Raw genomic sequence first — 251,651 nt, forward strand, 5'->3', positions numbered from 1 at the left:
CACGGTGGCTCACACCTGTAATCCCAGCACTTTAGAAGGCCAAGGCAGGTGGATCACCTGAGCTCAGGAGTTCAAGACCAGCCTGGCCAACACGGTGAAACTCCGTCTCTACTAAAAATACAAAAATTAGCTAGGCATGGTGGCGGGTGCCTGTAATCCCAGCTACTTGGGAGGCTGAGGCAGGAGAATCGCTTGAACCTGGGAGGGTGAGGTTGCAGTGAGCCAAGACCGTGCCATTGCACTCCAGCCTGGGCAACAAGTGCAAAACTCCATCTCAAAAAAAAAAAAAATCGGATTGAGTTTTTGCTATTGAGTTTGAATTCCTTATACAGTCTGGATATTAACCCCTTGTCAGATGTAGAATTTGCAAATATTTTCTCTCATTATGTAGGTTATATCTTCACTCTGTGGACTGTTTCCTTTGGTGGACAGCTTTTTAGTTTGATGTAATCCTACTTGTCTATTTTTGCTTTTGAGTTCATATGAAAAAAAAAAAAAAAAAAACCTTGCCCAGCCCAATGTCATAAAGCATTTCCCTTTTCTTCTAGCTGTTTCAGTTTCAGATCCTACATTTAAGCCTTTAATCCACTGGGTTAGTTTTTGTATATGGTGAGAGAGAGGGGTCTGGTTTTATTCTTCTGCATATAGATATGCAGTTTTCCCAGCAACATTTATTGAAGAGACTGTCCTTTCCCTAATGTGTGTTATTGGCGCTTTTGTTGAAAATCTGTTGGCTATAGATGCGTGGATTTATTTCTGGGCTCACTATTCTGTTTCATTGATCGATGCATCCCAGCAACTCGGGAGGCTGAAATATGAGAGTTTCTTCAGCCTGGGAGGCAGAGGTTACAGTGAGCTGAGATCGCGCCAATGCACTCCAGCGTGGGAGACAGAGTAAAACTGTCTCAAAAAAAAAAAAGCACCGATTCCATCTGGTTGTTTTCAAAAGGAAAAATTAATTGTATTTCTCTGAAAATGAAAATGACTGTTTTGGGAAACTCTAAGTTTACCATCCCTGGAGACTTTAAAGCAAAGGCTGGACCAGTATGTGTCTAGGAGGCTACACAGGAAATTCCTGCACACAAGAGAAGGTTAGAGGGTATGACATCTAAGGTCTTTTCTAAACTTCAGTGATGAAGATCCTGTGACTCTGCATTTCTATAAATCCTATCATTGGGCCAGGCACAGTGGCTCATGCCTGTAATCCCAGCACTTTGGGAGTCCAAGGCAGACAAATCACCCGAGGTCAGGAGTTTGAGACCAGCCAGGCCAACGTGGTAAAACTCCATCTCTACTAAAAATACAAAAATTAGCCGGGGGTGGTGGCACGCACCTGTAATCCCAGTTACTTGGGAGGGTGAGGCAGGAAAATCACTTGTACTCAGGAGGCGGAGGTTGCGGTGAGCCGAGATCGTGCCACCGCACTCCAGCCTGGGTGACAGAGTGAGACTCCATCTCAAAAAAATAAATAAATAAATCCTATTATTGTACTGCTTCTGCACCAGATCCCATTCCCTCCTGCCTACTCAAGTATATTGCTTCAGTTATTTTCTCTCTCCTGCATTATCAGTTTTTACTTCTCTCTTGGATTTTTCCTTATCAGCATTCAAATATGCTGTTATTTCTCCCATCTTGAAAATACTGTTAATCTTACTTCCCCCTCCAAATACCACCCCCTTTCTCTTCTTCCCTTTCATAGCAAAACTCCAAAAAAAAGTACCTATATTCACTACCTCCAATTCCTCTTCTTTCATTGTCTCTTGAACTCAGTCCTGCTAGCCTTTCGCTTATGCCACTCCATTCAAACACCTTGTAAAAGTTACCAATGACCTCCCCATTGCTAAATGCAGTGGTCATTTCCAAGTCCTCATCTTGTCTGTGGCATTTGGCAGATGATCATTTCCTCCTCCTTTAAACACAGGCTGGTCATTTGTCTATTTGCTCTCAGACTCATTCCCCGCTTCTCAAACTCCTGACCTCAAGTGATCCACCTGCCTCAGCCTCCCGAAGTTGCTGGGATTACAGGCGTGAGCCACCGTGCCTGGCCCCATTCCACTCTTCCCCTGCTCTGCTATGTGCAGCAGACAACATTTCCCAGGCTCCTTTCCCTCCTGACTTCCTGAGAGGTTTGGCCTGTGAATGGGAATCTTTGGCAGAAGACTGGAAAGCAAGAGAAGGGAAGAAGCCAGGGTATTTCCTCCCTTTCTCTCTGTTTTGAGCGTCATCTCCAGCATAGACTGTTATCTCTTCTGTGGCTCCCACTAGATAGTCACTCCCTCCATGGACCAAGCTCCTGCTGGGCTGGTGTTCCTGCTTCTGCTGGGTGGTCCTTGATCCCGGACTTGGGTAATACCACCTTCTGCTTTTGTCCCTCCAGCCCTAGAGGTGAAGTAGCTTCCTGCTGTTGCTAAATCTCTGGATCAATTCATCATCCCTTCCTGGGATTCTAAGGTCTTCTATCCCCTGAGTACCAGTTCCTCATGTTAAATTCTGTTTACAACTCTGAATACGTTTTGTTTTCTTTTTTTCTTTTTTAAAACGGTTGTTCGCTCTTGTTGCCCAGGCTGAAGTGCAATGGTGTGATCTTGGCTCACCACAACCTCCGCCTCTCGGGTTCAAGCAATTCTCCTGCCTCATCCTCCCGAGTAGCTGGGATCACAAGCATGCACCACCACGCCCGGCTAATTTTGTATTTTCAGTAGAGACGGGGTTTCTCCACGTTGGTCAGGCTGGTCTCGAACTCCCGACCTCAGGTGATCCACCTGCCTCAGCCTCCCAAAGTTGTTTTCTGTTTTCTTAACTGGACCTCGAGTCATGTAAAACACTTGCTTCTCTTCACTCTCAGTTTTACTCTGTCTTCATCCAGCCTTAGTAGCCATTCCTTTGCAGTCTTTTTTGCTGATTTCTCCTCCTCTCTTGACCATTAAATGATGCCCCAGGACTCAATCCTTGGACTTATTCCCTTTGCTATCTGTATTTAGATCTTTGGCAATTTCATCCTGTCTCATGGCTTTAAGTAACATCTATATACTGACAACTCCCAAATTTATATTTCTAGCTAGACCTTCCCAGTTGAGCTGACTACATATCCAACTGCCTACCTGACAACTCCACTTAGTCAACAGACATTTCAAACATAACATGTTCAAAATGGTGCTTGGCTTTCCCTTGAAAGCTGTTCTTCCCCATCTCAGTAAATGACACTTCAATTTGCCCAGTTATTCTAGCCACAATTGAGGAGTTATCCTTGATTCCCCTCTTCCCCTCACTTCTCACACCAAATCTATCACCCAGTCCTCATAGGAAAACCTCCAAAACACATCTCAAATCCATTCACTTTCTCCAATTCTTCTTTTACTACCCTGGTCCAACCATTCTCACCTCTCACCTGGACTACCGCCATGGTCTCCTAATTGGTCTCTCTGCTTCCATTCTGCCTCCCAAAAAGCCACTCTCCATGCAGCAGCTAGAATGGCTTTTTTTTTTTTTTTTTTTTTGAGACAGAGCCTTGCTCTGTTGCCCAGGCTGGAGTGCAGTGGCACAATGTCGGCTCACTGCAGCCTCTGTCTCCCGGGTTCAAGCGATTCTCACGCCTCAGCTCCAGAGTAGGTGGGACTACATATAGGTGTGTGCCACCACACCCGGCTAATTTTTTTATTTTTAGTACAGGTGGGGTTTCACCATGTTGCCCAGGCTGGTCTTGAACTCCTGACCTCAAGTGATCTGCCTGCCTCAACCTCCCAAAGTGCTGGGATTATAAGCGTGAGCCACCGCACCCAGCCTCGAATGACTTTAAAACATAAATTGGCTGGGCACGGTGGCATATGTCTGTAATCCAGCACTTTGAGAGGCCAAGGCAGGAGGATCACTTGAGCCCAGGAGTTCAAGACCAGCCAGGGCAACCTAGTGAGAAAAAAAGGACAGGACAGGACAGGACAGGACAGGACAGGACATGACAGGAAAAAGGGAAGGACAGGAAAAAGAAAAAGGAAAGGAAAGGAGGAATTTCTTTCTACAAAAAATAGAAAAAATTAGCCAGGCGTGGAAGCACGTGCCTGTAGTCCCAGCTACTACTTGGGAGGCTGACGTAGGAGGATTGCTTGAGCCCAGGAAGTTGGGGCTACAGTGAGCTATGATGGTGCCACTGCACTCCAGCCTGGGCAACAGAGACCCTATCTCAAAAAAAAGAAAAAAAAAACCTATAAATCATATCATGTTACTCCTCTGCTTAAAAGCCTTCAATCAATAACTTCTCACTGTATTTTTAAGAACCAAAATCCTTATTCAGGCCTGCAAGGCCCTACATGGCCTGGTTTCTGCTCACTCCTCTGACCTCGCCTCCTTCCACTTGCTTGCTTTCTCTTACTCACTACAACCTAGTCACACTGGCCTTATTTCTGTTCCTCCAACATGTAAACTTATTCCCTTTGTAGGGCCTTTGTCCTTTCTAATGCCATCATCACCTGGAACGCTTTCCCCTGATCCTTATATGGCTGGCTCATTCAGATCCTTCAGGTCTTATGTGGCTCAGTGTCCCCTCCTCAGAGCCCATCCTTGATTACTCATCACTCGCTATCATATCACACTATTTTCGTAGATAATTTTCTTGTTCACTTGTTCATCTGTCACCCCTGCCCTCAGAATGTGAGCTGCTTTGTTCTCTACTATGCCCCCAGCTCCTAGTGCAATATCTGGCATATAATAGATACTCAATGTATACTAGTTGAATGACTAAAAGTAGATTAGCCTTAAGTAGGAAGAGGGGGATCTCTTCCTCTGAGATTTGAAAGAGAAAAAGATGGAGGCAGACACAACTAAGTGTGCCCTTAAGTTGCTGGTGCTTTGGAGATCCCTCTCTGGTCATCTACCAAGAGAGAGAGCTTGCAGGGAGAGGCTTGAAGAAAGCAGCTGTAAACTGTTCCTTAGGGAAACAGGAGAGTTGCTGACCCAAAACATACATTAGGATTGACTAGCTGTGGTAAGAACCCATCTGACACTGGAACCATAAATTCACAGTGCCAAATATCCACTCATTGACAAGACATGAACACTCAACTATTTGGGTAAGACATCAGACAAAACATATTGTAGGACTGATTCTAAATTGAGAGTTTGTAGGACAGATGTTATAGTTTTAAAAGAAGGTAAGATCTACAATAGCACCGGAAAAATGAAGTACTTAGGTATAAATTTAAACAAAATATCTGCAGGACCTATACACGAAAAAAATAACAAAACACTGATGAAAGAAATCAAAGATCTAAACAAATGGAAAGTGGAAAGATACACTTTGCTCATGGGTTGGAAGATGTAATATTATTAAGATGTCAATTCTCCCCAACGTGATTTTTCGATTTTACACAATCCCAATCAAAATCCCAGAAAGAATACTGGAGATACCAACAAGCCAATTCTAAAATGTATACTGGAGGCCGGGAGCAGTGGCTCACACCTGTAATCCCAGCACTTTGGGAGGCTGAGGTGGGTGGATCACTTGAGGTCAATTCGAGACCAGCCTGGCCAATATGGTGAAACTCCGTCTCTACTAAAAATACAAAAATTAGCCAGGCGTGGTAGCATACACCTGTAGTCCCAGCTACTCAGGAGGCTGAGGCAGGAGAATCTCTTGAACCTGGCAGGTGGAGGTTGCAGTGAGCCGAGATTATGCCACTGCACTCCAGCCTGGACGACAGAGCGAGACTCTGTCTCAAAAAAAAAAAAAAAAATTAACAACCACACAAAAAAATCAAATAATCTAATTTTAAAATGATCAAAAGAACTTGAATAGACATTTCTCTAAAGATGATATACAAATGGCCAACAAGCATATGAAAAAATGCTCAACAGCACTAATCATTAGAGAAATGAAAAAAAAAAAAAGAACCTACAATGAGATATCACCTCACATCCATTAGGATGATTACTATTAAAAAAATAAAAATAAAAAAATAACAAGTGTTGGTGAGGATGTGGAGAAATTAGAGCCTTGGTGTATTGTTGATAACATTGTAAAATGTGGCCGGGCGCAGTGACTCACGCCTGTAATCCCAGCATTCTGGGAGGCTGAGGTGGGCAGATCACTTGAGGTCAGGAGTTTCAGACCAGCCTGGCCAACATGGTGAAACTCCATCTCTACTAAAAATACAAAAATGAGCTGGGCATGGTGGCACACACCTGTAATCCCAGCTACTTGGGAGGCTGAGGTGAGAGAATCACTTGAGCCCAGGAGGCAGAGGTTGCAGTGAGCTGAGATCGCACCACTGCACTCCAGCTTGGGTGACAGAGTGAGACTCTGTCTCAAAAACAAACAAAAAAAGATTGTAAAATGGTACAAGTGCTGTGGAAAACAGTATGTATGGAGGTGCCTCAAAAAATTAAAAATAGAACTACCAGCAATTTCACTTTTGGGTATATATCAGAATTGAAAGCAGGGTCTCAGAGATATTTGCACACTCATGTTCATTGTGCTACTATTCCACAATAGCAAGGGGTGGAAGCAACCCAAATGTCCATTGACGGATGAATGGATAAACAAAATGTGGTATAGACATACAAGGGAACATTACTCAGCCTTAGAAAGGAAGGTGTTCTTCCTTTCTAATGATTCAACATTGAGGACATTATGCTAAGTGAAATAAGCCAGTCACAAAAAGTTAAATGTTGTATCATTCCACTTACATGAGATATCTAAAGTAGTCAAATTCATAAAAACACAAAGTAGAATGGTGTTACCAGGGGTTGTGGGGAGAGAGAAAGGGGGAGTTGTTACTTAATAGGTATAGAGTTTCAGATTTACAACATGAAAAAGTTCTGGAAATCTGTATCACAACAATTCAAATATACTTAACACTACTGAACTACACAATTAAAAATGGTTAAGATGGGCCAGGCACGGTGGCTCACGCCTGTAATCCCAGCACTTTGGGAAGCCAAGGCAGGCAGATCACAAGGTCAGGAGTTTGAGACCAGCCTGGCCAACATGGAGAAACCTCATCTCTACTAAAAATACAAAAACTAGCCGGGCATAGTGGCAGGCGCCTGTAATCCCAGCTACTTGGGAAGCTGAGGCAGGAGAATCGCTTGAACCTGGGAGGCAGAGGTTGCAGTGAGCCGAGATTGCGCCATTGCACTCCGGCCTGGGCTATGACAGCAAAACTCCGTCTCAAAAAAAAAAAAAAAAAGAAAAAGAAAAAAAAGAAAGGTTAAGATGGTAAACTTTATGTGTTTTTTACCACAGTTTAAAAAAAAAAAAAAAGGAAAACAGTATGTTCCACACCATCTGCCATTAGGGAAATGCAAATTAAAATTACAAGATACCATGAAGAAACTGTTGCAAATTAGAGACCAAGGAGACATGGGCAGAGTGACATGGAACCTAAAATGGCTCAGGCAACCTAGTTTTTTAAAAATCTTTTCAATTTATCTTAAAAAATAAAGTGACATTTCCAAATGTCACTAATTAATAGAGAACATTTTGCAACATTTTAATGTTTTGTCATACTTGATAATTTGCAAAAACAAAAACAAAAATATGATAAGACTCTCCAAAATGTCAACATGGCTCTTCATACCAACAGCAAAACGCTGTATTTCCTGTTAAAATACAAGTTAATAAAGAAAATAGAGAAACTAAATACTAACATATCATGTTATTTTAATAACTATTTAAATATGAGGTGTGGTGGCTCACACCTGTAATCCCAGCACTTTGGGAGGCTGAGGCAGGTGGATCACAAGGTCAGGAGATGGAGACCATCCTGGCTAACACAGTGAAACCCCGTCTCTACTAAAAAAAAAAATACAAAAATTAGCCGGGCATGGTGGCAGGTGCCTGCAGTCCCAGCTACTCGGGAGGCTGAGGCAGGAGAATGGCGTAAACCCGGGAGGCGGAGCTTGCAGTGAGCCGAGATCGTGCCACTGCACTCCAGTCTGGGCGACAGAGCGAGACTCCATCTCTAAAAAAAAAAAAAAAAAAAAGAGTAAAACATAATGAAAAGCATATGCTTGCTTGGTGCTAATGACGTTTTACAGTCTTATAGATGAAGCAACATGTGTAATTTCAACCAGATGTTGAAATGGTTTAGGATTAGTATCTAAAGACAAGTATTTCAGAAAATATGTAGAAAGGTAACCATACACTTGCTACAGGGGGTCCTCTATGCAACTGTCTTGACTTTGCACTTTATTTTTCAAAATGAAATTATAATCTGTTCTGAATAACATATATGTTTTAAGTTCATAGAGGGAGTTCAGCATAGTTAAGAGCTCAGGTTTTAGAGTCAGATTTTTGGCTTTATTGCTTACTGGGCTATAGGATCTTGAGAAACTTAAAACTCTCTGAGCCTCGGAGTACTCATTTCTAAAACAAGGATGGTAACAGTTAATCCTGTCCCGTAGGATGTCGTGTTGTTTAGATTAAGATAATACCTGTAAAGTGCTTTCCATGGCATCCAACACATAGTAAGTGCTCAATAAAAGGTAGCTAGTATTATTGTTGCTATTCTTACTACTATTTTTTCATTATTACTGTTAATAAAATAATCACCCTTCAAATCTAAAAACAAAATAAAATAGGTTTAGAGGAAGTGAGCACATGAGAGTAGCAAGGATAGGTTGTGGTCAGAGAGCAGAGTACTGGATTTCAGAGGTGGAGTGGATGACATCCAGGCTGTGGTATGGGAGTTTGTGGCTAAAGTGCAGGAAAGGTAAAGGTCACTGTCTGGAGTTGAGGTTAAGGAACTGTAAGGTTATGGTTTCTCATCCACATGACGGTTAATTATCTCTCAGAATGAGGACGGGAAACAAGGTAGAGAGGAAGAATTGGTTGCGAAGACTTCACTGGATACAGGAAAATAACTGGGAAGAAGGTAACACAGCCCCATCCTGGGCCTTCCTGGGACCCCCACCCCTCTTTTTCCCAGTTCTTGCTAGCTCACATCTAACCTACTTTGCCTTGCAAATAAGGAGATCAGAAAAAAAGCAAAACAAACAAACAAACCAAACAAAAACAAAAACATACAAACAAAAAAAAACCTGCCCTACTATCCTACTATCATCTCCCGGTAGCACCTCACGAACCTGCCTTGGGCACCTACTAAGTGCAACTTTTTGTAGATAATACAAGAAGGTTAACACAACTCCTGTCCCAACACCTTTTAATACAGTTGAATGGATAAAAACATGGATACAAACACATGGATATAGGTATCATTGAAGCAGTGTGACATAAAATAACATCTATATATACAACACTCCTCTGCAAATAACAAATGTAAAGTAAAAGATACCCAACAAATCATTTTGTTTATCTTGCTATCATTTCTTAATCTATAACGTCTCCCTCCCATGTATCCATGCAAGGAAGCAGTATCAGCTGCCCGACTAGAGGGTAGCTCCCTCCCTTGGGTTACTTTTTTTTTTTTTTTTTTTTGTAGAGACAGAGTCTCACTCTGTCGCCCAGGCTGGAGTGCTGGAGTACAGTGGTGCAATCTCAGCTCACTGCAACCTCCACCTCCCGAGTTCAAGCAATTCTCCTGCCTCTGCCTCCCAAGTAGCCGTGACTACAGGGGTATGCCGCCACACCTGGCTAATTTCTTTTGTATTTTAGTAGAGACAGGGTTTCACCATGTTGCCCAGGCTGGTCTCAAACTCCTGAGCTCAGGCAATCTGCCCGCCTCTGCCTCCCAAACTGCTAGGATTACAGGCGTGAGCCACCGTACCCGGCCACCCTTGGGTTACTTGAGACCCTACTTTCATTTGGATCTGAGCTGTCCTACCCACTCACTGCAATCTGGCTTTTCCTTCTTTGAGTATAAAGTCGATACGGGATGGCTCGCCTACAGCTTCAGTGTTTGAAGTAAAGAAAGCTTTATGCAGATTCTGGCTTTTAATGGGTCTCCTCTGACAGTAGAAAGATTCAAACCACAGCCAATTCCAAGAACCCTTCTAAGAACAGAGACAGAGTCACTTCAAAGGATCTGACTTGCTATACCTAAATATAATTCATGGTGCTTTTCCTATGACACACCATAATATTTTGTCCAAAAATCTTGCAACATGTTATTAACTTTGAAGAAAGAATAAAAGCAGCCACTTTAGAGACTGGAGACACTCAAGCACTCATCTATTCATAAAGTTTCTACACAGCTGAAGAAGTTTGCATCAAGTGGACAAAAAATAGTACAGAAAACCTAAATACAGAAAAATTCAGAAAACTCCATCTCCTAGAAAGCAGGGCAAGGCTGGGCACGGTGGCTCACTCCTGTAATCCCAGCACTTTGGGAGGCCTAGGTGGGTGGATCATTTGAGGTCAGGAGTTGGAGACCAGCCTGGCCAACATGGTGGAACCCGTCTCTACTAAAAATACAAAAATTAGCCAGGCGTGGTGGCACATGCCTGTAATCCCAGCTACTCAGGAGGCTGAGGCAGGAGAACTGCTTGAACCCGGGAGGCGGAGGTTGCAGTGAGCCGAGATCGCACCACTGCACTCCATCCTGGGCGAAAGAGCAAGACTTTATCTCAAAAAAAAAAAAAAAAAAAAGAAAGCAAGTTAAATGGACTCAGTTAAAGACCTCACTGAATGTAGGAGAATCAATGGGAAACAACGTAAAGCCTTCTGCTAGGGCATAAATAGGAATCCGTCTATGTAATCAAGAAATTACTTTGCCTCCTGATCTAAATGCTTGCCTCTAGTCTAGGGCTTAGAAAAAGGCCTGGTTATTTGAACTGGTTGTCAATCAAGGTCCCCTTCATTTTCGCTTTCTTGGCTTCCAATTCAGCCTAGAAAGAAAAAAAAAGCATATGTCTTGATACATGACATGAAATTATTTTCCTTCCTTATTCTAACCAACCCAAACACTCTCCCTTAATGTTCATTTAGTGTACAAACTAGAATCATGGTTCCCAAATCATTATATACCTCTAACATCTACTTTCCAACCTTTCTGATGTTATAGCACATACACAAAAAATGCTATTTGTAGGCAAAATGGGCAAAAAGACAAGGCTGTGGCCACAGGAAATCAGCGCAGGGATTCCAGCAGCCCCAGCGCCCCCCACAGGCTGAGGGAACCAATACTGTGGCATACCAGTATGCTATTCTTGGCAGAACAGGAAGAACATCATTCTACAACAGTGCTACTTAAAGTTATATGGTCTATGAACTATTTGTTATTGGTCCACACAAAATATGTACAAAAATGGATAGTAAGCATTTAGAAGCTTTTATAGCAATTTGACACAATAGTAATTTTTAAAATCTGATAAAAATTGAGACAATTCATTTTTATTGTATTTTATAAATTACAAATCTGTTCATGGAAATTTGAAAAAAGGAAAGCACTGGTCTTTCTGCCTTTGAAAGGTTGAGAAGCACTGTTCTAAACGACTATGGCAAGGTAAAGCAGCTCCCAGGACCCACCACTTCTGTCACCAAAAACTCACTACAGACACAAAGAGACTGGTATACCTTTGGATGAGACACCAACATAGTGATATCTGATTTTGATGAAATATTTTAAGTAATTGTCAAAAAAAAATACATAGGCACCATCATACACAGATCCATATGCTCTAAGATGAGCCCATGAATAGTGCAGAAAACCACCAGTGCTTTAAGAAGCAATGACCAGCCCCAATCCTGGTACTACCAAGGTAGCCCTATCATGTGCCATTACATCCTGGGACAACGTCCAGAAACCCTGACCTTTAACTCCTGATCTTGGACCACAAGAAGCAGATTAAAATATCATCCTGGCCTGGCGTGGTGGCTCACGCCTGAAATCCCAGTACTTTGGGAGCCCGAGGCGGGCAGATCACCTGAGGTCAGGAGTTCGAGACCAGCCTGGCCAACATGGTGAAACCCCATCTCTACTAAAAATACAAAAATTAGCCAGGTGTGGTGGCACGTGCCTGTAGTCCCAGCTACTCAGGAGGCTGAGGCAGGAGAATCCCTTGAACCCGGGAGGCGGAGGTTGCAGTGAGCTGAGACCACGCCACGGCACTCCAGCCTGGGCGACAAAGTGAGATTCCAGCTCCAAAATAAATAAATAAATAAAATAAAAATAAAATACAGAAAATAAAATATCATCCTAGTTAGGGCTATAACAAGTATCATCATTTAAGGCCTAGATCCTGGGGTCACTACTACAGAGTAGGGTATACTGACAGTCACAGACCAGGGTTATAAAACTGGCAGCCAACTACTCTAAAACCTCCCAACAGATTTCCTAAAAGATTTCCCTGCCTGCTGAAAGGTCTTTCAGACCAAGACATCCAAATGATAGGGCCCCAGCACCTTGCTACCCCTTGCTACTCACCAGCTCTTGCAGTCGCCTCTTGCTCATGCCTTTGCGCTCCAGCTGTTTTTCAATCACTTTGGCATTCTGTGCATATGAGTCAGCAACTTCCCTCTGAAGGAAAAAAGGAGCATCCTTAAACCGGAAGTCTCACCAAGGAATAACAACAAAGACGTTAAGTCATAATGTATACTACTCAAATCATGAAATCATGACTAAAATGGCAGGACTCTGTTCCTTTTCCATTCTCCATCTTTTCAGTAATCCAGGAGCACTTAGGGTATTTTGTTTGATTGCTTGTTTGTTTGTTTGTTTTGAGACAGAGACTGACTCTGTTGCCCAGGCTGGAGTGCAGTAGCACAATCTTGGCTCACTGCAACCTCCACCTCCCGGGTTCAAGTGATTCTTCAGTAGCATTTACGTTTTAACCAAAACATATGTAAAACAGCAGATGACATCTTGCCATCAATATCGTTATACTGAAGAACCATAAAGGTAATTGCTACTACTACTGAGGACAGACTCACAAACCACGAGTTGGGCTGGAAGGAAACTGAAATCTTTCAGTCCAGTAGTTTCTCAAATTAAGAGGGATGAGCACTTTGCCCTCTAAGGCATCTCTAAAAATAGCATGGAGGAAAAAATCACTGATCTCATTCAACATCCAACTCCTTCGTTTTCATTTTACAGATGTCCCTGAGATTCAAGGAAACAGGAACTGGCTCACTGTCAGAGTTTCTTTTCTTTTCTTTTTTTTTTTTTTTTTTTTTTTTTTTTTTGAGACAGAGACCCGCTCTGTCCCCAGGCTGGAGTGCACTGGCGCAATCTCGGTTCACTGAAGCCTCCACCTCCCGGGTTCAAGCGATTCTCATGCCTCAGCCTCCCGAGTAGCTGGGATTACAGGCGCGCACCAACACGCCCGGCTAATTTTTTGTATTTTTAGTAGAAACGGGGTTTCACCATGTTGGCCAGGCTGGTCTTGATCTCCTGACCTTATGATCCGCCCGTCTCGGTCTCCCAAACTGCTGGGATTACAGGCGTGAGCCACCACACCCAGCCCATAGTTTCTTATCAGCAGAGCAGGGTCTAAAAGTGAAGTCTCTAATATTTCCACTACTCCAAGGCTCCCGCTCTAGAGTCCCCTTTCCTCGTACCCTTCTCCCCAAATTCCAGTTTCCTTAAGACCAGAGACACTTACAGCCTCAATCTCCTCTTCCTCTTCATCAATGGTAGACACGGTGACAGAACTGAACTTGCCCATGTCTTTGGTCCGTTTGGTCATCATCACCTGGAGTGGCAGGCAAGAAGAAGTCAGTCCGGTTCACCAAAACAGGATCCATGAGCCGTGAGTGTGTGCGCACACGCCTGTGTGAGGGGCTGTGGGTATTGGGGGAAACACTACCTCTTTGGGACAGGATGACCTATTTAAAAGTGCCAATGTTTTTATTTACATATTTTTCTAACATTTGCCATCAAAGGCTCTTATTTTTTTTTAATTTACTTTATTTTTTTGAAATAGCATCTCACTCTGCTGCCCAGGCTGGAATACAGTGGCACAATCATAGCTCACTGCAACCTCAAACTCCTGGGCTCAAGTGATCTTCCTGCCTCAACCTCCCACGTAGCTAGGATTACAGGCATATGCCCCCACGCCTGGCTAATTTTACATTTTTGTAGAGACTGGGTCTCGCAAAAAAAAAAAAAAAAAAAAAAAAAAAAGAAGGACAGAAGGTATAAAAAAGCATCCTTAACGCTTAATGTCTCAGGCTTGTATCCAACTCCTGGCCTCAGGCAATCCTCCTGCCTTGGCCTCCCAAAGTGCTAGGATTACAGGCGAGAGACACTATGCATGGTCCATCATGGGTTCTTAAAATTTATTTTTAATTACTTTTTTTTTTTTGAGATGGAGTCTCACTATTGTTGCCCAGCCTGAAGTGCAATGGTGCAATCTTGGCTCCGTAACCTCTGCCTCCTGGGTTCAAGCGATTCTCCTGCCTCAGCCTCCTGAGTAGCTGGGATTACAGGCATGCACCACCATGCCCAGCTAATTTTGTATTTTTAGTAGAGACGGGGTTTCTCCATGTTTGTCGGGCCGGTCTCGAACTCCTGACCTCAGGTGATCCGCCCACCTCGGCCTCCCAAAGTGCTGGGATTACAGGAGTGAGCCACTGCACCCGGCCAATTAATTTTTTTTAAGAGACAGGGTCTTACTGTCACCCAGGCTGGAGTGCAGTGGCACAATCATAGCTGACTGTAACCTCAAACTCCTGGGCTAAAGTGATCCTCCCGCCTCAGTCTCCTGAATAGCTAGAACTATAGGTGAATACCATCACACCCAGCCAATTTACTTTTTTTTGTAGAGATAGGGTCTCGCCGTGCTGCCCAGGCTGGTCTCAAACTCCTGGCCTCAAGTGATCCTCCCACTTCTGCCTCCCAAAGTGCTGGGATTACAGGCATGAGCCACCATGCCCAGCTTGGAATATATTTTTTAATTAGCCTAATTCATTGTTTTTAATTGTTCAAAAAAAAATTTGTAAAATAACACATGATATCTCTCCATAAAAAGAAGAAAATTTGAAGGAAATTAATGTGAGTAAAAACCATACAATTTCTAACCTTAGTCATGAGGCAACTGTAGGAAAGAGAGAACACATAACAGGTGTTACAATTACATAGCATCTGTTTATACACAAAAATGGCACCCGATTAATAAAGAATGCATCCATACACATGCTTGAGGGGATGAATACCCCATTTTCCATGATGTGATTACACATTGCATACCTGTATCAAAATATCTCATGTACCCCATAAATATGTGCATCTATATACCCCCCAAATCGTTTTTAACTTTTAAAAAATAAAAATAAAGTATAAGAATATATCCATAAAGAAAAAAGAAATAAAATAAGAAAAAGACAAAAAAAGAAAAAGAAATAAAAAGAATACATCCATAAAGAGCAGTTTCTCATCACTATAATCTTATTTCAAAACATGAGCTAAATCTAGAGCTATATTAAGCAGTCTCTCCTTCAATGGTAATTACCTTCTTAGGAGGCTCTTGTTTCTGAGTATATATGTTCGTTTTCCCAAAGCCCTGGCCAAACTTGACTACTGCTCCATCCACAATGAAGGTAACAGGAGCATTCTTTGGCTGGGATTGGTAGAAGAGCGGCAGTCCACACCTGCAATGACACAGTGAATTTCTGCGAGGTCTCATAATCCAAATTCCCAAAACAGCAATTTGCAAAGTGTGCTTAGACTCTGGGAATATTTCTGTTTGTGGCATAAACTAATGACTGGCTCTTCTCAGTGTCTCCCAAAACTACCTCTACCTGATAAGAATCACTTAGGCCGGGCGTGGTGGCTCACGCCTGTAATCTCAGCACTTTGGGAGGCCGAGGCAGGTGGATCACCTGAGATCAGGAGTTCAAGACCAGCCTGGCCAACATGGCAAAACCCCATCTCTACTCAAAATACAAAAATTAGCCAGGCATGGTGGCAGGTGCCTGTAATCCCAGCTACTCGGGAGGTTGACACAGGAGAACTGCTTGAACCCGGGAGGTGGAGGTTGCAGTGAGTGGAGATCATGCCACTGCACTCCAGCCTGGGCAACAAGAGCAAGACTCTGTCTCAAAAAAAAAAATTCATTTTTCTGGCCAGCTGGTCAAAGATACAACTTTGACTAGCCTCTTTGGGGAACATATTGGTATTTGTGCATAGTTGAAGTCTGAAGGCAGTTGATAAGGATAAAGACATAATGGGGGTCGGACGAGGTGGCTCAGGCCTGTAATCCCAGCAGTTTTGGAGGCTGAGGTGGGCGGATGAACTCAGGTCAGGAGTTCGAGACCAGCCTGACCAACATGTTGAAACCCTGTCTCTACTAAAATACAAAAATTAGCCAGGCATGGTGGCATGTGCCTGTAATCCCAGCTACTAGAGAGGCTGAGGCAGGAGAATCGCTTAAACCCAGGAGGCAGAGGTTAAGGTGACCTGAGATTGCACCACTGCACTCCAGCCTGGGCGACAGAGCAAGACTCTGTCTCAAAAAAAAAAAAAAAGACATAATGGAGAGTTGTATCCAAATAATTATTTTCCTAACACATTATGCCTCTACTTGCCTATGCTTGGAGAAACCCACATTGTTAATACTTACTTTGCACATTTCTTCCTGTACTGTCGTTCAATGCCTTCAGGTCTGCACAGAAAATGGAAGTTAAAAAGATATGAACAAATCTCATTATGTATCAACCTTACTATCCCATTTCTTCAAACGCTAAGAGGCCCTTTCAAAAGTTTTCATTTGGGGGCCGGGCACGGTGGCTCACGCCTGTAATCCCAGCACTCTGGGAGGCTGAGGCGGGCGGATCACCTGAGGTCAGGAGTTCGAGACCAGCCTCAACATGGGGAAACCCCGTCTCTACTAAAAATACAAAATTAGCCGGGCGCAGTGGTGCATGCCTATAATCTCAGCTACTCGGGAGGCTGAGGCAGGAGAATTGCTTGAACCTGGGAGGCGGAGGTTGCGGTGAGCCGAGAGCGAGCCATTGCACTCCAGCCTGGGCAACAAGAGTGAAACTCCGTCTCAAAAAAAAAAAAAAAAAAAAGTTTTCATTTCATAGGTCAACTCATTGGTTCAACATTCCTCCCTTCCTGCAACAAACATTTATGGAGCCCCTGATACAGGTCAGGTATCTCCCTGACAAAGGAAGAGGAAGAGGAGGAGCAGTGTAGTCATAATCATAGGTAGCAATAGTAGTTGTAGTAATAACAACAACAATAATAGCGGCAACCACTTATAAACCCTTTACTATGTGCCAAGAGCTATTCTAAAGTATACATGTATTAACTCGGCTGGGCACGGTGGCTCACGCCTGCAATCCTAGCACTTTGGGAGGCCCAGGTGGGTGGATCATTTGAGGTAAGGAGTTCGAGACTATCCTGGCCAACATGGGGAAACTCCGTCTCTACTAAAAATATAAAAATTAGCTGGGCGTGGTGGCGGATGCCTGTAATCCCAGCTACTCAGGAGGCTGAGGCAGGAGAATCACCTGAACCTGGAAGGCAGAGGCTGCAGTGAGCCGAGTTCACGCCACTGCACTCCAGCCTGGGTGACGGAACGAGACTCCATCTCAAAAAAAAAAAAAAAAAGTATACATGTATTAACTCATTTAATCCTTACAACAACTCTGTGAGGTATGTCATATTATTATTCCCACTTTATGAATGAAGAACCTAGGCCCACAGAGTATTACATGGCTTGCCCAAAGTCGTGGAGCTAGGAAGCAGAGGTTGAATTTAAGCCCAGGCAGTCAAGCTCAAGAGCCCACACAATACCACCTTAGACACCAAGTCATATACACAAGGACTCAATTCCACCCACACGGCTGTTTAACAGAAACCTGGGACTCATCCTTGATTCTTCTCTTCCCCTCATCTCCCACACTTACTTCATCAGCAAATTCTATGGATTTTTATCTCCAAGAAAAGACCTTGAATCTGTCTGCTTGTCTCCACGTTCCTGCCACTATCTTAGCCTACACCACCATTATCAACTCCCTGGACGACTGTAACAAACGGTCCTGACTGGTCTCTTCACTTCCCCTCCCCTTGTTTCAACTTTGTAATAGGCAATATATGCATATGGTATACATAAGAGTATAAAACAAAAAATATCTTCCCTACTCATCCTCCACCCACCCAGTTCCCTTCCCCAGAGGCAAATACTGTTTCTGGTTTCTTCTGTTCATCCTAGAGATAGCTGATGCATATATAAGCAAAGAACTCTGACTGGTACATAAAGAAAATATTTTTTTCCTTTTTTAGACAAATGTACGCTGTTCTCTACTTTTGTTCACTTAAAAATATAACTTGGTTAAATATATATATATATTCCATATCAATAGATAAAGAGTTACTTCATTCTTTACAAGGACCGCATTGTATTCCTTTGTATAGATAAACCAAAATGTCTTTTACGTGTTGGACAAATTCCTAGAAGTGTGTACATTTTAAATTCTGGTAGATGCTGCCAAATTTCTCTCTATAGAAGTTGAACCAATTTAGACTCACACTACCAATATACTGAGAGTTCCTGTTTCCCTACAGTCTCACCAACACTGGATGCCGTTAAATTGCATCACTGCCATTCTCACATGTGAAAAATGGAATCTTTTAATTTGAATTTCTTTTTTTAGGAGTAAAGTTACACATCTTTTCATATATTTAATAGTCATTTGCATTTTCTTTGTTTTGAACTGTTAGTTCATGTCCTTTGTTTATTCAGTTACCTTTTAATTTTATATTAAGGAAACTTGCAATAATTAAGGGGCCTTGTTTATTCTCTAGTTTGTCATTTGTCTTTGACTTTTTCCACCATGTGGAAATTTTAGGTTTTTCTGTGGTCAAACCAATCTTCTTTTCTCACATAATAATTCATACAATTCAATAGCAAATAAATAAATAACCTGATTTTTTAAATGGGCAATGGACCTGAACAGACATTTCTCCAAGACATACAAATGGCCAACAGGTATATGAAAAGACTAATCATCAGGGAAATGCAAATCAATACCATAATGAGGGCCGGACGTGGTAGCTCATACCTGTAATGCCAGCACTTTGGGAGGCCGAGGCGGGCAGATTACTTGAGGCCAGCAGTTCAAGACCAGCCTGGCCAACATGGTAAAACCCCATCTCTACTAAAAATACAAAAATTAGCTGGGTGTTGTGACACATGCCTGTAATCCCAGCTACTTGGGAGGCTGACACAGGAGAATCGCTTGAACCTGGGAGGCAGAGGTTGCAGTGAGCCAAGATTGCGTCACTGCACTCCAGCCTGGACAACAGAGCAAGACCCTGTCTCAAACAAACAAACAAACAAACAAAAAAACCATAATGAGATATCCTCTCATTCCAGTTAGAATGGCTGTTATCAAAAAGACAAGGCTAGGTGCAGTGGCTCACGCCTGTAATCCCAGCACTGTGGGAGGCCGAGGCAGGCGGATCACGAAGGTCAGGAGATCGAGACCATCCTGGCCAACATGGTGAAACCCCATCTCTACTAAGATACAAAAAATTAGCCAGGCATGGTGGCATGCGCCTGTAGTCCCAGCTACTAGGGAGGATGAGGCAGGGGAATCACTTGAACCCGGGAGGTAGAGGTTGCAGTGAACCGAGATTGCACCACTGCACTCCAGCCTGGTGACAGAGTAAGACTCTGTCTCAAAAAAAAAAAAAAAAAAAAAAAAGACAAAAATTAAATGTTAGGGAGGATGTGGAGAAAAGGGAACCCTTATATACTGCTAGTGAAAATGTAAATTAGTACAGCCATTATGGAACACAGTATGGGAGATTCCTCAGAAAATTATAGAACTACCCTATGATCCAGCAATCCCACTTCTTGGTATATATCCAAAGGAAATGAGTTCAGTATCTCAAAGAGATATGTGCACTCTCATGCTCATTGCAGCATTATTCACAACAGCCAAGATATGGAAGCAACCTAAATGTCTATCAATGGCTAAATGGATAAAGAAAAGGTGGCACGCACGCACACATGCACACACAACAGAACATTATTCAGCCTTATGAAAAGAAGGAAATCCTGCCATTTGTGATAATATGGATGGACTTGGAGGACATTATGCTAAATGAAATAAGCCAAACACAGAAAGACAAATACTACATGATCTCACTTGTTTGTGGAATCCAAAATAGTCAAACTCATAGAAGCAGAGAGTAGAATGGTGATTGCCAGGGGCTGAAGGTGGAGGAAATGGGAGGTTGTTGTCCAATGGATATAAAGTTTCTGTTGCGCAAGATGAGTAAGTTTTGGAGATCTAATGTACAGCATCATAACTATAGTTAACAATACTGTATTGTACATTCTAAATTTGTTAAGTATCCTCACTACCTACACACACAAAGAAAATGGTAACTGTGAGGTGATAGATACATTAATGAGCTTAATTGTGGTGATCATTTCACAGTGTATATGTATATCAAAATATCAAGCTGTATCCCTTAAACATATACAATTTTTGTCAATTATACCTCAATAAAGCTAAAAAAATTAACACATCATATTGATAGAAGGAAAGAGAAAAACATAATCATTTCAATAGACACATAGAAAAAGCACTTGACAAAAGTCAAAACCCCTTCAATATACTAAGAATAGAAGGGAACTTCCTCTACCTAATAAAGGGCATCTCTGAAAAACCCCCATCTGTTTACCCACGTCTTAGTGCATTTTCTGTTACTGTAACATAATACCACAGACTGGATAATTTATAAATAAAAGAGATTGATTTCTCACAGTTCTGAAAGCTGGGAAGCATAAGAGCATGGCTCCGGCATTGGGCAAGGGCCTTCGTGCTGCATCATAACACGGCAGAAGGGCAAGTAAGTATGAGAAAGCTCGATTTTAAAACAAAGCCGCTCCTGCAATAACAGACCTACTCACATGACAGCAACGTTAATCCATGCATAAGAGCAGAGCCTCATTAATCCATTCATAGGGCAGACAGATTGTTTCCAACACATGAACTTTTGGGGAACACATTCAAATCATAGCACCACATAAACTAACATCATACTTAATAGTGAAAGACTGAAAGCTTTCCCCCTAAAATCAGGAACAAGATAAAGATGCCACTCTCACTACTTCTATTCAACACCTAGAATAAATTTAACAAAAGAAGTGCAAGAAATGTCCACTGAAAACTAAAAAGTATTACCAAAAGAAATTAAAGAAGACCTAAATAAATGTAAACACATTTTGATGTTCATGGATTGGAAGACTTAATATTGTTAAGGTGGCAATATTCCTCGAATGAATTTCCAGATTCAACACAATCCCTTTCAAAATCCCAGCTGGCTTTTTCACAGAAATTTAAGCTGATCCTAAAATTAATATGCAATTGGAAGAAATCCAGTAGAGCCAAAGCAATCTTGAAAAAACAAGAACAAAGTTGGAGAACTCACACTTCCCAATTTCAAAATTGACTAAAAAGCTATAGTAATAAAGACAGGGTGATACTGGTATAAGGACAGACATACAGGTCAATGGAATAGAACTGAGAGTCTAAAATAAACCCATACATATATGGTTAACTGATTTTCAACAAGGGTGCCAAGACCATTAAGGGGGAAAAACTCAGTCTTTTTAACAAAAGGTCCTGGGAAAACTAGATAGCCACATGCAAAAGGATGAATTTAGCCCCCTACCTCATGCTATATACAAAAATTAACTCAAAATGAATGAAAGACCTAAATGTAAGAAGTAAAATTATAAAACTCTTGGAAGAAAACATAGCTGCAAATCTTCATATGCTTGGATTAGGCAAACATTTCTTCTTTTATTTTTGAAACAGATTCGGGCTGTGTCACCCAGTCTGGAGTACAGTGGCACGATCTTGGCTGGCTCACTACAAACTCCACCTACCAGGTTCAAGCGATTCTCTCCTACCTCAGCCCCGAGCAGCTGAGACTACAGGTGTGCACCACCACATATGGTTAATTTTTGTGTTTTTAGTAGACATGGGGTTTCGCCATGTTGGCCAGGCTAGTTTCAAACTCCTGGCCTCAAATGATTCACCCACCTCGGCCTCCCAAAGTGCTAGGATTACAAGCATGAGCCACCACGCCTGGCCATTTCTTAGATATGATGCCTAAAGCACAAGCAATGGAAGAAAAAAATCAGATATATGGGATGATAAAAATTTAAAACTTGTGTGCTTCAAAGAATATCATCAAAAAAGTGAGAAAACAATTCACAGGATGAAAGAAAATATTTGCAAATCATATATATGATAAGGGACTAGTATGCATAACATAGAATTCTTACAACTCAACAACAGAAAGACAAATACACCAATTTAAAAATGGGGGCCAGGTGCGGCGGCTCACACCTGTAATCCCAGCACTCTGGGAGGCCAAGGCAGGTGGATCACCTGAGGTCAGGAGCTCAAGACCAGCCTGACCAACATGGTGAAACCCCATCTCTACTAAATACAAAAAATTAGCCGGGCATGGTGGTACGTGCCTGTAATCCCAGCTACTTGGGAGGCTGAGGCAGGAGAATCGCTTGAACCCTGGAGGTGGAGATTGTAGTGAACCGAGATTGCAACACTGCATTCCAGCCTGGGCAACAAGAGCAAAACTCTGTCTCAAAAAAAAAAAAAAAAGAATTTCTACTTCCTCTGTTTCCCCTGTCCTTCCTAAGGTTCCCCTCCAACTTAACTGGCCAGGGCAGAGATGAGGGAGGAACGAGGAAGCGGGCAGGCAGGCAGTACAACTGAGGCAGATGGTTTATTGGTGAATGCCAGCTGTTTGGGAAAAACTCTGTCAACCTGGGTTTTTCCTCTGATCTCACACCACAACAACAACCTTCAACACAGAAGAAGACTTCTGTGGCCAAATGTGTGTGGGTTTTTCCCCACACTCCAATAAATGGATGCCAGCTAGGTGTCCTCCAATTCAGTTCTGACACTGTCTACTCGGACACAGCGTCAGATACCACAGGTTGACGGCTTGGTCCCCAAGACCGGCCACTAACCAGATACCAGTCGCAAGTCCAGGCTTCCAAAACTTTTTTTTTTTTTTTTTTTAAGACTGAGTCTCACTCTGTGACCCAGATTGGAGTGCAGTGGCACATCTTGGCTCATTGCAACCTCCGCCTCCCAGGTTCAAGCGATTCTCCTGCCTCAGCCTCCTGAGGACTACAGGTGCGCACCACCACGCCCAGCTAATTTTTTGTATTTTTAGTAAAGATGGGGTTTCACTGTGTTGGTCAGGATGGTCTCAATCTCCAGACCTCATGATCCACCTGCCTCAGGCTCCCAAAGTGCTGGGATTATAGGCATAAGCCACCGCACCTGGCTGCCCGGCTAATTTTTGCAACTTTTTTGTAGAGACAGGGTTTCGCCATGTTGGTCAGGCTGGTCTGGAACCCCTAACCTCAAGTGATCTGCCCGCTTCGGCCTCCCAAAGTGCTAGGATTACAGGCATGAGCCGCCATGCCTAGTCAGGCCTCCAGAACTTCTGACCAACCAGCTTCAAGTTGGGGTTCCCACGACCCCCTCTTTGGGTTCGATTACTTTGCTAGTGCAGCTCACAGAACTCAGGGAAATAGTTAATGTTTACCAGTTAACTACAGAGGATATCACAAAGGATACAGAGAAGAGATGCACAGGGTGAGCTAAGGGGCAAGGGGCGTGGAGCTTCCATGCCCTCCCTGGACACGCCACCCTTCAGGAACCTCCACATATTCAGCCATCCAGAAGCCTCCCAAACCCTGTCCTCCTGGGTTGTTATGGAAGCTTTGTTACAGAGGCATGATTGACAACCATGTAGAAATGTGATTGGACAAAAAGCACATTATCTAAATCCAGCAAGGCCTGTCTGTTCAGACTTTTCTTGGCCTCTGTGCAGCATTCCTTTCTCTAGGGCAGAGGTGTCCAATCTTTTGCACAATCTTGCAAACATACTAAAACCACTGAATCATACACTTTAAAATGGTGACTTTTATGGTATGTAGACTATAACTCAATTTAAAAGAAACTAAATCTCGGCTGGGTGTGGTGGCTCACACCTGTAATCCCAGCACTTTGGGAGGCTGAGGTGGGCAGATCACCTGAGGTCAGGAGTTCAAGACCAGCCTGGCCAACATGGTGAAACCCTGTCTCTACAAAAATTACCCAGGTATGATGGCGGGTGCCTGTAATCCCAGCTACTCAGGAGGCTGAGGTGGAAGAATTACTTGAACCTGGGAGGCGGAGGTTACAGTGAACGGAGATCGCGCCGTTGCACTCCAGCCTATGTAACAGAGTGAGACTGTCTCAAAAAAAAAAAAAAAGTGGAAAACAGAAACGAAATCTCTGAGGGTAAAGCTGAGGCATTCGCATTAAAACAAACAAACAAACAAAAAACTCCTCCAGATGATTCTGGCACACAGCAAAGGTTGAGAATCACTTTGCTAAGGTGTACATGAAAAGCAGAATTTATAAGGCACACATTATATGCACCTTTAGCTATACTGGATGTTGCCAAAGTACTTTCCAAAGTCATTATAACTATTTGTGGTCTTTCTGGTACTGTAGGAGACTTCCAGTTGCTCTTTGACAACACATGGGTATTATTTTCCCAATTGAAGGATAAGGAAATTGGGGGCCTAAAAGATTACTTGCCCAAAGTCACAAAGTGGTACTGCTTGGGATATAACTATACAGACTGTGCTGACCATCATCTTTAATGTTCTGCCTCTCCATTTACAAGTATTACTTATGTCAAAGGTGCTCCAATTCATTGACATCACTGGACCAGGGCACTAATAATATTTTTGGTTCTATATACCCTCTCTGGTCCCACTGGGACTAAATTCAACCCCATACTGAAGGGAGAGATTCACCATACAGAGAATGAACTTCCCCTAGAATCCTGAAGTCGGCCAATCCCGTAAGTTCAAGCTTTCAAAACACATAGAAATATCAAATAAATGGGGCCGCATATTTCTCAATGAGTTAATCTTCAAGTACCAATGACAAACTGGATTTTGTCAAGTTTATAAAAATGTATCTATTTCTAACTATGTGCCAAGAAGCAGGCAAGATGTCTGTCCTAAGGGTTTCAGAAAAATAAGGCAGGGTTCCTGCTCTCAAAAAGTTCATCTTATTGAAATAGTGAGACTTTAATGTAAATGAGGTAAGAATTTCAAGTGGTATGACTTAAAGAAGTGATTAATATGAGCTAGATGTTTGGGATAATTGACCTTGATTTTCTTTCCTATCCTGAATCTCAAGGAATATATGAGATAGGGAAGACTCTGTGACCAAAAACAAAACAAAACATTCTCGGCCGGGCACGGTGGCTCACGCCTGTAATCCCAGCACTTTGGGAGGCCAAGGCGGGTGGATCATTTGAGGTCAGGAGTTCGAGACCAGCCTGGCCAACACAGTGAAACCCCGTCTCTACTAAAAATACAAAAATTAGCCAGGCATGGTGGTGCATGCCTGTAATCCCAGCTACTCGGGAAGCTGAGGCAGGAGAATCACTTGAACCCAGGAGGTGGAGGTTGCAGTGAGCCAAGATTGCGCCACTGCACTCCAGCCTGGGCAACAGAGTGAGACTTCATCTCAAGAAAAAAAATTCTCCATTCTGGCTGTGGTAGCTAGCCTCTAAGGTGGCCCCCAATGATCCTTGTCCCTGGTACTAACACCCTTGTATAGTCACCTCCCACAATGAATAGCGCTGACTTGTGACACCAAAAGGACATCACAGAAACAACTGTGTGTGCCTTCTGAGTCATAGCCATAAAACACATTGCGGCTTTTGCCTTGCTCTCCTGAATTACTTACATTATGGGAAGCCAGCTGCCATGTCATGAGGATACTCAAGCAGCCTTATGGAAAGATCCCTGTGTTGAGAAACTGAGGCTTCTTGCCAACAGTTAGCACTCAACTGCCTACCATATGAGACACCTTGGAAGATGACTCTCCAGCCCTAATCAAGATTTCAGGCCAGGCACGGTGGCTCACACCTGTAATCCCAGCATTTTGGGAGGACAAGGCAGGGGGATTGCTTGAGCCTAGGAGTTCAAGAACAGCCTGGGCAACATAGGAAGACCCTGTCTTTACAAAAAAAAATTAAAAATTAGCCAGGCATGGTGGCACATGCCTATGGTCCCAGCTACTCAGGAGGCTGAGGTGGGAGGATCACTTGAGCCCAGGAGATCGAGACTGCAGTGAGCTGTGATTGTGCCACTGCACTCTAGCCTGCGTGACAGAGTGAGACCCTGCCTCAAAAAAAAAAAAAGACTTCAGATGACTGTTTACATAGTCATCTTCTTAATCGCAGCTTCATGAGAGACCAGAATCACCTAGCTAAGCTTGCTCTTGAATTCCTGACCCACAGAAAATACATAAAATGATAAATGTTTGTTCTTTAAAAAAAAAAAAATCAAGAGAGTACCAGAAGATGAAGATGGACAGATCATAGAGCGCATTCAGGCTTATATTTTTATCCAGCCAACTAGGAGTGTTTTCCTTGTACTCCACAATGATCCCTAAATGAAATCAGATGGGGAGGAAGGAGGAGTCCTTAATGGATTGGGCTAGACTCCTCCCCACTCAGAGCAGCTTTCTGCTTATCAGTCTTATTTATACTTCTGGGTAAGAATTTAATTAAAGAAAGGATTTTTCATCTAAAAATGTTTCAAAGGCATTGCTATAAGTGATGAAGGGTCACTAACAGATTTGAAGCAGGTGACTGACATAATGTGTATTTCAGATAATTCAAGCAGTAGAGGATAGACTGGAGGAGAGCAAAACTAGAGACCAAAAGACCAGGTAAGAGGCCACTTCAGTAGTCTAAGTAAGTGATTTTGGGTACTGAAATAACGGCAGTGCAGCAGGGCTGAACAGGAGGCAGCAGCCACAAAAGAGATTAGAAGGCAGAATCGACAGTACATGGTGAGTGACTAGATGTATGCAGGGGATGATGGTGGGATGGTGGGGACAGATGAGACAAAGAGAGACTGACTCCTAGATTTCTGGCTGGGGCCACTGCATGAATCCTGGTGTCATCATAAGAAGAAGGAAAAGAAGGACTAGCATTTGGCTAATAGTAATAGAGACCTGACTGCAATGGCTTCAACAAAAGAGCTTGTTCTCTCATGTAACATCAGGAGGAAGGCAGTTCTGAGCACTGGTTGAGACCCAAGGATAGCAGGGCAAAGGCTCTGCAATTCTTGTGGCCTCTCCTTCCCAGTTCCAGGCTGGCTGCTAGTGTTCCAATTATCATGTCCATTTCCCAAGAAGCAGGATGGAATAAGGATAAAGGGTAAAAAAGGCTTGAAGTCACCCATCAGCTGACATCTACTTCCATCTCTTTTGCTTGGCCAAAGCTAAGTCATATTCAGAATCTTAGTTGTTGGGGGGAAGGGGACTGGAATATGCACCCTAACTTTACAGACACTCGTGTATAGGAGGGTGTAGCAGAAGAGTGTCAGAGTACGCCTGTAATCCCAGCACTTTGGGAGGCCGAAGTGGGCGGATCACGAGGTCAGGAGATCGAGACCGTCCCGGCTAACACAGTGAAACCCCGTCTCTACTAAAAACACAAAAAATTAGCCGGGCGTGGTTGCAGGCACCTGTAGTCCCAGCTACTCAGGAGGCTGAGGCAGGAGAATGGCCTGAACCCGGGAGGCGGAGCTTGCAGTGAGCTGAGATCACGCCACTGCACTCCAGCCTGGGTGACAGAGCGAGACTCCGTCTCAAAAAAAAAAAAAAAAAGAGTGTCAGAGTGGTGCTGAGCGAATCGATCTGTGGTACTGTCCACAGTAGAGAAATGATAAGTTTGGCCTTCATCATGTTGGATCTGAAAAGTAGGACATCAGGTGAAGAGGTAGAGTAGGCAACTGGCTATACAGTTCTGGGACACAGGAAGGCACAGTAGGCAGATTTAGATTTTATCATCAGCATAAAAGTGTAACTAATGCCATGTAAGGTGACAAGAATGCCCAAGGAAGGCATAAAGAGAGTGGGGACAAAAGCAAGGTCAGAACCGCATGGAATACCAATACTTGAGGGGCAGGCAGAAGAAAAAGAATCCAAAGGATTGAGAAGGCCAAAGAAGGAGAAGGAGGCTCACAAGAGCAGCTTCACGTGTTGAAACCCTGTCTCTACTAAAAATACAAAAATTAGCCAGGCATAGTGGTGCACAACCGTAATCCCAGCTACATGGGAGGCTGAGGCAGGAGGATCACTTGAACCCAGGAGGCAGAGGTTGCAGTGAGCTGAGATCGCATCACTGCACTCCAGCTTGGGTGACAGAGCGAGACTCTATCTCAAAAAAAAAAAAAAAAAAGAAAAGAAAGAAAGAAAACATGTAGCTAGATGTCAGCCTATAGTTTTTTTCTGGTTCAACACTAAAGTTTCATAAGGGCAGGATTCTTTGCTGTTTACTGGTTGTACTGGGTTAGATAGTGACCCTTAAAAATTCACATTCTGGCCGGGCACAGTGGCTCATGCCTGTGATCCCAGCACTTTGGGAGGCCGAGGTGGGAGGATCACTTGAGTCCAAGAGTTTGAGACCAGCCTGGCCAACATGGTGAAACCCCATCTCTACTAAAAACACAAAAACTAGCCAGGCATGGTAGCACACACCATCTCAAAAAAAAAAAAAAAAAGAAAAAAGAAAAAAGAAAAAAAAATCCACATCCATCCAGGAACCTCAGAATGTGACCTTATTTGGAAATAGTGATGTTGCAGACATAATTAGTTAAGTTAAAATGATGTCATACTGGAGGAGGATGGGCCCTTAATCCAATATGATTGGTGCCCTTATAAGAAAAGAACAGGCAAAGGGAGAATGCCATGTGATGATACAAGCACTGACTGGAGTGATGCATTTACAATACAAGCCAAGGAATGCCAAGGATTGCTGGTAAACGCCAAAAACCAGGAATGAGGCAAGGAAGGATTCTCCCCTACAATCTTGAGAGAGAGCATGGACTTACCAATACCTTGATTTCAGACTTCTAGCCTCCACAACTATTAAACAACTTCTCTTGTTTTAGGCCACCCAATTTGTAGTACTTTATTTTTTTTTTATTTTTTGAGACAGTGTCTCACTCTGTCGCCCAGGCTGGAGTACAGTGGCACAATCTCAGCTCACTGCAACCTCTGCCTCCCCATACAAGCAATTCTCCTATCCCAGCCTCCCGAGTAGCTGGGATTACAGGCACACGCGCCACCATGCCCAACTAATTTTTGTATTTTTAGTAGAGATGGGGTTTCACTACGTTGGCCAGCCTGGTCTCGAACTCCTGGTCTCAAGTGATCCACCCACCTCAGCCTCTCAAAGTGTTGGGATTACAGGCGTGAGCCACCACACCCAGGCTGTAGTACTTTACTATGGCAGCTCTAGAAAACTAATACACTGGCGGCCGGGCACGATGGCTCACGTCTGTAATCCCAGCACTTTGGGAGGCCAAGGCAGACAGACCACGAGGTCAGGAGATCGAGGCCATCCTGGCTAACACGGTGAAACCCCGTCTCTACTAAAAATACAAAAAAAAATTAGCCGGGCATGGTGGCAGGCGCCTGTAGTCCCAGCTACTCGGGAGGCTGAGGCAGGAGAACGGCGTGAACCTGGGAGGCAGAGCTTGCAGTGAGCCGAGATCGCGCCACTGTACTCCAGCCTGGGTGACAGAGCGAGACTCCGTCTCCAAAAAAAAGAAAACTAATACACTGGTATATATTCCAGACTTCTAGGATAGTACCTGGAACATAGTAGGAGCTCGGTAAATGAAATATTTGTTGCATGAATGGATGGATTTTTTAATTCCCTAGGATTGACCTTTCCATGACTTCTAGCACCTGCTGCTGACCGTCCCCTAGCCACACCCCCACACACTTCTTGATACTCTCTCCTATTTTCTGCATCACCAGGTTCTTCTGGTTCTGTTCCAATTCTTTTGTCTGCCTTTTAAATATTCAGTCCTATCTGCTTGCTCCACACTCTGTAATTTTATCCCTTCCCAGGTTTCAATTTCCCATATATACCAAACTCCCAAATCTAAAACAGAGCTAACCACATCACACCCCTGCTTAAAAAACAGAGATAGGCCGGGCGCAGTGGCTCACCCCTCTAATCCCAGCACTTTGGGAGGCAGAGGCAGGTGGATCGCCTGAGGCCAGAAGTTCGAGACCAGCCTGGCCAACATAGTGAAATCCCATCTCTACTAAAAATACAAAAAATTAGCCAGGCGTGGTGGCAGGTGCCTGAAATCCCAGCTACTCAGGACGCTGAGGCAGGAGAATCGCTTGAACCTGGGAGGCGGAGGTTGCAGTGAGCCAAGATCACACCATTGCACTCCAGCCTGGGCAACAAGAGCGAAACTCCGTCAAAAAAAAAAAAACGGAGATGGCTCTTCATTGCCTACAGATTAAGGCCAAACTTGTCCACTTCAGCACTTTACTCTGTCCTCACCCTAGTATGCATGATGCCGTTCCTGTAAAGTAACCTGTGCTCCAGTCACAAACGACAATTCAGGTTTCTAAAGCACACCATGTTTGATGCTTTTAATGCTTCCATATTCCTTCCACCTGGAATGCTCTTCATTCCCTTCATCTACTTGGTGAAATCCTAGTTCAGGCTAAACACAAATGCCATCATCTTTTGAAGCCTTTCCTGGCCACCATTCAGGACAAATGACCCACTCCCACCTGTTTTTCCTTTCGTTCAGAAGACCAGTATTTTTTCCTATCACAATAGGAGTCATTCCCTCAAAGTCATGAGCTCTTTAATGGTAAAAATCATACCTTATTCATCTTCACAGATCCAGTACCTAGCTCAGTGCCTGGCACACGGTATGCTCCACAAGATTACAGGTTGAATGAACTCATTCAAACCTGTAAATTGTAAACAAACTACGGCTATCAAATGGCAATGGAGGGGCCGGGCACAGTGGCTTATGCCTGTAATCCCAGCACTTTGGGAGGCCAAGGAGGGAGAATCACTTGAGGCCAGGAGTTCAAGACCAGCCTGGCCGACATGGTGAAACTGCGTCTCTACTAAAAATACAAAAATTAGCTGGGCGTGGTGGCGCACGCCTGTCATCCCAGCTACTGGGGAGGCTGAGGCAAGAGAGTTGCTTGAATCTGGGAGGTGGAGGTTGCGGTAAGCCGAGGTCACACCACTGCACTCCAGCCTGAGCAACAGAGTGAGTGAGACTCCATCTCAATTAAAAAAAAAAAGCAATGGAATCACATGTGAGCACCATTTCAACAAAGCACAATAAAGATATTACTACATTAACAGAAGTTAGAAAACCACCACAAATGTCAAAGTATTGGGACCAACTGACCTGTTCAACAATAGATGTGATATTTATATTATTCAGAAACAGACTCCAACACAATAGGGAAATCCTAAACAGGGAGCATCAACCTCTTACCTCCGCAGATACATAGTCTCCTCATCTTCTGTGTTACAAAACTTATGGGCATGTTTGGCAGCATCAATCACACGGGACCGGTCCCGGGGCCTCATGGGCAATTTCTCTAACTGGCAGTCTGAAGGAATGGAGAGATTTGGTCACTAGAGTCATGGCAAAATATAGCAAATGAGTCACTGCAAAATATCCTGAGAAGTTTTGAGTGGGATCCCTAGCACTAGAATTTTCTACTACAATTACTATGCTTATTGAAACCTATTATTGAATGTTCCAACTAAAAATGACTTGCTATCAGGAGACCTTGGTATTTGGACCCAGCTCTCTTACTACCCTGGTGATCTTTGGCAAATCACTTCCTCCTTTGGAGACTTTTGCCTCATTTGAAAGATGAGTTAGATGATATTATCTCAAAAGTCCTTCCCAATACTGCAATTCAGGTTTCTGTAAGTATTTCTGTGATCATAGTACACTTGGTTTGTGTTATAATGCATTAGAATCAGGAGACACAATCAAGCATACTGGAATGCCTACAAGGAAGCACTGGGAAAAGTGGGTATGTGCTAAGAAAAGGAGAGAGGCTGGGCGTGGTGGCATGCACCTATAGTCCCAGCTACTCAGAAGAATGAGGCAGGGCGATTGCTTGAGACCAGGAGTGCAATGCTGTAGTGTTCCATGATTGTGCCTGTGAATAGCCACTGTACTCCTGCCTGGGCAACACAGCAAGACCCTGTCTCTGTTTTACAAAAAAAAAAAAAAAAGAGGCCAGGCGAGGTGGCTCATGCCTGTAATCCCAGCACTTTGGGAGGTCAAGACGAGCAGATCACCTGAGGTCAGTAGTTCAAGACCAGCCTGGCCCAGCTACTTGGGAGGCTGAGGCGAGAGAATTGCTTGAACCCAGGAGGTGGAGGTTGCAGTGAGCCAATATTGTGCCACTGCACTTCAGCCTGGGCAACAGAGCGAGACTCCGTCAAAAAACAAAAAAAAAGGAAGAGAGAGGGTGATTATATAGTATGCAAATGATCCATCCTAGTTGGAGGAATTTTAATCTGAAAACAATGAAAACACAGTAAACAAATTAGGTACAGTTGTAAAGCAGATTGAAAATTGATATAATGGGCCAGGTGCGGTGGCTCACGCTTGTAATCCAGCACTTTGGGAGGCTGAGGTGGCAGGTGGATCACCTGAGGTCAGAAGTTCGAGACCAGCCTGGCCAACATATAGCGAAACCGTCTCTACTAAAACATACAAACATTAGCAGGGCGTGGTGGCACACACCTGTAGTCCCAGCTAGTTGGGAAGCTGAGGCAGGAGAATCGCTTGAACCCAGGAGGCAGAGGGTTGCAGTGAGCTGGGATCACACCACTGCACTCCTGCCTGAGCAACAGAGGAAAACTCCGTCTCTCAAAAGAAAAAAAAAAGAAAAAAAAAGAAAATTTATATAATGCAAATTAAGCACCTAAAGGATCACAGAGAAAGTCAAGTGGTCAGAGTAATTCAAGATGAATAGAGGAGGTGAAGAGAGGAGTTAGAGAACACTAGGCAGTTTACATGTCAGCTCATTTACTCTTCACAATGAATGGTTAAAGTAAAGATTTGTTGTTCCTATTTTAAAGATGAAGGAACTGAGGTTAAAAAGGGTAAGAGATATACCATGCATCTAATAAGAAGCAGAACAAGAATTCAGACCCAACTCTAAGTGATTCAAAAGCACATGCTGTTTCCACCACACCTCCTTACCAAGAATTAATTTCTTCGATAAATACGTGAGGGCCCTCTAGGTAGCAGGCACTGTTCTAACACTGTGCTAAAGATTCAGCAAACAACAAAGCAGATAAAGTCTCCGCCCTGGCCGGGCACGGTGGCTCACGCCTGTAATCCCAGCACTTTGGGAAGCCAAGACAGGTGGATCACCTGAGGTCAGGAGTTCGAGACCAGCCTGGCCAACATGGTGAAACCCCGTCTCTCCTAAAAATACAAAAATTAACCGGGTGCGGTTGCTCACGTCTGTAATCCCAGCACTTTGGGAGGCCGAGGCTGGCGGATCACCTGAGGTCGGGAGTTTGAGACCGGCCTGACCAACATGGAGAAACCCTGTCTCTACTAAAAAAATACAAAATTAGCTGAGCATGGTGGTGCATGCCTGTAATCCCAGCTACTCGGGAGGCTGAGGCAGGAGAATCGCTTGAACCCAGGAGACGGAGGGTGCAGTGAGCCGAGATGGTGCCACTGCACTCCAGCCTGGGCAACAAGAGCGAAACTCCGTCTCAAAAAAAAAAAAAAAAATTAGCCAGACATGGTGGCAGGTGCCTGTAATCCCAGCTACTCAAGAGAATCACTTGAACCTGGGAGGCAGAGGTTGCAGTGAGGTGAGATCGCACCATTGCACTCCAGCCTGGGCTACAAGAGCTAGACACTGTTTCAAAAAAAAAAAAAAAAAGTTCCGGCCCTGATGAAGCTTACATTCTAGTGGAAGAGGCAACATATTTTAAAATAATTATAATATGATTTTGGGTAATGATAAGTGCTAAATATTAAGCAGGGTAAGAGGACAAAGTGACAGGGATGCTGTTTTAGATAAGGTAATCAGGGAAGGGTTCTCTAAGGAAATTACATTTTAGCAGAGACCTGAATGAAGTAAGGGAGGGATTGAGGGAAAAGTTTTTGGGGCAGAAGAAATACCAATTAAAAAGGCACTGGGGGGCAGGAACACTTTTGACATGATGGAGAAAAAGCAAAAAGGCCACTGTGGCTGAAGTGCGATGAGCAAGAGGAAGACTGTTAGGGAATGAAGCCTGAGAGGTAGCCACAGGCCTGATCAAGGGTCTTGGTATGGATGGACTTTGGTTTTATTCTCAGTGTTATATGAAACCATTGGTTTTGAACAGGACTCTGGCTACTATGTGGAAAAGAGTGGAAGCAACGAGAGCAAGAGACTATTGTGCCAATCCAGGTGAAAGATGGTAGTAGCTTGGACTACAGTGTTAGAAGTGGAGGTGGTAGGCCGGCCGTGGTGGCTCATGCCTGTAATCCCAGCACTTTGGGAGGCCTAGGTGGGTGGATCACTTGAGGTCAGGAGTTCAAGACCAGTCTGGCCAACATGGTGAAACCCCATCTCTACTAAAAATACAAAATTAGCCGGGCGTGGTGGCACATGCCTGTAATCCCAGCTACTAGGGAGGTTGAGGCAGGAGAATCGCTTGAACCTGGGAGGTGGAAGTTGCAGTGAGCCGAGATCGCACCACTGCACTCCAGCCTGGGCAAGAAGAGCGAAACTCCATCTCAAAAAAAAAAAGAAAAAAAAAAAAACTAGCCGGGCCTGGTGGCGCACACTACTTGGGAGGCTGAGGCAGGAGAATCGCTTGAACCTGGGAGGCGGAAGTTGCAGTGAGCTGAGACCGCGCCACAGCACTCCAGCCTGGGTGACAGAGTGAGACTCCCTCTGTCTCAAAAAGAAAAAGGAATGGAGGTGGTAAGAAGCAGTCAGATCCTGCATACATTTTCACGAAAGCACCTGCAGGATTTCCTGATGGACTGGACAGATGTAAGGTACGTGACAGACAGAAGTCAAGACTGATTCCAGGTTTTGGTCTGAGATACTGGATGAATAGTTGTACTACTGACTGCAATAGGGATGACTATAAGAGGAGCAATTGGAGAGGGGGTGTAGAGGGTCATGAACTCAATTTTCAGCACGATATATTTGAGAGGCCCATTAGACATTCAAGTGGAGATGTTGAATAGGCAATTGGAGTCTCAGGAGAGGTGCAGGTTAAAGATGAACATCTGGGAGTTACCAGCATGTCAGTTGTATTTAAAGCTTGGGAATGAATGAGATCACCTAGGGGGTGGGTACAGAGTGAGAACAGGTGAGAGTACTGAGCTATAGGGCCTTGGAATGCCTAAAAGTCTGAGAGAGAAAAGGGAGCCAGACAAGGGGAAAAATCTAAGGCTGGGCGCGGTGGCTCACGCCTGTAATCCCAGCACCTTGGGAGGCCGAGGCGGGTGGATCACGAGGTCAGGAGTTCGAGACCAGCCTGGCCAACGTAGTGAAACCCCCGTCTCTACTAAAAACACAAAAATTAGCCGGGCATGGTGGCGGGCGCCTGTAATCCCAGCTACTCGGGAGGCTGAGGCAGGAGAATCACTTGAATCCGGGAGGCAGAGCTTGCAGTGAGCCGAGATTGCACCACTGCACTCCAGCCTGGGCAGCAGAGTGAGACTCCATCTGAAAAAAAAGGGGGGGGGGAAATACGAGGTAGGAGGAAAATCAAGTGAGTATGGAGTCTTGGAAGCAAATAAAAAACATGTTGCAAAAGGAATGAAATGATTACCTCTGTCAAATGCCACTGACAGAATTAAAATGAACATTGATAACTGACCACTAGAACTGTTAACATGGAGCCAAATACGGTTAAGATGATGAGGTGGGAAGGAAAGCCTACCTGAAGTGAGGTCAGGAGAGAATTAGAAGTCAGGATGCAGAGACAGCCAATATAGGCAACTCTTTTGAGAAGCTTTGCTATAAAAGAAGCAACGAAATGGGGTTATAGCTGGAGGGGAATACAGGATCGAGGGAGGGTTTTATTTTCGTTTGCTGTGAGGTAAGAGCAACTGCAGCATCTTGGTATCCAGCAGAAAAGTTATAAAGCTTCTAGAGGCAGTAGTTTTTGAAGACAGTGGATTAAGAGGGAAATACAATATGTTTGTGTTTCTATTTTTGTTCTCCTGAAGGAGTTTAGTTTTGAGGAAGGTCTGGATACAGAGTCACAAGGCTAAACAAAAAGCAGGAAAAAAAAAAATGCCCTGGAGTGGGGCGGGGATGCGTAGGGAGGATTTAGTCGGAGAGAGAAAACCCACCAATCTTCGTTGAGAAGTGGCTCCCAGATCACAGCCAGAGGAAATTCGCCTTCAAGAACCCGAAGTCTGGCTCCTTGCAGACGCCCCCGCAGTTCCCGGCTACTCACCCAGCACTAGGACCATCTGGCCGCACAAACAGTAGTAAACATGGAGGGGCTTCTCGCCGTCGTCATATTCCTCCCGGTCCCGAGTGTCAGAGCAGACTACTGACCGAGACACTACTTTCGGCATGATTCCCAAGAGCAATCTGAAAACTCTACGCCAAGAAGAGGGTCGCCCCGAAATGACGTCACGAGTGCGCCTTGCACCTTTTCCTTGTGGCTACGCTGGTCACGTGTTAGCAGAAGTCTTATAAACTTCCGGGCTGTCCTATCAGGCTAAGATATACGGGGGTGCGCCTGGAGCCTCCCAGAACCTACTTTGTCTTGGCCAAGTTAGCTGGGACTCCTGTGATCTGGGAGTCACTTCTCAATGAAGATTGGTGGGCTTTCTCACAACACCCTTAATATTATATAAATTCTTTACATTTCTATAACGCATGCATTTATATGTATATATACACATATGTATATATAAGACCAGCTAAATAAAGGACTATGCATTATATAGTTTATATTATATATATATATATATATATATGATACTGATTTGGGTGTGTTTCTAAATATGATTGTGATTTTAATGACTATTCCAGATGAGTACATAATTTTTTAGGTATCTTATTTTTTAGTTGATATAATTCACGTAACATAAAATTCACCCTTTTAAAATGTGTAATTGGGTGTTTTTTAGTGTATTCACAAAGTTGTGTAACCATCACCACTAATTCCAGAACATTTCCATCATCTCAAAAAGAAATCTTATACCCATTAGTAGTCACCACGACCCGCACATCCCCCACCTTCCCAGCCCACGGCAACCACTAATCTACTTTTTATCTCTATGGATTTGCCTATTCTGGACATTTCATATAAATGGAATCCTACAATATGTGGCCATTTGTCTGGCTTCTTTCATTTACCATAATGTTTTCAAGGTTCATCCATGTTACAGTACTTCTTTCCTTTTTATGGTTGAATAATATTTCATCATATGGATATATCACATTTTGTTCATTCATCAATTGGCAGACAACGGGGATGTTTTCACTTTTTGGTTATTATATAGATAATGCTGCTATGAACATTCATGTACAAGAATACTTCCACCGCAAATTTGTGTGGGAATATAAATCTGGATTTTTAACTTTTGACAGCACGAGAAGTGATTAAAGCACCTTGACACTGTTTGTGATTCAAACAATGTGGGATGTCATTGAATGACTTTACTGCAGTACAGGTTTCAGGTATAAACACTGTTTTGCCTTGTAATTTTAGGTTAAATTCATTAAGGAACATTACTAAGTCTATGGCAAAAGCCATTTTTTAAAACTATTCATGTTCAATAATAGTGGTCAAGGGTGGGGTTCTTCTCATTTAGAAAATTTTCTAAAATTTTGAATTCAAATTCAAATTCAAATTTTCTAAAATCTTGAACTCCTGACCTCGTGATCCACCCACCTTGGTCTCCCAAAGTGCTGGGATTACAGGTGTGAGCCACCGCGCCCAGCTGAACTTCACTGTTGACACTACTGTCAAGAATAACACAAGACAGATTCAAGTTTGTTTGTTTGTTTGTTGCAAAGTACCTGCTGTTTAATAATACAATTAATAACTACAGGATTTTAAACAACTTACATTTTGACAAGTATTGTACATTTGTCTAAACCTTTTCTGCTCCATACATATTTGTAATACATCTTAGCAAATTATGCTTTAGACTGAATTGAATTAGTGTTTTCCTGACTTCTTTGAAATACTCTCATCTGCAGTTGTTCCACACAAGACCATACACCCAGGCCAATTTTTTTTTTTTTTTTTTTTTTTGAGACAGAGTCTGGCTCTGTCACCCAGGCTGGCTGGAGTGCAGTGGCACAATCTTGGCTCACTGCAACCTCCACCGCCCAGGTTCAATCAACTCTCCTGCCTCAGCCTCCTGAGTAACTGGGATTACAGGCACATGCCACCATGCCTGGCTAATTTTTTTTTTTTTTTTTTTTTTTGTATTTTTAGTAGAGGCAGGGTTTCACCATGTTGGTCAGGCTGATCTCAAACTCCTCACCTCAAGTGATCTGCCCACATCGGCCTCCCAAAGTGCTGAGATTACAGGCGTGAGCCACCACGCCCGGTCCAATTCTTCAGTCACTTTAAAGTCAACATTGACTCCTTGAGTAAAAAACAACAACTGAGTAATATTGGTAAACATTCATCAGGAGCCAAGGAAAACCACTTGAAATCATTTGCTTTGTTTTTGTTTTTGTTTTTGAGACAGGGTCTTGCTCTGTCACCCAGGCTGGAGTGCAGTGGCATGATCACAGCTCACTGCAGCCTCAAACTCCTGGGCTCAAGTGATCCTCCCACCTTAGCCTCCCTAGTAGCTGGGACCACACATGCACACCACCACATCGGCTATTTTTTTTTTAATTTTTTTGTAGAGACAAGGTCTTGCTGTGTTGCCCAGGGTAGTCTTGAACTGTTGGGCTCAAGCAATCCTTCTGCTGCAGGCTTTCAAAGTGCTGAGATTACAGGTGTGAGCCACCGTGCCTTGCCCTTTTTTGTTTGTTTGTTTTTGTTTTGATGTTGATTTCAATGTCCTCAACTCTTAGAGCCACTGTTCTTGCTGAAAGGTGAATAGTCTTCACAAGTTTTATTTTTCTTGAGCCTATTTCTTTGACTTCTGCAGCCAAACACAATTTAGCTCAGTATCAGTAAATGACTTTCCTTGGTTGGCTAACAAAGGAGCCACTCAGAAACTTACTTTGACTATAGGCTTATTTTTATTTTTTCCTTTTTGGGGGGGGCGGGGGATGGAGTCTCGCTCTCTCGCCCAGGCTGGAGGGCGGTGGCGTGATCTCGGCTCACTGCAACCTCCACCTCCCAGGTTCAAGCAATTCTCCTGCCTCAGCCCCCTGAGTAGCTGGGATTACAGGCATGCGCCACCACACTCAGCTACTTTTTGTATTTTTGGTAGAGATGGGGTTTTCTTTTTTTTTTTTTCTTTTTTTTTTTTTTTGAGACGGAGTCTCGCTCTGTCGCCCAGGCTGGAGTGCAGTGGTGCGATCTCGGCTCACTGCAAGCTCCGCCTCCCGGGTTCGCGCCATTCTCCTGCCTCAGCCTCCCGAGTAGCTGGGACTACAGGCGCCCGCCACCACGCCCGGCAAATTTTTTGTATTTTTAGTAGAGATGAAGTTTCACTGTGTTAGACAGGATGGTCTCGATCTCCTGACCTCGTGATCCGCCCACCTCGGCCTCCCAAAGTGCTGGGATTACAGGCGTGATCCCCCACGCCCGGCCGAGATGGGGTTTTCCCATGTTGGCCAAGCTGGCCTGGAACTCCTGACCTCATGATTCACACACCTCAGCCTCCCAAAGTGCTGGGATTACAGGCATGAGCCAATGCGCCTGGCCTATTTTTTAGTTTTATTATGAATTTTGCCATAATAAGATATTCTACTTAAAATTTTAAATTTTACTAGCCATTGCTCTCCTCTGAGTTGGGAATATTGTGATGAATGCTTAGTCTGGTAACATTGATGTACATTATAATATTATTAAATCTTTTGACTTTTTTCAACCGTTTAAGAATATAGAAAGCCATTCTTAGTTTGTAGGCCATAGACAAATAATGGCAGGTTAGATTTGGCTGCAGTTTGCTGAGCCCTGGTCTGATGGATGTGGCTGGTTTGATTGAATTCCCATGTACAACATGGTAGACATGTGTATTAGTTTCATATTACTGCTGTAACAAGTTACCACAAACTTGGTGGCTTAAGACAACACAAATGTATTATCTTAGAGTTTTGGACATCAGAAGTCCAAAACCAATATCAGTGGTCTAAAGTCAAGGTGTCAGCAGGTCTGATTGCTTCTGGGGGCTTCAGGCTTCCATCTTTTGCCTCTTCCAACTCCTACTGCAGACATACTTTGGCTCCTTCCCTGGTGGCCACATCACTCCAATCTCTGCTTCAGTCATCACATGGCCTCCTCTTTGACTCCTACTTCATCCCTCGTATAAGGACTGGTTTGATTGCCTCAGGCCCACCCCTTTAATCCAGGATAATATCCCCATGTCAAGATTCTTAATTTAATCACATCTGCAAAGTCCCTTTTGCCATGTAAGGTAACATATTCACCAGTTACAGAGATAAGGAAATGGAGATCTGGCTGGGGGGGCGGAGGGGGCAGGGTTGTGCATTATTCAGCATACCACACCATGCCTTTGTTTTCTTTGATTCAGTAATTTAGCAGGTAGTGAAATCCTTTTTTTTTTTTGAGACGGAGTCTGGCTCTGTCACCCAGGCTGGAGTGTAGTGGCGTGATCTCGGCTCACTGCAGCCTCTGCCTCCCAGGTTCCAGCGATTCTCCTGCCTCAGCCTTCCAGGTAGCTGGGATTACAGGCACGCACCACCACGCTTAGCTAATTTTTTTGTATTTTTAGTAGAGACGGGGTTTCGCCATGCTGGCCAGGCTGGTCTCAAACTCCTGACTTCGGGTGATCCACCCGCCTCGGCCTCCCAAAGTGCTCGGATTACAGGCGTGAGCCACTGTGCCTGGCCTGAAATCCCATTTTCAAGGCCTTAATTTCCCCATTTCCCTCAGCTTTGATATTCCCCTCCCTCCATCCCAACCTCTTTGTCTCTCTCTCTTCCCCCCACCACTTATGTCCTAGAGGCTGAAGATGAACAACATACTACAAGTTGTCAAGAGCAAGAGCACACACTTTGCTAACTGTTACTTCCTAAAAGTAATTCTCTTGAAATATTTTCTGAGATTATTTGAGTCAAGAAAGACCTTTCGATTTTATTTTCTGTTGGTGCTTTGTTGCTGTTTGTACTAAATTTTATCAACAGAGGTGAAAACCGTAGGAAAGTAAAAGTCCTTTGCCTTCACTGGATAACAGAAATACAAACTTACAGCCTGATAAGGCAAGAAATGATCTTTAATTTCGTCTCTTCTCCTAACCCAAAATACTTCAGGAAAATAAAAATCTATTTTTCATGTTGAAATCTTCATGAATGAAATTTCACAATTTTTTTGGTTTTTTTGAGACAAGTCTTGCATTTTTGCCCAGACTGATCTCAAACTCCTCACTTCAAGCGATCCTCCCACCTCCACCTCCCAAAATGCTGGGATTACAGGCATGAGCCACTGTGCCCAGCCCACTTTTCTTTAAATTGAGGAGACTTATCCTTTCTGGACCCCTGCTCTTGGGTAGGGGTGGTGCTTGGCTGTGAAGAGGGTATTTCTTCAAGATGTCAAGGTGAAAAAAGGGTAGAAAGAATGCTTGGCCAAACTGTGCTAAAGTTAGTATGTTCTAGCCTGATAATCATCATGCTGGAAAACAATCTTCTGTATTGCTGCTTGCTATGACAACCCTGCTTCTGCTGAGGAATGTGGGGGCACGGTGTTCCTGCAATGCAGTTTCATTCCTTAGTCAGAGAATGCTACTCCCATGCAGGTGCCAGGGGGCTTCCAACCATTTGGGTCATGCTCCTGAGTTTTTTTGTTTGTTTGTTTGTGTTTTGTTTTCTGAGACGGAGTTTCGCTCTTGTTGCCCAGGCTGGAGTGCAATGGTGCGATCTCAGCTCCCTGTAACCTCCGCCTCCCGGGTTCAAGCAATTCTCCTGCTTCAGCCTCTGGAATAGCTGGGATTATAGGCATGCACCACCATGCCCGGTTAATTTTGTATTTTTAGTAGAGACGGGGTTTCTCCATGTTGGTCAGGCTGGTCTCAAACTCCTGACCTCAGGTGATCCACTTGGCCTCCCCAAGTGCTGGGATTGCAGGCTTGAGCCACTGAGCCCAGCCCTTAGTTTTCTTGAAAGGAAGAAAGTCCAAGAAAGGAAGAGAAAGGGGGTTTCAAAAAACAGACAAGCTCACAACAAACTTACATACATCTATATCCTTCAATAAATTTCAGACATGTATATCCAGTAGCAGGAGCTTCTCAGTCCCTTTCATACTTTTTAGTACGGTACATGCCGCTTCTTAATAGGGTATTTTCTTTTTCTTTCTCTTTTTTTTTTGTCTGGTCGTGTCGCCCAGGCTGGAGTGTAGTGGCATGACCTCCGCTCACTGCAACCTCCGCCTCCTGGGTTCCAGCGATTCTTCTGTCTCAGCCTCCCGAGTAGCTCGAACTACAGGTCCTCACCACCACGCCCAGCTAATTTTTTTGTATTTTTAGTAGAGATGGGGTTACCTCATGTTGGCCAGGTTAGTCTTGAACTCCTGACCTCAGGTGATCTACCTGCCTCGGCCTCCCAAGTGCTGGGATTATAGGCGTGAGCCACCATGCCTGGCCTCAAAAGGATATTTTCTTTTTTTTCTTTTTTTTCTTTTTTTTTTTTGAGATGGAGTCTTGCTCTGTCGCCCAGGCTGGAGTGCAGTGGCGCGATCTCTGCTCACTGCAAGCTCCACCTCCCGGGCTCACGCCATTCTCCTGCCTCAGCCTCCAGAGTAGCTGGGACTACAGGCGCCCACCACCACGCCCGGAGAATTTTTTGTATTTTTAGTGGAGACGGGGTTTCACCATGTTAGCCAGGATGGTCTTGATCTCCTGACCTCGTGATCCACCTGCCTTGGCCTCCCAAAGTGCTGGGATTACAGGTGTGAGACACCGCGCCCGGCCAGGATATTTTCAATACATCTCTCTCATGCTCAAACACCTATAAAAGCTGCCTAAATTCCCCATTCTCGCATTTGAGGGCATTTAATCAACTTCTGTCACCCTCACTTTTCCTAGCTGAGGTCTCATCATTCCCCAGCCAAGAACCTGTCCATTAGCCAAGCTCATCTGCCCACGGGTTTAGCTCCATGCCCTTGTCTGTGCCATTGCCCCCATATAAACTGCTTAAGTTCTTCTCTCTCAAGCTCCGCTTTCATCTCTGTTGAAACAAAATTGAAATACACCCATTTCAGGAAGCTTGTCCTGATCCCACCAGAATGACGATTCCTCTGCTGTGCAATCTCTCAGCATCTGTGGTTTCACACACTTCTACAAGTTGAGGATCTCAAATCTGAAAATCTAAAATCCGAAATGCTCCAAAACCTGAAACTTTTATAATGCAAATAATTCCAAAATCTGAAAAAAAAAAAAAAAAAAAAAGGAAATCTGAAACCGTTCTGGTTCTGCTGTTGCTGTCGTAGGCAGACTTCTAAGATGCTACCCTCCCCTGAGATTCTTGGTCCTTGGTATATACACACACTTTCTCCCAGTTATTAAATGAAATACTAATCTAGGTTCTGCAGTGAAAAAATTTAGCAGACATAATAAAGGTCCCAACTTAGATGTTTTTAACATAGGGAAATTATCCATGGGGTGGGCCTGACATAATCTGATAAGCCTTTAAAGTAGACTGTGCTCTTCCTGAAAACAAGATTCAAAGAGTGAGAGGGATGTGGTGGGAGAGAAATTCTCTGTTGATGACTTTGAAGATGGAGTAGGCCACTTGGCAAGGAATGCAGGCGGCCTCTAGGAGCTGAGAGTAGTTCCCAGGTGGCAGCTAGTAAGGAAATAGGGACCAAAGTCCTACAACTGCAATGAACTGGGCTTGGCCAACAACTTGTAATTTGTTAAGCAGTGATGAAAACGAATATACTTGCTTTTGTAGATCTTGCTTTTGTTGATTTCATATGTGTGTATGTGTGTGTTAGTAGACTGCAAGTTCTTAGATGAGAGGAAAAAAAGTTTTTTTTTTTTAATTTTTGTACCCCCTTCCTACTACAGCCATAATGTGATGCTATTAGGGAGACTTGCCTTAACTGATATGTTGGAGTTAATGGGAGATAGAAATCCTTGACCATGAAAGTACCTGTTGTTAAGCAGCAGCTAGAATCACTACCATTGTCAAGTGCCTCCTGCTTCTCATGTTAGAAACAAATTCCTGCACATCTGATATCTTCTGGACATCTTCACGGGGATGTCTCACCAGTCCCATGAACTCAGTAAGTCCCACCCAAAATTTCCTTTTCCAAACTTGTCCCTCTCTCTCTATTCTGTAATTCTGTTAATGGCACCTTCAAAACCCCAGTTATCTCGGGGCTTAGAGTTTCAGCCACTGTTGACTCCTTCCTCTCTCTTGCCCCATATTCAGCCTGTTGCCAAGTCCTCCCCATTCATTCATATCCTCGCCTTTATTGTCACTGCCTGCTTCAGTATCTCGCACCTAGATACTGCAAGAGTCTCCTGCCTGCTCTCTTGAGACCAATCTCTGATAAGGACAGCTCTAATGATGTCACTTCCCTGCTCAATGGACTTCCAAGGAATCCATTAGCTTGGCATTCAAAACTCTTGATGACTTAACCCAAATCTACCTTTCTCCTATTTTCAATAATTTTTAAATGTGTATTATGCCTATCTTCTAAGTTATTTTGGGTTGACCTTTAAAAATTATCCTTTAAAACTGTTATTGCTTTTGCAGGTCCACGGACTGTGACTCTTCCTGCAACCTGCAGCTTTTCCACGTTCCTTTTACTTCAGACCCACTGTCCTTGCAACTCCCTGCAGTCGGATAGTCTCATATCTTGGACTCTTCTGAACATAAATAGCCGCTTGGCTTGTTGAACTACCAAGGGGAAATGTGGTTCCAGAGCCAAATTGTGAGTGCCCAAAACAAAACAGAACAAAACAAAACCCTACTCCGCCTGCCTTAAGCTCCCATTCCCTCCCACAGGACATACAACACTATTTCATTCTGCCCTGGGGTGATCATTGGCCTAAACGTTGAGCGCCCAATCCTGCATTCAATCCCACAGCCCCGCCCCGCCCCCCCGTCATAGTCAAGGCCGATTTATTCTTTTGATTTTCCGTGATTTTAACCAATCACTCCTCTCCCCACCCCTCCGACCCCAGTCTCCGGTGTCCGAAGGGGTTGTGCACCCTAGAGTTGCCGCTTTTTGAGAACCGGTTTTACCTCCGCCCACTCCTTCGTCCTCTAGTTTGGGACTTCCAAACTTCTCCCCTCTCCTCCCCGGGCATAGTGCGCGCTTTCATGAATGATCTGGTCACAAAACAAACAAAAACGAATAGAAAAAGAAAAAAAGAGAAAAAGAAAAAAAGCCGAAAACTTCCCAGGGTTTGCCTTAGAATTAGCAGGTGGGGATGGACCCCGTTCCACCACGAGCTCCTCCAGCGCCCGGGGCTCCGGCGTACCCTACGCCTCTGCGCTCGCGGCCCCGCCCCGGGCCTCCCGTGGGGCTTTAATGACATAAGCAACTTTCCTCGCGCACCCCCCGCCCCGTCTTGGTACGGCCTGTCCGGCGCTCGACGTTCCACCCCCCTCTCTCTGCTCTCAGGTTGGTTCAGCCCCCGTCTACACTGGGGTGGTGCTTAGCCGGCGCCAGACCGACCCTCGACTTCGGAGAGGCAGCGCGGTTCCTCTGGGTGCTTCCGCCTCCCCTTCTCCTGCTTCTCCAGCCTCTTCGGCCTCCTCGCCCGCCGCGGGAACCCGAGACCCCAGTGTATGCCCCACCCCTGACCCCGCTCGCGACATGTCCACCCCGGCTCGGCGGCGCCTCATGCGGGACTTCAAGAGGTAAACCGAGGGGACGGCCGAGGCCGGGGGTTGCGAGCTGGGGCACAGGGCGGGTCCCGAGGCGCGCCGGGCGGGGAGGGCTGGGGAGCGGCCGGGAGCGGGCGCCAGTGCCGGCCTAGGGGGACCCCTGTCTGTCTTCCCGAAGGTTGCAGGAGGATCCTCCAGCCGGAGTCAGCGGGGCTCCGTCCGAGAACAACATAATGGTGTGGAACGCGGTCATTTTCGGGTGAGTCTGCGTTCGTGGCGGTGGCGAGAAAACTGGGGACGCGAGCAGCTTCGGTCTGCGCTCCGGGGCGGGCCCCCCGCGGAGGCCGAGCGGGTAGGGGAAAATGTTTGGGTCTGGCTGGGCCTAGGCGCCTCCCCGGAGCCTGTGCCTCGATTAGCTCAGTTCCCGCTGCCAGGGGGAACCGCTTGGGGTTCTAGGGGGGCGGGGCGGGGAGTGGTGGCGGTTAGGCGCGGCGGCTTGCCCTGTGTCTCTGAGCCCGGGACATCCATTTGTAGTGGCTTCCGACCCCGGTAGCGGTGCTGGAGATGGCAGAGCTCGGGATAGCCATCTCAGATGAAGCAGGGAGAAGGGGGCCCCTTAAGTGGGAACTGACCATTTTTCTCTGTGTTGCAGGCCTGAAGGGACCCCGTTTGAGGATGGTAAGAGAGAGTTTCTTTACCCACTTTTCAGGAGCCTGGTCATCTGGGGAAAGGGTTCCCAGTCATCCTGGAAGTGTCTCCTGCTTAGGAACCTGCCTCTGCCTAGCCTCTGTCTGCTAAAGGCTTGAGTGGAATGCAGTGTGTGGCTGGTGGTTCTGGATATTGTATGCTTGACTAGAACTGCACCTTTCTTCTTGCTTTCTTAAAAAAAAAATCTGTGTAAGGCAGTCACTTTTTAAAAGGAGCAATCATAGCACTGGTATTAAGGATTTTTGAGGCTTGGGCTGTAATTCTGCTAAATTCAGCCCTCCATCACTGAATTAGTATAAACCCAACCAGTTGCTGATAGGCAGCAGAGACCCCAGAGACCATCTGGTTCAGAATTCTACCCCAAGGGCAGGAGTTGTGTTCAGCAGGTGCTTGGTAGATGTGTGTTGGATGTTGAGTGGATGCGAGAATCCCTTGCGTACAACTGTCTGGTTTCTACAATCTGACATTGAATGCCTGTCAGCCTCACTGCTCTAAGATGGTCTTAAATGCCTCATTTGAGTACAGTATTCTTTCTTATTTTTAAGTGAATTTGCAGTGTGTGCTTTCATCAAGACGTTATGATGAGTAATTTCAAAGCAGCTTCACAATTGAAGTTAGCCTTAATGTACCCTTTTGATCAGTGTCCTGCCTACCTGAAAGTACTACATGTACCAGTAGGTACATAATTTTTAATTGATTTAGGTTTAACTTTTAAAAACACGTGTAAATTGCTTTTTAAAAACTTTCTGATTTTAGATAATTATAGATTCATATGCAGTTGCAAGAAATAATAGAGACACCCTTTATACCCTTAACCCAGTCCTCTACCCAAACCCTCCCATTTGGTAACATCTTGAATGACTAGACCCTATCACAACCGGAAAAATGACACTGATAGTTCTACACTCAGTTGTGTGTGTGTGTGGTTGTTTTTTGAAAGTTTAATACATTTAAAGGATGATTAAAGTATTTGAACTCATGAAATTCTTTAATATTTGAGGTTTTAAAAAAAAGGAAAAGGATCTTTCTGTTATTTTTTTCCTCAATGATTTCCTTCGGTCACATAGCATTTATACACACACACACACACACACACACTTCAGTTTGAAGGTGGGAACAAAAACATTTCTGCAAACTACTTAATACATACTTATGTTGCTGAGCCGGATTGCTTTTTGATGCTACCAGTCCACAAAATGTTGTGAGGTAAGTCAATTTCAACTAAGTCTGTAATTCATCTCAAGTACTTAGATTTCCCCAGGAAACTGTGGACAGTCACCTGAATATTTTTAGCTTCCTCTTTACCTTTACCCCCTGGGTAAATATCATTACTCTTCAGGGCTGCAAAGAAAAGAAATGACAGCAGGAAACAGTGATTGTAAGGGCATACTACTTTGGCGCAGTTAATCATTTGAACTGATTTGTAGCAAAAAACTATAGCTAGACTTAATTTTCTTCTACCAGATTGGCACTAGTTTTTTTGTTTGTTTGTTTTTTGTTTTTGTTTTTTTGAGACGGAGTTGCGCCCTGTCACCCAGGCTGGAGTGCGATGGTGTGATCTCGGCTCACTGCAACCTCCGCCTCCCAGGTTCAAGCGATTCTCCTGCCTCAGCCTCCTGAGTAGCTGGGATTACAGGTGTGCGACACCGCGCCCGGCTAATTTTTTGTATCTTTAGTAGAGACGGGGTTTCACCATGTTGGCCAGGCTGGTCTCAAACTCCTGACCTTGGGATCCACCCGCCTTGGCCTCCCAAAGTGCTGGGACTACAGGCTTGAGCCACCGCACCCGGCGAGCACTAGTTCTTTATACCTGAGCTTTAAATGTACAGATTAACTGTGTTTGCTTTAGCTCTAGTAGGCCTTGTTTTCATTGGCTTCTTTTTTCCTCGTTTTACTCTGTTTTATGCTGGGCACAGCTTTATTAATAGTACATCACTTTGCTGGGGATTGGCTACCTAAATATTTCAAGGGTGCTTCTCTTAAGTGGTATGAATTGAAAAGGTACTTACAGAGTCCATTATCTACCAGGACTGTCACCTTTGACATTACTGGTTCTATTTTTGATGATGTGTATCTCCATCCTAGCATTACTGAAAGGAATTACTCAGGCTGATTTGTTCTGTTGAACAGTCTGCTACCGATGGATGCTTCCTCAGGTGTCTGGAACACTGTGGCCTGTGGTTCCCCCACAAAAAAAATTTTAGCTTTTTTTTTTTTTTTTTTTTTTGAGATGGAGTTTTGCTCTTGTCACCCAGGCTGGAGTGCAGTGGCACGAGCTCAGCTCACTGCAGCCTCTGCCTCCCAGGTTCAAGCAATTCTTCTGCCTCAGCCTCCCAAGTAGCTGGGATTGCAGGCACCTACCACCATGCCCAGCTAATTTTTGTATTTTTTAGTAAAGAGGGGGTTTCACTATGTTGGGCAGGCTGGTCTCGAACTCCTGACCTGAGGTGATCCGCCCACCTCGGCCTCCCAAAGTGCTATGATTACAGGCATGAGCAGCCGTGCCCAGCCTTAACCATTTTTTGAATACCCTTTATTTATAGTTGGGGAATTTACAGTTAGAGAAAAGACTGATTAGGGATAAGTGGCATAGTTGATTTTGCTGTTTCCAATGTATTATGTTATTAATTAAGAACCCCAAAACTACTTTTGCTTCTTTGTTGTAAACCGTTCGTTATGGAAGTTTCTGGAACAACCAGGTCCTAGTTAGAGTGATGAAATCTTAAGACAAGCAACACTTAAGGGTATTTTGGTTTAACTTCACACACTCGAAGTAAGAGGAATATATTCTCAAGAGCTTACACTACCAAAACATTGGGGAGAAATGCTTCCTCATCAGAATATCTTGGTATACATGCTAAATACAAAGGTTATGGAATATAATCTTCATCACATAATCTAAAAATTGTTAATAGACATGGTAAGGTACTGGTATTTGCTTTTCATAATAGATGTGTTCTTTAGAATTGGGGTATAAATCGTTTTTATTTTTTTTTAATTTTTGGAAATGTTTCTGAGTCATAAAATCTTTTTCAAAATGAATCTCTAAAGTCCACTAAGAGTGTTTTAAATATAAATAAATCCTATGATGAAGAGTTTTGGATATTACTTGAAAAATCGATTTTCAGTCATCAAAAATAATTTTGAAGTTATATGTATTTTGCTTTCTTCTCAGGGGTCACAAACTGGTGGCCAAATGGCAGAAAACACCTGCAGGTGTGTTTTCTTTGGCCAACACAGTATTTTCCAAAACTTGACTTTGTGAGTGTCTTTAGGCAGAACATATACCCCCTCTAGTTCAACCATATCACTCCTTATTGCCATACACCAGTCACTTAACACGTTTATGTAATTTTGGTGGTCTCCCTGTATAGATGGATTAATTGATACTTTCCTTACGATGTCTTAGCCTCCTCGGGAAGATGAACAAAATTAGTATACATTATGTACAACAATGGTGAGGCTTAAATTTTCAGTTATTTTAAAGCCTAGCCTTCTAAATATTCAGAGGGTAAGCTGTAGTCTCAAGACTGCATAATACTAATTCTGGGATTTTAAATTCCCTTAACATTTGTTTTAGAGCTTAGAAATTACATTGAAGGTTATACTAAACAGGTTCTGATTAGTGTGACTAAAAGTGTGAAGTTTTTACCCTCTTTTTAATGTGTACCTTGAATAAGATTTGGGTTGTCTTAATTTATATTCAAGTAGACATAAATAGGTTGCTTCACTTCTCAAGATATTAAGTGAACTGTTTTAAAAGACTTGCGATTAACTTCTTTGGTAGCTAGGTAATCACTTAGTTGAACTTCTGGGCAAGTGTATGCAGAAAGCTCAAGTCAAGGAACTTGTGAGCCACCAATATAGGTACTCAACTTGCTTTGAACTGTGAGTGTTTGATGTAGACCTAAAAGTACTGTTTAATATCTGAATGCCTTAATTGTATATTTCTTACTGATAGTTCTGATTTTTGGGTTTTGCCTCCTTCAGCTGAGTCTAGAGATGTGAAACTTTAGAATTATTATAGCAAAAATAGTTGCTCATGGTTTTGGAGCACTTAACTTTGTGGAACTATGCATATTCCTCTCATTTAAACCTCACAACAATGCTATATGGTGGGTACTATGATTAATCTCATTTTACAAATGAGGAACTTAAGGTTTAGTCAAGGAGAACACCTTCCCCAAAGTCTCACAGCTAGTAAGTACCAAAGCAAGGACTTGGGCCCAGACCTGTCTGACTGCAGAGCTCATGCTCTTAGCAGTGTGTTTTACTGTTTTTGCTTATGGCTTCCCTATGTCTTGCTTTACTACCTTTAGATACCATATTTAGTGATGGTTTTGAAGTAGCTGGGATCTCCATGTGCTATTACATCTGCCCAGTTTTAGAGCAGTGTCTCTTACCCATAATTTAGTCAGATTGCAACATTGATCCAAATGTGTTTACACTTGAGATCATAATACATAAGGAAACTCAAAGTTTTGAACTCTAACACATTCCCACTTTTTCTTGCATATTATAGTGTCAATAAATACTGAAAAGGAAGAACTGTGCTTTCTTCCTCAGAAAGAGGAAGATTTATGACCAGGTGGTGATAAAGGTGAAGTATGTTCTGATGGACATACTTCCATACTTCTAATGGGCATATGTTTGTCCATTCCATAAGATTTTACTTTCTTAGTTATAATACATAGTATCTTCAGGTCTGGCTTTGAAAAGAAAATAGGGAGTAACAATAATTTGAGGAATATAATGTCTCTGTATGTTGCATTTTATATTATTTTGAAGCTTTGAGACACTTGTTCATAGTAAGGGCAGCTTTGTTAGCAAATTGTTTCCAATGAGCTTGCTAAAAACAAACTTTTTGATACTGTTTTGTCACAGATCTAGTCCTAGAATGATTATAGTCTTCTCTCTTTCTTAAGCAGTGATAAACCTTTTAATGAGAACAAAAAGGAAATAAATTGCTAACTCTGAAGGAACCAGTAAGAAATACACTGAAGTATGGTCTGTTGTTTTAGAATAATTTGTTAAATGGACCAGAGTAATATAGTGGAACATGCATCACCTTATACCATATAGTAACTGATTCTTCTAAGTTTACTTGAACAGATTTCAGTCAGGAAAAAACATTGCTCAATTGTGTTCTTCAATTTATTCAACAAACAATTGAAAATAATATTTTAAAGGACATAATCTCTTCATATCACATCTTAACAATTCTTGAATGAGATCCAGTTTGTCCATGCCTTGTAAGTAAGTTTATAACCTACTATGCTTTAGGGCCTCCTGCTACCTTAGGTTGACATATATTTAAGAAAAATAATTTCATTTCAATAGTAGCATAAACATTAGAAAAATAAATTTGCTGGAAACATGAATGCAATCTAAACCAAATGTGATTTTAAAATTATTTCTGCCATTAATTCCCTCCATATGTGTGAATAATTGAGTTGATTTTATAGTGAAGTACCTTATGAGCCATACTTAAGGGTTTCTGAGAGGGACTATGAAGTTTTTCCTGGCTTAAATTCAATTAAGTTTTCATTATAGGGTCACTATGACATGAAAAGGAACCAGTATGAACACTTTTATACTTATTCCCTTCTATTTTAAAAATAACTTGATTATGGATTTGTATTCTGGCATTGGTTTTTGAACCATTGTGCTTTCATTCTTTCTAGTCTGTCTAAAAATCACTGGAGCGTTTAAGATGGCAGCTGACTAACATAGGCCTTTGAGGTCTTTTGGTCTTCTAAAGGAAGAAGGCCAAATTTTGGGCCCAGTTTCTTAAGGATGTTTTCAAAATGTACAGTGGCTAAAATCTTGTAAGCAGTAATTTTGTGTTTATGATGGCTGTCTCCAAGTTTGGGGGAAAATAATGGCAAAACAAAAAATCACATTTGAGTAGTTCTTAGAGCAATTCCTAGAGATGTATTTCTTACCTGGCCTTTCCTCTCTACCCTGTATCTTTGCATTATTTAATACTTGGAAAAACCCACATAGCATTAAAAACAAAGTACTACTGAACAAAGTGATAAATACATTTTCTTAAATCTTTCTTTTCTAACCACAGGAACATTTAAACTTACAATAGAATTCACTGAAGAATATCCAAATAAACCACCTACAGTTAGATTTGTCTCTAAGATGTTCCATCCAAATGGCAAGTATCACTTTTAGTACAGTGTTTTAAACTACTATAGTGTTTATTATGGAGTATTCCACATTTCCTGTGTATTTTGTGGTGCCTGAGTATTTGTTTAGGCAGCTTGCTGCTTCTTGAAAGCTGAACTTGTTCTTGGTTGTCTGTGGCTGTCTTGTCCTAGAACTGAAGCAGTGGAGGTATTTTCCCTTTGCTTGGAGTCTGGGAGCCTCCTGATTTTGATGACCTTTGTCATTTACTTATTAAACAAAATGAAGGATGCTCTTGAGGTTTCCTTTTAATGCTAGGCCAGATTGGGATAGTCTTGTGTTGTAATTATTTTCACTAGCGTTTAGAAAAGTAGTTTTCATTGGACGCATATCAGAATTACTGTGGAACATTTTAAAAACACAGATGCCTTCGCCCCACTCCAAACCTAATGAATAGGATTCTGTTGTTGAAGGCCAGGCATACGGTATTGTCAGAAAAGCACCACAGGTGATTCTAACTTAACCACTTTGCACTTTTTAAAATAGTAGTAAGCCTAGAACAGCTTGCCTTTTATTTAGGTTAATGAAGTATTTTTCAGGGTATCAGATATGTTTATCTTTATGCCAAAATGAAATCTTGTGAACTCTGAGTGATCTTTTGTTATTTCAGATAGGGGATACAGCCTACAAATTTGGTGGAATGAATTTCCCACATGTCTGTGGATAGCTAGGGACCCTGTTCAAAAATGTTTCTGATTTCCTGGATAATAGGGCAGCCTTTTCCAAAGGATGAACACTAAATATCTTCCAGTTTTATACTGATCACATCTGACATTCTCTGATCATCCTGATTATTTCACTAGTGGTGGTTATGACTTATCTTTTTAGGCAGTTAACTGGGAAGCAACATAGGAATCTTTAAACTTCAAAAGCAAAGTATTCTTGACTATTTTTGTTTTGTCTATAATGTTAAAACCTTAGTGGTCTTGTTACGTTTAATGTACCTACTTCTTTGTTCTTAGTCTATGCAGATGGTAGTATATGTCTGGACATACTTCAGAACCGTTGGAGTCCAACCTATGATGTGTCTTCCATTCTAACATCCATACAGGTGAATTTTTCCTTAATGTGACGAACTATAACTTTTAATATGTTTATATTAGCAATTGAATTGTTTTTGAAAGTCATAATGTAATAGATCTTTTTATTTTTGGTCAAAGCTTGTTTGTTTTATAGATGAAAAGTAGACCATTAAGACCCAAGTCAGCTGGGTACAGTCGCTCACACCTGTAACCTCAGCACTTTGGCAGGCCAAGGTGGGAGGATTGCTTGAGTTCAGGAGTTTGAGACCAGCCTGGGCAACATAGTGAGACTCTTCTCCCTTAAAAAAAAAAAAAGCCGCATATATTTTCCTAGCTACTAGCAGATTCACATAACTCTGGGTTTGTATGCTAAAGACAAGAAATGTAGCTGTACTTAGGACAATTCAATTGAGTGTCACTACCTTATAAAATAGTTGTTTTGCATTAAGGAACTGACATTTTAAAAATTGTCTCTTTAGTCTCTGTTGGATGAACCCAATCCCAATAGTCCAGCAAACAGCCAGGCTGCTCAGCTGTACCAGGAGAACAAACGGGAATATGAAAAGCGTGTTTCTGCAATAGTAGAACAAAGCTGGCGTGATTGTTGACCCCGGGTACAGTTTAAAGAAGCTGGCCATAAGAAAAATATATATTGATGTGTTTGTCACCTCCCTACTCCTGTCATTACATTTACTTTATTAAAAGCAAAATAACTGTTGTGCTGTTTCCATCTTCCTTGCCAAGTTTTCCTACCCCTTCTACCCTCTCCTTAAACATCAGAAAACACCCTCTATGAAATCAAATGTACTGTACCTGGGTTACTTGCAAAAATTACTAATGCTTCAGTTTTTCTGTTGTATTTCATTTCCAGTTTTCAGGCAGTTATTTTTATTATTGTACTTTAAGCTTTTAAGATGAATTGTTATACAAGAGGTGCTTATGCTTAGCTTGATGACCAGGATGTTATTTTTAACAAAATGATTGCTGAAGTGTTTCATCCTGGCTGGTCCTTCACTTGTGTTGGATTTAGAAGTGAATGTGTTTGGAATATGGCCTACAGAGAATAGAAACAAATCCATGTAAACAATTTTGAAGGAGGCATGGGAGCTAAAAATCCTGTGATACTAAGATCTCAGTCATATGAATTACAACGTAGTATTTACTGGCAAGAAGGAGAAAGTTGAAGGACTCAGCTAAAGGAGTACAGCAATTGTAGTAACTGACACATCCTCTCTTTGCAAGCTGCTGACTGGGCACACTCATGCCAAGTTTCAGAATTATTGGTCTTCTGGGTTTTTGCTTTTTAAAAGAGGTGTGGGAGCAGAGGAATGGAAACAATCGTGAGTTTTTGAGCTAGGGAAAGTTGGAGCTCCTTTAATCTTTTTAAAGGATCAGTGCTGCCCTAAGTGAATAAACTCAATTGTCCATCTTTATTTTAGAGTTTTAATGAATTCAAGGAAGGGAGCATAGCATATCTGTGGCAAACTATTTTCCACTCAAATCCTGAGTTATTGCTGCATGCTTTAATTTCTTCCCTTTCAGCATCTGAGAACCTTAAAGCCAATGTCTGCGATCTTTTTTTGGATATTTATACTTTTAGATATATAGTACCTTTAAGTAGCAGTATGGGACAAGGCTTGTAAATGTTTTGTCTAATGTTCTATTGTCACCTTTTATGCATTTATCACTTCCAAATCTAACTTTGCACAAGTAACCCATGTAAAAAAAAATGTACATTTTTCAAAAGTTGTAAATAAAAATAACCTTAAAATTTCATAGTCAAGGTATCTTTTTTTTTTTTTTTTTAGCTCAGTATAAACTTTTTGTATTGGTTTCTTATTGGGATCTCATATGTACTCATTTCCCCCCTCAAACATTAAGGTAAAAGCAAAAATACTCATTCTGGGAGGGGAAAAGACAAGACAGATACTTCTGGAGAGAACTTTTTTTTTCTTTCCAGTCATAAGTGGTAATGCTTTTTAAATATATTAACAGAATATGTTGCCGGGCACAGTGGTTCACGCCTGTAATCCCAGCACTTTGGGAGGCCAGGGCGGGCAGATCACGAGGTCAGAAGATCAACCATCCTGGCTAACACAGTGAAACCCTGTCTCTGCTAAAAATACAAAAAGAAATTAGCCAGGCGTGGTGGCATGCCCCTGTAGTCCCAGCTGCTTGGGAGGCTGAGGTAGGAGAATCGCTTGAACCAAGGAGGCGGAGGTTGCAGTGAGCCAAGATCGCGCTACTGCACTCCAGCCTGGTGACAGAGTGAGACTTCTTCCTCTCAAAAAAAAAAAAAAAATTTAACAGAATGTAAAATTATTAAATAAAGTTACCTCAGTATACATTATAATCAATCAAGGGAATGAGGTTATGGGGGGCGTGCGGGGGGCAGGGATAAACCAACCTAGGTATTTATCAGCACCCTCAGAGACCAAGATCTAACTTGTTGATCCTGACATACCACCTCTTTAAAAGCCCTAGCTCAAAAACAAACAGTACCAAACTTTTTTTTTTTTTTTTTTTTTTTTTTTGAGACGGAGTCTAGCTCTGTCGCCCAGACTGGAGTGCAGTGGTGCAATTTTGGCTCACTGCCACCTCTGCCTCCTGGGTTCAAACGATTCTCCTGCCTCAGCCTCCTGGGTAGCTGGGATTACAGGCGCTCGCCACCATGCCCAGCTAATTTTTGTATTTTTAGTAGAGATGGGGTTTCACTGTGTTGGCTAGGCTGGTCTTAAACTCCTCCTGACCTCATGATCCACCTGCCTCGGCCTCCCAAAGTGCTGGGATTACAAGCCTGAGCCACCGTGCCCGGCCTAGATGGTATTTTAAATCCTATGCAAAGTTTGGGAGTACAGATATCCTCAATCACTTTGATTAAACAAAACTACTTTCTTCTGAGGAGCAACCCATCTCATTTGAAAGAGGCAAGGACAATGACTTTGTAAAAACTACCACCTCTTGGTACTTGTTTGGTTGGGTGGATGGGGCTAAATGAAGTTAAGTCCTTATGACACATGTATCTCACTCATCTTTTAAGACATGGTACTTGAAGCCTCAGTATGGAGTACAATCTGTACTAATTACCACATTACTTGGATTGTTTCACCTAGGAGCAATGTCCTTCAATTTGCTTAATAGTTTCCCTCAAGTCCATTTCTGCTTCAAAGTAGAACCACATTAAATTTTTCTATTTGGTGGATTAGTTTTACATTAACTTTTTCATCCTGCTATGTGGCTGAGTGCTTTAAATTGACACTGTTAATCATACCTGAAACAATGTAAGGCGAGACTCAGAATGGTCAGGTTTAATAACTTTTTTCTTCTGTACACCTGAGAAACACTATACCCAATCTCTTTCACAGGATAATCCATTTAAAACCTTACAACAGAGCCAACAAGCTGACCTCCCAAAACAACATATGCATGGTCAAAGGCACCACAAACCATTCATTTGAACATTTCATGCTAATTGCCTCTTTCTCCCTTTAAAATTTTTAACACCACAGGCTACATGTATTGATAACAAAGTTAATGAAAACAAATTTGCAATGTCCCTTTTTCAAATGGCAGTCAGGTTTGAACTTTTCAATTCTGCACGTGCTGATGTGGGGAAGGAGGTATGATGAAGAACCAAAGCTGCAATTAGAATCCTTTATTTAGGACCCATCTCCAGCTTCAGGGGTTACTCATAGCAAAGAGAATGCATTGTATACTACTAAAAAAGAATCCCAACAAAGTGCATGATATTGCCATTCATTTTGCAATCAAAGGGGAGGAAAAAAATCCAAAAAGTAGATCTGTGATACTAAAAGCTAGATATAAAATGGAAAGAACAGTTAGTTCCTCAGTATAAAAAACACTTAATCCAAATAAAATTTGAAATTGCTCATGTACCTGTACAGATTGTATAGGAAGGTTACTGGGTTAAGAATGACTACATTTCAAAGAAAGGGAAAATACAGTAACCAACTGAAAGGGGACAAAATGGAACAAAATGGAACAACAGCAAGCTTGTCAGCAGCTCATTCATGCCAACGCCATTCTCAACATTATTTTATCCTCAAGCAAGTTAAGTGATTTTGCTCTAATTCTGTATCAATATCACAGATCCTAAGAAGTTAGGCAATCTGGCCCCTCAAATCCAGTAACCAAATTTGTATCTACTTGGTGCAATTATTTGGGAGCCTTCCTAACTGTAACTACCTTAATATTCTGTTCTGTTGGACTCACCTAGACAAACCAGATTATATTTAACAATCCCCTACCTTTCCCTGCCTCAAAATCATTTGGGGGAAGAAAGAAATGTAAAGAGAGTAATCAGTGAAGTTTTCATATCCCTTAATCCCAAAGCCACTCTTACTCAGAGAATTGAAAACAGGTTTTTTTCTAACTCACAAATTCAACCATAGCTTCTGAAGGTTGGCATGAACCTTGTAAATTAAAAACAAAACAAAATTGTAGCCCGGGTGTAGTGGCTCATGCCTGTAATCCCAGCACTTTGGGAGGCTGAGAAGGGTGGACTGCGTAACTCCAGGAGCTTGAGACCAGAATCCCATCTCTACTAAAAATACAAAAAATTAGCCAGGCCAGGCGGTGCGCACCTGAAGTCCCAGCTACTCGGAAGGTGGAGGTTGCAGTGAGCCAAGACTGCGCCACTGCACTCCAGACTGGGTAACCGGAGTGGGACCCTGTCTCAAAAAACAAATTGTAATCCTACAAAATCTATAAACATTTTGCTTAGTTTTTTTTGCCAATGTTAATATGAAGTGGCAAAATAAAATGTACACCTCATTTCTCTTCCTACCGACATTAAGAAAGGCTATGCACTGTAGGAAGACGGTTAATGGAAAACAATTATCACACTGTTTAGTTACCGTAGATGAGTACCAGTTACAGAAATCCAGGTGTAAAGGCTAATCCCTTTATATTTTTTAAGCATTAATTTAACTACAGTGGGCAGCTGCTTAATGTAAAATATAAAAAACAGGGCCAGGCACGGTGGCTCAAGCCTGTAATCCCAGCACTTTGGGAGGCCAAGGTAGGGAGATCACCTGAGGTCAGAACTTCAAGACCAGCCTGGCCAACATGGTGAAATCCCGTCTCTACTAAAATACAAAAATCAGCCGGGCGTGGTGGCGGGTGCCTGTAATCCCAGCTACTTGGGAGGATGACACAGGAGAATCGTTTGAACCCAGGAGGTGAAGGTTGCAGTGAGTCGAGACTGCACCATTGCACTCCAGCCTGGGCAAGAAGAGCGAAACTGCATCTCAAAAACAAACAAACAAAAAACGGGAAAGGAAATTACGATTTCTTGTTGGCCAATTACATGTCAAGCACGGTGCTAAATGTTGTCAAGCACTGTAAACCACCTAATTGTCCTGAACATCATTTCATTAGAGGTGTCTAGTGAGCAATGGTAAATTCACCTGTGCTGTTATGAGGTTATACTTGATTTATCTGAGATACAAAAATAAAATCACATAAAAGGGGGCAGCCAAAGATTTGGTTGAAGCCAGCATGTTGGTCCATAGGAAAAAAGTGATAGTTGACTGATTCCTATCTGTTAAATCCGGACATTCATCCACATGTGCTCTGGGTGCTGAACTATTCTGTGCAAACACCACTTCCCTTCTCCAAAGACCCAGTGTTGCTACAAGGCTGCTGCCCGGAAATGAGCACGCCACCATTCTGATCAACTTTGGCTCCTTTTTATTCAGGAAGCATACACTAATTCTTTTTATACATTTTTTTTTTTTACATTCCAGAAATAAGCGAAAATAGCAGTTTTAAATATGTTACAAAGTTGGCTTTTCAGGCTTAATAAGCTTTTTGAGAGAGGGACCAGCCAACTGACCTTTTCATCAAAGCACCAATGTATCTTCAGTCTTTTACCAAGCTCTACCACAGCTGTGGTTGCCTTGGATGTGCTGCACATCCAAACCGTGTGAAAGCTATAATGGAGAGTTGCTGTGAGTCTCTCTGCAAGGCACCAAGAACAAACAGTTCAAGCTTCCTTTCTTCAGATTGAACCAAAGTTTTTGAAACTTTCAACTGCTCTCTCAAGTAGTGCTCTCTCAGCGTGAAGACTAGAATTTGTTAAAACCCATATATCACAAGATACAGTAAATCACTTCCAATAGTCTGGAAATCACATGGTAGAAGTTATAAATAAATGAACACTAAAATTACTTTAAGAAAGTTTTACATCATTTAGTTGGTAAGGACATTTACGTGTACAGCACAATTTATTGTCAAACATTCTATAACTGGCTTCACACAAAGATGAAAATAGATTAATACAAAATGATCTGACATTTTCAGTAAATCTGGAATTAAGACTGGATTTTTATTGTAGTCAATATCAACTTTACATATTGTTGCAGATTGCTGTGCTATGCCCTTTAAAATGATAATTTCTCAGGGTAAAATTCCATTTGGATATGTGTTCTTGCTTGTCAAACTACTAAAATCTGAGGGACACAGCAATATCAAAGACACAAACAGTAACTGCACAATATCATCTGCTGGATTAAGCTAATACAAGTGGACAGAATTCTTTAGGTTCCAATATCTAATAAACCACTATGTGAAATGAACAAGGTGAGACATCTTATGAATATACTCTGCAACCGGAACATGTAGCATTTCTTTAATTCAAAAATCTGCCTCATTAGGCATTTACAAAATAAATTAGTAAGATCTCAATTTGCTTGAGGCATAACAAGCTCGTAATGGCCCACTTGGCCTTCCTGTTTGAGCTGATCTAGTAGGTCTTCCTTCCGTCTTTTTCTACCTACCACTAGGTACCTATCATGGCCCACCCCATGAGACTTACTCTTAAGACCATACTTCTGGGCAATCTGATGTATTTGCTTCCGTTCATCATTAGTCAGCTCTCTAGAGAAAGTCAAATCTGTGTGGCTCTCGGAGCGGGCGTAGTTTCTGATGATCTGTTCAATATCTCTCTTGGCAATTTTATTCACCCTCTCTACATCCAGACCAAGCCCTTCCCGCTTATGCTGCTCTTTCACTGAGATAGGCTCCCGTATGCCCTCACCAGATTTACCTAAACCACCACCAGTCCAACCCATCTTTCTCAGCAGCTGATTTCCAATATTATCTTCTTTGATTTGCTGTTTGTAAGCCTCCTCTGCTGAGCGGCCCTGAATTTCATTTCTTGAAATCACATCTTCAACAGCTCCTTTCTTCAAGTTGTTAATGACAGTTGGCTGGGTCTTTTTGAGGGTTTTCACAGCTTCCCCAGCAGCTTCATATTTGACAGTTTTCTTCACCCCAACTGCTTCTGCAATTACTTCACTCTCTAGAATCACTTTGCATTTCCAGCGGAGGCCTGTCATCCTTTCATAGACATACTCAACTGTCATTCGGTTAAACTGAGCTGTGTCGTTCAGCGTGCACACGGGATTTGAAGAATTCTCATAAACTACAAGATCCTTTATATCTTTCTTCTTTCCAGATCCTCTGGGTGAAGAGCCTGTATGGCATTGTGAACTTTTGACAGATGGATAAGTGGGCTGTGTTTTTTGAAGAATTTTCAAAGCCTCGTCGGCAGCTGCATGTTTACTTGTTTTCTTGGTTCCATAACCTTCAGCTAAGCAGTGATCTTGTAAAAACACTCGACAACGCCATGTGCGATTTGGCATCATCTCATATTTGTATTCAATTGACATCTTGTTGAATGAGGCAGAATTGTTAAGGATACCAATTGCATCATTTGCATTTTCTGTAATGACAAAATTGGTCCAGTGTTTGGCAGAAGCATTAAAAATTGGCTGCCCGGAAGCATCTTTACCCAGCACCACCAGGTCTTCTGGTGGCTTCAGAGCTGGAGGAAATTCATAGGAGGACATGCCAATCTGACACACCACGAGGTCCTCTCCAAATGTATGCTTGAATTTCCGCCGGACAACTCTAACTTCAATACGTTTCTGCAAGAGTTTTACAGCTAGCTCTGTAGCTCGATCCCTGGACCCATTCTTGCTGCCAGCATAACCTGTAGTTAAGTAGATATTTTGGCATCTAACTTCACAAGCATAGCCATCAGTTAGAAGTTTTTTATTTTTGGGGATGTCGGCAGGAGGAATTTCCTTTAAAGGAGCATATATATACTCAGGATTTGTCTTACACGCCTGAATACAACGAGTTAACATATATGTATAATTAATTTTATCAGATCCAGAAGTCATTTCTGGATTAGAAAGGTTCTTCCAGATTGTCGCCGTTAATTTTTCAATAAAATACTGCTTCTCGGCTACCACAGACTCGGGAAATGTCTGTGATGGTGAAGGCTCAGGAGTTGACTGAGAGTTTGCCTGCTGTGATGTGGTGCTTGGGGCAGGGTTCCCACTGTCAAAATACATGTTGGCTGTTACAGGCTGGTCTTTTGTGAGAATGAATCCTGATGAATCACAATACTGAGAATTCCCATCTTGTATACTGAAAGAGTCTTGAGTATAATCTTGGTAGATGTCTCTTGGCATGCTGGCAAAATGTGTTTGTTCATTTACCTCTTTTGTTTGAGGGCCATAAGGATCTTCCTGTCTTTCATCTTTTGAACTACTAGCTACAAAATGTACAGGCTCAAAACGAGGTCTCGCATGGAATTTGGAACCGGCTTGCTTTTTAGGAGGATTTTGACCTATAGAATGAGTGAAATTTACAATTCATTAAAATGGGAATATTTCAAAAGAACCAAGCAGGAAAATAGTACCAACCATATTATTTGCAAGCTGCATTGTTGGTACGAGATACTTCCATCACAAAAACTTCACGCCATTTGGGTGAAGAGACTCAATTATCAATGTAAGATTCCAGCATAAGGAGGGATGCTCCCTGTCTTTCCACATGTAAGGGAAGACCCTTGATAGAAAATATACCATTAAGTCAAGTATACAGGTCACCACCACACATGACTGGTAGCTGCTTTTGCATCAAATGAGCTAAAGCACAGGTGAAGTATACTCTTCACTTGTGCTGGAAGGTGAAGTGGACTGGAAGATTGTTCCAGTACAATCTCATACCACCCATGCTGAAAAGCTCACTTAAGGATTGAAAATGGAACAGATGGCTCTAATGCAAGACAGATAATGAGCAGAGGCAGTTACAAAGCCTTTCTCTTTTGTATCAGAGGTGAGTGACTCTGTGATGGTGCTTTACATAGTTGTGACTAAAAATCAAAGAAAAAGAATTATCAAAAGATTCAGAAAGTTTTCAACTTCAAAACCTCAGCTCTGACCCATTCATCACAAAAGGGTGTTTGCTCTATTTTCTTTCTAGAACAAACAACAGCTGGAAACTAATGATTTATGTGAGATGCCAAATTTAAAGCTATGGAAGAACTCTGATGAAGCTATACTAGACACTAGAGCTTCCTCCCTGTAACACTGCTCAGTAGAAAGCTCGTCCATCCTGGACCCATCCAAGAGGATTTAGTGACTTAGATGCTCAAGTGATCACAGTATAAGATTTTATTTAGAGGGCGGTTCCATGACATAAATTTCAAGGACTGCATAATAACATGATTTCAATATTCTTAGTTTTCAATTCTATTTAGCATCCTCAAAAAATTGTATATAATTAAAAGCTAAAACTCTTTTACCCGTAAGAACTAATGTTACCAATGTTATTTGAAATCTTATACCACACTCATATCATTTTTTTAAAGCCATGTTGTTTCTTCAAATCCCACCTTTCAGAAACAAGTATACTCACCATCACATGTTGAGAGGTGGCGTTTTTGACCTTTGGAAGGTTTGGACAGCACCAGATCATATGAAGGCATCTCCCCAATATCAATACCTTCAGCCATTTGGAGAATTTTTTCCATCAAGCGTGGGCTGTACCTATTTAAGTTAATATAATCTACAGTTAAAACAGGTAAGGATGTCTTTTTTAAAAAGCTTCAAAATAAGCCAGTCTTATAATTGCTCCCACAAGACTTTATCAACAGGGTATCTTGGCTATAAAACCAAAGAATCGGCCCTAAAATATTTACCCATCAAATGAATAATTATGTTACTAATTAGGAAACAAGATTTTTCAGCATAAGACATACAAATATAAACTCAAAAAAATTTAGCAAAAACCTCATCTTTAATTTGAATTGAAAATATCAGTATAAATTCATGACTTGTTTTGATTGTGGTCTCTATCATTTCTCATGAAATGGAATCAGGGTCCTTAGAGAAATGGCTGATTCTAAGTCTGTGGCAGGAAATGTCTAAGGTGAGCCTGAGAAATCATCTAGCACCTAAAACCAAGGAAACTGTCAAAGATCAAAGGTGTTGTGTCAAATGGACTCAGAAGCCAATTTGAATAGACTCTTACTGGCAAAGTGAGCCAACTCAAATATCGATAAGAACAATGATGGCAATGGATTGAAATATATCAAATATGTTGAAAATTCATTAGTTCATAATGATACTTACAAACTATTATTGGTCACCTTTGGAGGATGGAAGGAACCATGTCATTATTCTGCAAACAGGTAAATATGAAAGGAAGAAAGCAAACATTTATCCTGTATTCTCCTGTATAAATTGTACTTAGAGCAACCAAAGAGATGATGAGGAAAATGTCTTTTAGAGAAGCATTCCAGCTAATAAATGAAGGAATGGACTACTACCATTTTGTAACCTATAATAAAAAATGATCATCAGGCGGGCATGGTGGCTCACACCTGTAATCTCAGCACTTTGGAAGGCCTAAGCGGGTGGATCACTTGAGGTCAGGAGTTCGAGAACAGCCTGGCCAACATGGTGAAACTCCATCTCTACTAAAAATACAAAAATTACCCGGGCATGGTGGTGGACACCTGTAATACCAGCTACTCAGGAGGCGGAGGCAGGAAAACTGCTTGAACCTGGGAGGCAGAGGCTGCAGCGAGCCGAGATCACGCCACTGCACTCCAGCCTGGGCGACAGAGCTAGACTCCATCTCAAAAAAAAAAAAAAAAGAAAAAAGAAAAGAAATTATCAATGGCTGCTAAACCTATTAGGTGAAAAGCTAATGGGGGAAGAACTCACAGTCAGACCCAAGCAAATATTCTCAACTGATTATTGACAAAGGTGCCAAGGCAATTCAATGGAGGAAGGATAGCCTTCTCAACAAATGGCGCCGGAACTAGTAGGCATCCATAGGCAAAAACAAAAACAAAAACAAAAAAAAAACAACTCTACACCTAAACTTCACACCTTATACAAAACTAACTCAAAATACATCATAAACCTAAATGTAAAATTATGAAACTTTTACTGAAAAAAAAAACACAGGAGAAAATCTGTGGGATCTAGGGTTAGGCAAACAGTTCTTAGGCTTGATACCAAGCATGATCCATAAAGAAACTGGTGATAAAATGGACGTCATTGAAATTAAAAAGTTTTGGCTGGGTGTGGTGGCTCACTCCTGTAATCCCAGCACTTTGGGAAGCCGAGGTGGGCGGATCACTTGAGGTCAGGAATTCAAGACCAGTCTGGCCAACATGGCAAACCCCCATCTCTACAAAAATAGAAAAAAAAAAATTGCTGGACATGGTGGTACACACCTGTAGTCCAAGCTACTTGTAAGACTGAGGCAGGAGAATCACTCAAACCCGGGAGGTGGAGGTTGCAGTGAGCCGAGATTGTGCCACTACACTCCAGTCTAGGTCTGGGTGACAGAGCGAGACTCCGTCTCAAAAAAAAAAAAAGAGTAAAAAGTTTTGCTCTTGAAAGACTGTGAAGAGGATGAAAGGTCAAGCTGCAGACTGGGAGAAAATATCTGTAAACCACACGCTTGACAGAAGACTAGTAGTACCTAAAACTCAATAGAAAAAAAAATCAAATTAAAAAATGAACAAAAGACATAAACGAAATACTTCACCAAAGAGGATAGACAGATTGCAAATAAGCACATGAAAAGATGTTCATCACTAGCCACCAGGGAAATGCAATTTAAAATCACAATGAGGTATCACTATACACTTATTAGAATGGCCAAAATAAGTGACAATGGCTGGGCACAGTAGCTCACGCCTGTAATCCCCGCACTTTGGGAGGCCGAGGGGGGTAGATCACGAGGTCAGGAGTTCGAGATCAGCCTGACCAACATGGTGAAACCCTGTCTCTACTAAAAATACAAAGATTAGCCTGGCATGGTGGCATGCGCCTGTAATCCCAGCTTCTCAGGAGGCTGAGGCAGGAGAATCGCTTGAACCTGGGAGGCAGAGGTTGCAGTGAGCCGAGATTGTGCCACTGCACTTCAGCCTGAGTGACAGAGCAAGACTCCATCTCAAAAAAAAAAAAAAAAAAAAAAAAAAAAAAGTGACAATACCAAATGCTGGCAAAAATGAGGAGAAACTGGATCACTCAGACATTGCTGCTGGGAATGTAAAATGATACAGTCACTCTGGAAAACAGTTTGGTAGTTTCTTATAAAACCAAACATCAGGCCGGGTGCGGTGGCTCACGCTTGTAATACCAGCACTTTGGGAGGCCAAGGTGGGCGGATCACCTGAGGTCGGGAGTTCGAGACCAGCCTGACCAACATGGAGAAACCTCGTCTCTACTAAAAAGACAAAATTAGCCGGGCGTGGTGGTGCATGCCTGTAATCCCAGCTACTCTGGAGGCTGAGGCAGGAGAATCGCTTGAACCCAGGAGGTGGACGTTGCAGTGAGCCAAGATCGCACGATTGCACTCCAGCCTGGGCAACAAGAATGAAACACTGCCTCCAAAAAAAAAAAAAAAAAATCAGTTACCACTTGATCCAGCGATTGCAATTATACTCTTGGACATTTATTCCAGAGAAATGAGAACTTATGTTCACACAAAAACCTGTACACGAATGTTCATAGCAGCTTTATTTGTAACAGCCCAAAACTACAATCAGCCCAGATGTCCTTCAACAGGTGAATAGTTAGATTCTGGTACACACACACTATGGAACACTACTTGGGACAAAAAGGAACTTTTTTTTTTTTTTTAAACAGTCTCACTCTGTCACCCATGCTGGAATGCAATGGCGCGATCTCGGCTCACCGCAACCTCCGCCTCCTGGATTCAAGTGATTCTCCTGCCTCAGTCTCCCAAGTAGCTGGGACTATAAGCATGCACCACCATGCGGGGCTAATTTTTGTATTTTTAGTAAGACAAGGTCATCATGTTGACCAGGCTGGTGTCAAATTCCTGACCTCTCCGCAGGCCTCAGCCTTCCAAAGTGCTGGGATTACAGGCATGAGCCACCGCACCCGGCCATCTCTTTGTATTATTTCTTACAGTTGCATGTCAATCTATAATTATCTCAAGAAAAATTTCAGTTTAAAAAGCTGATCGGGGACTTTATCATCTTAATATCACTAAAAGTGGGACAACCGAACATGTACCCCACGATGTGATACAATAGGATATCACGGCACTATCTAGAAAGCGTTATGGCTCTCCAGAGAATTGAACCTGAAACTAATCAAGTTCCTGACTCCCAGAAACATGTGAAACACCACAAGAATGGAACTATCCAACTCCAGAATGAGGGAACAGTATGTGACAGCCCAGTTTCCTCATCAAATAAATACTGTAGAATGAAAATAAAAGGAAGAGGGAGTGGTTATAGGTTAAAGGAGATGGATCAATCAAATACATTGTATAGACTTTGTATCATGAATGAATCAAACGAGCTGTAAAAAGACATTTGAGACAAATGAAGAAAACTGAACATGCAATAGGCATTGGGTGATTTTTAAGAAATCACTGTAAATTTTGTTGAATATGAATAATGGTATGGTGACTATTTTTAAAAATTCTTATCTGATACAGATGTGTACTGAAGAATGTACAGGTGAAATGATGTCAGGATTTTATAAAATATACTCCAGACTATTGCCCACAAAAACCTAGGGCAGAATAGATGAAGAAGGGTAGCATGGCAGACTGCTGATGATTGCTGAGTGATGGGTACATGGGATTCATTAAACTCTTTTCTACTTTTGTGTGCTTGAAATTTTAAGGCAAAGCTTTAAAATATACAATTTAAAAAATGGCTCCTGGCTGAGCACAGTGGTTCATGCCTGTAATCCCAGCACATTGAGAGGTGGAGGTGGGCAGATCACTTGAAGCCAGGAATTCAAGACCAGCCTGGGCAACATGGCGAAACACCATCATTACAAAAAATAAAAATAACAAACAAACAGAAAACGTAGCCAGGCATGGTGACCCATGCCTGTAGTCCCAGCTACTTGGGAGGCTGAGGTGGGAGGATCACTTGAGCTGGGAAGGTCAAGGCTGCAGTGAGCTGTGATCACACCACTGCACTCCAGCCTGGGTGACAGAGTGAGACCCTGTCTCTTTTTTTTTTTTTTTTTTTTTTTTGAGAGGGAGTCTTGCTCTGTCTCCCAGGCTGGAGTGCAGTGGCACAATATCAGCTCACTGCAACCTCCACCTCCCGGGTTCAAGCACTTCTCCTGCCTCAGCCTCCCAAGTAGCTGGGATTACAGGCATGCGCCACCACGCCTGGCTAATTTTTGTATTTTTTAGTAGAGACAGGGTTTTGCCATGTTGGCCAGGCTGACCTTGAACTCCTGACCTCAGGTAATCCACCTGCCTCAGCCTCCCAAAGTGCTAGGATTACAGGTGTGAGCAACTGCACCCGGCTGAGACGGTCTCTTAAAAAAAAAAAAAAAAAAGGCTCCTTATGAAGATTGGCTGCTTGATAGAATAACATTTTACTACAGAGAAACAGAAACAGGAGCTCAAGTGAAGTGTTGGTTATGACGGTTACCTGCTCTCCCTTCCTACCTTCAGAGCCTTCCCCAGCCTAGGACCAAAAAAGAGATTCCTGGTAGCATTTGGGAAGAAGTTCTGAAAATGAGTAACTATCATACCTTTACATGAATCAGTTCTGAACCAGAAGGAGGGTAACATTTTCCATTTTCAGTAGAACAGGTTGCACACCCATCACGTATCATTCCACGCAAAGCAGAAGTCAAGGCACGGTGGCCTCCCCGACAGACTGCTGGAAGCTAGCTCTGTTGTAACCTGTACTTCCCACTGACAACTGTTGCTGCTAAAGCTAGCACGAGTATTTAAATACCAAGAGTAATTTTATTTTCATTGACTCTTATCTGAACATCAGAAAGCACAGTCTAAAACACAATATGGCTGGGCGGGGTGGCTCACACCTGTAATCCCAACATTTTGGGAGGCTGAGGTGGGCAGATCACCTGAGGTCAGGAGTTCAAGACCAGCTTACCCAACATGGTAAAACCCCGTCTCTACTAAAAATACAAAAATTAGCTGGGTGTGGTAGCAGGCGCCTGTAATCCCAGCTACTCAGGAGGCTGAGGCAGGAGAATTGCTTGAACCCGGGAGGCGGAGGTTGCAGTGAGCTGAGATTGCACCACTGCACTCCAGCCTGGACGACAAGAGCGAGACTCTGTCTCAAAAATAATAATAAAATAAAATAAAATAAACACAATACATTCTACATATCACTTCCATTCAAATTTGGGAGTACATATTTCCAAAGTATGAGATAAAAACAAAAGCCGGGCGCGTGTGGCTCACGCCTGTAATCCCAACACTTTGGGAGGCCAAGGCAGGCAGATCACCTGAGGTCGGGAATTCGAGACCAGCCTGACCAACATAGAGAAACCTGTCTCTACTAAAAATACAAAAATTAGCCGGGTGTGATGGCGCATGCCTGTAATCCCAGCTACTTGGGAGGCTGAGACAGGAGAATCGCTTGAACCTGGGAGGCAGAGGTTTTAGTGAGCCGAGATCGCACCATTGCCTTCCAGCCTGGGCAACAAGAGTGAAACTCCATCTCAAAAAAAAAAAAAAAAAAAAAAAAAGTCTATGAAAATGAGATGAGTCTATAAATCTTAAACTACTAATCCCACGCCTGTTACCAAAAGTGGCCCTACAACCAGGCAACTTACCTTGAATTCCAGTCAATATTCTCCAGACCTTCAGTTAGAGCCCGATTCCAAGTACAGTATACAACTGCAAATGGCATATATGTCTTACGGTGTGATGCACTTAGGGCTCACTCATTCATGCTCACTTTTCTCAGGTTTCTTCCAGCATTAGTAATTATTCTACCTACTTACTATACCCTATTCATTACATCTGCCACAAAATTCAACTTCACCCATAGGCCATAAAAATAAGTCTTTACATAGGTTGCTGATACAGTTCTCTGTCCTTTGCTATGAAGTCATAATACTGAAGAAGCCCAGCCAGTATGAACAATAATGAAAAAGACCGTATAGTACCTAACAAACACTTCACTATTCAAAGAACAATGTAAATACGAATCTAGAGTGTTTAGTAAGACCACGAGGCTTCTACAATCCAGAGTAGCTTTCCAAAGATAAAGAAGTGGTGCCACATATTTAAAGTAAGCCAAGGCAGTAAAGCTTTTATTATTCACTTTCTCCAGAGTCTATTTTTTAATAGTGTGTTTTAAAGTAACACCTTTAACACCAGGCATTTTAGAAAATCCACCAAGAAAAGCACCTACATTCCCAACCACTGGCCGGGAGCAGTGGCTCACACCTGTAATCCTAACACTCTGGGAGACCAAGGCAAGAGGATCACTTAAGCCCAGGAATTCAAGATCAGCCTGGGCAACATGGCAAGACCCTGTCTCTACAAAGAAAAAAAAAAAAAAAAAGCTGGGCATGGTGGCATACACCTGTAATCCCAGCTACTCAAATCACTTGAGCCTAGGAAGTTGAGGCTACAGTGAGCTGTGATCACACCACTGCACTCCAGCCTGGGTGACAGAGGAACCTGTCTCAAAAATAGTTATAATAACCCCAACCACTGATAACTTCATCAACATGTTGGGTTTTAATTAATTTTTTTTTTTGAGACTGAGTCTCACTCTATTGCCCAGGCTGGAGTGCAATGGCATGATCTCGGCTCACTGCAGCCTCTGCCTCCTCAGTTCAAGTGATTCTCCTGTCTCAGCCTCCCAAGTAGCTGGGATTACAGGAGTGCACCATCATGTCCGGCTAATTTTTGTATTTTTAGTAGAGACAGGGTTTCACCATGTTGGCCATGTTGGTCTTGAACTCCTGACCTCGTGATCTGCCTGCCTCAGCCCCCCAAAGTGCTGGAATTACAGGCGTGAGCCACCGTGTCTGGCCATGTAGGGGTTTATTTTTTAATGCTTTTTCTGTGTTTTCCATAACTCCCCATCACTATCAAGTCATCTATGTTGATTTCAAATCTGGTGGGGTTTTTTGTTTTTAATTTACTGTATCATAAGCCTTTTCTCCACATCATTACCACATGAGTTTTAATGGCTATACAGTATTTATATTATTGAATAAAATGTAAGATATCATTAAGGCAAGTCTAATATAGTAATTTTTTAAGATGCACGCATACTATATTTTTAAGTCTGCTAAGTTACCCTTTAGATTATAAATGCTTAAAAAAGAAAACCAGGCCAGGCGTGGTGGCTCATGCCTGTAATCCCAGCAATTGGGAGGCCGAGGCAGGCGGATCACTTGAGGCTAGGAGTTCAAGACCAGCCTGGACAACATGGTGAAACCCTGTCTCTATTAAAAATACAAAAATTAGCCAGTCATGGTGGCATGCACCTGTAGACCCAGCTACTCGGGAGACTGAGGCAGGAGAATCGCTTGAACCCGGGAGGCAGAGGTTGCAGTGAGCGGAGATCACAGGCTGCACTCCAGCCTTGGCGACAGAGCAAGACTGTCTCAAAAGAGAAAGAAAAAAAAAGAACCCCAAAATTCTGAGGTCTTATGGTTCTCAAAAGTAGCTGATATTATACCAAGCTTTTGGAAACCAGGATGTGACTCAACTATCCCACCATATCTAGCACATAAAAAGATGATTTCTAATGAACAAAAACATCTGTCTTCATAAGTTTTACATCTCTGGACACAAGACAGGTGCATATATATGCATACTTATGAATAACGTAAACCACTATAACATACAATGGCAGCTGAAATTTAATAAATATTCAGTAATAGATGCTTACAAAACTTTTTTTTTTTTTGAGATGGACTCTCACTCTGGCACCCAAGCTGAAGCGCAATGACGCGATCTCGGCTCACCGCAACCCCTGCTTCCCAGGTTCAAGCAATTCTCCCGCCTCAGCCTCCCGAGTAGCTGGGACTACAAGCACCCATCACCACGCCTGAGTTTTACCACGTTGGCCAGGCTGGTCTCAAACTCCTGACCTCACGTGATCTGCCCGCCTCGGGCTCCCAAAGTGCTGGGATTACAGGCATGGGCCACCGGCCACGGCCGTTTTACAAAACTTTAAAAAAGTATATTAAACTGTTCTACTAAGTTCAAATAAAAAAGCTGAGATTTGAAAATTAAGCAAAGATTAAGGTTTCCAAGTGTAAAATTGTTTATTCAAAACTATTCATAAGGAAAACTAATTAAAAAAAAAAAAAACTTTTCATAAGACGGGCCGGAGCCTGGCAAAATGGCTGATGCCTGTAATCCCAGCACTTCGGGAGGCCCAGGTGGACGGCTCACCTGAGGTCAGGACCAGCATGGCCAACGTGGTGAAACCCCGTCTCTACTGAAAATACAAACAAAATTAGCTGGGCGTGGTGGTGCACGCCTGTAATCCCAGCTACTCGGAAGGTGGAGGCAGGAGAATCACTTGCACTCAGGAGGTGGAGGCTGCACTGAGCTGAGATCGCACCATTGCACTTCAGCCTGGGTGACAGAGCAAGGTTCTCTCAAAAAAAAAAAAAAGAAGAAGAAGAAGAAGAAGAAAAAGCTGGGAGCAGTGGCTCATGCCTGTAATCTCAGCACTTTGGGAGGCCGAGGCGGGCGGATCATCTGAGGTCAGGAGTTCGAGACCAGCCTGACCAACATGGAGAAACCCTGCCTCCACTAAAAATACAAAATTAGTCGGGCATGGTGGTTGCACACCTGTAATCCCAGCTACTAGGGAGGTTGAGGCAGGAGAATCGCTTGAACCCGGGAGGCGGAGGTTGCGGTGAGCCAAGATCGCGCCATTGCACTCCAGCCTGGGAAACAAGAGCGAAACATTGTCACACAAAAAAAAAAAAAGAAAAAAGAAAAAGAAAAAAGGACTCGGGCCAGGCGCGGTGGCTCACCCTTGTAATCCCAGCACTTTGGGAGGCCAAGGCGAGTGGATCACTTGAGCTCAGGAGTTCAAGATCAGCCTGAGCCACAGAGGGAAACCCCATCTCTATTAAAACAACAACAACAACAATTGATAAGACTCCTGATATAAGTTAATAACATACACCCAGATTATTGATAATCTTTCAAAAGCTCTCACACCCATTTCATTAGCTAGTGATTTATGCACTCTCCCTACTATGTGCACAGTTTTGCAACATGAGCCCAGCCAACATCTATCTACCTTCCAAACACCAGTCTTGTATCAACCAGGAAAAGACAAATAAGGGAGCAAAGCTGGTTTCATTTTAAGGTATATTTTATCTATTAATTAATGTCTCATCAAAGGTAAATAGTAGGCCAGAATTCTCCTTCTAATCTTATTGATCAACAATGACTGGAAAACTAAATGCCCCAGTTAATCAAACTGCTTTATTAAATATAAAGACACTATCTACAATTTTAAGTAAAAATCACACAGTTCTCTAGGCATTCATATGTACAATTATTTAAGTGCTGTAGATGTAGTTGGTCAGAAAACTGAACTAATTTTTCACTAGCCACAAGACATATCTCAGAAATTGCCTGCAGAAAAAAATTCTTGGTTAAGTTGTTTACTTGGACGAAACAGACAAATGAAAAAATGAAGTGAAACAATTTTAGCCATTTGAGCTTTCTGGTTGCCTGGACAATTAGGGAGAAAATGATTAAAAAACAGAATAGAAACATTTTTATTTTATCCTACAAAGCAGTGGTTCTGAGAGTGCTGATCTCTGGATCAGCAACATCAGCATCACCTGGGAACTTATCAAAAATACAAAATCTGAGGCCCCACCTCAGACCTACCGAGTCAGACACCCTGGGGCTGGGACCCAGCAATCTGTTTTAACAAGCCTAACAGGTGATTTTGACGTGTACTTAAGTTTGAACTCCCCAGTTACAGAGTCAAGAAGATATTCAAATTTGTTCTGTGGAAATTGCCACCATCACCAAAAGGAATGAAATAAGGTCTGTTTCCCTGCACATTTGAGTTCCTCCTGGCTTGGTCTTATGATGAAGGAATTTTCAAAGATTTCTTTGACCTAGAAGTTTATTTCAGCTCCAAGTAAAATGGAATACAAAACATTTTGCCAGAGGGAAAAAAGAGCAAGGAAATTCCTTTGTGCTATTCTTCACAGCCTGTTCCAAAAGTCAAGTGATAAACCTCGAGCAACAAATCAACAATTTAAGGCCAGGTGCAGTGACTCACTCCTGTAATCCTAGCACTTTGGGAAGCTGAGGCTGGCGGATCACTTGAGCCCCGGGGTACGAGACCAGCCTGGCCAAAATGGCGAAACCCCGTCTCTACCAAAAATACAAAAATGAGCCGGGTGTGGTGGTGCATGCCTGCAATCCCAGCTACTCGGGAGGCTGAGACATGAGAATTGCTTGAACCCAGGAGGTGGAGGTTGCAGTGAGCCAAAATCGTGCCACCGCACTCCTGCCTGGGTGACAGAGCAGACTCTGTCTCAAAAAAAAAAAAAAAAAAATTAACAATTTAAGTTTAGAAAGAGCTATTTCACCATGTATTCTACAATTCACTTGAGAGAAGAGTATTCTGCCACAGAAAACAAGAACTCTGCCAAAATCTACATTAACATCAACAAGTATTGGAACACAAGTTTTACCCACCTGAAGATGAGAGGTAACATAAAGCCCATCTAAAGACTGCACTTGGTCCCTAGCTTCCAAGAGTCTTCATTGGCCCTTCCCTTTCTTCTATATGGAAGCTATCAGATATAATGCAAACATTACTTTTCAGTTAAGCTATTTGATAATGTAATGGCAATTCTTGTATTAACTAAACTGACTTAGCTACAATGTAACATGGTGTACATACATAGTATGTACAATGTAGCATACATAGTATCCACAGATGCACCTGTGTGCACACACAACAGCCTGCAATTCTTGAGCCTTTAACACCAACTACCATTGGCCTACTTTGTGTTTTTAATGCCCTGGTTATGTACAAGGGTGTTGTTCTTGGAATTAAATCCTGAGATATAATGATGTGGCTTATGTTCAGTTACTTGCTTTCACTCATGATCCATCCTTCCCAAATATGGCAGCTGTGGCTCAGTGGAAAGAGCATCAGTCTGGGTATCAGAAGACCTAGGTCCTAGCCCCAGCTGTAAGACCTTGGAAACGTCACTTAACTTCTTGGCCTCCACTGATTTAGCAGTAAAAATGAGATGCCACCTAATCCCCAAAGTTGTTGTAGGAAATGAAATAATAAATATTTAAAATGTGTTGTACATCATAAAGCTGTATACATCCACTCACTCCACACACATTTATTGAGCAGCTATTATTTAGCAGGCAATCTTCTAGGCACTGAGGATAAAGGTGTAAACAAGAAAGCAAAATCCCTATCCTTAAGGGAGCTTCCATTCTAGTGGGAAGGTAAGATTTATTATTAACACAAAGGATAGTTATCCTCATTTAAGTTTTTGTTTTTATTTTAAGGATTCAGATTTCCGACAGCCTTCTGTGATATTATGGAGACTTACGATTATAGGATAAAGGTAACTTTTGAACTCAAGAACAACACTGTTAGGCAAAGGTCAAGTAGATTTATCTGACTTGTTCAATAACTAAGGCTTCTTCAGTTGTAACCAGTTCCTCCTAATCATTATCTCTGGAGGTAGAAATTATGCTAACCTTGAGAAGACAGAAAAGTAATGTCTGTGATGAGAGCAAAGTATATCACACTGAATGCCATGTTCAATAATTAAGGGCAGGAGGAGACAATCCTATTTTTCTGCATCTGTTACAGTCACTCCTGGAACTGAACTGGCCAAAATTGACATGATCATATTCCAGAATCTCTCACCCTTCCTGATTTAAAAAAAAACAAAAACAAAAACAAAAACAAAAAACTATGATTGCAGGAATGTCAAAAGAAGTCGTCTCCCAATCTATCAAAGAATGAATAGTCTAGTATAGGGCCGATTTAGGGGTTCTGAAGGACAGAGGTCCAAGTAGCCTCTTCAAAAAAAAAAAACAAACAAAACACGCTGCGTTGGAACCATACTGCAGTCTCCATTGAATGCAAAGAGCTTTCAAAGAGGCCTGTTCAAAACGTCACCAGGTTCTAGGAAAGGGGGGAAAAACAAACACACACACACCCCCACCCCCACCACAGACACACACACCTAAAACCTCACTCAGAGCCAAATGTTAATCCTTCTGATCCCATTTAGGGTAAAAAGAGGGCAATCCATTTTTACAGTAGATATATCCATTTCTTTGTTTGAGTCCAGACACATTATGCGCAAATCTACAAGCAAGGCTGACGCTGCTGCGGCTCAGAGAGCTGATACGTACCGCCTCCCCAGGAGAAGACAGTAAGACCCTGCTAGGGGGCTGCAAGTAGAGGGGGGTATTTAAGAGGAATGGAAAAAGAGAGTGGTCAGGAGGAGACTAGAACAGTGGGGTCCCCTCGCCCTTCCCCCACAACTCCAACTGTCGAATATATTCTCTGCGGATACTGCATCCTTGGAAGGCCCTACGCAGGTCCGAGATGCTGCTATTCATCATTCCCCACGTCCTCTAATACCGCCACCAACTACAATGACCACCTCTCAATAATCCTCTTCTAGGCGCTGCTTCATCTCCATCCCTGGTCCTGGAGAGGCCGCTTCCGCGATCTCTGCACCCTCCTAGCTGTTATGTCATGCCCAGCCACCACAGTCGGCCACCCCACCCCCAGGCCAATAGTGATCCCTCTAGTGCCCTCCAGCACCTCCAAATCTCCAGCCTCCAACCTATCCTCCGCATCCCGCCCCCGTCCCTATCCCAACCACCATCATCGATCCCTCCAGCGCCGTCCCTAACCCGATCCCCCATCACCGATCTCTCACCCCCGTCCCTAACCCGACACCCACACCTTCCTCACCTGCAGCCCAGGAAGACGTGGTTGGTCCAGGCGGCGGAGAGCGCGAGGAGCTGGTCGAGGGCAGCCCCGGGATAGCTGTGCAGGTGCCGACAGATGAAGCTGCGCCGCAGAGCCCACTGCCAGTCACTTTCGTGGCTATAGCGCCACTGCTCCAGCACTGGCTCGGGCGGGGGCGGCGGGAGGGGCGGCAGCGGCGGCGGCGGGAGGGGGGGCAGCGGCGGCGCGACAGGAAGTCGCCCCCCAACAGCAGACGTCCTCCAGCCATCTTCTCCGCCCCCAAGCAGGGACCCCAGGGACGAAGCCGACTACGGACCGCGAGCTAGGCAGCTAGCAAGCGGGCGGAAACGGGGGGCCGGTGGGAGGGGCCGGGTAAGGAGGGGCGCGCTGAGGGGAGAAGATCAACTCTCGGGGGGACTGGAGTGTGTGCGTGGGGGCCACCGTTAGGAGGAAAAGAGGAGCACGAGCTCGCGTCCCGACACTGGGATGCACGTCCCCTACACTCCTCTAACTCGTGGAGGAGCAGAAGGGCTTCCGCCGCACTCACGCGCGAGCCGGGGAGGCCGAGTCAGGCTCCGCACCTCCACGGATCCGCAGACCCACGCACTGCGCGGAGAGCGATAAAAGACCCCAGCACGCTCTGCTCCCCTCCTCTAGGTTCTAGCCTACCTACCCGCGTGCCGTCCGGGGTTGTGAGGCCAGTGCGCTTGCGCCGCGGCTGTTCCCTAACTTCCAAATCCCGTCGCAGAATCTCGCGCGACGTACTTTTTTCCCTCCAGTGACGACTACGGGCCTTTGACGCACTACGGTGACAAGCGGAGGGCGGGGACTCCAGAAAGGGAATTTAGGAAGGTTCTCTGAGGTTCGAGAATATGGTTAGAAGGTGCCCTCAGATGAATGTTGGTAGCCCACGGCTCGTCTGACGCTTTTCCCTGGATTTTTAAGCGGCGCGACAGTGAGACCATGTTCCTTGTAAGGGATTTAGGTCTGCACTGGACTTTACATTAAAACAAAACAAAACAGTCAGCTCCCCGAGGTGCCTTTTCTTCAGAGAGTAGCTTGAAATGCTCTGTGCATCGTGCATCATTAGCTTTGTGTAATAGCTTACTGCGGAAACGTAGTAAAAATGAAACACTTGCCAAGAAAATCATCCACAGCGCCGCTTCTCAAGTTAGCCAGTTTCAAGTCCATACTGTATCCCAATTACGAACACAGATACTGTTTACACAGTTCTGATCACGATTGCAAGTCTGTATTTCACGTATCAACTTAAGTGCAAAAGATTACAAGATACAAAAGGGGCCCACAGAAGAGGGTACTGCAAGGTAGAGCCGCTCAATCACTGTAGCCAAATGTATCACTCCACCCGGAGTCAGCTTCACTCAATAACTTCAGTCCCTATCTGCCAACCTGTGTCACGAAAGCAGTTAATCAATGAGTGTCTGTCGGCGGGAATTTACACAGCACCTACTGTGTGCTCAATACAGCAAGAGTACAAAAAAGAAGGAAAGAAAGTGGGTTTTCTCTGTTGTCCTGGAATTGACTACAATCTTGGTGGGGAGAAATAGCCCTGCATAAAACTAAATGTTCCACCAGGAGCCGGACCATTGGATGAGGTGGCTTTAACACACTACCATCTTTAACTCTTTAATGACGTATTTCTAATTATATGACACTTTATGTTAGGGGTGTATTAGACTGAGAGGAGCAGAAGATAACAGCACTTTACACACTTTCATAATTTATTTCCACGTCTGTCTTTCTCCGTGGTGGGCATTCATGTTTATTGGGGTAACAATCGAAATGTTTTTAAAAAGTTCACAAGGTGATACATGCTGTGAAGAAAATAAAACAGGCTGGGTGCGGTGGCTCACGCCTGTAATCCCAGCACTTTGGGAGGCCGAGGCAGGAGGATTACTTGAGGTCAGGAGTTCGAGACCAGCCTGGCCAACATGGTGAAACCCCTGTCTCCACTAAAAATACAAAAATTAGCCGGGCGTGGTGGCAGGCGCCTGTAATCCCAGCTACTCCGGAGGCTGAGGCAGGAGAATCGCTTGAACCCGGGAGGCAGAGGTTGCAGTGAGCCAATATCGCGCCACTACACTCCAGCCTGGGCAACAGAGTGAGACTCTGTTTCAAAAAAAAAAGAAAGAAAGAAAACAGAGCAGTGCAAAGGCAAATGACTGGGGGAACACTAGATGAGGAGTCAGGTGACCTAAATTCTCATCTCATCATTGCCAACAACTATCTCTACAGCCTTCGGCAAGACACTTCACCTCTGTGGCCTTATTTTTCTCACTCGTACAATCATTACTTGAATTTATTATCTCTAACCTTCCTTCGTAGTACTATATTCTTTGATTTGATGGTTTAGAGACTAACATTACCTCAATAAACATGAATGCCCACCATAGAGAAAGACAGACATGGAAATACAGAATTCTGAAACTGAAAAGTGCTGTTATCTTCTGCTCTTCTCAGTCCAATACACCCCTACGCATAAGGTGTCATATAGTTAGAAATATGTCATTAGAGAGTTAAAGAGGGCACTGAGTCAAAGCCACCTCATCCAGTGGTCCTACTGCTGGTGGCACATTTAGTTTTACATAGGGCTATTTCTCCCTACCCAGCTTGTAATCAATTTCAGGACAACAGAGAAAAACCACTTTCTTTCCTTTTTGTATTCTTGCTGTATTCCACTGGAATGTCAGTTACATGAAAGCATGGAACTCATCTGTTTTGGTCTTAGCACCTATACCTTGATCCTGCAGGCACTCCAGAGATATTTGTTGAATTAAATGCATAAATGAATGAAGCTCTTCCTTTTGTCTCAACCCAGTGAAAATCATTTCCTTGGAGCCTACATTTTAAGCTGATTTGTTATTTTATAATTAGATTAATTTCAGCCTGCTATTGTTTGAGTGTGTCCCCTTCAAAATTTAAGTGTTGAAACTTAATGGCTGATGTGATGGTATTAAAAGGTGGGACCTTTAAGAGGTCATTAAGCCATGAGAGCTCCTCCCTCAGGAATGGGATTAAGGACCTAATGAAAGAGGCTTTAATCGGTGTTTGGTCACTTGCCCTTTGCCTTCTGCCATGTGCGGATATAACACTCCTCTCCCCTTGTTGCTGGAGGATGCAGCAACAAGGCACCATCTTGGAAGCAGAGAGCAGAGAGCTGCCCCAACCAGACAACTGAACCTTCTGGTGCCTTAATCTTGGATTTCCCAGGCTCTGGAACTCTGAGAAATAAATATATATTCTTTATAAGTCTCAGGTCTCAGTATCTTGTTATAGCAGCATAAATGGACTAAGACATAGCCTAAGTTGCCAACTTTCACCAAAATCCGCATTGTAATAAATATACATCTTTCCTAGAAAACAATCTGTGAAAAGATAAACTACTTCCTCTCAGCCTGGATTAAAACTTTTCCGTTGTATAGAAACAAATAATTGTAATCTGACTTTTGAAATTGGATTACAAAATAAAAGGTGTTGGAACTGATGTAAGAGGCCATCTGCTCTGGAACAACCATAACAGGATTCCATTTGTAAATCCCACTAAGGAATAAGCAGTTTCATCCATAGAACACAAATTTCCAGGATTCTCCATGTCCTTCTCTCCCTGGTATCCTTCTGATTACAAAAAAATCCATCAGCCAATCTATTTTAGCCCATTCCTTTCTCACAGCCACAGAGGGTTTCTCAGTGAGCAGGAGTTAAAACCCCTGAGAAGAAATACATTAGTTGAAGAGAGGTGTAGGCATAGATAATAAAGGTTGCCATTACAATCCTAAACAATCCAGAAGGCTGGGCGCGGTGGCTCATGCCTGTAATCCCAGCACTTTGGGAGGCCGAGGCGGGCGGGTCACCTGAGGTCAGGAGTTTTAGACCAGCCTGGCCAACATGGTGAAACCCCATCTCTACTAAAAATACAAAAATCAGCCGTGCATGGTGGCATACGCCTGTAGTCTCAGCTACTCAGGAGGCTGAGGCAGGAGAATTGCTTGAACCTGGGAGGTGGAGGTTGCAGTGAGCTGAGATCACGCCACTGCACTCCAGCCTGGGCAACAGAGCAAGACTCCGTCTCAAAAAAGAAAAAAAAAACAAAAATAAAAACAATCCGGACACCACCTGTAATCATCCATCCTCCTCCTCTCTATTGCAGGGGTCTGTCACTGTCTTTTTTTTTTTTTTTTGAGACGGAGTCTCGCTCTAATCCACTGTTGCCCAGGCTGGAGTGCAGTGGCACGATCTCAGCTCACTGCAACCTCCGCCTCCCTGGTTCAACCAATTCTCTGCCTCAGCCTCCTAAGTAGCTGGGATTACAGGTGCCGGTCACCACGCCCTGCTAATTTTTGTATTTTTAGTAGAGACGGGGTTTCACCATCTTGGCCAGGTTGGTCTTGAACTCCTGACCTCGTGATCCACTCACCTCAGCCTCCCAAAGTACTGGGATTACAGGCGTGAACCACCGTGCCCGGCCGTGTCACTGTCTTAAGACACATAAACCCCCGTTTTGACTGCTTTGAGCTTCCTTTCCTGCTTTTGCCTATAGGGGGAGTCAGTACGTAATGAAAAGACAGAAACTTGGAACCTGTCTTTTAACTATCCCATAAACTATCCCAAAAATCAGATCACTAAAAGTTCTTGACCCGAAAATTCTGCACCACCATGTGCTCTTGAGGAATGTTTAGTAACGGATTGAAAGCATAACTAGGAGTTCTCACTGGCCAATTCTGAGTAATGTGAGCACCAATATTATTAAAGACAGTAATGAATTATAAACCACTGAAAACTTGGGAGCCATAAGTCCACAGTGATACCAAATAGATAAATAAATGAGAGAGAAGGGAGGGCCTTTGCAGGGAGGGGCTTTGCTTTCAGTCGAATACCATGTGCTGACTGGTAAATATGGAGGGAGTGCTGGAGTTGGAAAATCATCATTTTATATAGATCGGTCCAGGCAAACATTATCAACAGATGCTCAATCCAAGGAGAAATTTTTGATGAGTAAGATATTTCCAGGAACTTAACAGTTTCTCTCCACAGATTGTTTATTAGTAGCAATAAAAAAAAAACAGTAATTATATCCTGGAGAAATTGGGCAACACCTTGACCCAAAATGAGAACATCCTATTTTTAAAATAGGACTTCAAAAATATCAATGTCATGAAAGACAAAGAAGGGCTATTCCAAACGAAAGGAGAGTAAAAAGACAGGGCACAATGCATAAACGTAGACTAGATCCTGTACTGCGAGAAAAAAAATGCTATAAAGGATATTATTTGATAGATTAGTGTTAGAATGTGAAATTTACCCAAGTTGATAACTGTCTGCAGTTATGTAAGAAAATATTATCTGTATATATGGGGCACATACATATATATGGGGCACAAAAATGATAAAGCAATAGGGCAAAATGTTATCAACTGGTGAATTTGGGTCAAGAGTATGTGAGTATACGTTGTACTATTCTTTTTTTTTTTTTTTTTGAGACGGAGTTTCACTCTTGGTGTCCAGGCTAGAGTGCAATGGCGTGATCTCAGCTCACTGCAACCTCTGCCTCCTGGGTTCAAGCGATTCTTCTGCCTCAGCCTCCTGAGTAGCTGAGATTATAGGCATGTGCCTGGCTAATTTTGTATTTTCAGTAGAGACAGGGTTTCTCCATGTTGGTCAGGCTGATCTCGAACTCCTGACCTCAGGTGATCTGCCTGCCTCAGCCTCCCAAAGTGCTGGGATTACAGGCATGAGCCACCGCGCCCAGCCGCATTATACTATTCTTGTAACTTAATTTCAAAATGTAGTTTGAAAAGTGCAATAGTGGGCCAGGCGCAGTGGTTCACGCTTGTAATCCCAGCATTTTGAGAGGCCAAGGTGGGCAGATCACGAGGTCAAGAGACCAAGACCATCCTGGCCAACAAGGTGAAACCCGTCTCTACTAAAAATACAAAAATTAGCCGGGCGTGTTGGCGCTTGCCTGTAGTCCCGGCTACTTGGGAGGCTGAGACAGAAGAATCACTTGAACCTGAGAGGCGGAGGCTGCAGTGAGAGATCGTGCCACTGCACTCCATCCTGGGCGACACACCGTGACTCCATCTCAAAAAAAAAAAAAGTGCAATAGCTCCTGACATTGGTGAAGAATATAAATCTAGTGCAGTGGCACAATCTCTACTCACTTGCAGCCTCCGCCTCCCGGGTTCAAGCAATTCTCCTACCTCAGCCTCCCAAGTAGCCAGGACTACAGGCATATGCCACCACACCTGGCTGATTTTTTGTGTTTTTAGTAGAGACAGGTTTTCACCGTGTTGGCCAGGCTGGTCTTGAACTTGTGACCTCAAGTGATCCGCCCGCCTCAGCCTCCCAAAGTGCTGGGATTACAGGTGTGAGCCACCACGCCCAGCCTCTAGCTACCTCTTAATCACTTATCTTGAGGTTGCACTTTACTGGGACCTCTGGAGAGCTTATAAATGATGCCCCTACTCTTATGAAGCTTAACATCTCTTGAGGAGGGAAGTCCCCCAAATAAGAAGCAGAGAAGATTATATAAGTTCAAGTAGGGGCCGGACTCAGTGGCTCACACCTATAATCTCAGCACTTTGGGAGGCCGAGGTGGGCGGATCTCTTGAGCTCAGGAGTTGGAGACCAGCCTGGCAATATGGTGAAGTCTCGTCTCTACAAAAAAATACAAAATGTAGCTGAGTGTGGTGGTGCGTGCCTGTAGTCTCAGCTACTCGGGAGGCTGAGGTGGGAGGATCGCTTGAGCCCAGGAGGTAGCAGTTGCAGTGAGCCGTGATCATGCCACTGCATTCCAGCCTGGGCGATGGAGTCAGACAGTGTTAAAAAAAAAAAAAAGTTCAACTAGGGAGTTTGAAAATGGAGAAGAGATCAGGAATCAGGATAGGTGGATGAGATCAAGAAAGTCTTTAAAGTAGGACCTGAGCCTTGAAGGTAGGATTTAAATCAGTAGATGATATTTCAGACAGAGTCAACGAACAGTTTGTGTAACTCAGGGAGAGGTTTGTGCAGAGACAGAATAGACTGGACAGAGAACAAATATTGGGAAGTGTTGAAAAACGTGGTTGAGTAGATACAAGGGGCCAGTCTGCAAGTTCCCCAAGGGCAGCATCTAACTAGATCTCATGCAAAGGATTTAATTAAGCCCGGGAGCAGTGGCTCACCCCTGTAATCCCAGCACTTTGGGAGGCCGAGGCGGGAGGATCACTTGAGGTCAGGGGTTAGAGACTAGCCTGGCCAAGATGGCAAAATCCGTCTCTACTAATAATACAAAAATTAGCCAGGCGTGGTGGCGGGCCAGGGACTACAGGCCCACGACACCAGGCTAGTTTTGGTTACGTTTCTTAATGGCTGGGAAAAAATTGCTGGGCACAGTGGCTCACGACTGTAATCCCAGCACTTTGGGAGGCCAAGGTGGGTGGATCGCTCGAGCTCAAAAGTTCAAGACCAGCCTGGGCAACATGAGGAAACCTGTGTCTACAAAAGATACAAGAATTAGCGGGGCGTCGGGGCGCTCTCCTGTAGTCCCAGCTACTTGGGAGGCTGAGGCAAGAGAATTGCTTGGGCCCAGGAGCTCGAGGCTGCAGTGAGCTATGACTATGCCACTGCACTCCAGCCTGGACGAAGAGTGAGACCCTGTCTCAAAAAAAAAAAAAAAATCAAAAGAATAATTCAGGATATGTGAAATTCAAATCATATGTCCATAAGTGAAGTTTTATTGAGCACAGCCATGCTCAACCTCTTACATATTATCTACGGCTGCTTTTGTGCTGTAGTAACAGTTGAATAGTTGCAGAGATCACATGGCCTGCAAAGCCTAAAATATTTATCAGCTGGCGCTTTACAGAAAAAGTTTGCAGCTGGGTGCGGTGGCTCACGCCTATAATCCCAGCTCTTTGGGAGGCCGAAGTGGAAGGATCGCTTGAGCCCAGGAGTTTAAGACCACACTGAGCAACAGCCAGACCCCAGTCTCTACCCTCCTCCAAAAAAAATTAAAAACAATCTGGGCATGGTGGCACGAGCCTATAGTCCCAGATACTCAGGAGGCTGAGGTGGGAGGATCACCTGAGCCCAGGATTTTGAGGCTGCAGTGAGCTGTGATCGCACCACTGCACTCCAGCCTGAGCAACACAGTGAGATCCAGTCTCAAGAAAAAAAAAAAAAAGTTTGCTCACTCCTGACCTAAAGCAATGGTTGTCCACATGGGGCGATTGTGCACAGGGAACATTTTGGCAATGCCTGGAAACATTTCTGGTGGTCACAACTGTGGAGGGTAGGGAGGGCATCCTACTGATATCTAGTTAGTAGAGGCCAGGGATAGTGCTAAATATTCTTTAACGCACATGACAGCCCTCCAGATGTCTGGTCCCAAATGTCCATAGTACTGTGGTTGAGAAACTCTGGATTATAGGACTCTAAGGTGAGTACTTTCTTTTTTTTTCTTTCTGAGACAGAGTTTTGCTCTGTCGCCCAGGTTGGAGTGCAATGGCGCGATCTCGGCTCACCGCAAGCTCTGCCTTCCAGGTTCAAGCAATTCTCCTGCCTCAGCTTCCCCAGTAGCTGGGATTACAGGTACGTGCCACCATGCCTGGCTAATTTTTGTATTTTTAGTAGAGACGGGGTTCCACCATGTTGGCCAGGCTGGTCTTGAACTCCTGGCCTCAAGTGATCCATCCACCTCGGCCTTCCAAAGTGCTGGGATTACAGGCGTGAGCCATTGCACCTGGCCAGGTGAGTACTTTCTAGTACAGGGAAAACTCAGTCCTTAACAAGGGAGCCCACTGACTGAACGCCCAGGTCTTTAACTTTTAGCTCAGGTAGCCTTCACAATGACCATGGCAAGGCAATCACTGATGTCCTCCTTTTCTGGAGACGTTTTATTAAATTTTTATTTTACTTATTTATTTTTGAGATGGAGTCTCACTCTGTCGCCCAGGCTGGAGTGCGATGGCGCGATCTCGGCTCATGGCAACCTCCGCCTCCCAGGTTCAAGCGATTGTCCTGCCTCAGCCTCCCAAGTAGCTGAGATTACAAGCGCGTGCCACCACGCCCGGCTAATTTTGTATTTTTAGTGGAGACGGGGTTTCTCCATGTTGGTCAGGCTGGTCTCAAACTCCCGACCCCAGGTGATCTGCCCACCTTGCTTACAGCTCACAAGTCTGTAGGGCTCCAGGGCTTGTAATTTTCCATAACACCTCAGTGCCTGCCTCTGCTCGGTGACGTCACAAACGTCACAGACGTATTGTCTCACTCGGCTGTCTCCTAGTGTGTGAGCTGCGCAGAGCCAGGCCTATATACATGGATATTTTCTGAAGCCTCCAGGCCTCTGTAAGGAAAGGATGCATGCCCTGATGTCTGCACCCTGGCCCTTAGGAAAACAAAGTTGAAGAAAATTCGTTTTCCTAAGGGCCACCAGAGTTCTTTAAAGTGATGACTCTCTCTCTTGCCTACTTTAATGCTTAGGAGGATGGGAGGCTCCGCTCTCTAGTAGACCCAGGACACAAAATACTCCTTAGTATCTATAGAATGCTTTTTGAGTCATAAAGAATAGTCATATCCATGAATTTTGGGGGATGCTCACATCACAGGATTAAATGAGAGAAGACACGTGGCATAGAGTTCTTTTCCTGCCAGAATTAAAACTCACCTGAATCTTGTTCCGTAGGCTCTGGCGCTCCACATTCTCCATCTAATATACTAAATGATAATCAGCTCAACTTAGTTGAATCCATGCTAATAAAGAAAAAGTGGAGGACTTCCTGCCCACCTCCACCCCAGGTGTTGGGAATTTCAGGCCCAGCTGGAATAAAGTTGGAGGGGGCGGGCACGGGGGATGGCAACCCATCTAGGAAGATTTCATAGGCTGGTGGTGCCTCCCTGAGCCCTTCAAATCACCCACTCAGAAGGCAGCCACCCACTCCTCAGGCAAACCGTGGTGGGCCGCATCACCCAGTGACTTAAGATCAGATCACACAGCCATTTAGCATTTCTTTGAATTTTATTGAAAATTGACATGGACATTAGAAAGGTATCAGGCTAAACAGTGCTGGTTCTGGGATGTTTCTCCTGGAGAATGAAAGCCCCAGAGGGGCAATGACTGGTCACACCTTTGAGCAAAAAGAACAAAGGAGAAGAAAGGAAAAACACACACAGATTCTGGAAAACATGCAAAGAGGCTCTCTCAAGAGACACTGAACAGCAGAATGGTGGTGATGGTGGTAGGGGATATATGAGAATGAGCACACTCACATGGTATTTTGATGCAAGTTAAACCAATGAATTCAAGGCAGATTTACCAACATCAAAGCTCTCCCTCCAGATCCCAGGTTGAGCAGAAACCTCTCTCAAAACCCTAACTGGTCTCGGAAGGTGGAATGGAGTAATTTTGCCCTCACTAAGCTTAAACCCCCTCCCTTCTCTACCTAAGTGTTAGATAGTGGATACATTTTCCCCCTTTGCTGGAATCTATAGAAGGTCTGCGAATGCTGAAGAAGATACAAATGTCACTTGACTTTCTCTTGCATATTCAGAAATGTTTAACAGTGGCTGTAGACAGTCAACCCATCGAACCAGAGAAATGTTTAAAAGAAAAACATAAAACTCAAACAAAACCTTGTGAACAGAACAGTACTTTCATACCCACAGCTGAGGTGTCCTGCCCCAGTCACTTACACTTGGGTGAGTGGTCCTGTAGTTGTTTCTCTGAGGTTACATTTCGTCCATTTTCCAGCTCTGATGGTTCTTTTCCTGCCTTGTTAGTTAGGACAAGACACTTCCATTTAAAATACCATGTGAGTCAGGAAGAGAGCTTCTTGCCTGGACACAGGGACACATGAACACTTGTTGAGTGGTGTGGTGTATGTGTGTGTGCTTGCAGTTTGAGGGGAGAGGAAATTGGTTGATTTCTGATTTGAGACAATATGGAACCCTAACTCTTCTATAATGGCAGTCTTCTCCTTTAGACTTAGTGCAGCTGCTGAAGACAAGATTAAAAAAAGCTGGAAAGGAGAGAGAAAGAGAAAGAAAACATGAAATTAGCCAAAGAAAGAGGACATTCAAAGTAAGACAGGGGGAGGGGAATGGGCAATATTGAGGTAGCACAGATTGTAGTGTGAGAAGACAGGTTAGAAATGGGGGTCATTGCTGGGCCATCACCACGGGGAAATCTGCTGAGAAGGTTTTAAGAACACCACACACCAGTTTAAAGCTTCTTGTTTTAATTAAAAACAAGCACATATTAACAGCCACATGTGAATGCCAAATGATTAAAACAAAAAAACAAAAACAAGAGCCATCTACACTGCAGCTAGGGAAAGCAAACTTCTTGGCTTAAGAGAAGTGAGGGATGTGTGTACGTGTGTGTGTGTGTGTGTGTGTGTGTGTGTGTGTGTGTGTGTGTGTGTGTTTCAGAAAAGCCACTCCAGTCTGGGAAAATAAAAGCACAGACCATTTCTAATGACTGGTTTTGTTTCACCAGAAGTAAACAGAGTACTTAGGGTATTTTTTTTTTAAATAGTAACAGTTGTACTAATTTAAAAGCCTTTTCATTGAAGAAGGAAAAAATCTGTCTACAGTGAGAAAAGCTACCCAATGAAATACACATTTTAATAGGTTGATCAACTTTTTAATTTATGTTCACTCATGGGTTCGATTTTTGTTCACCAAACTTCCCTGATTATAAGGGTCACCTAGGGCACCTGTTACACACAGTCTCCTGGACCCCGTTCCAGCCTTGCAGCATCACTGGGTCATTGGGTTAAGGAGCTGGCCCGGCATGCCTTCGTTTTGCCAGCCCTCACCCAATCCATCTTCAGATGTTTTTCTGTGGAAAAAAACCTCGAGGGTCTTCTAATACTAACTAGTCAGTTACTCTGAACATCAAAAGACCTCGTATCCAGGAATGTAACGTATATAAACAGATTGAATCCCTTTGTGAAACTGATTGGGAGTCAGGAGGCATGAAAATTAGTCTGGCTTCTGCCTCGAAACAGAAGTGGGACCTCGGTCAAGTCCCTTCCCTTCTCTGGGCCTTCATTTCCCCTTACGGAGTAAGTAGGTTATATCGTCTTACTGACTAAAATGTCTCCCTTAATATAAAACTCCTCCTTAGTTTCTGAAGGTCTCTCCAAGGCTGTGTGGGTCTAATACTTTTGAATTATTCAGAGCTTCTCAAGCCTTAACTAGTTAATCTGTACACAAATGCAAATGAGGGCGCCTCCGGTTTGTAATGCAAATAATTACCGGGCGGCGGTGTGGGGAAGTGGTGGTTACCGGTTGGTTGTTTAAGCGTGAATTTCTGGGAAAGCAGCTCTGAAGCTGGACATAGAATCATCAAAGTTGCAAATATGAAGCCTTTCCCAAGGAGACCTGACAGGCCTAACTCAGCATCTCTCTGAGCTACTGGCTGAGTATCTGAGCAGATTTTTTTTTTTTTTTTTTTGGTCGTTGGTTTGTTTCTACCTCCAAGCATATGGTCTTCAAAAAAATACTCCACTGTAACTTGAATTTTCCCAAGAAACTGGCTTGTGCTTTGGCAGCATCACCTTCATACTTGCTCTGGTCACTCACCAATCAATAGAGCACCAAACCTACACAGCAAACCTATATTCTTGCTTTGTCAACAAGAAAAGTGCGTGCATATGTTTGCTTTTCATTTTTTTCTTTTTGCTTCCTATTATGATCTATAATTGAAGTGAGAAATCCCCTTCCCCTTCTCAATACTTCAAAAAGGCCTGGAAATTTGGCATAACCTTGTTTGACTGTGTGCTTTGAAAGTAAGTGATCAAAAAAAGAAACTCTAAAAAAAAAATAGAAGTAGGTGGTCATGGTCAGTGCCAGTGGGGCTGGGAGGCAGGAGCAAGTTGCGGAACTCAAAAAGAAGAAGTGAGCTTGAAGTACATGGCAGGATAGGGGTGGGGGGCCTCGCTGCCTGGCACCCCAAAGGAAAGCTGTCAGTTAAAATAGGAACCTCGGCTTAAAAGGCTAAATGGAGTCCAGTCCAGCTGTAGCGGGGAATACTATTCAGTACACAGCCATGGATTACTGCAAAGGAAGGGCAGAGAGACGGCATGTTAGCCACAGATCATTGCCAGGTCAACTCCATCTCTCACACTGTCACTGGCCAAACACCAAAGGCCACTGTGCCTCATAACCCTGACAAGGGAGGGCTCTCTACTTCACAGAGGTTCCCAAAGCCACTATCAGATGGGACCCATGATAAAAACTTAGGGCTGGAATATTTTTAAACTCTCAACTCCTTAAATTGGAAAGAAAGTTAAGGGCCTTTTCTTCTCTCCGGCCGAGTCTCATCTCTTCTTATTGGGGGATGCATGCAAAATGCATGTTAAAAATCATCATGACATTCACCAAATGAACTAGAAGACTCATCAGAGCAAACCCCCAAACACTTGATTCTTTTGACAGCTCAGTTTTCCAGCCTACAAAGTGGGATTTATTATTCCTGCTACTGGCCTCACCTTATTGGGACAGTATGGAGCCCTTCCGGAAATTACCCCCCGAGATGCTGAAATACCTCACAAGAAGAATTCGGTAAGGCTATCATTCAAGACTCTAGGCTGGTAATAATATTCAGGTTTATTCTCCCTTTTGCATCTGTGGGATACCCAGAGTTAGAGAGAGGGGAAACGTCTGCTATTTTCTTCAGCAGTTGTGTTTTATGGGAAGGGCTTGGTGTAAATAAATGCGTTGCCGATTTTGAGCACAGCTTGAGTGCAGTTACTTCGAGTGAATGAAAACTGGAAAGGGCTGGACTCAAAGGTTAGAAGGAAAAGGCGCCAAAGGCTGTCCTTTTGAAACCCTCTAAGAAATGGCTGTGGCTCCTGAGGATGAGGGTGGGGTGGACCAGGGAGGACTAGTGACTGGGATACAGGAGACCAAGGGGACAGCTGTGCTGATCGGTGGTTACCCAGCCATGGTGGTTGCAAATACCTCAGGGAAACTAACAGCAACCAGAACTGGAACAGGGGAGCTGGTGGGAAAGAGTAGCAGATGGGCCCCCTGACCATGTCACACCTCTGGCAAAGATGTGGGGGAAGACAGGGGGGATGGCTGGGGGTGCTGGGAGGGGGACTGGGATGCAGGATGCATCTGCGAGCCACATGACTGTTGGCTTCTTGACCAGCGGCCAGACATCACCCTCAGATTCTCAGGTTTCTATAAACCTTGGCAGGAAGAGAGGAGAGGGCGCGGGTTGGATTGTATGCCCCCCAGGCATGTTAAGGGGGAAATTAGAGAAAGGGAGGCCCAGCTCTGTTGCGCAGGAAAAGGGTGTCTACAGGAAGCCCAAACTGAAAATGAAAAGAGAAGCTGAGTTAATGAATGGATAGATTAATGTACCAAAAAAAAAAAAAAGTCAGAAGAAAATTAAGTAATGAGGACTAATGGCTAAATTAGAATATAGCTATGTTAGATGGTCTTAAGGTCTTATTGCATTGGCTCCGGGGAACATGCTTTCTCTCTCATACACTCCACACACACTCCCACATGATGGCAGCAGTGGCATTAGCCAGCAAAATAATGATCAACAACCACAAAAATACATTTTATCTTTCTTTCTTTTTTTTTTTTTTTTTGAGACAGAGTCTTGCTCTGTCACCCAGGCTGGAGTGCAGTGGTGCGATCTCGGCTCGCTGCAAGCTCTGCCTCCCGGGTTCACGCCATTCTCCTGCCTCAGCCTCCCCAGCAGCTGGGACTACAGGAGCCCGCCGCCACACCCGGCTAATTTTTTTGTATTTTTAGTAGAGACGGGGTTTCACCGTGTTAGCCAGGATGGTCTCGATCTCCTGACCTCATGATCTGCCCGCCTTGGCCTCCCAAAGTGCTGGGATTACAGGCGTGAGCCACTGCACCCGGCTCTTTTTTGTTGTTGTTGTTGAGATGGAGTTTTGGTCTTTTGCCCAGGCTGGAGTGCAGTGGCCGTGATCTTGGCTCACTGCAACCTCCATCTTCCAATTTCAAGCGATTCTCCTGCCTCAGCCTCCTGAGTATCTGGGATTACAGGCGCCTGCCACCACGCTCGGCTAATTTTTGTATTTTTAGTAGCGACGGGGGTTTCATCATGTTGGCCAGGCTGGTCTCGAACTCCTGACCTCAAGTGATCCACCCGCCTCAGCCTCCCAAAGTGCTGGGATTACTGGCGTGAGGCACTGAGCCCGGCCTATCTCTTCTTAATGACTAGGTCCTGACTAGTGTCCCCCACCACCCACCCCCAGCACCACCACCCACCCCCAGCACCACCACCCAATACCTTGTACAGGAATACCTTCCACAAATCTCTAAGTGGCCTCAGGCCACTGGATAGAGCCCCAGGCTCTAGCCACTGCATTTCCTGTCCCATTGGGAAAGTAGAGGAGGCTGAGGTTTCACCCCAGGAGATCCTTAGAGCTGTCCTAGTCAGCTAACTGGTACTCTGGGGCAAGACCTGTTTGCAGAGCATATGGGGATGATTGCAGAACTCTGTTCTAGGGTCCAGACCACAGTTACCTGAAAATGTGAACTATGGAAACCCATCATTGGTTTGTGCTTAAATAATACTTTGACCTCTCTTCCATGTAAATTTCATTCCTGTGACATAAATACAGCAAGTAGAACTGATCCCCATTTCATATGAGTAGACCAAGAAACACAGAGAAGTCAACAGACTTGCCTGTGGCTGCAAAGAGTCACAGCTGGGCCCAGAGCTGGTGTGTGTGTGTGTGTGTGTGTGTGTGTGTGTGTGTGTGTGTGTGTGTATTTTTATTTCTTTTGAGATGGAGTCTTGCTCTGTCACCCAGGCTGGAGTGCAATGGTGCGATCTTGGCTCACTGCAACCGCCGCCTCTGGGGTTCAAGCAATTCTCCTGCCTCAGCCTCCCAAGTAGCTGGGATTATAGGCACCCGCCACCATGCCCAGCTAATTTTTGTATTTTTAGTAGAGACAGGGTTTCACCATGTTGGCCAGGCTGGTATTGAACTCCTGACCTCGGGTGATCCTCCTGCCTCGGCCTTCCAAAGTGCTGGGATTACAGGCGTGAGCCATCATGCCCAGCCAACTCTCTTAAAAAAAAAAAAAAAAAATAGAGAGATAGGGTTTCACCATGCTGCCCAGGCTGGTCTCCAACTCCTGGGCTCAAGTGATCCTCCCACCTCAGCCTCCCAAAGTGCTAGGATTACATAAGTGAGCCACCTCGCCCAGCTTCCATTTACTCATCTTGCAAACTGGGGATTATTCCTTCTCTACCTCACAGACCTGTTGTAAGTATAAAATGAGATACTATACAAAAGACAAAAACAAAAACAAAACAACAACAACAAAAAAAAACACTTTGGAAAGTAATAAAAGCTATACAAATGCTCATATCTTATTTTTATTCTTTGTCTACTTCCTAGGGGAAGAGTAATCTAAAAAACACTGCAATGGCCTATGTTCTAGGTTTCATGGGAAGGCTGACGTATTTTGATGTGTGTATACTATCCATATACTGTGCACTCCTAAGGACCAATAATGATTGAGGTAGAGTATCTGCAACGATGTAGGGGGTCACAAAGGAATCGCTTTTACAAATGCAGAGAGCTATAAGTAGTGCCTCAAGCAATTTCAAAATGTGGAGGCACAGTAAGCCTCACTCTGCCTGCATTCTAGGTGGCCTTCGTGATCCACCCCTTGAATGAGGGCTTTGAGGAGGGGGCGGGTTGCCTTTGCTGCTTTCAGATCCTGGGGAGCCAAAGCCTCCCCTGACTCGTTGGTCTGAAATTGCTTTCGTGGTCTGCCAGGGAGAATCCTGCCAGGAAGAGCCAACCTACTTGGGGTTGGGGTTGGCTGTTCCAGCTGTTTACCAATTGCCTCTCACTTGTAAAGTGTAGCTTTAATTATAGTTTTGCCAGAATTCATTTTAGGAATGGCCACTAACAATGATTTACTTGGGGAAACCTGTAAGCAACTGTGTCAAGCCACGTGCAGTGAAACCTGAATTAACTGAAATCTCATTAACTAGAATACATATTTCCTGCTCACCTCATTAAAAATGGGAGAACAAAGAACATAACACATGAACTGAGTTCCTATTACATGTCAGACACTTCACTACGCACTGGAACTACATACAGTGCAAAGAATGGACAGGCATTCTAGGAACTGACTGTCTTCCTAAATGGAAATCTGCTGTTTAATTCCAGTCAACTAGCAGGGGCTCCAAGACTTGCTGTTAAGCCAGACAGTAAATCAAGTCACTGTTCTTTTAAGATTGTTTCCTTTGGCCCGGTTTCATGGGCCTTATGTTGCAGAAACCTCTATGGACTTCCTCTTCAGGATTTGCTTCCAAGCAGGATGTTTTGCCAGCTGCCCCGAGTCCCCAGTGCAATAGCTGCGGCAATCAGTTTGGTGACTAACAGCAGGCTCTCCATTTAAATCATAAACTACATGGGTGAGTGGGGAAAAGTCTTCTCTATATTTTATATTCCCTGATCCAAACAAACCAAATGTAAAAGGGCATTTATGAGACAACCGGGATGTTTCAAACACTGACTAGACATTTCATGTTAATGAATTATTGTTCATTTTGTAGGTGTGATAATGGTGGGGTTGTGGTTATGTTTTTTTAAAGAATCATTATCTCTTGGAAATATATACTAAAGTATTTACAGATAAAATGATATAGTTTTGCTTTATAATAATTCAGCAGGTCTGTAGTAATTGATGAAACAAGATTAGGCATATGTTTATGGTTGCCTGGGGGCTGAACTGTATTATCCTCTTATTTTGCTCATGTTTGAAAGTTTCCACGGTAAAGTTTAAAAAAAATAATAATAACCCTTCATCGGGCGCGGTGGCTCACGCCTGTAATCTCAGCACTTTGGGAGGCCAAGGTAGGCAGATCACCTGAGGTCAGGAGTTTGAGACCAGCCTGGGCCAACGTGGTGAAACCCGGTCTCTGCTAAAAATACAAAAATTAGCCAGGAATGGTGGCACATGCCTATAATCCCAGCTACTTGGGAGGCTGAGGCATGAGAATTGCTTGAACCCAGGAGGCGGAGGTTGCAGGGAGCTGAGGTTGTGCCACTGCACTCCAGCCTCGGTGACAGAGTGAGACTCCGTCTCAAAAAAAGAAACAAACAAACAAAAAAAACCCTAATTATGTTAAATTAAAAATGTTTGTATTTCCTTTCCATCCACTACCTGAGTCTAGTAGAGGAGATAGAAGGTCCTTAATCCCTGCTTTCAGTCTCCCTATAAACTATGTGAAACTTTATAAACTTCTATTAACACAACATCTAGCACTCAGGAATCCTTACCTGCTGATCTCCTTATAAGAGGTTTTCATGAAGCCAGTACTTGTAGGATTAAATGTAAGGAATTCTCTATAATTTCTAAGATCTCTTCATTTTCCTCCGCTTTTATTATGGGTTTTTTTTTTTTGTTTTTTTTTTTGTTTGTTTGTTTGTTTGTTTTTTTGAGACGGAGTTTCGCTCTTATTGCCCAGGCTGGAGTGCAAAGGTGCGATCTCGGCTCACTGCAACCTCCGCCTCCCAGGTTCAAGCAATTCTCCTGCCTCAGCCTCCCGAGTAGCTGGGATTACAGGCATGCACCACCACGCCCGGCTAATTTTGTATTTTTAGTAGAGACAGGATTTCTCCATGTTGGTCAGGCTGGTCTCGAACTCCCGACCTCAGGTGATCCGCCCGCCTCGGCCTCCCAAAGTGCTAAGATTACAGGCGTGAGCCACTGCTCTCAGCCTTATTATGGTTTTGAGGGGTACAGTCAAAGGAAATTTGAGGACTTGAACCCCTCAGATATGAAACTGCCACCAGCGGGAAACAGAGAAGTGAGTTTCCATTGACTCTGGACATTCTCAAACCTGATGCAGGGGGATGGGAGAGGGTTGATGCTGACTGTGACATTGCAGGACGGAGCTTGTGAAACCCAGTTTCTCTCATCACCACGGTTTCATTAATTTTGAAAATAATGGTTATAGCTCCTTTTGTTTTTGAGATGGAGTTTCGCTCTTGTTGCCCAGGCTAGAGTACAATGGTGCAATCTCGGCTCACTGCAACCTCCGCCTCCCAGGTTCAAGCGATTCTCCTGTGTCAGCCTCCAGAGTAGCTGGGATTACAGGCCTGTGCCACCATGTCCGGCTAATTTTTTGTATTTTTAGTAGAGATGGAGCTTCACCGTGTTAGCCAGGATGGTCTCAATCTTCTGACCTCAGGTGATCTGCCCTCCTCGGCCTACCAAAGTGCTGGGATTACAGGTCTGTGAGCCACTGCGTCCGGCCCGATTATGGCTCTTTAAGAAAAAAACTTCCCACACTGAAACCTCAAATACTGATCACAGGATCCACCTGTGTTACCCAGCTGTTCTAGCAGCAAAAGTCTGAAAACGACCCCTCACTTTAATCAGGCAGGCAGGCAGGCATTCCACATGTACACCTGAAACCACACCAGACTATTTCTGCATATTATAAGTCACGAGAGAAAACCAGCTAGACCAATGAAGCAGCTTCTTCTACGATTAGATGCTTGTGTTGGGGGTGCGGGATTGGGGGAGATATGTTCTAGAAGCCACTGCCAGTTCTATTTAGAGTTAATCAAGCTTACCAGGACCCTGGGTCTCATGCAGCATGCAGCAAACAGCAGAGTTAACTGTAAAACAGTAAGAGCTGATGAAGATGGAGTGAGCATGAGGGGAAATCAAATATTATGACTTGACACAAACAATGAAGGGTTAGAGGTCAAAGGTGATTAGGAGTAGCAGGAAGGGGAAGTGGGAAGGGTGGACTGGTAGGAACCCCTGAAACACTGATACTCTTTTTTTTTTTTTTTTGAGTCAGGGTCTCTCTCTGTTGCCCAGACTGGAGTGCAGTGGCGCAATCATGGCTCACTGCAGCCTCAACCTCCCGGGTTCAAGCAGTTCTCCCACCTCAGTCTCCTGAGTAGCTGGGATTATAGGCAAGTGCCACCAGGCCCAGCTAATGTTTATTTATTTATTTTTTTTGTAGAGACAAAGGTCTCACTATGTTGCCCAGGCTGATCTCAAACTCCTGGACTCAAGCAATCCTTCGCCTTGGCCTCCCAAAGTATTGGGATTACAAGCATGAGCCACCACGGCTGGCCAGTACTTTCTTAATCTCTTTAGGGGCAGCTAAAGGAAATTCTGAATATGTGACTCTTAGATCCAACCACCATCTCTCAAGAAGAAATACTACTACCACCATTTCTGCCCTCAAAACTCACTACCGTGACTATGGGAGGAGGGTAGCACAGGTCTAACGGTGGCTCTTCCAGAAGTTAACAAATTGCTCATGAAATTACATAAGAAGCCAAGATTCAGGGCCACTTCTGCATCTGGAAGTACAGAAGAAGACAGGTCATTCTGTTAGGCCCTTATTGCTAATATAAGGTGCCACATGCCAGCAGGGTTTTCACCCATTTCAGAATTGGAAAGGGGCACTGTCACCAACCCCAAATATTCCTGAAGAGTAGAGAGGGGTATCTCCCTGTTGGGGTCTCCTGCCTGGGGTGGGAGAAGTCAGTCAGTATGAGGCAACAAGGGGAAAGCTTGATGTAAGAAGAACTTTTACTGAACATCTGAATAGGGAATATTTATAGTTTCATTGTAGCCTGAACAAACCAATTCCTAACTCCCACAAGCAGGCTATGAAACTGCCCCAGGTACTGAGTTAACAAATACCACAGGACTATGAAGGCAGCAGGTTACAGCTGGATGACAAATTTAGATTTTTCTGATCTTAAAAATAGGAATTCATTCCTGCTGGTGCAACTAATACACCATGACAGATAAGTTAATACAGTACAGGGTGTGTCCAAAGAGACTTTTTTCTGGCTAGTTGAACTTTATCCATCAGGTAATACCAAAAAATTTCATTCATCAGTGAATTTGACATATAGTATTAAGATTCAGTAAGAAAAATTTCTGGACTAATTGGTGAAGATGTTCTTTTTTTTTTTTTAGACAAAGTCTCACTCTGTCACCCAGGCTGAAGTGCAGTGGCATGATCTTGGTTCTGCAACCTCCACCTCCCAGGCTCAAGTGATTCTCCTGCCTTAGCCTCCTGAGTAGCTGGGACTACAGGTGTGGGCCACCATGCCCAGCTAATTTTTGTATTTTTAGTAGAGACGGGGTTTCGCCATGTTGCCCAGGCTGGTCTCAAACTCCTGACCTCAGGTGATCTGCCTGCGTCAGTTTCCCAAAGTGCTGGGATTACAGGCGTGAGCCACCGTACCCGGCCAAGATGTTTAAATTACACATTTGCATAAAGAGTAATTGGATTGCAAAGCTGAATGCCTTCAAATATAACATATTTTACTGTTATGCAAAAGTTACCATGTTATTCCTAAGTGATAAGCCAGAGGAAAGGAAGGTGTTTCTTCCTTCTGGCAAAAATATCCCATAGTTAAGTCCAGGAACAAATGGCTGAAAACAGAAGGCAATGACCATGGACACCTTTTGGATCCTCAGTACCCTTCAGTAAAGACACAGCTAAACAGTCCACCTGGGAACTCCTCAAGCCACACTGCACAAACAACTGCAGGGCACAAGGGCACCACAGGAGTTTTTCTAGATCCCGTTGAAATATTTTTCTCCAGTTCTGGGATGAGGAATGGGTAACTTCAGCAAGCAGAGACTGGGGTTGGGTGAGGATTATTGACCCACATGGTATCCAGGAGCCACTGTTCTAATACCAGGGGAGATCAGAAGGTCTTACAGTCATTCCACAGATTGAGGATGGGGCACATGCAGCATACACTGGCATCTGAGGGCTCCCCCATAAGTTCTCAGCACCCCAGGCTAGGCAGAACTAAGCCAGCAGGGAGGGATCACAAAGGGGTGGGAAATCAGGGCTGAGCTGCAGCCTTCACTGGCAGCAGTTAAATTCTGTTGGCTGCAGAGAGTAATAACTGAGGCAGGGTGAGGGTGGGACTACGGCCATGGAGAGGTGAGCAACCTCAGATATAGGGCAAGGGTGGGGAGAGGGTGCACCGAGTTTCTGCTAAAGGCTCTCTCTTTCTTCCACTATCCTGTATCTGCACTTCTTTTTTTTTTTTTTTTTTTTTTTTTTGAGACAGAGTCTCAATCTGTCGCCCAGGCTGGAGTGCAATGGTGCTATCTTAGCTCACTGCAACCTCTGCCTCCTCAGTTCAGGCAATTCTCCTGCTCAGCCTCCCAAGTAGCTGGGATTACAGGCGCACGCCACCACGCCTGGCTAATTTTTTGTATTGTTAGTGGAGACAAGGTTTCATCATGTAGGCCAGGCTGGTCTCGAACTCCTGAACTCAAGTGATCCACCCGCCTTGGCCTCCCAAAGTGCTGGGATTACACCACGCCCGGCCCGTAGCTGCAGTTCTTTTTGTTCCTCTCTTTCTTTTCTATTTTTTTTTTTTTCAGATGGAGTCTCACTCCGTTGCCCAGGCTGGAGTGCAGTGGTGTGATCTCAGCTTACTGTAACCTACACCTCCCGGGTTCAAGTGATTCTCCTGCCTCAGCCTCCTGAGTAGTTGGGACTACAGGCAGCTAATTTCTGTATTTTTTTTTTTTTTTTAGATGGAGTCTCGCTCTGTCGCCCAAGCTGGAGGGCAGTGGTGCGATCTCAACTCACTGCAACCTCTGCCTCCTGGGTTCAAGCAATTCTCCTGCCTCAGCCTCCTGAGTAGCTGGGATTATAAGCGCGCGCCACCGCGCCTGGCTAATTTTTGTATTTTTAGTAGAGACAGGGTTTCACCATGTTGTTCAGGCTGGTCTTGAACTCTTTTTTTTTTTTTTTTTTTGAGACGGAGTCTCGCTCTGTCGCCCAGGCTGGAGTGCAGTGGCACGATCTCTGCTCACTGCAAGCTCCGCCTCCCAGGTTCACCCCATTCTCCTGCCTCAGCCTCCCGAGTAGCTGGGACTACAGGCACCCACCACCACACCCAGCTAATTTTTTTGTATTTTTAGTAGAGATGGGGTTTCACTGTGTTAACCAGGATGGTCTCGATCTCCTGACCTTGTGATCTGCCTGCCTCGGCCTCCCAAAGTGCTGGGATTACAGGTGTGAGCCACCGTGCCCAGCCTATTTTTTTTTTCTTTTTTTTTTAAGCAGAGACGGGGTTTCGCCATATAGGCCAGGCTGGTCTTGGACTCCTGACCTCAAGTGTTCCTCCTGCCTTGGCTTCCCAAAGTGCTGGGATTATAGGTGTGAGCCACCGTGCCCGGCCTTGTTCCTCTCTTATATTGCTGCACCTCTAATTTTTTTCTTCCCTTCTGCTCTCTCACTCTCCTTTGCTTTTCCTCTTTTCCCTTCCTTTCCTATGGACCTTGAGTTTGCAGGGCTTTCCTGAGCAAGCTGGACAGATGGGCTGGGCCTCTGGGACCACACCCCTCTGCTACTCTCAACTCCCCAAGCTCAGGGAATCCAAAGGTGCCACAGGGATGCTGGGACCAGTTATAGGTACCTCAACCAGTCTGACAGCCCACAGCTCACCTCTGGTCACCAGTCCTCAGCCCCTTCAGGTGCCACGTCCTGCCCTGGGAGGATGAGCAGGAGGAAAGAGAAGGCACCACCCCAGAGCAGCCTGCTACTTACTTTTTCTTCTCTTTGTCTCTCTTCAGAGTCTGTGAGCCTCCAGCCTGGGAGCCCTGGGACTGGAGCAGCTCAGCCGCCGTCTTTCTTTGCTTGAAAGCATTCACTTCATCATCCAGGGATTTCTTCTTATCCTCCAGTTTCTTCTTCTCGTCCTGGTGCAGTTTCTTCAGACGGTCAAACTTCTCGTGCAGCTGGCAGGGAAGCACAGGGAGATTGGAGAGAATCCCCTGTGAGCAGTCCCCAGCCTGGCCAAGCCCAGGTGGGTGGGGACCAGTAGGGCTGTGACCCTGCAGGACCCTGGAACCTCAGGGGGCATTTCTGTCAGGGATTGCTATGATGGCACCAAAGGCACCATGCTCTGGATCGTTCTCTCTTCCTGCCATTTTATCTCCAAGTCTCTGCTCCTGAATATGGTAAAGGAATACTGCATTGTGTTTAGTCAGACATTTTGTTAAAAAGAGTCCCCATAGTTACCACACATGGTCAATAATAACATCAATTATAATAATATAACATTTACTGAGTGCTGGCCGGGCTCAGGCCTGTAATCCTAGCACTCTGGGAGGCCAAGGTGGGCAGATTACTTGAGGTCAGGTGTTCGACACCAGCCTGGCCAACATGGTGAAACCCCGTCTCTACTAAAAATACAAAAATTAGCCAGGCATTGTGGCATGTGCCTGTAGTCCCAGCTACTCAGCAGGCTGAGGCAGAAGAATCACCTGAACCCAGGAGGCGGAGGTTGCAGTGAGCCAAGATTGTGCCACTGGACTCCAGCCTGGGCAACAGAGGAAGACTCCGTCTCAAAAAATAAAAAAAGAAATTACCGAGTAATTACAGGCTAAGCACTGACTTTTATAAGTCCTTTATGTATATTAATTTATTTAATTGTTACCACATTCCTATGAGGTAGGTTCCGTTATTATCTCCATTTTATGAGGAAACAGAAGGTCTGAGAAGTAAGGAATTTGACTATGGTCAACCCAGTATTTAGAACATTATATAATGGGACCTCTTATGTGTAAGGAACCCCTGTCTTTTCTTAACCCCTGCAATCAGGAAGGATCACCATGGATCTCAGAGAAAACTTCAGTATGGGAAAGCCAGTCAAGGAAATACTTGGCTTTGGACATGGAAGGAAATAAAAAGGACTTTATGACATGGAATGAGTACAGACACCTCAGCCTTAACTAAAGGGAGGCTTAATTAGTCCTGAATAGAACCAGAAACCCAAAGAAGAACAAGAAGAATATTCTGGGCCAGGCACAGTGGCTCACGCCTGTAATACCAGCACTTTGGGAGTGCTGTAATCCCAGTAGTCGGCTCAATCCCAGCACTTTGGGAGGCCAAGGTGGGTGGCATAAGGTCAGGAGTTCTAGACCAGCATGGCCAACATGGTGAAACCTCGTCTCTACTAAAAATACAAAAATGAGCTGGGCGTGGTGACGCTTGCCTATAATCCCAGCTACTTGGGAGGCTGAGACAGGAGAATCACTTGAACCCGGGAGGCGGAGCTTTCAGTGAGCCGAGATCGCACCACTGCACTCCAGCCTGGGCAAGAGTGAGACTCTGTCTCGGAAAAAAAAAAAAAGAATATTCTGGCATGCCATTGTGGTAAGTGGATCAGAGAACAAGAGGCACAGACAGTCACAAACTAGAATGCAATAAACTACCCTGAATAGTAAGAGCAGAGCAAGCCGAATTTCACTTTCTTTCATGGATTCAGGAGAGAGTTTAGGATTCTGTAGCACTTGCAGCATACGATGAAGAAGGTTAGTTCTCCGGGTCCTGGGGGTATTTGGCACTGTCACTTAGGTGGGTGAGTGACAGACTTGCTGTATAAACCAGATCTTTTCTTTTTTCTTTTCTTTTTTTTTTTTTTTTGAGACAGAGTCTCGCTCTGTCGCCCAAGCTGGAGTGCAGTGGCACAATCTCGGCTCACTGCAACCTCCGCCTCCCAGGTTCAAGTGATTCTCCTGCCTCGGCCTCCCAAGTAGCTGGGACTACAGGCACGTGCTACCACTCCTGGCTAATTTTTTGTATTTTTAGTAGAGACGGGGTTTCACTGAGTTAGCCAGGATGGTCTCGATCTCCTGACCTTGTCATCCGCCCACCTTGGCCTCCCAAAGTGTTGGGATTACAGGCATGAGCCACCACGCCTGGCCTAAAGCAGCTCTTACTAGTCACTAGGGCTGCCTATCAATTGCCTTAACCTGGTTTTTGTTTGTTGCACTTTTATTCATTTGTCTTTGAGATCCCCTCACTTCTCCTCCTAAAAGTGCTGGGTGACATTTTTGTTTTTTTTATTGAGACAGAGTCTCACTCTGTCACGCAGGCTGGAATGCAGTGGCCTCGATCTCTCGGCTGAAGCATTCCTCCTACCTCAGCCTCCTGGGTAGCTGGGACTACAGGCACGTGCAACCATGCCTGGCTAATTTTTTGTATTTGTAATTATTTTTTTTTTTTGAGATGGAGTCTCGCTCTGTTGCCCAGGCTGGAGTCCAGTGGGACAATCTCGGCTCACTGCAACCTCCGCCTCCTGGGTTCAAGCAATTCTTCTGCCTCAGTCTCCCAAGTAGCTGGGACTACAGGTGCGTACCACCACACCTGGCTAATTTTTGTATTTTTAGCAGAGACAGGGTTTCACCATATTAGCCAGGCTGGCCTCAAACTCCTGAACTCGTGATCCACCCACCTCGACCTCCCAAAGTGCTGGGATTACAGGTGTGAGCAACTGCGCCCAGCCAATTTTTTCTATTTTTAATAGAAACAGGGTCTCAGTATGTTGCCCAGGCTGGTCTTAAACTCCTGGGCTCAAGCAATCCCCTCGCTTTAAGCCTCCCAAAGTGCTGGGATTACAGACCTGAGCCAAGGCACCTGTCTGACATTTTTTTTTTTTGAGGCAGAGTCTCGCTCTGTCGCCCAGGCTGGAGTACAGTGGCGCGATCTCGGCTCACTGCAAGCTCCGCCTTCCGGGTTCACGCCATTCTCCTGCCTCAGCCTCCCGAGTAGCTGGGACTACAGGCGCCCGCCACCACGCCCGGCTAATTTTTTTGTATTTTTAGTAGAGACGGGGTTTCACCGTGTTAGGCAGGATGGTCTCGAACTCTTGACCTTGTGATCCGCCCGCCTTGGCCTCTCAAAGTGCTGGGATTACAGGCGTGAGCCACCGCGCCCAGCCAACAGACATTTTTTTTTTTTAAGTGAAACTGAAAAAAAAAATCAATACCCTTGTCATGGGCTTTGGTGAGAACCCTTGAGAGTGTGACAGGTTAAATGTGGAAGAGAATCGTGAAGTAATTAAGTGTTTCCTTTCTTTTTTTTTGTTTTTGAGATGGAGTCTTGCTCTGTCACCAAGGCTGGAGTGCAGTGGCATGATCTCAGCTCACTGTAACCTCCACTTCCCAGATTCAAGCGATTCTCCTGCCTCAGCCTCCCAAGTAGCTGGGACTATAGGCATGTGCCACCACACTCCACTAATTGTTGTATTTTTAGTAGAGACAGGGTTTCACCATGTTGGCCAGGCTGGTCTCGAACTCCTGACTTCAGGTGATCCAACTACCTCGGCCTCCCAAAGTGTTGGGATTACAGGCGTGAGCCACAGTGTCCGGCCCAATGTTTGGATTTCTGTTCCTGTGTTAGTTTGCTGAAGATAATGGCTCCCAGCTCCACTCATGTCCTTCTAAAGAACATCCTCTGATTCCTTTTTATGGCTGCATAGTATTCCATGGTGTATATGTACCACATTTTCTTTATCCAATCTATCATTGATGGGCATTTGAGTTGATTCTATGTCTTTCCTATTGTGAATAGTGTTGCAGTGAACATATGTGTGTGTGTATCTTTATAATAAAGTGATCTATAGGATTGCTGGGTCGAATGGCATTTCTGATTCTAGGTCTTTGAGGAATCACCACACTGTCTTCCACAGTGGTTGAAGTAATTTACATTCACACCAACAGTGTAAAAGCGTTCCTATTTTTCCACAGTCTCACCAGCAGCTGTTGTTTCTTGACATTTTAATAATCACCAGGCTCACATTTACCTCTTTCTCTGCCTCTTTGAGCTCCGCTTCTTTCTCTTTGACTCGCTGGACGAACATCTGTCTCATCTCCTCTTCTTTTTTCTGGAGTTCCCCTAGGAACTCGTTCCTTTTGGCCTCATATGTCTCCTGTAAACTGCGAACATGGTCAGGTTAATTCTTCTTCCTTTGGAATGATTCCTATTTGATAAAACTGGCCCCAAAGATCCTCACTGGGTTCCTCTGTCCTCCCTTCCCCAGTTGTGAGCCAGGTACAAAAATAGAACCACAAAGCTGTGGGCACCTGGCTTGGCCCATGACAGCATGCCCACAGGGATTCTGGAGGGGGATGGGGCAACCCTAGTGAACTGGAGAGACTTAGAATATCTGGTTCTATACTCTTGTTCTACGGATGAGAAAACTGAGGCCCAGAGAGGTGAGGTGTCTTACTCAAGGCCCCACGGCTAGTTAGAGGGAGAACTTTGACCAGAAGCTGAGTCTCCTGTCTCTTCATCTGGGTTTTCCCACTGCACAATGCTGCCAGGCCCTGGCTCTGAAACTGACCACATTAATGAACTATTTCAACAAATGCTTGAGGAGACTCCATATGTGCTAGACTCAGTACTAATTGACATGATGCTAGTCACTCAGCCTCTAGAGCCAACAGCCATCATACCTGCCATCAAGGAACTCATGGTCTAGTGGGAGATGCCCCTGGCCTAAGCTTATTTTTAAAGAAATAGGAGATAGGCTGGGTGCAGTGGCTCACGCCTGTAATTCCAGCACTCTGGGAGGCCAAGACGGGTGGATCACCTGAGGTCAGGAGTTCGAGACCAGCCTGGCCAACATGGTGAAACCCCATCTCTACTAAAAAATACAAAAAATTAGCCAGGCGTCGTAGTGGGCGCCAGTAATCCCAGCTACTCGGGAGGCTGAGGCAGGAGAATCACTTGAACCTGCTAGGCGAAGGTTGAAGTGAGCCGAGATTGCGCCACTGCACTCCAGCCTGTGTGACAGAGTGAGACTCCATCTCAAAAAAAAAAAAAAAAAAGCAATAGCCTGGTGAAGAAGAGGTGGAACTGTGATCCAAAGAGGGCAGCATGTAAGAAAGCAGGTGTGAAGAGAGAATGACATTCTTGGGGAGCCAGGTATGGTTCAACATGGCCAGAGAGCACCATGGCAGTGGTGGAGTAGAGGCAGACAAAGTTCCTGAGCCTGGAGGAAGAGAACAGGCTTTGAATGCCATATTTAAAAATTGGATATGTACACACTGCATGGTTTTAAAGCAGGAAGTAGTACTAGATCCAATTTGAAAATGAGAAGGACCATTCCGGCTGTGCTGTGGGAAGGATAGACTGTCCATCAATCCAAGTAAGAAGTGACAGGATCTTGGCCAGGTGTGGTGGCTCATGCCTGTAATCTCAGCACTTTGGGAGGCCAAGGTGGGTAGATCACTTGAGGTCAGGAGTTCAAGACCAGCCTGGCCAATATGGTGAAACCCCATCTCTAATAAAAATACAAAAATTAGCTGGGTGAGGTGGTGGGCGCCTGTAATCCCAGCTACTGGGGAGGCTGAGGCAGGAGAATCGCTTGAACCCGGGAAGCCAAGATTGCAGTGAGCCGAGATTGTGCCATTGTACTCCAGCCTGGGCGATAGAGCAAGACTCTGTCTCAAAAAAAAAAAAAAAAAAAGAAAGAAAAGAAAAGAAGAAGTGATAGGATCTTAATGTTAAGGGCTGGGAGGGAATGGAGGGAGCAGTAAGGGAAGCAGAACTCCCAGGACTTGGGAGGAGCCAAAGGTAATTCTGATTATCCTTGGGCAACCAGGTGGATGGTGGTATCATGAATGGCAACAGGGAATGTTGGAGACACATGCTTAAGAGGGCAGAAGATGAATTTGTACAGAGCTTGATTTTCGGGGAGGTCCTCTATGGGATGTCTGAGTGGACATCCAGGATGCAGTTGGATTAATGGGTTTAGACCTCAGAAGTAAGACTAGCTTGGGAACCATCTACTTCTAGGTGGTAATTAGGGCTGTGAGAGTAGAAAGAACCAGCTGCAAAGAGAACAGAAAGTGAAAGGAGCAGAGGCTCTAGGAAAGAATCCCGGGGGGTATATCAACATTTAAAGGAGTAAGGTGAAGAAAACGAGCCTGCAAAGGAGGCTGAGAAGAAATAGTAGGAGAGATAGGAATAGAATCAGCCAGGCCAGTGCTAGAAAAGCCAAAGGCAGAGAGCATTTCAAGGAGGCAGTGGGGAATGGCATAAAGTGCTGCGTTGATATCAAATAAGATGGAAACCAAAGGCCACATTGAACTTGGCCACAAGTCTGCGATTCCTGGCCTTGGAGAGAGGCATTTGAGTGGTTATGCTGGGGACAGAAGCCAGACTGCAGTGGATTGAGGAATGAATGAGAGATGGGGAAGAGGAACCAGTAAACATAGAACAACTCTTTCTCCTCATCCTGTCAAGGACTTCTTGACAGGACAGAGGCTGGTAAGAAAGAGCAGGGTTAAGGGAGAGTTTCTTCAGCACAAGAATGCTTACATGCAGCATGGGAAGGAGCTGGCAGAGAAGGAGTGAAGAAGGCGAAGACACAGGAAACAGAGGTATTCAGGATGGAGTGAAGGAGGAGGGAAGGAGACAAAATGACCAGGTGGAGGCACACCTACTCCTCTACAAATGCAGATGAAAGCTGCAGGTGGGGAAGACAGCCAGGGAGCTCCCACCAGAAAAAGACAAGCATGGCTTCCCCCAGCCCCACCTGTCAGTATATAGGGCATGAGCCTGTCCCTCCTGAAGCAAATATCCCCAAGGGACTGGTTAGGCTCTGACTCCAGGCCAGCTTTAGGCTGTGCACAGGTAGAGTAAGATCTCAGAGGCTCTTTGAAAGCCTTTTTAACTGGTAGACATCTCCCTCACTTGCTTATTAATGCCTGACCACCATAAAGGGCACCACGTGGTAATTTCAACTGTGGGGCTTATTTCACACATCACGCATATAGATCAGACACTTCTACTTGGCGCATTACTCCTCTCTGCATAATAACCTGCTTTCAAAAACATTCCCCTTCTCTAAAAGCATTCTGATTTAAGAAATATGGCAGTGATGATCAACATCCTGCGGTCAAAACAGAACTTGCACTTGAATGCAGACACTAAGGACAGCAATTGGAGAGCCTGCAGTTCATCGATGCATGGCAAGGGCATGCTACCTGGTCCTATCTGGGTTTGAGAATGGGGAAATGGGTAAAGAACAGACTAGAAACCTGTCTGAGCGCCAGGAGCCTGATGAAGAAAGAGGGGCAGAGGACAGTTACCAACTGCCACCTCGTGGAACAGGGCCCCAGCTTGGGGATTCCCCCCAGCGCAGCTGCTTGGAGCTGTCATGGATGCGTGCATGTGTGTGTGGTGATCAGCCTTGCTGGTCCTCTGGGCATCCTCCCTTCCCTTGCCCTTAAAAGCAAGGCGGCGGTACTTCCCAAGCCTGCTCCCCACAGCTCTCCTGGCAGGTGTGCAGAGGCAAAGGGTGAACAGGCAAGCAGAACTGGCAAGTGAGTCGCCCCTGCTCCTTGAGGTCTTAGCACCCGTGTCTCGCCTCCCCTGTGAATTCTCCAGGGGAAGGCTTCCACACCACCTGAGTGGGCTGAGCTGAGCTGGGCTGGGCTGGGCTGGGCTGGCAGGAGCGGTACCTGAAGGGTTTGCTGTCAGGGTCGGTGTCCTTGAAGCCCATCTCCTCCAGCTTACAGCGGCGATACAGCTCATAGTGCCGGGTGTGGGTCTGCTCCCGCAGATCCTCCATGTTGACCCGAATCAGCATCTCCCGCAGCTTCACAAAGTCGCAGTGGGCCTCGTTTTCAACTGCATAGCAGGATTTGGGGTATTGAAAGTATGTTGAAAGGAAGGCCAGCAGAAGCAGAAATGGATGAAACGAGAGGCAAAATGTCTAACAGTGACGTTGCCTTGCAATCTGTGTATTTAGATCCTGCAAATTTACCTCCTCTCTTTTCTACTGAAAATGTAAATGAAAGGTTACAAAAATGCCAGTAATGAAAAACTGTGATATCATAAAAATACTTATTAAGACAGTCAGTAGCACCACAATCTAAATTCAGCAGTCAGAACCCTCAAAAGAATGTTTGGTCTGCACCACTTGTAGGACAACAGCATATATGCATCTGTCCATCCATCCATCCATCCATCCACTCATCCATCCATCCATCTATCCATCCATCCATCCATCCATCCATCCATCCACTCATCCATCCATCCATCCATCCATCTATCCATCCATCCATCCACTCATCCATCCATCTATCTATCCATCCATCCATCCATCCATCCATCCATCCATCCATCCATCCAATCAATATTTGTGGAATCTCTGTTCCCAGTATTGTGTGAGGCACTGGGAATTCAGAAACGAAGTGATGGAATCTTGCTCTCAGGAGCTTATAGTTTAGAGGAAGAATAGATACAAATAGACAAATACAATTCAGTGCACAACTACAAAAATAGAGGGATAGCCAAGTTGCAATAAAGCTCAGAAGAGGGGAACCTAAGAACTCCTGGGAAAGTGAAGACTTCACCGAAGAGAAAATCTCTAAGATGACTCTGGAAGGAAGAATAGCAATTTATCAGCCAGAGAAGGGAATGGTGTTTGCAAAGTGTCAATGAGGCTAGGCAAGGTTATGTAGCTAGTAAGTTGCAGAATTAGGGTTCAAACCCAGGCAATGTAGGGGAGGTGACAAAGTCTCCAAAGAATAAGGGGAAAGAACTAGGATATTGATAGATGACAGTGACAAGGAGGGGTGTGGACCGCAGGCATGGCCCACCTGGATGGTAGAAGCTTCCAAGGAGGTGGTTTCTTTAGAAGGTAGATAATGGCCTGACAGTAGCAGTGGTGACTAGGAGCAAGGGGACCCCACTTTCTGGCCTGTGTGAACAAGTCCCCTCCTCAAAAGAGTGCAAGCAAAGGTCTGCAATTTGGGGCAGTGGTCAAGAATGACAGATGTGGACCAAGTCATAGCAAAATCGATTTCTGGCTGGACCAGGTCACGAGGAGCACTTTGTCAAGGTGGCTACAGGTATGGCTTCACTGTGTCGGATGGTGGTATTTGCCCTGAACAAGTAGGAAAAATGGTGTCTGAAGTGAACAGGCAATCACCCCAGATTCTGTCTTGCAGGGTCTGGAAGAGGGTAGTGAGGGCAGAGAAGGGTCTGGGATAAGTGGGTCAGCCATAGTTGAAGCAGACTACCTTGTGGTCATTAATCTTTCCAAAGCCCGAATCAGCTCACATAATCCCTCTGCTTAAGACCCACTGAATTAGGAATAAAGCCCCCTGCTGTCATAGAACACAGGCTAATATTAAAGATGACATCAGTAAGACAACTTCTCAGGACTATGCTATATGCCATCTCCTCCTCCATCTCTGGACAGTGATCTCTAATGGTGAGTCAGAAGGAGTGCCTCCGAGGGCCCTGCAGGCTGCCTGAGCAATATACAACTTCTTCCTCATTCAAGCGGAACAGTCAACTTAGACTTACAAGAAAAACTTTCAAAACCCCCTTTTCTGTTTAGGTTCAGAGTAGTCCACATCAGATGAAATAAGTCATTGGAACCATGTCTACTGGCTTCTCCTCGTCTCACTTCAGGTTCCTGTTTCTCAGACCACAAGTCCATTCCCAGGGTGGGACACTGTGGGTCCAGAAACCATTTGCAAACGTTCCTAGTGGAGCATCCCCAGCTCCGAACAGCAGAGAAGACCAGAACTTAGCACAGCTCTGATAACCAGTCTTGTCCTACCTATGGAAAATCCAGCTATTGCCAGTGGGTGTGTGGGGTGTCCTAAAACATGCCAGCCTTCGTATGTGATGTGGACAACTCGCCATCCACTTTCAGGTGTTTCCCCAGTGGTAGGGATGAGTTTACAGAGAACCAGCCACTCTTTCACACGATGCCCCTATCAGCCACGGCCCAGTTTCTAGCTGTAGACTCTGAGGACCAGAGACCTCTTCTACCCACAGCGCCATCCTTGGCCTTGTCTTGTGCACTGAACTGACTAGCCCTGAGGGTAAGTTAACATATGTCAGGCAGATCACAGAAGGAACTTTCCTGAGTGTAATACAATATGTCTAATTGCTTTTCAATTGTGAAATAATCATACATACAAAGAGCATGAAATGTGTATGTACAATTTAAAGAATTTTTGAAAAATTAACACCAATGTCTCCACAACTCAGGTTAAACATTACCAGTACCTTGGAAGCCCCTGAGTGCCCTTTCCCAATCTCATCCCCCTCTATCCCTCAACTCCCCTGGCAGAGACTTAATCCTTCTCCTGACTTTGGGGATTATCATTCCTTTGTTTTTCTTTATAGTTTTACCTCTTATGTATGCATTCCTAAGAATATATATCTTGTTTAGTTTTGCCTCCTTTTGGAATTCATACAAAGGGAATCCAATGGTATGTTTCTTTCTTTCTTTTTTTTTGAATCTCACTCTGTCGCCCAGGCTGGAATGCAGTGGCAAAATCTCAGCTCACTGCAATCTCTACCTCCCGGGTTCAAGCGATTCTCCTGCCTCAGCCTCCTGAGTAGCTGGGACTACAGGCACATGCCACCATACCTGACTAATTTTTTTTTTTTTGTATTTTTAGTAGAAACGGGGTTTCACCATGTTGGCCAGGCTGGTCTCGAGCTCCTGACCTCAGGTGATCCGCCTTCTTCGGCCTCCCAGAGTGCTAGAATTACAGGAGTGAGCCACCGCGCCCAGCCCCAACACGTAGTTTTTTTAAATCCCTTATCCCCCTCCCACCCTCCCACTATCCAGTCTTTTTTTTTTTTTTTTTTTTTTTTGTATTTTTAGTAGAGATGGGGTTTCACCATGTTGGCCAGGATGGTCTCAATCTCCTGACCTCGTGATCCGCCCGCCTCGGCCTCCCAAAGTGCTGGGATTACAGGCGTGAGCCACTGTGCCCGGCCTATCCAGTCTATTTTAAAGAATATCTGAATTGTTTGTAATTATTTGTCATTACAAACAACACTACTGTGAACATTCTTCAGGTGCACTTGGGCAAGAACACATGCTTTTTCGCACACTCCTTCCTACCTTGCAAGTCCTTGTGTTTTAGGAATACCTTTCCCATTAGAAATTAGAGGGAGCTTGCTCCCATCAGAGCATCCCAGTATGGAGCCAGAGTTAGCTTGCTAGTGACCCCTATGGCTATTTGGGACCCATGCCGAATGAGCAGAGACTTGGGACAATTTAGAAACTTGTCATATAGTGGCTGGGGACAAACAAAGAGACAGACAAAAGGGGCTTCCTGTGTGTAGCCCTTCCCGGAGACTCACTCACCCTGCACAGTGCCCCAAGGATACTGCCGCGCCCTCATCATCTTGTTGCCTATCTTCAGTTCTTCTGTGCTGCCAATGACAGCAAACGGCAGGTGGGCCTGAAACCGAAGGCAAACGAAAGCTGAGAACTGCAGAAGAAAGGCACTGAGTGTTACACAACCCAACTGCTGTTCGTCTCTGGGGCCCCAGGCCCTCACCCTGCAATGTCCCTCACTGTCATCATCACCAACAAGCATTTATTAAGTTCCCAAACCATGTGAGGATAAGAGGCCTAGTCCAAGCCTCTGCTGTTCAGAAATTCACAATAGAGGGTAACAATGACATGGCTGAATGCATAGGGAACAAAGAGAGAAAATAAGCAGAATAATAAGCAGACACACAGATTACCAAACTATTCGCTATTCATAGTTACTGCTGAGGGGAAGAGCCTTTGGAAGAAGGGGAAGTGGAATGAGGGGGGTTCTGTGTGGATAGAGAGGATAAAGGAGTACCAAAGGGTCTGGGATCACTGGCCCTTCTCCCTCCCTGGCATGCAAGAGCCCCAAGACTAGGTCCATACTGAGACCACACAGCCAACTGAGCTGTACTCTCCTTGTTCTCATCCTTCCCCGGAGAAAGAGCTCACATTGAACTTGTGAGCCTAGAAGGCAAGTCACCAAGGATTTACTCACATGACCATGCTGGGTTCTTCTGTAGGTGCTATAAGGCAGACAGAAGCAGCAGAAGACACGCTCCCTCGCCCTCTAGGAGCTTACAGTCTTGTTGAGGAAGCCCAAATTACATAACTCAAGTCATATAAGATAGTATGTGATCAAGGGCTCAAGTATATGGTCTGGTACCCTGTACATAGTAGGTGCTTAATAAATACTTCCTGAATGGCAGTGGTAGGGCTAGGGAAAGAGGAAAGAAAGGCAAAGGACAAATAGGTTTATGAGCTTGGTGCTCACAGGGAAAATGAGGAGCTTGGCCTGGCTTTATGGATGAGAGAAGAGAGAGCTGCCCCGACTTGGCAGTATGGGGCCTAGGAAACACTCACAGAGCCGTAATCCACAAGGAGCTAGCCAGCTTGTAAGTGCTAAGTCACCACAGCCAGATGGAACCACGGAATCAATGTTTACTGACCAGGTGAGCCCAGGTGGGGCTTTGCCCAAAAGGGCTTTACACCAACAGGTAAAGAGCCTATGGGGAAAGTTTCTTAGCCTGCCTGCAGAAACAGGCCATGATCTCAGATATTCTGACCCATTTGCCCACTCATCCATTCTACAAATATTTACTGAGCTCCTATGATATGTGCTAGGCATTAAGAATGACGTAATAGCAAAAAAGCACAGACCCTGGCCCCGGAGAGTGCACAGTGTGCCAAGGGAGAAAGCCATCTCAACAACGATCATACAGGAAGATCAGGGTTGTACCAGAAGTGGAGGTTGCAGTGAGCCGAGATCGCACCACTGCACCCCAGCCTGGGTGACAGAGCAAGACCCAGTCTCAAAAAAAAAAAAAAAAAAAAGAAAAATCAAGGTTGTAAACAGAGGCTAAAGGGCTGGAGTAACACAGAGGAGGGAGCAATTCTTGGGAAGTCAAATAAGTTGTTTCAGAGTAGGTAGTGGCAATCATACTAACAGCATTAGCATTAGCAATAATTTGTTAAGCCCTATGCACTGGGTACCAGCTGCTTTACATGGCATTGTCTCACTGAATCTCTACAACACTATATGGTAAGTTGCCTTATTAGTCTCCTCTTTAGATGGGGAAACTGAGGTCCAGAAGGGCTAAGAGACTTGTCAGCAGGCACACAATAGTAAGGAACAGAATAACTTCAAACCCCACCCCTTGCTGGTCTGCTACCTCCATTTAGGGGGTTCAAGCAGTAGATGAGGTGCGTACTCTAAACCTTGGGGGGAACTAGTTGTGCAAGACCAGATTATCAGAGGCAATTCAATTCAGGGAAACCCACAGCAAATCTGTCGCTTGTTTGTTTAATCCACAGGCTGATCTCACAGTCAATTCTTTTCTCCATTCTCCTCTAGCTCTGGACCCCAAAAATGTCCTTCAGAGCAGAAGAACACAGGATTTCATCAGGAGCTCAGCTCCAGGACCTCCACCAGTCCCTCAAATTGCTTGGCCGCCAGCTGAAGCTGCTCTTCTTTCACCCTCTCCACTCTCAGCTGCTATCAGACGATCGTCTCAGACACCCTCCGACCCCTCCCCACTCCACTGACTGTCCCTTAAATCTGGACATGGGAAAGAGGAGGTTATGGATTATGGAAGGTGGGTGTGGGGTGGAGGTGGGAAATGTTTCATCAGTCCTGGGAGGGGAATGACCAAAAGAGTAACTGGGCAAGTGACACACAGGGCATTTGGGAAGCACTGAATTCCTGAAAATGCTGCCCAAGGGCCTAAGCATGTCCAATCTTTGCCAGGAGAGTTGATCTGGGCACAATTCATCCCTACTCAGGGACCTAAGACATATCGGGAGCCTCGAATCCACCCCTAAACACTTTCTGGGAGGACATTTCCCCTGGAGAGACCCCACAGCTTCAGCCACATGACACAGAAGAGCCAAGGGGTGGCGAATGCAGAGAGCTAGACTGAGGGAGGAGGTGATAAAGAAAAACCACGTTGTAGCACTCCCTCCTCCTGGGCTCTCAGCTGTAAGTGATGGAGGAGGAAGGCATGTGAATTGGGAGGTGCTTCTCTGAGCTCGAGGAAAAAAAAAACCAAGAAGAAAACAAAGGCATACAAAAATGTCAGTATTCCCTCGGGCCTGTTGCATTTTTACCATCAAGAGACACCGTCAGAATGATAGGGTGACTTGCTTCCCCCTCTTTCTCAAACTGCTGTCATTTTATTCTTCTAGCTCAAAAACATAGCCCCAGCCCTCCCACAGCACGCTCCTTTGCAGCTGGCGTCAGTCTGCTTTGATAAGTATATGCAAGGTAGGCATTTCCCAGCGCTCTCCTTTGGTTTGATTTTCACAACATCCTTCTATGGCAATGATTAAAAGATCCATTCGTGAGCTGAGGGAACTGGGATACATGGAGGTTAAACGAGTTGCCTAGGTCCCTAACCCCCATGCCCAGATCCTCTGAAGCAGCAGCGAGGCCACCGAGCTTTGGCTGCCAACCTCTCCCAGCCACCTAGGGTGGTCCGCACTCTGCCTCCTGGCTACATGGCATCTGCTAGAAGGAAGCAAACCATGACAAGCAGGAAATCATGGGGACCAGGCTCTGGCCCTCTGTTCCACTGCTTTTGAGAGACAGATGGCTTTGACAACCAGAATAGAGTCGAGCAGAGCAGAGAGCAGATACCCACCCTCCCCCCGCACCACCACGGACCATACTTCTAGGTCCTACCAATGGGATCCAAATCTGAGGCCAGGCTTTCTGCTATTTTTCCCAGGTCTCTGCAGGAAACTGACAGACAGTGGTGACATTTTCTATGTGTGGACCCAGGGAAGAGACTCTGATAGATGCAGGGCAGTGTTGCTGCTGAAACACAAACAGGCCTCTCAGGAGAGTCTGTGTGACTCTCTCACTCAGACTTCCAATGAGGCGCCCTCGGATATCAGATTTCCCAGTGTCAGAAAACTCCAACAAGAGATAGTCGCAAGCCTTCCTTGGGAGTCCATTCCTAGATTCACCATCTGTCTTAGTGCATTTTGTCTTGCTACAGTAAACTACCTGAGACTGAGTAATTTATCAACAATAGAAATTTATTCAAAAAAAAAAAATTTATTCCTCATAGTTCTGGAGGCTGGGAGGTCCAAGATCAAGGCACCAGCATTCTGGTCTGGTGAGGACCTTCTTGCCGCATCCTCACACAGCAGAAGGACAAGCTAGCCCAACACTGCATGATGTCTCTTTAAAAAGGGTCTTCGGCCAGGTGTGGTGGCTCACGCCTGTAATCCCAGCACTTTGGGAGGCCAAGGCAGGTGGATCACGAGGTCAGGAGTTCAAGACCAGCCTGGCCAAGATGGTGAAACCTCATCTCTACTAAAAATACAAAAATTAGCCGGGCGTGGTGGCGGGCGCCTGTAATCCCAGCTACTCGGGAGGCTGAGGCAGAGAATTGCTTGAACCTGGGAGGCGGAGGTTGTGGTTAGCCGAGCCAAGATCGCACCACTGCACTGCAGCCTGGCCGACAGAGCGAGACTCCATCTCAAAAAAAAAGGGCCTTCATCCCATTAACAAGGGAGAAGCCCTCATGGCCCAATCACATTTTTTTTTTTTTTTTAAGATGAGAGTTTCGCTCTTGTTGCCCAGGCTGGAGTGCAATGGCACGATCTCGGCTCACTGCAACCTCCGCCTCCCGGGTTCAAGCGATTATCTTGCCTCAGCCTCCTGAGTAGCTGGGATTACAGGTGCCTGCCACCACGCCCAGCTAATGTTTGTATTTTTAGTAGAGACAGGATGTCGCCATGTTGGCCAGGCTGGTCTTGAACTCCTGACCTTGGGTGATCCACCCGCCTTGGTCTCTCAAAGTGCTGGGATTACAGGTGTGAGCCACCGCGCCTGGCCAGGCCCAATCAATTCCTAAAGGCCCTACCTTTTTTTTTTTTTTTTTTTTTGAGACGGAGTCTCACTCTGTCGCCAGGCTGGAGTGCAGTGACGTGATCTCAGCTCACTGCAACCTCCGCGTCCCGGGTTCAAGTGATCCTCCTGCCTCAGCCTCCCGAGTAGCTGAGACTACAGGTGTGTGGCACCATGCCCAGCTATTTTTTTTTTGAGATGGAGTTTTGCTCTTGGTGCCCAGGCTGGAGTGCAATGGCGTGATCTCAGCTCACCACAACCTCCGTCTCCTGGGTTCAAGCGATCCTCCTGCCTCAGCCTCCTGAGTAGCTGGGATTATAGGCATGTGCCACCATGCCCGGCTAATTTTGCATTTTTAGTAGAGACGGGGTTTCTCCATGTTGGTTAGGCTGGTCCCGAACTCCCGACCTCAGGTGATCCACCCGCCTCGGCCTCCCAAGTAGCTGGGATTACAGGTATGAGCCACTGCGCCTGGTAATTTTTTGTATTTTTAGTAGAGACGGGGTTTCACCATGTTGGCCAGGATGGTCTCGATCTCTTGACCTTGTGATTCGCCCACCTTGGCCTCCCAAAGTGCTGGGATTACACGTGTGAGCCACTGCACCCAGCCCCGACCTCTTAATACTATCATACTGGCCACACCTGAATTTTGGAGGGGACACAATCAAACCATAGCACCACCTTTACTGACTTGTGTCTAACTTAAATTCTTCTTGTACATTGTAAAGTACTTAATAATCCAATTGGCGTGAGTTACTTTATTCTTATTTCACCACATCCATTATACTTGGGAGGCTAGGTGACTGCTTAGCCCAGTGAAATACACACTGTCAGAACTCTTTATTCCTCATCTAATGATAATATTCTGATTGGGCTTGGTTTCCTCCCAGGGTGGACAGTGTTTCCCAGTTATGTTAGTCCCCATTTCAGGCCCCTGCTGGTGACTGAACAAGACCATTGGCTGATTTGCTCTCAAGTCAACCACTGGTGATTCCTGTAAAAGTACATGGCAACAATGGAAATACCATTGCTGTCTCAGAGGAAGGGATGGACTTGTGCCTGTGGGTCTTCCTATGACCCTACTGTTCAGCCATGTGTTCTCACTGGGCCCAAATGTCAATTGCCTTTGTGGGAACCAAACCCCAGACCTCACAAATGGACAATTAATGGAGCTCAGTCAATTAAGTAACTGGGCCTTTTTGCTGGTCCTGGCCATGCTTTCAGCCATTCAAAGAACATCATTAAATTTAAAATAACATAGCAATTCTTAGTATTAAAGTCTACAACCTTGAGAGATATCAGAGCATGGGTTGAAAATAGCATGCAACAAGACCTCGCTCTCCCTTCTCTTCCCCCTCAATCTACAATAAGGTTTTCTGGAGCCACCCATAATTCAAGGTGGTGGCAGGGACCTCATTACTCTCATTTCCTGCCACAAAAATCCCCCATGGTGAGAGACAGGACATTGTACAGTCTTCTCCACTCAGGCAACAGATTTCTTCCGCTTCTTCCAATCCAGCTCCTATGACAATTGGCTGGGGTGGCTGAGGCTGTGGGGCTGGAGTCAAATCCAAAATGAAAGACCAGCACCAATTCCTCCTACCACCCAAGCCCAGGTCCTGAGGATGCAGCTTCATACACCACGGCTTGTGTGAAGACTCTGGGGACTTTTGACATAGTTGTTCGGTGGCAGGCAGGCTAAGCAATCCTCTGTGTATATTTGATAGCACCCTCTTTCCCATCACAGCGCATGTAACACAAAACACTCACATGCAAGCTCCTCTCACAGGCATGCCAATTCAGGCACACTAGCTGTGAGGCCACTCCTCTCTTTCCCACTCAAAAAAAACCCATAGTGGATTAGCCGGGCATGGTGGTGCATGCCTGTGGTCCCAGCTACTCGGGAGGCTGAGGCAGGAGGATTAGTTGAACCCAGGAGGTGGAGGCTACAGTGAGCTGAAATTGATTGCATCACTGTACTCCAGCCTGGGCGACAGAGTGAGAGCCTGTCTCAAAAAAAAAACAAAGCACAGTAGGATGCAAGGGAGTAAGTGGTGAGTGATTTATGATAGGGATAATCCTGAATCCACTGGAATTCCCTGCTCCTCTCCTCTCCTCCCCTCCCCTCCCTTCCTCCATTCCTTCCTTCCTTCCTTCCACTGGAATTCCCTCCCTCCCTCCTCCCTTCCTTCCTTCCTTTTTATTTCTTTCTCTCTTTCTCTCTTTATTTACTTTCTTTTTCTTTCCTTTCCTTTCTCTCTCTCTTTTTTTTTTTTTGTGAGACAGGGTGTTGCTCTGTCACCCAGCCTGCAGTAGTGCAGTGGCTCGATCAGGGTTCACCGCAGCCTCAACTTCCCAGGCTCAAGTAATCTTCCCACTTTAGGCCACCCACCGACCAAGTAGCTGAGACTACAGGTGTGCGCCACAGCACCAGTTAATTTTTTCTTTTTTGAGATGGAGTTTTGCTCTGGTTGCCCAGGCTGGAGTGCAAAGGCGAGATCTCAGCTCACTGCAACCTCTGCCTCCTGGGTTCAAGCGATTCTCCTGCCTCAGCCTCCTGAGTAGCTGGGATTACAGGCATGCGCCACCATGCCTGGCTAATTTTGTCTTTTTACTAGAGACGGGGTTTCTCCATGTTGGTCAGGCTGGTCTCGAACTCTTGATCTGAGGTGATCCACCTGCCTTGGCCCCCGAAAGTGTTGGAATTACAGGCGTTAGCCACCGCGCCCGGCCACTAGTTAATTTTTTTTAAATTTCAGTAGAGATGAGGTCTCACTATGTTGTTCAGCCTCGAATTTTGTTTCTCAAAGTGAAACACAATTATGAGTAATAAAGGACCCAGAATCCCTTCACAGCCATAACAGCATGCTTGACAACTGCTGCTGCCTAGCTTGGGGGTTTCCAGCCTTGAGGTTGAGCCTACCCTAGGCTTAGCAGGAGGCCAGAGCTGAGCTGAGAACAGAGCCCAGGATGATTATCACTCCTAATCCATGAGGTACCAAGATGTGGTTCTGTGTGACACCTTGAGATGGCTGAGTACTCTCAGTCCCTATTTATTCTTAGCAAAGCAAACCACAAGCCTGCAAGCTGCTTGATGACTTAGGGCATCAGTGTTCAGAAGGTCTCTATGGGGACTGATGTCCTGAGGTGACTAGACGCTTCCAGACATCAGTGCCCGTGGCACCCAGATGACACTTCTCGCGAGGCTCCCGTTTTTCTGCAGACTAGGCTGTCTCTTCATAACAGAGCCTAGTTTCCATCAAAATGCCCTGACTTCTCGAGAGGACAAGTGCTAATCTTTTTTATTTTTTCCATGCCCACGGCCGGTCAGAGAAGACCTATCTCTACCTACCATGCTCCAGATAGCCTTACCCTTGAGCCAGATTTGTCTAAGATGGTGATGGTGATAACAAACACATCTCGGGTGTACTGATGGACAGGAAGTCAGGAGAGACAATGACTTGCTGCCCTGCTATGCTAATTTGTTGGCCAATTCATAGGAGGTGGCAGCTGAAGTTGTAATGATAACTTAGAGGGCAGTGGCAGCAGGAAAGTTTTCTAAAAATGGCTTTTATTACAAGGCTTTCCTGAGTTTGGCTATACCCAGGCATTATGTCATTAGGAAAAACTGATGACACTCAATAGAGAAAAAGAAATCTGTTCCTAAAGCGGAGGCTTTCTGAAAGCTATTAGCTGTCTCCTTGAAATCACAACATTGAAGATTTCACAGCAACAGCAACACATTGTAAGGAAGCATTAGGAGATGTTTGCATCTCTGCCTTCTTTATTACTCATTTCTCTAGTAGGAGAAAGTGGGGGAGGAGAGGAAAGATGGCAAGGTTTTTTATTATTATTATTCATTCACACTTAATAAAGCAAAGCATAACGCTGATTTTTTTTTTTTTTTTTTTTTTTTTGAGATGGAGTCTCACTCTGTCGCCCAGGCTGGAGTGCAATGGCGTAATCTTGGCTCACTGCAACCTCTGCCTTAGCCTCCAGAGTAGCTGGGATTATAGGCGCACACCACCACGCCTGGCTAATTTTTGTATTTTTTAGTAGAGACGGGGTTTTGCCATGTTGGCCAGGTTGGTCTCAAACTCCCGACCTCAGGTGATCTACCCGCCTCGGCCTCCAAAAGTGCTAGGATTACAGGCGTGAGACACCATGCCCAGCCAACCCTGATATTTAAAAATAACATATCTCGGTTGCAGTGAGCCGAGATTGTGCCACTGTACTCTAGCCTGGGCAATGGAATGAGATCCTGTCTTAAAAAAAAAAAAAAAAAGTAAAAGAAAAAAAGAGTTGACTACACTAAGATGGATGGTGAAGATGTTTTGCTGCTATTTGGTAAAATAATAATAATAATAAAGGGGTCAGCGTGGTGGCTCACACTTGTAATCCCAGTACTTTGGGAGGCTGAGGCAGGAGGATCGCTTGAGCCCAGGGGTTCAAGACCAGCCTGAGCAACATAGCAAGACCCCGTCTCTACAAAACATTAAAACATTAGCCAGGTGTGGTGAGTGCACCTGTAATCCCAGCTACTTGGGAGGCTAAGGCGGGAGGATCCCTTGAGCCCAGGAGTTCAAGGCTGCAGTGAGTTGTGATCACACCACTGCACTCCAGCCTGGGCAACAGAGCAAGACCCTGTCTCTAAAGCACATTAAAATAATGATAATCATCATAAAAAGCAAATGGTCAGGAAATTGCTCCCACTCACGTTCATGGTTCCATTGATCTCTGCCACCGACTCATCATCTGTAGGAAACTGATAGATCTGGACTCCGTTGCTGACAAGCTCGCTGGTGATTTTGATTTTGAACTTTGTTAGCTCACTCTTCGAAATGGCATCTGCTTTGGCAATGATGGGGATGATGTTCACCTAGGGAGAGGAGGGGCAAAGTGGGGTCATTGTTGGTAACCTGCAACTGATAGCAGCATGACCTAGGACTTCCACCAGCTGCCAGAGGGAGCCGCTCAGCCCAGTGGTCAAAGACTGGCCACTTCTGTAGCCAAATGACAATATAATAAACGACAAGTACTAACTATGTGCTGGGCACTGAACTAAGTGCTTTACATGAATTAGCACAATTAATCCTGACAATAACCCTTCCAGGAGGTATTATTACTACTATTTTGCCAATGAGAAATTAAGGCATAGGGAGGTTAAGTAACTTGTCCAAGGCCATGGAGCAGGTAAGTAGGAGAACTGGGATTCAAATCCAAACTCAGCCTTATTCCTAAGTCCATAGTCTTAAGCATGAGCTGTCTACCAGTTCAGATCCAAGTTGATGAGCTGTATGTTATCTTGGTATCAAGGTTACTGCTTGGGAGACTTGAAGCAGAAAGGTGATAGCTGGGAATCTGTGGCTGACAGGGGAGAGGTGGCCTCTTCTTGCTAAGAGTAAATTGTCCCAACCCATCGGGTCTAGTCTAGCCCAAGCCGGGTGTGATATGGACCCACATGAGAGATGGCAGGGAAAGGAGGCAGGGACAGTGCTCAGTGAGGATGCACACCTGGCTCTCTTTCTGGCAGGAGACACTGAATAATCAACTCAGTTAGGTGAGGAAGAACCTATAGTTACAATTTGATCTGAGACTTATGCAAAAAGAATTATACTGCCTGAGTCTCATGATTAATTTCTGAGTAAGAAAAGCAAGTATAAATGCCCAATTTCAGGCATCAGGAGAAAGAACTAATCCCAACCAAAAGTTCAATCCACCTGAACCCTAATCCTTGAAATTCCTCCAAGAAGGGACAAGGCTTTTACTGTCAGAAGGTAAAGAAACTTGAAATGCACATGTGTTTGTGAGACAGAGCACACTAAGTTCAGGTTGACATGGAGAGCATAATCATTCCTGCCAGTAGACTCCAACGGGGGGTGGGGGAGGGGCATAGGTGGCACTCAGGCCCCGGACTCTAAAAGGGGAGTCTGGGAGCTCCAGACGTGGAAGAAAAATCCTGCTTCCTCTGCGCTTTGGCTTAGGAGTGCCTCTGAAGGCTGATATCACACAGCCGCTGGGTCAAGGAAAGACTGAACCGTGGAGGCACCTCCCTTGAAGTCTTTCAGGGGCAGAAGGGTCAAAGCCCTTGCCAAGATGAAACAGCAGGCAGAGCCTATTCTCCTTGGCACTTTCGCCAAGTCCCCATTGACACACTATAAACATATATCAGGCCAGGGGCAGTGGCTCATGCTGCTAATCCAAGCACTTTGGGAGGCCAAGGTGGGCAGATCACCTGAGGTTGCGAGTTCGAGACCAGCTTGGCCAACATGGTGAAACCCCGTCTCTACTAAAAATAAAAAGTATCCAGGCATGGTAGTGCATGCCTATAATCCCAGCTACTCGGGAGGCTGAGGCAGGAGAATTGCTTGAACCCAGGAGGCGGAGGTTGCGGTGAGCCAAGATCGTGCCATTGCACTCCAGTCTGGGCAACAAGAGTGAAAGTCCGTCTCAAAAATAAATAAATAAATAAATATATATGTATCTATCTATCTCAAAGGCTTAACTCGGCCCATCCACCAGGCCTGCAGCCATGTGGCTCACCAATGCCCCTATACAGGACATGCAGGGCATGGCCACATTTCAAGAGCAGCCTTTTATTCATGGGCCATGAGCCTATTGCTGCAAAAAATGAAAAACTGCTCCTATTCTGATGAGAGCTGAAATTCAGTCTTAGAGTGGATGTGCTACTAAATGGCTGCATGTGAATTCGATTATTTTTTTGATACGGAGTCTGGCTGTGTCGCCCAGGCTGGAGTGCAGTGGAATGATTCCAGCTCACTGCAACCTCCGCTTCCAGGTTCAAGCGATTCTCCTGCTTGAGCCTCCCCAATAGCTGGGATTATAAATGCGCACCACCATGCCCAGTTAATTTTTGTATTTTTAGTAGAGACGGGATTTCGCCATGTTGGCCAGGCTGGTCTCGAACTCCTGACCTCAGATGACCCGCCTATCTTGGCCTCCCAAAGTGCTGGGATTACAGGTGTGAGCCACCGCACCCAGCCAAGTTTTTCTTAAAGGAAGACAACGCCTGATTCCCACAGCCATCTTTCTCGGGCATGGAAGCATTATAACATGGGGTCACAGATCTGAGTGTCACAGAATCTGCACTCTACCAGTAGCTAGCAATATGACAATGAGCAAGTCACTTAACCTCTGAGAGCCTCAGTTTTCTCTTCTGTAAAATGAAGATAACAATAATGTGTACTTCACGGGGCTGGCATATAATGAGGGTTTTAATGTTAACTGCAATCATAAAAGTAATTATTGATAGCAAGAATAACTTTCAAAGTCAAGTTTGCATGTTTGATTCTAGCCAGTTAACATTCGGACAAAGAAAAAAACAGCTTTCCATTGCCAAAGCCTTTGCCCCTAGACCCAGGGAGCCATCTTGCTAGTCCCCAAGAGGGATCAGGGCAGAAAGACAGCTCAGGGCAAGCCCATCCCTAGTGCTGGGAAAACAGATCACAAAGCTTACGACGCTGGTGCTGGATCCGTAACACCATCTTTATGGAGGGACAGGGAATGAGGGAGAGGATGAGGATGCCACAAATCTCTCCCGGAATCCCACATCTACTTTGCACAAGAGATCAGTAAGAGTGAGCCCCCAGCGCCCCCGCCCCTGCCTCCTATACCTTACTGTCCAGCTTCTTCATAGTCACTAGGTCCAGAGACTTCAGGGAATGACCCGTGGGGGCAATGAAATACAAGCAGACATGGATTCGGGAGTCATGGTAGGTGTGTAGCACTCTTCGGATCTTTAGCTCTTCCTGCAGGTAGGCCTCGAATTGTGCATCGATGAATTCCACGATAGGCTTGTAGCTAAAAGGGAGAGCAGGGACAGAGGCGGATCCCGTCAAAAACTTGGATTTTGACACCGTCCTTTTTGGAAGTTTCAAATGCCCTCTGTAATCTTGACTCTCTCCCATCCAACTGCATTTCTCCATCTCCCTTCAGTGGGCCTCCAATCTTGTCAGCCTGGCCACCTTCTTGGTCCCTACATGAGCCAAACTTATGCCCATCTGTGCACCTTCACTAGAATGCCCCTTTCTCTCTCCTCATCCCAATTCTGCCCTCCCAGACCTCAGGGCTCAGCTTAATGTCCTCCTCCTTCCTACGGCCTTCCCCACTTATGCCAGAAATCCCTTCTGCGAGTCAGGGGCATAACAAGAAATGGCATTCAATTACTTATTGTTGCTTCACAAGGATTCTCTCAAATAGATTGTGCCTTCCTAAAGAGCAGGGCCTGTGAAGGGCACTTGTCTGTCCCTCGGGGGGCCCCAACACAGCATGGAGCCCACTGGCTGTATCTGTAGAGGGACTGATTTTCCTCCAAGCTGGGCTCATGTCTTTGCTCCCTTTATCTCGCCCTACAGTGCCTAGATGAGAGCTGGGTACACAGTGGGTAACAAGACCTCTCTTTGGCCCACTGCTGGGCAATCTTGTGAGAACATTCAGGGCTTTTGCTCATTCTCGCTAGGTTTAGCGGAGCTCCACACTTGGCTCCCCCAAGGTCAAGATATTTTTCTGATTCTCATTTCTGCCAAGGTGGTGACTTTAAGTATTCAGGCCAGGCACAGTGGATCATGGCTCGTAATCCCAGCACTTTGGGAGGCTGAGACGGGCGGATCTTCTGAGCTCAGGATTCGAGACCAGCCTGGGCAACACGGCAAAACTTCGTCTCTACTAAAAATACAAAAATTAGCCAGCTGTGGTAGCTCATGCCTGTAATCCCAGCTACTCAGGAGGCTGAGGCAGGAGAATCGCTTGAACCCGGAAGGCAGAGGTTGCAGTGAGTGGAGATCATGCCACTGCACTCCAGCCTGGGCAACAGAGTGAGACCCCATCTCCAAAAACAAACAAACAAACAAACAAAGTATTCAGGCAAAATCTGGTAAAGCTACTCCCCTCCGCACACCCTGCACACATGGACACAGGCCCGCCAGCTCACTGAGTCTCCACACGCGGCTCCTCTAGGTGGCCCCCAAGTCTTGCCAAGGCTTCTTAAACAACAGTCAGCCCTCTATGTCTCTCTTTCCTGGGCCTCCCTGGGAAACTTCCCTCTCCCTCTGTCCCAGTCCCCTCCCACGTCATCCCCGTCACCCCTACGGCCTCTTTCTGCTCTAACTAGGTCAGCTTAGCTCAGCTCTGCCTCTTGTTCTCATCTCCCCTGTCTGTCTGCTGCCTCTCTGGCTGAGGGGGTGCCTCCCTTCAGGCTAGAAGAGGCTTGTCATGTGGGCCCAGGGCAGGGAGTTTTCAGATACCGCTGCCAGAAGGGAACATGATGATCAAAGGAGGAGCTGAGCCCAGCCAATGCCTCCCACCTGCAGCAGCTCCCAGGCTGAGCCTTTCTGAAAGATCCCCCTAGTAGAGAAGGGGAAAATAGCCTTTTAAGAAAGAATCACAGGATCCTAGATTCTGAGAGCTGCAGCCAGAGCTGAGATCCAGGTGCAGGCTATCTCTGGAGCCCCAGAGAAAAATCTTTTTTTTTAAGATGGAGTTTCGCTCTGTTGCCCGGGCAGGAGTGCAGTGGTGCGATCTCCACTCACTGCAACCTCTGCCTCCCAAGCCCCAGAGAAAACTCTAAAAACATAGTCCTTTCTTTATTCCTTTGATCCCTCCGAGCCACTGTTCCGAAGGGTAATCGCATCAAAGAATCTCTTGGTTGCAAAGATCCTTAGAAGGTTCCTGACGAATTTGGAGTGAGGGTGGGGAATGTATCCCCTAGGCTTATTTAATTAATTTTTGGATGTTTTGCTGATTTGAAATAGTTGATGATGGCACTGCTTCATTTTTTTTCTCAATTACGTAATTTTTTTTTACTTCATTTTTTGCTTTGCAGAAGGAATCAGAGGAAAGAAAATAAAGCTAAAAAGTGCATTTTTTAGCTCCCCCACACACCCCGAAATCTGTAGTGATACCCTGTGCCTGTCTTACTGCAATTGCCTCTGGCTCTCGGAAGCTCTCAAGATGTACATGGATCAGACCAGCCAAACCAGCCAATCAGCCACCAGGATTTGGTGTAGACGAATCCTAAATGGGTGGCTTATCTTCGTCTTATTCATCTCTGTATCCTCCACGTCTAGCCTGCTGTCTGGAACATAGTAAAGTTTCCGCTACTGCTCTGCATTCCCTCCACCCCCAGGCCCCAGTGACTCATCTTCCCACGGTGGCCACCTCTCTCCCACACTCTGTTGTGCTGCTCACTGGACTCCAGTGGGTGGTAAACAAAATCCTTTACTCTTATAGGCTACCTCCTCCCAAACTGCTTCCTTCCTCTAAGTGACACCTGACTATCCTTCAGAGATGCTGCTTTTCTCATATCCTTCTCAACTGGAAATTTCTTCATCTCCACACCCAAGTCCCATGGAAGGGCAGAGAGGGCAGCTTTCTTCTAGCTCTTGATTCCCTCGCTCACTGTGATCTCCTCATCTCCTCCATTTTCGACCAAAACCAGCTCCAACAGACTCCATCCCTCCCCATCACTACTGATAATCTTTGACATTTCAAGACAGCCGTTCTTAACACAGGGTTCATGGACCTCCTAGGTTCTGTGAATAGAATTCAGAGGATCTGTGAACTTAGATAGGAAAAAAATACATCTTTTTCACTAATCTCTAACTGAAGTTTAGCAGTTTCTTCAGCTGCAGACATAGGTAACAATCTATAGTAATGTTAGCAGTACCTGTGATTTCATAACCAATAGAAATCACTGATATCATCATTTCCCATTCCAGTTGTTGTAAATAGCTCAAAATAGCATTTATACTCATTACAACATTCAAATTCTGGTAATTATTAAGCCTGCATATAGATATTATTACTTCTGGAATTGATAGAGAAGCACATGGATTGCTAAGTCACAATTTTTAAATATTTTAGTAACTGTATTTTTAGTATACTTGGTATATTTTAGGCATTTAAAAACATTATTTTGAGAATGAGCCCATAGGCCTCACTAGATTGCTAACGGGGCCAATGGCACAAAATAACCCCTGGTCTAGACAATAATACTTATTCATTTCGGATAATGATATGTACTATGAAGATACTCCAATAGGATAATGGGATATACATGTGATTGAGGGTTCAACTACTTTAAATACAGTGATCAGGGAAGGCTTCTCTAAGGGTGTGACATTTGAGCCGCAAGGATGAGGATGACAGAGCCATGGAGAGATCTGGGTGAAGAGCATTCCAGGCAGTGGGAATAATAAATGTGAGGATGGTTCTGAGGCAGAAACCAGTCTGACAGGTTTGAGCAATGGGAAGACGGCCAGGGAGGTGGGACTTGGTGAACCCAGCTTGAGTAAATTATTCACAGTAGCCCAAAGGTGGAAACAACCCAAATGTCCATCAACTGATGACCGGATAAAGAAAATGTGGAGGCCAGGCGCAGTGGCTCACGCCTGTAATCCCAGCACTTTGGGAGACCAAGGTGGGCGGATCACGAGGTCAGGAGTTCGAGACCAGCCTGATCAACAGGGTGAAACCCCGTCTCTACTAAAAATATAATAATTAGCTGGGCATGGTGGCGTGCGCCTGTAATCCCAGCTACTCAGAAGGCTGAGGCAGGAGAATTGCTTGAACCGAGGAGGCGGAGGTTGCGGTGAGCCAAGATTGAGGCACTGCACTCCAGCCTGGGCGACAGAGTGAGACTCCGTCTCAAAAAATAATTAAATAAATAAAATAAAATAAAGAAAATGTGAAAATGTGGAGGCCAGGTGGGGTGGCTCACACCCATAATCTCAGCACTTTGGGAGGCCGAGGCAGGCGGATTACCTGAGGTCAGGAGTTCGAGACCAGCCCTGCCAACACAGTGAAACCCCGTCTCTACTAAAAATACAAAAATTAGCCAGGCATGGTGGTAGGCACCTGTAGTCCCAGCTACTCGGGAGGCTGAGGCAGGAGAATTGCTTGAACCTGGGAGGCGGAGGTTGCAGTGAGCCGAGATCGCACCACTGCACTCCAGCCTGGGCAACGGAGTGAGATTCCGTCTCAAAAAAAAAAAAAACAAAACAAAAAAACTGTGCCTTATTTCTTAGTATCTCTGACACTTCACACTGTACTTGTCACATAGTAGACATTTAAGTTTATAAAGTGGACTAGGTTTCCACGGCAACTTGGTTCTCAGTCTTGTCAATTCTCTCAAATCTGCCCCTCCTCTCTATCCTCAAAGCTTCTCTTCCTGTTCAAGCCCTCATCATCTCTCCCATCCTCAAGAGTTGCCCCTGACCTCCTTGTCCCCCTCTAGACATGGCCTTGTGTATTTCTCCCAGCTCAGACAAGCTTTCTTTTTTATCTATTTTTTAGAGACGAGGCCTCGCTCTATTGCCCATGCTGGAGAACAATGGCATGATCATAGCTCACTGTGACCTCGAACTCATGAGCTCAAGCGATTCTCCTGCCTCAGCCTTCTGAGTATCTGGGACTACAGGCACACACCACCACACCTGGCTAATTTTTTATTTTTGTGTAGAGACGGGGTCTCTTTATGTTATCCAGGCTGGTCCTGAACTTTTGGGCTCAAGTGATCCTTCTACCTTGGCCCCACAAAGTGTTGGGATTAGAGGTAAGAGCCACCGCGCTTAACCTAAATTTATTTATGCAAGAACACCTATTCTCGACCGGGTGCGGTGGCTCACGCCTGTAATCCCAGCACTTTGGGAGGCCGAGGCAGGCGGATCATGAGGTCAGGAAATCAAGACCATCCTGGCTAACACGGTGAAACCCCGTCTCTACTAAAAATACAAAAAAAATTAGCCGGGCGTGGTGGTGGGCGCCTGTAGTCCCAGCTACTCGGGCGGCTGAGGCAGGAGAATGGCGTGAACCCGGGAGGCGGAGCTTGCAGTAAGCCGAGATAGCGCCACTGCACTCCCGTCTGGGCAACAGTGCGAAAGTCCGTCTCAAAAAAATAAAAAAGAATACCGATTCTTCCTTCCTCACAGATAACCTCTATTTTCAGTTTGCTGATTATCTTTCCAGACCTTTTTCTATGCATCTACGCACATAAATAGAGAGAAATATTTGTGGTTTTATTGGAGGGAGGGGGGCAGATTTACAGACACCGCATCGTGATCATTCTGCAACTTCTTTTTTTCACTTAACAACATATCCTGAGATCTAGCCATGTGAGTATATATCGATCTACCTCATTCTATTAAACTGCCAAACACAATTCCATGGTATGGTAATTCCACAGTTTATTTAATTGCTCTGTTGGTAGAAATTTAGACTGTTTAAATTGTTTTTCATTCAATAACCAAAGCTACAGTGAACATGCTTTCTCTATGCTTCTCAGGAGCATGTGCAACTGTTTCTCTAGGCTGTATACTTAAAAGGTGGAACTGCTGGGTCATAAATTATTCACATTTAAAATTTTAATAGATACTGCCAAATTTGCCCTCCAAGAAGTCTATATCAATTTACAGTCCCATCAACGTGAATGAAATTACCTCGTGTTAGTGGATATTATACCATCCTTTTGTTTTTGCAGATCTGATGGATAAAAAATATTTGTTTCATTTTGCATTTCTTTAATTACTGGGGAAGTTGAATGACCATCATTTCATATGTTGATTGTACATAAGTATTTCCCCTTCTGTAAATTATTTGTTTATTTCTCATTGAATTGTAGAAGCTCTTTTTCCATTTTAGAAGAATCCTTTGTCTGTTATTTAGGCAGCAAATATCTTCTCCCCATCTGTAGCTTGTTTGTACTTTTGTTTATGGTATCTTTCAATACAAAAGGGTTTTTTATTTTAATGAATTTAAATCCATCAGTCTTTTCTTCTATGACTTTTGAATTTTGTGTCATGATTGGAAAAGCCTTCTCTACCCCCAAAGTTATAAAAATATTCTCTGATGTTTTCTCCTTATATTTTTAGAAATCTGTTTTTAGTCCAATGGGAATCTATTTTTGTGAATGGTGTTTGTGTGAGAGGGTCTCGTTTTATTTTTTTCCTAAATAGATGGCCTATTTTCCCAGCATCATCTCCTGAATAGTCCATTCTTCCCCTGCTGACTTACATATGCTAAATTTCCATATGAGCAGGAATCTGGTCTTAGACTGACTTTTCTGTTCCATTGCTCTTTTTGCTCTTCTGATGCCTTTACATGCTTACTTTCCATTCACTCAGCAATCACGGTAATCTGGCTTCCACCCACAGTTCCCCTCGAATTATTATTCTGAAATGTATTACTGACCTTCATATCACCAAACCCAAAGAATATTTTGCAGTTCTCGTCTTCCTGGATACCATGTATCATTCCTTCCCATATACTACATGATTTAGCTGTTCCTTGATTCTTCTATCAATAAAAATCATGATCATAATATCTTCAGTTTATGAGGCAGTTACTCTGTGCCAGGTGTTTAAGCATTTCATATTCCACACATGTCAAATGTGCTTCACCACAACTCTCTAAGGTAGGTAGTATTATTATTATCATCCATCATTATCATCCCCATTTTACAGATGAGAAAACTGAGGCATAGAAAATTTAAGTACCTTGTTCAAGATCCCTGGGCTAAAAAGACAGCAAGATGAAATTTGAACCCAGGTCTGAGACCAAAGCCTAGGTTCCTAAGCACTCCCCTCTCCAGCTTGTCCTTCTCAGTCTCTCCCTTAAATCCCCTTTTCTCCAGCATCCTTTTTTATTTTTATTTTTTGAGATGGAGTCTCACTCTGTTGTCTAGGCTGGAGTGCCATGGCGCGATCTCAGCTCACTGCAACCGCCACCTTCCGGGTTCAAGCAATTCTTGTGCCTCAGCCTCCCGAGTAGCTGGGATTACAGGCACATACCACCATGCCCAGCTAATTTTTTGTATTTTTAGTAGAGACGGGGGTTTCACCATGTTGGCCAGGCTGGTCTTGAACTCCTGGCCTCAAGTGATCCACCCACCTTGGCCTTCCAAAGTGCTGGAATTACAGGCTTCAGCCACTGTGCCCTGCCTCCAGCATCCTTTAAATGGTAGCTTTCCGCAGTATCCGGCCTTAGTCATTCCTCTTCCTAGTTTATGCATGAGCCCTTGTAAAGCGGGATATTCTAATGCCTTGTTTCAATGATGCTTCACTGACATATCTATGCTAACATGGCCCTAACAGCATGAAGAAAACACTGCTTTTTATTACAGATCCCTGGAGCTTACTCCACCCCTGCTCCTCAGTGCAATTTCAAGGAGGCTTTTCATTTCTACTTATTTGATTTATTATAAGTATGTATCACATTTATAATCGGGAAGAAACAATAGGGATATCTTAAAACTATAACGGAAGTAGATTTGCCTCTGAGGCGCAGTATCTGTTCAGTCCTCCCAAGCCATTATTATCAAGGCATTGTCCAATGTTAGATATGTTGAATGTATGTAACTGAAAGAACTGTAAGAAATGTAATTGAAGTTTCTGAGCAATCTGCAGCTGAGATTAAGCACTCATATTGTGGCCCAAATATCCTTTCTCCAAAGTTTAATTTATTCTCAACCAAACAAGATTAGCACAATAAGCATGCCTATAAAAAGCAGAGGTGGCCAGGCACAGTGGCTCATGCCTGTAATCCCAGCAATTTAGGAAGCCAAGGCGGGGGTGAGCGGGGGGGATCACTTGAGGTCAGGAGTTCGAGACCAGCCTGGTCAACATGGTGAAACCCCATCTCTACTAAAAATACAGAAAAATTAGCAGGGTGTGGTGGTGCGTGACTAATTCCACCTACTCTCGGGAGGCTGAGGCAGGAGAATCACTTGAACCCAGGAGGCGGAGGTTGTAGTGAGCTGAGATTGTGCCACTGCACTTCAGCCTGGGTGACAGAGTGTGACTCCATCTCAAAAAAAAAAAAAAAAAAAAAAAAAAAGCAGAGATGTCTTTTTTCTAGAATTTCAAATGCAAAACAGAACTCAGTTCCATTATTAAGAAGCTATATATATTTGGCTGGGCACGGTGGCTCACACCTGTAATCCTAGCACTTTGGGAGGTCAAGGAGGGTGGATTATGAGGTCAGGAGATTGAGACCAACATGGCTAACACAGTGAAACCCCATCTCTACTAAAAATACAAAAAAAAAAAATTAGCTGGGTGTGGTGGCACGAGCCTGTAGTCCCAGCTACTCGGGAGGCTGAGGCAGGAGAATGGCGTGAACCCAGGAGGCGGAGCTTGCAGTGAGCTGAGATCACACCACTGCGCTCCAGCCTGGGCAACAGAGCGAGACTCCGTCTCAAAAAAAATAAAATAAAATAAAAAGAAGCTACATATATTTATTCATTATAAGGAAGTGAGTGTGGCTGTTGTAGCTTTAAGGGGGAAATAAAAGAATTTGACATAAAGTTCACCTAAGAAGCAAGAGAATCCTGAAAGAATGAGAAGACCCTCTGCTTAAAATGATGAATGGCCCTTTCTGAAATGAGCACATGTGATAACCATGTGACTTCTGGTTAAATGCAGATGGTACCTGACCCCACCCCTCATCACATTCCCATCTCTGAGCCTCACCTAGTCTTCACTCACACACATTCTCAACCCCCTACATCTTTCTGTTTTGTTTTGAGACAGAGTCTTGCTCTGCCGCCCAGGCTGGAGTACAGTGGCGCAATCTCAGCTCACTGCAACCCTGCCTCCCGGATTCAAGTGATTCTCCCGCCTCAGCCACCTGACTAGCTGGAATTACAGGCACCCGCCATCACACCCGCCTAATTTTTGTATTTTTAGTAGAGACGGGGTTTCATGATGTTGGCCAGGCTGGTCTTGAATTCCTGACTTCAAGTGATCTGCCCGCCTCGGCCTCCCAAAGTGCTGGGATTACAGGCGTGAGCCACCTTGCCTGGCCCCCCAACATCTTTCCTGTCCCCCCTCCTACCTGTCAGCTTATTCCTGTTCAGTCCCTTTTCAGGATGTCTTTTCCTCCATCTATTGACTTAGCATCCTGAGGTTTTTGTCTTTAGCCCAGTGTTCTTCTTACTCTACTCTGATCCCTGGGTGATTTTACATGTGTCCATGGTTGGAACATATCACCTCTACCTTGATAACCCAATCTATTTCTAGCCTCTTCTCATCTCCAATTCTGTGTGTTCAACTGCCTACTGCTGAAGGTCATCGCGTATCTCAGTATTCCTCAGACAGATCAAACTTGACATGTCCAAAACAGAGCTGATTATTTTGAACCCTGGTTCTCTTACGGAATGCCATCACCATGTGTCCACTCTCCAAAGCTGGAAATTTGGGCCTCATTCTAGATTTTTCTTTTGCCTTCACAACCCCACACCAAGTGCCTACCAAGTCCTGTTGATATTTACCTACTCAGTATTTAGCAAATCTGTCTCCTCTTCCCTATCTCAGCACCTATTTTACCTCTTGCCTTGATCATAAATCCTTCTGTGATCTGGCACCTGCTTACCTCTTCAGCCTCATCTCACCGTTTTTTCCCCAAGCTTACTCCAAGTGTTAGCCCAGGGGCAGAACCAGGTTTTTCCAGCCCTTAGGCTTATGCAATCTGAAAGACTCTCTGAGGAAAATAATACGACATTGTGATTGAACATTAGTTACAGAGCTTTGGAAGGGGCCTGTGCAATCTTCATTAGCTTCACAGTGACTCTGCCTCTGTCTAGCCAAAGAGAGCAAGCTACACTTCCCTAGAACATACCAGAATCCTACACATCACTTTGCCTTTATACAGGCAGTTACTTCTGCCTGAGATGCCCCTCTCTCCATTCCCTTGTCTGTCTGGCAAAACAGTTCGTCCTTCAAGAGTCAGCTCAGGAGGCACATCCTTTGTGAAGGCTTCCCTGACCTCCCTACGTGGAATTGATGGTTCTCGCCTTTGTGTTCTCATTGTAACTTGTCCTTTATCTCTTTGTACCCTGTCCTTTACAGAACATCTTATACTCTATGGAAATTATTTGCTTAAAACCGGTTTTGCCTATGAGTCCCTCAAGGGCAGAGACTAAGCCATTCCTTTTTAGATGGTCAGAGCTCGACAGTACCTGGCGCAAGGTAGGAGCTCAATAAATGTTTGCTGCATGGAATTGAGACCTGACCCATGTATACTAGAAAGACACCCTTCTTTTGGCAAAGTGAGTGGAGTGGAACAGTTGCTGTAGACAGGGACACCAGACAGGGCCTATGCTTGGGAGGTACCTGCTGCTGCCCACACCATTCTGGGAGGACAGGCTTGGGCCCGATATCTGTGCTGTCTTCAAGATCTCTGTGGTGAGCTCCTCTCTGCGGCCCTCTACCAACCTCCCCACCCTACCCCACCCCACCGCCTTCTTTACCTGTCCTCTTTGTTGATCTGGTCCCCAAAGCCAACTGTGCTAACGATCGTGAGCTTTAGCCTCACGTTGCTCTCTTGGAGGTCATAGGTATTAGACTGGAGCTGGACACCCGGCTGTGTGTGGGTGGCTGGCTCCCCTTCGAATTTGGTGTTGAACAGGGTGTCCATGAGGGTGGACTTGCCCAAACCTGTCTCTCCTGAAAAGCAAAAGGATAAATTATGGTCTGTTCACATAGTGACTATTCAGCCCTTACACATCATGTTTCATATACACATTTGTTGACACGGGAAAATGAACATGATAAAACATAAAGCAAAAAGCAGAAGCAGATGAACTATATGATGTCAGTTAAATGAAAAAGACTGAAAGGAACTATACAGACGGATCAGTAGTAGTCATCTCAGATAGTAGAATTGAGGTAATTTTCATTTTATTCTTCCAACTTTTTTCTGTCATTTGGAAATTTTACCTTGAGTATACATTGTTTTTTTTGTTGTTGTTTGTTTGTTTGTTTGTTTTTGAGACAGAGTCTTGCTCTGTCACCCAGGTTAGAGTGCAGTGGCATGACCTCGGCTCACTGCAACCTCCATCTCCCGGGTTCAAGCGATTCTCCTACCTCAGCCTCCCGAGTAGCTGGGATTACAGGCACCCGCCACCGTGCCCAGCTAATTTTTGTATTTTTAGTAGAGATGGGGTTTCACCATCTTGGCCAGGCTGGTCTCAAACTCCTGACCTCATGATCCACCCGCCTCGGCCTCCCAAAGTGCTGGGATTATAGGCGTTAGCCACCGCACCTGGCCAAGTATACGTTGCTTTTATAGTCAGAAAAAGAAATTATGTTATAGGCAGCAATGGAGAGATATAGCTATGCCTAGAAAAAAAGACTGGGAGGAAATACAATATACTCTTACCAATGGCTATCTCTGAGTGGTGATCTTATGTGTGGTTTTCATCCCTTTCTTTATGCTTTTTTATATTTCCCAAGTTTTCTAAGTGGAATATGTATAGTTTTTGTCATAAAAATTAGAGGACTATTTTAAATTTTTTTAAAAAATGACAGCAGTGGCCAGGCGTGGTGGCTCACACCTGTAATCCTAGCACTTTGGGAGGCTGAAGCAGGCAGATCACTTGAGGTCAGGCATTCGAGACCAGCCTGGCCAACATTGTGAAACCCTGTCTCTACCAAAAAATATATATATACATACACAATTTAGCCAGGCATGGTGGCAGGCGCCTGTAATCCCAGCTACGGAAAGGCTGAGGCAGGAGAATTACTTGAACCAGGGGAGGCAGAGGTTGCAGTGAGCTGAGATCGTGCCACTGCACTCCACCCTGGGCAAGAGAGTGAGACTCCATCTCAAAAAAAAAAAAAAAAAAAAAGACAGCGGTCCCTTGTCAAACAAATATCCTTTCATCCCAGTCCCCACCTCTCCTCCCTGCCAGGCCTAAACAGCCCTCTGGGGATGCCCCAGATGTGCCTCCCCACGGTGAAAACTGTGCAGGCTCCTGGCTTATCCTCCCAGCCTGGTTGAACGGTTGAACTTTCAGTGAGACCGTTTTTAACTAAGAGGGGCGGGGTGGGGAGACCCAGCAGGCCACAAAAATTCTTCTTCTTCTTCTTCTTTTTTTTTTTTTTTTTTGATACAGCGTCTCGCTCTGTTGCCCAGGCTGGAGAGCAGTGGCGCAATCTCGGCTCACTGCAGCCTCTGCCTCCCGGGTTCAAGTGATTCTCCTGCCTCAGTCTCCCAGGTAGCTGGGATTACAGGTGCCTGCCACCATGCCCTGCTAATTTTTGTATTTTCAGTAGAGATGGGGTTTCACCATGTTGGCTAGGCTGGCCTCAAACTCCTGACCTCTGGTGATCCACCTGCCTCGGCCTCCCGAAGTACTGGGATTACAGGCATGAGCCACCGTGCCCGGCCCTTATCCTTAAATTTTAAACAAACTAGCCATTTATTTGTTTAACTACTAGGCTGCGAGATACTAATAAGTCAAACTGTTGGAATTTTAAAAGTCTTGAACTTCACACTAGGGAAACCAGTAGGGGAAAGGCTGTGGCAGACTGGTGAAGGTTTTGGAAGCTTATTCCTGGGAGATCAAGGGATACCAAGCCACTGTCAGGAGCCAACAAGACTTCAGGGAATGGGACATCACAAGAAGTCAGGAGTTGGTGACAAGGGGGCTAAACAGGAATCTGATATGAGGCCACAAACTGGGCTGGGCGCTGCTTATAATCTCTACAGATCCAGGCTGTATTTGACCCCTCAGCCCACCCCAAGTGACTCAGGAATACCAGGAATTAAAGAGTCAGTAGAGAGGGCCAGGCGCGGTGGCTCACGCCTGTAATCCCAGCACTTTGGGAGGCCGAGGTGGGTGGATCACGAGGTCAGGAGATCGAGACCATCCTGGCTAACACGGTGAAACCCCGTCTCTACTAAAAAAATACAAAAATTAGCCAGGCGTGATGGTGGGTGCCTGTAGTCCCAGCTACTTGGGAGGCTGAGGCAGGAGAATGGCGTGAACCCAGGAGGTGGAGCTTGCAGTGAGCTGAGATCGCGCCACTGCACTCCAGCCTGGGCGACAGAGTGAGACTCCATCTCAAAAAAAAAAAAAAGAGTCAGTAGAGAGGCAGGCACTTCGAAGAGAGGATATCATTAATTACTCTGGCCTGCCCTTTGAAGACAAAGACTACTCTCCCATTTATTCCGCTATCATCATCCCTGTTTTTCCCTCTCCTCTCCCCAACCCAGGGGGAATGTGAGCCTCGACTTCTCTTCACAGTCGGGACTGGGTTTGCATTGGGCAAATTGTGGCCTGCCAAACCCCGCCTTGCGACCAAAAGCACACATCTGCAGGGTGGTTCAGGGCTACGGTTAGAGCTACATGATGCAGAACTGAAAATGCTCCATCTCCCCTCCCCACTCTGGGTGTGTCTAGCCTGCTTCTTTTATCCCAAATAATGAGCTATGAATGCAGGAGGTGCCTTTTAAAATATCTGTGTATGATGAGAGTTTTCTGTGTGTGGACAGAGAGAAGGGAGAGAGAGAGAAGAGATAAGAGAGAGGAGGGAGACAGGGAGAGGGAGGGAGAACAAGGAGAACATTCAATTCAGTCTGGCTACCCGGCCCCCCAGCCCAATTTCATAGCCAGGTCTGACTAACTTGGTAAATTGCCAGAGTGTGGGGAAATGGTTCCTCACACAGATCATGTTTCAAGCCAGGGTCTGCTATATCCATTAGCAGCAAAGACTCTTGAAGAAGAGGCCCCCTTTTTCCTCCCCTAAAGGAACAGGAAGTATTTGGGTCCCAAGAAGAATTTTATGAGGTGGGGCCTTTGCCATGGGAGGTGGCAGACTTGGCCAAGCAGTGGAATGTATCACACCCCACCTCACCCAAAGTTGGGGTGCACCTTAACTGCAAACGGGGCCAGCACCTTGGAGGTGGGAACACAGTGTGGCTCCCACATCCTAACTCACCTCCCCTCTCGAGGGCACTGAGGTTTGAGCTACAGTTTAGCTCATCTTCCTATGTGCCTGATGAATTTTCCATGTACATCCTTACCCCCAACTCCCTCCCATGGAACAGAAGGGAGCACATGGAACAGAACCATCCTTACCCCCAACTCCCAAAACCCTTCTGTTGCATGAGCTCCCTGCCGAATGCCCTGTAGCTCCTAGGGAGTGGGGGTCCTGTTTCCCCAGCACCCAGAGTGGGCACCCTGGCTCCCCGATCCTAAGAATTCTCAGAGAGCAGGAGATGGGCCATCTTCCAGTACCCCCGAGAGTGCCTAACCCAAGGTTCACACAGAAGGCCTCAGGGGCAGCACCGCAGCGTTGAGGGACCCACCCTGTTTGCACAGCTGGAGGAATGGGGGCCGGGCAGGGCAGGACAGGGAGCTGGGAGGAACAGCAGGAGAAATGACCACCCAAATGCCTGCTGGCACAAAAGCGCTGTGGAAATTAGATGCCAAATAATGAACGTCTGGAAGAAAAGAACACCCGGGTGTCTAGGGAATTGAGATAAATGCAATAGTAGAGAGGGCAGAAAATCAAGCGAGCTCATCCTATGGCTATCGAGAGCTCCTGTTCCAGTTTTCCATCAGTGTAGAGCCTGGGGGTCGGGGAGGCTTTCTGTCAATGACTGGCACAGACCCAGCCTGATCCTAGGATGCTGCCCCTCCCACGGCTGCCCTGGGCCCAGTACTGAGTGTGAGTGTGTTGTGAGGGGGAGGCACACGTGACCTAACTGGGATCAGGTCAGCAGATTCCACACCCCTGCAGGAAGGTGGAGACTTGGCAATTCGATTCCAGCAGGAAACCTGAGGAGTCCCGAGGGGTCAATTTCTCACTCCTCCTCCCCCAGCCCTCCCAGGGCTCCTCCAAGTGGATAGTAAGGTTTTTAACGCATGCTCCACCAGCCAAGAGGATTTCATCTCACTTTGCTTAATGTAGATAGTATTCTGGAAACAATAGTTTTAAAAAAAATTAAAACATATATGAGTACTACGAAATATGTTTTTTTTCAAACTATGCTCTTGCGGGACGGTGGCTCAGGCCTGTAATCCCAGCACTTTGGGAGGTCGAGGCGGGTAGATCACCTGAGGTCAGGAGTTGGAGACCAGCCTGGCTAACATGGTGAAATCCCGTCTCTACTAAAAATACAAAAATTAGCCGTGCATGGTGGCAGGCTCCTGTAATCCCAGCTACTCAGGAGGCTGAGGGTGGAGAATCGTTTGAACCCGGGAGGCGGAGGTTGCAGTGAGCAGAGATCTCACCACCACACTCCAGCCTGGGCGACAGAGCGAGATCCTGTCTAAGAAAGAAAGGAAAGACAGAGAGAGAGAGAGAGAGAGACAGAGAGAGAGACAGAGAAAGAAAAAGAAAAGACTTCTAGCCAGGTTATCACTAAGTTACTTTGTGACATGAACTGAGCTCTTTCCCCTCTCTGGGTCCCAGTCTCTTTTTCTATAAAATGAGAGCGTTGGTAATAACAGCTATTGTTTACAGACACTGCTCTAAGTTTTTTACATATATTTTCTTATTTATTCCTCACAGCAAGCCCATGAGGAAGATGTTACTATTTGTCCTCAATTTATAGATGGGTTAACCAAGCCACTTACTAGCTGTGTAAATTTGCACCAGTTCCTCAGCATCTCTGCACCTTACTTTCCTCATCTATAAAATGTGGAGGGGCCGGGCGCAGTGGCTCATGCCTGTAATCCCAGCACTTTGGGAGGTTGAAGCAGGAGGATCAGTTGAGGCCAGGAATTCGAGACCAGCCTGACCAACATAGACCCTGTCTCTGTTTTATTTTTTATTTCCATAGGTTTTTGGGGACAGGTGGTATTTGGTTATATGAGTAAGTTCTTTAGTGGTGATTTGTGAGATTTTGATGCACCCATCTCCTGAGCAGTATACACTGAACCCAATTTGTAGTCTTTTATTCCTCACCCCCTTCCCGCCCTTTCCCCCTGAGTCCCCAAAGTCCATTGTGTTATTCTTATGCCTTTGCATCCTTATAGCTTGGCTCCCACTTATGAGTGAGAACATACAATGTTCGGTTTTCCATTCCTGAGTTACTTCACTTAGCATAATAGGTCTATTTTGAAAACTAGTAATAATAAAATAAAATGTGGAAGAAGTAACTAGTCCAAGGTCACAAACTAGTAAGTGGCAGAGCCAGCATTTGAATCCAGGCAGGCCGACGCTGGAGTCCATGCTTTTAACCAATGTGCTCTAGCGAGACGCATAGGCGTGATACGTTTGTTCATTCAGTCATTCAACGAGTATTTACAAAGACTCTAACAGGAGCCAGGCACAGTTATAGGAGCTGCAGATACAGCAATGAACAAGATAGCCACAATCCCTGTTCTTGTGGACCTAAAGTCTCTTCCAGTTCTGAATGTTGAACCCAGAGAAACGTCTCTGAGTTCAACAGGGAGGTGCCCAAAAGGAAACATTCCAGGAACTCCGGTTGGCTAAGGAAGCCTATGGAAAGGGACAAGGTTATGCCTGGCTCTGTGACCTTGTCCTTTCTCCTTCCTGATCTTGCAGAGGCCTGGCAGGCAGTGGTGTGCTGGAGCCGGCTCGTCCGCTTCCTGCATCTCTTCCCAAGCCCACGTGCAGTGATGTCATGTTGGTAGCTTAACAGCAGCCATGGCAGGAGTAATGACACCAACAAAATCAGCAGATGCTTCAAACCACAACAGTTTTTCTCCTGAGATGGGCTGTGACGTTGACCAGCACACCACTGCTGGCAGCCTGTTTTAGACAAATAAGCAGCTGCCTTTCCCAGATATGAAGGGATGAAACAATTGATCCTTGGCCTTGATAGAATGCTAGCTGCCCTTTCCCTCCTCCTGCAGCAAGCCTCAATCCTGCTTCTCTTGTGTGACTGTTTTTTTCCATGTTCAACAGAGCCCAATTGAGCCTGGAATCCTGAGCAGCTTCAAAGTAAATATTATCATTATGACCCTTTGTGCTCTTCACAGCCATGACTGCTACTGTAGCATTTAGATGGATGAGTCTCTTTGGGGCTTGTTCCCAGGAGTGCAAAGCAACGGGCCCCAGAATATTTGTACTGTTGGCTCTGGTGGTTCCTCTGAGGCATTCTGTACTGCATCTAGGATCAGGGGATCCTTGAAATTTCCAAAGCTAAGGGACTAGTATATGTGTTTTTATGGGGAGAAAGAGGAACCTCACCTCTTCGGTAATTATGGTCAACCCTAGAGAATATATTGGAGAGGAGTCATAATATGTTCACACTCATGTGCCTAGTCCTCTAAAAAGAATAATAGGCCAGGTGTGGTGGCTCATGCCTATAATCCCAGCATTTTGGGAGGTCCAGGTGGGCGGATCACTTGAGGTCAAGAGTTCGAGACCAGCCTGGCCAACATGGTGAGACCCTGTCTCTACTAAAAATACAAAATAAATCAGCTGGGCATGGTGGTGCGCACCTGTGATCCCAAGTACTAGGGAGGCTGAAGCATGAGAATCACTTGAACCTGGGAGATGGAGGTTGCAGTTAGCAGAGATAGTGCCACTCCACTGCAGCCTGGGTGACAGAGTGAGACTCTGTCTCAAAAAAAAAAAAAAAAAAAGAAGAAGAAGAAGAATTGCAGGTGCCGTTTATTGGTATCCTTACTATAAATTAGGTTCTGGATTATCAAAAATTCTCGGCCGGACGCAGTGGCTCACACCTACAATCCCAGCATTTTGGGAGGCCGAGGCAGGCAGATCACCTGAGGTTGGGAGTTTGAGACCAGCCTGACCAACATGGAGAAACCCCGTCTCTACTAAAAATACAAAATTAGCTGGGTGTGGTGGTGCACGCCCATAATCTCAGCTACTCAGGAGGCTGAGGCAGGAGAATTGCTTGAACCCGGGAGGTGGAGGTTTTGGTGCGCCAAGATCGTGCCATCGCACTCCAGCCTGGGTGACAAGAGCGAAACTCCATCTCAAAAAAAAAAAAAAATGCTCTCTCTTAGTTGCAACACACATATGTGCACAGATGTACACACATGCACACATGCATGTAGGATACCTTGCTGGATGTAGGCCTATGATCGGCAGCCCAGCACCAAGATAAACAATAGTGTGAAAAAATATCCTAGGTCTTTGTTAATAATTGAAGCTAGTGCTACCATAATTTTACACCAAAAATGCCCTATCAAGAAAAAGAAACGTTTGGGTATGGTGGCTCATGCCCATAATTCCAGGACTTTGGGAGGCCAAGTAGGGAGGACTGCTTGAGCCCAGGAGTTAGGGACCAGCCTGGGCAACATAGTGAGACCTCATCTCTACACAATAAGTTTTTTTTTTTTTTTGAGACGGAATCTCACTCTGTCACCCAGGCTGGAGTGCAGTGGCGTGACCTCCGCTCACTGTAAGCTCCGCCTCCCGGGTTCACGCCATTCTCCTGCCTCAGCCTCCTGAGTAGCTGGGACTACAGGCGCCCGCCACCACGCCTGGCTAACTTTTTTGTATTTTTAGTAGAGACGGGGTTTCACCGTGTTAGCCAGGATGGTCTCGATCTCCTGACCTCATGATCCGCCCACCTCGGCCTCCCAAAGTGCTGGGATTACAGGCGTGAGCCACCGCGCCTGGCCCTCTACACAATAATTTTAATTAAAAAAAAATTAGCCAGGCATGGTGGCATGTGCCTGTAGTCCCAGCTACTCAGGAGGCTGAGGTGGGAGGATTGCTTGAGCCTGGGAGGTTGAGGCTGCAGTAAGCTGTGATCACGCCACAGCACTCCAGCCTGGGCAATAGAACAAGACTGTGTCTCAAAAGAAAAGAAAAGAAAATACTTTGGGGAAATATATTCTATGCCCAAACAGCATCTTGTTATAACAGTCATTAAGGGAGTAAATGTACACAGGCAGTAGGCATGAACTATCATCACAAAAAGCTCTGCAAGATAAAAGATCACCTTCAGCAGCTAAGCTATGGACCCTTTGCGAAGTCAGTGACTGGATCCAGCCTCATGGCTGGGCTGACATTGCAGCTTCAGAGCTACTCTAAGCTACTTATGACCTTGGCCCAAATTGTGGGTTCTCTGAGCAAGGACAGGGTGGTGAGCACAGCAAGAGGGCAGGATGCGTGCATTGCAGGGTTTTTTGGAACAGGGGTGAAATTAACCCAGTCGGGGCTGGCCTATCCAATGGTTGCACCTGTGAGTCTAAGACAGGAGCTACAGAGGCAGCCATTTCCTGAAACTTGACAAGTGGGGAGCAAAAGAGAGTCTGTGACTCTTGAGGATGAGAGCATCTCCTTCCTACTCCTCCCCTCTTGGAGGGTCTGTGCTGGGTACTTGAGCAATTCCATCCCAGCAGGTGCAAGTGGAAGCATTTATAGCTGTACAATGTCTAGGTGGAAACTAGAGGATGGGGGATTACTATTTCTCCCATCCACTTTGCCTTGAGCTTGGCTGCCTCTGGGCCCTAGGGGAGCCTGTGCTCCACATATCAAATTACCCTACACTTCCACCCTCAGAGATCCATTTCAATTCACATGGCCTCCCTCCTAAAGCTTTACTAGCCCACCCAATCGCACTGGTTGAAAGGTTGCTTAAGGTGGATCTGTCATTTCTCTTCTCATCTCAACTTCAGTACAGGTCATATGGAGTTCTGGGAAGAATGCCAAGGGACTCTGATATGTTTGTGCTTAAATATTGTGGTAATCAAATATTATGTGAAATAAGTTGGCCATCAGCCAAAGATTGGAGCTCTTGTTAGTTAAACAGAGATTTGGCAGTGCTAACATTGGATGTGATAGTCTTTGCACTTGATGTCGATTACTGTGACTTCTAGTTATTTTACATTTTTCTCCAAATAGCACCTAATCATAACCATCAGTTAGACTTTCAGCATTTGAAGAATTAACAGCCTAGATCTGGACTCTAAGGCCCTCGATGTGTAATTCTGTGAAGCACATATTTTCTTTTTTTTAATGTACTGTTTTATTCACTAATGCCTCCAGGTATATTTCTCTCCCTATGAACAAGGACATGCATAGTAGAAGTCACATCTTAAAAATAAGTTTGAGTATAAATCTGTGGATTGAAACTGAAGCACATATTTTCATCTGATAGGTTCCAAAGTTGATGTGGGCCAGGCATAGTGGCTAATGCCTGTAATCTCAGCACTTTGGTAGGCTGAGGCAAGTGGATCGCTTGAGCTTAGGAGTTCAAGAACAGCCTGGGCAACACAGTGAGACCTCACCTCATCTCTACGAAAAAAATGAGCCCGGTCGCATGCCTGTAATCCCAGCTACTTTGGAGGCTGAGGTGGGAGGAATGCTTGAGCCTGGGAGGTTGAGGCTGCAGTGAGCCTCTGCACTCCAGCCTGGGTGACACAGGGACACTTTGTCTCAAACAACAACGACAACAAAACCAAAGTTGGTGTGTGGGAGTGAGCCATTTAGCTAGGGAGTGAGCCTAGCTTGTGGGAACAACTGCCCGTCATCTGTTGTTCTCTACTTGTCCTTGAATGTGTAGCAATTCTCTTACAAAAAGTGACCTGGAAAAGAATGCTGGGGATAGAGGAAAAAAAATGATAAAGAGCCCAAGAAAATGAATGACCTTAGTGAGAAAACAGAATTTCTAGGCTGGGCGCGGTGGCTCATGCCTGTAATCCCAGAAGTTTGGGAGGCCGAGGTGGGCGGATCACTTGAGGTCAGGAATTGAAACTCCGTCTCTACTAAAAATACAGAAATTAGCTGGGTGTGTGGCGTGCACCTATAGTCCCAGGTACTCAGGAGGCTGAGGCAGGAGAATCGCTTGAACCCGGAAGGTGGAGGTTGCAGTGAGCTGATATCACGCCACTGCACTCCAGTCTGGGTGACAGCACAAGACTCTGTCTCAAAAAAAAAAAAAAAAAAAAGAAAGAAAGAAAAGAAAAGAAAGAAAAAACAGAATTTCTGAATACATTAAAGTGTAAAATATCCAATTTAGTAGTAGTTCAGATCTACTACATGAACAAGTTCCCCATACGCTCTATACAAAAATAAAAGGCAATTAGCAAAAGTGTTTGAGTGTTTCAGCCAGTACAAAAACAGACTTTATTCTGGTATTTATATAATCATTAAGGTTCAGAAGGTCACTGGAAATATGCAGGTATGCTTTCCCGTGTTACAGGGTGAAAATTATATGCTATGATCATGTTTGCAAATTTGAGATATTTAAGATCTAAGAAGATTCTTTTTTTTTTTTTGAGACAGAGTCTTACTCTGTCGTCCAGGCTGGAGTGCAGTGGCGCGATCTGAGCTCACTGGAAGCTCTGCCTCCCAGGTTCACGCCATTCTCCTGCCTCAGCCTCCCAAGTAGCTGGGACTACAGGCGCCCGCCACCGTGCCCGGCTAATTTTGTTTTTGTATTTTTAGTAGAGACGGGGTTTCACCGTGTTAGCCAGGATGGTCTCGATCTTCTGACCTCGTGATCCACCGGCCTCGGCCTCCCAAAGTGCTGGGATTACAGGCGTGAGCCACCGTGCCCGGCCGAAGATATTCTTGAAGAAGGAACCGTTATCCCTCATATTTGTTTGATTGGTGCTCAGTGGTTTCCAAAGTGCTTTCATGTGCTCAAGAGATATTGCTGGCAGCAGTTAGAGAAGCAGGGGGAGGAACAAGGGGTCAACCAGGCCTGAGTCCTCATTATGGTGCCACTTCTTCTGTGTTGCCTCAGGTAAGTCCCTTATCCTCCCCAAGACTCTGTGTCTCCACCTGTTTCATGAGGATACAAATGCTACTTGCTCTGCTCACTTCGCAGAGTCCTGGTAATGTCCAAAAGAGCTAATGTGAGAAAGTGAAAAGTATAATGAATGGTTCCTGTGGCATTCACCCATTCATTCATTTCACAGATATTACCGCACTCTACTTGTGCTGTGATTAGCAAATAGAGGGGGCTAAGATGCAGCTCCCACTGTTGAGATTAAATGTCTAGGTAGAGGCCGGGCACAGTGGCTCACACCTGTAATCCTAGCACTTTGGGAGGCCAAGATGGGTGGATTGCTTGAGCTCAGGAGTTCAAGACCAGCCTGGGCAACATAGTGAGACCCCCATCTCAAAAAAAAAAAAGTCTAGGCAGAGAGATAGGTAAAGGGAATAAAAGAATGTTGCATACAGCTGTGTGGTGCCTGCACCCGAGCTCAAACTAAACCAAGCACAGCAAAACTACAGAGGAAACAGACCCAACCCACTGCCCACAGCTGGTGGGCAGGCGTTTTTTGTCAGCTATCCCCTCCCTCCCAATTCTGCCCTGGATCCTGTCTTCTGTAGTCAAAATGAACTCTACAGCCATACTGAGCCAGCCAGCTCCCTTACAGAATTTCCACTGGGTCTCACATAGCTCAGTTTCCCCCCAAGATATGGCCCTATACTCTGATCTGGCCAGGGGAAAAAAGTAATTACAGCCAGCTGTTTACAAAAAACAGGCAGAGAGATAAAAGAAGAGGGGAGAGACACTCTCGCAACTAAATCAGAATGACACACTATTTAACCTAATTACCTGCAAAGCCGTATCCAGCCATTAAGGATCCATATTCTGTAATAGAATTTCCTGCTATGGAAATACTCACCCACGCACAGGATGTTGAAGCAGAAGCCCTGGCTGACGGACTTATTCACCAGCTGGTCAGGCAAGCTGTCAAACCCCACATGTCCAGCCAGGGGGACAGTTCGGCAACCTTCACCCTAATTTGGAAGGAGTGAGGGAGAAAATGAAAATGTGCTTAAAAGCAGTCTGGGTCTCGCTTCTCCATCCAAATGTTCGCTGTGCAAGGAAGTCACACCCGCCCAGGCCCAGTGTGTCATCTCTTCCCTCAGCTACTCCCTGCTCCAAAGCAAAATGGCCCGTCAGCTTGGAAATCACAGATTCTTGGGGACAGGCATCCTCTAGGCTCAATAGTGAATGTCGCCACAGCTCCAGAGAAAATTACAGAGGAGCTTATTAGGGGCAGGAGAGTGGAGTCAGGGGAGGAGAATGCTGGCACCGAGATTCACAGACTCAGGTTAAATCTCCACTCAGTCATTTACAAGCTGAGTAACTTGCTGAGACTGTTTCCTTCCACATCTGCCATCTGAGATAATATGGCATATCTTAGAGGTGACTGGGAGCCTCAGAAACGCTAATACATGTAACGAGCTTAGTATATGCAGAAGTATTCAGTAAGTATTACGAAAAGGGTTTAAAAAGCAATTATTGGGCCGGGTTCAGTGGCTCACACCTGTAATCCCAGCACTTTGGGAGGCCAAGGCGGGGGGGATCACTTGAGGTCAGGAGTTCAACACCAGCCTGGCCAACGTGGCGAAACCCTGTCTCTACCAAAAAAAACAAAAATTAGCCAGGCATGGTGGTGGGTGCCTATAATCCCAGCTACTTGGGAGACTGAGGCAGGAGAATTGCTTGAACCCGGGAGGTGTAGGCTGCAGTGAGCCGAGATCACGCCACTGCACTACAGCCTGGGCAATAAGAGCGAAACTCTGTCTCAAAAAAAAAAAAAAATCAATTATTGGCTGGCGAAATGTCTCACACCTGTAATCCCAACACTTTGGGAGGCCAAGGTGGGTGGATCACTTGAGGCCAAGAGTTTGAGACCAGCCTGGGCAACACAGTGAGACAACATCTCTACAAAAAATCAAAAATTAGCTGGGCATGGTGGCATGTGCCTGTGTAGTCCCAGCTACTTGGGAGGCTGAGGCGGGAGGATTGCTTGTGTCCAGGAGGTAGAGGCTGCAGTGCGCTATGATGGCACCACTGCACTCCCGCCCAGGTGAGAGAGCAAGATCCTGTCTTAAAAAAAAAGCAATTGTTCCTCTCTCTCTAGAGCATTTTGAGGACCTACAAAGGCAGTGTAGTGTAGAGGTTAAGAGTAGAGGCTTTGAAATCTGGCAGGTGTTAGTTACAGCCCCATCTCCACCATCTCCTGGCTGTGTCACCCTCAGACAAGTTACATAAACTTCTTAAGTTTTCCCCATCCATAAAATCGGAAACTATTGAGTAGGAGTGTGAGGATTATACAGGATCATGCTCCTCAAGCCCTTAGCGTAGTGCCTAGCATGTGGTGAGCATTCAATCAGCAGTAGCTGCTGTTGTTATTCACTGTGGGGTTATCCTTACACCCCCAGCCTGAAGGGTACTGCATGGAACACTGTGGCTCCCTATGGCTACAAGAAGCTGCCTCCGTGCTTCCTCTGGGTCCCTTGACTCCCTAAGGGTCAGCCAAGCCACTCCCAGCCCTGGAAAGCAGAGGGCCTTTGCTTCGCCTGCAAGGCCCAAAGCTGCTTATAGTTAATGATTTTACAAAACAGGAGGAGACTCAAACTGGAACAGGATTCCAAGGAGCCAGGGGGAAGCATAAAAGGGGCCTGCGTGGAGCGTGGACTCAAGAAATGTGCCAAATACCAACCAACGGCCACAGGGGAGGGGAGGGGACAGGGGAGAAGGGAGCTTGAGACAGCTGAGCTAGACAAGAAGGGAGTACTATGTAAGGAGTCAGTTTCTGTTGGGTGGGGCTGCACCAAGCTTTCCATAACTAGAAAGATGCCAAGAGCAGTCCAAGAAGGGCACGGTTAGTGCCAGGAGGCCCAGCCCAGCATCACAGGCTGCACTAAGCAGGCAGCTCTTCTGTTGGGCTGGACCACCTTTTAGACTAGGTCCATAATAAGGGCACATTTTCACACTGAAAGGGGTGGGGTGTGAGGGTGGTGGAGCCTCTCAGCAGCCAACTTTGTCAGAACCGGCTCCCAGATAGCCCCTTCACACAGCTTTAGATCTCACTCCCATCGGTGTCACTAGATCCTGTGAGGGCAAGCGACAGGGCTAGTGCCGGTGAATGCCATGTGGCAAGTTCATTACCCTCACACATCTCACCCCACACCCTCCCAGTGGAGAACTCTTAACAGACAACCATATGCCATCATTCAGTGAGAGTTGGTGTATTCTCTGCCCCAGGGGGTCCCCTGAAGACACCTGAGGCTGGGTGCAGTGGCTCGCACCTGCAATCGCAGCACTTGGGGAGGCCGAAGTGGGCGGATCTCTTGAGCCCAGGAGTTTGAGACCAGACTGAGCAACAATGGCAAAACCCCATCTCAACAACAAGAAAAATACAAAAATGAGCCGGGCATGGTGTCGTGAGCCTGTGGTCTCAGCTACTCAGCAGGCTGAGGTGGGAGGATCACCTGAGCCCAGGAGGTCGAGGCTGCAGTGAGCCATGATCTCGCCATTGCACTCCAGCCTGGGTAACAGAGCAAGACACTGTCTCGGCCGGGCGCGGTGGCTCATGCCTGTAATCTCAGCACTTTGGGAGGCCGAGGTGGGCGGATCACGAGGTCAGGAGATGGAGACCATCCTGGCTAACACGGTGAAACCCCGTCTCTACTAAAAATACAAAAAATTAGCCGGGCGTGGTGGCGGGCGCCTGTAGTCCCAGCTACTCAGGAGGCTGAGGCAGGAGAATGGCGTGAACCTGGGAGGCTGAGCTTGCAGTGAGCCGAGATCGCGCCACTGCACCCAGCCTGGGCGACAGAGCGAGACTCCGTCTCAAAAAAAAAAAAATAAATAAAGACAGCTGAGCCTCATGAGTGGTTCACATCACTCAAGGCTTTGTTCTACGTTCACCCCTTTCTGCTTCTCCTTCTCATTTCCCCTTCTCTTTATTAAAGCAAACAAAGTAAGATGCAAGATTCCCACTGCTAGTTCTTGGTCCGCAACGCTGCAGGGGAGTCAGGGACATGAGAACTGATATGCTTTCTTTACGGAGCCTCCGATGTAGCAGGCATCGGAAATTGAGGTGGACTCAGAGTTGAGGTTTCCTGAGCCATTTGTTATCACCCCTGGCTGCCTCTTCCGGCCTCCAACAAATTCAGCACCATGAAGCTTCAAGTGCTCCAAAGTCAAAAGGAGAGGAAATGAATTTTCAAACTGAAGACAGTGCTGTAAAGAGCCCTAAACGGCAGAAGAAAAAATTTTCTTTTCTTTCCTTTTTTTTTGATAAGGAGTCTCTCCCTGTCTCCCAGGCTAGAGTGCAGTGGCGCGATCTCAGCTCACTGCAACTTCCGCCTCCCAGGTTCAAGCGATTCTCCTGCCTCAGCCTCCCGAGTAGCTGGGTGCCCACCACCGCACCCGGCTAATTTTTTGTATATTTTAGTAGAGATGGGGTTTTGCCATGTTGGCCAGGCTGGTCTTGAACTACTGACCTCAGGTGATCCACCCACCTTGGCCTCCCAAAGTGCTGGGATTACAGGCATGAGCCACCATGCCTGGCCCAAAAGAAATAATTTTTTAAGCCCTAAGAAGCAGAAGTATGGACTTCATTTCCTAAGCAATGGGATTTGGGGGATTTTGAGTGATTTGAGCAGGGAGGGCCATGATACAGGGAGTGTTTTTAAAAGATCACTCCAGCTGCAGGGTGTTTGCTTGATTGGATGGACAGAGAGACTAGGAGCAGGAAGACATAGGAGGAGATGACTCCAATAATGTTGAGCCAGCAGAGTGACATCCAGGCACTGTGACAATAAATGCTGGTTGGTGTGAACTGACCTGACTTGGGACTCAAAGAGAAGGAACAAATTTGAGAGATGTCTTAAGAAGGGATGAGCCTCTGCCGGGAGCAGTGGCTCACGCCTGTAATCCCAGCACTTTGGGAGGCTGAGGCAGGCGGATCACGAGGTCAGGAGTTCAAAACCAGCCTGGCCAACATGGTGAAACCCCATCTCTACTAAAAATACAAAAATTAGCCGGGCGTGGTGGCGGGAGCCTGTAATCCCAGCCACTCAGGAGGCTGAGAGGCAGGAGAATCACTTGAACCCAGGAGGCGGAGTTTGCAGTGAGCCGAGATTGCGCCACTGCACTCCAGCCAGCCTGGGGGACAGAGAGAGACTCCGTCTCAAAAATAAATACATTAATTAATTAAAAAAGAAGGGATGAGCCTCAAGGAGTGATTGGGCAGAGAGAACAATCGCAAGGGTCTAAGCCCGGGAGCTTGGATTGACAGCACCATGGAGACACATAGGAAAGCCAGGAAAAGATGCCTGTTTAATGGGGACGATGAGGAGACTGATTTTAAATTAGCTGTTACTAAAAAAATTACATTTATCAGATTTTTTATTTTGTGGAAGTAATCAATGTTCACTGTAGAAATTTTAGAACATACAGATAATAATAAAGAAGAAAATCAAAATCAACCATAATATCACTCTCCAGAGATAAACACTCTTAATTTTATTTATTTATTTATTTATTTATTTATTTATTTATTTATTTATTAGAGATGGAGTTTCTCTCTTGTTGTCCAGGCTGGAGTGCAGTGGCACAATCTCGGCCCATGGGTTCAAGCGATTCTCCTGCCTCAGCCTCCGGAGTAGCTGGGACTACAGGTGTGCACCACCACGCCCAGGTAATTTTTGTATTTTTAGTAGAGACGGGGTTTCACCTTGTTGGCCAGGCTGGTCTTGAACTCCTGACCTCAAATGATCCGGCCACCTCGGCCTCCCAAAGTGCTGGGATTACAGGAGTGAGCCACCATGCCCAGCCACTGGTGACTTTTAGAATCCTTATTTCTTTTGTATCTGTTACCCAGTGTCCAATACACCTAAATTAACTGAGGAGTTTGGGAAAGAAGGGACATAGAACCTGGTCAATGTGTTTTTCTTGCTAACTGGGATTTAAGCAGCAAACTTTTTGTCTCAATCCCTGTAGCTAAGAAAGCTTCAAAAATGTATTTGTGGCCAGGCACGATGGCTCACGCCTGTAATCCCAGCACTTTGGGAGGCCGAGGCGGGTGGATCATGAGGTCAGGAGTTTAAGACCAGCCTTGCCAACATGGTGAAACCCCGTCTCTACTAAAAATACAAAAATTGGCTGGGCGCGGTGGCAGATGCCTGTAGTCCCAGCCACTCGGGAGGCTGAGTTAGGAGAATCACCTGAACCCGGGAGGCAGAGGTTGCATTGAGCCGAGATCACGCCACTGCACTCCAGGCTGGGCGACAGAGTAAGACTCTGTCTCAAAAAAAAAAAAAAAATGTATTTGTATAGTTCCTACTTTAGGAAATCCTGTCTGGCAAACACTATGCACCCTTGCTTTGATGAATCTTATAAGATGTCAAGGTCATCATTATGAGTATCAGTCCGCATTGTTCAGAGTTAAATACGCAAAGGTAGGAAGGACAGAAGGACACAACATTGAACTGAATGTACACTGACCCCAGCACAGCCCCTGGAAGTTTCTCCCCTCCTCTCTCACTAAATCTCTGATATCTTATCTCTTTCCTCTTTCTCCTTAAGGTGGCCTGATTAATTGAGGGCCTGATTACTTTGATTGCAGTTAATTGAATGTTCCTTGACTACAATGTGCACGAGAGGAGATGGAACCGGCAACTTGGCCCAGCATGTCTGACAGTAAATCTCAAGTTTTCATCTTTAGTAGCAGGTGGTGCCATATTACCATACTGAAGGCCTGAACTGAGATGCTGGAATGGCCAAAGTCACCATTTTAAATTGCACTTCTCTCATAACCCTGCAACCTCCTCTCAGAATCTGTACAAAGATCTATTACAAGGAAATTTATTACAGCACAGTTTATAATGCTGAAAAAAAAAACCCAACCTAAATGTCCAACAATAGGAAAATATTTAACCAAATTATGGTACACGCATATTCTGGAATATTCTACATCCATTAAGAAGCATGTGGGTAGTTCTGTATGTACTGATGTGAGTATCTCCAAGACATATTATAAAACAGAAAACAGAAGTTATAGGGCGACTGTAATAAAATAGAAGAAAATGGAAGTTATTACATGACTGTAATCCCAGCATTTTGGGAGGTCGAGGCAGGTGGCTCGCTTGAGCCCAGGAGTTTGAGACCAACCTGGGCAACACAGCAGAATCCCGTCTCTACAAAAAATACAAAAATTAGCCAAGTGTGTTAGCACACACCTGTAGTCCCAGCTACCCAGGAGGCTGATGTGGGAGGATTGCTTGAGCCCGGTAGGTCGAGGATGTAGTGGGCCAAGATTGTGCCACTGCACTCCAGCCTGGGCAACAGTGAGACCCTGTCTCAAAAAAAAGAAAGAAAAAAAAAAGAAAATAGAAGTTGTAAACTATAAGCACAATATGAGCCCATATATGCCCCAGAAGCCCTGTAGATGTGTATTTGCACGTAAATGTATGTGGATGCATAGAAAGAAGACTGAAAATACAGCCACCAAACCCACAATCGTAGCTACCTCAGGGGAGGGGGATGGAAATAGGGGCTCAGTCAAGGGAGTAGTCGGTATGCTTCCCTATTGTTTGACTCTTTTATAGCACGAATGTATTCGCATGTTACCCATGTAATTTTAAAACATTTTTAATATAAGAAAGAAGAGTTCTCACTCAGCTTTGCAGCAGGGGTAATTAGGATGCAGAGAGTCTGAGAGGAGCTAAAAGGAAGGCAAAATGAAAGAGTGCTCCTGAGAACTGGGAGAGCGCCCCACTCCCCTCCCCAATTACATTTCCTGTTTTCTCCTCATCTGCAGTCACCTGTGGTTTTTAAATACGTTATACCACATTTCATATCACAGGCAGAAACACTGCTCTCTTTCTCTTCTGCCTCCTCTCCTGAGGACACACCAATTTCGTTTTTTAATTGAATATTCGTAAGGTTCATATTATCAAGAACAAGTTATGGTGGTTCCAGCTGCGCATCTTTCTCTCATTGCTGTTACTGAAAATAAAGAGTCCCTTAAGCACCCGAGTAGGCCACCTCTGTCCCCCACTCCCCTTGGCCCCTCTTCCAACCTCTGTGATAGTAAGCAAGCCGTATTTGAGGCCTCTGGGAACTGAGGGTGCATCTGTGTCAATGGAGAATTTCCCGCCTCTGTTTCAAACCAGGGTGGCTAAATTAGTAGCTGTCATTCTAAAGAATAAAAGCAAAAAGTTTGAAACTCATTGCTGATGACTAGGCTGTCCCTAAACTTTCTCCTCTGGCCATTCCCATCCAAATACTAGGAAAGCGGCCAGGTACGGTGGCTCATGCCTGTAATCCCAGCACTTTGGGAGGCCAAGGCGGGCAGATTACTTGGGGCCAGGAATTCGAAACCAGCCTGGCCAACACTGGGAAAACCCGTCTCTACTGAAAATACAAAAATTAGCCAGGCTTGGTGGCTCATGCCTGTAGTCCCAGCCAGTTGGGAGGCTGAGGCAGGAGAATCGCTTGAACGCAGGAGGCGGAGGTTGCAATGAGCTGAGATCGCACAACTGCACTCCAGTCTGGGCAACAGAGGGAGACTCTGTCTCAAAACAAACAAACAAACAACAACAACAAAAATGCTAGGAAAGAAAAGAAACACTGAAACCGGACTCTCTTCAGTCACCTACTGGTGGGCCCAAGCTCTCACACCTCCCTTTTCTCCATTTCCACTCTCAGCCCTGAACACTGATGTCTGAAAGACCGTGCAAATCTCCAAGACTATGAATCATCGGTTCAGTGATACATGATGGAATATTAAGCAGCTGAGAAAAATGTTTTCTAAGAATATTTAATGACAAAAGGAAATGCTCACCAAAGGCAAACAACAACAGGAAAACCAACCTGTATACACAGGGTCATCCCAATGATGGGGGAAAATACACATTTTTTAAAAGATTAGAAGAACACATGCCAAAATAATGTCAGTGATTTCTTTTGGGTAGAGAGGTTGTAGGTGATGTTGCTTTTCTGGGTTTTCCAAATGTTCTACAATAGGCATATTTTACTTTTATAAACAGGGAAAATGTTACTTTTTTAAAAAAGATTCTATGATGATACTTTCCTGGGTAGGAAAGTGGCCTCAGGTATTTTAGAAAAATATTGAACTACAACCAAAAAGGTGCCTGACAATTTGGGTCATCAGAGCATTTAGCTTTCAGGCAGTTTTATTGTATATAAAACATTTATTTTACCAGAAATACAATAAAACCCTATTAGTCTCCTTATTATAACTTCTTTTTTTTTTTTTTTTTGAGACAGTGTCTCACTCTGTCAACCAGGCTGGAGTGCAGTGGCGCGATCTCAGCTCACTGCAACCTCTCCCTCCTGGTTTCAAGCGATTCTCCTGCCTCAGCTTCCTGAGTAGCTGGGATTACAGGTGTGTACCACCACACCCAGCTAATTTTTGTATTTTTAGTTTAGTAGAGATGGGGTTTCACCATGTTGGCCAGGCTGGTCTAGAACTCCTGACTTCAGGTGATCCACTCGCCTCGGCCTCCCAAAGTTCTGGGAATATAGGCGTGAGCCACTGTGCCCAGCCCCCTTATTATAACTTATTATTACATATTATATATATAACTTATTGTCATACAGTATAATTTCTTATTATAATGATTCATGTGAACCAGAAGTCAAATCATATATCCTGAAACATGTAGCAAAAAGTCTTGATGAAACAATCAGGTAGCTGATAGCTTCCTCTGCTGCCTCCAATGCTGCCAAGGATGCCGCTGTATTATGTCATAAGAACCACAAAAGCACTGATAAGTTCCCAGAGGTTTTTTTTTTTTTTTTTTTTTTCTGAGATGGAGTCTCACTCTGTCTCTCTCAGGCTGGAGTGCGGTGGCACGATCTCAGCTCATTGCAACCTCCGTCTCCAGGGTTCAAGTGATTCTCCTACCTCAGCCTCCCGAGTAGCTGGGATTACAGGCGCCCACCACCACATCCAGCTAATGTTTGTATTTTTAGAAGAGACGGGGTTTTGCCATATTGGCCAGGCTGGTCTCGAACTCCTAACCTCAGGTGATCCGCCCGCCTCAGTCTCCTAAAGTGCTGGGATTACAGGTGTGAGCCCCCGCACACAGCCAAGTTCCCACAGGTTTTAAAAACAATTCTCAAATGCATCCAACACATCAAATATCAGAATGTCCCTCATGCTAATTAAGCCAGGCTAAGAGGAAACTGAGTAGTAGCAATGCCCTATCCTGGGAAAGAGAAATGTGGGGGCTGTTCTAAGGAGAAATAAGGCCTGCAAAAGCTGGCAGCACCCCCAAGGGGCCTCAGAAATGCCCTTCAGTTGGGGAGCAGTTGTGCTGAAGAAGCACAAGACAGACTATCCTTACCAGACAGAGGAGGAGGCCCATTTTTGGCAAATCCAATAGATGAAACTGATTTTAATACACAAGATAAATTCCAGAGTGGCTTTTCATTCTATAAAAGGATTCACAGCAGGATTCCATTAAGTAGCCGGCTCTTCTACTGCATTGAAAGCAGGATTCAATAGACAAACATTCAGCTGTCATGTACCTTTATAGGAAGACAATAGCTATCTACACCTACATGGACAGGCAATATCTGAAGGGTTGTTTCTGTTCCACTTACCGAGAGCCTGCTGAGCTAAAAGCATAGATCGACCTTCCCTACGACTCTCTCCCCACCCAGCTCAAGGGGTCAAAGCAGGGAAGGGGTGGGGTTCAATTCTGCCACCTCATTCGGAAGCAGACGCAGGCAAGGACCTAAAAGAAATGAGGCTGGAGAAAAAGGAAACATAAGCACCATACAATGTTAGAGCTGGAAACGCCCTTAAAGATCACCTAATCCAGCCCTTTCGTTTCACAAAAGGGGAAACAGAGACTCACAGAGAGGAAGTGACTTGGCTCACGTCACAGACTGATTTAGTGACAGAGAATAGTGCTAGGATCCAGGCCCCTGTCGAGCCAACGGCCACTCTCAAATGGAAAAGCTGACTCAAGTGGCACATGTGTTTCTTTAGACTGGTAAAATTCCGGGACATTGAGCTTCTGGCTTGATGCTGGTCAGGGGCAGAAGGGTCAAGGAACCGAATCTGGAAACCCGTGAGCTCCCCAAGGTGGTTCTGGCCCACAGAAGGCAACTGAAGCAGTCAATGCGGTGGAAGGCACTCATTGTGTGTTCCTGCTCTCTACTCACTTCCCCACTTTTTCCTCCTGTTTCCCTCTCTTTTGACTGCGGCCTAAGTCTCAGCCTGGCCAGCTGCCCAGTTCTGCTGAAGAACCCCAAGACTAACACAAGCCTAAGTCTAGGTCAAATATCCCCACCTCAGGCCAGGGGTGACCCTTGCTCAGGGTGAGTGAAACTTTCCCACAAAAGCCAGCCAGATTCCCTGGAAGCCAGACAATTGAAAGAGAGTTTTCTAGGTGTTCTGGCTATTGTTACCTCCAATCTGCTAAAAAAGAAAAGGTTTACCCACAGGCCTCTGGGTGAATGCCCAACTGCCCTCTGGGGAGCCTGAATTTGCCTCTGCCTCCATCTGGTCTTGTTTAATGGGGATCTGAAAAAAACCCAGTTCCTGCCTCAGCGCCAGTGTTCAGAGCTGGGGGCCTCCAATGTGAAAGGAAACCGAACACGACCTCACACCTCATCAGGGCCAGGAAAACAGAGTTCTGCCCCGTTACCCCAGGGCCTTCATTCCGGGTCAGAGAGGGCCATGGCAGGGGAAACCTGAGCCCTGAGGCCTCTCGCTGAGAAGGCCTGCAGATCTTTTCCCTGGTCACCTTTAAGTGAGTGGAAGGGCCGGCTGAGAGCGCGCTGCATAATTCAGCAGATGGCTGCCTCTAATGAGAAGACACTGAAGAAGAGGATAACATTATTTCTCACCCTCCTGAGCATGTGGCCTCCTTCCTCTGTGCAGGCGGCAGAGAAACCCACGGTTTCAAATCCCAGCAGCAGAAGCCTCCTCCTGCCAAACTGAGGAGGAAGGGTCTGTGTTTCTAATTTATTCTGCGCCCCCCACTCCAGTTGTTACTTAAAATAATCCATCATTACATGGCTGGTGGCTCCAAGATTTTTATTTAAAGCAATATGGAGAAGAAAAAATAAAAAAGAAAACCCACACAACCCGTGACTGTGCTATATTGGATTTAAGCTGAGAATCTTTTTAATATCAGAGAGTCTCCGAATCACCCTAGTATACTCTTCCCTGGGCCCTATGGGAGTGCTGAGGGAGTGTAGTGAAAAGAGGGGGAAGAGAGGTCATGGCAGGATTTTGATGTCTTAGAAACATCATGAAAAGACAAGTGTTTTTAAACAAGGAATCTGTGTCATCTGGTGGGTGTTTAATCGTATCACCCACTGACCAGCAATAGCACTTCGGACTAAGTAACTTGGTCTCCCTACACCCATTAAATAAAGGGAACAGTAATACTTGTCCAGGAAGCCATTGGGGAAAATGAAATCATACAGATGGAAGCATTTCGAGATCGTTGAAAGAAACATGTTATATATATCCATGGCTTTCCTTCTTTCCTTCTTTTTCCTTCTTTCCTTCTTTCTTTCTTTCATCTGTCTTTTTTTTTTTTTCTTTTTTGAGACGGAGTCTCACTCTGTCGCCCAGGATGGAGTGCAGTGGCACAATCTCGGCTCACTGCAAGCTCCGCCTCCCGGGTTCACGCCATTCTCCTGTTTCAGCCTCCAGAGTAGCTGGGACTACAGGCACCCGCCACCACGCCCGGCTAATTTTTTAATTTTTAGTAGAGATGGGGTTTCACCGTGTTAGCCAGAATGGTCTGGATCTCCTAACCTCATGATCTGCCCGCCTCGGCCTCCCAAAGTGCTGGGATTACAGACGTGAGCCACCGCACCTGGCCTCATCTGTCTTGAATGTAGTTTTAATGTACATGCAACTAAAAGCCCTTCTCAATTGTTCATGCTAATATTAAACCATGGCTCTGATCATCCAAAAACCCAGGCAAGTCCAGAAATCAGCCCTACTTAGTTTGGGAATACCTTTTTCCAGAGGACTTATCTTCCTAATTGGCTTTGCTCAGGCTAATGCAATAGGTTTGCTCCCTTATAGCACACAAAGGCAGTGGCCATGCTTGGTAACAAAGCCAGCAATTAATAGAAAATTTACAGCAGAGACTCCACAAAGTAAATGCTATGCACATGACTGCAGATCAAAATCTCATTAGATGATACAGACAAATCACTCTGCTATAATGTAGTTTTGTATTAAGAACACCGCTAACACTCACATTTCCAGGATTTAGGATGTAAAAAGGAAACAGGGCTTATTCCTGCCTTTCATCTGGAAGCTGTGAGAGGGCAGAGTTCCTGCGTGCCTTGGCCACCACTATATCCTCAGCACCTGGCACGGGGCCTGGCCGATCAGTGCCCAGTGAATATGTGCTGAAGGAATGAATGAAAATAAAAGTGGGTGAATTGGCAAATGAAATGTTCCCAACCCAGTAGCAGATGTGAGATCTCACCCACCTTCACACCTACCCATTTCCTATTTGAAGCCCTCAGGAAGCCCTTCCTGTCACCCTCTGCCTCCATTCATTGCTGAGTTAGGTTCCCTTAGTAATGAAATCTCATGGCAGGCAGTCACTCTCCTGTGTAGCACTTATCACAAAGATAATTAGATAGTGATTTGTGTCTGCCTCCACCAGTTCCTTGAAAGAAGGGACCATGTGCATTTGGGGGACATTGTCATTCTGCCCGCTTTTTATTTTGAAAAATCCCAGGCCGGGCGCTGTGGCTCACACCTGTAATCCCAGGACTTTGAGAGGCCAAGGTGGGCAGATCACGAGGTCAGGAGTTCGAGACCAGCCTGGCCAACATGGTGAAACCCTGTTTCTACTAAAAATACAAAAATTAGCTGGGCACGGTGGTGCACACCTGTAATCCCAGCTACTCGGGAGGCTGAGGCAGGATAATTTCTTGAACCCAGGAGGCGGAGGTTGCAGTGAGCTGAGATCGCGCCACTGCATTCCAGCCTGGGCGACAGAACAAGACTCCATCTCGGGGAAAAAAAAAAAAAAAAGGAAAAGAAGAAAAGAAACATCCCAAACACACAGAGAAGTTAGAAAATAATGTAATGACTGTCCAAAAACCCCTCAAATTTAGAATCAACATTTTTAAATATTTAGGGCCATGTAAACTTTCTTCCGTGTTGTATCACCAATAGAGCTAGGTAATAGGGTTTTGTTTTCTATGTTTGAGGTACGATACTACCTTTAGTGGGTGGTGGTAGGAACGCCTGAAGCAGAGACCTCAAAGGGAATCAAAGGGTAACTGCCACGTGATGATAGCAAAACCAGAGTGCAGCAGCAATCTTTTCCCCACCTGAAGACAGTTGCTCTGAGACAGTTGACCCAGACCAACCCCAGCTAACTTTGTAGGGCAAAGTTAGCCCCTGAAAGTTCACTTGGGAGAATGACCACTACCTAGATTGCCACTAGAGAAAGCTTCATTGTTCACATTGTGGGACTAGTTCAAGCCAGAATCATCCAGATGCTCTTGGTATGGGCCGGCATTTACGGTCTGGATCCCAGAATGCAACATTGAAAGGAACAGCTCATTAAAAGAGCCAGCACATGCAGCTTTTGGGGCTTGCCCTGTGCCTTGGTTACCTTGGACAAGTCATGGAACCTCTCGAAATATATATTAATAGCAGCCCAAGCCACCTCATAGTCAGGGGGTGAGGTGGGGCATCACAAGGATCTTCTATAGTTCTTTAATTATTTCACAGTGTCCACAATTTGTCATTCCAACTAGACTATAAGCTTAAAAGCCACGAACTTTTTTTTGTTTTGTTTTTTGAGACGGATTCCCACTCTGTCGCCCAGGCTGGAGTGTAGTGGCACGATCTCGGCTCACTGCAAGTGCCGCCTCCCAGGTTCACACCCTCAGCCTCCACAGTAGCTGGGACTACAGGTGCCCGCCACCACGCCTGGCTAATTTTTTGTATTTTTAGTAGAGATGAGATTTAACCATGTTAGCCAGGCTGGTCTCGATCTCCTGACTTTGTGATCCACCCACCTCGGCCTCTTTTTTTTCTTTTTTGAGATGGAGTCTCGCTCTGTTGCCCAGGCTGGAGTGCAGTGGTGCAATCTTGGCTCACTGCAACCTCTGCCTCCAGGGTTCAAGCGATTCTTCTGCCTCAGCCTCCTGAGTAGCTGTGATTACAGGCACGCACCACCACGCCTGGCTAATTTTTGTATTTTTAGTAGATACGGGGTTTCACCATGTTGGCCAGGCTGGTCTCGAACTCCTGACCTCATGATCTGCCCACCTCAGCCTCCCAAAGTGCTGGGATTACAGGCATGAGCCACCAAGCCCAGTCCGATCACGAACGTTTTTTAAAGCCTGCTACCTTTTTTTGTCCAGTTGACAAGGGCTAACCATAGTGCTGGCCACATATCAGTCAATCAAGTAAATATGGACACAGTGGAGAAATGGTGTTGTCACACCAAACCGTTTGTGGTGTTCATTCAAATGGGACGGACTTGTATTATGTGCACCAGAATTGAACTTCCAAGTTGGCTGCGTGCAATGTAAGCCCTACCCAACAACTTGAAGGCTTGTTTTAGTCACTAAGGATGTTTACCCACAGTGACTCTCAACTGATTCTAGAAAGAACACACCCCCCACATACATACACATACACACACACACACACACACACACACACACACACACACACTAGGGCACTTACTCGCATGGTACCACGTCTCAGAGCTCATTAAAAAGAATTCCTGGCCGGGAGCAGTGGCTCATGCCTGTAATCCCAACACTTTGGGAGGCTGAGGCGGGTGGATCACAAGGTCAGGAGTTCGAGACCAGCCTGGCCAACATGGTGAAAACCCCCCTCTACTAAAAATATCAAAACTAGCCAGGTGTGGTGGCGGGTGCCTGTAATCCCAGCTACTCGGGAGGCTGAGGCAGGAGAATCGCTTGAACCTGGGAGGCTGAGGTTGCAGTGAGCCGAGATCATGCCACTTGCACTCCAGCCTGGGCAACAGAGCAAGACTCCGTCTCAAAAAAAAAAAAAAAAAAAAAAAAGAATTCCTAAGCTAGCCACACTTAGGTTTATTCTCTAGTCTTCTGTTCCCAAACCCTGAATACATGTTCCTTGGAGGAAACAAGCAGCAACCAGATGTCCAAGGTCTCCTGAGTTAACTCCGTCTTCCCTGGTGAATTACAACTTATTGCAGACACAAAGGAGAACAGAGAGACAAATGACACATAAACAGGAGCTTCACTGGCTGGGGGAGGGGGGCATGGAGAGTGACGTCAGTTTTCCCAGAAACCCATTTATCACGATAACAAGGTCTCGAGTGCTTAGGCTGCTCTTTCAGCTTCAGAATCTGGCGTACAATTATGTTCTTCATCATACAGTATGGCAAGGCCAGCCAGAGCAAACTGGAGCCATGCAAAGCAAACCAAGTGGCCCTAAAGCACCCCCTCACCCCCATCTGCAGAACAAAGGGCATCTCTAGGTTGCCTGAGTTGTGCCTGAGGTGAAACACACACAACCTTCTGGAATGTTCCCCATTGCAACATCTGCCCTGCAATCCTAATCCAGGCAAGAGAAACTGGTGAGAGTATGGAGGACAGGTCGATGCAAATTCATTAGCTGACATGAAAAATCATTAGCGTCATTTTTGGATGGAGCTAGTGTAATCCCAGAGATTAATTCCTCTACTTCAGCTATACCATCTCTGAAATGCAGGTAACCAGGAGCAGAAAAGCCACAGCAGAAAAGAGGGAGCCCTCAAAACACTAAAGCAATAAACAACGAGAGTGCCAATCTTGGGGGAAGAAAATTCTCTCAAATTGCATCATCACAGAGAATGTCCCCTGTCTACTCCTGGTCCTTCCACAACATGACTGCATAAAGTGCTCTGTGCTAGGGTGTGCAGGGGGTGGAGGAGGTTCCGAAGAAATGATCCTGCCCTTCCAAACAGGGACAAAAGAGACATTAATACATATTCTGTAGAGAAAATATTATCAGATTCTGGCTTCAGATTTTGTAAAATCAATTTCAATTACACCAAATACCTAGAGGCTTTTTTTTTGTACTGTAGTTGCATTGCATGAACTATTTTCCTAAATAAGTAAGCTACAAGGTTGAAAAACATTTTTATGTGGTTCAGAGATTTTCGTCAAGTAGTATGTGGTGTCATGGGATTTGACCTACCTCTGTCTCCCACTCCTTCCTCACCTCGGGGTGCTGGTGGGCTTATTAAAGTCCCAGATACCCATGGATGAATAGAATAGCTAGGGTGTCCCCCCCAAATGGAATTCATCGCCCTTTGCAACCAAACTTCTGGTTTAAAAAACAAACATGGAGCCTCAGGTCACTTCAACATGGTTTCTCTGCACATCCCAGGCTGGAAAACTTCAGTTCTTTAAATGAAGATTTTTTTTTTCCCAGAGTCGGTCGCCAACAAAAAAAGAGACGGCACCGCTTTTGCGAGTCTCACACTTATTTTCCTGAGTCTCCATAGAAAGAAGCCAGCTCCACAGGTTTTGGCACACAAGCCCAGTTACACTGAACATGCACCCGAGACAGATCCTCAGAGGCCCGCTCCAAAACATGCCAAAATACGCAGCCAGCCACCTACAGGCCAGCCAACTGCACCCCACACTGACGCACAAATGAGACCCAGAGGCACACAGCACAAGCAGACAGAGAGGCGTTCGGACACACACCACAGAGGTGAGCACACTCAGAGAAACACGCGGACTTCTTTGGGTCACAGACAGAACCCCGGCGCCGCCGCCGCCCGCCCGGGAAGACACGAGCGCGCGCGCGTGCACACATACGCGCACACCGATACACACACAGACGCAGTCACATATGTAATGCATATAGAGAAACCCTATCCCAGCCAGTCACCTCCCCGCCCCCCTCGCCACTCACCGCCTTCTGCCCCAGGCTAACCCCAGCCCCGCGCCTCTTTGCCTGTGCGGTCCCGGGTCACAACGGGCAGCCGTGCGCAGGGGCGCGGCAAGGCCAGGGTGCCAGGGACCCGGAGGGCTCGGCGGCTCCTACGGCCATTCATTCGGCAACGCCCCAGCCGTGGGGCCGCAGCTGCAGCGAGGGAGGCGGTGGCGCTCACTGCGGCTCTTGGGCAATGCAAGTTCAGCCGCCGGCCCGCAGGTTTTGCCTGCCCCCCTGCCGCCCCCCGCCCCCCGCGCGCCACCACCGTTTTCCGGGACAGGCTGAGGGACTGAGCTGCTGACCCCGGGAGCAGAAGTCCCACCGTGCCCTTGGCTCCTGGATGCTGCCCACTGCCCTCCTCGCGATGTGGCGGCGGCGGCCAGGTCTCCTTGACCCTCACCAGGCCCTCGGCCCCGGCCCTGGCACCCAAGCTCTGCACTTACCACCTGGCGAGCTATATCGGTCGCTGCCATCGCTCCTGCGTCCGCCAGGGCTGCCACGGGTGCCGCCGCAACGGGAGCTACTGCACAGGAAACAGAGGAGCTCCTCCGACAAAGAGAAAGTGTTACACTTCGGGCGCGACCAAGTCCGGTGGGGGGAGGTGCAAGGGAGGGGCCCCCTCGCCGCTGCTCCAACCCCAACCTCCCCTCTACCGCCCACCCCTTGAAAGTAGGGTATGGAGAGGGGGCGGATTTAACGCGCCGCTTCCCCCTATGGCCAGACCAGTTCCAGTTCTTCCTGCAACCCCAGCCATAGGCTTCTACGAAGGGGGGCGGGGGCTCCCCTCGGTGACCACGTCCTCTGCCCCCCCCGCCACTTGGCTCCGTGGTACGTCCCGACCTCTGCTGAATTGTCACACCCCCCTGCTCTCCTTTACATCCCTAAGTCCCCAGACCCCGAAGGCTGGAAGGGAGCCCCCGCCCCTCCCCCCTCCCATACTCTGCTCAGCGGCCGAGCTCTGCAGTTCTCCTCCCGGCCCCCGTTACCCCCCTTCCTTTCCACCGAGATCCCAAGGTGCTTAGATGGGTGCGCCTTGGCCGCTGGAGTCTCGATGCCCCACTGTCGTGTCTCCCTCCCTCCATGGCCCGGGAGCGCAGCTGCGGCCGAGGTACCGGGGAGGCCTGCGGCACCTGCCGCTCCACAGTAGAGCTTAGAAAGGGGGCCCGTGGGGGGAGCCGCACTGCAGCCCGGCAACTGAGCTGAGCTGTGGCATGTGGGGTCCGAGGCTAGAGGTCTTGAGACGCTGCTTCTGCCCTGGGGTTTCCAAGCCTTGGGTGCTGTGGGCTGTAATTTCGTGGAGCCAAGCTCACCACCTTTGGGTACCTAGTACAGACGGAACCCACGCCTCCTCTCTCCGACCCAGCCCTAGACGCTCAGCAAGACCACCCACCCCTTCTAGTACCAGAGGAAGGGCTGGAGATGAAGGTTCTCAGCTCTATGGAGCGAAATGGAGGGGCGGGTGACGGGGAGCGGCCTCCAGTCACTCTGTCCCGCCCCCTGATTTCTCCTTGACCCTCATTCAGCCCGGGACAAGGCGGCCAATAGGGCGCAGAGGAGAGAACTTCCGAAGGCAGGGGTGCGCCCGCCCGCCCTCCTTATCCCCGTGGCCCACCTCCGCGGGTCCTCTCTCGTGGGCACCTCTCCACTTCTCCGGCCTTGGCGCCCTCCCCTCTCTCTTGGGACTGGCCTCTTGCTAGCTCCCTGTCACTGGAGCACGCTGGCAGATTTGGCATGCCCGAGGCCCCAGCGGGAGGGACAGTACATTCCACTCCTCAAAAGGGCAGGTTCCCTGGTGTGGGAGAGAGACCTGGGCCCGCCAGAGGGACCCCAGATGGGGGAGGGGATGACAAGGCTATGGAGGAAACCCGGGCCCAAGAGGGGGCCCCAATGGAGCATGGAAGATGACCCCGTAAAGGCCCAAGGCTGGAGCAGCTGAGGAGGAGGCAGGAGAGAGGGAAAAAGAAAAGAAGGAACCAGGGAGAGAGAGGAAGAAGGGACTCGATCCAGAGGCCCTGGTCTCGGAGAAGTCAGGGAAGACAAGAAAATGGAGTAGCCAAAGAAGAGCATGCCTGGCACTTGGTTCCACCTGCTGGATGGAGCTTCTCACACTCTCTCGGGAAGCCCTTTATGTATGTACCCTGTGCGCCTGGAGAACAAGGACTCAGCAAACGCATCCCAGGGCCGAGTGCAGGGCCTCGCAGTCAGGAGGCACTCTATTAAGCTGAGGGCAGAGAACTTGGATGCGTGCGAGGGGGGCGGGGAGAAGAAAGAAGAGACACAGTGAGGGAATAGCAGTAAGGACAGTCATGAAGAGCCAAGTATTCAGGGAGCGCCACTGTGCGCCTTCATTGTGCTGGAGACCCAGGAGCGGCCTAAAGAGAAGAGCCTGGCAAAATCAGGGATCAGCGCAGAGGAGCTCCGCGAGACAGAAGGCGCAGGCCATAGGGCGGATGGCGGTGGCAAGGAAGAGGGGCAGCTGGAGTCTTTCAGACTCTCTGGAGCTTTGGGGCAGGGCCTGAGCCCTGGACTGGGTTGGCAGTGACACGGGGGACCAGTGCTATATCTGAGGAACCACGGTGAGGCTTGGGCCCCAACCGCATGGGGGCGGGGAGTCAGAGGTGACTGGCGGCTTCCAGGCTGGGTGTCTGGGACAGGGCTCTTCCCTGGCAAAGGCTAGGGCGTGGTGGACTGAAAGGCCCCGAGGTCACTAGCCCCGATCTGGACTTGGGGTTTGGGTGGTGGTGGGACAAAAGGGGAGAATTTGGAAGCCAGAGCAGAAAGCTGCTGCCGGAACGGGAGGGGACTGGAGGGCTGCGGGTCTCCCGGGAGAATCCCCCACGCACTGCCCCGCCCGCCTTAGCACTCCTCGCGGACTGAAGCTCCGTACTTACCGGCCCAGCGCTGGGGGCACCTGAGCACGGAATCCTTGGTGTCTCATCCATATGCCCCATTCGGCCCTCCTGTCCCTAGAGACTACCAGAACCTCACTGCGTCCTCCTCCTCCAAAACGCTGAACCTCGAAGACCTGAACTAAGTGCTTAATTCAAGTCTCCTGGGACCCTTTGGTTCCTCCAATACCTGCCCACCTGCGGCTACAAGTCCCTCCTGGGGCCTGGGCCTCCAGCCTCCTTCGGTGGGGTGTGGGTCAGTGTGTGTGTTGGTCTTGATGTGTGAGTAGATGTGTCGGTGTGTTCGTGTGTATTGTCAGTGTGTGCTAGCTGTGTGTCTGTATATCTGTGTGTCAATGTGTGTGTTGGCATGTGTTGGTGTGTCAGTGTATTTCAATGCATGGTGAGTGTATGTGTGTCAATATGGAGAGAGGTGTTAGCTCACTAGCTTTACATACCTTATCTCACTCAGTGCAGTGGGCCGACGACTGAGACGTGTGAATCAGAACATTCATTTCAATAAAGAGGTTTGGAAACTCTCTGGGATCATGCCTTTCTTTTTTTTTCCTTTTTTATTTTTTTTTTGAGACGGAGTGCTCTGTCATCCAGGCTGCAGTGCAGTGGCGTGATCTCTACTCACTGCAACCTCTGCCTCTTGGGTTCAAGCAATTCTCTGCTGCAGCTGGGACTATAAGCGCCCACCACCACGCCCAGCTATTTTTTTTTTTTTTTTTTTTTTGTATTTGCAGTAGAGACAGGGTTTCACCATCTTGGCTAGGCTGGTCTTGAACTCCTGACCTCGTGATCCACCTGCCTCGGCCTTGCAAAGTGCTGGGATTATAGGTGTGAGCCACCGCACCCGGCCTGAAATCATGCCTTTCAGTCTTTGTCCCGGGTCACCTTCCCAAGAACAGGGGAGATGGAAGGGCTGAGGAGGCAAGAGGGCTCATGAGTGGTCAGTTCGTGAGTTTTCTTCCTTGAATGTCTGTCCTCGTTGATGAGTGAAGCCAAAAGATTCCCCTTTATGAAGAGTCATTTGGGACTCCCGGGCGCTTCCATGAACATGTATGTGCTCATGTTTGATGTTTCCTTGTGGGGTCCCTTGGGCCCAGCATGGTGTCTGGCAGGTGTTCAATCAATGTTTGTTGAGTAAAGGAATGAACAGAAGCATGTAAATGAGGTGGCTTCAGTATTTCCATGTCCTTAAAGAAGCTGCAACAAACAGAGACTTCCCAGGGGCAAGCAGGTGGCTGTCATTAGCATGCCAATGTTTGTGGAGCCAGACTCTACTGCCTGGGAGCAGAAATGGCTACCCCTGCTAGATAAGAGTGGGCCCTAATTGGAGCCCAGCTTTCCACAGGTCACTGCTGGAGTTGGGGGTGCTAATACTGGATAGAGGAGCAGCAAGCAACTCAGGGGCAGGGAGGGAGAAGAGGGCACTGAAATGGAGCTAAGAGGTCAGGAAAGGGCTTTGTCCTGAAACTGTGGCTTTGTGATAGGAGAACGAGAAAGATGGTAGAGTCAGTCTCAAGTGGAGAAGCCCTGAGAACCATCTGAAAAATAAGATCAGAAAGTTGGAGGAGGGGCCGGGCGTGGCGGCTCATGCCTGTAATCCCAACATTTTGGGAGGCTGAGGCAGGTGGATCACTTGAGGTCAGGAGTTCGAGACCAGCCTAGCCAACATGGTGAAACCCCCGTCTCTACTAAAAATACAAAAATTAGCCGGGTGTGGTGGCGCATGCCTGTAGTCCCACCTACTTGAGGCAGGAGAATTGCTTGAACCTGGGAGGTGAAGGTTGCAGTGAGCCGAGATTGTGCCACTGTACTCCAGCCTGGGTGACAGTGCGAGACTCCATCAAAAAAAAGAAAGGGAGGGGGAGAGAGAGAGAGAAAAGAAAAGAAAAGAAAAGAAAGAGAAGAAAGTTGGAGGAGGAAGACAAGGTGAAGCAGGGAAAATGATCCGGGATTCACCAAATCCAGACAGTGCCAATTAAATCAGAAACTCTGTGAAGGGGCTGAGTCAAAATGAACTAAAGATCCCTTTCCTCAATTCTGCATTATCACCTGCTGCCCCTGGTTTTGCTTTAGTTTCTTTCCAGTGTTTCTTAAAATGTGGCCTTTGAAGCATCAGCAGCATATGGGAAGTTATAAAAAATGCAAATTATTGGGCCCCACCCGAGACCTACTGAATCAGAACTTCTAGGATGGGACCCAGGAATCTGTATTTTAACAAGTGCTCCAGTGGATTCTGATTTATGCTGAAGTTTGAAGACCACTGGTTTATCTTGAAAATCTAGCCCTGATGGGTTGGGATACAGGACTGGTAAGGTTTGGTAGGATATTGAAGGAGAAGTTTGAAGGCCGGGCCATTGCCAATAATTGTAGATCTGTTGGATTTCTATGGTGGGAGGAGTGAGGGTATGGGAAAGGGGGTGCCAAAAAAGTAATAGAAGGGAACCCAGCAGGAGCTAGCTCACTAGAAGAGTTAGAAAGATAAACTTTGCCTCCCGATATGGTTAGGCTTTGTGTCCCCACCCAAATCTCATCTTGAATTGTAATCCCCATAATCCCTTTGTGTCAAGGGAGAGACCAGGTGGAGGTAGGGAAAGACCAGGTGGAGATAATTGAATCACGAGGTGGTTTCCCCCATGCTGTTATCATGATAGTGAGTGAGTTCTCACGAGATCTGATGGGTTTGTTTTTTTTTTGAGATGGAGCCTCAACCTGTCACCCAGGGTGGATTGCAGTGGCACAATCTTGGCTCACTGCAACCTCCGCCTCCAGGGTTCAAGCGATTCTCATGCTTCAGCCTCCCGAGTAGCTGGGATTACAGACGAGCGTCACCACGCCCAGCTAATTTTTGTATTTTTAGTAGAAAGAGTGTTTCACCATGTTGACCAGCCTGGTCTCGAACTCCTGACCTCAAGTGATCCGCCTACCTCAGCTTCCCAAAGTGCTGGGATTATAGGTGTAAGCCACTGTGCTTAGCCAGACCTCATGGTTTTATAAGGGACTCTTCCCCCTTCGCCTGGCCCTTCTCCTTCCTGATGCCTTGTAAAGAAGGTGCCTTGCTTCCCATTCACTTTTGGCCATGATTGTAAGTTTCCTGAGGCTTCCCCGGCCATGCTGAACTGCATTAAACCTCTTTAAATTACCCAGTCTCAGGCAGTTCTTTATAGCAGTATGAAAATGACTAATACACCTTCTTTGCAATTTTCATTCATTCCACAAATACTCACTAAATCTCAACTGCCAATTGCTAAGTGCCAGAGGACTCAAGAAAGAATAGGTGACAAGAACTCCTACCTTCACCTTAAGACACTCCCAGGACAGTTGCCAGATAGCTCTACAAACAACCAGTAATGTGATAAGTGATATAATTGGTCAGGAGCAACACCCTGGGGAGGAAGACACCCAGAGAGGTGAGGGAAGGTATCTCAAAGAAGAGCCATTTGGATTGAATCTTTAAGAATGAGTGGTGGTTTATCTGGCAGTCAAGAGGGGGCAGCAGAGAGAATAGCATGAGTAAAACCAGAAAGAAAGGGCAGAGAGCATTTCAGGAATTTTAACTCTTGGCCAGAGGGAGTGGTAGGAAGAGGGGACAGTGGCTATAAATGAGACTGGAAGATAAGATGGGGCTGGATCTGGAAGGATCAGGTTGGTCATACCAAGTTGCTTACACTTTTTGCTCCAGAATAGGGGTTCTCAAGCTCTGCTCTCCAGACAACGCCTGGAACTACGCCCAATGTAAATGGGATGCTCACAGTGCAAAAAAAAAAAAAAAAAAAAAAATCAGTTAATGGGTAGAAATTTCTCTATTTGAACTTTTTTTAACCATAAATTTTCCTAAATCTTTGACAGATGCTCCTGCTTATCTGCTAGCAAGTAACAAAAATGAATGAACAACTTGCCAACGAATATAAAACAGACAAACGCAGTACTAATCATGCTTAATTCAACAGTTTATTTTTTCACGGACATCTGTACTTGTGGCTATGATTTTATATTGCACACACATAATGTGGACATATTTTTAGCTAGCAGAAGTGTTCTTTTGAAAAGTGTTTTATTTCATATGGCATGATTTAATATATGAATTATTTCATTACATTCTGGAAAGAGCACCACCACATCCAGATGCTATGCCACCTGAACCAGTTGGAGAAACTATCCCTTAAATAGTGAGGAGTCACTGAAGAGTTTTGAGCAGGAGAGTGACTTGAACATATTTGCAATTTTTTTTTTTCTTGAGATGGAGTCTTGCTCTCTCACCCAGGCTGCAGTGCAGTTGCACGATCTCTACTCATTGCAACTTCTGCCTCCTGGGTTCAAGCAATTCTCCTGCCTCAGCCTCCCGAGTAGCTGGGACTACAGGCTTGTGCCATCAGGTCCAGCTAATTTTTGTATTTTTAGTAGAGATGGGGTTTCACCAAGTTGGTCAGGCTGGTCTCGAACTTCTGACCTCAGGTGATCCACCCGCCTTGGCCTCCCAAAGTGTTGGGATTACAGGTGTGAGCCACCATGCCTAGCCCATATTTGCAATTTTGAAAGGTCACTCTCTCTCCAGCTTGGGAAAAAGATTGGAACAGAAGGCGATTAAAGCAGTTAGGGGCCAGGTGCAGTGGCTCATGCCTATAATCCCAGCACTTTGGGAGGCTGAGGCAGGCGGATCACTTGAGCTCAGACGTTCAAGGCTGCAGTGAGCTATGATTGCACCACTGCACTGCCTGGGTAACAGAGTGAGACCTCAACTCTAAAAAAGAAAAATATGCAAGACTTGGGAGTGAGGACACTGCTGTAGCAGTTCAAGCAAGAAATGCTGGTGACAGCGACATGAGAGTGGAGTGGCATGGAAGGAATAGACTCAGCATTACAAGGGGCCACCCATTAAAGGTCTTGTGTGCCATTCTATGGATGCTGAAGTTTCAATGTGTAGGGAATAAAAGAGCCTTTGAATTCCTGTTTCTTAATGGGTGGTACCCAACCAGCTGCATCAGAATCACCTATAGTGTTCCTAACAGATGCAGGGCCCTAGAGCCCACCTCAGATCTGCTGAATCAGAATCTCTGTATGAGAGAAAGAATGTGGATTTGTACCAAGCACTCCAGGCGGCTCTGAGGCACATCAAAGTTGGAGAACTACTGCGTGAATGGTTATTGAGCAGTGGCATGACAGAGTGAGATCTATGTTTATGCAGATCACTTGAGTCACCACATGAAGAACTGATTGAATGAAGGTAAGACTAGAGGCAGGAAGCCGGGCGCGGTGGCTCACACCTGTAATCCCAGCACTTTGGGAGGCCAAGGCAGGTGGATCACGAGGTCAAGAGATCGAGACCATCCTGGCCAACACAGTGAAACCCCGTCTCTATTAAAAATACAAAAAAATTAGCCAGGCATGGTGGCACGCGCTGGTAATCCCAGCTACTTGGGAGGCTGAGGCAAGAGACTCGCTTGAACCTGGGAGTTGGAGGTTGCAGTGAGCCAAAAAAAAAAAAAAAAGACTAGAGGGAGACTAGTTAGCAGGGTACTGTAATAGTCCTCAGCTAGGCAAGACCTGGAACTCAAGAGAAGGCTGGGCTTCCCACCCACATCATGACATACTAGTTATCCTTATACCCTGGTTTATACACACTGATTTAGACAAACGATATAATTTTGTATTCCCCCAAACAACTGTTGTTTGCTCAGCAGTATTCCCAGAGCCATAGAGTACGATCTTGTAGAAAGTATTGAGCACCTGCCATATCTAGGACCCTCCACTAGGCACTGTAGTATGTATAAAGAAATATAAAGTCTAGGCCAGTGCGGTGGTTCACGCCTGTAATCCCAGCACTTTGGGAGGCTGAGGCGGGCGGATCACATGAGGTCAGGAGTTTGAGACCAGCCTGGCCAACATGGTAAAACCCCGTCTCTACTAAAAATACAAAAATTTCCTGGGCGTGGTGGTGCATGCCTATAATCTCAGCTACTCGGGAGGCTGAGGCAGGAGAATCACTTGAACCTGGCAGGGACAGAGGTTGCAGTGAGCCGAGATGTTGCCACTGCATTCCAGCCTGGGAGACAGAGCGAGACTCCATCTCAAAAAAAAAAAAAAGAAAAGAAATATAAAGTCTAGTTTCTCATGCAACACTCCCATGTAACAAACCTACACGTGTACCCCCGAACCTAAAAAAGGAATGGTGGGGTATATCCAGAAAAAATATAGTTTTGTTCTGAAAGAGCTTGGTGTCTAACTGGGGAGACTACACACACACACACACACACACACACATACACACAAAGTCAAATAGCAAATACCAAATACGTCATAAGGCAGTATCCAAGGTGTAGTACAGACAATAAATACCAATGTTCTACTTCCCGGTGGTCTTTACATGGGTGTTTGCTTTATCAATATTGATTCTGCTGTATTTTATGCTTTAGGAACTCTTCTGGATGTATGTTATATTTCACAAGAAAAAAAAGTTTACAAAGACACCGAGTTCTGCAAGTTGAGTGATACTGATCAACAACCCATAGATATGGTAGAGAATTGAGAGAAACAAGGTCTGTACCCAGTGGCCTCACAGTTCTCCACAGACAAGTCACAAAGACTGTGAGAGGATTGAAATAAGACACAGAAAAATAAGAGACAGATAGAAAAAGATGGTAATGAGCCAGGCGTGGTGGCTCACGCCTGTAATCCCAGCACTTTAGGAGGCCAAAGCGGGTGGATCATGAGGTCAGGAGATTGAGATCATCCTGGCTAACATGGTGAAACCCCGTCTCTACTAAAAATACAAAAAATTAGCCGGGCATGGTGGCACACGCCTGTAGTCCCAGCTACTCGGGAAGCTGAGGCAGGAGAATCGCTTGAACCCGGGAGGCAGAGGTTGCAGTGAGCCGAGATCACACCATTGCACTCCAGCCTGGGCAACAGAGCAAGAGTCTGTCAGAAAAAAAAAAAAAAAAGGCCAGGCACAGTGGCTCATGCCTGTAATTCCAGCACTTTGTGAGGCCAAGGCGGGCGGATCACTAGGTCAAGAGATCAAGACCATTCTGGCCAACATGGTGAAACCGTGTCTCTACTAAAAGTACAAAAATTAGCTGGGCGTGGTGGCGCTCGCCTGTAGTCCCAGCTACTCGGGAGGCTGAGGCAGGAGAATTGCTTGAACCTGGGAGGTGGAGGTTGCAGTGAGTCGAGATCACGTAACTGCACTCCAGCCTGGTGACAGAGCAAGACTCCGTCTCAAAAAAAAAAAAAAAAGAAAGAAAGAAAGAAAAAGATGATAATGACACCTTGGTGAGATATTGGCTTCACCATCACCACCATTACTCATTGATCAAGATGAGATATCCATTTTATATCAAGCTCTCAATACTTTGCATTTATGTACTGATTTCTTTTTGTACCCATACACTGTGTACACAGATACATGTGCACACCCATGCACACACACACGCACATCTCATTCCAAAACAGATTTTATGGGTACATCAGGATCAAAACAGAGAATTCAAATATGCTATTTCTAGTGGGTTGATATAATTGCTATGATTCAGCTTTGTATTACACTGGAGTCTCCAGAGAAACAGAATATATGTATATTAATTTTATATACTTATTATATTAACATATATGATATTTATTATAAAGAATTGGCCCACATGATTATGGAGTCTGAGAAGCCCGACAATTTACCATCTGCAACCTGGAGACCAGGAAAGTCAGGGGCACAAAATTCCAGTTCGAATCCAAAGGCCTGAGAACCAGAAGATCTGATGGTGTAAGTGCCAGCCCAAGAGTCCAAAGAGGCCGGGCATGGTGGCTCACGCCTGTAATCCCAGCACTTTGGGAGTCCAAGGCGGGTGGATCACATGAGGCCAGGAGTTCGAGACCAGCCTGGCCAACATGGTGAAACCCCATCTCTACTAAAAATACAAAAATTAGCCGGGAGTGATGGCAGGGGCCTGTAATCCCAGCTACCTGGGAGGCTGAGGCAGGAGAATCACTTGAACCCAGGAGGCAGAGGTTGTAGTGGGCTGAGATCATGCCACTGCACTCCAGCCTGGGCCACAGAGTGAGATTCTGTCTTTAAAAAAACAAAAAAGATCCAAGGACAGGAGAAGAGAAATGCCTCAGATCAACAGTTAGGGAAAGAAAGGCAACTCAATCTTCCACTGCATTTTTTTAAGAGACGGGATCTTACTCTGTCCCCAAGGCTGGAGTGCAGTGGCACAATCATAGCTCACTGACTGCAGCCTCAAAATCCTGGGCTCATAAGCTCAAGAATTCCTTCTGCCTTGGGCTCCCAAGTAGCTGGAACTGCAGGCACTTGCCACCATGCCCAGCTAATTTTTTTTATTTTTAGTAGCGACAGGGTCTCACTTTGTTGTGCAGGCTGATCTTGAACCCCTGGTCTGAAACAATCCTCCTGCCTCAGCCTCCCAAAGCACTGGGATTGCAGGCATAAGTCATTGGGCCCAGCTTCATCTGTTTTTTCCTTCTATTCAGGCCCTCAACAGATTAGATGATGCCCACATTGGGGAAGGCCATCTGCTTTACTCAATCTACCAGTTCAAATGCTAATCTCTTCCAGAAACATGTTCACAGACACATCCTATTTCTGGGAATCCCTTGGCCCAGTCAAGTTGACATATAAAATTAACCATCGCAAGCTTTAAATATGATTTTTAGCTTTCTGGAAGGCATAGCAAAAGGAAAAATACTAGCTTGCATAGTTTTATGTATTTCCTATACACAAAGGTCACTATGTGATTCATTAATCCCACAAATATTTATTGAGTACCTACCGTGTGTCAAGTCCTAGACTAAGTGCTGGAGATTAACAGTGAGCAAAAGCAGACTTGGTCCCTGACTTCATGGAGCTTACAGTCTAATAGGGAAGACAGATAGCAAACAATATCACACACATTAATGAAAAAATAAAACTGCAATAAGAGCACCTAGGAGATACTCATGGTGCCCTGAGAGCCTATAATGGTGGTGGGGTGGGATGGGGACAGATTTGACTTAGTCTAGCAGTCTAGTATGTCCATCTATGAGGCTTCATGGAGGAAGTGACGTTTGAATTCAGATCAGAAGATTAAATGGGTGTGAGCAAGGTAAAGGGAGGATGGGAGTAGGAAGAGCATTCCAAGCAAAGGAAAGAGCATGTATGAAAACTCTATGCAAGAAACAGAGGGTGGGAGTGGTGACACACACCTGTAATCCTAGCACTTTGGGAGGCCAAGGCAGGAGGATTGCTTGGGGCCAGGAGTTTGAGACCAGCCTGAGCAACATAGTGAGACCTCATCTCTAAAAAAAAAAAAAAAAAAAAAGGTTAAAAAATTAGCCAGGCATAGTAGCACATACCTGTAGTCCCAGCTACTTGGGAGGCTGAAGTGGAAGGATTGCTTGAGTCTGGAGGTGGAGGCTGCAGTGAGCTGTGATTGCACCATTGCACTCTGGCCTGGGCGACAGAGCGAAACCCTATCTCAAAAAAAAAAAAAAAGAAAGAAAGAGAGAAAGAAACAAAAAGAAAAGAAAGCTGATGTGGCTGAAGTGCACAGGGACCAGAGCAGGATGAAATGAGACTGAAGAGGTGAGCATAGAGCAAGATCACACAGGCCCCTAGACCAACATTAAGGGGGATATTTTTATCCAACAATATAAAAAGCAAACAGGAAGCAACAGGAAGCCACTGAGAGTCTTAAGACAGGAGAGTGACATAATCAGATCCATGTTCTGAAAAGTTCCCTTGTCTTCAGTGTGGACAGTGTATTGAAAGGCAAAAAGAGTGGAGGCAGGAAGGTCAGTTAGGAGGCTATTGCAGTGGTCCAGCTGAGAGATCATGCGGGCTTGTACTAGGGTGTTGGAAGTGGAAATGGAGAAAAGAAAACTTCTTTGGGAGATATTTAGGAGGGAAAGACAACCCAGACTTGGTGATGGGAGGTGGAGGATGAGGAAGACAGAGATGCCAAGGACAACTTTGAGGTTTCTGGCTTATGTGGTGGTACATTTTGTTGAGATGGGGAGCACTGGAGAACCTCTGATTTGGGGAGGAAGGAGAAAGTCTTTGGCACCAGTTTGGGACATGTTGAGTTTGAGAAGCTTTTGAGGCATTGAAGGGGAAGATGTCGAGTACGCAATTACAGCTCAGAGGAGAGATAAAAGTATAGGAGTCATTGGTTTGCAGGTGGTATTTAAACCCATGGGAATAGATGAAATGACCTAGAGGACTCAAGACTAATCCCTGGAAAACCTCAACATTAAGAGATGGAAAATAGGAGGAAGAACCTGAAAAGGAGAAGCCAGAGAGGATGGAGGAAAATGCAGACCACCACATGCCACTGAAACCCAAGGACAAGAGGATTTCAAGAAGGTAATGGTCAACAAAACTGAATCCTGGCTGGGCGCATTGGCTCATGCCTGTGATCCCAGCACTTTGGGAGGCCAAGGCAGGAGGATCACTTGAGCCCAGGAGTTTGAAACCGGCCTGGGCAACATAGAAAGACCCCATCTCTTTAAAAAAAAAAAAAAAGAGCTGAATATTGCCAACTGCCAAAAGGTCAAGGGAGATAAGGGAAAACTGTCCATAGAATTTAGGGTTCATGGAGCTCATTGAGCTAATCAAGAGCTGTTTTGGGAGTGTGATGGTGGCAAAAAAAAAAGGCTCAAGTATGCTGAAGAATGATTGGGAAATGAGCAAATGGATTCAGCAAGTACTATATAGCCAATTTGAAAAAACAACATGGCTGTAAAGGAAAACAGAGATGGTATGGTAGCTGGAGAAGGATGTAGAGGTCAGAGTTTCTTTAAAGATGGCAGGCTGGGCGTGGTGGCTTACGCCTGTAATCCCAGCACATTGAGAGGCCAAGGCAGGCAGATCACTTGAGGTCAGAAGTTCGAGACCAGCCTAGCCAACCTGGTGAAACCCCATCTCTACTAAAACCACAAAAAGTAGCCAGGCATGGTTGTGGGCACCTGTAATTCCAGCTACTTGGGAGGCTGAGGCAGGAGAATTGCTTGAAACCAGGAGGCAGAGGTTGCAGTGATCCAAGATCACGCCATAGCACTCCAGCCTGAGTGACAGAGTGAGACTCTGTTTCAAAAAATAGACAATAATAATAATAAAAGAAAGATGGCAGAAAAGACATGAGAATGTTAAATGTTGTTGGAAAGGATTCCGGTGAAAGGTAGTGATTGAATACACAGAGTACTGGGCTGGTAAATGTTTAGTAATTGGCTTTCCAAGAAAAAAACAAACAACAACCCTGCTGTGCATCATTTGCCGATTTCCATGGTGTAAAATACTCTCACTATGACTGATTTCAGGCTATCTATGTGACGTTTCAAGCCCCGCAAGCAGGCTGTAGCACACTGCTGACAGGAGAAAGAAGAATTGAAATTCGTAGTTATCAGCCAATTGTATCTTCTCTTTTATAAATTTCCTGTACATGTCCTTAGCTCACTTTTATATTGAAACACTTATCTTTCTCTTGGGAATTCACAGAGGTCTTTGTGTACATATGAATATTAATCCTTTCTCATTTACTTATGGTGGATTTTTGTATAAGAGTTTTAAAATATTTATGCAGTCAAATCTATCAATACTTCCCTTTATGATATTTGCCCTTAGTGTTCTTCATTTTATTGTAAATTACTAAATTGTCACTCTGCTTTGATGAATGTGAATTTGGCTAGCATGAATTATCTTTCGGAAGCTGAGGTGTTTTAAATTGCAAAGACGAGGAACAAACTGTAGATCTTAGTATATTCACCAAGGTATTAGCATCCTGTGTGGTCTTTCGGTGGCCAGGTAACACTCCTAATTTCATCTTTTTTTTGGGATGGAATCTCTCTCTGTCTCCCAGGCTGGAGTGCAGTAGCACGATCTCGGCTCAGTGCAACCTCTGCCTCCCAGGTTCAAGTGATTCTCCTGCCTCAGCCTCCTGATCAGCTGGAATTACAGGCGAGTGCCACCATGCCCGGCTAATTTTTGTATTTTTAGTAGAGACAGGGTTTCATCATGTTGGCCAGGCTGGTCTCGAACTCCTGACCTCGTGATCTGACTGCCTCGGCCTCCCAAAGTGCTGGGATTGCAGGCTTGAGCCACCGCGCCCAGCCAATTTCATCTTTACAACTAAGTATTTAAAATATCATAATAGGACAGAAAACACTTGCAAAGGGCCTGCTCCCTTCTTTTTACATTTCTTTTCTTTTCTTTTGGAGACGGGCTGGAGTGCAGTGGCTCAATCATGGCTGACTGCAGCCTCAACCTCCTGGGCTCAGCTGGTCCTCCCACCTCAGCCTCCCAAGTAGCGGGGACCACAGGCATACGCCACCATGCCTGGCTACGTTTTTTTGTTTATTTTTTGTAAAGACAGTATCTCTATGTTGCCCAGGCTGGTCTCGAACTCCTGGCCTCAAGTGATCCACCCACCTCCACCTCCCAAAGTGCTGGGATTACAGGTGTGAGACACTGCACCCAGCACCTCCCTTTTTTTTTTTTTTTTTTTTTTTTTGAGACAGGGTCTCGCTCTGTCTCCCAGGCTGTAGTGCAGTGGAGCAATGATCACAGCTCACTGTAGCCTTGACCTCCTGGGTTCAAATGATCCTCCCACTTCAGCCTCTCCAGTATCTGAGACTACAGGCTCACGCCACTATGCCCAGCTAGTTTTTTGTGTAGACAGGGGTCTCCCTATGTTGCCCAGGCTGGTGTCTAACTCCTGGCCTCAAGCAATCCTCTCACCTTGGCCTCCCAAAGTGCTGGGATTTCAGGTATGAGCCACCACTCCCCGCCCTTCTTTTTAAATTTCTACTCCAGTGATTTGAATGTGTGTTTCAATCACCTGGACAGATATTTTCCCTGCCATGGCAAATACACATTCAGGGACCTTTAGGAAGCTGGTGACAAGGTTTTATCATTACCTGCCAAGAGAGACCTCAAAAGATAATCAGTCATGGTATTTTACTCCTGTTAGAAATAATCAAGATAAAATTGTAACCCCTGACTTTGGCACATATTTTCTGTAACTCAATTGGTCAATATTAAATAACTTTATAAAATAGATTCAGTCACCTGAGGGCATATTGACTTGCAGCTAATTCAACGAAGCAGACTCATGGAGAAGTCATGTTACTTAAAATCAGACATTCCACAGTGTCAGCCTTCAGCTGAGAGACCAAGTCAAGGATACAGTCAGGGTTTAAAGGGGTGAATAAACTGGTGGAATACATTCATTCATTCATTTATTCAATAGAGATTTATAGAACATTTTGTGTGTGCTGAGACCTGTACATGACATTGGGAAACAGTGGTGAACAAGTGCATTATGGAATGTACAGTCTGGGTGGGAGTTGGGGGATGAAAAGTCACATAGGTTATTATAATACAGAGTGGTGAAGAAAAGAATGGGGTCCTCAGGATGGGTACCCAATTGAGACTCAGGTAATTAAGGAAGGCTTTACAGATGCGTTGATACCTAAGTTGATGCCTGAATGGCAGTAGGAAGTGGCTGGGTAAAATAGGCAAAGGAAATTATCAAATTATCAGAATGAGGTCTAAGAACAAAACACTGGTAACCAGAAATGGGTTGGGAAATGCCAGATGTCAACAAAAGCACAGGGGTGGATTCCAATAGTGTGAATCTATTATCTTGAACTGGAGTCAAAACTGAGGGTGAGTAGGGATGTGTATGTGGGGGAGGAAGGGGTAGTTCTTTCTGCGGAGACATGGGGCATGGGGGTTTTGAAGACATCTCTAAAGCAAGGCAGAAATTTCTTGGCTTAAGTGTGGATAAGATCTTGTCAGAAAGGATAAAACACCCCTCATCTAAGCTCGCTTTTTTTTTTTTTTTTTTTTTTGAAACAAAATCTTGCTTTGTCGCCCAGGCTGGAGTGCAATGGTGTGAACTCAGCTCACTGCAACCTCTGTCTCCCGCGTTCAAGTGATTCTCCTGTCTCAGCCTCCTGAGTAGCTGGGATTACAGGTGCACACCACCATGCCTGGCTAACTTTTCTATTTTTAGTAGAGACGGGGTTTCACCATGTTGGTCAGGCTGGTTTTGAACTCCTGACCTCGTGATCCGCCAGCCTCAGTCTCCCAAAGTGCTGGGATTACAGGCGTGAGCCACCATGCCTGGCCTAAGCTTGCTTTTGAATGATAAGCACCACCCCAACTTCTCAAAGGGGTCCTTCATGTGGCCTTTGCAGTGCTGCAATAGTATTGAGGTTTTTCTATGACCATGGAAAGTGACTGATTAATGCTCTGCTCTGTATTATGGAACATGGGGACTCAATGAAGCATTTTTTTGACATGTTGGCAAAGGGCCAAAACTATTTCCTGAGAAAGATCTGGGCTTCACTGCAAGTAGCTTCATGGCCCACCTCCATGAGAGCTCCTACGACCTCCCATTCAGGCAAGACCAGAGGTCGAGCTTCTCAATTTTTGTAATAGAATATCTACAAAGCACCTCTGCTATTGGTTTCCAAAATATATGCATTAGCCTTCAATAAACATTTTTAATTTAGAGCTAAAATACTAGCTCTCTAAGCCCTTGTCAGAGATTACAGTTTTAAATAACCCACCATGGAGTTCTGATCACAAATCTAGCCATGAGACCTGAAATTTTAGAGAAGTTTGTTTAAGGCAATGTTTCTCCATTGTAGGTTACATAATAAAAGGTGTAGATATGTACGGGCCACATAAATCAATAATAATGGTGAAATATGGCTTGTTGTTTATTTAACAATATGTATTGTGGAGACAGTAATACAAAAGCACCCCCAAAAGTTGTATCAACTGTATTCACTCAAAAGTGCATATTTATAGGCCTACTGTTGGTCATTGGTCAAGTCTGACTGATCCAATAATAAGAATAGAACATTGGTATTTAACAAAATAAACTGGAACAGCGGGAGCTATTCAGCCTGGGCCTGTCTCATGCTGGCTCTGGAGACAGACTCCTGATGGAAGCTTCATTCTGGAAGTTGTCAGAAAGAGAATGCGCTTTCAGCTGCATCACGAAGACCCTAATCTCGTCTAGAGTTTGGCCATCTAGCCTGAGCAATTGGGATAAACGTCACCTGCAAAACCTGGGGGATGGTGGCTGGGCGCGGTGGCTCACGCCTGTAATCCCTGCACTTTGGGAGGCTGAGGCGGGCAGATCACGAGGTCAGGAGATAGAGACTATTCTGGCTGACATGGTGAAACCCCGTCCCTACTAAAAATGCAAAAAATTAGCTGGGCGTGGCGGCACATGCCTGTAGTCCCAGCTACTCGGGAGGCTGAGGCAGGAGAATCACTTGAACCTGGGAGGCAGAGCTTGCAGTGAGCGGAGATCGAGCCACTGCACTCCAGCCTGGGCGACACAGCAAGAGTCCATCTCAAAAAAGAAAAAAAAAACCTGGGGGATGGTGTACTTCTTGGTTGCTCCAGTTCACTGAGCTGAATGTTGACACACTCTAGTAGTAGGTTTCATAATTTAGTTGCAGGCAGGGTATAAATAAATAAAAGGGCCAGGCGCAGTGGCTCACACCTGTAATCCCAGCACTTTGGGAGGCCGAGGCGGGCAGATCACAAGACCAAGTACAAAAATTAGCTGGACATGGTGGCACACACCTGTGATCCCAGCTACTCAGGAGGCTGAGGCAGGAGAATCGCTTGAACCTGGGAGGCGGAGGTTGCAGTGAGCAGAGATTGTACCACTGCACTCCAGCCTTGGCAACAGAGCAAGACTCCCTCTGAAAACAAACAAACAAACATACAAACGAAGGTCTGTACTTCCAAGTCAATCATAAAAATGTCTTTAAAATTACATTCTTTTGTTTATGAAAATAAAACATTGTTTATACTCATCAAAACCTATGAATGAGGTGAATTTAGTGGTATGTGGATTATAACTCAATAAGGTGTTATATAAAAAGAAAAAACCCGTCTGGGTGCGGTGGCTCACGCCTGTAATCCTAGCATTTTGGGAGGCTGAGGAGGGCATATCACAAGGTCAGGAGTTCAACACCAGCCTGGCCAACATAATGAAACCCTGTCTCTACTAAAAATACAAAAATTAGCTGGGCGTGGTGGTACACGCCTGTAATCCCAGCTACTCGGGAGGCTGAAGCAGGAGAATTGCTTGAACCTGGCAGGCAGAGGTTGCAATGAGCTGAGACCGCGCTATTGCACTCTAGCCAGGGCAACAGAGCAAGACTCCATCTCAAAAAGAAAGAGAGAGAGAGAGAGAAAGAAAAAGAAAGAAAGAAAGAAAGAAAGAAAGAAAGAAAGAAAGAAAGAAAGAAAGAAAGAAAGAAAGAAAGAAAGAAAGAAAGAGAAAGAAAGAAAGAAAGAAAAGAAAGAAAGGAAGGAAGAAAGGAAAAGGAAAAAAACCTATGAGTCTCTTCTGACCATCCCATCACTGTGCCTTAAACTCACCTGGGCCTTCTGCACTATACCAAGGCTGCTACAGGAAACGCAAGGCAATCAACCATGCTTGGCATCTACCGAGCCTGGCCCAAGCCTGAGGACTGGCTCTGACCTCCTGTTACTGCTTTGGTCTTTTTGGCTTGCAGGTTCTTGGCTCCGCATATTTCACCTAAGTGAGAGAGGCTCCTTCCTCACTTCCTGGGCTCTCAGGGCCCTGTGGTTGAAACTCTCTTCTGCACCCCTCCTCCTGTATCCAGGGAAAAGAATCCTCATGCAATTGTGACTTATTTCCTACCAAATATAGTGCAGCATTCTTCAAAATCTATGAGTGCATTGAACTCAAGACAGTTTGGCAATGGAAAATGAGAGGTTTCCAGTCATCATCTGCCCAATCCGCATGTCCAGCTGGGGGTCTGCATTTCCATGAACAAATCAACAGAGCTTTTATTTGTCTCTTGCAGTTTCAAGTTCAATGTGTTCAGATGTCTTGTCACATCCATAAGAAAATACAATCTTGTGAATCACGGAAGGTCTAACAAATTAGATTTGGTGGCTCCTTTATTGCAAAAAGCCCTTGATTGGAGGTGACAGCTCGATAAATCTACATACTTGTGATCAGTCTCTTCTAAATAGCTCATAAACTGGTCATGGTTAAAGGCATGAACACAGAGAAAATTAATAATTTTCATTGCTTTCTCCATCAACAGTATGTGGTAAACTGGACTTGCAAAGTCCATGAGATGAAGCATGAGGCAATGACAGCTGGGTCCACCAAATTTCTCTTGACTTGAATACATGGTTGTTTTTTTTTTTTTTTTTTTTGAGACGGAGTCTAGCTCTCTTGCCCAGCTGGAGTGCAGTGGTGCGATCTCGGCTCATTGCAAGCTCCGCCTCCTGGGTTCATGCCATTCTCCTGCCTCAGCCTCCCGAGTAGCTGGGACTACAGGCGCCCACCACCACACCCGGCTAATTTTTTTGTGTATATTTTTAGTAGAGATGGGGTTTCACCATGTTAGCCAGGATGGTCTCGATCTCCTGACCTCATGATCTGCCCGCCTCGGCCTCCCAAAGTGCTGGGATTACAGGCGTGAGCCACTGTGCCAGGTCTTTTTTTTTTTTTTCTTTTTGAGACAAAGTCTCGCTCTGTTGCCAGGCTGGGGTACAGCGGCCTGATCTCAGCTCACTGCAACCTGTGCCTCCTGGGTTCAAGCAATTCCCGTCTCAACCTCCCGAGTATCTGGGACTATAGGCGCACACCACCACGCCCAGCTAATTTTTTGTATTTTAGTAGAGACGAGGTTTCACCATGTTGGCCAGGATGGTCTCGATCTCCTGACCTCGTGATCTGCCTGCCTCGGCCTCCCAAAGTGCTGGGATTACAAGCATGAGCCACCACGCCCGGCTGACAGATATCTTTTTTTTTCTTTTTTCTTTTTCTTTTTTTTTTTTTTTTTTTGAGACAGAGTCTCCCGCTGTCGCCTGGGCTAGAGTGCAATGGCGCAATCTAGGCTCACTGCAACCTCCGCCTCCCAGGTTCAAGCAATTCTCCTGCCTCAGCCTCCCAAGTAGCTGGGATTACAGGTGCCCGCCACCGCCACCACGCCCGGCTAATTTTTTTGTATTTTTAATAGAGATGGGGTTTCACCAGATTGGCCAGGCTGGTCTCGAACTTCTGATCTTGTGATCCGCCTGCCTCAACAGATACATTTTCTTTTCTTTTTTTTTTGAGACGGAGTCTCACTCTGTCACCCAGGCCGGACAGATCTGCACTGGTGCTATCTTGGCTTACTGCAACCTCCGCCTCCCTGGTACAAGCAATTCTCTGCCTCAGCCTCCTGAGTAGCTGGGATTACAGGCGCCCACCACCACGCCCAGCTAATTTTTGTATTTTTAGTAAAGATGGGGTTTCACCATTTTGGCCAGGCTGGTCTTGAACTCCTGACCTCGTGATCCGCCCGCCTCAGCCTCCCAAAGTGCTGCGATTACAGGTGTAAGCCACCGTGCCCGGCCGACAGATACATTTTCAATTCCTTTTTTTTAAGGCAGGGTTTCATTCTTTCACCCAAACTGGAGTGTAGCTGCACAATCACAGCTCACTGCAGCCTGGACCTCCCAGGCTTAAGTGATCCTCCTGCCTCAGGCTCCAGAGTAGCTGGGACCACAGGGGCATGCTGCCATTCCCAGCTTTTTTTTTTTTTTTTTTTGTAGAGATAGGGGTCTCACTATGTTGCCCAGGCTGGTCTTGAACTCCTGGCCTCAAGTGATCCTTCCACCTCAACCTCCCAAAGTGCTGGGATTACAGGTGTGAGCCACCATGCCCTACTCCAGTTCCTTTTAAGGGGAGAAGTGCTATGCAGTAAGCACAGGGTACTGAGAGACCACAGAACAGCAAGTTAACCAGATGTGGGTTTGGAAAGACTTCCTAGGCCTTGAAGGATGAGTAAGAGTTAGCTGGGGAAGGGGGAGTCGAGATTAGATACAGTCTAGGCAAAAGGAATAGTATGTACAAAGACAAGAAGGAAGAAAGAACATGGTATGTTCAAGGAACTCTAAGATATTGTGTGACTGGAAGTCAGAGTTTGAAGATACTGGAAATTACCAGTAGCCATACCATTGCCTCGGGTGCCATATTGAGGAGCTTTCTCCATATTGTGGTGAATGAGAATTCAAAATATTCAAACAGAGGATAAACACAGTCAGATATGAATGTTAAAAGGATATCTGTGTATACCTAACAGAAAACCCCCAAGGGTTAGAATGAAAAGGAAAAAGACATTTAAAAGGAAATATAAAATTTGAACAGCATTATAAACTAACTAGGCCTAAAGACATCTATAAAACACTCTACCCAACAGTAACAGAATGCATATTCTTCTCAAGTGCCCATGGATCATTCTGCAGGATAGGCCACATGCCAGGCCGTAAAAGAAGCCTTAATAAATTTAAAAGTATTGAAATCATACATAGTATGTTCTCCAACCACAATGGAGTGAAATTAGAGATAAGTTAGGCAAAATTTTGGGAATTTTGCAAATATATAGAAACTAGACATGGAGTTGGCTGTCCTGTAGGGAAAAAAAAAGAAGTTAAACATACTCATATATAACCAATGAGTCAAAGAAGAAATCATAAGTTAGAAAACGCTTTGAGATGAATGCAAATTATGACACAATATACCAAAATATGCCAATATACTAATATACCCTAGTTTATGGGATGAAACTAGGCTGGGTGCGGTGCCTCACATCTGTAATCTCAGCAATTTGGGAGGCTGAGGCAGGAGGATTGCTTGAGCCCAGGAGTCTGAGACCAGCCTGGGCAGCATAGTGAGACCCTGTCTTTAAAAAAAAAAATTTAAGTAAATAAAAATAAAATAGAAACTAAAGCAGTGCTTTGAAGGAAACATATAGCTGTAGACCCCTAAAAAAAAAAAAAAAGAAAAGAAAATTAAACCCAAAGCCATCAAAGGAAGGATTAACAAAGATTAGAGCAAAAATTAATGAAGTGGGGAACAGAAAAACATAGAGAAAATCAGCGAAACCAAAAGTTGGTTCTTTGAAAAAAAAATCAACAAAATTGATGAACATTTACCTAAATGGACTAAGAAAAAAGAGAACGCACTCAAATTACTAAAATCAAAAATGAAAGAAGGGAAATAAGGACTGACTTTACAGAAATAAAAAGGATTATAAGAGAATACAATGAAAAACTGCATATCAACAAATTAGATAATTTGGATGAAATGGAAAACAAATTTTTTTTTTTTTAGACAGAATCGCATTCTGTCACCCAGGCTGGACTGCAGTGGTGTGATCTCAGCTCACTGCAACCTCTGCCTCCCAGATTCAAGCAATTCTTCTGCCTCAGCCTCCCAAGTAGCTGGGATTACAGGCATGTGCCACCATGCCCGGCTAATTTTTTTGTACTTTTAGTAGAGACGAGGTTTCACCATATTTGCCAGGCTGGTCTCGAACTCCTGACCTTGTGATCCACCCACCTCGACTTCCCAAGGTGCTGGGATTACAGACGTGAGCCACCGCGCCCGGCCAGAAAAATTCTTAAAAAGGCACAAACTACAGGAATTGACTCAAGAAGAAATAGGAACTCTGAAGAGAGATGTAACAAATAGTTTGTGCCAGTAGTCAATAACTTCCAACTAAGAAAAGCCCAGGACTAGATGGTATCACTGGTGAATTATACCAACATTTAAAGAGGAATTAACACCAATCCTTCTCAAATTCTTCCAAAAAATAGAAGAGGATATAACACTTCCAAACTCATTCTGTGAGGCGAGCATTACCCTAATACTAAAGCCAGACAAAGATACTACAAGGAAAGAAAAGTACAGCCCAATATTCCTTATGCATATTGATGCAAAAATCTTCAACAAAATACCAGCAGCTGAATTCAACGGCATATTAAGAGGATTATACACCATGACCAAGTGATTTATTCCTGGAATGCAAGGATGATTCAACACATGAAAATCAATCAATTTAATGCATCACGTTAACAAAGTATTTGATAATAAAACCAGATGAAGATATAAAAGGCGCAGTGGCTCATGCCTGTAATCCTAGCACTTTGGGAGGCAGAGGCGGGAGAACTGTTTCAACCTGAAAGTTCGTGACCAGCCTGGGCAACATAGCAAGACCTCGTCTCTACAAAAAGAAAAAGAAAAAGAAAATCATATCTCTTATGAACATAAGCATAAAAATCCTCAACAAAATACTAGCAAACTGAATCTGGCAGTATATAAAAAGATTATTCTCCATTACAAAGTGGAATTTACCAAGGGATGCAAGGTTGGCTTAACGTCTGAAAAATCAATAATGCGATACACTATATCAATAGAGTAAAAAACAAAAAGCAAAACAATCATTTCAACAGATGCAGAAAAAAGCATTTGACAAAATTCAACACCTCTTCATGATAAAATAAATAAATAAACTTAGAAATAGAAGGAAACATTCTCATCTTGACAAGGAGTGTCTATGAAAAAATCCACAGCTAACATCATACTTAATAGTGAAAAACTGAATGCTTTTCTCTTAAGTTCAGGAAAAAGGCAAAAATGTCCACTCTCAACACTTCTCTTCAACATTGTACTGGAAGTTCTAGCCAGGGCAAGTAAGCAAGGAAATGAAATAAAACACATACAGATTGGAAAAGAAAAAGAAAAACTATATTTGCAGGTGACATAATTTCATACACAGAAAATCCTAAGGAATTTACTAAAAACTATTAGAACTAATAAATGAGGCTGGGCACAGTGGCCCACGCCTGTAATCTCAGCACTTTGGGCGGCCAAGGTGTGTGGATCACTTGAGGTCAGCAGTTCGAGACCAGCCTGGCCAACGTGGTGAAATCCCATCTCTACTGAAAATGCAAAAATTAGCTTGGTGTGGTGCCACAAACCTGTAATATCAGCTACTCAGGAGGCTGAAGCAGGAGAATTGTTTGAACCCGGGAGGCGAAGGTTGCAGTGAGCCAAGATCGCGCCACTGCAATCTGGCCCGAGCAACAGAGCAAGACACTGTCTCAAAAAAAAAAAAAAAAAAAAGAACAACATGTCTAGAAATAAACTTAACAAAAGGAGTGCAAGATTTATACACTAAAAACAAAACATTATTGAAAGAAGCACGGGAAAGACATTCTGTGTTCATGAATTGGAAGACTAATACTGTTAAAATGACAATAATCTCCAAACTAGCTAAGATAGATGCAATCTCTATCAAAATCCAAGGTACCTTTTCTTTCCAGAAATTGACAGGCTGATCCTAAAATTAATATGGAAATTCAAATGACCCAGAATAGTCTTGAAAAACAAAGTTGGAGGACTCACAGTTCCCCATTTCAAAACTTACTACAAAGCTACAGTAATCAAGACAGTGTGGTCCTAGCATAAGGATAGACATAGATCAATGGAATCGATTTAACAGTCCAGAAATAAACCTTGTAGTTTACAGTCAATCGATTTTCAACAAGAGTGTTGTCTTACTCCATTCAGGCTGCTATAACAAAATGCCATAAACTGGGTAGCTTATAAACAACAAAAATTTATTTCTCACAGTTCTAAAGGCTAGGAAGTCCACAGTGAAGGTGCTGGTAGATTTGTCAGAACCCACTTTCTGGTTCATAAATGGCGCTTTCTCACTATGTTCTCATGTGGAAGGGTCTAGCTACCTCTCTGGGGTCTCTTTTATAAGAGCACTAAACTCCCAAAGGTCCTACCTCCTAATACTATCACTTCATTAGGATTTCAACATATGGCTTGGGGACGAAGGAGACACGAATATTCAGACCATAGCAAGTATCAAGACAATTCAATGGGGAAAGAATAGTCTTTTCAACAAATGATGCTGGGACAACTGGATATTCACATGCAAAAGAATGAAACAGGACCCCTACTACATACCATATATAAAAATGAAAATGGGCCAGGCACGGTGGGTGACTCATGCCTGTAATCCCAGTGCTTTGAGAGGCCAAGGTGGAAGGATCGCTTGGGCCCAGGAGTTCAAGACCAGCCTGCACAACATAGCTAGACCCCATCCCTACAAAAAATGATAATAAAAATTAGCCAGGTGTGGTGGCACACACTTGTAGTCCTAGTCTCAGCTACTCAGGAGGGTGAGGTGGGAGGATTGCTTGAGCCCAGGAGTTAGAGGCTGCAGTGAGCTTTCATCATGCCACTATGCTCTAGCCTGGGCAGCAGAGTGAGAGAACTCATCCCCCCCACCCCCAAAATAAAAATTAATAAAAATTTCAATGGACGGGCTTGATGGTTCATGCCTGTACTCCCAGAACTTTGGGAGGCCAAGGCAGGAGGATCGCTTGAGCTCAGGAGTTCAAGACCAGCCTCGGCAACATATTGAAACCTTGTCTCTACAAAAAATTGTACAAATTAGCCAGGTATGGTGGTGCACACCTGTAGTCCCAGTTACTTGGGAGGGTGAGGTGAGAGGATCACTTGAGCCCAGGAGGTTGAGGCTGCTGTAAGCCGTGATCACACCACTGCACTCCAGCCTAGGTGACAGAGTGAGACCCTGTCTCTCAAAGAAAAAAAAAAAATTAAAATGAATCAAAGACCTTAATGTAAGAACTAAAATTTAAAAACAGAAGAAAACAAGAGTAAACCTTCATGACCATGTATTAAGCAATGAATTATTAGATGTGACACCAAAGGCACAAGCAAGAAAAGAAAAAACAGATAAATTGGACTTCATTAGAATTTTTGTTCCTTATAGGATACCAGCAATAAAGTGAGAAGACATCCCACAGAGTCGGGGAGAAATATTTACAAATCATATATCTAATAAGAGACTTATAAATGAAAATGTATGAAAAACTCTTACAACTCAAAAATAAAAAGCAAAATAACTCAATTTTTAAAAAGGGGAAAAGATCTGAATAGACATTTCTCTAAGGAAGATAGACAAGTGGCCAATGAGCTTATGAAAAGATGCTCAATACCATTGGGCCATCAGGGAAATGCAAATCAAAACTACAGTGAGATACCACTTTATACCCACTAGAATGGCTATAATAAAAAAAAGAAATATAATAACAAGAGTTGGCAAGAATGTAGAGGCATTAGAACACTCGTTCACAACTGCTGGTAATGTAAAATGGTGCAACCATTTAGGAAAATAGTTTGGCAGTTCCCCAAATGTTCAAAATAGTTACCATATGACCCAGCAATTCCACCCCTCTCAAACTAGGTATCTACCCAAGAGAAATGAAAGTATATATCCACAGAAAACCTTGTACATGAATGCTCACAGCAGCACTCATCATAATAGTCAAAGAATGGAAATACCCAAATATCCATCAATGGATAAATGAATAAATAAAATGTAGTATATCCATACAAGGGAATATTATTCTGCAATATAAAGGAATTAAGGGCCGGGCGCAGTGGTTCACACCTGTAATCTTAGCACTTTGGGAGGCTGAGGTAGGTGGATCACCTGAGGTCAGGAGTTCGAGACCAGCCTGGACAACATGTTGAATCCCTGTCTCTACTAAAAATACAAAAATTAGCTGGGCGTGGTGGTATGTGTCTGTAATCCCAGCTACTCAGAAGACTGAGACAAGAGAATCTCTTGAACCCAGGAAGCAGAGGTTGCAGTGAGCTGAGATTGCACCACTGCACTCCAGCCTGGGTGACAGAGCAAGACTCCGTGTTAAAAAAATAAAAAATAAAAATAAAGGAATGAAGTTCTGATACATGCTACAACACGGATTAACCTTGAAAACATGATACTAAGTGAAGGAAGCCAGTCACAAAAAAAAACACATATCGTATGATTCCAATTTTATGAAATGTTCAGAATAGAGAAATCTATAGAGACAGAAAGTAGATTTAGTACTGTCCTGGGGCTGGAAGAATTAGGAAGGAAATGAAAAGTAATCACTAATGGGTATGGAGTTTCTTTCTGAGGCAGTGAAAATGTTCTAAAATTAGATAGTTGTGATAGTTGCACATATGTGAAATACTGAAAGCCATTGAATTGTACATTTTAAAAATGTCAATTGTGGCCTGGCGCAGTGGCTCACACCTGTAATCCCAGCATTTTGGGAGGCCGAGGTGGGAGGATCACCTGAGGTTAGGAGTTTGAGACCAGCCTGACCAACATGGAGAAACCCCATCTCTACTAAAAATACAAAATTAGCAGGGCGTGGTGGTGTACTCCTGTAATCCCAGCTACTTGGGAGTCTGAGGCAGGAGAATCGCTTGAACCCGGGAGGCGGAGGTTGCAGTGAGCGAGATCGCACCATTGCACGCGAGCCTGGGCAACAAGAGTGAAACTCCGTCTCAAAAAAAAAAAAAAAAGTCAATTGAAAGATATGTGAATTATATGTCAGTAAAGCTGTTTTTTAAATAAATCTTTGTGGTGGCTGGTATGGAAAAGAAACTGGAGGAGGTGAAACTGGAGGTCACAGAAGTGACTGGTGCATGGTCCAAGCAGGAGAAGATGAGGCCTGAGCTGGAATAGGATTTGTGGACTGGATTCAAGAGAGATTCAGGATAGAGGTAGGCCAAGACTTGGTGTCAATTCATTTTTGGCATGATTCCTGGTTCCATAGTGTCTTGATCCATTTTGTGTTGCTATCAAGAAATACCTGGCTGGGCGCAGTGGCTCATACCTGTAATCCCAGCACTTCGGGAGGCCAGGCATTCGAGACCAACCTGACTAACATGGCAAAACCCCACCTCTACTAAAAAAAAAAAAATACAAAAAATTAGCTGGGCGTGGTGGCATGCACTTGTAATCCCAGCTAAATGGGAGGCTGAGGCAGGAGAATCGCTTGAACCCTGGAGGTGGAGGTTGCAGTGGGCCGAGATCGCGCCACTGCACTCCAGCCTGGGCGACAGAGCAAGACTCTGTCTCAAAAAAAAAAAAAAATACCTGAGCCTGGGTAATTTATAAAGAAATGATGTTTATTTAGCTCATGGCTCTGCAGGCTGGGAAGTCTGAGAAGCATGGTGTCAGCATCTGCTGGGTTTCTGGTGAGGGCCTTGTGCTAGGTCAAAACGTGGCAGAGAAGGTCAAAGGGGAAGCAGACGTGGGGAAAGAGAGAAACCTGAGGGGCATCCTGGCTTTATAACAAGCCACTTGTGTGGGAACTAATCCTGTCCTGCCAGAGTGAGAACTCACTATCCCGAAAACGGCACCAAGCCATTCATGAGCAATCCGCCCCCATGACTCAAAACACCTCCCACGAGGCCCCACCTCCCAACACCACCACTTTGGGAATCAAATTTCAATGTGAGTTTTGGTGGGGACAAACAAACCATAAAAACCATAGCACATAGTGGCTGTCCTGACACTACCAGAGTCTGTATCCATGCACTGCTCTCCATCTCCACAACTATTGCACTAATCCAAGCCATTGTCATCACTCATGTCAACTACTGCCCTTTTGGATGATCTACCTGCATCGACTCATGTTCCCTGCCAATCTATTCTCTACACTGAAGCCACAATGGTCTTCCCACACTGTAAGTCTGATCATGTCCTTCCTGTGCTTTAAACTCTTCAATGATTTCCCTTTGCACCTAGAATAAAGACCAAAATTCTTGACCCACTTAACTGTCCCTGTATGTCCTGGCCCCTGCCTACCTCTCTTACCTCTCCCTTACTCTCTGTACTCTAAGTACACTGCACTGCTTTCAAATGCCTCACCTACCACAGGATCTTTGCACATGCTGTCCTCGCTATGGAATGCTTCCATCTCTGCTTCACCTGTTGACTCCAACTCTTCTCTCAGTCATCACCTCAATCATCATTTCTTCCTGGAAGCCTTCCCTGATGGCTCCAGTTCCCCTACTTTTTTTTTTTTTTTTTTTTTTGATACAGACTCTCACTGTGTTGCCCAGGCCGGAGTGCAGTGACGCAATCTCAGCTCACTGCAATCTCTGCTTCCTGAGTTCAAGCGATTCTCCTCCCTTAGCCTCCCAAGTAGCTGGGATTACAAGCGCCCACCATCACACCCGGCTAATTTTTGTATTTTTAGTAGAGATGGGGTTTCATCATGTTGGCCAGGTTGGTCTTGAACTCCTGACCTCAGGTGATCCACCTGCCTCAGCCTCCCAAAGTGCTGGGATTACAGGCGTGAGCCACCACACCCGACGGCCCCTATTTTATGCTCTCGGAGCTCTTTCTACTTTTCCTTCACGGCCCTTATCACAGTTGCAGTTTCACCTTTATTTATTGTATCGTTTGATTATTGTCTGTGTCTCTCCTTAGGTCATAAGCCCCATAAGAACAATATCTGTGGCCATTTTGTTGAACGTTGTATCTCTGATGCCTAAGACACCATTTGGCACATAGCAGATCCTGAATTATATTTGTTAAAGAAATGAATTAACCTCAGGGACGATTTTAAATGCTAATTAAAGCAACAATGATCTATCCTATTGTGCTCATAGATTGGCAAAGATTAAAAAGATTGAAAATACTTAGCCTGGGCAAGCGTTGAAGAAAATGAGCACTCCCATACGCCGGGTGGTGGGTGTGTAGGCCAATTGGACCTTCATATGTTCACATTGTTTGACCCTGCAATTCCACCTATGAGACTTTGTTCCAAGAAAACGATCACTCGTGCATAATGATATACACAGGAAGATGTTTAGTGAAGCACCATTTGTAATAAGAGAAAGTTGGAAACAACCTAAATCTTCAACAATAGGATATGGCATGGCATAGTGGCTCACACTTGTAATCCCAGCAGTTTGGGAGACTGAGGTAGGAGAATCCCATGAGGCCAGGAGTTTGAGACCAGCCTGGCCAACACAGCGAGACTCCATCTCTACAAAATAATTTTTTTTTTGAGATGGAGTCTCCTCTGTCTCCTCCCAGGCTGGAGTGCAGTGGTGCAATCTTGGCTCACTGCAACCTCTGCCTCCCAAGTTCAAGCGATTCTGTTGCCTCAGCCTCCAGAGTAGCTGGGACTACAGGCATGTGCCACTACGCCCGGGTAAGTTTTATATTTTTAGTAGAGAAGAGGTTTCACCACAGTGGTCAGGCTGCTCTCGAACTCCTGACCTTGTGATCTGCCTGCCTCGGCCTTCCAAAGTGCTGAGATTACAGGCGTGAGCCACTGTGCCTGGCCAAAAGAATTTATTTTTATTTACTTATTTATTTATTTATTTATTTTTGTGGAGATGAGGCCTACTATGTTGCCCAGGCTGGTCTCAAACTCTCTTAAGCTCAAGTGATCCTCATGCCTCAGCCTTCCAAAGTGCTGGGATTACAGGTATGAGCCGCTGTGCCTGGCCTACACATTTTTTTTTTAATTAGCTGGGGCTGAGCTCGGTGGCTCAGGACTGTAATCCCAGCACTTTGGGAGGCCAAGGAGAGTGGATCATCTAAAGTCAGAAGTTCGAGACCAGCCTGGCCAACATGGTGAAACCCTGTCTCTACTAAAACTACAAAAATTAGCCGGACATGCTGGTGGGTGTCTGTAATCCCAGCTACTCAGGAGGCTGAGGCAGGAGAATCACTTGAATTCGAGAGGCAGAGGTTGCAGTGAGCCGAGATGAGGCCACTGCACTTCAGCCTAGGAGACAGATCAAAACACTGTGTCAAAAAAAAAAAAAAATTAGCTGGGCATGGTGGCATGTGCCTGTAGTTGTAGCTCCTCAGGAGGCTGAAGCAGGAGGATCTCTTGAGCCCAGGAGTTCAAGGCTGCAGTGAGTGCCACTGCACTCCAGCCTGAGTGGCAGAAAAAGACCTTGTCTCAAAAAATAAAAATAAAAAATAAAAAATTAGGATATTAGTTGTATTAGGCCATTCTTGTGTTGCTATAAAGAAATACCTGGAACTGGGTAATTTATATAAAAAAAAAGAGGTCTTATTGGCTCACAATTCTGCAGGCTGTACAGGAAGTGTGGCACTGGCATCTGCTAGGCTTTGGGAAAGCTTTAGGGAGCATTTTAACTCGTGGAAAAAGGCAAAGTGGGAGCAGGTGTCTCACATGGCGGGAGCAGGAGTGAGGAAATAGAAAGGGCAGGGGAAGGTGCCACACTTTACAACAACCAGATCTTGTGAGAACTCACTATCACGAGGACAGCACCAAGCCATGAAGGGATCCACCCCATAACCCAAATACCCCACCAGGCCCCACCTCCAACATTGGGGATTAAAATTCAACATAAGATTTGGGTGGGGACAAATTTCCAAATTATTTCATTAATTAAATAAATCAGGGTAGGGCGTGGTGGCTCACGCCTGTAATCCCAGCACTTTGGGAGGCCGAGGCAGGCGGATCATGAGGTCTGGAGTTCAAGACCATCCTGGCCAACATGGTGAAACCCTGTCTCTACTAAAAATACAAAAAATGAGCCAGACGTGGTGGCATGCACCTGTAGTCCCAGCTGCTCGGGAGGCTAAGGCAGGAGAATCCCTTGAACCTTGGAGGCGGAGGTTGTTGCAGTGAGCCGAGATCACACCACTGCACTCCAGCCTGGTGACAGCGCGAGACTGCATCTCAATAAATAAATAAATAAATAAATAAATCGTGGTGCATTCATACAATAGAATACTGTGTGGCCTTTAAAAATGATAATGTAAATTGTATTTATTGATGTGATTAGATGTTCATGATAGAATCTTTAGTAAAAATAGGCAGTTACTAAAAAGTATGATGGGGCCAGGCGCAGTGTCTCACGCCAGTAATCCCAGCATTTTCAGAGGCCAAGGCGGGCAGATCACCTGAGGTCAAGAGTTCGAAACCAGAGCTGGCCAACATGGTGAAACCCTGTCTCTAATAAAAATACAAAAATTAGCCAGGTGTGATGGTGGGTGCCTGTAATCCCAGTTACTCAGGAGGCTGAGGCAGGAGACTCGCTTGAACCCAGGAGGGGGAGGTTGCAGTGAGCCAAGATCGCACCACTACACTCCAGCCTGGCAACAGAGCAAGACTCCATCTCAAAAAAAAAAAAAAAAATTTTTTTAAAGTATGATAGTAAGATACTAGGTCTTCTATTTTAATAGTATGTAATATTGATATATAAATGCATAAAAAAACTGCAAGGATAAATACAAAGCTATTTACTATGAGTTGTTTTGGAGGTCCTTAATATTTTACTCTACATGATTCTATATCATCTTAAAATTTTGCGAGGCCATGGTGATACACACCTGTAATCCCAGCTGCTTGGGAAGCTATGGTGGGAGGATTGCTTGAGCCCAGGAGTTCGAAACCAGTCTGGGCAACAATAGCAAGACCCACCCCCCTCTTAATTAAAATATTTTTTAAAGTATTTTATGAAGATGTACTCATAAGCTGGGCGCAGCGGCTCACGCCTGGAATCCCAGCAGTTTGGGAGGCTGAGGCAGGCAGATCACCTGAGGTCAGAAGTTCGAGACCAGCCTGACCAACATGGAGAAACCCTGTCTCTACTAAAAATACAAAAAATTAGCCCGGTGTGGTGGAGCATGCCTGTAATCCTAGCTACTCAGGAGGCTGAGGCAGGAGAATCCCTTGAACCCAGGAGGCGGGGGTTGTGGTGAGCCGAGATCGCGCCATTGCACTCCAGCCTGGGCAACAAGAGCAAAACTCCGTCTCAAAAAAAAAAAAAAAGAAAGAAAGAAAGAAAATGTACTCAGGTATCATTGCATAATTGAAGAAGTTTTAAATCAAAAAAAGGAAAAGATAGAATACCAATAGTAAATATGTGTATATGACCATACGTATATGTGCTGTAGGTAAATATACATATAAGAAGGATCAGCCAGGCACGGTGGCTCACACCTGTAATCCCAGCACTTTGGGAGGCCAAGGCAGGTGGATCATCTGAGGTCAGGAGTTCGAGACCAGCCTGGCCAACATGGTGAAACCCCATCTCTACTAAAAATACAAAAAATAGCCAGGTGTGGTGACACATGCCTGTAATCCCAGCTACTAGGGGGTGCTGAGGCAGGAGAATTGCTTGAACCCGGGAGGCGGAGGTTGCAGTGAGCTGAGATTGCGCCACTGCACTCCAGCCTGGGCAACAGAGCGAGACTTGTCTCAAAAAAAAAAAAAAAAAGCATCTGGCCAGGAGCAGTGGCTCACCCCTGTAATCCCAGCACTTTGAGAGGCCGAGTCAGGCGGATCACTTGAGGCCAGGAGTTGAAGACCAGCCTGGCCAACATGGTGAGACTTCGTGTCTACTAAAAATACAAAAGAAACTAGCCAAGCATGGTGGTACGTGCCTGTAGTCCCAGCTACTCTGGAGGCTGAGGCAGGAGAATCACTTGAACCCGGGAAGCAGAGGTTGCAGTTACCTGAGATCACACCACAGCATGCCAGCCTGGGTGACAGCAAGATCCTGTCTCAAAACAAAACAAAACAAAACAAAAACAAACAAAAAAAAACAACTAATATGAAGCTCTTAACAGTAGTTGTTCTGGATTGGAGGATTATGGATGATCTTTATGCTCCCTTTTTGCCTGTCTATATTTTCTATAATTAGCATATATTACTTTTGTAATAAGAGAATGTAATCAAGTATATTTCATTTTGAGAAAACATTACAGTGAGAAATAAAGGCCAGGAGAGAAGGACTACTCATGCTGGCTAGCCAGCCCATTATCTCTCAGTAAAGCACACCTACGTGGGAGGCCACATTTTAATCAAGAAGTTGCTTAGTGACCACAGAACCAGAGCAAAGTGCCTAGCTGGATGGCTCTAATGTCGAAAGACAGCAAGCAATGATAGCCTGATGTATCATCTCCACTGCAGTGCTAACCTGCCTGCCCTGAATGCAGACTTTAAAACACCCCAACACACCTAAAGCACCAAGAACCTGCCCTAAGATTGTTTGATCGCATTGCCCTGGATCTTCCTTGCTTGTGTATGACTTACATTCGCCTGACTGTGTCTCTGGCTGACAATAAACTCTCAGCTTCATAGCCTAGCTTTGCATCCGTTTGTGGTCTGGTGTCTGACTCTTTGTTTTAGCATTTGCCCTTGGTCTCCTTGAGGCTTAATTTGCAGCTTCTCTCTAATGAATTTCAGTTTGGACTTGCTCCTTGACTCATCCTGCTAAGCTCCTCTAGTTGCAGGAGCCCGGGTAGGGGCCCTGCCTCTCCTTGTTCCACTGCTGGGCAGGGGTAGGACGTGGGGATTCAGACTTACACCTGACAAGGCTAACTTCAGACACATTTTTTCTTTAGCTTATAACTTTCAGTTAACTTACGATCAATTCTTTTTTTTTTTTTTTTAAGACGGAGTCTCGCTCTGTCACCCAGGCTGCAGTGCAGTGGCGCAATCTCGGCTCACTGCAAGCTCCGCCTCCCGGGTTCACGCCATTCCCAGTAGCTGGGACTACAGGCGCCCACCACCGCGCCCAGCTAATTTTTTTTTTTTTTTTTGTATTTTTAGTAGAGACGGGGTTTCACCGTGGTCTCGATCTCCTGACCTCGTGATCTGCCCGCCTCAGCCTCCCAAAGTGCTGGGATTACAAGCATGAGCCACCGCGCCTGGCCTTTTTTTTTTTTTGAAACAGAGTCTTGCTCTGTTGCCCAGGCTGGAGTGCAGTGGCGCGATCTTGGCTCACTGCAACCTCCGCCTCCCGGGTTCAAGCAATTCTCCTGCCTCAGTCTCCCAACTAAGCTGGGACTACAGGTGCACGCCACAACACCCAGCTAATTTTTGTATTTTTAGTAGAGACGAGGTTTCACCACATTGGCCAGGCTGATCGCGAACTCCTGACCTCGTGATCCGCCCACCTCAGCCTCCCAAAGTGCTGGGATTACAGGCGTGAGCCACCGTGCCTGGCCTTACAATCAATTTCTTATTCTTGGCCCGGCACAGTGGCCCACATCTGTAATCCCAGCACTTTGGGAAGCCGAGGAGAGCAGATCACCTGAGGTCAGGAGTTCGAGACCAGCCTGGCCAACATGGCAAAAATCCATCTCTACTAAAAATACAAAAATTAGCTGGGCGTGGTGGCACTCGCCTGTAATCCCAGCTACTTGGGAGGCTGAGACACGAGAATCGCTTAAACCCAGGAGGCGGAGATTGCAGTGAGCCACGAAGAAAGTGCAGTTATGATGGGGAAGAGGGAGAAACCAGTGGCTGAAGAGGGGCATAATGGGGTTGAGGTGGGGGAGTGTTGGTTTTGTTTTTCAATAGTCTGGAGCAGGCTTTGAGGCAAGCTAGTTTCAAAGCAGCCTAGGGTGGTGGAAAGGGCTTGAGTTTTTCCTCATCTTGACCATGACAAGCTTTCCTCAGCTTGATCTCATCTCCGCCAGGTGGCAGGGCAGCGAGAGCCCTGGCTCAGGAGCCAGACTGCCTCCGCTCTTAGCCCAGCTCCACACTCCACAGCGTGACTTTAGCCCAGTTATTTGTGCCTCAGTCTTCTTTCAAATGGGCATAATAAGGGTACATACTCCATAGGATTGTCGACCTAAAAAGAAGCAGCTTGGGCAAAATTAATGTAAGTAGAGAGTTTATGTGGGCCAAGCTTGAAGATTGCAACCTGAGAGCAGAAAGTCAAGTTTCCCTGAATGTACACTTCAATTACTAGCAGTTACAGGTGGAGTTTTGAAGGCAAAAGTAGGGGACAAGGAGTGGACTGATGCAAAGTTGTTTGTCAGGAATTCTCATTGATTTACAGAAATAACATTGTTAAGCTACAGACTGTGGGTTGTAGTGTCTGGTGTGGCATTATTGGGTTAATTTATAGCTATTTATGGCAATAGCAAGCAATTTCAAGAGATGAATACACAGTTCAAAGTGGGGAGTAGGGCCTGATTTCAGTCTCATTTTAATGTCTCTCCCGGCCTGACCTGCATTCCTCAGATAAAAATTCTTTTCTCGGGATCATTGTAAGAAGGGAGATAGCTCCCAGCCTGGGCAACATGGCGAAACGCCGTCTCTACAAAAAATACTAAAAAATGAGCCAGGCATAGTGGCAAGTGTCTGTGGTCCCAGCTACTCGGGAGGCTGAGGTGGGTGGATTACTTGAGTCCAAGAGGCAGAGGTTGCAGTGATCTGAGATCGCACCCCTGCACGCCAGCCTGGGAGACAGAGTGAGACCCTGTCTCAAAAAAAAAAAAAAATTGCTCATGCAAAGATGCAAAGTACTTAGAACTGTGGTTGCCTGGCATGGCACATAGTAAGTACCTGCTAGGTGTGAACCGCTATTGTTGTTGCTAGCTATGTGGCCTTGGGCATGTCACTTAACCTCTCACTTTGTCATTCAACCTCTCATTTAACTTCTCATCATTCATCACTTGATTAAGGATTCAAAGTGCCTTTGCCCGTACTAGGTATTCAGCAACACTCAGTTCCCTTGGTTCTTTATATGGTAATAATAGTATTTTACATATGAACACTTACTACACTCCAGGCAGCTCATCTATTACCTTCATCATCCTAGTTAATTATCAAGACAACCATATGAGGAAGTGACATTCGGAAGCAGGTATCCCTAGTTTACAGATGAGGAAACCAGGGTCAAATAGATTGCGATTGGCCCAAGGGCGTATACGAAATGGCTGAGCTGAGATTTTACAATCCTATTTCTTTTTCAAATACTGACACTGGAGTGGGTGATGACCAGTTGTTACTAAATCCAGTGGCTAATCCTTTATTGCTACATGGTTTAAACCGATTGTTGCTGCTAGCTGATGATGAAAGGCTTTGTAGCCTTCCTCCGAGTGGGAACACTTTGCTGCCCCCTTGTGACTCACCAAGTTTCTGCCTCCAGGTTCCCCGTTATTTGAAAAAATAAACAAATAAATAAAAGGCCCGGTGCTGCGACACACGCCTGTAATCCCAGTACTTTGGGAGGCCGAGGCAGGCGGATCATGAGATCAGGAGTTCGAGACCAGCCTGGCCAACACAGTGAAACCCTGTCTCTAATAAAAATACAAAAATTAGCTGGGCGTGGTGGCACGCACCTGTAGTCCCAGCTACTTGAGAGGCTGAGGCAGGAGAATTGCTTGAACCCGGGAGGTGGAGGGTGCAGTGAGCTGAGATTGCACCACTGCACTCCAGCCTAGCAACACAGCGAGACTCTGTCTCAAAAAAAACTTTTTTTTAAAATTAACTATCTTTTCTGGTACAGTAATTTCCCTCCAGAAAAGGTGTTGAGGTGTTGCCTGGGAGAGGCAAGGGAAACATGATTGGAGTTGAATTTTGTTTTGTTTTGTTTTGTTTTAATATAGAGGAGAAAATATAGGTGTCTCTCTTTTTTATTCTTTCTTTCTTTTTTTTTTTTTTTTTTTTTTTTGAGATGGAGTTTTGCTCTTGTTGCCCAGGCTGGAGTGCAATGGTGCGATCTTGGCTCACTGCAACCTCCACCTCCTGGGTTCAAGCGATTCTCCTGCCTCAGCCTCCTGAGTAGCTGGGATTACAGGCATGCGCCACCATGCCCAGCTAATTTTGTACTTTTAGTAGAGACGGGGTTTTTCCATGTTCGTCAGGCTGGTCTCAAACTCCCGACCTCAGGTGATCCGCCCACCTCAGCCTCCCAAAGTGCTGGGATTACAGACATGAGCCACCGTGCCCGGCCTAAATATAGGTGTCTCTTACAGCAACTAGGGGCTTCACAAAGGTGGCGACAGTGGGCTCTGGTCTTGAGGGATGACTAAAAGTTTTCCAGGCAGGCTAGGAAGGGGAAGGACATTCTGAGCAGAGGGAACAGCATGGGCAAAAGCACGGAGATGTGATGGAGCATCTCGGGATTTTAAGCGAGGAGAGCAACATGCTTAGATTCATTCATTCTCTGATTCAACACATATGTGTCACATACTGTGCTGGGTGGTGACAATGACGGTAGTGAAAAACACCAAGTCCCTAAAATTATGGAGCTTACTTTCTAGGGAGGTAGATTTGAAGCAAATGCAAGTACGAGATGCCTCTGGATAAAAACAAAGCAGGGGATGGGAACAGAGAGGGACCAGAGGGTGTTATTTTCAACAGGGTGGTCAGGGAGGCCTTCCCTGAGCAGGTGACATTGGAGCAGGACTGAATGAAGTGGGGGAGCCTGCTTCATGAGTGAACTGGGAAAGATCACACGAGGCAGAGGGAACTACAGGTGCAAAGGCCCTGAGGTGGGAGAGTGTTCGGTGTGATCAAGGAGCCAGAGGCGGGGTGGTGGAGGACTGGAGCATCCTCAGTGCAGGTCGGGGTGGGGATGAAGTTGGTAGGAGAGGGAGGAGGTGAGATTGCAGAAGACTCAGTCATGTTTTCATGGAGGACCTTGTGAGCCATGGCAAGGAGTGGGGATCTCATTCTAAGAAGGGCAGGAAGTGTTTGCTGAGACTGTGTTGAGATGTGAGAGGAAAGAGAGGCATTTAGATGGCTGGCAGATTTTCACCCAAGCAACTAGGAAGACTTCACTATGGATGGGCTAAGTTTGAGAAGCTTATTAGAGCTCCAAGGGGAGCTGTCAGCAGGCTGCTGGACAGCAGCTGGATCTGTGTGTCTGGAATTCAGAGGAAGGATCGGAGCAGCAGGCGTCTGTGCAGAGGGGTCATTGAAAGACCTGGATGAGATGAGATTCTCAAGGGAGCGAGTACATAGAGACAAGTGGACGAGGTCCGAGCCCCATGGCTCCCCAATCTCCAGACTCTAGAGGATGGAGCCAGCAGGACCAGCAGAAGGAAGGCACTGAGGAATGACTGACTGGCTAGGGAGCTCAAAGGAAAACCAGGAGAGCTGGGTGTCCCAGAAGCCAAGGGAAGCAGGAGTTGCAAGGAGGATGGGGTGATCGACAATGTCCAATGCTGCTGAGAGGGTCCAGTAAGGTGAGGACTCAGACCCAACTGCTGGATTTGACAGCATAAAGGGAGGGCATGGATGACCTTGGTACACTCTAGCTTCATGGGCATGTGATCTGTGTAGTGGGACAGGGCCCCACTCTTAGCAGGGTCCTGCAATTGGTCTAATGCACTTCTGAGACCCTGTTGAATTTTTTTTTTTTTAAGACAGAGTCTCACTCTGTCGCCCAGGCCGGAGTGCAGTGGAGCAATCTCAGCTCACTGCAACCTCCGCCTCCCAGGTTCAAGCGATTCTCCCGCCTCAGCCTCCTGAGTAGCTGGGATTACAGGCATGTGCCACCAGACCCAGCTAATTTTTGTATTTTTGGTAGAGACAGGGTTTCACCATCTTGGCCAGACTGATCTTGAACTCTTGACCTTGTGATCCACCTGCCTCGGCCTCCCAAAGTGCTGGGATTACAGGAGTGAGCCACCGTACCCAGCCCTGTTGAAATTCTTAATACCTTTCTGCAGTGAGTTGAATATGGAACCTCTCTCAAAACATATATCCATCCAGAATGTGACCTTATTTGGAAAAGGGGTCTTTGCAGATGTAATTAAGGTAAAAATGTTATGACGAGATTGTATTGGATTAGGGCAAGCCCTAAATCCAATGACAGGTGTCCTAATAAGGGAAAAGAAAGGGAAAAGACACAGAGAGGTGACATAAAGACATAGGCAGAGGCCGGGCACCGTGGCTCACACCTGTATTCCCACCACTTTGGGAGACTGAGGTGGGCGGATCATCTGAGGTCAGGAGTTCGAAAACAGCCGGGCCAACATGGTGAAACCCCGTCTCTACTAAAAATACAAAAACTTAGCCAGGCGTGGTGGTGGGTGCCTGTAGTCCCCGCTACTCAGGAGGCTGAGGCAGGAGAATGAAGTGAACCCGGGAGGTGGAGCTTGCAGTGAGCCAAGATCGTGCCACTACACTACAGCCTGGGTGAATCCATCTCAAAAACAAAAACAAAAACAAAAAACAAAAAACAAAAACAAAACAAAAAAAAAATTAGCTGGACGTGGTGGCACATGCCTGTAATCACAGCTACTCGGGGGGCTGAGACAGGAGAATCACTTGAACCCTGGAGGCGAAGGTTGCAGTGAACTGAGATCGCGCCACTGCGCTCCAGTCTGGGCGACAGAGTGAGACTTTGTCTCGAAAAAAAAAAAAAGACAAAGGCAGAGATTGGAGTGATGCATCTACAAGCCAAGGAGCATGAAGGATTGCTTGCAGCCATCAGAAGCTTGAAAGGAGGCCGGGTGTGGTGGCTCACGCCTATAATCCCAGCACTTTGAGAGGCCAAGGCGGGTGGATCACTTGAGGTCAAGAGTTCGAGGCCAGTCTGGCCAATATGGTGAAACCCTGTCTTTACTAAAAATACAAAAATTAGCTGGGCGTGACAGCGCATGCCTGTAATCCCAGCTCTTCAGGACGCTGAGGCAGGAGAATCGCTTGAAGCTGGGAGGCGGAGGTTGCAGTGAGCCGAGATCCTGCCATTGCACCCCAGCCTGGGTGAGAGAAAGACTCTGTCGCAAAAAAGAAAAAAAAAAAGAGGCCGGATGCAGTGGCTCACGCCTGTAATCCCAGCCCTTTGGGAGGCCAAGGTGGGCAGATCACGAAGTCGGGAGATCGAGACCATCCTGGCTAACACGGTGAAACCCCGTCTCTACTAAAAATACAAAAAAAATTAGCCGGGCGTAGTGGCGGGCGCCTGTAGTCCCAGCTACTCAGGAGGCTGAGGCAGGAGAATGGCATGAACTGGGGAGGTGGATCTTGCAGTAAGCCGAGATCGCACCCGTGCCACTGCACTCCAGCCTGGGTGACAGAGCGAGACCACGTCTTAAAAAAAAAAAAAAAAGGCCGGGCGCAGTGGTAATCCCAGCACTTTGGGAGGCCTAGACAGGCGGATCACGAGGTCAGGAGATCCAGACCATCCTGGCTAACACGGTGAAACCCCGTCTCTACTGAAAGTACAAAACAATTAGCCGGGCGTGGTAGCGGGCGCCTGTAGTCCCAGCTACTCGTTAAGGCTGAAGCAGGAGAATGGCGTGAACCCGGGAGGCAGAGCTTGCAGTGAGCCAAGATAGCGCCACTGCACTCTAGCCTGGGTGACAGAGCGAGACTCCGTTTCAAAAAAAAAAAGTGTTCACATCCAAGTTCTCATTTGATCCTTCCAAAAGGCCTATGAGGTAATAAAGTAATTCCTTTCATGTCCATTTTTCAGATGACAAAATGGAGGTTCAGAGAGGTTAAGTAATCACTCAAGGTCACACAGCCAGTGACCAGCAGACCTAGAACTCCGATCACAATAAGATCTTTACCCCTCTTCGTGGCTGCCCATTTTAGCCAGCTTTTTTTTTTTTTTTTTTTTTTAGACGAAGTCTCACTCTAGCCCAGGCAGGAGTGCAGTGGCATAACCTCAGCTCACTGCAACCTCCACCTCCCGGGTTCAAGCAATTCTCGTTCCTCAGCCTCCCTAGTAGCTGGGATTACAGACACACAGCATCACGCCCAGCTAATTGTTGTATTTTTAGTAGAGACGGGGTTTCACTATGTTGGCCAGGCTGGAACTTTTGGCCTCAAGTGATCTGCTTGCCTTGGCCTCCAAAAGTGCTGGGATCACAGGTGTGAGCCACCTCACCCAGCCTTTAGCCAGCTTTTGACGCACAACGAGTGGGGGTAGCAAATTCTTGGGCATGTCCGCTTACAAATGTGGAACCCAATGTTTCTATGTGGGGTGGTGGTGGGGAGGTGGCTGCTCCTCTAGCAACAGTGATCCAGGCCAGCCCTTGGCAGGACTTCCTCACCAGAGTCGGCTGCAAAGCCAGCCAGCTGGCAGCCGGCCAGGCTCATAGAGTGAACCCACTTGGAGCCGAGAGCCCCACAGAGGGCACAGCAGGGGCATGAGGTCCAACAAACTCAGGCTGTGTGTGCTTCTGCCCCAGAGAATACAACGGCACTGGGAGAGACAGCAGCCACAGCTTCCCGAGAAGCACTGGAATCCTAGGAGCGGCTGCCGGGCAGGGGCAGGCAAGGCAGACAGATGGAAGAGTGCCCAGGCTGCATCATGGTAGCAGTTTGAGGTTCTGTTGAAGGAGGGAAGTGACAAGCTGGGCTGAGTGACAGGCATGGATGAGAGGGCAGACCAGGCTCTGGAGAAAACAGCACATGAACCCATCTTTAGTGACAGTGAACTGAGCAGAGAAATGTCACTTTCAGGCCTGGAAATGGCCAGGGAGGCATAATAGTGACTCCTGCAGGGGGCTTCTCCTCAACCGGGAGCTGGGCGTCCAGGGCAAGGTGGCCAGGCTTGTGCCATCTCAACTACTTGGGAACAAATAGACTTGGCACTCTATGTTTAGCCACCAAAGTCAAGACCAGGAGCCCCGAAGTCCCATCCCCCAAGGAGCTGAGGAGCCCAGATGCTAGAAAGAGGGCCACAGGATGAGCAGGGCCAGCAGCTGCCTGGCAGGACATCTGTCACAGCCCATTGGGCAGCAACCAAGAGGAGTGCGGAGGCTACGCGGCCCCATTTGCTGAAGGGGAGGGCTGCAGACTGCTCATCTGGGAGAGGGACAGATGAACCCAGAGCCAGCCAAGGAGGTCACAGCCCAGTCAGATCACAAAACAAAACAAACCAAACCCAGCTCTCATTAACTGAAGCTTGGCACATGCTGGGCATTGTGTGATGTGCTGTCTTTGGAAGAGCTGCCTTAATTCGTAGGATAGCTAAAGTGTAATTATTATGTGATTACACCTTATTATGTAATTATTAGACAGAACCCACTTGGAGCTGAGAGCCCCACAGAGGGCACAGCAGGGGCGTGAGGTCCAACAAGCTCAGGCTGTGTGTGCTTCTGGCCCAGAGAAGACGACAGCGCTGGGAGAGACAGCAGCCACAGTTTCTCTAGAAACACTAGAATCCCAGGAGCAGCTGCTGGGCAGGGGCAGATGAGGGGGCAGGTGTCATTATCATGACCTCCACTTTATAGATGGGGAAGCTCAGGTACAAAGAAGTAAAGTGCCTTATATAAGTCACGTAGTTAAGTCTTCAGGCTGAGATTCAAACCAGGTCTGTCTAACTTTAAAGCCTGTTTTGTTCACTCTCCCTGGCAGGGCTATTATAACCATTACATGAAATAAAATATGATATTAGTAATAGTGAAGGCAGCCGGGCATGGTGGCTCACGCCTGTAATCCCAGCTAAGATGGGCGGATCACGAGGTCAGGAGATCCAGACCATCCTGGCCAACATGGTGAAACCCCATCCCTACTAACTTACAAAAAAAAAAAAAAAAAAAATTAGCCAAGCATGGTGGCGCAGTCCTGCAGTCCCAGCCACTCAGGAGGCTCAGTGAGGCAGGGGAATCGCTTGAACCCGGGAGGCAGAGGTTGCAGTGAGCCAATATTGCACCATTGCATTCCAGCCTGGCGACAGAGCAAGACTCTGTGTCAAATAAATAAATAATAGTGAAGGCCAGGTGCGGTGCCTCACGAGTGTAATCCCAGCACTTTGGGAGGCTGAGGCAGGCGGATCATTTGAGATCAGGAGTTCAAGAGCAGCCTGGACAACATGGCGAAACCCCATCTCTACTAAAAATACATAACTTAGCCGGACCCCAGGAGGTGGAGTTTGCAGTGGGCTGAGATCGCACCACCGCACTCCAGCCTGAGTGACAGAGCAAGACTCTGTCTCAAGAAAATAAAAAATAAAAAAAAGAAAGAAATGGGCCAGGTGCAGTGGCTCACGTCTGTAATCCCAGCACTTTGGGAGGCTGAGGCAGGCAGATCACTTGAGGCCAGGAGTTCAAGACCAGCCTGGGCAACATGGTGAAACCCCATCTCTACTAAAAATATAAAAATTCACTGGGTGTGGTCGCGGGTGCCTGTAATCTCAGCTACTCGGGAGGCTGAGGCGGGAGAATCCCTTGAACCTGGTTGGTGGAGGCTGTAGTGAGCCAAGATTGTGCCACTCCACTGCACTCCAGCCTGGGTGACAGAGTGATACTCCATCTTAAAAAAAAAAAAATGGCAGGGCGCAGTGGCTCATGCTTGTAATCCCAGCACTTTGGGAGGCCGAGGCGGGCAAATTACCTGAGGTTGGGAGTTCAAGACAAGCCTGACCAACATGGAGAAACCCTGTCTCTACTAAAATACAAAAATTAGCCGGGCGTGGTGGCACGCGCCTGTAATCCCAGCTACTAGGCTACTTGGGAGGCTGAGGGAGGAGAATCGCTTGAATCCGGGAGGTGGAGGTTGCGGTGAGCCGAGATCGCACCATTACACTCCAGCCTGAGCAACAAGATCGACACTCCGTCTCAAAAAAAAAAAAAAAAAAAAAAAGAATCTTCTAACCTAAAAGTTGGAAAAGCCCCTAGAAGTGATGTACTCCAACCCTCTTTTGTATGCAGGAATTCCTCCATGCAGCCTCCAAGAAAATACTGATCCAGTCTCTGCTTAAGTATCTCCAGTGATGAGGAACTTACTATTTCCCAAAGCAGCCATTTACATTTTAAGATTCCTATCATGGTTAGATAGCTCTTAATGGAACTGCGCCAAAATCTGCTTCTTTGTCAATTTCACCCAGGGGACCAGGCTCTGTGCTGTGGGACCACAGAGACGCACAGTAATATCAACTGTCAGGTGCTTTGAAGATTTCAAGCACTCTCCTTTTTTTTTTTCTTTTTTTTTTGAGACGGAGTCTCTCTCTGTCGCCCCAGGCTGGAGTGGAGTGGCGTGATCTCAGCTCACTGCAAGCTCTGCCTCCCGGGTTCACGCCATTCTCTGGCCTCAGCCTCCCAAGTAGCTGGGACTACAGGCGCCCACCATCGCGCCCGGCTAATTTTTTTTTGTATTTTTAGTAGAGACGGGGTTTCACCGTGGTCTCGATCTCCCGACCTTGTGATCTGCCTGCCTCAGCCTCCCAAAGTGCTGGGATTACAGGCGTGAGCCACCGCGCCCGGCCTCAAGCACTCTTTTACAGACCACCCCCCACCACCACTGACCTCACAACACACAGTGAGGAAGGTATTGTCCTCCCCATTGCACCAATGAAGAAATTGAGGCTCAGGGAGACGAGATGACTTACCAAAGGGAGCAGGCCTAGTAAGGTGCAGAACTGTGAATTCAGCTGAGGGTTCCTGAGTCCAAAGCCCACACTCTTTCTACACCTCCTCTCTTCCTTGAGTCCCCTCCCTCTCCCCCATGGGCCAGCTCTTCAGTTTTTTAAAGGCAGCTCTCATGTTCCTCATGAGTCTTCTCCTCCTCAGCTAAACATTCCCAGGGCTTTCAACCATTTCTTATCAGGAGTCCCATCACTCCAAAAGCTGGATGGGCTCCAGAAACTGAGCACAATATTCCAGGTGGAGTCTGGCCGGTCCTGTGCAGAGCAGACCTCTTGTGCCCTCTCCCCTTTGCTCTGGACACTGTACTGCCATTCCTGCAGCCTGTGTTGGTAGGAATCAAATTCCTGTATTGGTAATAAAGTCTCATCAATCTGTCGACTTACTTATTTTTCACTCATAAATATGAATAATTTGCATGTAAGTTTGGTCTCTTGTTCCTTTGCAAAATCTTCAGTCCCCAGGAGCCCTGAGAAACAAGTGTTATATGAGCACAGAAGGAGATGCATGAGGCAGCCCGGACACTTAATTATACTTTGAAATGTGTGGAGAAGTGTGAAACCTACCCAGCTTGCTAGATCAGGCATGTGGGCCCTATCTGTCTTTGGAAGGAGTGCATCCTCCCTCTGGATCTCGATGAATGAAACCAAGTTGAGTTATTGCATCCGCATGGATTTCCAGCAGCTCTGAGCGTCTGGCAGACAGGAAACAAATCAAGTGACTATTCTTCCCAGACCGCTCTTGCCAAACTGGCTGTCAGGGGCCATAGGAACAGAACTCCTCATGATGCCAGCTGGCCAAGTGAAACAGTGGCCAGGGGTAGATTCTTCCCTGCACCTTAAGGGAGATGCCAAACTTCCAAAAAAATGGGAACCACCTTGTGATAGGCACTGCTGAGCGGCAGGTTTCAGGGTCTTAGTATACCCAGTAGGCAGCTCAACTGTCCTGGCGAGGCCAGGCAGGGCTCTCATGCAGAGATGGTGTGCAAATCCGTTAACAATGGCACCAGGACCAGCTGCAATGCTCTCTCTCCCTGCTGTTTGTGGGCACCATTGGCCACCCACTGAATGAACTGACCCATGGATAGTGTCTTCTTTTTTTTTTTTTTGAGATGGAGTTTCAATCTTGTTTCCCAGGTTGGAGTGCAAGGCACGATCTTGGCTCACTGCAACCTCTGCCTCCCAGGTTCAAGCGATTCTCCTGTCTCAGCCTCCCGAGTAGCCGGGATTACAGGCGCATGCCACCATGCCCGGCTAATTTTTGTATTTTTGGTAGAGATGGGGTTTCATCATATTGGTCAGGCTGGTCTCGAAATCCTGACCTCAGGTGATCCACCTGCCTCGGCCTCCCAAAGTGCTGGGATTACAGGCATGAGCCACTGCACCTGGCCTGGATAGTGTCTTCTCTTGAGAGCCCGTGCTCAGCTTGAGATCCCCCTTGTACCCTCTACCAACCTGCACAAAACCCCCAGCACATCAAAGGGACCACACTGTTAGCAAACTAATTGTGAGAGACTGCCCACACCTGCCTTGATAAGTGGAAACAGAAACAGGGTTTGGCCACAGAATGCACAGGTGACAATGAAAGACTCAGTGCCAGAAAAGGCACAGGCCCTTTTTCTTGATTTCCAGATGACAACAAAGTACAATACAAAAATACAACCGACGGCCAGGCACGGTGGCTCACGCCTGTAATCCCAGCACTTTGGGAGGCCGAGGCAGGCGGATCACGAGGTCAGGAGATCGAGACCATCCTGGCTAACATGGTGAAACCCTGTCTCTACTAAAAATACAAAAAATTAGCCTGGCGTGGTGGCGGGCGCCTGTAGTCCCAGCTACTCGGGAGGCTGTGGCAGGAGAATGGTGTGAACCCGGGAGGCAGAGCTTGCAGTGAGCCGAGATAGCACCACTCCACTCCAGCCTGGGCGACAGAGCAAGACTCTGCCTCAAAAAAAAAAAAAAAAAAAAAGCAACTGACAATGTTTCATATTGAAATCTCTCCAGACTCTGCCCATTTTAAGTGTGAACAATGTTCACATGAACCCAGCCCATATAAGAGTCACTCAAATATGGAGGCTGACAATTGACAAATAGCACCAACCTGGAGGCTTCAGGTAATTTAGAGAGATGCCACAAGCCCAGTTAGAAGGCTATTTTCCTGGCCGGGTGCAGTGGCTCACGCCTGTAATCCCAGCACTTTGGGAGGCCGAGGCAGGCGGATCACCTGAGGTCATGAGTTTGAGACCAGCCTGGTCAACATGGTGAAATCCCATCTCTATTAGAAAAACAATTAAAAAAAACAAAAAATTAGCCGGGCGTGGTGGCAGGTGCCTGTAGTCACAGCTACTTGGGAGGCTGAGGCAGGAGAATCACTTGAACCCAGGAGGTGGAGGTTGCAGCAAGCCGAGATCGCACCACTGCACTCCAGCCTGGGCAGCAGAGTGAACCACCGTCTCAAAACAAACAAACAAACAAACAAACAAACAAACAAAAAAGGCCTGGTGTAGTGGCTCACACCTGTAATCTCAGCACTTTGAGAGGTCAAGGTGGGCAGATCATGAGGTCAGGAGTTCAAGACCAGCCTGGCCAACATAGTGTAACCCCGTCTCTACTAAAAAGTATAAAAATTAGCCTGGCATGGTGGTGCATACCTGTAGTCCCAGCTACTAGGGAGGCTGAGGCAGGAGAATCGCTTGAACCTGGGAGGCGGAGGTTGTGGTGAGCTGAGATCACGTCACTGCACTCCAGCCTGGGCAACAGAGTGAGACTCTATCTCAAAAAAAAAAAAAGACTATTTTCCCTTGTTTATTTCACACAAGAGGGGCCACCATGAAACGTAAGGCTCAGATGGCAGAGTTGAGTGTGCTACCAGGAAAAGTCTCCAAGATAAGAATCCTCACTACTATCAGGCTCCCTCATGTCTGAGATCCCTACCATTAGAACCACTCCTTTGGGTTAAGGCATTGAAGGCCCCAATCACAAGACAAATATTTCAGTGTATGAGCTATTGACTCAACATGTGACTCTTGAGCCACACTGCCTGGGGTTGAATCCCAACTCTACCAGATACTAGTTGTGCAATCTTGAGCAAGTCACTTAACCTCTCAAATTCTTTGAGCCTTAATTTTCTCATCTGTAAAATAGAGGTAATAAGGGAACCTACCCATAAGGCTATTTTGAGGAGTGATATGATTTGGCTGTGTCCCCACCCAAATCTCATCTTGAATTGTACCTCCCACAATTCCCACGTGTCGTGGGAAGAACCTGGTGGGAGGTAATTGAATCATAGGGGCAGGTGTTTCCCGTGCTGTTCTCATGATAGTGAATAAGTCTCGTGAGATCTGATGGTTTTAAAAATGTGAGTTTCCCTGCACAAGCTCTCTTCTCCTGTCTGCTGCCATGTGAGACATGCCTTTCACCTTCCACCATGATTGTGAGGCCTCCCCAGCCATGTGGAACTGTAGGTCCATTAAACCTCTTTTTTCTTTTTCTTTCTTTTTTTTTTTTTTTTTTAGATGGAGTCTCATTCTGTCACCCAGGCTGGAGTGCAGTGGCGTGATCCTGGCTCACTACAACCTCCACCTCCCAGGTTCAAGCAATTCTCCTGCCTCAGCCTCCCAAGTAGCTGAGATCACAGGCATGTACCACCATGCCCTACTAATTTTTGTATTTTTAGTAGAGATGGGGTTTTGCCATGTTGGCCAGGGTGGTCTCAAACTCCTGATCTCAGGTAATCCTTCCACCTCGGCCTCCCAAAGTGCTGGGATTACAGGTGTGAGCTACCACTCCTGGCCTAAACATCTTTTTCTTCTCAGTCTCAAGTATGTCTTTATCAGCAGGGTGAAAATGGACTAATAAAAGGAATTAATAGTACATATAAATACAAATGAGCTAATGAATTAATACATATAATACATATAAACTTGGAGCAGTAGCTGGCACATAGAAAGCTGTTATCAGGCCGGGCACAGTGGCTCACGCCTGTAATCTCAGCACTTTGGGAGGCCGAGGCGGGCAGATCACGAGGTCAAGAGATGGAGACCATCTTGGCCAACATGGGGAAACCTCCTCTTTACTAAAAATACAAAAATTAGCTGGGCGTAGCGGCACACGCCTGTAATCCCAGTTACTCAGGAGACTGAGGCATGATAATTGCTTGAACCTGGGAAGTGGAGGTTGCAGTGAGCCAAGATAGTGCCAGTGCATTACAGCCTGGGTGACAGAGGGAAGCCCTGTCTCAAAAAAAATAAAAAAGAAAAAGGCCAGGCGCGGTGGCTCATGCTTGTAATCCCAGCACTTTGGGAGGCCGAGGCAGGCGGATCACGAGGTCAGGAGATCGAGACCATCCTGGCTAACACGGTGAAACCCCGTCTCTACTAAAAATACAAAAATTTAGCTGGGTGTGGTGGCGGGCACCTGTAGTCCCAGCTACTCCGGAGGCTGAGGCAGGAGAATGGCGTGAACCCAGGAGGTGGACCTTGCAGTGAGCCAAGATCGTGCCACTGCACTCCAGCCTGGGCGACAGAGCGAGACTCCGTCTCAAAAAAAAAAAAAGAAAAAGAAAGAAAAAAAGAAAAAGAAATCAGGAATCAGGCCGGGTGCAGTGGCTCATGCCTGTAATCCTAGCACTTTGGGAGGCCAAGGCAGGAGGATCCCTTGAACCCAGGAGTTTAAGACAACCCTGGGTGACATAGTGAGACCCTTGTCTCTACAAAACAATTTAAAAATTAGCCGGGCCTGGTAGCTCAAGCCTATAGACCCAGCTACTCGGGAGGCTGAGATTTGAGGATTGCTTGAGCCCAGGAGGTTGAGGCTGCAGTGAGCCATGATGTGTCACTGCACTCCAGCCTGGGTGACAGAGAAAGACCCTGTCTCAAAAAAAGAAAAAAGAAATCAGCACCCCCTAACCAAAAAAATAAATAAATAAATAAAGCAAATACCACAAAGGCCTACTTAAAGTATGATTCCTATTCACTATTTTGTTTATTTGTTTGTTTTTTGTTTTTTTTTTTGAGACAGAGTCTCGCTCTGTCGCCCAGGCTGGAGTGCAGTGGCCCGATCTTGGCTCACTGCAGGCTCTGCCTCCCGGATTCTCCTGCCTCAGCCTCCCGAGTAGCTGAGACTACAGGCGCCCGCCACCACGCCTGGCTTTTTTGTTTGTTTGTTTGTTTTGTATTTTTAGTAGAGACGGGGTTTCACCTTGTTAGCCAGGATGGTCTCATTCTCCTGACCTTGTGATCCGCCCGCCTCGGCCTCCCAAAGTGCTGGGATTATAGGTGTGAGCCACCACGCCTGGCCCCATTCACTATTGTTAATAATAAATGCACTTTAAGTGGATAATTTGCCTTGAGAGATTAGCTAATAATAGTACGAAGCCATTAGGATTAATGAGAGCTTTAAAATCTAAGCCTCTACAAGGTGGATGCATCACGAAACTACAGTGGGAGACGTCCAGATGATGGCTGCTTTTCGTGGCAGTTTGGAAGCATATCCACAAATTATTTGACACTCCTCCTTTTGAGAGGAGGAATCTATATGCCATTCCCTCGAATCTGAGCAGCCGACAGAGTATGGTAGAGGAGATGCTGCCTAACTTCCAAAGCTATGTCATAAACCGCGGGCAGTGGCTGCCTCAAGTGTCCTGGCCAGCAGCCCTCAGCTGAGGTCCCAGCCAGCAGCCAGCAGCAAATGACAGACATGTGAGGAAATACATCTCCAGAGGATCCCACCCCAACCAGTGTCAAGTCACCCCCAGCTCTCACATCTTCCCAGTCAATGTGCCAGACATCATGGAGCGGATGCTAGTCATCCCCTTGTGCCCTGTCTAAATTCTTGACCTCCAGAATTCATGAGCATAAGAAAATAGTTATTTTTCACCACTAAGTTTTGGGATGAGGCCGGGCGCAGTGGCTCATGGCTATAATCCTATAATCCCAGCACTTTGGGAGGCTGAGGCATGTGCATCACCTGAAGTCAAGAGTTCGACACCAGCTTTTGCAACATGGTGAAATCTCGTCTCTACTAAAAATACAAAAATTAGCTGAGTGTGGTGGCATGCACCTGTAGTCCCAGTTACTTGCAGGGCTGAGGTGGGGAGGATCACTTGACCCCGGGAAGTGGAGGTTGCAGTGAGCCGAGATTTTGCCACTGCACTCCATCCTGGGCAACAGAGCAAGATTCTGTCTCAAAAAAAAAAAAAGTTTTAGGATGATTTTTTACACAGCAGTAGGAACTAGAAGGGTAGTGGCAGAGAGGGGCCACAAAAGAGGCTTCTGGGTGCTGTGATATTCTATGTCTTGATCTGGGTGCTAGTTACACAAGTGTGTTCAATTTGTAATGACCAGCCTGGCCAACATGGTAAAACCTCGTCTCTACTAAAAATACAAAAATTAGCTGGGCGTGGTAGCGGGTGCCTGTGATCCCAGCTACTCGGAAGGCTGAGGCAGGAGAATCGCTTGAACCCAGGAGGCAGAGGTTGCAGTAAGCCGAGACTGCACCATTGCACTCCAGCCTGGATGACAAGAGCAAAAACTCTGTCTCAAAACAAAGCAAAACAGAAAACCGTGTCAAGCTATACACTTATTTGTGCATTTTTTTATGCACGTCACCATATTTTAAAACTTTACATTAACAAACCCTGGATATACAGAACATAAAGACACGTCTCTGCTATTTTTTCAGCAATGCCAAAAGTCATGTGATTTTCAAAACAGTACTTTATTAGATCTCACTGAACGGAAAGACACATGTTTAGAAGCTTCATTCGAAGTTTGTTACTTAATAACAAAAAACAAAAGTTCATAGATCCCCTTGAGGAAGCAGTTGTTTTTACTATCTTAGTAAACATGGTCAAAATAGTTCATTTGAAACAAAGTGGTAATAAACTCTAACACATTTATTTGTCAGTAAATACCATTGGAAGGCATCTAGCTAACATTGCCGAAGATTTGAACAAACTATGAGTAAATGATACAGTGTAGGAAGTTTTCTGTACAGTTGGACAAAACTTTTTCAGCATTTTCAGCTTTGTATTTGCTAGATACTGTTTCAATAATAAAATCCACAAAGAATTTATTTATTTATTTTGAGATAAGAGTCTCCCTCTGTCACCCAGGCTGGAGTATAGTGGCAGCATTGTAGCTCACTGCAGCCTTTAACTCCTGGGCTCAGGCGATCCTCCCACTTGAGCCTTCTGAGTAGCTGGGACCACAGGCGCATGCCACCACTCCAGGCTATTTTTATTTTTTAATTTTTTGTAGTGACAGGGTCTCGTTTTGTTGCCCAGGCTTATCTCAAACTCCTGGCCACAAGTGATACTCCCACCCCAGCCTCCCAGAGTGTTCGGATTACAGGTGTGAGTCACCATGCCCAGCCAAAAAACTACTTTTTTGTGTGTGGTCTACCAAAGGAGAAATGTAAAGGAGAAGATATATTATGAACACAAAGTGACTTGTTTACTTTTGTAACATCTTATAGGAAAACTGGAAATAAAGATTTTTACACTGATGAAGTGCTACTCTGACAGGAAACTTTCCAAAAGTGGGGGTGGATTTCAAGGTAACTTTACTGAGAAAGTTGGCGAGCTATCACAGCAAAGATATTGAAGCCTGAAATGTACAAAGTGCTATAGGATTCATTAATCTGGTTAACGGTATAAAAATAAGACTTTTTTTTTTTTGGAAACAGGGTCTCACTCTGTTGCCAAGGCTGGAGTACAGTAGCACAATGTCGGGTCACTGCAACCTCTGCCTCTGGGTTCAAGTGATTCTCCTGCCTCAGCCTACCAAATAGCTGAAATTACAGGCACGTGCCACCAAGCCCAGCTAATTTTTGTATTTTTAGTTGAGACAGGGTTACTCCTTGTTGGCCAGGCTGGTCTCAAACTCCCGACCTCAAATGATCTACCCTCATCGGCCTCCCAAAGTGCTGCGGTTACAGGCATGAGCCACCGTGCCTGGCAAAATAAGACTTGATATACAGTAATTTTTTTTTTTTTTTAGACAGTCTCACTCTTTCGCCCAGGCTAGAGTTCAGTGGTGTGATCTCAGCTCACTGCAACCTCCACCTCCCAGGCTCATGCAATTCTCCTGCCTCAGTCTCCCAAGTAGCTGGGACCACAGGTGCGTGTCACCAGGCCCGGCTTTTTTTTTTTTTTTTTTTTTGTATTTTTAGTAGAGATGGGGGTTTCACCATGTTGGCCAGGCTGGTCTCAAACTCCTGACCTCAGGTGATCCTCCCTCCTTGGCCTCCCAAAGTGCTGGGATTACAGGTGTGAGCCACCGTGCCCAGCCAATATACCAGTAAAATCTTTAAAGAATTCTATTATGTAAGTCCTTAAAAGAGTTTTCAAACTAAAAGATGCACTTTTTTTTCCACATAAAGATACGCATTTCAAATTTACTGACATTTTCAGGGGTGTCTTAGAGTAGTCAGAAGACTTTTTTTTTTTTTTTTTGCCGTGAGGTTTTGCTCTTGTTGTCCAGGCTGGAGTGCAATGGTGCAATCTCGGCTCATTGAAACTTCCGCCTCCCAGGTTCAAGCGATTCTCCTGCCTCAGCCTCCTGAGTAGCTGGGATTACAGGCACCTGCCACCATGCCCAGCTAATTTTTTTGTATTTTTAGTAGAGACAGAGTTTTGCCATGTTGGCCAGCCTAGTCTCAAACTCCTGGTCTCAGGTGATCCGCCAGTCTCGGCATCCCAAAGTGCTGGGATTACAGGTGTGAGCCACCGCGCCCAGCCAGGAGACTTTTAAAAAAAAATCATAATAAACACAGCCCATCCAGTTCTTCAAGATAAAGTTGATATTTTAACAATGAGTGAGAAAGTAACTGCTTTGGAAGGAAATGCAGAACAGGCAGAGAACATTTGGAAAATGGATGTTTGTGTTTTCATTGTTATGTAATTTTGTGGCCAAAAATGATGTAAGTAGCATACCTAGAAAACCTATCATATCTGCACATTTTAAAACTTCAGAATAAAAATTCCTAACCTGCTTTTTAAACATATTTCAAATGTAGAGTTTTTTGTGGGTTTTCGGCACATTTGTTAAAAACACAAAGGTGCAACAAGTACTTACCGTTTTGCAAGAACAAATGATTGCCATCAGCAAAAATGACCGTTTACCAACTGAATTTCATCAGAAACCTTTGCATAATTGGTGGGTGGAATTGAAAAACAAGAATTATGATGTACTAAGCCCAGCCAATTAAATTTTTCTTCCATTTGGAGCTGTGTATCTTTGTGAGACATCTTGCTTATGTGTGACATCCACTAAAACTGAGTGCTGCAATAAAGTAAGATCCGCACCTTCAAAGAGCTGCATTATAGTGTTAACCTAAGAACGGTCATAGTAGCCTAGCACTTTTTTTTTTTTTTTTTTGAGACGGAGTCTTGCTCTGGTGCCCAGGCTAGAGTGCAGTGGCGAGGTCTCGGCTCACTACACCTCCACCTCCTGAGTTCAAGTGATTCTCCTGCCTCAGCCTCCCGAGTAGCTGGGACAACAAGCGTGTGCCACCACACCCAGCTAATTTTTTATTTTTAGTAGAGACGGTTTTTCAACATGTTGGCCAGGCTGGTCTCGAACTTCTGACATCAGGTGATTCACCTGCCTTGGCCTCCCAAAGTGCTGGGATTACAGGTGTGAGCCACCGCACCCAGCCAGCACTTTCTAATAACAATGATGTTAGATTTTTAAAAAATGGCTAAGTAAAGTGGCTCACCCCTGTAATTCCAGTACTTTGGGAGGCCAAGGTGAGTAGATTGCTTGAGCCCAGGCGTTCGAGACCAGCCTGGGCAACATGGTGAAACTCATCTCTACAAAAAATACAAAAATTAGCCTGGCATGGTGACACACGCCTGTAGTCCCAGATACTTGGGGGCCTGGGGGTGAGGATCACTTGAGCCCAGGAGGTTGAGGTTGCAGTGAGCTGTATTCTTAACACTGCACTCCAGCCTGGGGAACAGAGTGAGACCCTGTCTCAAAAAAAGAAAAAAAAAAAGATGTTTTAAAAACGAAGCATATGCAATCACATTCTCTTGTGAAAAAATTAATAATAAAATTTTAATGAATATCCAAATAGTTTTGTACTACAAGCATTATAAAACTGTAAATTATTTTAAACTATATTTTATCTTTGTCTCATCCTTTTAAAATTTCCTTTTTGTGTATGCTTTATAATATACATATTTCATAGAGTAATACACACACATCATTTTGAAATTGCAAAATATTCACGAATGTTGAGAATATCTGCTCAAAATATTTTTATTATAGGGGCATGCAATTTAAAACGTTGGGACACCAGCCTTGGCAATATGGTGAGATCCCATCTCTAAAACAATTTTTAAAAAATTAGCTGGGACTGGGTGCAGTGGCTCACGCCTGTAATCCCAGCACTTTGGGAGGCCAAGGCAGGCGAATCTCCTGAGGTCAGGAGTTTGAGACAACATGGCGAAACCCTGCCTCTACTAAAAATCAAAAAAATTAGCTGGGCGTGGTGGTGGGCACCTGTAATCCCAGCTACTCGGGAGGCTGAGGCAGGAGAATCGCTTGAACCCGGAAGGTGGAGGTTGCAGTGAGCCAAGATGGCATCATGGCACTCCAGCCTGGGCAACAAGAGCGAAATTCTGTCTCAAAAAACAAACAATTAGCTGGGCATGGTGGCACATGCCTGTACTCCCAGCTACTCAGGAGGCTGAGGTGGGAGGATGGTTTGAGCCCAGGAGTTAGAAGCTGCAGTGAGCTATGATGGTGCCACTGCACTCCAGCCTGGGTGACACAGCCAGATTCCCATCTCAAAAAAAAAAAAATTGGAGATTATTGCTTTAATATCTACCATAATGTTAAGCATCATGAATGTGATGTGATTAGCATAGTGTTTGGCACATATTAAGGCCTCAATGAGTGTTGGCTTTTACAACATCCTCTATGTAAATGAGGGATGCATTAGACCCAGTGTAACATGATGGTTAAAAGTATGAGCCTTGGAATCAGTTGAAGCTGGATGGGTTTCCTGCCAATTACTAGCTGTGTGAACGTGGTCAATTAACTTCATTGGGCCTCAGATTCTCATTAGTCTCTTAGAGTTGTTGTAAAGATTAAGGGACATAATGCACTTTATGGCAACAGCTTTACTGAGCTATAATTCACATACCATACAATTCACTTTTTTTTTTAAACGAAGTTTAGCTTTCGTTGGGCAGGCTGGGGTGTAATGGTGTGATCTCGGCTCACTGCAACTTCCACTTCCCAGGTTCAAGCGATTTTCCTGCCTCAGCCTCCTGCGCAGCTGGGATTACAGGCATGCACCACCAAGCCCGGCTAATTTTGTATTTTTAGTAGAGATGGGGTTTCATCAAGTTGGCCAGGCTGGTCTTGAACTCCTGAGCTCAGGTGATCTGCCCACCTCGGCCTCCCACCGTGCTTGGATTACAGCCATGAGCCACTGCGCCCAGCAACTCACCACTTTAAAGTGTATATTTCAGTGCTTTTTAGTATATTCACAAGGCTGTGCAACCATCACCGTGTCTGGAATTGGTGGGTTTTTGGTCTCACTGACTTCAAGAAGGAAGCCGCGGACCCTCGCGGTGAGTGTTACAGCTCTTAAGGTGGCGCGTCTGGAGTCTGTCCCTTCTGATGTTCAGATGTGTTTGGAGTTTTTTTCTTCTGGTGGGTTCGTGGTCTCACTTGCTCAAGAGTGAAGCTGCAGACCTTCCCGGTGAGTGTTACAGCTCTTACGGCAGCGCGTGGGGAGTTGTTCATTCCTCCCAGTGGGCTCGTAGTCTCACTGGGCTCAGGCGTGAAGCTGCAGATTTTGGCGGTTAAGTGTTACAGCTCATAAAAGCAGCGTGGACCTAAAGAGTAAGCATTAGCAAGATTTATTGCAAAGAGTGAAAGAACAAAGCTTCCACAGTGTGGTAAGGGACGGGAGCGGGTTGTCAATGCTGCTTCGGGCAGCCTGCTTTTATTCTCTTATCTGGCCCCACCCACATCCTGCTGATTGGTAGAGCCCAGTGGCCTGTTTGGTCAGGGCGCTGATTGGTGCGTTTACAATCCCTGAGCTAGATACAAAGGTTCTCCACGTCCCCATCAGATTAGTTAGATACAGAGTTTTGACACACAGGTTCTCCAAGGCCCCACCAGAGCAGCTAGATACAGAGTGTCGATTGGTGCATTCAAAACCTTGAGCTAAACACAGGGTGCTGATTGGTGTGTTTACAAACCTTGAGCTAGATACAGAGTGCCGATTGGTGTATTTACAATCCCTGAGCTAGACATAAAGGTTCTCCAAGGCCCCACCAGAGCAGCTAGATACAGAGTGTCGATTGGTGCACTCACAAACCTTGAGCTAAACACAGGGTGCTGATTAGTGTATTTACAATCCCTCAGCTAGACATAAAGACTCTCCACTTCCCCACCAGACTCAGGAGCCCAGCTGGCTTCACCTAGTGGATCCCGCACTGGGGCCGCAGGTGGAGCTGCCTGCCAGTCCCGTGCCGTGTGCTTGCACTTCTCAGCCCTTGGGCGGTCGATGGGACTGGGCGCCGTGGAGCAGGGGGTGGTGCTCGTCGGGGAGGCTGGGGCCGCACAGGAGCCCATGGAGTGGGTGGGAGGCTCAGGCATGGCGGGCTGCAGGTCCCGAGCCCTGCCCCGCGGGAAGGCAGCTAAGGCCCAGCGAGAAATCCAGCACAGCGCCGGTGGGCCGGCACTGCTGGGGGACCCAGTACACCCTCCACAGCCACTGGCCACTGGCCTGGGTGCTAAGTCCCTCATTGCCCGGGGCCGGCAGGGCCGGCCGGCTGCTCCGAGTGCGGGGCCCGCCAAGCCCACGCCCACCCAGAACTCCAGCTGGCCCGCAAGCGCTGCGCGCAGCCCCGGTTCCTGCTCGCGCCTCTCCCTCCACACCTCCCTGCAAGCTGAGGGACCTGGTTCTGGTCTTGGCCAGCCCAGAAAGGGGCTCCCTCAGTGCAGCGGCGGGCGGAAGGACTCCTCAAGTGCCGCCAAAGTGGGAACCCAAGCAGAGGAGGCGCCGAGAGCAAGCGAGGGCTCTGAGGACTGCCAGCACGCTGTCACCTCTCATCACCACTATCTAATTCCAGAATATTTTCAACACCCCCAAAGAAACCCATACCCATTAGCAATCATTCTCTATTCTCCCTCTTCCCTCATGCCTGCCTTGACAACCACTGACCTACTTTCTGTTTGTATGGATTTGCCTCGTCTGGACATCTCCTGTAGGAATCAGAAGAGTCTTTTGTGTCTGGTTCTTTCACTTAGCATAGTATTTTTCACATTCCTCCATGTTGTAGCATGTGTCAGTTATTTCGTTCCTTATTTTTTATTTATTTATTTTTTTTGAGACGGAGTCTTGCTCTGTCGCCCAGGCTGGCGTGCAGTGGCGCGATCTCGGCCCACTGCAAGCTCCGCCTTCCCGGTTCACGCCATTCTCCTGCTTCAGCCTCCGGAGTAGCTGGGACTACAGGTGCCCGCCACTATGCCCAGCTAATTTTTTGTATTTTTAGTAGAGACGGGGTTTCACCGTGTTAGCCAGGATGGTCTTGATCTCCTGACCTCGTGATCCGCCCTCCTTGGCCTCCCAAAGTGCTGGGATTACAGGCGTGAGCCACCGCGCCCGGCCTTTTTTTTTTTTTTCCGAGACTGAGTCTCGCTTTATCACCCAGGCTGGAGGGCAGTGGCGCAATCTTGGCTCACTGCAACCTCCGCCTCCAGGGTTCAAGCGATTCTCATGACTCAGCCTCCCAAGTAAGTGGGATTACAGGCGCCCACCACCACGCCCAGCTAATTTTTGGGGTTTGTTGTTGTTGTTGTTTTTGAGATGGAGTCTCGTTCTGTCTCCCAGGCTGGAGTGCAGTGGCACAATCTTGGCTCACTGCAACCTTCACCTCCCAGGTTCAAGCAATTCTCCTGTCTCAGCCTCCAGCATAGCTGGGACTGCAGGCACGCACCACCATGCCCGGATAATTTTTGTAGTTTTAGTAGAGATGGTGTTTTACCATATTGGTCAGGCTGGTCTCAAACTCCTGACCTCAGGTGATCCACCCACCTCGGCATCCCAAAGTGCTGGGATTACCGGTGTGAGCCACTGCATCTGGCAATTTTTGTATTTTCTTTTTTCAGTAAAGACAGGGTTTTACCATGTTGGCCAGGCTGGTCTCGAACTCCTGATCTTAGGTGATCTGCCCGACTCAGCCTCCCAAAGTGCTGGGATTACAGGCGTGAGCCACTGTGCCTGGCCTATTTCATTCCTTTGTATGGCCAAATAACATTCCATGGTATGGATATACTATGGATATCGGGATTGTTTCTACCTTTTGGCTATTGTAAATAGTTCTGCTGTGACCATTCATGTATGAAAATGCATATTTAATGCTTGGCACAGGACCTAAGTCACCAGCCACCTAAGTGCTTAATGAACAGTAGGCAGCTGTAATCACTGTTATTACAGAGTGCTACGTTAGGTGATCTGGGGTACAGGATGCCTGGATGTCAGAAATAGATGGCTGAAGGCGCCAAGGACAACATTTACCCACTGCACAATTTTATTAAGAGCTGTTCCTGTCAGCCGTACCCAAATGTACAGTATGGCAGCATCAAACAGAGGCATGAGCACGGACCCTGCTCTACCACTTTCGAGACGCGTGACCCTGGGCAGGCCACTTAACCTCCCTCAGCCTTGTGTGTGAATTGCATATAAATACTGTCTTCTCTACATATCTCACAAGCTTGCTGTCTGGGTCAAGAGATAATTAAAAATATGAAAGCACTCTGAAAACTAAGAGTTTATTATTCCAAGCCTTACGTATGACAGAAGCCAACTGATAAAGTAAGGAAGGAACCACTTTGTACTGCTCACTGGCCTCCCCCTCTCTCCTGATGGTTCACATTCCTTTCAAGATGAGGCCAGCCCCCTCACCCCTAGGGCTAGTACCTTCTTCCCAGCAACTACTTAAGGGCCAATGACCTGCTCCAGGGTAGAAGCCTGAATTCATATAAACAAAGGGCTTATTGCTGGGCGCAGTAGCTCACGCCTGTAACCCCAGCACTTTGGGAGGCAGAGGTGGGTGGATCACTTGAGGCCAGGAGTTCAAGACCAGCCTGGCCAACACAGGGGAATGACATCTCTACTAAAAATACAAAAATTAGCTGGGTGTGGTGGTACACACCTGTAATCCCAGCTACTCGGGAGTCTGAGGCAAGAGAATCGCTTGAACCTGGGAGGCAGAGGTTGCAGTGAGCCGAGATCGTGCCACTGCATTCCAGCCTGGGTGACAGAGTGAGACTGTCTCAAAACAAAACAAAACAAAACAAAACAAAAGGGCCTGTTGCTGGGCGCGGTAGCTCATGCCTGTAATCCCAGCACTTTGGGAGGCTGAGGTGGGAGGATCGCTTGACCCTAGGAGTTCAAGACCAGCCTGGGCAACATAGCGAGACCCTGTCCTAAAAAAAAAAAAAATTAAACAAAGGGCCTGCCATGCCTCTTTCGTTGCCTACAGGTTGAAACAGACACAGCCTTTCTACTTTTCTCAGTTGCTAGTTGGTCAGAGCGCCCTCATGTGTCTCCATATGGTAATACCTTAAGTCTTTTACAGGATGTGGCATTCTTTTAATCTCAGTATCAATAAAATGTGTAATGGAAATTTTTTTCTCGTCACACTTCAAAGCCCATGCTTGACTCTCAGGCTCCAATTAAGCCATTCCAGCTTGAGTTTAGGCAGGTTTCCTGCTTCCACTCAGGCCTACAGATTTCTTCCTGCTCCCTGCCCACCCCTTTCTCCTTAGTCATTTTTAGAAGCCCTGGTGTCAACTTGGTTCTACCACTTTCTACTCTTCCAAGCTCAGTAAGCTCTCAAAATAAGATTGTAAGTTCTTTTTTTAACTGGATACATCAGGTCTTACTGCAGGATTGGCGGGGGAGGGGGGTGGGAAGGTGGGGGTAATTCCAAAGTACTAGGAAATAATTTTTAAAGTGTTTACCAAATATGACTTGTTCCATAGTCTAAGGAAAAGGGATCCAAAATGAGATCTCATGTAAAGGTCTGACATTTGGGAAGGGGAAAGTGATGTTTGGCAGAGTACATACACACAGACACATACACATTATACACACAACCAGACAGTGATGTCTGGTACACATACATACCACTCAAACATCCATTCTTGCACACACATTCACATGCAAACAGAGAGAAAGGAGCTCTCTCTCTTTCATAGGTTTCTCATTGAGAATCATGATGATATCAGCACAGGTCTTTGGAGGAAAGGAAATTTACATTCTATATCTGGAACCCCAAGAATGTTCCAGCCGTGTGTGGTGGCTCACACCACCGGGTGTGGTGGGAGGCCAAGGTGGGTGGATCACTTGGGGCCAGGAGTTCGAGACCAGCCTGGCCAACATGGTAAAACCCCGTCTCTACTAAAAATACAAAATTTAGCTGAGAATGGTGGTGCACGTCTGTAATCCCAGCTACTCAGGAGGCTGAGGCATGAGAATCACTTGAACCAGAGAGGCGGAGGTTGCAGTGAGCCGAGATCACACCACACTGCACTCCAGCCTAGGCAACAGATGGGACTCCGTCTCAAAAAAAAAGAAAGAAAGAAAAAAAAAAGAATGTTCCCCATTCCCTCCATGACCGAGGGTTATGGACGCCTGAGGGACTTTACTTCCCATATTCCACACATCTGCTTCTCAACTGTTTTGCACTCATGGATTTTTCTGAATCCATAAGCCCCCGGGGCAAACTCCATTGAGAGCCCAAGGATACACCAGCATTTGGCTTCGCCCAAGGAGCATGTTTCTGAGAAGTTTCATGTAAATTAAATTTTTGCAGATCAACTATGATTTCCTACTGACATCCCCTAAGATTTCTGAGCTGCTCTCTTCATCAAGATAGATTTTCAGTGTACGCCTAACACATCAGCTTCTCTGTTCCTCTGCCTTCTGCCATGCTCCCTGAGTTAGTTAAACCTCATCTGGAAAATAAAGGCCAATGAAACATTAAGATCTCTTCTAGTTCTTTTTTTTTTTTTTTTTTTGAGACGGAGTCTCGCTCTGTCACCCACACTACAGTGCAGTGGCGTGATCTCAGCTCACTGCAAGCTCCACCTCCCGGGTTCACGCCATTCTCCTGCCTCAGCCTCCCGAGTAGCTGGGACTACCCACCACCACGGCCGGCTAAGTTTTCGTATTTTTTAGTAGAGACGGGGTTTCACCGTGTTAGCCAGGATGGTCTCGATCTCCTGACCTCGTGATCAGCCTGCCTCGGCCTCCCAAAGTATTGGGATTACAGGCATGAGCCACCGCGCCCAGCCGATCTCTTCTAGTTCTAATAGTCCAAGATCTAGTAAATAAACCCACAAATATATTAGAGAGGCTGCTATTTGGAAAAGACATCAGTATTATTACAATTTGCAATGCAAATATCTACTCTACCTCCAGCTTTTTGGGAAGTCATTTCCCAGGGCTTGAGGGGTTTTTGCCCCACTCCCTTGGAGGGGTAGCAGATGTTTCAGATAACTGGCATGTTAATTTTAGGTGGGTGGGTACTATCCCTTCTGTTTTCCACTCCCTCTGCCCTACTCCCTGCTATCAAATTCCTGAGACCCTCTCTACTAAAATAGAGATGGGTGTTGCGGTTCTGGGGAGTGGTGTGTGCAGCTGGTGACCTAGGGTAGAAAGCACTTGCTAATTAAAGATGAAACAAGTTGCTAGGGAGGCACCGTGGCTTTGGTCTCTAGCAGCAGAGTTAAGCAAGGGCACATGTATCATGGGTCTGTGGCACTGGTCAGGCGGCTGCCTTTGCAATCTTTGAACTGGAAACAGATATTATTCATGCTGATAGGGAAGAGAGTTGCCTGCTTAGTGGTGACGAAAATTAATAGTCCAAGCATTCTTCCATCCTGCATTTTCCATGCTGGCATTTTGACTTAAAAAAAAATATTGCTGCAGCTGTTTGCATATTCTGGAAGTGTGTGTGCCTGTGTGCGGTTTGGTGTTTACAGATCTGGGGTTGCGGAGAGGAGTCTCCAGAGCAACGGAAGTAGCTGCTTGTCAGTCAGGATTCATTTTGAAAATGAAAGCCTGAAAGCTTGGGGCCCATTCTGGGCCTAGGCCTGGTCTCTGAGAAGTCAGCGAAGGCCAGGAGGTGGCTTTGGCCAGTCAACTCAGTGAATAAACCACTGAATCTCTTTTAAAGAAAAATGAATTGACCAAATCTATGAGTTGCTTTTGATGTCCTGCAGATTGGAGTCTGGAGCAGGGATGTGGGAGCAGGCATTGAGGTGCTGATTGTGGATACATGTCCCCCGCCCCCAACATACACACACACAATCACATTTTCCCAGCCTGCCAAACCAGAACAAGGTAACAAATATTTCTTGGATAACTACTAGGTGCACAAGGATAGTATGACATAGCTGTCCAAGAGTTTATAGTTTAATTGGCATATGAGAGCAAGGGGAGAGAGATGTAACACAAGGCAGTCTTGGGGCCAAAGAAGTAGCAGAAACACAGGGCTGGGGAAAGAGAGGGATCACTTTGGGCTGGGATAATCAGAGGAGGCTTGCTAGAGGTGGAAACTAAGCGCAACCTTGAAAGAAAAGAACTTCACTACATAGAAGCTCTTCCAGGCAGAGGAGTGTAAGTTATAGATACGCTCACGTTACAAGTCTATCCTTTTGGCTGGAATTTGGGGCTTGTATGTGATTTGCAGTTGATAAGCCAGGCTTGAATGCCAGTTCCTGTGTACCAGAACAAAGGCTATGGTGTCGCACAGACCTGCTCTGCCACTTCCTGCTGGGTGACCTTGAGCAAGTAGCCTAACCTCTCTGCAAACTGGGGACAGTAATGATTCCCAGCACTTGAGGTCACTGGGAGGATTAAAAGAGTTAACATATATAACGCAACAAGCACAGTGCCTGGCACATAGTAAATGTTCAAAACCAAATTACAAATGCATAAACTGTTCTGAAGGAAAGCTCTAGATATTTAGGACTTGTTCCAAATACGTGAGGGCCAAGGAAGAAAAGCTTCCGATACCTTCTATCACTGCTGCCACAGGTGGCCCCGAGGGAGTGGGCTGATTTGGCCTGAGCCTCCATCCCCCTTGGCCTAGACTGCTGGAACAGTCTTCCGACTTCCTGCCTCTGCACCTCCCAAATCACCTTTTTAACACAACCTCCATCATGGCTGTGTCTCTCCCCGGCTCAACAATCTTCTATGGCTCCCCGTTGCTCACTGACTGAGCTCCTTAAGATGCTGGGGGTGTGGAGGCAAGAACCACTATTTACTAAGGGAAGGGAAGAGCAAAGAGTACGCTGGTATTAGGAGTGAAAAAGAAAAAATATCCTTTTTTAAAAAGCCCCTAAGCTTTGAATTTGTAGAAAGCGGGGCCCTGGGGAGAGAGCAGGGATGCATCTCTAAAGAGAACAGGGCGCTCCTGCGGCGCCGGCTCAGATTCACCTGTAGCTGCTTCTCCAAGCCAACCTGGGAAAATTGACGGGAGGGAAGAGGGTGGAGAGCAGGACAGAGAGGGCGGTGCAGAAGGGGAATATCCCTCCTGAGTTCCCTGGAAGAGCGTCAGCCTGGACCCTGGTCTTGGGCTTCTCTGCTGGAATCCTGGGCAGCCCCGGGTGCTGCGGCGAGGGTCAAGGCCACACAAAGGGCAAGGCAGGCAGACGAGCCAGTCACATGGGGCAGTCGAGCTGCCTGCGTGAATGCTAGGCGCGGGACAATGGCAACTCCGGGACAAAGTGCAGGGAGACTCCTGAAGAGATAAGAGGGAAGGGCGAAGGAAGGGGGCGGGGAGCCAGAGCCTCGGAGCTCCAGGACCGCGCTTTGGGAGACCGTGGCTGGAAGCCGAGCTCGGCCCGCTGCGGAAGGGGCGCCCTCGCGCCTCTACACTCTAGCCCCGGCTGGGATGCTGAGAACCGCGGCTTCCAGGGCCGCAGGCGAGCTCCCAGCCAGTCCCCGCGCCCGCCCTTCGGTGCTGGAGGCGGGGCTGCCGAGCTCACCTGGCCGTTTGGGGTGGGACCGCCCGCGACCCGGGGGAGCTGCAGAGGCGGCGGTACCCAGGGAAGTGGAGCTGGGCTTGCCCTGGGGACTTGGCTGGAGCTCACACCCCTCCACGCCCCCCAAGGCCTGCGCGGGGGCCCTCCCCTAGCTCCCTCCCTCCTCCTCCTCCTCCTCCTCCTCCTCTCCTTTGCTCCCTCCCTCCGAACCCAATTGCTCAAGCAGCTTCCTTCCCCAACGCCAGCGCCAGTTCCTCTCCCGTTGGGGCCCGGGAAGGGCAGCTAACGCTGGACACTGGGACGGCCGCGGCGGCAGCTTCAAGACCATGGCCCAGCTCGGAGGGGCCGCGAACCGGGCACCCACGGCCTCTCTCGCGCCGACCTCGCAGAGCCTGCGGTGCGCCCCGCAGCCCCGCCCCTCGAGAGCGGACACTGGTAGCCTGGGCAGGTACTGGGGCAAAGCCGCAGCCGCCGCCTCCCGGGAGCACCCCTTCCCAGGCACGCTGATGCACTCTGCAGCGGGCTCAGGGCGCCGGCGGGGAGCGCTGCGGGAACTGCTGGGGCTGCAGCGGGCGGCTCCTGCGGGGTGGCTGTCGGAGGAGCGCGCCGAGGAGCTGGGCGGGCCGAGTGGGCCGGGCAGCAGCAGGCTGTGCCTGGAACCGCGGGAGCACGCGTGGATTCTGGCAGCCGCCGAGGGCCGCTATGAGGTGCTGCGGGAGCTGCTGGAGGCTGAGCCGGAGCTGCTGCTGCGGGGCGACCCGATCACCGGCTACTCGGTTCTGCACTGGCTGGCCAAGCACGGGCGCCACGAGGAGCTCATTCTGGTACACGATTTCGCCCTACGCCGGGGGCTGAGGCTCGACGTGAGCGCCCCAGGCAGCGGCGGCCTCACGCCCCTCCACCTGGCGGCCCTTCAGGGCCACGACATGGTCATCAAGGTGCTGGTGGGCGCCCTGGGTGCTGACGCTACGCGCCGCGACCACAGCGGCCACCGGGCCTGCCACTACCTGCGGCCCGACGCGCCTTGGAGGTTGCGGGAGCTGTCGGGAGCCGAGGAATGGGAGATGGAGAGCGGCAGCGGGTGCACCAACCTGAACAACAACAGCAGTGGCACCACTGCGTGGAGGGCCGCGAGCGCAGTGGGCGCGACGGCTGTGGAGACAAGCAGGAGAGTGGCAGCGTCGCGGACCAAGGCGAAGGACACCGCGGGCAGCCGGGTGGCGCAAATGCATAGCCTTTTCCGCCATCTGTTCCCCTCATTCCAGGACCGTTGACAGGGACAGAGACTGGAGAGCTAGGAGGGGCTGTGACACTGTGGCGATGGCTAGGTCCTGGGTTGTCCCGGGTTCCACCGAAGGAGAGGCGCCTTGGACGCTGCTTGGGCCTGCAAGGAACAGAACACGTCGGGGTCCGACTCAGGTACTTGTCTCAGGTCTCCTGTAACCACCGGCCTGGAGGACCCGGGGACTCGGGCACCACCTCACCAAGAGAGAGTGAAGGACCAAGCTGGCCTGGCTCCGAGTTCCAAAGCTACAGGACTAAGGAGTTGGGAGCAGGGAGCGTGGTCCTGCTTGGGAGAGGGCAAGTTAAGCTTCCAGGGGCCATTTCTGGGCAGGCCGACGCGCTGGGTTTATTAGGAAACATTCGCTAGAAGAATGAGTTAAGATTGTAAACCACCAATGCAGAGAAAACGCCTAACTCTGCCGGCCTCGCTCGGCCATTAATGGGTCTTGGGGTGCGGGTAGAGTCAGCCTCTGACAACCTCCTCCTGAGACGACCCAGCCTTACTGGTACTTTTTCTCATGTATCACAGGTTACTTCTTATGTATATTAAAGTGGAATATGTGTTCTTTTCACATGACAAGGCTGTCCTTTCAGTGTTTTCCCCCACCTCCCTTACTAACCACAAAGGAAGAAACTGCATATGTTTGCAGGGTAGAGGTCACCCAACCATGGCCGTGATGTTGTGCCCCCCGGGGCAGGCTCTGGGCCTCCTTCTCAGAACAAATGGCCAGAGCTGTGCACAGAAGAAGCTACTTCCACTTGGATCTGAGGAGAAACATACAGTTCACCTCTGTCCTGAGCTCTTTGATGGTCTGGCCTCAGGCACCAGCCTCATCCTAGAAGAGTTGTCATATAGGGGCCTTGGGTTGGGGGTAAAAGGCAAAAGTTTCCAAATTTACATTTCTGATATTTCCACGGTCAGTCATGTAATTTACCTTGATTTGTGGCCTCTAATGAGACACACCCACGGGCACTTTTTTTTTTCCAAGATGGGGCTTTCCTCAGTAGCATTTATTTATTTATTTTTGAAATGGAGTCTCACTCTGTCACCCAGACTGGAGTGCAGTGGCGCAATCTTGACTCATCGCAACCTCTGCCTCCCGGGTTCAAGCAATTCTCCTGCCTCAGCCTCCCAAATAGCTACAGGCACCCGCCACCACGCCCGGCTGATTTTTTTTTTTTTTTTTTTTTTTTGGTATTTTTAGTAGAGACGGGGTTTCACTATGTTGGCTGGGCTGGTCTCGAACTCCTGACCTAGTGATCCGCCTGCCTCAGCCTCCCAAAGTGCTGGGATTACAGGCATGAGCCACCACGCCCAGCCAGCAGCATTTATTTATTATTACTGTTTTTTGAGACAGAGTCTCACTCTGTCGCCCAGGCTGGAGTGCAATGGCGTGATCTAGGCTCACTGCAACCTCTGCCTCCTGGGTTCAAGCGATTCTCCTACCTCAGCCTCCCAAGTAGCTGGGATTACAGACGTGCACCACCACGCCTGGCTAATTTTTGTATTTGTAGTAATGATGGGGTTTCGCCATGTTGGTCAGGCTGGTCTCGAACTCCTAACCTCAAGTGTTCCCCTGCCTCAGCCTCCCAAAGTGCTGGGATTACAGACACGAGCCACCACACCTGCTCAGCAGCATTTAAAAAATTAAGTTTAAGGCTGGGTGTGGTGGCTCACAGCTGTAATCCCAGCACTTTGGGAGGTTGAGGCAGGAGGATCCCTTGGGCCCAGGAGTTCTAGACCAGCCTGGGCAATATAGGGAGACCCTGTCTCTACAAAAATATACAAAAATTAGCCAGTTGTAGTGGTGCAGGCCTGTAGTCCCAGCTACTAGAGAAGCTGAGGTGGGAGGATTGCTTGAGCCTGGGAGGTGGAGGCTGCAGTGAGTAAAGCATTCCACTGCACTCCAGCCTGGGTGACAGAGTGGGACCCTATCTCAATAAATATATATATTTCACTTACGTAAAATTCTTTTTAAAAAGTTAAGTTTAATGCATAAATTGTAGCTTGCAAAATTGCTCCCATTCAGAAATGGCATGAATTAAATAGACTACAGGAGGGTTGACTGAGCCTGAAAGGCCAGGAAAGCAGTTGCTGGCTACAGACCCATGCTGCCTTGGAGAACAGTGCATTTTAAAAATAGCACTGTATCCCTGAAGGCTTGGGTAGCCCTTGCAATGGACTGTCGCGTTCCCCAGCCCTCTCATCCCAGTCCGTGAACACCAGCCAGAAACAGTCACCACTAACAAACAGCCCAGAAACGCCACCCTGAGCCCATCCATCCAGGTTTCCATCTCTGCCTGGTGGGCCTGTTTGCTTCTGTGCTCAAAACTTTCCTACTTTCCTTTATTTTTTATTTTTGAGATGGCGTCTCACTCTTACCCAGTCTGGAGTACCGTGGCAACGATCATAGCTCATTGCAGCCTCAAACACCTGGGCTCTGGTGAACCTCCTGCCTCAGCCTCCCAAGTAGCTGGGACTACAGGCACATGTTGCCATGCTCAGCTATTTTTTTTGTGTGTGTGTCTGTACAGACAGGGTCTCGCTATGTTGCTTAAGCTGGTCTCGAACTCCTGGGTTCAAGTCATCCTCCCACCTCAGCCTCCCAAAGTGCTGGAATTACAGATATAAGACTCTGTGCCTGGCCCACACTGCCTTCCTTTAGTAACCCATGAGGGTCTTCTCAATCATGAAATGATCCAAACCCCCTTGCTGTTTTCAGCCTGTCCCATGTCTCCAGGAGCTACACCTTAAACACACTTACACAGTGTAATAGAGCATTTCCTTTGTCTTTTCTTTCTTTCTTTCTTTCTTTCTTTTTTTTTAGATGGAGTCTTGCTCTGTTGCCCAGGCTGGAGTGCAATGGTGTGATCTCAGCTCACTGCAACCTCCGCTTCCAGGGTTCAAGTGATTCTCCCTGCCTCAGCCTCCTGAGTAGCTGGGATTACAGGCACCCACCACCACGCCCAGCTAATTTTTGTATTTTTGGTAGAGATGGGGTTTCACCATGTTGGCCAGGCTGGTCTCGAACTCCTGACCTCAGGTGATCCGCCCACCTTGGCCTCCTAAAGTGCTGGGATTACAGGCATGAGCCACCGTGCCTGGCCTTCCTTTGTCTTTTCTAAATGAACTTCTTTTCTTTAGTAATTGAAGGAGGGAGGGCTAACAGTTCCTAGATTCTGGCAGTTGGCATTGGCATCTGGCATTAACTCTCTCCACCCCGTGCCCATTTTATAGATGCGAACAGGCCAACTGATGCAGGACTGTGGTTTCTGTTCCACAACCTCCCCCTTGATAGCTGCCAAGGTGGGTTGGGCTTGGTGAAGGCTGTCAGGGCAGGGCCTTCTTGCCACTTGGCTGAGTCTGCAGGCTCCTGGCTTGCAGGGAAGATTGGTGTGTGCTGAGCATTCAAAGGACACTTATAACAGTAGTCCCCTCTTTATAGGAAAAGTTTGAACCTAAGCATCTTAACTGTTAGCAGATCTGGGGGCCTGAGACAAGCGTTCACCCTACTCTTTCCAAAACGAAAACCAAATTACCTGGAAGATTTGAAAACGGTTTTCTGTAGTTTTCCTGTAGTCAGCTACTCTTCCCCACAGATTTTTCTCATCATGTGATACTGCCTAGCCTATCTCCTCCATGTAAAATTGAGGTTTGGCTGCAGGGGACAAACTCCCATGCTGAAAACTCTCCGTGCCTCACATCAAGCCGTTGGCATTTCTGGTATGCTTTTTGAGGCAAGACTGGTATGCTTACCCCAAGAGAAAGAGCAAATTCCCCGAGAAACCTCTTTCCAGGGGAGCAAAGTGGAGTTAAGCAGATGATGCAAGACTTCATTCTAGCAGGGGAGCCGAGCAAGAAGAGGAGACAGAAGCAGGGCTGTGATGGATCAGGGGGAGGGGGTGCTGAGGGAGCGCAGGAGGCAGGGCCGGATCCAGGTCAAGAGGAATAGAAAAGGCTTTTGGGGAGGAAGGTGGTGCCTGATCTGAGGCTCGAGGGGTGAGTGGGAGTTGACCGTTGAGTGTGGCAAGTACCATGCACTATAAAGGCAGAGGGTTTGGCAGGAGGGTGGAAGCTGGGGAGTGGTTAATGGCAAGGCTGGAGAAGTGGAAGGGGGTCCAGATCACCTAAAAGAGGTTCATGAAGTTTAGCCAAAAGGTAGTTGGGAATCATGGAGGGTTTATAAGCAGAGGAGTAGCATGATGAGATTTTGGAAGATCACTCTAGCAGTCACCTGGAGGATGAATGTGCCAGGGGAGAAAACTGGCGGCAAATGCATCGCAAAAGCAAAACACTTCTAAGCAATGCTTTCAGAAAAGTCATACTAACAAGGCTGTATGCCTGTAGTTGCTGTTTGCCTGTAGTCCCAGCTACTTGGGAGGCTGAGGTGGGAGGGTCACCTGATTCCAGGAAGTAGAGGCTGCAGTGAACATGATCGTGCCATGGCACTCCAGCCTGGGCAACAGAGCAAGACCCTGTTTCTAAAAAAATTAGTCATTCTTCACCCCAGGAAGTTCAAAGACCCCTGTGAGGGCAGTGCCTTTCAAACTTCTCTTTTTTTCTCCTCCAAAGTCTTTGCTCTAATGAAGCTTACCTAGAATCCCCATGTGTAAATCTCCCCACCCCCGCCTCTATTCTAGACAGACAGTCCTACACGGTGGCCCCTGGAGTAAAATTCAAAACCACTGGTGTGGTGGAAAGCTCTCAGCCTTGCCTGGGTTCAAATCCTAGCTCCCGATTCATGACCTTGAGCTACTTGCTGGCCTGAGTGGCAATTTCCTCATCTGTGAAATGGGACCAATAGAATATTTTTTGCAGGTTTGTTCTGAGCATTCAAGATAATGTATGTGCAACATCTGGCACACTGCGTGACACATAGGGAATAGGAAATAACAGCTGTTTGAAAGAATCCTAAGGGGCTCAGCAGGTTCTTGTGGCAAAACTCCATTATCTGCTAGGGTAGTCCAGGAGGGATCTTGTGGTTTACCTGCATTATGTCAGCTTTAAAATGAATTTGCATTTATTGCAAGTTATTTTCCATCTGTGCCAGAGGAGTGACTGTTCCTCAAAAGAGATGTTGGCTCCTCTGCTGATGTTCTTCACAAGCTATATATTTTTACTTTTGACATAACAACCACTTGCTGAAGTGCTTAGTATGGCTAAAAAGGATCCAGATGCTAATAGTCAACAAGATGGGAAAAGGCCCTGAAGGCATTTTAGAATTCACTAAGGGCAGGCTGGCACAGTGGCTCACGCCTGTAATCCCTTCACTCTGGGAGGCTGAGGTGAGGGGTTCAAGACCAGCCTGGCCAACATGGTGAAACCCCGTCGCTACTAAAAATGCAAATAGTAGTTGTGCATGGTGACGGGTGCCTGTAATCTCAGCTACTCAGGAGGCTTAGGCAGGAGAATCTCTTGAACCCAGGAGGCAGAGGTTGCAGTGAGCTGAGATTGCACCACTGCACTCCAGCCTGGGTGACAGAGCAAGACTCTGTCTCAAAAGGTGGATCACCTGAGGTCAGGAGTTTGAGACCAGCCTGGCCAACATGGTGAAACCCCGTCTCTAGTAAAAATATGAAAAAAATCAGGCGTGGTGGTGTGTGCCTGTAGTCTCAGCTACTTGGGAGGCTCTGAGGCACGAGAATCGGTTAAACCTGGGAGGCAGAGGTTGCAGTGAGCTGAGATAGTATCACTGCACTCCAGCCTGGGTGACAGAGCAAGACTCCATATCAAAAAAGAAAAAAAAAAAAATCACTAAGGCCACAGGCCTAGGAGGACAGAATGGGTTTTTTTGGGGGGTGGAAGGGAAGGAAAGAGGGTGCCACGCCTGGGGTACCACTGACCTGCATCCCTACTGCTCTAGCTCCAGCCCAGTCTCAAAGGGCCTCAGGTACTGCTCTGGCTGCTGCTCCCAAAGCCATAAGCCTTGGGGCTTCCACATGGTGCTAAGTCTGCAGACTTGCAAAATTGAAGAGTGACTGAAGGCTTGGCAACTTCCACCTAGATTTCAGAGGAAGTATGGGAAAGCCTAGATGCCCAGGCAGAAGTCTGCTGCAGGGGTGGTGCCCTGCAAGAATTCCTACCAGGGGCCAGTTGAGCTGTGGAAGCAGGGCCACCACCCTCGAGACCACAGAATAGTGCAGCCACCAGCAGCACTCATCCTCAGCCTCAAAAAGCCTGTGGCAATGGACTCTAATCCATGAGAGCAGCCACATGGGCTGCTCCCAGCATAGCCATGGGGATGGGGCTGCTCGAGGCCTTGGCGGCTCACCCCTTGCACCAGTGTGCCCAGGATGATGGGACATGGAGTCAAGGGAGATCATTTTGGAACTTTAAGATTTAATGGCTGGCCAAGGCAGGACGGTTGCTGGAGCCCAGGAGTTTGAGAGCAGCCTGGGCAACATAGTGAGACCTCGTCTCTACACAAAATTAGAAAATTAGCCTGGCATGGTGGTGCAAGCCTGTAGTTTCATCTACTCAGGAGGTGAGGCGGGAGGATTGCTTGAGCCCAGGAGGTCGAGACTGCAGTGAGCCATGATCGCACCACTGCACTCCAGCCTGGGTGACAGAGCGACAGAGCAAGACCCTGTCTCAAAAAAAAAAAAAAAAACAAAAAACGATTTAATGTCTGCCCTACTGTGTTTTGAACTTGTGTGGGGCCTGTTACCCCTTGCTTTTGGGGATATTTCTCTTTTGGAATGGGAGTGTTTACCCAATGTCTGTTCTACCACTGTGTCTCAGAAGTAAATACCTTGATTTTGATTTTTTTTTTTTTTTGAGATGGAGTCTCGCTCTGTGGCCCAGGTGGAGTGCAGTGGCGCGATCTCGGCTCACTGCAAGCTCCGCCTCCCGGGTTCACGCCATTCTCCTGCCTCAGCCTCCCCAGCAGCTGGGACTACAGGCGTCCACACCACGCCCGGCTAATTTTTTGTATTTTTAGTAGAGACGGGGTTTCACCGTGTTAGCCAGGATGGTCTTGATCTCCTGACCTCGTGATCCACCCACCTCGGCCTCCCACAGTGCTGGGATTACAGGCGTGAGCCACCGCGCCCGGCTTGATTTTTTTTTTATTTTTTGAGATGGAGTCTCACTCTGTCGCCCAGGCTGGAGTGCAGTAGCGCGATCTCAGCTTACTGCAACCTCCATCTCCCGGGTTCAAGCGATTCTCCCGGCTCTGCGTCCTCAGTGGCTGGGATAACAGGCACGTGCCGTCACGCCCAGCTCATTTTTGTATTTTTAGTAGAGACAGAATTTCACCATGTTGGCCAGGCTGGTCTCAAACTCCCGACCTCAGGTGATCCACCCGCCTTGGACTCCCAAAGTGCTGAGATTACAGGCATGAGCCACCGTGCCCAGCCTGATTTTGATTTTACAGGCTCACAGCAGGAAGGAACTTGTCCTGAGTCTCAGATGAGACTTTGGACTTTTGGAGTTAATGCTGGACAAGTTAAGACTTGGGGACTATTTGGGGGGATGATTGTATTTTGCAAGAGAGAAGGACATAAGATTTGGGGGGCCAGGAGCAGAATGATATGGTTTGAATATTTGTCCCCTCTAAACCTCATGTTGAAATTTGACTCACGGGCCGGGCGCGGTGGCTCACGCCTGTAATCCCAGCACTTTGGGAGGCCGAGGCGGGCGGATCACGAGGTCAGGAGATCGAGACCATCCTGGCCAACGTGGTGAAACCCTGTCTCTACTAAAAATACAAAAAAATTAGCCGGGCGCGGCAGCACGCACCTGTAGTCCCAGCTACTCGGGAGGCTGAGGCAGGAGAATGGCGTGAACCCGGGAGGCAGAGGTTGCAGTGAGCCGAGACCGTGCCACTGCACTCCAGCCTGGGTGACTCAGCGAGACTCCGTCTCAAAAAAAAAAAAAAGAAATTTGACACACAATGTTGGAGGTGGGGCCTAAAAGAAGGTGTTTGGGTCATGGGGGTGGACCCCTCACCAAGGGTTTGGTGCCATTTTTACAGTAAAGGGTGAGTTCTCACTCTATTAGTCCCTGTGATAACTGATTTTTTTTTTTGAGACGGAGTCTCACTCTGTCATCCAGGCTGGAGGGCAGTGGCACAATCTCGGCTCACTGCAACCTCCGCCTCCCGGATTCAAGCGATTCTCCTGCCTCAGCCCCCTGAGTAGCTGGGATTACAGGCGTGGTGACGCGCGCCTGGCTAATTTTTGTATTTTCAGTAGAGACAGGGTTTCACCATGTTGGCCAGGCTGGTCTCGAACTCCTGACCTCAGGTGATCCACCCACCTCAGCCTCCCTACGTGCTGGGATTACAAGCGTGAGCCACTGTGGCCGGCTGAGAACTGATTGTTGAAAAAAACCTGACACTTCCCTCCTTTCTGTCTTCCTTCCTCTATCACCATGTGATGCCTGCTCCCCTTTGCCTTCCACTATGACTGGTGCAGCCTGAGGCCTTCACCAGAAGCAGATGCTGGTGCCATGCTTCTTGTGCAGCCTGCAGAACCGTGAGCTAAATAAGCCTCTTTCCTTTGTAAGTTATCCAGCCTCACGTATTTCTTTCCTTCCCCACCAAGTATTTCCTTCTTTCTTTTTTTTTTTAATGTGGCCCAAGATGAGATATTTCTTTTTAAAAAAAATTTTTTTTTATACAAACAATGTCTCCCTATATTGCCCAGCCTGGTCACGAACTCCTGGGCTCAAGCAATCCTCTTCCCTTGGCCTCCCAAAGTGTTGGGATTGCAAGCATGAGCCACTGTGCCTGGCCCCCCAAGTATTTATTTATTTATTTATTTTTGAGACAGAGTCTTGCTCTGTTGCCCGGGCTGGAGTGCAGTGGCGTGATCTCAGCTCACTGCAACCTCTGCCTCCCGGGTTCAAGGGATTCTCCTGCCTCAGCCTCCCGAATAGCTGGGATTTCAGGCTTGCATCACCATGCCCGGCTAATTTTTGTATTTTCAGTAGAGACGGGGTTTCCCCATGTTGGCCAAGCTGGTCTCCAATTCCTGACCTCAAGTGATCCACCCGCCTCGGCCTCCCAGAGTGCTGGGATTACAGGCATGAGTCACCGCGCCTGGCCTACAAGTATTTCTTTATAGCAACACAAAAATGGACTAAGACAGACATAATTGCAACCAGCGAACTTACCTTGTTCTTCACTCACGGAAGTAAAAGAGCAACTTGGTAAGTGCCCACCAAATATTAAATATGTTAGATATTGTTTTCAGATAAAGTCATAAACTGGAGTCAGAGTTAAACCTGAAATCCTCTGAAGAGAATCAAATTATACAAGTCCTTCATCTCCTGGCCCTATTCATCTGTGGGAATGCCCCCTAACCCCAGCTAACATAACATATATTCCACACCAAGACTCCCCATCTTCCCTCCTTCCCTTCATTCTGACAAAGGAGCATGCCTGTCCTCTTTCAAGATATCGCTCATGCTCTCAACCGCCTCTCCTCTCAGGGTTTACTGACATCAATTGTCTTCTCCTGCATCTTCAAACTTACCCACAGTTTAGTTCAGTACAACAGACATTTTATTTTTAACTTTTTTCTTTTTTGAGACGGAGTCTCACTCTGTTGCCAGGCTGGAGTGTAGTGGCGTGATCTTGGCTTGGCTCCCAGCAACCTCCACCTCCTGGGTTCAAGCGATTCTCCTGCCTCAGCCTCCCCAGTAGCTGGTGACAGGTGAAGACAGCAGGACTTCCTGGGTCGAGTGGGGACTTGGAGAACTTTTCTGTGGAGCTAAAGGTTTGTAAACGCACCAATCAGCACTCTGTAAAAACGCATCAATCAGTGCTCTGTGTCTAGCTAAAGGTTTGTAAATGCACCAATCAGCACTCTGTAAAAATGCACCAATCAGCGCTCTGTGTCTAGCTAAAGGTTTGTAAATGCACCAATCAGCACTCTGTAAAAACGCACCAATCAGTGCTCTGTGTCTAGCTAAAGGTTTGTAAATGCACCAATCAGCACTTTGTAAAAATGCACCAATCAACAGTGTGTAAAATGGACCAATCAGCGCTCTGTAAAATGGACCAATCAGCAGGATGTGGGTGGGGCCCAATAAGGGAATAAAAACTGGCCACCCAAACCACCAGCAGCAACCTGGTTGGGTCTTTTTCCATGCTGTGGGAGCTTTGTTCTTTGGTCTTCACAATAAATCTTGCTGTTGCTCTACCTTTATAAACTGTAACACTCACCGTGAGCGTATGCAGCTTCATTCCTGAAGTCAGTGAGACCACGAACCCACTGGAAGGAAGAAACTCTGGACATATCTGAACATCTGAAGGAACAAACTCCGAGACACATCATCTTCAAGAGCTGTAACACACCGCAAGGGTCTGCAGCTTCATTCTTGAAGTCAGCGAGACCAATAACCCACTGGAAGGAATACATTCTGGACACATGGGACTACAGGCGTGCTGCATCATGCCTAGCTAATTTTTGTATTTTTAGTAGAGATGGGTTTCACCATGTTGGCCAAGATGTTCTCGATCTCTTGACCTCATGATCCACCCGCCTCCACCTCTGAAAGTGCTGGATTACAGGCGTGAGCCACCCCGCCTGGCCTATTTTAAGTTCAGGTGTACATGTGTGGGTTTGTTATATAGGTAAACATGTGTCATGGGGGTTTGTTGTACAGATTATTTCATCACCCAGGTACTAAGCCTAGTACCCATTATTTAGAGATGGAGTCTTGCTCTGTCACCCAGGCAGGAGTGCAGTGGCACTATTTCAGCTCACCTGCAACCTCCACCTCCCAGGTTCAAGTGATTCTCCTGCCTCGGCCTCCCGAGTAGCTGAAACTATGCCCTGCCTGGCTAATGTTTGTATTTTCAGTGGAGACGGGGTTTCACCATGTTGGTCAGGCTGGTCTCAAACTGACATCTGGTGATCTCCCTGTCTCAGCCTCCCAAAGTGCTGGGATTACAGGCATGAACCACTGCACTCTCCCATTATTTTTCTTGATCCTCACCCTCCTCCCACCCTCCACTCTCTGATAGGCCCCAGTGTGTGTTGTTCCCCTCTATGTGTCCATGTACAACAGACATTTAGTAAGTCATTAATAGGAGTGTCACTCTGAGTGACAAAAAAGCTCAAGTCTTCCCTAGCCTTCTGGCTCAAACTTGTCTCTTCTCTTCATAGTAAAGCCTGTCTGCTGAGAGGTCTCCTCACTTCATCATCTCCATTTCCTTACCTCTTCCTCAGTCCTTAACTTTCTGCATTCTGGCTTCTGCCTCTATCATCCCAGAGTAATTGCTTCCAGAAAGGGCGTGGTGGCTCACACCTGTAATTCTAGGACTTTGGGAGGTCAAGGCAGGGGGATCACCTGAGGTCAGGAGTTTGAGACCAGCCTGGCCAGCATGGCGAAACCCCGTCCCTACTAATAACCAGGTGTGGTGGTACATACCTGTGATCCCAGCTACTCAGGAGGCTGAGGCATGAGAATTGCTTGAACCCGGGAGGTGTAGGTTGCAGTGAGCCAAAAGAAAAAAAAAAGTCCCCCATGATGACCTCCTGTCTTAGTCCATTCTTGTTGCTATAACAAAATACCTTAGACTGGAGGCTGAGGCAGGAGAATGGTGTGAACTCAGGAGGCGGAGCTTGCAGTGAACTGAGATCGTGCCACTGCACTCCACCCTGGGTGACAGAGTGAGACTCCGTCTCAAAAAAAAAAAAAAAATTATCTTAGACTGGGTAATTTATAAAGAGCAGAAATTTGTTGCTCACTGTTCTGTAGGCAGGGAAGTCCCAGATCAAGGCAGGTTTGGTGTCTGGTGAGAGGTGGTTCCTCATTTATGGCACCTTTGTGTCCTCACATGGTGGAAGAGATGGAAGGGCCAGGCAGCTCTCTGAAGCCTTATTTATTTATTTATTTATTTTTGAGACGAAGTCTGTCACTGTTGCCCAGGCTGGAGTGCAGTGGCGTGACGATCTTGGCTCACTGCAACCTCTGCCTCCTGGGTTCAAGCAATTCTCCTGCCTCAGCCTCCCGAGTAGCTAGCATTACAGGCACCCGCCACCATGCCCAGCTAATTTTTTGTATTTTTAGTAGAGATGTTGGCCTTGTTGGCAAGGCCGGTCTCAAACTCCTGACCTCATGATTCGCCCACCTCGGCCTCCCAAAGTGCTGGGATTACAGGCGTGAGCCACCGAGCCCGGCCGCCTCTTTTATAAGGGCATTAATCCCATTCATGAAGGCAGAGCCTCATGACTTAATCACTTCCCCAAAGATCCCTCCTCTTAATATTGTCACCTTGGGGATTAAGTTCCAACATACACATTTTTTTTTTTTTTGAGATAGAATCTCACTGTGTCACCCAGGGTGGAGTGCAGTGGCACGATCTCAGCTCACTGCAACCTCTGCCTCCCAGGTTCAAGCAATTCTCCTGCCTCAGCCTCCCAAGTAGCTGGGATTACAGACGCCCGCCACCACGCCCGGCTAATTTTTGTATTTTTAGTAGAGATGGGGTTCCACCATGTTGGCCAGGCTGGTCTCCAACTCCTGGGCTCAAGTGATCTGCCCACCTCAGCCTCCCAAAATTCTTGGATTAGAGGTGTGAGCCACCGTGCCCGGCCTACAACATACACATTTCAGAGGGACACATATATTCATGCCTTTGCACCTCCCATCTGCCAAATCCAAGTCCTTATCTTAGTTCACTTCTTGGCAGCACTGAACAATGTTGGCTACTTCCTCCTGTTTGAAACTCTTGTCTAGTCTTCCATAACCTCCTATGGCTTTAATTGCTGGGGTTTACCAGGATGAAGTTCTGGAAGCTTTTCTCTTCACTCTACATTCTCTCCCAAAGTCCTGTTTTTTGTTGTTGTTGTTTGTTTTGTTTTGTTTTTTTTTTTTTTTTTTTGAGACAGATGCTTACTCTGTCACCCACGCTGGAGTGCAGTGGTGTGATTACAGCTCACTGCAGCCTCGACCTCCCGGGTTCAAGTGATCCTCCCACCTCAGCCTCCCGAGTAGCTGGGACTATAGGTGCATGCCACCACACCAGGCTAGCTTTTTGTATTGTTTGTAGAGACAGGGTTTCACCCTGTTGCCCAGGCTGGTCTCCAACTCCTGGGCTCAAGTGGCCCACCCTCCTCAACTTCCCAAAGTGTTAGGATTACAGGCATGAGCCACTGCACCCTCCCTGCCTCTCCCAAAGTTGTTTTTTCCCTTCCCCACTTACCCTCCCTCACTCTGCTCCAGCCACTCAGTCCTCCTTGCTGATCCTTCGAACAGCCATGTTCTTCTCAACCCTGGGGTTCCTGCATGCTGTTCACTCTCCAGAAACACTTTCCCCTCTCCCTTGCTCCTGACTTCACCTGACCCACTCATCCTTCATTCACCCACTCATCCTTCATTTCAGGTGTCAGATTAAATGTTACCTCCTTGGGGATGTCTTCCCTGCTGCTCAGGCTATGTTAACACTCTACCCATTACACTCACTCATGAGGCCCCGGGCATCTTTTCTTTTTTCCTTGAGATGGAGTCTTGCTCTGTCGCTCAGGCTGGAGTGCAATGGCGCAATCTCGGCTCACTGCAACCTCCGCCTCCCGGGTTCAAGCAGTTCTCCTGCCTCAGCCTCCCGAGTAGCTGGGATTAAAGGCGCCTGCCACCCCGCCCGGCTAATTTTTTTGTATTTTTAGTAGAGACGGGGTTTCACCATGCTGGCCAGGCTGGTCTCGAACTCCCAACCTCAGGTGATCTGCCTGTCTCAGCCTCCCAAAGTACTAGGATTCTGTAATCCCACAGATTACAGAATCAAGGCGGGTGGATCACTTGAGCCCAGGAGTTCTCAATCAGCATGGGCAACATGGCAAAACCCCATCTCTACAAAATAGAAAACAATTAGCTGGGCATGGTGGCACATGCCTATAGTCCCAGCCACCTGGGAGGCTGAGATGGGAGGATCACCTGAGCCTGGGAAGTCGAGGCTGCAGTGAGCCATGATCGCGCCACTGCACTACAGCCTGGGTGACAGAGTGAGACTCTGTCTCAAAAAAAAAAAAAAAAGCATCAACGTTAGCATGTGGACTGCTGCTGAGAACCCACTGATTCGGGATGGAGAGGAGTAGGCTAGGATTAGAGGGACTGGTAAGAGGCTATGGTCTGTAGAGTCAGATGGACAGATAAGAGAGATTTCATGGAATCAACAAGACTTGTGATTGACTGAATGTAGGGGAGGAGGAAGACAGAGGTGGCAAGGGTGATGCTCAGGTTTCTGACTTGAGCAACAGGGTGGATGGTGGTGTCATTTACTGAGAGGAAGGGCCATGAGAAGAATAGGTTTTTTTGGTGGGTAGGGGAAGGGGATCAAAACTTGTTTTGGATACATTAAGTTTGAGATTGGCTATATGACATCGAGGTGAAGAGATCCAATAGACAGTTGGATACGTGGATAAGCAAATCAAGAGAGAACTGGAGGTAGCTGTGGGGTTACTGGAGGGTTTTTTTCTTTTCTTTTTTTTTTTTTGAGACAGAGTCTCGCACTGTCACCCAGGCTGGAGTGCAGTGGCGTGATCTCGGCTCACTGCAACCTCCCCCTCCCGGGTTCAAGCGATTCTCCTGCCTCAGCCTCCCGAGTAGCTGGGATTACAGGCGCCTACCACCATGCCCAGCTAATTTTTGTATTTTTAGTAGAGACGGGGTTTCACCATGTTGGCCAGGCTGGTCTCAAACTCCTGACCTCGTGATTTGCCTGCCTCGGCCTCCCAAAGTGCTGGGATTATAGGCATGAGTCACCGTGCCCGGCCAGGAGAGGGGTTTTATTTTGGCTTGGGAGGCACAGCTTGTTTGTGTAATGACACAAAGGACTCAAAAGAAAAGGAGAAGTAGGAAGACAGAGGAGTCAACACGAATAGTCAATGGATCAAAGCTCCCAAGAGGTGGGAAGGGATAAGGCAGAGCATAGGACTAGGAATTTGTCTCACAGAGGAGGAGACTCTGGAGTCAGACAGTCTGATTAGAGCTTAGTTCTACCACCTTCTAGCTGTGAGACCCTGGGTAAGTCACTCACTCTCCCTGAGTCTTACTTTCCTTGACTATAATACAATGGAATTGGCCAGGACTGGTGGCTCATGCCTGTAATCCCAGCACTTTGGGAAGCCAAGGCGGGTGGATCACAAGGTCAGGAGTTCAAGACCAGCCTGGCCAAGATGGTGAAACCCCGTCTCTACTAAAAATACAAAAATTAGCCAGGCATGGTGGCAGGTGCCTGTAATCCCAGCTACTCGGGAGGCTGAGGCAGAGAATTGCTTGAACCCAGGAGGCAGAGGTTACAGTGAGCCGAGATCGCACCACTGCACTCCAGCCTGGGTGACAGAGTGAGACTCCGTCTCAAGGGGGAAAAAAAAGGAATTATGAGTACCTGCCTCATAAATTTGGGCTGATCATTAAAGGAGATAATGCATGTAATATGCTTACCATTGTGTCTTGCACATAGGAACATTGCATAAATGGTAGCTGTTATTATTATAACAGGAGTGCAGGAGGAAAAAGAGGGCGCACATACAGGTGAGTTCACAGGTTTGGTTGCAGGAAGTTAAACACATTCTGTTTTTTCTTTTCTTTTTCTTTCTTTCCTTTCCTTTTTTTTTTCTTTTTTTTTTTTTGAGACAGAGTATTGCTCTGTCACCCAGGCTGCAGTGCAGTGGCAGGATCTTAGCTCACTGCAACCTCCGCTTCCTAGGTTCAAGTGATTCTCTTGCCTCAGCCTCCTGAATAGCTGGGATTACGGGCATGTGCCACCAAGCCCAGCTAATTTTTGTGTTTTTAGTAGAGACGGGGTTTCACCATATTGGCCAGGCTGGTCTTGAACTCCTGACCTCAGGTGATCTGCCTGCCTCAGCCTCCCAAAGTGCTGGGATTACTGGCATGATCCACCACGCCCAGCCTACTAACCTCGATGATTTCTTAAACCCAAACCTGATAGGCCACTGTCTACTTTTGAACTCTTTAATGTTTCTCTTGGCCTCAGGATAGAATTGAAGCTCTCACTTAAGACTTAGAGGCTCCTCGTGATCTGGCGTCTGCTTACCTCTCCAGCCTCATTCCTATTCACTACTTCCTGTTCGCATCCTCTTTCTTCACCCACGAATACATCCCCTTTCTACACTCCTGCCATGCAGTAACTTTCAGTTCCCGATCTCCCAGCTTTCTCTTGACTGGGCCTTTTCACAGTCTGTTTCCTCTGCATAGGACATGAACGTTCCACCCGGCAGCCTCAGCCGCAAAACCTAGCTCCTCGTGGGCCTCCAGGGCTCAGTTTGCTCTTCCTCAGTCCCTCCCGTGTTCGGTACAGGTTCCCAAGACCCTAGTGCCTTCCTTGCCGCAGCACTCTGCACTAGGAGCTGTGTCGGCACTGTCATCTGCCTCCATGTAGGCTGGGAGTCCAAGAAGATGTGGGCCTGTGGTTGTGGTTCACTGCTGCAGCTCAGCACCCAGCACAGATACAACACTATGTATCTGCCTCATAGTCTGAAACGGGTGTTTGAGAATGAACAAGTGGGAGTTGGAGGCAGCTGACCTTGAATTTAGATCCACAGGCTTTCTGATTTAACTAATAGTTGTGTTTTTTGTATTCATTTGCCTTCAGTTCCCATGCCCTTCTTCCTTTGGAGAGCCCCGTGGAAACAATTTTTCTTTTTTCTTTCATTTTTTGAAACAGAGTTTCACTTTGTCACCAGGCTGGAGTGCGGTGGCGCGATCTCAGCTTACTGCAACCTCTATTTCCTGGGTTGAAGCGATTCTCCTGCCTCAGCCTCCCAAGTAGCTGGGATTACAGGTGCCTGCCACCATGCCTGGCTAAGTTTTATAATTTTAGCAGAGATGGGGTTTCACCATGTTGACCAGGCTGGTCTCCAACTCCTGACCTCAAGCGATCCACCCGCCTCAGTCTCCCAAAGTGCTGGGATTACAGGCCTGAGCCACCATGCCCGGCCTGGAAACAGTTTTTCTAATGAACACCATGTTAGATGTACATTAGACAGTTACAAATGTGGCATTATAGGTTCATGATTTTAGAGGTTAGCGATCAAGTCCAATTTCCTCATTTCAAATGGAAGAAAACAGGTCCCCAAAGCTGTGGTGGCTTGTTAGTGGCAGGCTAGTTGTAGCTGTAAAACTGGGACTAAGCCTCAGATTTCTTGATACCAGTGCTCTTTCTCCTTTCCCATACCATGCTGTGATGGATTAAAGATGACCATAAGTCCTTTGATACTCTTCCCATTGAGAGGTGGCCTCTATCACACTTTCCCTTGAATCTGGATGGGTTCTGGAACTGCTTAGACCAAAAAAATACAGGAAAAGGGATAACCCAGTCTGGGTGGGACCAGCTACGTAATTTGTGGAGCCCAAACTGAAAATGTGAGACCCCTTTTAAGAAATTAAGAATTTCAAGAAAGACTGGGCGTGGTGGCTCACGCTTGTAATCCCAGCACTTTGGGAGGCCGAGGCCGGTGGATCACTTGAGGTCAGGAGTTTGAGACCAGTCTGGCCAACATGTTGAAACCCTGTCTCTACTAAAAGTACACAAAATTAGCCGGACATGGTGGTATGCATCTGTAATCCCGGCTACTCGGGAGGCTGAGGCAGGAGAATCGCTTGAACCCAGGAGGTGGAGGTTGCAGTGAGCCGAGATCACGCCATAGCTCTCCAGCCTGGGCAACACAACAAGGCTCCATCTCAGAAAAAAAAAAAAAAGGGATTTCAAGATAGCAAAATCAGAGCATCAAGCTAAGCACAGAGCCCTGTGCAACTGCACGACCACCCCCAGGAAGCTGGTCCCGGTGCCAGTTTTAGGGCCCAGGTCTTAAGAGACTGGCAGCTTCCAGTTCCTGTCTCTTGGAACACATGATCAGGCCAGTCATCACATAAGCAGTCATCTACCCAAGACCATCATGCCGTGAGAAGGCCAAGCCACATAAAGCGGCCCTGTAGGATGAGATGCCATGTAAGGAGAGGGAGAGGAAGGCCAAGCAGCACTAAGGCACCCAGCAGGTGAGTGGAAAAGGCATCTTGGAAGCGAATCCTCCAGCCCCAGCTACCCCCACTAGATCAGAAAAAAAGCAATCAGCCAAGGTCTTCCCAACTTCCTGACCCAGGAATGGAAACAAAATGCTCGTTTCAGGCCACTAGGTTTTGGGATAGTTTGTTACACAGCAATAGATAACAGGAACACATACTATCTCTAGCATTCTTCAAAATGCCAGTGAAATGCTGTCTTTTGAAGCACAAAGTTCTGTTTGTATAAAGTGTCATCATTCTGTGATTCCCAAATTACATACTAAATATATGTGTATGCATATTGCAAGCATATGAATGTCACTTTGGTGATAAAAATATATAAATGTGGCCGGGCGCAGTGGCTCATGCCTGTAATCCCAGCATTTTGGGAGGCCGAGGCGGGTGGATCACTTGAGGTTAGGAGTTCGAGACCAGCCTGGACAACATGGTAAAACCCCGTCTCTACTAAAAATACAAAAATTAGCAGGGTGTGGTGGCACACACCTGTAGTCCTAGCTACTTGGGAGGCTGAGGCACAAGAATCGCTTGAACCCAGGAGGCGGAGGTTGCAGTGAGCTGAGATCTCACCATTGCACTCCAGCCTGGGCAATAGAGCGAGACTCCATCTCAAAAATAAATAAATAAATTAATAAAATAAAATATAAATATGCACTTCACACTACGGACATACATTGTTTTGGCATCAGCCATATCAGACCTTTTTTATTTAAAATATGTAAGTTCAGAATATTTTCCTTGGCCTCTGTGAATACTTCTCTATCATTGTGCTTATAACAATGTGTGATAATTGTCTATGTATTTATCTCCTTGACTAGATCCATGCCTTTCAAACTACACAAGCAACCTATTAGTGGGGCATGAAATCCATTTTTTCAATGAAATGGGATAAAATAAAAACATAAGTATGCATTGCACACAAGTAAGTATGAAATCAAGAAACTTGCAGGATTGCAGGATTGTGTGTGTGTGTGTGTGTGTGTGTGTGTGTGTGTTGTGGCCACTGGAATAGATTGTGAGATCCTAAGGGCAGGGTTCATGCCCAACCTATTCACCACTGCATCCCCAGCAGCCAGTGCACTGTTTGGCACATGTAGGTGTTCTGTAAATATGTGTTAAATGAATGAAATTTATTCTTGAATGCTCCTATTAAGAGATGAACATCCTCATCTTCTTGGGACCCTTCACCCTTTCCTAAGAATAGTACTGGGCTCGAGACTTGTACTTCAGGGAGTCTTACAGCAATGTATTTATTATTCATCCATTTTCAGTTTTCAGTTTGGGTCTACATATCTACACCAGTGTGAAATTTCTGTTAACTGCCTGCCGGAACAGAAACTATCTACTCCCTCCCCAAATATGTCAAGAGTAAAAAAGGAGGGAGAGAGAGAGGAAGAGAAGGAAGGAAGGAAGGGAGGGAGGGAAGGAAGGAAGGAAGGAAGGAAGGAAGGAAGGAAGGAAGGAAGGAAGGAAGAAAGGAAGGAAGGAAGGAAGGAAAGGAGGCAGGGAGGGAAGAAACAAATATCAGTTATAGGTTTATATCAGAAACTCTTTTTTTTCTATTTTATATATATATATTTTAAATACGGATGGGGGGGGCGGTCTCGCTGTGTTGCCCAGGCTGGTCTCGAACTCCTGGGCTCAAGTGATTCTCCTATCTTGGCCTCCCGAGGTGCTGGAATTACAGGCATCAGCCACTGTGCTGGGCCTATACCAGACATTCTTAAAGATTGCTATTATACAATAGGCCAGGCAATTTTAACACACCATCTCATTTAATTGCCAAAGCAAGTTATAGCACAATATTTACCCCATTTTACACATTTTACACATGCTCAGGGAGGTTAAGTAACTCCTCTAAAGTCACCTAGGCTGGGCACAGTGGCTCACACCTGTAATCCCAACACTTTGGGAGGCCGAGGCAGGCGGATCACCAGAGGTCGGGAGTTTGAGACCAGCCTGACCAACATGGAGAAACCCCGTCTCTACTAAAAATACAAAATTAGCCAGGTATGGTGGCGCATGCCTGTAATCCCAGCTACTCATGAGGGTGAGGCAGGAGAATCGCTTGAACCCGGGAGGCGGAGGTTGTGGGGTGAGCTGAGATCGTGCCATTGCACTCCAGCCTGGCCAATAAGAGTGAAACTCCGTCTCAAAATAAATAAATAAATAAATGAAAATAAAGTCGCACAACTACTAAGTGAGAGGTATGTATTTGATGTGAACTCAGGCCCGGCCAGCTCCATAGCTTTGTGAGCGCTCCATGTCGCTCTGCTGCCCCCATGCAGTTAACCAAAGCACCTACACGAAGTGTTTTGCTAAGACAAGACATCCTATGAATAGGACATTTTCTCTATCAATCTATGCGGAACTGACCTATGTAGACACAACTTAAGGTGTTTATGATGCAGACATCATCAGTGGAGTTCATCAACTTTTGGTGATTTGTAAATAAACCAGGAACTCACTCTACCATCAGCATGCCTTCTTGAGTGCCACACTTTAAAATGCATATTTCATTAATTTCACTTCAGGTGTAGGTGTTTGCTCGGTTATTTTCATAAATGAATACTCATTTCATTTATTTTGAGACAGGGTCTCACTCTGTCACCCAGGCTGGAGTGCAGTGGCACAAACCTAGCTCATTGCAGCTTCAAACTCCTGGGCTCAGGCGATCCTCCCACCTCAGCCTCCCAAGTAGAAGGACTACAGGTGTGTGACACCACACCTGGCTCATTAAAAGGATTTTTTTTTGTAGAGATGGGGTCTCACTATGTTTCCCAGGCTGGTCTCAAGCTCCTGGTGGGCTCAAGTGATCCTCCTGCCTCAGTCTTCCAAAGTGCTGGAATTACATGTGTAAGTCCCTCTACCTGGCCTTATTTTATTTTAAAATAAAGTCATAAAGTTATATTTTAGAATAGTTTTAGATTTACGGAAAAGTTGCAAGAATATTAGAGAGTTCCTGTATAGCCTGCACCCAGTTTTCCTATGGTTACTTTATTTTTAAATATTTAATTTAATTTAATTAATTTATTTTGAGA

At 46.0% G+C, this 251,651-nt stretch overlaps 5 protein-coding genes, 1 long non-coding RNA gene and 1 other non-coding gene across 20 annotated transcripts, besides 31 other annotated features; 2 read left to right on the forward strand and 5 right to left on the reverse strand.

Annotated features, from left to right (window-relative positions):
- On the reverse strand, positions 9,139-36,399 carry STEEP1 (STING1 ER exit protein 1). 3 transcript variants are annotated; one of them, NM_022101.4, is made up of 7 exons: positions 36,222-36,399; positions 31,258-31,375; positions 16,453-16,494; positions 15,343-15,481; positions 13,495-13,584; positions 12,318-12,410; positions 9,139-10,779 (listed from the first exon to the last, which is right to left on the reverse strand). In NM_022101.4, the coding sequence occupies exons 1-7, from the start codon at positions 36,343-36,345 to the stop codon at positions 10,717-10,719; spliced, it is 669 nt and encodes a 222-aa protein (NP_071384.1). In that variant the 5' UTR covers positions 36,346-36,399; the 3' UTR covers positions 9,139-10,716. The 3 variants fall into 3 exon arrangements, with proteins under 3 accessions (NP_071384.1, NP_001164040.1, NP_001164041.1); NM_001170569.1 differs by having other exon boundaries at positions 36,115-36,399; NM_001170570.2 differs by lacking the exon at positions 16,453-16,494.
- Positions 12,700-13,201: an enhancer, noted in NCBI's record as "H3K27ac hESC enhancer chrX:118675673-118676174 (GRCh37/hg19 assembly coordinates)". NCBI's record gives its function as "activates a minimal SCP1, AML or CMV promoter by ChIP-STARR-seq in naive H9 embryonic stem cells {active_cell/tissue: H9 hESC(naive)}" and the evidence as "EXISTENCE:reporter gene assay evidence [ECO:0000049][PMID:30033119]".
- Positions 13,202-13,701: an enhancer, noted in NCBI's record as "H3K27ac hESC enhancer chrX:118676175-118676674 (GRCh37/hg19 assembly coordinates)". NCBI's record gives its function as "activates a minimal SCP1, AML or CMV promoter by ChIP-STARR-seq in naive H9 embryonic stem cells {active_cell/tissue: H9 hESC(naive)}" and the evidence as "EXISTENCE:reporter gene assay evidence [ECO:0000049][PMID:30033119]".
- Positions 40,979-45,485, reverse strand: LOC124905208 (uncharacterized). The gene is made up of 2 exons (XR_007068307.1): positions 45,125-45,485; positions 40,979-43,293 (listed from the first exon to the last, which is right to left on the reverse strand). It is a non-coding gene; the product is annotated as an uncharacterized LOC124905208 (long non-coding RNA).
- Positions 45,325-45,825: an enhancer, noted in NCBI's record as "H3K27ac hESC enhancer chrX:118708298-118708798 (GRCh37/hg19 assembly coordinates)". NCBI's record gives its function as "activates a minimal SCP1, AML or CMV promoter by ChIP-STARR-seq in naive H9 embryonic stem cells {active_cell/tissue: H9 hESC(naive)}" and the evidence as "EXISTENCE:reporter gene assay evidence [ECO:0000049][PMID:30033119]".
- Positions 45,553-55,413, forward strand: UBE2A (ubiquitin conjugating enzyme E2 A). 3 transcript variants are annotated; one of them, NM_003336.4, is made up of 6 exons: positions 45,553-45,745; positions 45,891-45,971; positions 46,365-46,390; positions 52,497-52,586; positions 53,578-53,666; positions 54,117-55,413. In NM_003336.4, exons 1-6 carry the CDS (start codon positions 45,702-45,704, stop codon positions 54,243-54,245), a joined length of 459 nt encoding a protein of 152 aa, NP_003327.2. In that variant the 5' UTR covers positions 45,553-45,701; the 3' UTR covers positions 54,246-55,413. The 3 variants fall into 3 exon arrangements, with proteins under 3 accessions (NP_003327.2, NP_001269090.1, NP_861427.1); NM_001282161.2 differs by having other exon boundaries at positions 45,898-45,971; NM_181762.3 differs by lacking the exon at positions 52,497-52,586.
- Positions 45,784-45,953: a silencer, noted in NCBI's record as "silent region_20960". NCBI's record gives its function as "represses an Ori minimal core promoter by ATAC-STARR-seq in GM12878 lymphoblastoid cells {active_cell/tissue: GM12878}" and the evidence as "EXISTENCE:reporter gene assay evidence [ECO:0000049][PMID:35858748]".
- Positions 45,784-46,326: a biological region, named in NCBI's record as "H3K27ac hESC enhancer GRCh37_chrX:118708799-118709299".
- Positions 45,826-46,326: an enhancer, noted in NCBI's record as "H3K27ac hESC enhancer chrX:118708799-118709299 (GRCh37/hg19 assembly coordinates)". NCBI's record gives its function as "activates a minimal SCP1, AML or CMV promoter by ChIP-STARR-seq in naive H9 embryonic stem cells {active_cell/tissue: H9 hESC(naive)}" and the evidence as "EXISTENCE:reporter gene assay evidence [ECO:0000049][PMID:30033119]".
- Positions 59,327-77,414, reverse strand: NKRF (NFKB repressing factor). Of its 2 annotated transcripts, none has more exon segments than NR_163972.1 (4): positions 59,327-62,299; positions 63,373-63,503; positions 74,452-74,549; positions 76,721-77,414. NR_163972.1 is itself a non-coding variant. In NM_001417890.1 (4 exon segments), coding segments are annotated over 4 exon segments (2,352 nt in total). In that variant the 5' UTR covers positions 76,986-77,414; the 3' UTR covers positions 59,327-60,341.
- Positions 76,948-76,997: a silencer, noted in NCBI's record as "silent region_20961". NCBI's record gives its function as "represses an Ori minimal core promoter by ATAC-STARR-seq in GM12878 lymphoblastoid cells {active_cell/tissue: GM12878}" and the evidence as "EXISTENCE:reporter gene assay evidence [ECO:0000049][PMID:35858748]".
- Positions 77,538-77,647: an enhancer, noted in NCBI's record as "active region_29882". NCBI's record gives its function as "activates an Ori minimal core promoter by ATAC-STARR-seq in GM12878 lymphoblastoid cells {active_cell/tissue: GM12878}" and the evidence as "EXISTENCE:reporter gene assay evidence [ECO:0000049][PMID:35858748]".
- On the reverse strand, positions 86,714-164,158 carry SEPTIN6 (septin 6). Of its 9 annotated transcripts, none has more exons than NM_145800.4 (11): positions 164,066-164,158; positions 146,544-146,658; positions 134,472-134,667; positions 123,844-124,030; positions 120,927-121,088; positions 111,682-111,778; positions 108,017-108,185; positions 104,350-104,482; positions 100,308-100,498; positions 96,325-96,369; positions 86,714-87,732 (listed from the first exon to the last, which is right to left on the reverse strand). In NM_145800.4, exons 1-10 carry the CDS (start codon positions 164,093-164,095, stop codon positions 96,366-96,368), a joined length of 1,284 nt encoding a protein of 427 aa, NP_665799.1. In that variant the 5' UTR covers positions 164,096-164,158; the 3' UTR covers positions 86,714-87,732; positions 96,325-96,365. The 9 variants fall into 9 exon arrangements, with proteins under 9 accessions (NP_665799.1, XP_011529619.1, NP_665801.1 ...); XM_011531317.4 differs by having other exon boundaries at positions 96,325-96,386; NM_145799.4 differs by lacking the exon at positions 86,714-87,732 and adding an exon at positions 87,935-91,041.
- Positions 109,682-109,801: an enhancer, noted in NCBI's record as "active region_29883". NCBI's record gives its function as "activates an Ori minimal core promoter by ATAC-STARR-seq in GM12878 lymphoblastoid cells {active_cell/tissue: GM12878}" and the evidence as "EXISTENCE:reporter gene assay evidence [ECO:0000049][PMID:35858748]".
- Positions 110,312-110,361: an enhancer, noted in NCBI's record as "active region_29884". NCBI's record gives its function as "activates an Ori minimal core promoter by ATAC-STARR-seq in GM12878 lymphoblastoid cells {active_cell/tissue: GM12878}" and the evidence as "EXISTENCE:reporter gene assay evidence [ECO:0000049][PMID:35858748]".
- On the reverse strand, positions 117,728-117,838 carry MIR766 (microRNA 766). Its single transcript, NR_030413.1, has one exon. It is a non-coding gene; the product is annotated as a microRNA 766 (primary transcript).
- Positions 118,892-119,071: an enhancer, noted in NCBI's record as "active region_29885". NCBI's record gives its function as "activates an Ori minimal core promoter by ATAC-STARR-seq in GM12878 lymphoblastoid cells {active_cell/tissue: GM12878}" and the evidence as "EXISTENCE:reporter gene assay evidence [ECO:0000049][PMID:35858748]".
- Positions 126,471-126,520: an enhancer, noted in NCBI's record as "active region_29886". NCBI's record gives its function as "activates an Ori minimal core promoter by ATAC-STARR-seq in GM12878 lymphoblastoid cells {active_cell/tissue: GM12878}" and the evidence as "EXISTENCE:reporter gene assay evidence [ECO:0000049][PMID:35858748]".
- Positions 137,114-137,203: an enhancer, noted in NCBI's record as "active region_29887". NCBI's record gives its function as "activates an Ori minimal core promoter by ATAC-STARR-seq in GM12878 lymphoblastoid cells {active_cell/tissue: GM12878}" and the evidence as "EXISTENCE:reporter gene assay evidence [ECO:0000049][PMID:35858748]".
- Positions 148,653-149,153: an enhancer, noted in NCBI's record as "H3K4me1 hESC enhancer chrX:118811626-118812126 (GRCh37/hg19 assembly coordinates)". NCBI's record gives its function as "activates a minimal SCP1, AML or CMV promoter by ChIP-STARR-seq in naive H9 embryonic stem cells {active_cell/tissue: H9 hESC(naive)}" and the evidence as "EXISTENCE:reporter gene assay evidence [ECO:0000049][PMID:30033119]".
- Positions 148,653-149,211: a biological region, named in NCBI's record as "H3K4me1 hESC enhancer GRCh37_chrX:118811626-118812126".
- Positions 149,092-149,211: a silencer, noted in NCBI's record as "silent region_20962". NCBI's record gives its function as "represses an Ori minimal core promoter by ATAC-STARR-seq in GM12878 lymphoblastoid cells {active_cell/tissue: GM12878}" and the evidence as "EXISTENCE:reporter gene assay evidence [ECO:0000049][PMID:35858748]".
- Positions 156,611-156,840: an enhancer, noted in NCBI's record as "active region_29888". NCBI's record gives its function as "activates an Ori minimal core promoter by ATAC-STARR-seq in GM12878 lymphoblastoid cells {active_cell/tissue: GM12878}" and the evidence as "EXISTENCE:reporter gene assay evidence [ECO:0000049][PMID:35858748]".
- Positions 157,111-157,160: an enhancer, noted in NCBI's record as "active region_29889". NCBI's record gives its function as "activates an Ori minimal core promoter by ATAC-STARR-seq in GM12878 lymphoblastoid cells {active_cell/tissue: GM12878}" and the evidence as "EXISTENCE:reporter gene assay evidence [ECO:0000049][PMID:35858748]".
- Positions 157,191-157,240: an enhancer, noted in NCBI's record as "active region_29890". NCBI's record gives its function as "activates an Ori minimal core promoter by ATAC-STARR-seq in GM12878 lymphoblastoid cells {active_cell/tissue: GM12878}" and the evidence as "EXISTENCE:reporter gene assay evidence [ECO:0000049][PMID:35858748]".
- Positions 163,172-163,221: an enhancer, noted in NCBI's record as "active region_29891". NCBI's record gives its function as "activates an Ori minimal core promoter by ATAC-STARR-seq in GM12878 lymphoblastoid cells {active_cell/tissue: GM12878}" and the evidence as "EXISTENCE:reporter gene assay evidence [ECO:0000049][PMID:35858748]".
- Positions 163,712-163,841: a silencer, noted in NCBI's record as "silent region_20963". NCBI's record gives its function as "represses an Ori minimal core promoter by ATAC-STARR-seq in GM12878 lymphoblastoid cells {active_cell/tissue: GM12878}" and the evidence as "EXISTENCE:reporter gene assay evidence [ECO:0000049][PMID:35858748]".
- Positions 164,042-164,171: an enhancer, noted in NCBI's record as "active region_29892". NCBI's record gives its function as "activates an Ori minimal core promoter by ATAC-STARR-seq in GM12878 lymphoblastoid cells {active_cell/tissue: GM12878}" and the evidence as "EXISTENCE:reporter gene assay evidence [ECO:0000049][PMID:35858748]".
- Positions 164,352-164,401: a silencer, noted in NCBI's record as "silent region_20964". NCBI's record gives its function as "represses an Ori minimal core promoter by ATAC-STARR-seq in GM12878 lymphoblastoid cells {active_cell/tissue: GM12878}" and the evidence as "EXISTENCE:reporter gene assay evidence [ECO:0000049][PMID:35858748]".
- Positions 167,720-167,779: an enhancer, noted in NCBI's record as "active region_29893". NCBI's record gives its function as "activates an Ori minimal core promoter by ATAC-STARR-seq in GM12878 lymphoblastoid cells {active_cell/tissue: GM12878}" and the evidence as "EXISTENCE:reporter gene assay evidence [ECO:0000049][PMID:35858748]".
- Positions 227,102-227,161: an enhancer, noted in NCBI's record as "active region_29894". NCBI's record gives its function as "activates an Ori minimal core promoter by ATAC-STARR-seq in GM12878 lymphoblastoid cells {active_cell/tissue: GM12878}" and the evidence as "EXISTENCE:reporter gene assay evidence [ECO:0000049][PMID:35858748]".
- Positions 227,172-227,371: an enhancer, noted in NCBI's record as "active region_29895". NCBI's record gives its function as "activates an Ori minimal core promoter by ATAC-STARR-seq in GM12878 lymphoblastoid cells {active_cell/tissue: GM12878}" and the evidence as "EXISTENCE:reporter gene assay evidence [ECO:0000049][PMID:35858748]".
- Positions 229,328-229,477: a silencer, noted in NCBI's record as "silent region_20965". NCBI's record gives its function as "represses an Ori minimal core promoter by ATAC-STARR-seq in GM12878 lymphoblastoid cells {active_cell/tissue: GM12878}" and the evidence as "EXISTENCE:reporter gene assay evidence [ECO:0000049][PMID:35858748]".
- SOWAHD (sosondowah ankyrin repeat domain family member D) lies at positions 229,578-231,192 on the forward strand. The gene has a single exon (NM_001105576.3). The coding sequence runs from the start codon at positions 229,658-229,660 to the stop codon at positions 230,603-230,605; it is 948 nt and encodes a 315-aa protein (NP_001099046.1). The 5' UTR covers positions 229,578-229,657; the 3' UTR covers positions 230,606-231,192.
- Positions 229,588-229,887: a silencer, noted in NCBI's record as "silent region_20966". NCBI's record gives its function as "represses an Ori minimal core promoter by ATAC-STARR-seq in GM12878 lymphoblastoid cells {active_cell/tissue: GM12878}" and the evidence as "EXISTENCE:reporter gene assay evidence [ECO:0000049][PMID:35858748]".
- Positions 231,439-231,508: an enhancer, noted in NCBI's record as "active region_29896". NCBI's record gives its function as "activates an Ori minimal core promoter by ATAC-STARR-seq in GM12878 lymphoblastoid cells {active_cell/tissue: GM12878}" and the evidence as "EXISTENCE:reporter gene assay evidence [ECO:0000049][PMID:35858748]".
- Positions 231,519-231,588: an enhancer, noted in NCBI's record as "active region_29897". NCBI's record gives its function as "activates an Ori minimal core promoter by ATAC-STARR-seq in GM12878 lymphoblastoid cells {active_cell/tissue: GM12878}" and the evidence as "EXISTENCE:reporter gene assay evidence [ECO:0000049][PMID:35858748]".
- Positions 239,738-240,937: an enhancer, noted in NCBI's record as "BRD4-independent group 4 enhancer chrX:118902711-118903910 (GRCh37/hg19 assembly coordinates)". NCBI's record gives its function as "activates an origin of replication core promoter dependent on BRD2, P300/CBP, MED14 and CDK7 cofactors, and independent of BRD4, by STARR-seq in HCT116 cells {active_cell/tissue: HCT116}" and the evidence as "EXISTENCE:reporter gene assay evidence [ECO:0000049][PMID:35650434]".

This window comes from Homo sapiens, chromosome X, assembly GCF_000001405.40.
Source record: "Homo sapiens chromosome X, GRCh38.p14 Primary Assembly".
Lineage (NCBI taxonomy): Eukaryota > Metazoa > Chordata > Mammalia > Primates > Hominidae > Homo > Homo sapiens.

Excerpts from the sequence above, each read along its gene's own strand:
- STEEP1 (NM_022101.4), bottom strand. The coding sequence starts at position 36,345 with ATGCCGAAAGTAGTGTCTCGGTCAGTAGTCTGCTCTGACACTCGGGAC. Across the intron at positions 31,376-36,221 it reads CCAGATGGTCCTAGTGCTGG|ACTGCCAGTTAGAGAAATTG; the intron begins GTGAGTAGCCGG and ends CCATTCCTTCAG. Across the intron at positions 16,495-31,257 it reads GAGACTATGTATCTGCGGAG|ACCTGAAGGCATTGAACGAC; the intron begins GTAAGAGGTTGA and ends TTTTCTGTGCAG.
- SOWAHD (NM_001105576.3), top strand. The coding sequence starts at position 229,658 with ATGGCCCAGCTCGGAGGGGCCGCGAACCGGGCACCCACGGCCTCTCTC.
- UBE2A (NM_003336.4), top strand. The coding sequence starts at position 45,702 with ATGTCCACCCCGGCTCGGCGGCGCCTCATGCGGGACTTCAAGAG. Across the intron at positions 45,746-45,890 it reads CTCATGCGGGACTTCAAGAG|GTTGCAGGAGGATCCTCCAG; the intron begins GTAAACCGAGGG and ends GTCTTCCCGAAG. Across the intron at positions 53,667-54,116 it reads CCATTCTAACATCCATACAG|TCTCTGTTGGATGAACCCAA; the intron begins GTGAATTTTTCC and ends TTGTCTCTTTAG.
- SEPTIN6 (XM_011531317.4), bottom strand. The coding sequence starts at position 164,095 with ATGGCAGCGACCGATATAGCTCGCCAGGTG. Across the intron at positions 100,499-104,349 it reads TCAAAGAGGCAGAGAAAGAG|CTGCACGAGAAGTTTGACCG; the intron begins GTAAATGTGAGC and ends CTTCCCTGCCAG. Across the intron at positions 87,733-96,324 it reads GCATGAGACCCAGGGTCCTG|CTTTTTTTAATCTTGTCTTC; the intron begins GTAAGCTTGATT and ends TCTCCTTTCCAG.